Below are 288,358 nucleotides of genomic sequence, written 5' to 3'. Positions count from 1 at the left end.
TTGCACGCTGAGTACAAGAGGAGCTTTGCGTGGCAGCCAGGCCATACAGAACCAGCAGGAAATGTTGTCGTGAAGCCACCAGATGCAACTTGTGAGTCGTCTCGCATTTCTTCTCAGTTCACATTTAGGAAGTCTTCAGTGCGTAGAAAGAATGCCACTGTTTGCTTTGAAGAGTGCACCATCATTCCAGCTAGTGGCTAAGGTTTCGTGCTGCTAAGCACAACGGTGTGGGTTCTGTTGGTGTCCACGTTAGCCCTATTTCAGTGGTTGTGAAATGTGAAAACACCGATGTACTTAGATTTATGTGTGTGCTAAAGAACCCCAGGTGGTTGAAAGTAGTCTGGAGCCCCTACTACCATGTGCCTCATAATCGTTTCGTTTACGCGCATAAAACCTCAGGACGTAATACAGTGGAATCTTGTTGATACGTTTTTCACGGGAACCGGAAAATGAAATGTATTGTGCAAAAGTCGTATTAACCAAAGAGGTTGAAAAAAGGAGGAAAATATGGATAGTCCGTCAGCAGCTCGTTTTTATTGAGCAACATTGAAGTAGCTGGTCAGTTTGCGCAGCACTTTCTTCTTTGCATCACTGGACGCAGCGGTCGCGCTTGGCAGTGATCTTTTCGCCGCAAGACCATCACTGCTGCAACCTCAGCGGCTCTGCAACGTGCAGATCGTGGTTTGTTGGAACGCGGTTTGAGCTTGTATGCCGAATAATAAATGTAGTATTTCTAGATATATTGGTCAAAATCCACTTTCGCGGCCATATTATCTAATTTCAGGCAAAAACGTGATTGTGTTTCCAAGGGACGTTGTCTGGGATTAAAGAAGAACGTATTATGCAGAATCAGTGGTGGATCCAGAGGGGGGGCGGTAGGGGCGATCGCCCCCCCCAAAGCATGTGTCAGTCCTCCCCCCCGCCTGCCTGCAGTGCCTGTCTCTCTTCCTCCCTACCCTAACCCCCCCCCCCCCCCCGCTCAGATGAAGGAACCGCCCCCCCCCCCAAAGTTGGCACCTGGATCCGCCCCTGTGCAGAATCATATATCAACAAGATTCCATTGTACATTTTTTTTGGTGAATGTGCTAAGCTGTAGATGCTTTGATAGAATACAAAGTATGCTACTGCTAACAAGTGCTCTTACTATGTTTCAGCATTGTTTTAACTACAGCTTAATATATATTGTCTGCAACAAATATCACCTCGATTAGCACGTTGTTTGTACTTTGGAACTCTACATACGCTAACACATATTGACGCCACAGCACTAGATTGTACTTTTCGGTGTAAAGTGCTCTGTCAACTAAGCAAGCTAGCTGTAGTAACAACAGTTCGACGCACTAAATGTTGTATTGTGTACAAAATGCTGGCATTTGCCATCGCCTAACTGCAGAGTCCATTTTGCTGATATTTCCTCTAAATAAACTTTTCTTGTTAGAGTAAATTGTGGAGAACACAAAAGGAATATTTTGTTACAACATTTTATTTCCTTTATTATTTGTAGTAAACTGCAAGCTAAACAAAATTACTTTTTGCCTCCAATAATGTCAGCCTCAGGTTTGATTTATATGCTCTTGCTATCTTGTCATGATAGTTGAGGTTTCTACTGTGGCTTTAGCCTTTAAAAGCTTTTTCCCCCCCTTTTCTTTTTGTGAGGAGTGAGTTGCCTTGTCAAAGCATGATACTATTTTGTATAATTTAAAAGAGGGTGTAGCAAAAAAATCATTTGCTCGGGCCAATTATGGCATTGGACATATTATTGGAAAAGGCAACCAACCATTGCCAAAGAACATTTACAAATAGAATTGTGTATCCCAAGCTTAGCCCTGAAGTACTAGCCGTGCATTTCATAGCCTACAGAAGTGAGATAGAAAAAAAAAGGAAACAGACAAAAAGCGACAATTTTACACAAGCCAACTCCTTTGTATAACGTCACGTTTAAATGTCAACCACTGACCTTTGCGTACCTTCTCAAAACTCTTACTAGGAATACAGTTGCTGCTCCAGTCCATGCACACACGTCAGCTTGGTATTTGTTCTCGTGTTATTTTTCTTTCGATTGCTGTTTCTTTTCTTCGGTTTTCTTCTGTGTACGTGTGCTTCCTTTCCTTATGAAGGCTGTGCGACATGCACCACATTCCTTCGGCTGAGAAATTCTCTAGCGTCACGCCTCGGCAGTCGCAGACGAGTTTCACTTGTCATGGAAGGAAAGGCCATGCTGGAGCACAATAGGACTTTCGTAGGAGGAGCGAGTGCACTGTTCGAGTTATAGCAACAGACCGGAAGCATTTTTCTCTTGTGTGTGTTTGTGTGTGTGTTTGTGGAGTGGAAGGGGTAGGCCAACTATCACTGAGAAAAAAAAATTCAACCAGATTTATGGCCTGAAATCCGTCAGACAGCGAGTCTGTAAGCACACAAGTGCATGTGATTGGCTAGCGAGATCACGTGATGTCATATGCTAGATTTGAAGATTTGAATCCGCTGCAAGATTTGAAGTACGCGCACTTAAAAATTGTGAGCATCATCATCATCATAATTTCGTTTTATTTATTTTTCTATTCGCTCCCCCCTCTGAACATGTGGCATGTGAGATTACTACTACTACTACTACTACTACTACTACTACTACTACTACTACTACTACTACTACTACTACTTACTACTACTACTTACTACTACTACTACTACTACTACTACTACTACTACTACTACTACTACTACTACTACTACTACTACTACTACTACTACTACTACTACTACTACTACTACTACTACTACTACTACTACTACTACTACTACTACTACTACTACTACTACTACTACAACAACGACGATGACGATGACGGCACAGGGTAGATTCAAGAAAGCATACCTGTAAAAAAAAACTAACTTCTTTATTACCAGCGACACATCAAGAAAATGCGAGCATGGCTGTTGCTTCATTATGGTAGGCCAAAAATGTTAATTTCTACACTAATAATGAAATCTCAAACAGCTGTATGTAAGAATGAGGGTAAAAGCCGTAGTAGACATTGGCCGCATTACTACTGGCAATCTACACGTAACTTTTTATTTCTCTAAACACAGTTCATAAAAGCACAGCATATCTACAGAACTAACATCATGTGAGGCCTTGAAGTTAAACTGCTATGAATGTTACATACCTTGTGCTGCGGAAGAGAGGAATTAATTAATGTGACATATCTACCTTTCGTAACACAAGCTTTATTTTTTTATATATAATGTAACGTTCATTCCGTGATAGAAAGCAAGTGCACGTAATGCAAGTCATAATAGAGCAGCTGTCATTCGAGCCCTATCTCGTCTGTCACAAGATGTGGGGAGAGTGACTTTTGAAAGCTAGTTTCTGACCTACATTTTTTTTTATACCTGCTGTGCCCAGCTTTAAGCAATCCGGCGGGCTGTAGACCGAGCACTGGAAACCAAGCATGTGAGATTCCAGGCTGCAGTGCAGCATGAAAGTGACAGGACCTTCATGGCAGTGACGCACGTGTGCTCTTTGTTGCCGTTTTGTTTCCCGCTGCTCGATTGTTGCACGGCAGACGATGGGCTGCCATCAGTCACGCTTGGCTCGTTTGCTGGTGGCCCCTCTTTCCTACGCCCTGCGTTAGACTGCGCGAGGCATCGTTGGTGTGAGTGCCTCTCTCGTCTCATCTCCCGCTGTGTTGTCGCGTGCTCGGATGCTCGTCAAGTCTTGCCACCCCAAGTTTATATTCGAAGAAAATGATGAATTTCCTCAGACCAGGTGTGTGTGTTTGTTTGTATCGACATGTGCTTTAACCTGGATTGTCTCAGATTTTCTTTTGACGCTGGCTGTTGAATATTATGCTGAGCTTCAGTAATTGGATTTATGTAGTTGTAGATGGCGTTACGTTTATGAGTGAAACTTTTGCGTAAGCTAATAAATAGCGATGACTTAACCAGTGTTCATAAATGTGCAGATACCATGGATACCGACTAGAGTGCTCGTTACCGTAGATTAGTACTAGTGCTCGGACAGTTTGTATAATATAAGCAATATTAAACTAATATGGTGTATAATATACAGTAACTAAAGTTTACTGTGTCATGTGGAAAACGATGGTTGAAGTGAACTTCTGCATCGAAGTATGGGCTTCATATGCGAATGATGCATCTTACTGGGCATATAGTAACAATAGCTATTTACAGGTTTGAATTGTTGCTATAAGCTGTATATAATATTCTGCATGTTAAAAGAAGAAGCCTATTTACTTTAAAACTGTAGTCGAGTGTTTAAACGCTTTCTCTCTGCGTTACTTTTGCTCAGTCCATCTAAATTATATAAGGTAACTAAAAAAAAAAACATTTCAAGGGCATAGATTTTTTATTACTTTGCTCTCTGACATCCCTTTTTTATGCATATTTCTTGTATTTTTCATACATTTGACTTGCCATTGACTTACCAAATAGGCCATGTAGCGAGCAGTGTAACGAAGAATTTTTGAAGCACAGATTTGTGTTTTTCTTGGTTGTATTTGCTATTTCTGTTTTGCTGGCACAACAATTGCTCTGAGCTGCTGAGCTGAGGTTTTGACTACACTATTTATTTATAGCGCCCCAAGTCTGAAATAGTTGACAAGGCGGGTTTCAGCACCAAAATGGCGCGTGATATGATGTAGAGCAGCCGTAGAATAACTCGATTTCGTAGGTGTAATCAAGAAAGGCTTTTATTTACACAGAGGCCATGAACGCCTTGATAGCAGTTCTGCTTCCCCATTTTCTCTTCTCGTGCTTGCCGAGGTTTCCTCTTCTTCTGTGGGCACGTTGGCGCTTGCGATGGAAACGACATACTAGTAGCATAAATCTTCTGATCTTAAACAGCATTAAACAGCCTGCTGAGCTAATCCTGTGAAAATAATGTGACGCGTAGCTGCTGGTCTTTAGTTAAGAAATTGTGAAAATGCACGTTTTTTTTTTAGGTGCGCGTATTAACAAGAGTTATTCATACGCATGGCTGTGAAAATAACTTCCTTTGGATTTTTTATATTGCTTTACTGCTTCACTGTTCCCTTTCTGCTCCTCCATGCTTCAATACTTCTTGAGGAGTTAGCAACAAATTTTGAAAATGTGAAGTGAGTTTTACTGTGGACACAAATGCAGATTTCTTGTCCAGACATAGAGAAATGCTTTGGTTACAAAAACATATTCATCTGCTTTAGTCATAGTGTAATACTGGAGAACACCAGACCATTTGAGGAATATACATGATGTACACAATTTCCTTGAAATGTAATGAAACAAAACCTTCTGCACAATCATATTCTTGACACTTCTACAAATCTGCTCACATCTATCTTCCAGCTCTTCCACCTGATACAGTCGACGCTTTGCTCACAATAATAGACTTTTCAGTATACTGGTAGATCTGATCACACATGTCCTAAGATGTTGTATGCTAACTGTCTTGAATTTCATCATATCCTTTAGAGCTTGTGATTCTAAGGTCTTACCTTGACACGTCGTAGAATGGGGGATGTAGCTACTGAAGGTCAAAGTTTCTTTTAATGTTTACACCAACAGGACTCGAAAGACTTCCATTTTTGTTCTCTGGAACAGGCCACTAAATTCAGAGGGTTACGAAGAGAATACAAGTTACAGTAGGCTTGCAAATAGTTAAGACCCTTCCACTAGCACCTAGTTTGTTTAGCAATTCAAACATTGTTTTGTTAAACAGGTACTGACGAAAGAATTTTGCATAATCTTCTTTCTGTTGCAATAAGTAGCTAATGACCCTCTTGTTAAGGCTGGAAACCTGCTTTGCTGGAGCGCGCAACACTTAAATGTTTGGAGACGTTTCTGTAGAGCCCAGTCGCAGTTTCGGTTTCAGGGAGCACTGAGAGGGGTTGGACTAGGTTTATTTTTTTTTGTAAACATGACCACACGAAACGGTGACGTGCGCCATGCATGGCAACACATGCACGCGAGTGCCGCATGGACAACTGCTGCGGATAACACATACAAGGAGCTTAACAGTCAACACAAATTTGTGACGTAGGTAGTTGTTGGTTGTTTATATTATGACCAAATTGATGTCGACGTCGCAAGGTGCTCCGTTTCGCACTCAGTTGTGCAGTGTGCACTTCAAAATTTATTTTAAATGTGTTCTAGGTTATATTTGTCATTGATATTTCATAGGTGATGTGTGTGTATCCATGCAAATCTATCTCACAAGTTATCTTGCCCTAAAAATTTTGTGTTGCTACTCCTTTAATTTATTTTAATCTGAAATGCCACAGCAAATGCTTCTTACATGTGCTTCAATGGCGTAGCCCAGGCGTGGCACAACCGGCACGTTCCCCTCTCGAAATTTCTTTCTGCCATGGGATACAGCACAAAATTACAATCGACCACACTTGCCTGCTGGGCCCTTGCTTCAAAATTAAATTTCTGCCTACACCACTGATGTGCTTCATGCTTCTTAAATCATAATATGTCACGAATATGAACCAACAGTTGACTTTGGATGGAAGTATCGGGTTTTTCTTGCCGCACTTGAACACCAGGAATATGTGACCAGAAGCTTTCCAGAATTGTGAACACACTGCTGGAAGGGTCTGTAGTAGTTACGCCTGCCAACCCTCCCAAATTTTTTGTTGGTTTTATAAATTGTTTCCAAAATATGTTGTGTGTGAAAAAGTTCCACGTGTCTATCCTCAACTGCACACTAGTAATAGTAAGTCTGGTGATCGTGAAAGGACACCAGAGTGGTTGATACCTGCTTCGAGCAAGTTCATAAAAATAAGTTCATGAGACAGCCAAAGTAAGCAGCATTAAGGTCTTGAAAAAAAAATCAGTGGAAGAACAGTGGTTTCTTGTCATTGTACAAGGACGCACATTTGGGCGTGTTGGTGATCGTACATAGGTCAAGAAACGGCGCGGGTGGCATAGGACATAACTAAAAGCGCGTGTATCTGTTTCATCTTGTTCCGGGCACATGTCCATGTATGCGCTTGAGTAGCTCCAAAAAGTTCTTTGCGTGTATGTTGTTTTTCCTATAAAATTTCAGTTGATAGTCAGCTATCATCTTGTGTGTTTCCTCCAACTTTTGTTCTCATTATTCCATCCGCACTGTTTCTTGGCATGTACGTGCACACATGTTCTTTTCATTGGTTGCTTCTTGTGTGCTGTCTAAAGGCAAATCATTGTTTGCGAATTACACATGTGCCCTGCAGAAGGTGTATGATCGAGGCTAATTTTTTTTAGTGTGTGCCCCTCCCACCTCTTTCCTCGCATCATGTTTGTGGTGTTTTTCATTATTGAGAAGTTCACAGGTATGTAGAGCGAAGCATTCTGTGAGGAGTGTAGCAGTTTTTTGCAAGTACTAAGCTTAGCCTTGGGGCATTAACGCAGCACTGGAACCAGCACTCACAAGGAAGAAGAAGCACCCGGAGGTAGCATATCGGACGAGCGACATCTTGGGCGCTGACGGGAGTCATCACCAGGCGGCGGCTACCGGATTGGCAGACACACTTCCCCGTGACTTCATCGACCACTGCGACAGGGCAAGGGTCAGTTGCCACCGCCTCCTCCTTCTTCATTTTTGAGCAGTTCAGAAGCACCGCTCTGTGTTTCTGTGCACGTCCTGAAAAGTTTGTGGTGCACAGCTCTGAATGCCTGCGCCTGCGTGCCCGAAGGGTACACTGCGTGTGGACGCTATAAAAGCTCAACTGAAACAACATGTGTTGCCTTGGTTAAGTTTTCAATATATCTGTAGTGTATCCTATCGAAGCACCTTGGGCATTATGTCAAAATTGTGGAATTTTTAATAAATATTCTTTAAGTAGCATTTAAGCAGATAACTCGCACACTTGCAGTGTGGTTAGTAGATATGACACACATCACGGACTTCAGAGGTTCATATGTTCAGAGATTTTCACTGTGCTGAAGCTGTTGCATAACCCGGAAAGACAAACAGAGAACTCCTTGCTGGTTTAGAACATTTGCTACTCTGTGCCATCGCCAGCAAGTGGTAATGGTTTGTGTTTTCCAGTTTTGGCATTAAAATGCAAATTTTTGCAAGCTTTTTATGATGTGTCCACCTCTACTTTAAACAAAGTATTTCATAGAGGTTTCTCTTTTGACGATTTACACGGCAAGCAGGAACGCAGCCTCGACAAGCGCAGTTTTGCCACTTCATTGTTTCTTCTTCTTGCAATGGTGTGTGTAGCCTGCAGTTTCTCCCAGGTTTAGCTTAGATTTAGTTTCCTAGTACAACCCAAAATTCCATTGCAGTCAGTCCTTAGAGAGGAAGGATCAGCTCAAGGCAATATCAAATTTTTCTATTAAAATGCATATGAAATTCACAGATTCTCCCATCAGACAACTGGTTTTAATTCAAGTTTGTTGCACCATAATCAGGTCATGGTTCTGGCATAGAAAAACCCCAGATTTAAAATTTTTTTAAAGCATGACCTTGCAAGCTTCTTTTTTTTCTGAGGTAGGCTGAGATATGAGAAAAATGTGTATCCTGCGCTGACTTCTCTTTCCACTGGATGACATTTTTCAAACAACCATCGACGTAAATTGAAATGAAAACATGTCAAAATAATTCGGTTTAGGTGTGATGTGGTTTGTGCAAGTTGGTGTCTGCAAAGTTAAACAGCACTAAGGATGTGGATGCAAGTGGTTCTGTGTGTTCATGTTTCTTGTGTCCTCGTCCTTCGGGCTGTTTAACATTGCAGAAGTCAAAATAAACTGCTGCATGTATTCGTGTCAGTGTTTGCGACATTGGCTATACTATGTAGTATAGTATAGCGTATTTAGAAACTTGCCATGATGCAATGTAGAATGTGCTATTACGCACAGAAAAGAATAAGACAGTATGATTGCTTTTTTTTCTTTTTCACCCTGAACCCAATTCAGACAGTACACAGGTAGTGCAAAGCACCTTCATGGGTTAGGGCTTCGTCACGTAATGGTTCATTAGGCAGGGCAGGTGTGCGCGTCGTTGAGAGCGTAGTCGGTGCGGCATTCAACGAGAGTGCTCTCACCATCACCAAGCGCAAACAAGAGAGGCCATTTGCTCCCCTTCGTGGGAAGTGGTAAAGGGAGAGAATGCACATATAATCAGTGAGAGAAGGAGAGTGAACGACAGAGGGCGAGGGTGACCAGTGTGAGAAGGCCTGAGACAGGCTCTGAAGAAATAAGACGTTAAGAAAGAGGAGGACGGGGACGTAGGGCGTATTGGGTGCGTCTGCTTTATTCGGGCGTGTCTGCCTCTGAGGTCACGCGCATGCATCGGCAGTGGGGAATTGACCGGCGGGTGAGGGAAGGAAAGGTAGAGGCTCGCCGTCCGCCAGGTGTTTCACTCGGCAGCCGACCTTTGTGCAAAGGAACACACAAAAGTGAAAGACTGGGCTGGGCTTTCCTTCTCTGTGCTCCTTCGTTTTCCTGTATTGTAGGTTTTGGCTGCAAGGGTGTTTGTTTTTTGTGTACATGTAAAAGGAAAAAGAAGAGGTGGTTCCTTCTAAATTCTGCTAAGACGTGGATTTTTTTAGACATCTCTCTCATTGCCCATTGTTCAGTACTATTTATACATCCTTAAGTTCTTCAAAGAATGGCTACTCTCTTGAAAGAATATCAACTAGTGTAGCACCATCCTGTCGTGGGTAGGGCCTTTCTGTATTGCTACTCTTCAGTCTAACATGCCTGACTGTCCTTAGCACCACCTTGTTCCTTATTCCAGAAAAGGAAAAAAAGGGGGAGAAGGGAGGACGGGTGGGAAAGGAAATTGAGGTTCATGTTTTTTATCTCTGCTTTAGTACCCTTCGCAACTCTGCTTCCACCATAAAAAAAAAAGAAAGAAAAACGTTCACAGCTTTTTGTTTCTTTTTGTCCTTGAGGATAATGCTCTCCCCTCGTTCTCTACCAGGAACTAATGGAGATGCCAGGGCGGAGAGCAGCTGAAAAAGAAAAAAGATATCAAAAAGCAGGAATGGAGCACCTGTCTTAGTTTTTGTACTTATGTCGTAAAGGAAGTAACATGACATAATGTGTTGGCTGACTCCGTGGCATTTATCATTAGGGTGGGTACTTATTTGGCTTTGACATTACCTACCTTTGTTTTATTCTGTCAGTTGCGAGGTATTGAAGGGAAAGAAGGAAGAAGAGGGTATGAAATGAGAATAATAATAAAAAGAAAGACATTATAAGTGAGGTTCGCCAAGTGGTGGGGAGTCCCTTGCAAGACTGCTCAGTGTGATGGCGTGGCTCTCCTCGTGTAGTCCGACAGCATGTCGGTGCATAAAGCAGTTAGATTCTAGCGAAAGTGCACTGTCGTCTCTGCAAGACTAAGGGATGTTGATTGCACGTGTAGTGTTCTTCAGGTGTGGACAGGTAATCTGTATTGCTTTCCATTATCATTGTAGGTGCTTTGAACTGTGCAGATATGGTTTTATTATAGGTTGATGACCTTTTAGGGTCAATGTGAGCTTACTATTCCTTGAAAAGCAATGCAGTTCTTCTTTCAACTTAACTATTGTTATATATCTTTTATACATACATTGTTTGAAGTCAGAGTACTGATGTATTGTGTTAGAATGTTGCTTGCGGTGCAAAGAATATTGCTGGGTAAAGGTGTGTGTGCATTCATGTTGTGCCTCTACTGTGTTCACTCAGCTGAGCTATGCAGTTCAGGAAACATTTTTACTTATCCCTGCCTTCTGGTCCACAATTAATTTGTTAACTTTTGTTGAATTCGTTGGGTACACTTAAGTAGCTGCTAAGGCAAATATTGAAGTACCAGGGAGATGCCACTTAATGTGTAGGTATAAAGAAAAGCTCTCGTAATTTTTGGGGGTGTCGCACATTCCGATGTGTGAAATCAGCCTTGACTTTATTAGCTTTGTTGAATCATGTGGCTGCAGACACATCTAAACGCAAGCGTGCATGGTGTGATCTATCTCTTTATTTGTACTGTCTCTGCTGTGTAAGGTAGAGTTGTAGCTTTTTTTCTCGGTGCATTAAATGTAAAGGAATCTAGCCAGTGTGGAGGCAGAGTATGCCTCTAACAACCACTGATTCATCCCTGGCACCTTTTTATTATTGCGGTATCTTAGTATCTGCAAAAGTGACTGAAGGTAAATAACCTTTGAGTGGCCAAAGAGTTGCTTCGAAAACTTCTGTTCTGGTGGATACTTTTAAGAAAACTTTTAGTTAGTGTGAAGGTGGTATGGGATAGAAGTGACAAAGGTTCCTCCGCCATAAAATTATTTCCATATTTCATCGGGGATTCTCTCTGTATGTGTACAGCTGCACTTACATGGACTGCGACATGATGGCCATGTTCCAAATGGCCTCAACCATGCACGGCATCGCCAACATTGCAAAAATTGAGCACCACTCCGATTACTTGTATTTCGTTAACCAAAGTTTACGTTTGCTGGCACTGCCATGCAGGTGTTGGACCCCTTCGACCATGGGCACCGTGTTGCAGTTCGTATTAAGCGCAGCCGTACATCCATGCATATGTGCATGTCTTTTGTGTGCATAGTAAATATCAACGTGAATATCACTTCTGTGTACTGTGCTGTTCATGAGCACTGTGCAGATGCTGCTGGCTTTTATCAACAGTGCTGCATTGCCCAGTGACAAGTGGCCAAGTGTCCATGTGCAGTGTGTTTGACACTGTGTTTTTCATAGCCTTAGTTGGTTCAGTGTGTCACAAGCTCGAGCTGTAAGCTTAATTCTCTCGTTGTCACCTTGTGCAGCCCGGGGAGCGGTCGAACAAATCCAAGGTGGGTTCCCGAAGCAGATCTGCAGACCCCAGCCTTGGCCGTGGCAGGCCTGTCATGGTACGTACCTTGCTTGTGTTCTGAATGAGTACTGTAGGTTCAACGTGTGTTGCATATAATACAGTGGAACCTCTTTCATTCAAACTTCAAAGGAACCGGCAATACATTGGACTATGGCCTTTGATTTGGGTCTGTCTAGAACACGGACTTTGAGAAAAAAAAATTTTGTTAGAAATATGAAAAAGTTTTGTTAGAAATAAGCATTGTGTAGTTCTGGAAGGCCGAACTTAGTGGAGTTCCACATTTGAGTGCATGTGACCCTGCGAGAACCAACCAGTCAGTATGAATTATCTGTAGATTCGAATTAAGAGGTCTCCCTGTACCATGCCATTTCCCGGAAATTTTATTACATGCTTTCTAGGCGTTGTTCGTATTGTACTTTTAGTGGTTAATTCCATGAGCACAAACGGGACATTTTCTTTGTGTGTGTGCAAGTGTGTGTATGGGGAGGGGGGGGGCAGGGGCTTTCAGCAAGTTTTCCTCTCTCTTTTTTGTTTTTTACTTTTACGCGAACTTAGTACACTTACATTTCTCCCAAGCCTGTACCTTTTGTTCAGAATTATAATCAGAAACACAAAAGCAGTGACAGCATGGCCTCAAGAATACATGACAACCCAGTCATGATTTTTGCGCATGTTTGAAGCAGTGAAAACCCTTGCATCGTGACATTTATAGACAAAGTTCTGGAGCTTAGCTGTGCAGTAACGCCAAAAGAGAAACAACACGCAGCATGAATTCTTAGAGGCATCGTTTATCAGAGTACTGTGTCAAGATCGTTGTCCAAAGTGGCAGATCCTGAGAAAGTGAAGAATGGATTCATCTGCCTTTTCAGAGAGAGAGAAGTCTCTTTATTAAAAACAGAAAGTTCGGCTTGCGTATATTTGCCTACTTGCTATTCTGCAAGGAGATGGTAGGAGGGGAGAAAAAGGCCCTAGAAGGAAGTTTGTCTCTTAAGCTGCACTCCACACTGCACTGCTTCTCTTTTATAAACATGTGCAGCTTGTAAGCTGTGTTCAAATACTTCGTGCTGTTTCTGCTTTTTTCTTAACGCGTCTTCGAATTCACAGCTTAGCTGAGCACTCTTTGATAACTTCTCTAACATCTTTCAGAAAAAGAAATCGTTTCTATTTGGTCTGCCACTGCTGCTGTCACAGGCTTTTTCCAGCCTAGTAAATGCTTTGCGATAAGTATAGTGATAATTTTGTGGACATGCCAAGCATGAATTTTCTTCATTCACAATGGAAAGTGAAATGTAAATCCTATCTAATTTTTCTCTCATCTTTTGTTCATATTCATTGTAGCTCACAATAACTATTATGAGTACAGTGAAACCTCGTTAATACGTACCTGCCGGGAACGCGGCATAACTACGCACTAAACGGTAGTACGCATTAAACACCAAGTACAAATTTGCATCTCCTAGCGTACGCCATTGCCGCCAGCAAATAAATAGAGTGCCACAGCAAATATTGCCTAAAGTATCCACCACAAAGCCTTTTCTTTCTTTTTGCCAAAGTGGTGAAAAGATCCTGGCACACTCGCACGACCGCCCGATAGCGCGTAGTGGCGACGCCGAGGAGCATTTCGAAACTATTGCAGGGTCCGGGATACGCGGTCAACGCAGTGACCGACATAGCGACAGAACGGACAGTGTCTGCTTTCCGCGGTATATGTGCGTGCGTCTAACTGCGATCTGCTACTAAACGAAAACTGACGCAGTTCCAGTGAAACGCGGTACGGCCGCGTGGCGCCGATCGTCTCCCGGCTAGTTGCGTGCAGCGCGTCGCCTACTCGGCTCACGCCGTCACACCGGGCCGCTTGCTGTGCCGCACGCGCGCATTTATCGTGGGAATGTTGTTCGTAACCACTTCGCTCCAGATCGTGCACAGATGCGGCGAGTAGCTTGTTCGGTTAACGCAGCGATGACGAGCTTCATGCAAGCGATGCGCACTCCGCGATGCTCTAGCGGACGGAGGCGCTTTGGGTGGTCGCCTAATAAAAGCGTGCAGTATGGTTACAACTGCGCTACGCTTGCTGTATCGTACACGTGCGTTTAGTGTGATAGCGTCAATGCAGCGAGGTTTCTCGGCGCCCGCGACCCGCAACGCTAACTACGCAACAGCGATCTGCTTTCGCTTCTACAAAGCGGTGCGCGCCTGATGACGGCTTAGTGGCGTTTGCTGTCGGGCTAGTTGGTACGTGGCTGAAGTTCTTCGTCCCTGCCCGAGCATTTGTGCCATTAATTCAACTTCAGCCTTGAAGACGGCCGCGCACAACGAAGCGGCAGCGATCGGCGGCCCAGCGCGTTCAGGTTGTCGCCCAATAAAAGCGTGCAGTAGGCTTAAAAAGTAGCGCTGCGCCGCACGCGTGCCCGAGCAGATAGCTGAAGATACTTATTGTGATAAGGTTGTCGGCGATAAGTCATGTCGGCGCATTCGTCGGTGGCCGCCACCTCGCCTTCGTTCTTTCCCGATGCTTACCCGCAAAGGCGTCGCCGCAATCGCGCGGAAGTCGGAATCGGGGATCGACTGATCTGCGCACTTCTCAAAAAGGCAGAAGACCTTTGGCGGCACATTCTGGCATCGGGAAGTTGAGCGGCGCAGTAAAATATTATGGCACAAAAAGTTATCGCGGTACGCAGAGTACGCACTAACCGGTAGGCATAGGGCGAACCACTACGGCTTAAGCGGTCAGCGAATGCATTGGGCTCTATGGGACTCGGTCGGGGATTCGTCGCAACTACGTTTTAACCGTTAGTACGTTTAAAGCGGGTACGTATTAACGAGGTTTGACTGTAACTTGAGTGCTGTGTGCATGAAGCATAATACCAGTGAATTTTGTGCTCACATTCTGTTATCCTTTTTTATTCTACTTTAATGAGTTTGTGTTCTTGTAACATGGCATAATCAGTAGACTTCTCCTTGAGCATCAGGCTGCAGTACATGTTACTAATTGGTCTTACTTTTCCCATGCATCTTAGAAATGATTGTCTCATACATATGCATCGCATAGCTGAGGTACTAGACAGCATGTACAAATATGACAAAGGCTCATTCAAAAAGTTACTGGTTTCTGAACAAGCATTGGTTTGGAGCTTTGCCTTTTCTTCAAACAGTCAGCATGTTGCTGGTGCTGCAATGAGTGCCTGATTGATTGATTGATTGATTGATTGATTGATTGATTGATTGATTGATTGATTGATTGATTGATTGATTGATTGATTGATTGATTGATTTGAGGCGAAAATGTTTGAGGCCCTGTGTAGTAGATTTGGGTGCATGTTAAAGAACCCCAGGTGGTCGAAATTTCCAGGAGCTCTCCACTACGGCGTCCCTCGTAATCATATCGTGGTTTTGGAAAGTTAAACCCCTACAAGTATTGATTGATTGATTGATTGATTGATTGATTGATTGATTGATTGATTGATTGATTGATTGATTCCATGACTTAAGCGCTATGTACTTAGGAATAACGTTATTGCCAGTCATGTCACACAGCAAGTGCTGTCAAACACATAGTCTGTCAGAGCAAGGAAAAGTCTGCTGTCACGGGTGTGCTTTTGCTGCGAGGAGTACACAATTTTTTTCTTACTACAAAGAGGGACAGTGTTTGTACCTCGATTGTAAATAAGCAGGAGCTTTCGCTCCCTTGCGTCACATTTTCAGAGCAAAGAAGAGTGTTGTGCGGAGGGCCCCATGAATGGGGGTTGTGATGGCGCCAGCCCAGAGGTAGGGGTGCGTTGTCATCTGCAGAACAACACAGCATGTGCATCATCAGGGTCCATGGGGGGAGGCTGGCTTTCTAACCGCTACTACTTGCTGCCTGCTTCTGAGTTGCCCGTTAAAGGCCCAGCTGAGACCTGCCTACCGTAGATAGCATAGCCAACTTGCTGCAGTCCACAACCTCACTAAGAAAGCAGTATTGAAAGGACATTTATCTGAGTGCATTGTTTACATAAAAAAGGCAGTTGAAAGTGACTTGTTACGACTGCTGGGTCAGTTTGTTGTATCTGCAGCGTTAGGGGCCATGCTACTCGGTGGCAGCGTTTGTTTTTAAGCCTTCACTGTCACTGCCATCTCAGCAGCAAATGTGTTAAAGTGAACCCAAACCGCCGAAAATTCATTTTTAGTTGTGTAAACATACCTTCAGTTCATTGCAGGGTCTTTTTTCATACTTTAAGGTGTTCTCTTATGTGAATTGTATATTTTTGACCAGCCGATCATTACATTCAATTGGACTGAAGTGTGCTGTGCTGTTATTTTCACTTAGAACTCAAGCGTTTGTTACAGTAAAAATTTGCTGTGTTCATGGTAGTGGCTAAGGCTTTGTAAATATGTAGCAAAAATGGCAGAGTTGAAGAACTCTGGCAGTATGAAGCTTGCTGCGTTAACTCAAGGTCATGATCTTGCCCCTCACTAACATGGCAGTTTCACTAACTTACCGGTGAGTGTCATCACCAGCATCATTGGTGTCGAGTCTAACATCAGCCATTCAGTGGATTGTCTTCGGTCTTTTGTTGGCTTTGCTTTTGCCTGGCTTGTGATAGAGGTGCTTGCAGCGGTAGTGAACGTGTTAAATGAAGAGCTCTTTACAATGTACCTGGGAAGCATGCTCCAGGATGTCTGCAAGCTTTAAAAGCATTGCAGTAAAAAGATGCTGCCGTAAAGAATCGACGCAGGCATTGTACTGCCAGCATAAATTGAAGCACAAACAAGAAAAAAATTACCACAATGCAATTTATGCTTCATTACGCTGGAAGATGATGTGCAGTCATCCTGTAACTCATTTGTAGTAGCATAGCTTGGTCTGATCATTTCGGAGCCTAAATTAAGGAACAGCTGCAAACACAGGTAAACCTGAAGATGTAGCATTAGACCTTAGTCACTTTTTTACTTGTTTGTGTTTGACTTTATGTTGATAGTATATGCTTAAGAGACGTTCTTAAAAAGCTTATTGTCCATAAACATTCAGCTTTGTCAGGGTATAGACTCATGGTGTTTGCAAATGGTGTTTTTATTAAGTACAAAAATTCTTGGCTTTATAGTTGTACTTATTTCAGGTTAATTTGTACTGCCAAATAGATCTTATATTGAAAGGAAGGTGTGGAGAGTATAGCTACATTGTTGTGAAGTAGAAATTGAAAACAATGCAGTGAGCAATGTGGGTGAAGATTGTAGCTCATACATTATAAATGGAGCGGAAGAGACTAGAGAACGCATGTAAACGGATGATATTCTTAGCTGATATTAGGGGCTGATCCACACTGGCGATTGGCAGAGGTCACTCGGCCAATTGTGTTTGGTAACCAAACTGGCTCATAGCGACCGATGTTCACACTGGCTAACATTGCGTGCCCTTCGTCACAACGAAATGCATCACGATCGGTGCCGCCATTCACGTCCGCACCCAGCGCTGTCGTCTCATAAAACAAGCAGACACTGTTTTCTTGTGTGCATTTTATTATCTCACAAGCTTTGCGACAAGAGTCGCACAACTGAAAAATGGAGCAGCGAGTGATTGACCGAAAGCAATTGCTTTTTGATAAACGCCATCGTGCTACAAACTTGGACAACATTGGTTGCACGATCCCTGTGAATTGCTAGTGTGAGCCTGAAGATGAAGAAATGGATTAACTGAAAGTGTCCCTCATGCATACAGGAAATCTAATCACTGGTCTTGTGGAGTAATATTTATTACCAGTGGAACATGGATGTCAGGGATTTAAGAAAGGAAACGTATGTTTACAAAGTTAATAGATTTGGAAGTCTAGCGAACACACAGGTTCTGATTACATGACGAAGCATCATTACAGCTTGAGGCCGCAAACTTGGAACAAGCTACGCTGATTTTGTCTTCATCCCTCTGCAAGTCTGTGTCTTGTATTTATAATTATTTAAACCTGCAGATGTTACAGGGGGTGGGTAAAGTTGATTTACTAATGGGCAGAACTGGGAAGGGGCTACATTACTTAGTGGGTTTAATACACTGATGGCAGTGAAGATTAACGTTGGGAACTTTGAATAATTGGCCTCCTAGTATGCATCCCTAAACTTGTGAATTGGTATCAGTGTATAACTTTGCAAGCAGATATGCGACCCAGCCAGATTTTGTTTAATGCCCATGTGTTCTTGCCACTGGCAGAGCCACGGTGATGAGGCTCCTTGTAAGACAAGCGAGTACAGGGCTGCCTTTGCCTGGCCACCCAAGCCTTCTCTGCCTCCGGCCACCAGGGATGTCGTCGGTACGTACCACGCCCTTAATTTCAGTATAACGTTACTTTGGAAAATTAATTATGGGGGAACAACCATCAAAAGAAGCAACATGAGTCATATTGGCTGTCTCAACTCTTTATTTTCTGCATTCACTCTTGTTTGGATGTAAGTTTGGCTTAGAGTGACAGAAAATTGTGCTAGTTGGTTGAGATTCATCACTAAAGTAGGTAAGTTGTGCACGCGCACATACAAGTTGCCTTTTTCTCTTAATTTGTGTTTCCATGCCTTACCTTCTGTCATGATAAATGTGGATGTTTATGTCAGATTTTTGTCATGAAAATGCAATGTGGTCATTAGTGCAGCTGGAAATGTAGATATTCAGTAACACTCGTCGAGCAAGAGAATCATCAAGTGAGTCAGGAAAATGAGAGCACTGCATGCTGAAAAAGAAATGTAAATAATCTGTTGAGATACATGATGCGAAGGCTTAGTCATGAATGAACAAGCTGCGTAAAGGGGTACTGACATGAAAATTTTCAGTTGCCGTTTTTTTGCGCCAAATGAAAGGCCAAGCCCTCAAGAGCTTAGAAAAGGTATTGCTAAGCGCGAGTGCACCCTGAAAAACTAATTACCGCATGTTTTGAAAAGCTAGTTTCGGTTCCTACTGTACCCTGACGTCACAACACGGTATGAGCTTCTCGTCACGTGCTCGCACAATATATGGTGATGTTTTCACGGCCGCTCGGCACCGTGGCTCCGTTGGTGACGCACAAGCGGCCATTTTGAATGTTTTAGTGACGCACATGTGGCCATCTTGGAAGTTTTGTGCCTGACGTCATCATAACTAGCCAGACTGCTGCGTGATGGCACCAAAATTAGTACTGTAGCCTGACGTCAAGCTAGTGTCGATGTCAGTAGGTGCGCCATGGAAAAATTGACTTTAATATCAAAATAAAATATCTTATCAGCATTTCCTGAGCTTCACACTTGCTCAGAGCCGTCTCTGCATACAGGAGATTTGTATGGCAGAGTAAACTTGCCTTCGAAAAGAGGTGTCAGTACCCCTTTAAGCATACGGTAACATGTTTAAACTTATACTGTGTCGATGTATGCAAACTTCCTTTGGGGTAGGTACGCTTTCAAGCGTTGTCAGCTGCTCAAGCAAAATCTCTGGGCAGACTTCATCATAACGGAATTGCTCTTTTTCCATATCCTTATTTAGACATTGAACTTTGGTGTAATGTTATAACTCGTAGTTTTCGTAAATGCAGATGGCCCACACCGAGCTGAGCCCATGGAGAGGTTGTTGCCTCGAGAGGACACCTCCCATGAAGTCAAGTAAGGCCTTTTACATTCATTTGAAGGGGTGGCTGTTGTATGGCAGAAACTGTGTCCCTGTGTGTGCTAGCGCGAATTCTCGTTCGCAAAGTTCTGCCAAGTTGGTCAATTCTATTACAGTTTGTCCTTTATAGTTTGTCCCTGTCACTTTGCTGACCATGTGTGGTCATCTCCCTCGCAGAAAAACAACCAAGAGGACAGAGTACAAGGCAAAGTTCAAGCCTTTCTCATCCTACATGTACATCGATGGCAGCTGGAAAAAGCCAAAGGCAATTGTGAGTGTACCAAACTCTCTGTTGGCATTTTTCTTTTTATTCATTTCTCATTGACTTTGATAATTAGTATTCACTTTTTCAACAATAGCTTTTGAGCGTTGTCTGTGTGAACAGAGTTATCAGCAATCAGGTGCAGTTGTCGGTAGACTTTGGTCATTTCCGTTCTCTTTTCATCATTGAAAATATAATTGAAGGTGCGTCGTGCACAACTTTGTTTGCCTGTCATCAATTGTGCGCTCTAGATCCCTTTTACGAAAAATGCAATACCAACTAGTCCACTTCATTCTATTGGCTGGCAAACAAACTAAGGCTGTTTAGTCGCCACGTCCCATAAGAAATGTGGAGTGTATCTCAACTTGTACATCTTAACAAGTGCAAGGCAACAATCACAGAAGGAAGACACATGTAAACAGGACAGATGCTAGTCCTGTTGCTTTGCATTTGTTAATATGTACAAGTTCAGTTACCACCAACTAGCCCAATTTCTACGTTGCTTCTGAAGTGTGTCAGTCACACAAAAGCTTACATTTAGAGCAAGTTGTGTGCTGTTTCCTGCATTCCTATACACGGACACCTCCACGTTTTCCTGGTTACTTCTTTCAGATGTCAGATGCTCCGCCCGTGGTGGACCCGAACCAGTGGTACACGGAGGTGGTGGAGCGGCTGCACATGGCCGACGAATACCGCAGCCGGTCACGTGCCGGTGCGCTACAGACGGCGGGGCCAACCGCGTCGCACAGGACGACCACACTGTGGGCCAAACTGGACTCCAGCACAAGCCTCGCTGCCTTGGCTCTCGCACACACACCAAGGCACGTTTCCCTCATTTACGATCGTTGCCGTTGCGGTCACCAACCTAACCAACCTACATGGCAAGGGCTTCACTCAGAACTGTTAACACACCAACCCATCAGAACGACAAAGATGACCAAGCTGTTGAAGGCTCACTGTTTGAAGGGCATGGTTGCAGCAACAGAAAGGGCGAGACAAATCCATATTGGCATAAAGATTGCACAGATGTGCAAAGGTGGAAAAGAGGGAATGTATGAGCTACTCTCCAAGAAAGGTTGTGGTAGCCTATTGATCATATTGTCTGTTCTCCAACATGTGCATTTTTAAGCTATGAACAACATGTTTTCAACATGAATCAACACATCTGCAAATTTTAAGGTGGATTTCTTTGTATCCCTTGTATTAAAAATCGTCGCTTGCCGAACTCCAATTCACGTTCTTGAAATTTCTACTCGCATGTCTGCTTACATTTTATCTCTACCTCGCTATCTTTGTCTCCCAAAGGTTACATCTACGATAATTTAGCACATGGTGGAAGGCATTACATGGGATCTAAATTTTGCAATATTGTAGGCTAGCCTCTGCAAAGACACCTTCCCGGGAACGACCGGCTCCAGCTTCTATCCATCGATCTCAGTCTGCTAAGAGGAGAGAGAAGACAGATGCTGAGTAAGTGCCAATTATGCCATTTGTGTCAGTCCATTTACATCTTGGAAATATGCCATTCTGCAATGCACATTATTATTATTAAACTTGCTTGATCGTTCAGTAGACTATTGTGTCCCTTTCTTCAAAACTACCCAAGTGCTCTTTTCTATGTCCTTTCTGTAACTGTGTGCTTTGAGTATATATGCTAATAATGAATACGAACTATATAAACACACTAAATTCAATCCTATAATAATCAATATTGAGTGCTGTCTTCAACTTTCACCTAGTAAACACGGTGGTTTTGATCAGATGTGTGTCTTTCATAACACTGAATCGGCACATTTTATGTATCGTTTGTCTGCCTGTTTGAAGCTTCATGCCCTGTTTGGGCAGCAGCTGTTTTGTCCGATCAGAAAAAAAAAAAGTTGTTTAATCTATCGTCCTGTCTAAGTAAGTTTGTGCTTGACACATACGCTTTATTGCATGGTGTTTGGTAAAAGGCAGGGGCATCGCTTATAGGTTGATACCCCCTGTTGCCTAGAAAGTAAAAAAAAAAAAACAAGCACAGATATAGCCCCCTCAGGCACGAATTATGATGCACTATCTGCAAACCCTTCAAATTCGCATGGAATAATTCTAAGGTACTCAGTATTATATTCCAAGAAAGAAAATGAAGGAATGTATTGTTTTGTGTGAGTTTCAGTAATTAATGTTGATTAGCATGTGATTAAATATCTAATTATTCTGAATTCAGTCAGCTTTAATCATTGCATAAAAAGTAGGGGTGTGCGAATATTCGAAATTTCGAATATTTTTCGAATAGTGTTTGCTATTCGATTCGATTCGCACTGAAATTTTACTATTCGAACTATTCGAACTTCCCAAAGACAAATGCAGTACATGTCCGGTTGAAAGTGACCCCTTCAGATTTTCAATATGCTTCACCTCATTACACTCTCGTATTGCGGCAAAGCTGCCTTTCAAGCTCCGTTACGGTCGAACTTAGCCAAGAGAGAGTCAACGTCCGTTTGGAAGTGGTCCCTGGATTTTCAATATGCTTCACCTCATCACACTCCCGTATTGCGGTAAAGCTGCCTTTCAAGCTCCGCTACGGTCGCAAATGTATTAACTCAAGAAAACGCTGGTTCCAATATGAAGATGAAAGATGTGGCAGAGTTGGGGGCTCAATTAATGCTGTTTTGGACCTGAAATTTGGGCAGGAAGTCCGAAAAAAAGGACACAGAAGCTTTTTAGTATCCAAAATTTCAGATGTTCTTATATATCTACGTCTACGAGGCAGATTTGGAACTCCAGACTTGAAGGGAGCACACCCTTGTCTGCCACATCAGTTGGCCTTCCACAGAAGTTGAAAGAGGAGGAGAGGCCGAGGAAATGGCATCTGTGCCTATCAAGTGTAAAGTGTTGTCGGCAACACTTTGGTTGCACCAAATCATGTACATAAATACAATTCGGCCTCTACATTTCCTCATTCTTGATAAGAAAGACAACTATGAAATATGACCCCACCAGCGCTTCATCAACCTAGCGAAAAGAAACACTTTCATGTTGCTATCTCACAAGAACATACTTAGGGATTCTCTGCAACTTTTTCTGTAATTTCACTTCGAATTATTCGAAAAATGTTTGAGAAATATTCGAAAATTATTCGAAATTATTCGATTCGACTCGCACTCAATCTTTATTATTCGAATTCGCTTCGCACCCAAAATTTTGCTATTCGCACAGCTCTAATAAAAAGAATCAAATATTAGGCCCAAAATGCATTTTTTCTTTTTATCCATTTGTTTCGAGCAAAGCAAAAAAAAAACTCTTGACATTGGTCCTGGAACGCGGCACGTCGAACGATTGTTAAACATGGTAGTGTCTATATCAAAGAGATCCTCTGCAGTGATACGCAGCACAATGAAGTTAAATGACGGCTAGTTGTCCACTCAGGAAGCCTGCACGGATGTGCACACTGCGTTTCAAGCCATCTGAAGAAACACGCGGTGCGTGACGCACTTCCGAAGTTGATGCATACAGTTGTACACACCGCCGTTGAAGGGGATAGAACAGCGGGGAACAGAACCACTGCTCAGTTTGTAGCTAATGACCAATAACTTTTAAGCGAACAACCACACAAGGACAGAAAGGAACATATAAGACACATGAGCGCTATGTAGCGCCCATGTGTCTTTAGTGGTTATGTTTTATCAACACGCCCAAGCTGCCACAATTGTAGCTAATCTTCTTTATCGGTAAACACCACACCAACACCACATCACCTAGCTACCAAGATAATGCATTGAGTGCCCTGTGTATTGGAAGAAATAAAGAACTGTTGTTTCATATGTCTATGTGTGTTTGTGTATTGTGCGTCGTACCAAGTACAAATGGCTTTCCTGTTCAGGGCTGGCCGCACCACCGATACTACCGAGAAGAAAAGCCCCACGAAAGCAGTGTCTCCAGTCAAGGCCGAAGGTGTGTTTTAAGAACAGCAAGCTTGCCTGTTTTCGTTTCTGTGACCTTATTGGAAGCATTGCGATTACATTTTGTGAATATCACAGCCTGCCTGTTGTCTGTGTCATTCATCTTCATTTTACTTCACTTTAAATTGTGTGTCCTCTCGCTTGATAAGTTTGTTGAACCACGTTTTCCGATGACTTATTCGTTCCTTTTTTTAAAAATTACTTCAGGTTGTCATTTTCCTCAGTCATGCCATGCCACCTATCAGCCCGCCCGATTCATCTTGGATTACTACTGAAATCAGTTTTGCAGTCTTACTAGCGTAATATTTTTTTTTCACATAAACATTTACTTTTTTTACTTCTTGTGTCTTAGCTGCAATGTCCATAACTTCGTATTATAGCAGCAGCCAGATAAGTCTGTGCCTTACTTATTTCTTTTCTCACTGTTTTGCGCCGTTTTGCATTTGTTATCATCTTATGTGTCAGCAGGTAATCAACGCAAGGCTTCTCCGGCAGCCAAGACTGCAGCTCGGCAAAAACAGACATCACCAAAAACACCAGGTGCGAAGCGTTGAAATTATAAAGGGTTCCTACAGTGATGCTTACACTAATATCAACTTAGCAATAGTTGATGAGTGCTGCATTTTATTGGAATATGTGCCGTGTGCATTGGAATATCAGCCATTCAGCACACAGTCATAGTGTACAGGCTGTGCACTGCGGATCCCATTAATGCCTTTTATAAATTTGGGCGATAATATAAGAATGCTTGAGAAAAACAGGCCATGAAGGTGTAATAACAAGAAGCTAAGAAATGAACAGGGTGTTTTGAAACCAGATATTATGTTCTTTGTGATGTTGCATTGTCAAGAAATTTAATTTCAGTACATTTAGTGCACACATCATGCTCCTTTCTAGACAAATGTTATGGATGATTGCATCATAACAGTATGCTTAATCTGCAATTGATGAAACAAAAGTTTCTGAACTGCTCAGCTTACAATACTTTTCAGCTAAACGGAGTCGGTCATAACGGGAGTTCATTGTAGCACAGATTAAAATTCCATCTTCTGTGTGTTTTATGCTATGCTAAAAAGGCAAAAACAGGTGTGTTGCATTTTTTCTTGCACTCAGTAACTTTTTATCATTATGCACCAACTAAGCCCCCAGGAAGTCCTTTATCTTAAGGCTGTTTTTTTTTTCTCAAGGGTATTTTTAAGGGTGAAACTTGGTGTAAAAACATGTTGTCGAAGCTTTTATTTAATTGGGATTTGAAAGAACTGTAATATCACTTTTAGCAATAGTTACGTGTAGAGCTGTGGTTTGAAGTGCAATGCTTAAGGGGAAACACTGGTCCGAAAATTTTTTTTTTTTAATTTTCAGTATTTTCAGCTGAAATTTTAATACAATATGTATTTTTACAGCTGAAAACAAATATGCAATTAGTTTTTTGCTATCACTTTTAGATTTTTAAATATTCACTTTTACATAAACTTGCATTCTGCCCAGCCATTTAACATCTTCCTCATAAAATATTATTACAAATTTGACATGACAGCATTATCTGAAGGCCAGGGAGTGCAACAAAACCATAATTTTATTTTTAGCTTCATTGATACCAGAGTTATGGCCTTAACAAGTATACTCATCAGAAATCTGAAACTGTTGCCTAACTTTGTTGCTAATTAAATCCCTGTTCTAAATAAAAATATCACATTTTTTTGGTTTTGTTGCACTAATCAATGTATAAGCTTTCAAATGCTGCAAGAATTATCAAAATCCGACCGCTACATCAAAAGATACTGTGGGCAATGGCTTAGGGTGTGATGAAAAATGTTGTTTTGAGAAAACGACAAAAGAAGTTTAGGAACATGCTGAGCATTTATATTCAACAAGAAAAGGTGTGAATCTGTGTATTAACCATGTTAGAAGCCACCAGGAATGTAGTCATCATCATTCTCCTTGGTGCGCTTTCTTTTCATGGCATGCTTGAAGTTTTCAGCATGCTCATGCTTCCTCTCTGATGCCACTAGTCGGCGACTGTCCTTTTCTGAGCATCTTTCAGCGGCCACAACACTCTGCTGCAGGTGCAGCTCTTTCAATATGGCGGCATCTGCTCTCCCTTTGCCAGCGTTGAACCTTGCGACGGCTTAGGCCACAGCAGCTTCAACAGTGAAAAGGGACGCGTGTTTGTTCTTGGACACGAGCGACCAGATGACGGAGTGCAGGCTCTCGTTTGGGTTCTGCGTTTTGCCTCGCTGACAACGCTCCAGCAATTTCTTGTCAGAGAGGCGCGTGTAAACAGGCCGCAAGGCATCAACCACATACTCCGGCAGGTTGTAGCGATGCTTTGGAGAAGTCTCCTGCTTGGCAACAGCCCTGTTGTACTTGCACCATGACTCTTCACCAGTTGGGCAATGAGAGTGCTGAGGGCTTGCATCAGTAGATGCTACGTGATAAAAGGTTGCCCAGACAGCATTATGCGTGGCCTCTATGTTTCCTTGGTTACTTTGTAAAGCCCATCCATAATATGAAGTGAGCTTCGTGACCAGCTCGCCTGTCAATTTGCCCTTGCCGCCAAGGCTTGGCTTTCCTTCGGCTCTTTGTTTTTGCAGGAGGTTTCGAAGAGCTGTACCCACGCGCTTATGCACATGGTTGACACAGTCCTCTTTTTCTATTGGCACGAAGCCATATACCTGTGCCTCCTGCAGACTGTTGAAGGCCCGGCTGTCTCCATCACACAACATGGTTGTGTAGCGGAGCCCATGTCTCTCCAATGAGCGGCCAAATAAAATTTGTGCTGCTTCCACCTCCATTTGTCCTGGCTTACTGGAGGTATTCTTTTGGCAAGTGTGGCCAGCTAGCCACTCAGCATACCTTGGGTTGTCCTCCTTCGGCCCTAGCTGGCAGCCCAAACAGAAGTTTGACAGGACGACGAAGTCGAGCACATAACCCGTGAATAGTTCAATCACGGTCCCTACACAAATATGGGATGAGTGGCCCCTGGTCAGCCAAGTCCCATCAAAGGAAACGGCGATGTTACCAGGATTTCCAAAGTTAAGTTCGGAATACACCGTTTTCACGGTGCTCGCGCAGTTCCTTAATAACGTACGCGGCAGCCTTCCGCGCGGCAGGGTTCATTTTCAATTTCACATAATCCTGGTATGTCTTGGTGTGTAGGCCTCTCCGTGAAATATTTAGGGCGGAAAAAATATCATTGAGCGCGGTTTGTCCGTTTCCTGTGCTCATTGCCGCGCGAACCGCGAGCACGTTAATTTCAAAAGGGCCGTGCGCTGTGTCCCCCCCTGCTCTCGGCGAGCTCCATACGGTCTTCAGTTTGCCGCACTCGTCACATGTGAGAACAAGTTTCGCGGTGATGCCATATTCGCGGTCTTCCTTGGAGATTCTGCCAGGCCCGCCACACACACCGCACTTCATACACTGAAGAAGTTCGTTCACCAACTCTAAGCTAACGACGGTGAACGGCGTACCTGACGTTGCGGCTCCATCCAAGTCTCGGAAAAAAGACCGCTTGCGTTGTGTGGCAGACTTCGATGAAAGGTCTTGCAGAACATCACTCGCACGACACTCGAGGGCCACTTTTTGAGCGTCGGAAACCAGGGGAGTGTCGACGCGCACAGCTCTCGTGTGATCATGGGACGCGGCTATCGCGTCCGCGATCGCGGGTGCCACGGCGGTGGTAGCGCTGGCACAGCCTGCTTCTTCCGAGTTCTCGGTGGCAGAAGGTCTCACTGGTGATAAGGTGCGGGCTCTCGAACGCCGTTTCCGCCGTTTTCCGAACGCATGAGCACTCCGGAACTTCCGATGACCGCCTGCTATTGCACCGAAATCACAGCCGTTGTTAGGCCTCTACGCAAAATGGCGGCTTGCACGCCGCTGTCTAGCAGACGAATCCCTTCGCGTCCAATAGGAAACCAGGAACTGCCCCACGTGACAAAAACACACCAATGATGTGCGAGTATTTGGTTTTTCTTTATGCGTGATAGCTGCGTTGTTACTAGACGAAAAACGTTCTTCTGCTAGGAACAGATAATAGAAAAATGCGTCTTTAAAATGAGACCAAAATGGCCGCACTACTTGGCGCGGTTCTCGCGCGCTGCGGCGTTGAATACGACCGTTTTTGAGGTGGTTTCGGAAGCGAAAATGGTCATCAAACTGACTTTGCGGCCCAAAAACTCGACAAATACGCATTACAGGGCTATAGTATTTTAGGAGCAGCTTCCTTAGAACTTAATGATTATGAAAAAAAATACTTCAAAAAATCGGTTTTTCAGAAAATTTTCGGCCTCCCATACCCGTGTCTCCCCTTAAGAGAATTTGTATTCATTTTGACATGCAGCAAAGCATGATGAAGATGGAGCAAAGACAACTGTTTCGTCACGAGCCAGAGCTGCTTCATCACCACCGCAAAGGCGCACGCCATTGGCCGAGGCTGACAAGAAAGATGATAAGAAGACAGGCAAGTACTGCGGGCACAAAGAATGACAGCTTATCTCGCAGATAAAGGCAGCCAGAACCTTTAAGTCATTTGACAAAAACAGTTTGGTTTATACTTCAGCTGGCAATATGTGTTCTTTTAGCCACCTTCTCAAAATTGGTTTCGAGAAAGTCGCGTTCAAGGCAGGTCCAAATAAGTTGGTTACATAATAGAACTTTTTGTTGGGCTAGTTGGTACATGCTTACTGAAAAACCAAAAAGACGCGTACCATCAAGGAAAAAAGTAAGGACAGGACAGAAAGGACGCCCTTTCTGTCCTGTCCTTACTTTTTTCCTTGATGGTACGCGTCTTTTTGGTTTTTCAGTAAGTTGGTTACAAATTCTTTTTAAATAAAACTCATTTCATTTATTTTCAGATTAATGCAATCACCTTCTAATATGCTCCATATTAAATACAATGAACTGGTCCCACCTTTTCTTCCACTGCTGGAAACTCCCGTGGAAGTTCTCTTCTGCTAATCACTTCATTTTCAATTGGTCGTCACATCCTCAAAATGCCACACTCGGACCAATTTTCTCTTTGAAAACGAAGAAAAAATCTAAAAGTTCAAGGGATAGGCAAGGTCCTCTGGCAGTGATGGAATTGTGTGCTGAAAACTCACACACTTCAATGCGGAATGTGTAGGGGCATTATTGATGTGCAGAATCCAGCAACTCCTTTCAACAAATTCGGCAACAGATGGTGCATACGATCTCACATAAATTTCAGAACCTAGTAGTCAACAAGCCAACATAACAAGTCTTTTGTACATCTTTTGTTCAATTTTATGTGCATTTTTCATGGCCATGGCTCATTTTTATTACAATTCTTTGCCTCCTAATCTTTGCTCTCTGTCTTCAGCTTGAGGTTGTATCCGTGAACAAGCTTCGTCGACGACTCTTTGCTAGAAGTCATCGCTGTTTTCTGCAGGTTTCCCGTCAACATAGCATTCTTTTCGTTGCAACCTTTTCCCAGCAGTGGCACCATCTTAGTTCAAACCACGGTGGTAGAATAGGTTAGGTGTACCGACGCGCAGCCTCCCCGCTGAACACGGAGACGCGCTTCGCATTTTTTCCGACAGGCTGCGCTGGGTGTATCGAGGCTTCAGGTCAACCGCTTCAACATGGACCGCGTCGCTTACAAAGCTGCATTTGCGACAACTCTTCAGTTGCTGGCCGTTCGTTTTTTATCAGGGTAACCGCACGTATTACTCTGATTTGAAAGTAAATGAACAACATCAATAAAATTCAGTGGCGGCAACCAACACACAGAAACACATAGGAAATATAGCTTCTGCGAACAGCGATAATGAGTTTACAGGTGAACACAAATTTCAAAAATATTTTATCTGGTGCAAAAATAAGGCCACCGTGGCAAATTGGGTGAGGCCGCCGTGACGAACTGGGTTAATAATATCTGGTGTTTTACGTCCCAAAACCATGATATGATTATGAGAGACGCCGTAGTGGAGGGCTCCGGAAATTTCGACCATCTGGTATTCTTTAACGTGCACTGACATCGCACAGTACACAGGCCTCTACCATTTCGCCTCCACTGAAATGAGACCGCCACGGCCGGGATGGAACCAGCGACCTTCGGGTCATCAGCCGAACACCTTAGCCACTGATCTACCGTGGCGGACCCGGACTAGGTTAGTCAAAAAGAAAGAGGTATTCCCTGAAAAAGAAAGCGGCGGCGAGGGGGGGGGGGGGGTGACGTTTTAATGAATGATGGTTGTCGGAAGCAAGCAACACATCTGACAATGGCAGGTTAGAAATTCCTCTCAAGGGTTGTCGTTGTGCATGCACCATATCGGATGGATTCAAGCAGGCATCTTTGCAATGTTTACATGTGCTGGCTGGCGTGTGGTAATGAAGGTTAACGTCCGTTTAACGACCGATCCATCCTGACTCACCATGTGCCATTCTGATTGTGCCTCCCGTTATTCGTCACAGACATGCTGTTTGTTGCAGTAGCAGAAGTAGAACTTTGTGCCCTGCTCTGGGTGCACAAACGTGAAATGATCGTGCTCGTTCCCTTTCCACGTCCTAACCATTTGCTTTCCAGTTTCTTCTTTCGGGAATGACAGGAATTGAGAGTGATACCATATTCCATGACGTCACTGTCTGACCAGTTAAACTAACACGCCAAACCAGACGAGGCCCCATTCATGCACATACGTTTGCCACTCGAAACGCCTGCCACCCAAATGCTAGCCTATTTGAAATAGCTTATCCTTGTTCATCGTGTCCTTATTTACACAACTTATATTGTCCAGGTGGGCAAGAAGCACTTTGTGCCAACTCGGGCTACAAATCGTGCACGAGAAAGTTTCCCTTTTCGCTGCTCCGAAGGATAGTGTTTTCTCGTTTTACAACCACCAACTCTCTTGAGTACCATTCTACATTCTTTCGTATCATTTAGCCACACCATACAATACTCGAGCTAAAGCAGCTTTTTCATGCAAAAGTATGTAAAATTCGTAGATCGTGCCAATATTGTGATAAAATTCTTGGCGCACCATAATGTATATATCTTGCAGTCTATTTATTTTGAATATATCAAAGAGCGGCTTCGTAGCCATCGGCCACAAGCTGTCGCCCGCTTTATTGCATTCTCTTTCAATGCTGTATTTTCCGACGTGGAAGCGGCACATCACGTGCTAGTGTACGCCCCGAAGGACCTAAATAGAGTTATTCTATTCCATTATATTAAAGCATTCGTGTTCTCGCAAATGTTTACGGAATTTGCAAATAAGCAGTTCGTAGTAAAAGTACCTTTGCTGTCGTAGTAAAAGATTCTCTAGGGTCACTTGATCTCATATGCGAAATGCCCCTTACGCATGATACCTGCTCTTTATATGTTGCTGACCGCAAATACATCAATTAATCTTTCGAGGGCAAATGAAGAGTGATTTCAACACGCGTCACGCAACTGCAGATTTACTTTTGCAGACAAAATGCAGGCACGATCGCCAAGGCCACGGTGTTGCCGAGGCCAAAGGTGGTGTTTATGAGCTTCAAGCCGCATGCCGAACCGTCATGCATAAAACACTACTAAGTCTTTATATTTCACTTATGTGATGTTACAATACCACACAATCCTCACAGGGCCTTGCGATATCGCTAAACACGCTAAAACACCGAATGTTAGAAGCGCCAGGTTTGCACTGGGTATAGCCAGGCGGCCACCGTCCCGCGCGCGCCTCCTTTCGGCAAGAAAGGGAAAGAGGTTCCCGATTTCTCCTCATTCCAACGCGCCGTCGCTCCATCTAAACTATTCTAACACCGTGGTTCAAACCTTTCTCACCTCCAAATTTTAAGCCGAAATTCAGTGAACAGGTGACTTCCTTACAAACGGATTGCTTTTTCACTTGTATAAGTGTCATTCAATGGTCTGAGCACAGGAGAATGCACACAAGCAGTGTATTCATAATCGCATGAGGTGGAAGTTCATCTTAGTTTTGCATCGGGGTTTCTCCATTGAGTTTTCTACTACTACTACATCCAGTGGAAAGAGCAAGAAAAACACCACTGCATCCTCTGCAACTTTCATGCTGACCTACTGCACAAATTTTTGTGAGAAACCTCATACATAATGTGAGGAATGTTTTAGGTTTGCCTAATACAGACTAATGGTAATTGATTATCAGTGCATGAGAACTGTGACATCATCGAGTGATGAAGAATTTGCAGTTCATTCCATATTAGAAGAGGGTTTTACATCAGAAAAGCCATGGCAGTACCCTTGAAATACTAAATGTATGAATTGCTTCTTTAGGGACTTCAAGACCTCGGCGTCCACTGCAAGAGAGTGCAGCACCCCCTGCTGCGAAACCCCGGGCTGTGGTCCGGCCAGCGTCGGCCGCCGTCAATGAGCAAGACGGCAAGATATGGCTCAAGCCTCAGGGCAAGCCGGAGGACGAGGGAGCGGCTGGCAAGGAGCAGGACGGGATAGGTACAACCTCTAAAAACAAGATCTTATGGGGCAAGCAATTGTCATAAGTTCTCCTTTGCATTCTTTCTTAAAGACTGTTACCATTTAACTACCAGTTACCTGCTATCGATGGTGTCGTACGACTTGCTGAGGCAATGCATCTTGCCTCTTGATGACTGTGGTATTAATTTTTCATTGATCACTCGCTGATGTAGCTCCTCTTATATTTTAGGCCAGTGCTCTTCAATTTTTCTTTTTGAACTTCCGCTGCAGTATCCACAACCTTGACTTTTCCTTGGATGCCTTGAAGTTTTAGCTTGTTGGTATAGCATGTACAGGGCAATGTAATGTGAAGATGATATGGACACTTTGTTTCTTCTATTTATTATTATTATTTTATTTTATTTTATTTTTTGAGAGTCTCATGTGAGACATCTGCCACTAAAAATTTCAGAACTCAGTGGCAATGAGACGGCATGTCATCTTTGTAAATGTGTTTATATTCAGTCTTGATAAATGCATGCTACTAAGGGACCACCGGTACAAAAAGCGATGTTGCGGTTCTCATCACCAAAGATAAGATGCGGTGATGCCCATGTTTGGTGGTATTGCAGGCAAGGCAGAGGATGCTGGCGGTGGCGAGGAAGGTGTGCTGGTGCCCCCGGCAACGACACCGGCCGAGAGTGTGGAGGCAGCCACTCCCGGGTCTGGCTCGGAGCGCAAGTCGGATGCAGTGCGCCCCAGCAGCCTGCCGCCCATGAATGGCTCCAGTGCCAGCTCTTCGGCCCTGGCTTCAGCCGACATGGCCAGTATGTAGTATAGCATTAGCTTGCTCTATTGCAGTAAGAATGAACACAGTGGCATGCATGTGTGCGTGGTGTGTGCGTGGTGTATGCGCGCGCACATGCACTTTCCACCCTGGCCAGCTGCAGCCTGCTTCAGGTGGTAATAGAGAATGCACTAAAGGTGTCCTATGAACAGTCGGCATCAAAAGTTTAGAGACCACTAGTTTGGAGAAAGATTTTGAATTTCTCAGCAATTGTGAATGTATTCGGGCGAACTGCACATTACATGTTCGTGCGTTTTCAAACCGGCCGGAAATATAAGTTCTAGGCTGCCAGCAGAAACAGTAGAAATATTCAGCTTTTTCTTGTGTTTCGTGGTCTCTTAGACTTCGGACGCTGCGCTGGAGCTTTTGAGCAAGTTTCAAACAATGCTCATGGAGTCGCGACAGCAGCAACGCAAGCAAATGCAAATTACTGATTACTTTTAATTTTGATTGCGTTAACTCTGCCATGTAAATAAACGTGTTTTGGAGCCTAAATAGCATCACATATTTCGACATTAAGGCTGAATGCATGTTGGTGCTTGTTTCTCGCGTATCACTGAACAGTAAATTAATTCTGTTCGCTGTTACAGCTCCATGAACTTAATTTACAAAATCACCTTCCACAAACGTGTAGTAGCGCTTAATTCGCGATGACGAGTCCGGAGGCGGCTTCTTTGGTTCTGCCCACGCTATGTGGCGCAATGTCAGTTCATTCTAGCGCCCGCCCGCTAATTCAAACTCTGCTTAATTCGAACAATTTTATAGTTCCGTTCGAGTTTGAAATAATGAGCTTTTACTGTATTATGCTATGGGCATGGCGACACTGCCTGGAGAACATATAGAGTTTTAGTGTGTCCGGTATTCCAGTATGCGCAGTGGGTTTTGCTTAATGTTGGGTAGTCGGATGATAGTAGTGACATCGTGTGAAGCTTCATCTAACCGCAAAATATACAGTTTTTTTGTGTGTGTTTGAAAAGTGTTCTTGCTGTAAAAGCTTTTAGAAGAGCTATGCATTCACAATTGAGTCATTGCCAAAAATTGTGCCAGAAGTGGAGGATACACTCAGTTATTGAAGCAACAGTTATGTGTTGGCTTTGTTGATCTCTGCACTGCAGGCACTGCAGGATAGTGCCACCGATACGTCCGCTCACATTCACACTTCTGGTAGACCGGTAATGATGCAGACGCTAAAAAGTTTGCTGGCAAACTAACACTCGTCATCGTTTTCGCCTATGAAAGTGAGGCTAACACTGGTGACTTCTGAATGACTTTTTTTCAGGCCCATCGCCACTGCCAGAACCTCAATCTGGGCCTGTGCCGTTGACTACAGTCAAGTCACCAGAGGAGGTGACCGGGGTGAAGTCACCCGACCCAGAAACTTGGACGGTTCCTCTGGATACTGGCCGGGGCCTCGAGTGGACTGATGGCCAATCACCAGCTGGTAAGGATGACCGCAGTTGCTTGGGATCTTGTGGTTATCGTGGAGATTTTCATGCTGTCTTCAAGTTGTCATCTGTCATTACCGCAAGAAGTCAGCAAAAAAGTGTAGAGATTTACATTAGAGTCCACAAGCATATTTCGAAATTGTAGTCATTCATGTGTTCAATTACAGTAAGCTCATTGATGCATCTTTCGTGGGACCACAGTAAATTAATGCAGGAGCTGAAAAAATGCAAGTGCCAGGAATACAGTGCTCAAAAAGCCTATGGTGTAAGGCCTTGCAAGTGCAGTGTCCCAGCTAGGAAAGTTTAACTGGGAATTTAATGAGTTAATGAAATCTTCTTGTACTTTGAAATGCTTTTGTTCACTATATGTGCTCATGTATGACAAGATGTGCACACCTTAGTGTAAATTTTAGGGGTGTGCGAATATTCGAAATTTCGAATATTTTTCGAATAGTGTTTGCTATTTGATTCGATTCGCACTGAAATTTTACTATTCGAACTATTTGAACTATTCGAACTTCTCAAAGACAAATGCAATCAACGTCCGGTTGAAAGTGACCCCTTCAGATTTTTAATATGCTTCACCTCATTACACTCTCGTATTGCGGCAAAGCTGCCTTTCAAGCTTCGTTACGGTCGAACTTGGGCAAGATAAAGTCACTGTAACGGGAAAAGTACCGCGTTCCTTTTCTCTTCGCCGCCGCGCCCTTTCGGCGGCTTCGCCACATAAAATGGTCCAGCTCGCTCTCCTCGCTAGTGTCTCCCGGCCGCAGACGCACGGCGCTTTGGAGGGCGATTGTTTTTATAGGCTCAGGAAAGCGTGCAGCAACATTACAACATCCCGTAGCGTTTTGAGACTTCATTGAAAGCCTATCGAGGCATCGAAGAATGCCCGCGTAAGGCCCTCTTTGCCATTCCCGGCGGTAGAAATGATGCCTACCGACGGTCTGTGTGGCTGCACAGAATTAGGCGGAAAAAATTTGTTCCCACGACTGATACCCGCATTGTGAGGTAAGCGCTTCATTGAGAATTCGCGAATGTTTCGGGGAATGTTTGCGCCTACCGTGCACTAGTGCAGCTTGTTTCGCGTGGTTGTCGCAGGAGGTTCATGCACAATAACATTTTATTATGTTTGGCGTAAAATTGACGCCTTTGGGCTCACATATAATGATCAGCGCGCTATGAAAACTGACTGCTACACATTGGTACTGCCTGACGTGACTGTATGACGAACCCAAATAACAGGTGGTAGCATGAAAATAATGACTGATGCTCTCGCGGCCGGTTCGCTTGCTTGATATGCACCAAAATCGGTATTCCGTGACGTGACTGTATGGCGAACATAAATACCCTGCGGTAACATGAAAATAATGGTATGCATGTCATGTAAGGCATGATTTACATACCATGCTCATGATGCTCTCGCGGCCGGTTCGCTGGCTTGATATGCACCAAAATCGGTATTGCGTACTGACCGTAATGCGAACGCAAATAACAGGTTGTAACATGAAAATAATGGCACGCATGACATGTAAGGCATGATTTACATGCCATGCTCGTGATGTTGTCGCGGCCGGTTTGCTTGTTTGATATGCACCAAAATCGGTACTGCGTGACGTGACTGTATGACGAACATAAATACCCTGCGGTAACATGAAAATAATGGTACGCATGTCATGTAAGGCATGATTTACATGCCATGCTCATGATGCTCTCGCGGCCGGTTCGCTTGTTTGATATGCACCAAAATCGGTACTGCGTGACGTGACTGTATGACGAACATAAATACCGTGCGGTAACGTGAAAATAATAGTATGCATGTCATGTAAGGCATGATTTACATGCCATGCTCATGATGCTCTCGTGGCCGGTTCGCTTGTTTGATATGCACCAAAATCGGTATTGCGTGACGTGACTGTATGACCAACATAAATACCTTCATGATTTTCACGTTACCACTTGTCATTCGTGTTCGTCATACAGTCACCTCTCGCTATACCAATTTTGGTGCATTTCAATCTAGCGAACCACCCGCCATCGCAGCATGAGCGTGGCAAGTAAGTCATGCCGTACATGACACGGAAGTCATGATTTTCATGTTACCACCTATCACTAACGTTTGTCATACAGAAATAGCTCGTCATAAAAATTTTGGTATATATGCATTTCATTAAACGACCGCGAGCGCCCCGAAGCCATGTCATGTAAATCATGGTTTACATGGCATGTCTGTCATGATTGGCACGTTATAACCAGTCACTTATGCTCGTCATACACTCTTGTCACGCCATACCAATTTTGTTGTGTATCAAGCTATCGAAGTGGCCGCGAGCGCACCATAAGCGTGGCATGTAAATCATGCCGTACATGGCATGCATGTCATTATTTTCATGTTATCACCTTAATTTTTATTCGTCATACAGTCGTGTTATGCCATACCAAATTTGGCGTACTTCCCATTAACGAAACGGCCAGGACAGCACAAAGTCGGGGGCGGATAGATAGATAGATAGATAGATAGATAGATAGATAGATAGATAGATAGACAGACAGACAGACAGACAGACAGACAGACAGACAGACAGACAGACAGACAGACAGACAGACAGACACAGACAGACAGACAGACAGACAGACAGACAGACAGACACGTACAAAGTCACAGAAATTCGCTAAAAAATGCCTCGCATTTAATAAATGCAGACAGCCGAGCGCGTAAATGCCGCGCAGTTCGCATTTCTTTATCGCGTTAGTACGCGTGCGTGCGCGTGTAGGCAAGTGAAAATTGCCGCTATTTCTTTCCTAATCAGTGAGAGAACAACGGTATGCTTCATTCGGGGCTGCAAAAGCGCACGCAATGCGTAAAACATGCGTTACTCCACGTGAAATCAACACCGCACCGCCGCAGCTTCGGGCGCGCTGGACCAAATATGGCGGCGCGCACGACGGTCGCGGTACTTTTCCCGTTCCAGTGACTTTAGGGCAAGAGAGAGTCAACGTCCGATTGAAAGTGGTCCCTAGATTTTCAATGTGCTTCACCTCATCACACCCCCGTATTGCGGCAAAGCTGCCTTTCAAGCTCCGTTACGATCGAACTTGGGCAAGAGAGAGTCAACATCCGATTAGAAGTGGTCCCTAGATTTTCAATATGCTTCACCTCATCACACCCCCATATTGCGGCAAAGCTGCCTTTCAAGCTCCGCTATGGTCGCAAATGTATTAACTCAAGAAAACCCTGGTTCCAATATAAAGATGAAAGATGTGTCAGAGTTGGGGGCTCAGTTAATGCTGTTTTGGACCTGAAATTTGGGCAGGAAGTCCGAAAAATCGGACGCCGAAGCTTTTTAGCATCCAAAATTTCAGATGTTCTTATGTATCGACGTCTACGAGGCAGATTTGGAACTCTGGACTTGAAGGCAAACCCTTGTCTGCCACATCAGTTGGGCTTCCACAGAAGTTGAAAGAGGAGGAGAGTCTGAGGAAATGGCATCTCTGCCTATCACGTGTAAAGTGTTGTCGGCAACACTTTGGTTGCACCAAATCATGTACATAAATACCATTCGGCCTCTACATTGCCTCATTCTTGATAAGAAAGACAACTATGAAATATGACCCCACCAGCACTTCATCAACATAGTGAAAAGAAACACTTTCATGTTGCTATCTCACAAGAACATACTTAGGGATTCTCTGCAACTTTTTCTGTAATTTCACTTCGAATTATTCGAAAAATGTTTGAAAAATATTCGAAAATTATTCGAAAATTATTCGATTCGATTCGCACTCAACCTTCATTACAGTCGCCGACCGTTTATTCGGACTCGGCGGGAACCGCTGAAAAGTCCGAATAATCGGGAGTCCGAAAAAAAGGATTCACCAGAAAAAAGCACTTTTATTGGCCCAGCGGCTGGAAAAAACTTGTTAGTGCGCGTCTTTACACATGTACGCTTACGCGCGACCAAGTCGGCCTGTATTTCAGCCAATGTTTGGCCACCCCTGCGGGTCGTCAATAGCACTGCAACAGCCTACGCTAAATCCGCATTTGATGGCTGTGGTGTGGGAGGTGCATCATCACGGCAGTCACTGTCCACATGCGCTGGTTCGAGTAGCTGACGGATCTCATCGCCCAACTCGGCGAAAACTCCCAAGCAACTTCCACCTGGTGAATAATCGCCGCTTTTTTTCGCCATCGTCAGGGCCTTGTAGTTGCCGCGTTTCTTTAGTTCCGACGGCGCACATGGAACGGACAGCGTCGGAGCAATTTCAGCAGATCAGGCCTCGCATGAGCAGGACACAAAGCTCGGGATGCAGATCAGGCCTAGCCACAGAAACATGAGAACGCAAACCCTCACACGCCAAAAGGAAACGATGTTGGTCTAGTTGATGTTGCAGCGCTTCTGTAATCTGTTGTCGTACTGTCTTCGTCCGAATTAGGATCCGCGTCGTACTCGTACGCGCTGTCATTCGCCTCAAACGCCGCACAGAGCAGATTCCAAGCTTGGCTTGGCTTGGCCTGCTGTTTGGCCGTTTGTAGCCGTTCAATGGATACGTGACTGGCTAAAGCCAAAAGGCAACCGTTACGTGTAGCCAACAAACATAGCCTTCGAGATCGGTAACTTCTGCGTGGATTTTTGACACTGGCACGATCTCCAGTTATAGCCAGTGCAACATTTCAGTGCTGGCAACCCAGTAAAAATATTGTAAACATTGCTGACAGCTTGTTATGGCGTTCAACGTCGCACTCTATCAGCCAGTCGGAGTCCGAAAAATCGAACGGCGGGCTGTGGGGCGTCCGAATTTTCGGTCGTGAGTTTACATTACTTCAATGGGACGAGTGGCGGTGCCGCGAAGGTGTCCGAATAAACGAGCATGTCCGAATTTTCGGCGTCCGAATAAACGGTCGGCGACTGTATTCGAATTCGCTTCGCACCCAAAATTTTGCTATTCGCACAGCTCTAGTAAATTTCCAACTCCTAATTCTTGTGGTACTTGCACCTGTACCGTCAAAAGATTTCACATGCCTCTTAACTTCTGTAACGTCTTTGACTCACACTGTTTGTGTAAGCTAGAACACTACAAAATAATATGTTTCGCAGGCGTAATTGCTGCTTTAATGCACTTGTTTGACTGTGCTGCTGAAGCCTTCAGCCACATGTTTTCCTCACGCAGGGGACTGGCCAGGGAAGGCTAAGGGCACCACTGCACCCATTATAGACACTGCTCCAAAGCCGACATCTGCACCAAAAACAGAGTCTACCATACCTGGTGAGTGATCTATTCTCCTCTTTTTCACTTCTTTTTCTGCTTTAATACATTGTTGATATCTTGGTACAATTAAATGTATGCGGCATGCTGGGCATCCTTGATGTCGAGTTCTCCTATGGCATTGCATTTACAGTACTCTCATTAACTGAAACATGAAGGGATTGGGAAAATATGCTCTGTTTAACAGGAGTGCTATTTATTGAGAGATTAACGGAGGTGCAGGATTCAAGTACAAAGCCAATTATGTATCAATTCCATAATAATAATGATAGTAATAATAATAAAAATAATATCTGGGGTTTAACGTCCCAAAACCACGATATGATTATGAGAGACGCCGTAGTGGAGGGACCGGAAATTTCGACCACCTGGGCTTCGTTAACGTGCACCTAAATCTAAGATCACGGGCCTCAAACATTTTCGCCTCCATTGAAAATGCAGCTGCCGCAGCTGGGATTCGATCCCGCGACCTTTGGGTCAGCAGTCGAGCGCCATAACCACTAGACCACCGTGGCGGGGCGAAAAGATTTCCATTTACTGAGAGTCTACTGTATTTTGTGTGCTTTTACATGGCACTGGGCTGCACTGTTCGTAGTTAGAGGTGGTATTCGCATTCAATGGTGACCATCTCTGGTTACAGAGGGCAAGGTGGACCCAATACCTAAGGCGGCACCCGAGGAATCTTCTCACAAGGGAGCTCCAGAAGATCCGGTAAAGCCGCAGCCGGCCGGTCAGACGGGTGTGGACGTCCTCGACAAGGCCCGAAATCGCCTAGAAGAGTTCTGGGTCACGGGAAAGTGAGATGGCGTTGCGCTCCAGGAAGTCCACCTCTGGAGGCAGCATGGTTGCCTCCCCGTGGGGTGAGAACGCGAAGAGAAAAAATGCAGCGCGGCATAGCCGAGGTGCACGCAGGGAAGCCGGGTTTTGGTTTCCAAGACGGATGCTCTTGGGTAGCCTGCTTAGCCTAGCTTTGTCTTCCGTCAATTTCTCTCGAATCCTCCCTTTTCTTTGTGTGTGAATATTGGACTAGCTCCGCCTTACCACTAGGGCCATGCATTACTATATTGTTATGAAAATGGTAGGCACATCACACTGATGACACACACACGGTACACTTTGCGCCTTTTGGGGCGTATCTCGGCCTCTAAACAATAACCGTCGTCTGTCTCACATTTCTTTCCTTGACAACTGTATGCTTTTTGCTTTCCTGTTTACTATGTCACGCTGATAGCATGCATGCCAGTTAAGATAGCGGGCATATGGCGTTAAGGAAGGACACATAGTATAGATGACGGTATTGTTTAAAGGACAAAATACGTCACAAAGGGTGCATACTTTTCTTATAGCGTATTGAAGGATGATTAGGGACAGGAGTGAGTGAAGGTGCAGTCTTTGGATGTGAATGTTCTAAGTTGAGCAAACCCGGCAACCGCTGCCTATATGAGCTCGTTGTCAGGAGAAGCACCAGAAGTATTGGAACAGATGGTTTGGAGGCGCAAGCCACACCACACAATAAAGAAAGGAGAGGTCTAAGAGAGGAGGAAAGAGGCAGGTCAACAGTACTGAGGGAGGGCAGCAAGTTTGCGAGCTGACTCTGTTTCTGAGACGCGGTACGTTAAGGCTTTCGCGCTGCTGTTCACTGTTGCGTTTTCTTGTACAGCAGTAGCCTCGTCGCAGGCCGCTAATTTTCTCCTTCGTGGGTGAATGTGCTCGCTAGCCTATTCTGATCTCTCACAATGCTGCATTTTGTTCTCGAGTCTCTCTGCTCTCGTCAAAACGCACTTGTCGCCTTTCTGAGGCATGGCAGATCGTTTCCTTCAGCCCCGAATTCAGCAGAACTAAAGTGGTTACACCAGTCGTCGCTTTTGTGCACTCGGCGAGAAGTGTAGCTAGGCAGCCCCGTCACAAAATCTGTAGGCTTGGGGGTGTTTACACTGAGATGTTCTACCTGTTTTGCAAGAAAGCATAGAAGGCAGAAAAAAAGAGGAAAACCTCAAACATTCACCATTCGGATAATCATTTCAGGCGTTTTAACAGTTTGATCATTTGCCCTGCGTCACCTGTGTCTTCTTTTGTAAAAGGCAGCTGCGCACGAAATGCCCAATTTTTATTGACAAACACATCTAGTCTCTCATTGCTTTGTTGGTTGTGCTGTGCTTAGAAGCTTCTCTCTTCACTTTTTTCTGTGCAATGCACTTGTCTGTTCCTCACACACAGCAACATACGAAGGAGAGCACACAGTTCATGTCTGCAACATAGCCTATGGTTTATGTAGCCAATCAGAGTGCTCACAGAATTCTTTCTGGCTCTATTTATTGCAGTTTAGGTGTTACACGTGTTGTGTTAGTCATCTTGTCAACTACGGTTGGTCGAGGTGTTAGTGCGTTAATATGCAGCTGTTTTAATTCAGCCTGCGTTATTTACTAACACTAGTGCAAGTTATCACTCAAATTCTCTTTTTTCTTTATTTTATCATTGGACAAAAAATAGGTGGTTTCCAACCACTTTATTCGTTTAGTATAACTGACATTTTACTATCCAAGAGTGGAAAGAATGAAGTCGTATTACCATTTGCGCTATGTCTTATATTCGTGTTTGAAGTAACTATTACACTGAAAGAGGTTTTATACATTGTATCTATTTGTGAATTACTATTTTACATTGTTTGTAAGATTTCTTTTTTCTGTAATGTATTTAGAAGTCCATCTTACTTTTAAAAAGAATCTTGAAGAAATTAAGTTATGTTTGAATGACATTGTCATGATGGTATGTATAACACAGACATCGAGCTTAGCATTGGTGTTTTTATGTGCAGAAAAGTTGGTGGGTACATCTTATTCTTTCTTCTTTTCCTCTAAGAAAACATGTGAATTCTATCCTAATATAGTACCGGTGGCTGTCAGTAAGTCTGTATGTTCCATGCAGTATATAGAATTAAGTTTAAATTGGTACATCGTTGTGCATGAATTGATTTTATGCACCCTCATCATGCCACAAAGTACACAGATCCTATCGCTACAGCAAACCTTTGTAAGACTCATTGTAGATGAACGGCACTGTACAACAAATGTTTCAGAAATCAGCACCTTGTAATTCCTTCATAAATTTTTTTTCAGAAATTTGTGCAGGGGAAAAATATGAGCAAAATGACATTATTTCAATGCAAACATTGTTACTAACATGTGTCTAAAAATGTTTCTTTTTTTTTTACTCGTTCTCAGCTGAAAAATAGTTATTGTGTACAAAAACTATTGATGGGACACATTGTGCGAATTGAGATCTTAAGCTGACAGTGTGTGTTGTGCTGATAGGCAGTTGATAAAAAGACGAGCAAAAACTGGTTCTGTTCTTATGACACCTGTCATCCGTATTATTATTGTACACGCTTCATATTTGCACACACACAAACAAAAAGCACGAATGGGAGAGACAGTATTCTGCTGGTTTATTAATTATAAGCCTAGGGACAATATTATTAGGAGAGTGAGGGGTCACCAACACTCTGAGGTATGTTTAGAGTTTCTGCAGATGCGTGAAAGGAATGATTGCAGCAAGTGATCGGAGAGCGAATGTGGCCTGGAAGTGATGTTCCCCAGCTGTATCATTCACTTCTTCTCCCTCATATCAAATGTTGAAGGTTTCATGCCCCTGACCAACAGTTTCTTGAAACATCGTCCTGTGTTTCCCATTCGCTTTACTTCAAAACTGCCGATGTGCGATTGTAAATGTCATTCGTCTTGTGTAGGAAGTTCTTGCCCATGTAAAAGAATACTAATGAACTAACGAACTCTATGCGCAGCGCTCCTAGTGTAAACCATAAGATCAGCCCGAAAATAGAGTACAATCACAGCGCTGCCAAACATTTGCCGAGGAAGTTCTGCTTGGTCACACCGAGCCAAGACGCCAGTGCGTATGACAGCTTGTGATTTCAACTTGAACCACACCAATCTCATTTCGTTGGAGATCTAGCATTGCTGTTTATAAGTGCTGCTGATAGCCTGCAGTCTTGATTGGGTTTAAGTTCTTGACAGCTGTACAGTTGTGGTCTATACAAGTTGCAACGCGGTGCCCTTAGTCAAAGTGGCACCAACACTGCACGGAAGTGTAAACATAAGAAAGACTTGTGAGTAGAACACAAGTTTTAATTACTGGCATTTTGCAAAGAAATTTACCATTTTCCAGTGCCACTGTGCAGGTTTGGGGCCATGGGCACCATGTTGCAGTTGATATTGAGTGTTACTCTACGTAACTGACTGGACCTTTGATTGGCATGCAAGAGCCTTTGCATGCATAGAAATTGTAACGTGCATTCTTTCTCGGCCTCCTACTTACGATCGACGATGCACCAAAGTGTTTTCGATAGAATAATGCCAAAGAAAGAAAAAAAGAAAAAGAAATTCCCTATTTGTCTGTTTAATGTTACGTGCAACATATTTGTCTCTAAGGCACTGAGTCCATATGGACTTGGAACCATTGCTAATCCAGCCCAAAGTTGTCATTTGCTGCTCTGATGCTGTAAGAGCATGCTCTTCTCACCAGAGCCAAGATAATCGTACTTTGAGGATGCTTGTTTAATAGTAGTATTGTAAGTTAACTGTGTGTTAACTTTCTCTGATTACGGTTGGGTATACAAGGTCTTTTGTTATTTTGCTTATACGAGATCTGTTATTTGTTTTTTCAGAAACTAACCTTAGCATAGATCCCATTTCTAAGAAAATAATGTGTGTCTTGAATGCTTGTCCCCCATCCCCACCTGCCCAGCCCAAATGTCTGGGTTACTGAATCAATGCTGTAACAGAGTGCATTGATAATTGATAGATGTTCACATAGGGCAAACCAAGCATATTAAATCCGTGTGTCTTAAAAAGAGATATTCAAGTGGCGTTTGTGCGTACTGGTTAGCAATGCAGAGGTCTCTATTTTTCTTGCCGGAGAAATGCAAGCCGCGATAAGTTGCTCTATATGCGCACTTTATTTCGTTATCATTTTTGGCGTTTAGATTTTCGGTATTTATCGTTTACAGTTTACAAATGCACCAAAGAAGCAAGGTATTACAGGGCACTTTTATAAGCTATGGTTTTTATTTGTGATAGAATTATTTTTCATGCCTCTAGCGGTATTATTATTCGTGTGTGTGATCAGTCATTGTACCGCAGTGGCATCGCATTTTCCTTTCTAGCCTGTGTCGTTGCCTGTCAGAGTTGTGAGCTAATAGGGATACGAGATTATATTTAGTCTGTATTCTAGGAAACGTTGTTGAACCTAGATTTATATTCAAATGTTTAGGTCTTTGCGCTCGTGAGGCAGCGTAAAATGAAGAGAGCTGTGCGTATTTATTAGACGTTCTTCTCCGAGAAGCACTTGCTGTGACCAGCAATCTTGTTGCTAACAACTCTTCCAAAGTGTATAACATTAGTGTGCATTAGACCTTTCACGCAGCTGTTATCACATGGTACTGCTGGCTTAAAGGACTAGCCCTATTGTCGCGGTGATAAATGAGATATCTAGGTAGTAATGCAATTTGAGTTCTATTGTGAAGTACACTTTTGTGTGAAATTAAACAAAGCAGCAAATCCTGGTTTTTAAATTTCACATTTGGTTACGATAGTCCCTTAAATTTCGTGACGTGCATTGTTTTTCTGTATGTACATGTATTACCCTTCAGTTGCACTGTCCTCCTCAAGTAAGTGTCCCGCATGTATATATAGATATTTTATTCTCTTGAATGAACAAAGTTGATAGAATGTGCCAAGGTGAGAAATAAATAAAAAGAAAGAGGCACGTTGCTCACAGAGCATTCTGCCAATGAGTGCGAGAGTTGACAATGTCGAGGTGTGAGTGAGTTTTACGTCATTGTGCGCTGGTGTTAACGAAACGAGCAAGTGAGCTTGAAAAACTGTGTCGCATTGCTGTGTTACGTCGTTTTGAATAGCAGTTGTGAGACCTGTTGTCTGGCTCCAAACAGCTTTTTGTTTGCTGCTCGTTCAAGAATGGTGTCTGGTGGATGTGCAATATTGCCATAGACTCGCAGGAATTCAAACTCCAATTATTTTCGACTGGTTGAAACAAATATAAAAAGTTTGGCTGGCCCACATTGTTTTCAGTGCATTCCAAAGCCACCTTACCCAACCCACGTCAGTAATTTATTTCGGTTAATGCAAGGTTTCTGGCTTCCTAGTGCAGAGCAATGCAGCCACAAACAAACGATTAGAAAACACGTTTAGGAAATGAATAGCCAGAACATGTCGACATTCAGTATATAGGGTTCTGTGAATACAACTGTGAGTGGGATGTATATTTGTATAACAAGCTGTAATTGTGTTTTGGGCCATGCTTCGTTCAGTTTCGGAAAACTCGAGACTGATAATTCATATTAAGGTATGCTGTCTAGGAGTTTGAATTGATGTGGGTTTATCGTAGTATTAAGCTTGTGGCACTTGTTTTTGTTGGGAGTTTCGCAGAGGCGCAAGATTGCAAGTTTTTTTCCACACGAGTCAACATTTTGTCGAGATCTGTTTCTCTTGGGTGGAAAAAAGCGTAGAGAATCTCATTCTCTTTATCAGCTGTGCTGCAGCAGGCATACGCATATTATTCAGTCGGACTTGTTCCTTGTAATCTCTCTTGCTACCTTGGTTGTTGTTGTTTTATGTGAGTGAGAAATGTGTTTATGTGCCCAGTGTTGGAAGAGTGGATTGTAAACTCAGGCCTCCTATCAGCCAAAACAACTGAGCTCCAAGCCCCATACATTCGTAAGGATACGTATGACACAAGTTTCTCGCGTGCATTTTATTACCTTGCTCATGTGAGTTTGCTAGCTGGCAAAGGCGTTCCAATTTGTCCAGAAACTCGCTTGCTATTTAATTGTCATAGGTATGCTGCTTTGCAGCTTTAATGTGTAACAAACGTGCACAGCTCCTTGCAGCAATATGTGTTAATCCTTAAAATTAGTGTATAAATTGTGTGAAAAATGATTCACTTTCTTGCACAATGATGCATGCACACAGTTAACACGACAGCAGAGGAAGCAATCTTTTCGTGCAAGCCAAACACATTACGTTATTTTGTCTCAGTTGTGCTTACTGCTTGTTGGAAAAAAGCAGTAGGAGGGCTTAGCGTGTACAAACTGCTTTGACATAGTTCCTATCTTCATGCAAGGCGTTTTCACCAATGTGAGAGTCTTCATGTTGGTGTGAATTTCTTCTTCATTGAGCAGAACAGGTGGAGCTGTTTGTTGCCGTAACCTGGCACATTTGCCAGTGCACGTGCCGAATCAATTCCTCAAATACCTCGTTATCTTAGACGCATTTAAGACACTGCTTGCTTCTGAAGTGTAGCTCTTATCTTGCAGATATTTAAATTTTATTAATATTAGTGTATATTGAAATGAAAAAAAGAATGTTCCAATTAGCACACCATAAAAAAATTATCCCGCTTGTTCAACATGAAACAATCAGGCTGAATGACAAGCTGAGATTTTAATGTGTACTTGTGGGCATTGTTTTCCAAACATTGTACGTCATTTACACAAAGCTACATTCATGTACTTTGACATAGCTGCAAGATGGGCCGATATGCTTGGTGCTGTGGGCTTGCAGTCTATATGCAAGTGTTAACACAGCTGGTACCTTGCCACAAGCATGTAGGGGTTGGGTTTTGTCTATTCATCAGCTGCCATCAAGATGATATTATAAGTTTTCTATAAGAGTATGACCGAAAGCTTCTAGAGGCCCTTGTGGAAACTAGGTGGTTGCATACTGCAAGGCGTAGTCATCCTTCTTGTGGTCATGCGTCGAATCTAAGCTAAATTCTTCTAAGCTAGTGTCATCTTTGGAGGCTTTACACTAAACAGGCATTGTAGACTACACTGAAATTACAGCTTAAACATCTCTCACATAGAAATTTATCTTAGCAATGTAGTCATAAATCCAAATTGCGACTGTCATAACGTCATCTCTACATGATCATTTGGTGCACTCGAGGATTATCAATAATCCTGCAAAGCAGATTCATGCTGATCAGCCACATGTAGTTTCTTCAAACACTGCACGGGCTACTAGTTCATCACAAACCATTTTTGTCCATAGGGCATTTCATAAATAGTACTGAAACTTAAAAGAAACATTTTAGGGAATGATCATAATCCCAGCTTGCGTACACTAAAACAGGAATAAAAAAAGCTTGGAGCTACCTCTCTCAATATACATGCAGCTGGTGTAAATGCAATGAAAAAAATTGACGTTATTACATAAACAAAATTGGCCCTAAAATGCGCCCTTTGTTGCTTGTAATGTTGGAGCATAGCTTGGTTCTTGCCATCGTAAAATTGTTTTTAACTAGCAGCATGTCCTCAATGTGTATTTGTGAGTGCAATTTCCTGAAGTGCGAGTTGTGATATGTGGTGTAGTTGGGGGAAATACTATGGGAACGTTTGAAGCTTGAAGATGTGTTTAAGTGTCGCGTTTGGATATCTAGCGGGGTGTGGGTTTCTTTGTGGTTATATTGCGTTTCCTGGTACAAGTGTCATCCTTTTTGTATGTATACACGGCTGTTATTAGTATCAATAAAGAAAAACACTACTCAACATCTCTCGGGAGCAAATGCTTTTTGGAGTTAAGAACTCGATACAGTAACATAGCATTAGAATGAGTCATGTTTAATATCTGCTTTGATTAACTATTTCAGCCTTGTTGGTCTAGCTTTTTGTTTCTATTGCAGTGTTTAGTGCAGAATATGTAGACAAAACATAAAGAAATCAAGATGCACACAAACTGTTCATGTGTGCCTTGTCTTCAGATATTTATCTACACATTCTGCGCTCAATGCTGCAAGGAATACTGTTTACAGCTTTGGTGTACTTGACTGTCTTGGAACATCATTTGTGCAATTAATCTAATTGTATTCTCAGCATTTGTATTGAAGGAGAAAGCGTGAGTAGCCAGGTTTGTGGCACCACGTGCTGGAACAGAAGTCAACCAAACACAGAGCACAGTCTTCGTGATGTATGGTAAACAGAGCTTAACACCGACTGCTCGGCAAAGAAGTTTGAGAAGAAAAATCGCGGCTTTGGAGGAGGGTAACCTTTAATTGACCATAGTTCCCATGGTACGATGTACCTTGCTTAAATTACATTGAGAATGATTTACATTCTTTAGTTATGGCCTAATCGCCTACATAATTAAAAAGAAAGAAATGAGCAGATCAAAGCATCTTGCCAGTGGTCTAACGGAGCAAAGTGAGCCAGAAAAAAAAACGTAGACTTGATAAATGGGCAGAACACATCCTGGAAAAAGATCGTGGACAGCCTTTTTAGAAGTCTGAATCAGTTGTCCAACATTTTGCCTTTCATGTGAATTTCGTTTTCGTGCTGCTACAATGTTGTCTAGTTTTGTTTAATGAAAATTTTTCTTTGAAATTTTGCAGGTTGTTTTATTGGGTATCAAGGGCTGCAACAAGTGTTATCTCTTAATGTTTTTTTTTTTTTTATGGCCTATTGGAATGTAGACATAGGGAAGGCCGGTTTATCTATCTTTTCTTTCTGATGAGTAATTCTCCAAACACATATCACATATTTTTTCATTCCATTTTACTGCACTCCTTATATAGAGCTGCCTGCACAAACTCAAAGCATTATAAGATACAGTAAATTTGGCTGCTTTTTAAAGATATGCATCTAGTTTCAAAACGAGAAAATATTTTTTCAATGCTTTAAATGCATAAATAGCATAAAAACATATGGCTGATCCCTCCGTCATAGGAATCGCTGTAACATGAAAATGAAACGTGTCTTCACAGAAGTAGTGCTTATTGTGTAGGTATACATGAGAGCTTGTACAATGTCTGTTTGTGTTTGGCAGCTATAGCACCGTTTGGCGTGGATGCACCCATGTTCACTAAAGCCCCTATACCTTCGGAGTATAGGGGCTTTAATGTTCACACCTAATTCGTAGAGGTTCGTAGCTTGAGCTGCAAACGCGTGCGTCCCGCTGGCCTCTGTCTTGCTCCACCAAGGCACGACATTCGCCAGAAAGGACACGAAATCGTGTCCTTTCTGCAACGCGTATTGCAGCAGTTTTGTTAGTCGGTGCTCTCGCAATCAAAGTAGTCGGTGGCGGAGAAATCCCGTTCGTGTATGTGGAAACTGCACTACTCCAATGAGCTGACGCACGCTAACACGAAGTGAAAGGCAAAGAACGTAACTGCATCTAGGGTGCCTCGGCGACGCCAGCGCGGCCAGTGCCCCTCGCTGATATTGGGACGCTTTAACCATGACCTCCAATATCGCGTGCAATCTCGGATTAAGTGCTAGTATGTTTCAATCGTGACACATTACTTCTTTTCACCTCTCACATATGGTTGCACCGCCCCGCCAACAGAGAGCACCGTGCGAGAGAGAATGTGTGAAAGATATAAGGCGCGTTCGTGAAGTGCACACCTTCTGCCAAGGTAGCTTAGTTGGTTTAGCGTTGGGCGCTTACCGTCGCGGCCGCAACGTTGTGGGTTCGATTCCCAGCAGCGGATCTTTTTCTTCGCTTTTTCTTTCTCACCCGTTGGCGTCCATTTTATCAACGTTATATTTGTAACGGATGTACTTGGCGGACCCCGGCATAAAACACTTTCGCGTTAAACAGCGGTACCATAATTTTAACCCTACAACAATATTTTGTCTGCAGAGTGTCATCGTATCTTAAAGGCAGCATTATGATCATTATACATAAAAAACAAGTTTTTCTTGTAAAGGAACAGCTCAAGTTAATGCAACAATCCCATAATATTTCAGGCTCATTATTTGGTTCTGAAACTACAGTTGATGTGTTACCATGGCAGCTGTTTTGTCTTAGCTTCAGAGGAGTACCAGTGCACAATTTTGAAGTGGTACTATAAGCTCGAAAACATGCTCCTTGCATGCAAGAAGTGTGATGCTGTAAAAGCTGCTGATGACGTAAAAAGCAAGTGTGATGGTCAAGAAAAATAATCAGATTCATTTGACACTAAAGTTGACATGAAGTGCCAGACTTGGCACCATGTACATCATTGTGACATCATGACACAAGTATCTGCTGATGTCATGTAGCCATGGGGCCAAGTATGACAGGGTTTCTCATTAACAAAATGAGTGCTGCACAGACTTATTTTGGCTACACTCGTATGCGGCAGCCACAATAACTTAGGGTCCTCTGGTGCTTACGAATGTTTCGTCCAATGTTTAGAGCGCTTTGACTTCCATTTAATCTTTACCAAATAATGAAATGTTGAAAACATCTTTTCAGCACTTCTATACGCGGCGCTTCATGTTTTGCCACCTTGCGTACATCTGACCAGTTACACATACACATGTTGTAGCAGTTTTCATTATCACCAAAGCTAATATGCATATCTGGCGAGTCAAGTGACACAGCACACACAACAGCAATATTCCAACTTTTGAGAGTGTTATTTCCGTAATGTACACGTGTAACACAGTCATTTTTATGGAAACAGATTCATATCTTGCAGCATTAACATTGTGCCGGCGTGAACATATAAAAAGAAAATGTGCTGTAGCCTTTTTACGATTCTACAAGCTCATGTTCTGACACTCAGAATTAATTACAGCAATTATTCTTAAAATGCCGCATAGTAGGTGCTTCTCTCGGCAGGCACTTTTCGCTGACGAGTCCCAACTCAGTTCATGAATCTCTTGAACCAAAGGACAATATTGACAAACATGTCTGCTTCAACGTTGACTTTGGATAATGCATGGTTGTCATCATATGTGTACATCCTGAAATGAAGAAAAAAAAATATGATGCAGAGGTGGCGAGACTGCTAATAATATATGCTATGCCTCTATTTTTCTCAAAGCAGTAGAATGTACTGAAAAAATTGGGGGACCCTTAAGCTTCGCCTTTAAGAGTTGAACGCAATAGCGAAATCCGGCCCCTAGGCGCACTTCAACCACTAAGTGCATACATATTAATGTGTATTGTTACACACACACGCACACAGGCACACACACACGCGCGCGCGCGAATGGTACAGGTGTTTGATCTAAAGCAAGATTCGCATGGCCTCCGAGATACACGCAGCGCGCTCGCCATCTCGGAGGCCATGAAGAGTCTCACAATGCCTCACAGATGGCAGCACATTATCTAGCGTTTGCTGTTTGCTTGTTGATATGTTTTCCGCTAGATGGACATAGTTGTCCATTTTTAGAGCTGTTTGAAAGTTCGTGTGTGTTTTTAGCGGCGATGGCTGCACTATCCCGGCCTTTTTCGACATAGTTTGATGGCCTCCCAAATGCGCCTACAAATCGCCGAATGGGCTCGTTTTCGTCGTGACACCTGTCGAACAAAATGCGTTAAGGAGACTCCTTCCACTACATGGCATTTATGTAGTGTTTTTTTCCGAAGCACCTGCAAGTGACATCGTGGCTTTGTGGTAGGACACCTGCTTGCTACGCGAACGGCCCGGGTTCGATCCTCAATGGGACCGAAATTTTTATTCTTTATTTTATTTGCTTCTTTCTCGATTTTTCGCTCACGGTCGATTTTTCGCTCACAACCAACGGGGCCGACACCGACGACGGAATTTCTGCGACACGAGCTCTCTAACGCTATCGCGTTAACACAAGAACATGTGACCAGAATATGTGTAACATTTAAGCAGCACAGAAAATCATTCACAAGTCACACTAGGGGTAAGATTTAAAATGGTACGACATGTAGTATAATAATCTCACTCGTTTATGCAACACTTACCATGTTAAATGATTTAGTCAGAAGTGAATGTTGCCTAGAAATCTCGCAACGAAAAAATATGCTCCCTATCGACAGCTGTTTTGAGATGAACATTGCCCAGGTTATGTGAACAAAATCCTGCATTTTCTCAGCAGGGAAAGTAACGTTGCATACTATATCACATCGCTGCAAGCACTTTAAAAGATACGTAAATACAGAGTTATTCAGCTTTTTTTTTCTTTTCTTTTTTTGCAGTAGCACAATGCAAGTTATTCAGCATAGTTACCGTTTGCATTCTGTCTCTCATGATTGTTTTAATATAGCGAATTTTAAATGCCTCAATTTTTCCATGCCTTTGAAGTTTAGGAAATGAGTTTTCGAAAAGGCAACGCACAGAAGGGCCACAAATACGCACACATAAAAAGACGCAAACACAAGCGCTGTACTGCAACTGGTGATTTATTGGTGAAAGACCCGGCTTATGTATGTGAACACGCACATGCGCTCTGACAGCAGTGGATACGACGAAGACCAGAAAAACATGAGGGAACCGCACAAATAAAGGCACAACAAAAAAAACAACACAAAAAAAAACACGTGGTTCTTATAAAAATTTGCCACACAGTATGTGGTTATATACCAAGGTATCGGCGCGCTTTTTGTGGCCCTTTTGTGCGCTGCCTTTTCGAAAATCATGGCTCACCAACTAGCCCATCAGTACATACTATTAAGTAGGAAATGAGCCTCCATGAAAATAAACACTCTTTACAGATTACTGAATGTTTGCAATTCAAAAGCAGTGACTGAGTACCTACATGGCATCAAATAAAACAACAATCAGTTGCAATGCCTGTTATTATTCAAATGAACGTACATGAAGATTTCGTACCTCCAAGCTCCTGTGAGTGCACATCAATGAAGTGTCGTGAAGCATGTACTACGGGATACAGTGGTGTTTAGATTGTATGCTGGCACACAAAAGTGAACACTTACTGTGAACTGACTCCCTGGGCAAGAAGAGTTTTGTAGAACTTCATGCCTTGCGTCATCGGCACCCGTACGTCATTTTTGCCCAGCAAGAACAAGGTTGGCACACGCACCTGTTGACAGAAGGTATTTGCAATGTACGGGCAAACTTATTCCTGGCCACAAGGCGACAACAGAAATTGCGCATGTACAAGGTCGACAGCTACATAACTTTACTACGCAATGTGATGCAAAGACTGCTGCGATGTCACATTATGCATGTGACAACCTAGCGATCAGTGATGTCGAAGAATGCAAAAGCCTCCTTGACTTAATCTTTCCCTCAAGCACTTTTAATGCATTAGAATTAGGAGATATACTCTGGTAAAAATTGTATGGTTAGTGTGAGGTTGACTGAATTTACTTGCATACTACAAGTACTGGCCAGTCTTGGCTAACTGTTGAATAGTGTTAGCTGTCAGGGTAATTGGAAGTAATTAAAAATAATGGTAATGCATTTCTCTAGCATTTACCGCTAAATTGCCACTGAATTTTAATTTCTAAATAAGCTGAAATTATGTAAACACTAGGGGTGTTCAAATTGAACGCGAATGTTAGACAGAAAGAACCTTTGAAATCTTAATCAATACCTAATGCCAAATATTCTCACATTTTTTGTGAAAACGAAATATTACAAAGGCTCCACAGAGTTTGGTTGACAAAACGAAAGAGACGTATTTCTGCTACGCGTTCCATGTAGTGCTGTTCCACAGCGAACGTAGCTGGGCTGGTCATGATAATTATCAAAACGCAAATCCCTGTTGTAACACGTGTGAGAGCTCTCCAAAAAAAATTGCAACAACGTTGCATATGTTCAAATTAAATTCTGCAGCTTTACATGCCAAAACTACAATATGATTACAAGGCACATTGAAGTGGGGATTAATTTTGATCACATAGTGTTCATTAATGTGCACCTAAATCTAAGTAAACCATGCTTTTGCATTTCGCTTGCAACAAAATCCACCGGAGCCACCGAGGCCAAAAACCGAACTCGCGCCTTTGTGCTCAGAAGTGCAACAACATAGCTACTCATCCACCACGGTGAGCCACTCACGTTTTTGACAAACTTCATGGGTGACTTGTTCCACATCTGTTCTAGATCCTTGGGCTCTGGCACGCAGCTTGTCGAGTAGTCTTGAATCACGCCACTCTCCACGCAACGCCTACAATGTCGTCAAAATGTGAGGAGATTGTCAGTGGTTGTACAGGCGTATTACAGGGAAACCTTGTCATGACGAAGACTCATAGTATTATGTCTTACGAATCTCTGCCATTTAAAAGCCAAACATTTTCCTTAGGTAAAAATGTTGCACAGCTCCATAATTACTTTTTTTTCTTTCTTTCTACCTTTTTATCATTTATATTGTATTGAAAATACTTCTGGCATGAAATATGGTGCTCTTCCAAACCTGGAGCTTGTGTTGACCTCCAATCAAACATGGCCTTTAAAAAAAATGTTTGATGGTTTTCATAGAAATAAATCGCTAAATAAGACTGACAACATGCTATATATATATATGGACCAAGATGTATAGAAAGATAAAATTACAGTAGATAGAAGTCTTGGAAATCAATCAAGAGAGTGCACGAAAAATGTTCAGCATAGGGCAATTTGCCAAGCAAGCTATGCACCAATGTTGCAACAAGTTTACACTTGTAAAAAGCTATATATACTACAAACACTCGCAATGGACGATTAGAAAATCCACTCACCAGTCGGGAATGTCAGTTCCATCCATGGCTGCAGTAGTAAAGAAACATCAGGGATTCTATTAGACATACACACACACTATAAAAAGATGACTTCGATATCAAGATGATGTACTTTGGCTCTTTTGCAGTGTAAGATTGATCATGAACTTACATGAAAGGTCCACGACAGGGTTCCGAACTGCACATGCTCTATAAAAGCTCTGTAAAAAAGAAAAAAGAAAGTGTAGTATCAGACACTGGGACTTAAAGTTCAACATATGCGACAGCTTCTCAGTAACCAAAGAAGTAAATGTGGTAATCGATTAAGATAACGGTACTGCTACATGCCTGGCTTCTCTGACGGAGAGGAAAACTGCGACACCTTGTGAGCACAGTTCAAAACAGAACTCGTAGTAAGAGTCCTCGAATTGTGCAGGCATACCAGATGCAGGCACTGTCTCTACCAGTGACTGGCCAGTGATGTGCATTGTACATTCAGTTATGCTTCAACCGCGCGCTCACATGTTCCTGGTAACATAACTGAGTCCTGCACATATGTTTCTATAATCAAAGTCTGCTTGAACACATGCACGTGTATAATGGAATACACATAGCAGCTCATTATGTACTATGTTGATAACTGCATTTCAATCTAATTTGCATAATTTTAACAAAATATTAATGTATTTAGAAGTTTGAATTAATGCAGGTCAACTGTTCATGAAACGAAGAAAAAGTTAAAGCCAACTCTGATGCATACCGGGAACTGGCCAATAGCATGGCAAGCCAAAAATCCTCCATGAGAACCACCAAATATAATCATCTTGTCCGGGTTGATCTCGTCTCGCTGAGCTGCTACTTCGGCTGCACACTGTATGAAAGTAATGTGTGTGATGCAAAAAGAAGAAATGTTAGGTTTTATGACAAGAAAATTTATCATTCAATGATGTACACAAACAGTTTCTCAGCTTTTAAGAAATCACTTCTGCTGCATGCATTCGTGAAGACTTATTTCACATCACTAGTCGCATGATGAAAGGAACCGAATGCTAGGCTCTAAAGTTACCTGAACATCAAATACGTCTTGCTGACCAATCTTCCCCACCAGTGATTTGAGGTTGTCCTCTCCAAAACCCCTGGAACCTCTGTAATTCACTGCAAAGGTAAAGGAAATTTATTGATGCCATAACCATAATCTAATGTAGAGGGCCAGCCCTGCAAATGCAACCGGTCATCCACCATTTGCCGCTGTTTTCACTCTGGGCATGCAAACGCTGCTAAATAAAATTCATAAAATAGTCATGCTTGGAACTATGATATATATATTATATACATGTATATGAAATTTACAATAGTTGCGGGAATATTGCTATTTTCAAATCAACGCCAATTCACGAATGCAAGATCGCGAGGCAATATACGAGCCAAGAGGTATGTCGTACTTGGGGGCTTTAATTAATGTAATAGGGAATTTTAGAAATAGTGCGCCCAAGTACTTTTGCACATACGTCCTTTGCCCGCTGTATCTTGCATTTTGTGCTGTTTGAAGTTGCAACATGAGCAACCAAAAATCCCATGCTTTAACATTGTTAGGCAATTCAGCCCGTTCGAGTAATGCCTGTTCGAGACAGCAAAAGCTTCTTGAATGTAGCAATAGTACCATAATAATTACATGAAGTCATTTATACAAGTGCAAGCTGTGATACTTATAAATGCACATTTCACCACAAAATGCATTCCATTTATCACATTGGCTTTTGGTTTCTTACCAAGGAGCACAGCAAATCCACACTTGACAAAGAGGATGGGGTACAGCTGGAAGCCAGCATGGAATGAGCTGTGCGGTCCACCTGAAATACATAACAAAGGGTTGCAAGAAATGTGAGGATATGTGAGGGGTACAGAACAAAATTCAGGAGCCCTTGCCCTATTGGGAAAATAGGGGCAAACAAAGCTCGGTGTGTGCGTCTCACATACGTATTACTTTTCTTTCTTTCTTTCTTTCATTCTGTCACATTGTGCAATGCTTTCTCCCAACTGTTTCTCATCCACATGTTTAGCAGTCCAACACGTCAGTTACTACAGGCAACAACGACAGTCGTGCAGGAATGAAATGTGGCAATGTGAAATGACAAGTCGCTTTGATAACAGATCAGATTTCCGTATCAGAAGCAGCTGATCGCCGACAAGTCCATGATCGAGACAACATCAATTATTGGAAAGTGGCATATACAAACACGCATGTGACCAGCATACCTTTTAGGGCTTATTTGTATACATCCGCGAACTATGTGGTGGCGGCGGCATAATGCATGAATTATGCCACCGCCACCGAAACCTAACTCATAGAAGCTTTGCTTAAGGGGCCCTGCAACACTTTTTCAGCATGGTCAGAAAAACGCTGCCCATCGTTAGTCGAGGCTCCTGAGAACATGCGAGCCAGACATTATAGCACAGCACGCGGCCTGGAGTCTACAATGAATTCTCAAAGTCAGCTAGAAATCGTTCCCTCTCCTTTCTACAAACGATGCCATGTACCCAAATGACCGCTCATATATCCAAATTTCTCGGCCATTGGCTGATTGAGCATTGTGAGCTGCAGAGTTACTGCAGTGGCCACGGGAGGCTGCCACGTGCGCGTGCTCGCGATCACACTAAAAGTAAGCCATGCATTCGGAAAAAAAATAAAAAGAGAGAAAAAGTGCTCAATGCTCAAAACATACCGGTACATCAGTGGCAGCGAAAGGATTAAAATTAGAGCTGTGCGAATAGCAAAATTTTATGTGCGAAGCGAATTCGAATATTGAAGTGTAAGTGCGAATCGAATAGAATATTTTTCGAATATTTCTAGAATATTTTTTTAATACTTCGAAGCGAAATTGCAGAAAAAAAAGTTAAGAGGTTTCCTAAGCATATTCTTATGAGATAGCAACATGAAAGTGTTTCTTTTCGCTAGGTTGATGAAGGACTGGCGGGGTGGTGTTTCATAGTTGTCTTATCAAGAATGAGGCAATGTAGAGGCCGTATTCTATTTATGTACATGATTTGGTGCAACCAAAGTGTTGCCAACAACACTTTACACGTGATAGGCAAAGATGCCATTTCCTCAGCCTCTCCTCCTCTTTCAACTTCTGTGGAAGCCCAACTGATGTGACAGACAAGGGTGTGCTCCTTTCAAGTTCGGAGTTCCAAATCTGCCTCGTAGACATCGATATATAAGAACATCTGAAATTTTGGATGCTAAAAAACTACGGCGTCCGATTTTTCGGACTTCCTGCCCAAATTTCAGGCCTAAAACAGCATTAATTGAGCCCCCAACTCTACCACATCTTTCATCTCCATGTTGGAACCAGCGTTTTCTTGAGTTAATACATTTGCGACCGTAGCGGAGCTTGAGAGGCAGCTTTGCCGCAATACGGGGGTGTGATGAGGTGAAGCATATTGAAAAATCTAGGGACCACTTCCAATCGGACGTTGGCTGTCTCTTGGCAAAATTCGTCCGCAACGAAGCTTGAAAGGCAGCTTTGCCACAATACGAGAGTGTAATGAGGTGAAGCATATTGAAAATCTGAAGGGGTCACTTTCAATCGGACGTTGACTGTATTTGTGTTTGGGAAGTTCGAATAGTAAAATTCCAGTGCGAATCGAATCGAATAGCAAACACTATTCGAAAAATATTTGAAATTTCGAATATTCGCACACTCCTAGTTAAAATGTATCAGATGACGGGACTCAAGACCACAACTGCATTGTTGTATTCTAACGTGCTGTTTCTGCACTGTTTATTCAGTATGTCAAACTACAACCAACTAGCCCAAATGAGCACTCTTGGTCTGGTTCCCACTCTATAAACCCGTAAATTAAGCAATCCAACATCTTATAAAAAGAAAACATACCATGGGGCCACACTATGAGGGGAAGGTCGGTCTCATTCTTTGGCGTCACTAGGGTGGCTTCGAAGATCATATCTGCATTTGAAGCAAAAGACAACAACTGGTAGCGATCTGCCATCAACTTCTTGCAGCGATAACTTTGTTCTAGTTACAAAGCACGAAAGACAACACATGTTAACTTCAGAAAATATACGGTTCTACAGCTGGCTAATAAATCATAAATGAGTAAGCTACCATTATAGCTTAGAAAGATAAGCATGGAGTGCAGCTCACTTGACTCATCTGGCGGCGAGAACTGCAGGATGTACCAGCTAATGCCGGACACCTTGTTGTCGTCGGGCTCAATGGCTGTCCACGATCTCACGTCATTGGTTTCCGTGAACGTGCCTACAACCTGGGCAGATAAACAAAACAGAGGATAACACTAAGCCTAGAAACCAAATGATAAGAGAGTACCACTCACATCAAGGCATTTCACCAAGCTTTGAATGAAGTTGCTGTCATTTACAATCATTGCGTTTTGCAAGTGCTGTTTCGTTAGTCAGAGAAGTTACAAAACACCAGGCAGCATCACCGATTGCCGTTAATTCCAACCAAGATGCCTCGGAATGACTGAGCTATCTTCACAGTGCTGCTCGTTAACCAGTATTACAGCCTTTTGTTTTCATTCTCAGTGTTCCTCCATAGAACGAAAATGTCGCTACATTTTTACTGTTTAAAATTATGTCACGACATTCTGAACAGGCAAGCAATCATCATGAGCCAAAGCAAAACTGGTTTCTAGCGACAAATTTGAAGTGAATAGAAGGCAGAAGTCGAGGACTGGTGCTCACAATGTGATCAACCGAGGTTAAAAGGAATACCTGTTGTTTCTGGCACAACCACAGAATTATCTATAGCACCTCCTTCATTACCTCAGTTGCCTTGAGGTGAATGCGCCAAGTTTTGCTTGGTCGGTATTTGATCATTTTGTTACCACAGTCAAACACAAGTGTAACTAAACTGACAGTGGAAGAGAGTAGGGTTGCTACACATACCAGCAGGATACCCCTTAAAAAAATTTTTGGTTATGCTACTACTGTACAAAGCATGGCCAGATGGCACTGTGAAACAATACATTTTTTTTAATGTGTAAAATAAAGAGTTTCTGTACTAACTGGTGTGCTGGAGCGATACAACTCACCACATGAGGCGTTGAATTGAGAGCAGAGATGCAGGCGACAATGAAGTTCTCCTTGACGGTCAGAACTTGCCAGCAGCCTACGGTTTCGTCTGCACACAATAGAATGTAGCTTAAAAATAGTAGGCATAATAAAGATATATATTACGAGTTACAGAGAAGGGGATCCATGTTACCTACCTTTGCTGAGCTTCGTGATACTGCCAAAATTGAGGTTGACACCGATAACCTCCTGTATTGAAAATAAAGCAAAATGTCAAGAGAGACACGCAACTGCAAATGCAAGATCTCAACTGTACCTGTATCAACCTTCCAGTGCCATCAAAGCAACATCATTTCTAATGCCATAGATGCTATGGGCGCTTTCTTCCTCATTTCAAGCAGCACGTATGGCTGGGACCCACAAATCTCACAAAACGTATAATAGAAAAAAAATTTACAAGGTGGCTCCTTTAGAATGTGTCCAATATAGTCTAGAATATAAGCACTTTACGTTCAAAAACGTGACAGCTTCCCCAACATCTACATTTGCCTATTATGATGCTTACACACGGCATAAGCCCAAACTTGCGAAGCTCGCCAGTAGAAAGACAACTGAATCTGATTGCATGGTTCAACATGTGCTCACTATTTATACATGTTTCCTCATATACATTCTAGGGTAGTCGCTTGTGCTCATGTAGTGGTTTGAGAATACATGACACTGATCACAGTGCATGCATTATGATCACGCTTCCTTTAATATTGTATCGGTGAAAATGCTCAAAAATTTTTGAATACTGCAGACAGACACGTGTTGCGCTAAGCAATAACTTGATAACTGCAGCAATTAGATGAAAACGTACTCCAGTAAAAAAAGTGAAACAATGCATGGAACACACACACATTTGAGGCACTTACCCATTTGCTGTGCCAGCAAGTGGAAAGCACGACAGTATTTCCGTCGCCAGTGAAGCAATTCTGTGGGAGTGCATTTAGGTAGAGCCCAGGGAACTCATTGCCTGGAATGAAGTTTAGTCATCAAGAAAGAATTTTTAATCTTAAGTCCAATTCGTAACAATAAAAACTAGAATGAAGTAATTTTAGTTATTCAAACAAAAACACTGAAAACATATAGGCTCATGAACTAGGCTTTCCATGAACCTGGTTCGAGTGAGGCTCTTCAATCATTTCAAACCTCTCACTTTCTTGGTTAAAGCAAAAACAAAATGACTTCTGCAGTCAAATACAGTAGAAGAGGCAAAACACATTCATTGAGTGCTTCATAACTTAAGTATGTTTCACTCGGCATTTGTCCTGATGTCTTTTATGCTTAATCACAGGACGCGGAAAGCTGTGCAATCAAGGTTTTGAAAGAGGCTACACCATGCAAATTGCAAATTAAGCAAGCGTCACAAAAAGACTGAAATGAGATCTTTGTTACAGTGCTGATGGTCACTCACCTACTGGTGTATTGATCCTGTCAATTATAATTAAAGTCTGCTTGGTCTCCCAACAGCACTGTAAACAATCAGGCACGACATTAGCCACCATGCTGAATTCACTTCCCTAGTCTAGCCAGTCACACATTTCGCCCATAAGAATTTTCAAAAATGATCCACCACAGAATTTATCAAGCTTTTCCTTCTGGTTGGTTTAAGGGTTTCACGTCCCAAAGTGACTCGTACTATGAGAGACACCTTAGTGAAGGGCTCCAGATAATTTCGACCACCTCGAATTTTCGCATAGTGCTTGGGCCTCTAGCATTCTGCCTTCACAAAAGGCGACGGTTGCAGATGGAATCAAACCCCTGTCTTTTATCTATTTATATATTTGTTTATTTGAGCACCCTCAAGGCCCAAAGGGTGTTACAGAGGGGGCGAGTTACATTAAAGAAAAAAAGTGAACTAGTCGAACATACAAAACAGAGCAAAAAAAAAAAAAAAAACTAGACAGTGAAATACATTATAATTTGAGTCAACAGTCGAGTACCATAACCACTGCACTATTGCAGTGGCTAAGCTTTTCCTTCGAGTCTGAAATTGTGCTAATGGTATTTTTCACGCCTTTAGGGAAATCATACATCAACAATGCCTTGTACTTCACCCGGAAAGGGAGCTTCAGGAAAGCTGAATAAAATTTCCATGCCCTTTCCACAATACACCGTAATCATAATGCGGAAGTGGAACAGCAAAATACCTTGACCAGCTGGCAGGCTTGAAAGTGAGGACCTCCAAACTCCGACTGCAGGTACACAAGCGTGTTTCCATCCGGACTAAACCGTGGCGAGCAGATGCTCTTGTTTGTGTCACCAATGGTGGCTGAAGATTGACAGGAAACGAAAAAAAAAAAAGTCAGCCCCCACTGCCCATCACCGGGACAAATTTTCCATCAGAAAATGCAGTGCGAGAGAAAACCGCATGACCGATAACAATTTAAAAGCACTAAAGGTGTTCACTTACATCTGGTGACAACCATTTGGACAATGAACTTGAACTCCACATCTTTATGCCAGCTGGAGTAACCATTATAATGTAAAACTTCAATATATGATCTCAACGTACACAATCAATAAAGAGCCCACTGTATGGAAAAGGTCCTACCTACTCCATAGATTACGATGTACTCTCACACAAACTCTACACAATACAGAAGTTCAGGTGACAACAGGGGCTCCAAGTGATGAGAAACTGTTGAACAGAGAATGTTGCCAGAGCCAATGTTTCAATATGAGCATGCATCTTTGCCAGGGCAGCAACTGCCCTGATGAACACAAGTCCTTTCTGTTGAAACATCAGCTGCAGCAACATTCTCTGTTGAACGATTTCTGATCTCACATGAACTGTATTTTTTGTGCGTGCAACACTTGAACAAAAAGAAATCAAGGTAGCTTCGTACTAATGGTGCCTGAAGGAAGTGCTTAGCTGGGTGGCCTGCCTTGCTTCTCTTTATTTTTCTCTTTCTCTCTGTTTTTTTGTCTCTGTTTATTTCTACTTCTTTCTTTCTCAATCTATTTCTTTCTCTTTCTTCCCTTTCTTTATCTCTCTATTTCCTTCTCTCTCGTTCTTTGATTCTCTATCTTTCTGTCTTGCTCACTTTTTTTTGTATCTCTTTTTGTCTCTGTTTCTTTCCATCTCTATCTCTGTCTATATTTCTTCTCTTTCTTCCCCTTCTTTCCATTTCTCTCTATCTCTTACTTTCTCTCTCTCTCTGCACTCGCCTTCTTGCCCATCAGAATTATTGCATCCCACGCCGTATAAATCGGCGCACGTGTTCTGGGAGCGAACCAGAACATGAAGAGGAGGACGAAGAGGAAGAACAGGACGAAGCGAGCCCGTGCTGGTTCATTATTATGGTTTTCTGTCTGCTCTGCACGGCGTAACGAAAAGCTTAACAGCTTTGCTGTAAAAACAGAGAACTTGAAATTTTAGCTTTGAAAATAGCTTTTACTTTAATATGGCTTATGCATTCTAGCAAGACGGCAATTTGTATCATGTTCTACACCTTGAAACAGCAGGCAGATCAGCAATCGAAGATAATGTGTGGTGCTTACCATAACTGTTTGTCTCGAACTCGTAGTAATACAAGCGAGACCTGCATAAAAGAAAGACATAGAAATATACTTAACAGAATCAGACAGTCAAGAATCCTTGATTGTCCAATGAACACTTATCAGAAGCTTAATCTTTCCACAGAGCTTGCAAGCAGTGACTGAAACATTGAAGCATTTCACCAAAGAAGTTGAGAACACTGTTCTCAAAATTCATGCTAAGCAGAGGATTCCTGTTTAAATGATGCAATTTATGTCCTGCTTGGATTAAACTTTGCAAATGGGAGGCATGCCCTAAAAGCAATGATTACAAGTCAGTGTAGCATTGCTTAATAAACTAACATTACGCTGTGATTCGTTGCACAAGTAAGATCTGCCCCTTCATGTAGGTCACCTGACAGAGGAACCGTGCAATACACGTACCACGAGCACTATCTAACACTAGCTTCCACTGAAAAGTTATGCATATTCAATACACATATTGCAACTTATGAAGAAGTTAATTAAACATGATAAAGCTGAATACAACCCTTTCTCTACAAATGACTAGTAAAGTCATCATTTGGCACTTTGCAACAGTAATATTACACTCAAACCTCATTATAACAAAGTCACATCTGCCACGAAAATAACTTTGTTATATCCGAAAATTCGTTATAAACGTTTATTTGCAACCCTGTATCTATGACAACACTATTCCACACTTCGTTATAACCGATAATTCGTTATATTCGTGTTCGGTATATCGAGGTTTGAGTAGTACAGTTGTGGAGAAGCTTAAAGGACCCCTGACACCAAAATTAAAACCTCGAGATCTTTGTGTTGTTTGACTTTCCTGTATACGGGGGCACATCTGACCGATTATTAGTGACGAACGTTGCCTTTAAGATATCTTAATTTGGTTTTAAAGTAAGCGTGAGTGCTCGCTTGAGTTGGCTGCACCTTGCGACATCCTGGTATGACGTAGATAGAGGCCCCGTGTGACGTTCCACGAGTAAAGCAAGTATTGTGGACGTCACAGAAGGTTTGCGGGGCGCACATGCACAATACGACGACTGGCACGCGAGGCCTATTGTTCCTCACCCCTCTGGCTCTGTTGTCGAGGTAGTTTTCGTGAGGGGACACGCGCTTAACAGGTTTAACCCATACCGAGGCACCCACATACTTTCAATCTCTACCGCGCGCGGGGCCCCGATTTGAAAACCGCGCTGTCAACGTCACCACAGCTTGAGTGCACGTGGTCTTTGACGCTCCCCCGCATGGGGCGCCAGTTTCTTGTGGTTTTTAGGCGGGCGTTTTGAAGTGATGCTAAAATGGTCACAATTAACTACGCTAGAATTAGTTGTACGATACGTTAGAGCATTTACGATTTAATTTAGAGATTACCAGACACAAAGCTACAAATTACAGCAAAAAAGTCACCAACAAAAATTTGGCTGTCAGGGGTCCTTTAAGCTCTTCATTAGCTGGTTTAGCCCATGACTGTCACATTACACAACATTGGTTGGTTGGTTGGTTGGTTGGTTGGTTTACATGGTGTCACATCCCAAAGCAACTTATGTTATGAGAGACGCTGTAGTGAAGGGCTTTGGGTAATTTTGACTACCTGGAATTCTCTAACATGCACCAACACCAAACAGTCCACAAGCCTCAAGCATTTTGCTTCCATGGAAATGAAACTGCCGTGGCTGGGATCAAAGCCACATCTTTTGGGTCAGCAGCACTTTGAGTCACCGTGGCAACTGTGCAACATTTGCCATTACGCTTTCGAACCAGGGAAAGAGTCCGTAACAGCCGTAGCACTAAAAGTAAGAGAGGCCCCCATGCCTGCGGTTGTTTGTGTATACAAGTCCCAACTTCCATGGGTGGCCTTCCCAGCCGACAAAGAGGACACCCACGTCCTCGGGAGCCCACACAGCCTGTCCCGGCGAGATGTCCTCGGGCATGTTGTCAAGCACGTTGATGGCGCTGCTGTACACATTGATGGTGCACAGCACGGGCTGGTAGTGTTCCATGTGACACTCCCCCCAGCTGTCTCTGTGCAGGAACTCTGTACCCTGCATAGAACCGGCACCATCGTCACAATTAGCATCATAACTTAATTTTTTTGTTCTTGTCTACATGCATGAACGTTTCGTATGAGTTTTCAATTTTAAATGTGTAATCTAAATTATAGAAGTTTACAGGTGACGTGATGGTGACCAGCTGCACTGCTTCCAAACTGAACACAGCACGATATTGCTGACTCAGTGTGGAGGACCAAGCAAGGCATATCTCATGCCATCCAACTGTGCCACAGTCAGTTTTTCAATGGTGCCACTGTGCATCTGATTAAAATGCTATGCACAAAAATAAAAGAAAGTGCCACAGAGGTTCATTCTAGACAAGCATCAAGGAGGGAAGCTAACACGAAGTTCTAAAAACCTCCTCCATGTTTCTCAGTTAGGTTTGCAACACTAGGAAAAAAACACGACAAACCATGCACAGCAGAAGTTTGAGTGGACTTGCGAATATTGCTACGTGTTTTGTAAACTACAGGAAGAGTTGTGCAAAATACAGCACTGTTTCGGGAGACTAGTTTTAATGTGCTCCTGACAGCTGAACCCCCTGGCATGTTCACTAGAATTAAGCCCATAGTTCATGGCTTAGAAACCCATGCAGCCAATTTCAGATTAAAGTTGAAACCCGCGCACCTTTTCAACTTCTTCTTTTTCAGTGCGGCAGAAGTAGGATGCTCGCTTGGGCTGCTTTTTCTCAGCGACGTAGAGCAGCTGGTTCTCGCTGTTAGACCAGGAGAAGCTGCTGAATGTTCCTGCACATGGCAATTACCAAGAACAAAACATAATTTCTACGGGCAATCACTTTATGTCGTTGCTCCCACACCCTTAACCAGTAACAGTAGATGCGTTAAAGGTTCACAGAGAGAGGCACGCGGTGTTGCACCATCTCTCACAACACTGTGTGGAATGCGCAGAGTGCCACTGCTGACTAGGACAGCAGCTCTTCCATCAACAATCGACACTCTCATAATAACCGTGTGTGCCATTTTTTTTAAGCGTCAATTGTTGATAGAAGAGCCGCCCTTCCTATAAGCAAGGGCACGGCTGACAGCAAAAAGTGGCTTCGTAAGAGTTCAAACATAAAATTTCTTTAAAACAAGGGTGCGGAATAATTATATGCTACAAGTAGAGCCGGAAAGCAAACGTAATATTGTAACCATGCCACAGCATGGCTGATCTCTAGTTTGTCCCACCGTAACTAGCAGTACTAGTTTTGATTTCAACTGTAAGTCAGCCCCCCTAAATTCGGATTTCAAATTTAAATAAAATGGGTCAACCTACAATTGTGTAAATACGGTACTTGTGGCAAGATAAAAGAAAAAATAAATACAAACAGTAAGAACAGAAAGAGAGGCAAATTTACTGAGGAAGATTGAACTACATATGCAAAGCCCTACATTATGTACTGGTTCTGCATCGTACTACATGCATTCCAGGGAATGAATTCGACATAATGATCAGTAAAAAATGGACAATAAGACAAGTGGCTTACCACTTTCGTGGACCTTGCCGTGAGCATTCACAGCTTCCAAGTCGACCGAGTCCAACTTCATGTTCTGGTCCCAAAACTGAGCAAGAGTGTTTACACTTAAGTAAAAGAAAACATGCCAGAAGAATAGTATTTAAACGTTTCAAGCACATTTGGCTTCCATTCTGCAGAAAAAGACACATGCTGCTGTAGGCTGGAGCTTGTAAACCTCCAGTACGCATACAGTAAAACCTCGGTGATACGATCACGGCTCGTACGAATTTCGGGGTGATAGGAATTTTTCTGTGGTCCCGGCCAAGGCCCATTAGCCTGCAATGTATTGGAGTATGGTTGTTGCGAACCGATTTGCACCCCGCGACGTTTGATACGAACGTACTCTAGCGCACAGGTACGAACAGGTGCTGCCTGCGCTGTCGCGGAAGACCCGGCAGTCACGCGCGGGCACGGGCATGCGCGTTGCGCAACCATCCACAGTGCGTCGTTGCTTCAGAGATAGTGCGCGGGAATCTTGGAGGCCTTTAGGCGCCTTCGAGTTTAGATTACAGATGAAGTTGACTTCGCGTTTTTTTTCCCGACGCGTCGACGCGTGCTCCTGTGCTCGAGGCAGCAGCGTCTTTGTACTGTATTAACACGTGCCTGCCACGTAGATGCAAGCCATGTCATCACAATCAGATGTTCTATGAAACAAGACTGAAACTTGGGCTGCGGGTCGGTCATGAAGTCTTCTTAAAGGTGGACGAAGACCCCAGGAGACGAAGCGGACAGTCTTAGCGAAGAAGCTTGGGCTCTATCGTGTGCAAAGCGCTTCTTAAGTCACTTTCGCCGCAGTATTGTCGTGTCATGCAGAAAAGAGTAGTAAGATTAGGAAGGGACTACTAGCGGCCACGGGGCACAACACATCTGGTTCACTAATAACACACGCGCGCACGCACCATACATTTAGGATTACAAGTATGATCGTTGACGTCTAAAAACTTTACTGGCAATCATTCAGGGCTGTTCATGACGTCGCTGCAGCCCTGAGAAACACTGAATCAAAACGTATGCCAACTTTCTTTTGTCGCATACTAATTTTCCATGTTTTTCAGTGGTACGAATTTTGGATGATACGAATATTTTTGGTAACCCCGCGAGATTCGTATCACCGAGGTTTTACTGTATTTGGAGGTGATTTAGGAGTGACCATTTGATTAATAACAGACAGAAATAAGAAAACTGAATTAAATCACTGAGTGCAGGTGATATGTCTACATTATTCAACTTAAAATATCATAGGTGGCTAAGATGTTTAGTACACGTACGCTAATGCTGAAACCAGTAAATGGAGAGGAGAGAAAGGCAACCTCTCCCCTAGCCCTATTGGTAGAGCATTGCATGGCTTGAGTGGATGTTGTGGTTTTGTCTTCTACAGGTCTGAAATTATCCTTGCTTCCACTTTCACTTTTAAATGTGTGTCAGCTAATTTACTCTACACTTTCTTCGGCTTCATGAGGCACTTACTAAAAAAAAGAACACATCGAGCCATTCTGTAGCACTGATTCTTCGTGGTCTGAACAATTTTTGCTATACCATAAAAAATCGCACATTTACAAGACTTCCGTTACTTTAACATAGAGAACTGTAATGACGCTAAAGGAAATGCAGCAAGGCCACGCTTTAAGCAAGTATTAGTACATTCAATTCAGAGCTCCATTACAACATAAGCACGGCATGGCAAGCGTTTAAATCCATCGCATCAGTGTCATGTACAATCATTACTCTAACCTCAAAAACAAGAAAACACGAGACACAAACCTCCATCATCTGTTTGGTTTCTCCTTTCTTAGTGACTTTCCTCAGGACTGCCTTGTAGGATCCAGATTGAGAGAATGCTGTTAAGATTCTGCAGAGAAGCAAAACAGAGGAAACCGCATAAGTGCCCAGCCCGAATATATATAGCAGTAAATGCTCTTTATGCAGCAATAAGATATTTTACTCGGTGAATGAATGGATGCTCTCATGCATGCATAGTAGGCATGTGCAGGGTTTGCCATTGGGGGGGGGGGGGGGATGTTGTACAGCAGCCGCAGCCCCCCCCCCTCTCTTGAATTGGCCCAGTCAGAAAGAAAACAAGCTTCACAATGGATGGAAACATGAAAATGAAGCGGCGACATCCTTCTCACAATGGCCTGCCTTTGGTCCCCGTCTATCTAGCGGTAAAGGTGGCAAGTAAACAGTTCTTGGAAAGCAACATCAGAGGTCCTCGGCTGCTATTATTGTCAAAAACCTGCACGTCCATAACCCTGCATGTTAATCATTGACGGGACAAGTTCAACTGAGTAATGATATGGGACTGACTTGGCACCCCCCTTAGATAATTGGGGGGGGGGGGGGTCCTCCTGTGCACACGCGTATGCATACACGGCTTCCTCGGCATTGGCTCAGTGGGTCTAATCTCAAGTCATGATGTACCAACACATTCAGCGCGACAAGGCTCCTATGAAAGAGGTGAAAACTCACTCCGACGAACATTCCTGGGGATGACCGACGGCCTGGAAGCTGAGCTTGTTCTGCTCGTCGAACAGGCCCAGGTGGTGGCGGCAGAAGAGGGCCTGTTCCCCTTGTTCCACATCGCGCACTTCCCACAGGGTGTGCACAGTCAAAGACTGACCATCCTGTCCCAAATGCACGAATGCATCCCGTGCCTCTGGCACACGGGCTATCTCCCGATAAAGGCTGACTATGTTGCTCACCTGCACGGAGAAGCAAACGTTGCAGTCAATTTGTTAAACTTCATAGTGTTGAGTTAACTATGCAAAAAGCAGCTACAGTCAGTCACAATCTAAGAAAAAATGACAGCTCCGCCCACGGCTCTCCCACAGAGAATTTGCAGAAATGCTCCATTCAATAGCGCTTACTCATTTTTGTGATGCCAAGCACTTTTCGAGTGTTTCAGATAGCTGTCGTTCCCATACAGACACACGTTTGTGTCACTGGTTTTAGGTGGGAAACTTGGAACGTCCTGGTAAATTTCTTCGGAGATTCTCACATCGCTGCTCAGCCAAACGTATTGTTTTAAGTAGTAACGACAAAACTTTAACTGTTAATATGTGCAGTATTTACATTAGCCGAGAAAAAGTACTGACAGTTCGAGTGGAAACCAGCTAGCACTACTGTCTTTCGCAGCTGAAGGGCAGGTGCACTCTGATTCTGTGGACGAACCGAACCACACGGAGCTTTCATTTTTTCTTACGTTGGAACCGACTATATAGTAGGTGACAACATGAAATGGAAAAGCTACACTGAAACAATGTACTGTCATTACATGTGCCCTGGCATGTGTGTTAAAAGTAGGGCCAGAGATAGCACACTGATTTCAATTCCAATACCATTACTTTTTGTGCTTTGTCATTGTCACCAAAATCGGGCAGCCATGAACAGTGAACGATAAGAAATAGAATTGAATCAAATGAATCCCTTAATTAATGACCCAGCTTGAAGAAAACAGTTTCCAGTGCACATTTCGCTTTATAAGTTAGTGACAAGTATCTTTGAAAGCAAAATATCCAGGGTCTACTTCAATTTACAGTTGGTCGATGTAAATTTGAAAGTGCTAAGCTGTGTTTTGCCATATGTTAGTGTTCTTAGCACCGTCATTACGCTACTTTTGATATGGTTTGATGGCTTTTCAAGTCAATGTTAAATATGACATCACAAATACTATGCAATGAAACAGCCAAATGCAGGATTCAATTTAACATCACAGATTGACTGGTAAGAGCACCTACACACAACAATCTAAGATTGCCAGGTAGTATATGCACATTGCCCAAAAGTATAAAGGAAGCACTTGCTCTTCTGTGCAGTACAGGGGCGTAGCCAAGGGGGAGGTTGGGGGGGTTCAAACCCCCCCCCCAAAATTTTTCAGTTTTGCTTGAGTATATAGGCACCCACACATACAAACGCACGCACGAACATACCTAAAGTATGGTTGAACCCCCCCCCCAAAAAAAATTTCTGGCTACGCCCCTGGTGCAGTACACTACTTTGTTAGTCACTACATTATGTTGTTTTCAAATGATTGAGTCTATCTGCATTTTTCTAAACTGAGGCAGCTCTCATGATACTGCATTTGTGGCTAGGCAGATATCTGCAATCTATGTATATAATCTGTCCGTATCAATGCAGTGCATGTGTGATGGTGCCATATGTTGCTTGATGTTTTCATATATACCAGACCACAGTGTCTCTTCACACTTCAAATAGAAGCGGAGTGCGCACAGATGGCACTATTAAACACGCACTGCATTTATACACTTTAGGATGATCAAATTTACGTTTGCCATGCACATGCACACACACACGTGTGCATTGCATATGAATTCATGTATATACACCCAAACAATAGCTCATCCCAATGCACTGCAAGAATTTGGAACTTCAGATAAGCACAGCCAGTGGCGTAAATTCAGAAAAATCACGAGGGGGACACACACCTTGCCATGGTAGCCATTTTGTTTCGATAAGTATGGTTTGTATTTATATTCGTATAAGAATTAAAATCATGCTTCTAAATAAAATTTAAAAAACGAGCATGGTGTCCCAGGTCGCGTAATTGCATCGTTCTAATCAGCCTTCTTTGAACCGGTCGAGCGGCTGTTGCGATTTTAATAGTCTCACACAGCTGAGTGTATTGAACACAGCTACACAGTAAAAAATAAACAGCAATTAAAAACAAAGTTGAATGCGCTATGCTGAACTGTCAAGCAATTCAAATGTATGATGTTTGAATGATAAATCTTAAGGGGGGACACTTGCAAGGGGTGTCCCTCACAGCCAGAACACAAGGGGAGTCTGGACCCCCCTGACCCCGCCCCCCCCCCCCTGGGATTTAGGCCAATGAGCACAGCACAGCTGTTTAAAGACACGGGTCAGAATGAAATGTGCAAATACTTAAAAAAATTAGACATAACCTATCATGTGCGTGACAAACAATGAATTTCTCTGCAATCTACTTCTCTCCTTCTACATTTTCCTAGAGTAGATATATTAAAAGCAATGACGCAATTCTGAAAAAATATCTATAGTGGTGCGCTTTCGAGGTTGGCAGCGCCTTAGCGCTACAACATGAAGAAAGCACTGCGTAGGCAATACAAGCATGGACATGTATAAATTGCTTATCGCCGGAGAAATGAAAGTAAATCCAAGTTTCTTGGAGCCTGCAAGTTTATCTATCTAGCCTTATCTCTTTACGTCCATCAAAGTAACGAAATGTTTTCACCCACGTCCATACTGTAGTGCGTGTTGCAACTTCCTTGGGCACTGCAGCGGGCTCGTCTCGAAAGATGAAGCTTTTTTTATATACCCGGCCTGGCTATTCAGATCCCCGCGATAACAGGTCGACCGAAAACACGGTAGATAACGACGAACAGCTGACGGCGGCGACAAGAGCTACGCCGTTGTACTATCGGTCGCGCGCCTATGCTGCCGGTTAGTTTCACCAGACACGGCTGCGCGTAACAAGAGCCGCATCGCGTGGATTTGGGAAGGGGAAAATAAAAGAGATGGCGACGCGTAACAGACAAAGAGAGTGAGCTTAGTTCATCCACATTGGTTGCAGCAGCAGGACGCTGGACGAAACACAATGTCGACGCGCGCGCTGTATTTGAAACAGTATTCATTTCGTGTTCTTTTAATTGGAGTTTCATCGGGCCTACTTCTACAGCCGCTCTTGGAAAGCCATGACCCGGCGAATGGAATTCGTGCAGCTGCGCATGTCGATCCAAACATCCGGCCCAAGCACTTGTTATGCTGCGTACCGCGCCACCGCGCGCTGGACATGCCGCGCGAGGCAATCATTCCGGACAGCTTTCCGGATCCCTCGGGGTCAGCTTTAATTTAGTAGTCATTTTAAAGGCACGTTCCTTATTTAATGCGCCTCCATGTATTGCATTCGCCTCGTTCGCTTGGCGAAATAAAAAAGCAACCGCGAGTGATAGGCGGCAGGTAGTACGTGTATGCACGCGCTGTACACTGGCTCAGACCATGTGCAGCTGCATCGAGCCTCTCTCGAATTGCTGTACCACATGTACAACGAGGGCCCGTACACCGGAAATATTCCTTTCCTCTTTCTGTTCGCTTAACATTATTTTGACGCGCGAAAATGCTATGAGCATGCCGGAGGCACGTGCGCGATAGCCTTTTAGGCTTAGCGGCACTACGATCGAAAGATAAGAGATAACTGATCGACGAGGGTGCCGACGTCGATCAAGTCTGCGCTACAAGCCATTGAATGAAGTTATCGAAGCCATATAATTATCACACAAATGCAATAAAATTGTTACTGTATAATCATAGCTAGATGCCATCTTAAAGGACAAATCACTTTACTTTTGGCATCCGATAAAAATGTAAAGGGGCAACGGGTGTAAAATATCACAAGGGACCCTTTATCGAGGACGTCTGAATACGAATTAATGTCTCGATCTCGCGGGTGCATTCCAAAGAGGAGGGGGGGGGGGAGGAGTAGTGTCCGAATGTCTTGAACCCCCCACCCTTAATTTTTTAATGTACAAGGTGAGGTGTTCACGCCCCATACTCAAGCTTACCAACCCCGTTGAAAAAATCCTGTATCCATCCCTGACCTCGATTATCTTTACGCAAGCCGCACTTGAGACCTATTCGTGGTTGAAAAGTCCATCCGATAATGAATGATGGCTGTGCTAGATTGGCATGGCTGTAGTTAGAGAACACTATAGCACCACATATATGCTCCAGCCTTGCTAAAATCATCTTCCACAGTCAAAGTTTTGTATATAAGCAAATACACCTTGCTTGGCCTATTGCTAGCTGTATTCAAATGCAAGAAATAACTACAGTTGTTCTTGAGCTCTGCTGCAGAGTTCAACCTGCAACATCAATTTTCTTTTTTGTTCTAGGACAAAAAGAAAAGGAAAAAGTTATACTAACCCAACAGGCACACTTAGGCTGGCCATGCAGCACAATATCTGTTTAAGTGTTCAACTATTGTTCATATGTACGATTGTATGCAGTGGATGACAGCTGCTTACAAAGTAAAGAACTGTCTTTGTGCTGATCCTGTACAGTTTCTAAGTGCATTTATCAAAGGCTCTGTATCTTATTCTGCAAAACCCCCATCTCTATGGAGAAAAAGATATGCTGCAGCCAGGCAAATGAGAATCTCTCACTTTTATAAATCTTCCTCCACCTTGCCGGTTCCTATATAGATGATTTGTCTCATTTATTTCAGTAGGAAACAGGGGCGTAGGCAGAAATTTTTTTCGGGGGGGGCACCTCCTTGATCTGTAGTGGGGACGAGCAGGCAGATGTGGTCAAGTGTCATTTTCTGCTCTGTATGCTATGGCAAAAAAAAATTTCGGGGGGGGCACGGGCCCGGTGTGCCCTAACGTGGCTACGCCCCTGGTAGGAAATGCTACACAGTGCCATGGCACACAAGAAGACATCAATAGGCCTAATTGGCAGCAAAATGAAAAAAAAGTTAAGCAATACTGACAATTGCTCGATATGTCTATGATGTGTAACCGGTGAAATTCACACTTACGTCCTTGAATCGTTGGCTATGGCAATGCTTTGTAGAGCAGCTAGTGAACTTAACCTTAGAACACGTCGGTTGTCGCTTTAGCACAGAGGCAGCACCAGGGTTTCTTTTACTGGGGGGGTGCCCACGACAGGCAAGTTCCTTGGCGGATTTGGAAAGGGGTGAGTGGGGGGGTGGCAACGGGAGGGCATATGAAAACCTGGGGGGGGGGGGGGGTCGCTGCTCCTGCTCTAGCAGTAGAAAAATGAGGAGAATGTGAAGAAAGACAAAGTTGCCATTAAGTGACAACTACAAGCAAAGTAAAAAACAAACTTACGTCAAGTGACTCGATACCCTGGAGCCTGAGGACTGTTGACATGCGCTTGCGTGGCAGCTGCCCCTGCATGGCCTTCTGGTGCTTGCGTGAGGTCGAGTGAGACCGGATGTCGCTCAGCTTGGCCGTGAAGGTGATCTTGCAGTTCTTGCAGAACGCTATGCAGGCATTCTCCGCCACAGGTGCCAGCCAGCCTGTTTCATTCAGTGAGGAAGGCAAGACGAGCATTTCAAGTGTGCAGTTCTGCTGTGCCAACTTTTAACAACACCATCTTTTCCTTGAAGCTATAAGAGATAGCTTTATGTGAGGAGTGTAGCCAGGGTTTTGTTTCAAGGGGGGTAGAAAGGAGAGGGTATGGTTCTACACCTTCATCTGTGCTTGTATGAATGTGAATGTAGTATATACCTAGATTGAGGTGAGAAAACTTGAGGGGGGGTGGGGTGAACATCCAACTCCCCACAGCCTATAACGCTTCCTCTAATGCTGCATACCCTGTACATACCTACGCCCATCTCCTAGCCTTGTTGACCAGCTTTCTTCCCAGTTTCTTGTCACAACGAAAATCACAGACATGCCCGTAATAATGGCGTGCCTATCTCAATTGTTCCTTCTTACAGGGAACCTTGTAGTAGTATGTATAACCTAACATACTCCCCTAAACATCAGTGAATCACTAGGTCTCCTCTACTAAAAAGACATATTGGCATTTTAGGAAGACACTATATGCAGGAGAGGTAGTTGTGTAAAATGGATGAGACGCAGTGTCTCCAGGTGAGCTTCGTGCTTATACAACGAATGGACCTGTATAACAAAGGCAATTATAATTATCTCACTTCATATAGGACATAGGAACACAATGTCTGTATTAAAATGATGGCTGCAGGAAATTTTGCAATCCTTGTGAATACCATACTAAAAGTGTTTGACTGCATAATCTATTCCAAATGTACCAAACAGTGGCTAGGAAAATTATGACACTGCAGCTAGATGTTTTGACAGTTGTAACCAGTAAAAAAAAAAGCACTTTGTAACTTTATCGGGGCGGAATCCTGAAGTGACATTTGACGTACCTCTTTCACTTTATATTTTGACTTTTCTCGGCTGTGTAACTATTAACATACTTTCTTCTTGTGCTGTAAGCACAAGAGAAATACACAAACAAAAATTCCTGTAGAAAAGAAAACCGACTTTAAAGTAGGCGCCTTTTCACCAGCAGAATACCCCTAATGCTTTTATTTTAGCATCTCTTTAGAGACACTGATTTTTTTCTTGGCCTTTTGCTCACCTCTAGGGCTAATGCCAATCATTTTGTCTTTGCATGTCTTTTACATTTGTATGTTTTATGTGCAAGTGGCGTTAGACATTGCTCAGTAGACCTGCAATCTCAAGTTTGTTATTTTCGTTCCCTCTACTAAGCTAGATTGGCTTGAACGCTGCAATACCAATACAGCAATACCTGCATTGTGTGTAGTTTGCAGTTTCCCTTGCCTGGTTTTCTGTACAAGGACGGTGTGACACAATTATACTCCCCATCTCACAAACTCTGTGAAGTGATGGCTAGGGCTTGTGTTGGCCAATCAGTAAGAAAAGCCTGATGTGTATCATCAGCCTCCTTGCCGTTAGCCACATAACGCATCTACAATTTTGTTACCTGGAGTCCTGGACAGATGTTGACTGCTTGTAGCTTTACGTCCCAAAGCTACAAGTCCTGACGTGCGAATGAAGGTTTCACTGCACTTTCGGCAGGTATACCCTACCGTACTCTCCTGAACTCTTGCAAATTAGTTGGCCTGCTATACTAAAGAAACATTTTGACACCTTTGCTTCCAAATAGGCAGAAACCATAGGCAGGAGTGCAAACTAGGTGTAACAAAGAAAAGCACTTTTCCAGGATTAACTGGGGTATGAAGCAATATGTAACAAGACCTCTGTACAGTGTGCAAGATATGTTAACCACTTGTTTGAAGAGTACAGATTGTGCCGATGTACCAACAATGCTTCTCAGTCATTTCTCGTTTGCCTACCATTCACACGATAACACCAGCGTTGCTTTTAACACTGAGGAAACACGAGAAGACGGACTCTAATGCACTAGTTGCAATGTTTATTTCCATCATGTAACCATACCAACTCGCCCAAAATACACACCAGTGTTAATGTTTATTTCCATCATGTAACCATACCAACTCGCCCAAAATACACACCAGTGTTAGCCTTGTTTGCTAGTGTCTGCATTAAAAGTTACCTACGCCCTTTATTTCGATCATGTATCGGTGCCAACTCGTTTTGATTACATTAAGTAAACACATACGCAGTGCAAGTACTGCTGAGGTCACTAGCCCATCCAGTGACGATTTTTTTCTCAGTCACCGTTTTCTCAGTCTCAGCAACGCTACATCACGGCTCATTGAACTGTGAGCGAATAGCTGTTGTAACGACGCTAGCGGTGCGTTTACTCTGTCGTTGTGCTGCCACGGTTTCGATGGTGCATGCACCTGGGAACTGCAGTTCGGTTGCAAAAACGGCGATGCGCACACATGGAGCTGCCGGTGAACATGCATACCGTGCAATGGCGTGTACTTGGAACGGTAGACGGCAAGCTAAATAGAATTCTTTCATAGGGCGCCGACGAACGCCGACTTCGTTGTTATGCCGTACCGTGACATGCAACACAGCGGTCGCGCAAGTCGGTCAAGCACCACGAGCACACACCGTTACATGCCGTTCACGATCAAACTGTCCTTGTTGCCGTGGTTTATTCATTGCAGCGGCAGTCGGCGTCGTAGCAGGAAGGCTTAACCGCTTAACTACATCACCCAACTACTACGAGTACCCTGCAATGCCGTACGCATGTATTCCGCATATAAAATAGCCTTGGTCATTGATACATGCATGTCAAAGCTTCAGCTACAGTTTCAGCGAAATTCGGCGAACAGTGCAAGCCACTGGTGCCACGCGGGAAAGGGCACCACTGCGAATCCGCTATACATGACGGGGAAATGGACGGCGCCTGCAAACCGCATTTTTTCGATGTCGCACGTAGCTAAATGTAGCGGATTCCCGTGCAGAGGCACGGCGAGTGGAGGCTCCTTTGAAAGCGCACGTAAACCGATGGAAACACGCAAATAAGATGGACAGCTCACCCCGGAATGCCGGACATTCTTCCCACTCCTTGCGGTAGCGTTGCTTGTACTTTGGGCCTTGTTTCATTACCCATTTGTCGGCGTCGGCCTTGTCATTCATGCTTAACGCGCGGCCAGCGTAGATACCCAAGTGTCAGTCAAACGAGGTAAGGTCCAGCATGCACTGTTTCGCTGAACTTTCAGTATTTTTCAGCAGCGTTTTGGATTGTTTCACCCGTCGAAGCTGTCGTTCAAAGCTTGTGGCGTTTCTCTTTTTGTCCACACTAGTTTCGTACAACTTTACCGTACAGTATGTCTCGTTTAAACGCTTTATTTCTACCAGGAGAGCCGCTAGCCCAGCTTAGCTAACCAACGGGAACGTGCGTGGGTTGTTTGTGTTCGCAGCAATTGTAACAGTTACATTTTCAGCGCCTGTTTGCACAAATATTTTAATAAATTCTCTTCCGCGATAACACCGTGTTACGAACTGTTGACACCAGGTCGCGCATGGGACAGAGAAGCTGGTTTCAGTTTCGTTTCTTTGATCGCGCCCTTTACAAAGGTGCTGGGTAGGTATCGACGCACTCTAGGTGTGTGCTCTACCATGCGCTTTTTCCAAATGGAGAAAATTTGCAAACAGCTTCTGTTCGGTCCCTTGGGTACAAATTTGTTCACCTAAATTTCTGGATGCCGAATACTTACTTGCCATTCAACGTACCACCAGTGATAACACTGTCAAGTTGTCACTGTTCCCTGCATTAGCCAAGGAGGTATGTACATACAGAGCAACCCTAGTGATCACTTCAGCAACGTTGTACTTCAATTGGCCCCTGACTCATCTCTTTGCGCCAAGCTCAGCATCTTTGAACATTGTGATAAATTACTGAAAGTGATTGCTCGAGAATACCATCCAAAAACATTCGTTTGAATGTCTTATCTCTGCCCTCTTAAAATAGAACTGGTTTGTAAATCCGATATAGGCCTTATTTTGATGGGGGCGAAATACAAGGAACACCTGTTTGCTTAGATTTAGGTGCACATTAAAGAATCCCAGGTGGTCAAAATTAATCCAAAGCCCCCCACTATGGCAGCGTGCCTCGTAGTCATATTGTGGTTTTGGCATGTAAAGCCTGAGCAGTTATTATTATTATATTAGTCCTTTAAGAATTCATTGTATTTATCTTTTACCAACAAATGTACATGGAAAAGAACTCAATAAAATCATTCCTGCATATTCGAGTGTGATTTATTTGGCACGTTTGACTGGCATAGTGCGTGGACCCACTAAATGAAGACTTATAGGCACAAATACAAAGCTCCAAACATTGTGCCATAGCAAAATAAGATTACGCAGCAGTGCACTATGCCCTAAGCTCGTTTAAGTAAAAATAAGGGGCGAGGGGGGCCCTTGTAAGAAAGTAGCTGCGAAAATGCTTCCCTAGGGGTCTGGCGATGTCTGCATTTTGTAAACAACAGTGAGCACCGGTGCTCAGCTGCATGGGCAGAAAACAGTTGCTTGAGTTCTTCCTGCTTAACGATTTCAATTGCTGGATGCCAGCTATACATTTAACAGCGAAGCTGTGCTCGCCGTAGTTTGTGCGGTGTCACCAGAAAACTCCTCAAGTGGGTATGCGCCACAGGAGTTGGGCAAGCCCCACTGCTGTGAACCATAGAGTTTCCTAAAATTAACTCGAGGGGACTCTGGCTATGCGATCGTTCAGCCACCATGCGAATGATGGGTAGTACACGGATTTGCCTAGTCTTCGTACTTGCGGGCTTCGAACGCACATGTGGCTTTGTTCTTTGCTGTGTTTTGGCTTTCTTTTGCGTAAAAAAAAGGATCGTTGTGAACTTCGTGACCAGATTTGAATTGGTGAGCCTAAAAACGTTAATTAAAGTGGTGAAGTGGAACTGCAGACTTTTTGCTGAACTTTGTTTTACAACAAAGCGGATGCAGGCGACACGGAGACAAATGGAGCTGAAAGAACGAAGTTTAGACAAATCCGTGTACTACCCATCATTCCTATGCTGGCTGAAGTGCCATGCGTTGCAGCTCCCATAGACACTAGCGCCAGAGTTCCCTCTAGTAAGTATTGTAGGAAACTCTATGCTGTAAACAGCATGGTGCTATTGTCAAACGAACACATTAAAAAGAGAGAGATAGAAAGAAAGAGATAAAAAATAGAGAAAGAAAAAGAGGGAGAGAGGGAAAGTGATAGAAAGGAAGAGGAAGAGAAAAACAGAGAGAAATAAAGGGAATAGAAAGGGAAAGATATAAAAAGAAACAGACACGAAAAAAAAAGATAGAAAAAAGACAGAGAGCAAGACAACGAGAGAAAGAAGCAGATACAAAAAAGATATACAAGAAACAGAGAAGAAAGAAAAAAGATAAATAGAAACAAGGAAGGCCACCCAGCTGCGCTCTTCCTTCAGGCTTGGCACCACTACTAGTGCGAAGCATGGGTCGGTAAACTCACTCATGAGTCGACTCACTCAGACTCAGATCGAGCCGTGAGCCTGAGTTAGTCTGGCTGAGGAAAAATTTGGTGAGTCTGAGTTCGAGTGAGTCTGGTTGACAAAAACTTTGGCGAGTCTGAGTCCGAGTGAGCCCTAAGTGCAAAATATATTTGTCTGAGTGAGTTCCACCTTTTATTGCCGAGCTGTCATCCTATCTACTCATTTTCAGCATTACTATAAGCCTTATATATGCTTACGCTCATAGTCGAGTCTATTCAAACATCTCAACGCACTAGCATTCATGCGCCACCTCAATATTTATTGATCGGAAGAGTTAGTTAAGGTGGTGGAGGGCGGCAGGAGGTGCCACGATCTTTCATGGGAAGTTCTTGATAAAAATATTTCACTTGAGTCACGTATTTCGTAAAAATGTCCTTACTGGATTGAAACCACTGATAACTCGTATTTGAATGAACAAGATCAAAAGGCATATCGTAGAGCACCGATTATGTGAGAAATTGGTGTTAAAAAGCGTTGACACCATGATCGAAAGAGCTAATTTTACGCTAATGGACTCATGAGTCAACTCACTCAGACACAGATCGAGCCGTGAGTCTGAGTCTGAGTGAGTCCTGTTGAGGACAATTTTGGCGAGCCTGAGTTCGAGTGAGCCCTCAGCGGAAAATACATTATTTGAGTGAGTCTGAGAGAGCTCCACACTTTTTGCCGACCTATAGTGCGAAGCTGCCATAATCTTTTTTTTGTGTATACTGGTCACCGTTTGAAGGTATTTGTGCTGGAGACTTCAAAAATTCAGCAGGAAGCTTAAGAGCGTCATTTGTAATAATCGTGTATATTCACAGTAACTTGTGCCGTGTGGCAGTCGACAGTTGCACATCTCTCTTGTCTCCGAATTTACGCACGCCGTTGGTGGGACCAAGAAGAAAGTCCGCAAACAAGGTTCTTGCCAGATCACAAACACAATAGCTGTAGGTTTGCTTGATGTATTCATTTGAGCGTTCGTGAATAGAGCAGTGCCACAGCATGCCAACAATGTCGCAGGAGCAATGTCCCCATTTCGAAGAGCTTCCAGAGCACTGCCTGCCATGTCTTGCCAGCAATTGATGGCTTCACAGGACTTATTCTTGCGATTCAACAGCATCTGTACAGTAAGAAAAAAGAAAGATCTCTGTAAATTCATCCTACTGCAGCACCTGCTTTGTTATGTCACAGGTAGGACACAGACCACAAGAGTGAGTTTCTTCCTGCACAGCTGGGTGTACAGTACGGTCCACTGTTAAACGGAACACCTGAATGAGCACCATTCATGTTGCTGGCCCCTCAACGGCAAGTGAATGAGGAAACATTGTTCATGCATGGCACAAGTCTTTCAAAAGAAGTCAGACTTGTCAGCTATGTCAACTACCAGTAGTCTCATGCAAATCTAAGCGACTATGCTTTTGCAATACAGCAAAATCTGGACATGCCCTGCATGTGTTCCCTTTAACAGTGGACCAGTCTGTACATAATCGTCGGCCTATTTTATCTCCATTGCAGCACAAAAGCCTCTTGCAATGATCTTCAATTTACCCCATTATGTATGAGCTGACTGCATTTTATACCTGTAAACTTCTCAATTTCGTCACTCTTGCTTCTGTCCTTGGCTGTGTTCCCCATCCCTTGGTATTATTTCCGTTGCTCTGACAACCTGTTGCCTGTCTTACATATCATGTGGCCCACCCAGATTAATTGCTTTCATGTAAAGTCAACTATAATATCAGCCACAACTGTTCGCTGCCTGACCCATTTCGCTGTCTCCCGATCTCTTAATCCTATCATTTTCCATTGCATTGTGCGCAGCATGGTCCTTAACTTCTTGAGTTTCTTTGTTATCCTCCAGGTTTCGGCCCAATGTGTTAGAATTGGCAGTATGCAATGATTGTACACTTTTCGCATTTGGATAGCGGCAGATTGCCTGTCATGATTTGGGGATGCCTGCTGTATGCGCTCCAAACCATCTTTACACTTTGGCAAATTTCCTTTTCACGAGCAGGCTCCCCTGCTAGTAATTAACCTAAGCAAACATGCTCAAGTACAGACTCCAAAGGTGTTATACATAGGTTGTTGTGGAGATACAGAGGTAAAGAGTACTTTTGCTATTTCAGCTCTCTATGTTCTATGCAACATGAAATGAGGAAGTATATTAAGCTATCAATACTTGAAATATATATGCAAATGAAGTGTAGTCAAGGTAACAACTGCTGTGCAATGTTAATGTGATCTGTATACACTTCGTAGTGTCTAAGTATTAATGAAAAAGTCATTACAGCGCCTAAACGCCATACTGTGAAGACCTCCCAACAACCTAGAGGACACTTGCCTTCATGATGAAGCCGAGAGTAGCGGCTGTTCACACAGATGTGCTTGCGTGGCCTCCTTCGACACATCTGGCACGTGCCATTGCCATGGAATCTCTCCCACATTGCTGCACAAGTACGTCATGAAATTGTTCCTGGTCTCTGCACCAGCCACGTCCCCATCCTTAGCATGCTTTGCCTCGAGGGGAGAATAGTGCGGCTCCGTTTCGTTCGCCTCTTCGACACTCTGCAGCCAGCAACCTGGAGTCACATTACCGACACTGTCTTCGGTGTCTCTATAGCCTTCCAGCTGCGGGTTCAGGTCGGTGAGGAAGTTGTGCAATATGCAGGCTGCCCTGATGACATAGTCGGCATTGTTTGGCTGTAGGTTAATGGTTTGTAGCAGCACTCTCCAACAAGCTGCTGTGAGTCCAAAGGCATTGTCTGAGCATCTCCTGCATAAACGTAGAAAATGGGTGAAAAAAAAAATTACATTTAAATGTTGTGTTTATTGTCCTGAAGTGCGACTCATGGGGGATGCTGTAGTGGAAGTTTCCGTATTAGCATTGACACCATATTAGTGGAGTACCACAGTAGTGACACCGTATTAACATAGTAGTAGAGGAGCTAGGGTTCCGTATTGGGGTGGTAATTATCCTCAAGCTTGAATTATGAGGGATGGTGTAGTGGAGTGTTCTGCATTAACACTGACACCAGTATTAGTGCAGTACTGTATCAGTGACACCATATTAGCGCAGTAGCAGAGGAGGGTTCCGTATTATCACATGTGTTACTTCATCCCATTAATATGTGCCCAAGCGCTTATGTTCCTCTGACCCCCCAACAGTATGCAGCTGCTGTGGCCAGGAATTTTCACTATACAGTACTAAACAGCAGAACATTATTTGATTGGGGCAAATAAAAGATAGAAATTTTTACAAAGGAGCACAAGGAAATGGACTGCTGAGAAAACTTGTACCCAGAAAAACAAAAAAATTAAAGGCAGGGAGATTACCGAGGTTCTATCCTATTCAGCTATTCTATTCAACTATTTAGCAAATTAAGTACTGTACGCACGGATTGAAATGCAAGCTAGAGCTAAGTAATGCACATTTTGTTTCCAGTGTCTAAAATTTGTGACATATCGGTGTAATTTTGACACGAACACTTATATCCGAGATAACATTACCTTTAGAGGCTAGATTTGCAGTGACATGATGTGGTTATCATGAGTAATTGCTCACAGTAGTCGTTATACTAAAAAAATACCGTATTTCAATCCATGAGTACTATACAATACACTTTGGAAAAAGAGTGACTGTACCCAAATGCAAGCTTCAATGCATCTGACTAGGCTTGTGCGAATAGTAAATTTTAGGTCCGAAGCGAATAGCGATTTGGTCGAATAATTTCGAAGTGAATTCAAATAGTATATATTACGTATTATAAAAAAATGGGCATATTTGTCATGACCCAACTGACCTGCACAATATTTTTAAAGTTGAAACAAGGCGGTAAACAAATGTCATTCTTTTTGGTCCAAAGGGAAGTGGAAGCAACTTTGAGTAGTAGCAGGATTTAAGTTTCAGTAGAATGCAAGTGATAACCTGTAAAATACGTTACGTTTTAAAATTTACTATACTTAGAGCATATAGGCCGGTATAACAAGCTTTTAACATAAAAAATGACGAATCGATGTGAGGGTAAAACAGTAAAACCTCATTATTCTAACTCGGTTATTTCGAAATCCTGCATAATTCGATGGATTACTGCGGTCCCGTATTTTGCAATGTAAATTTGAGTGGATAATTTGAAGCGGCGTTCAGCACTAGACCGGTTAATTCGAAAACTTTAGGTGCCATGTGCCAATTCTTGATCCCGATTTAGCTGCAAATCCGCAGAAACGATGGCCCTTAGGAGCTACAAGGCAATGCAATGTAACGATACAAATGATCGGCAGATGAAGAACCCCAGCCTCGCTGCTGTGGCGCAAGAAAAAAAAAAAAAAAGCGGTCTTGTGGTCAGCTGAAATGTGCGCCTGCGGAAAAGAAGACGTGCTTCACTGCAGCACAGCGGTGACACGCGGGCAGCATGACGCATGCTTCTCGCAACGTCAGCGCTTCATGATTTACCCATTCTTTCTGGGAAAATAGAGAAATTAATAAAGGACGATCTGACGGAATTCGCGACGTATACGAAGCTCCGATTGGCGGTTGCTCCGGCAATTTGCGCACTTGCACCGCTGGCGGAGTACTTGCCTACAACGCCTACTTCGAAAACTCAGTTCGAAAACTTCAATGACCATCTTTTTCACCCAGAACACATCGCGAATTCTGTCACACAGGCCATTAATAAATTCTTCATTTTACCAGAAAGAATGGGCGAAGGTCGCATCATGACACGCTGACGCTAGGTGACATGCTGCCCGCGTGTCACCACTATGTTGCAGTGAAGCACGTCTTCTTTTCCGCATGCGCGCATTTCAGTTGACCACGAGACCGTTTTTGTTTTGTTTTTTCTTCTTTTTTTCTTGCGCTGGCAACAGCGAGGTGGCTAGAGGGGGAAGTGTGACGGGCGAGAGCGGAGGGCTGTACGAATTCCCAATGAAAGATGGCGGTCACACTAGGTGGCGCTACCTGCGCCGTAGGTGCGAGGCCTACCTGCGTCGTAGGAGCGAGGCCAAAGGGAGGTGGGCCGTTTGGCACTAGGCTGCCATGGAAGGGTCGCAGTGGAGGCCATTCAGGGGGACGTAGGCTGGTCAACGTTCGAGGCAAGGGAAGCCACAAGCAAGATCGCCTATGAAGGACGCCTACGCTTCATGAATGATCACCGGTGGGCCCGTCGCATGTTCCGCTACCTGCACTTCGTGGGGCTCAGAACGCAGTGGTTAAATAGAGTCTACTTTCTCCGACGCAAGTACGGAATGTTGGACTGCTCAACACTCGAGAACACGGAGCGCAAGTTTACCGCGGCAGTTCGGAAACGGATACGCGAAGAGGAGAGCGCACAATGGCAAATGTCGCTGCAGCAAAAGAGTACACTCCAGCTGTACCGAACATACAAAGAGGCCATTGCCCCGGAATCTTTGTACGATAACAGTGGTGGAAGTGGGCTACTGTTCGAGGCGCTCGCGGGAGCGCTTCGCACGCTGGCATATCGCAGCCGCTTTGACCCGAACATCGATTCAACTTTATGTAGAGCGTGTGGAGCAGAACAAGAGACAGTGGAGCACTTGGTACTGCAATGCCAAAAACTCTCACCCCGCCCGCCGGAGGCCACTACTCTCCCTCAGGCACTGGCCCTGGCGGACAGGAATGAAAAAGCCGTTGCCACCACAAAGACAAGGCTCCAACAGTGGTGGAAGTGGTGCCAGAAGTGAACTCTTTCGTGCCTTCGTTCTTTTTTTTCTTTCTTTTTGTCGTTCTTTTTCTTTCCTTTTTTTTTTCTTCATACCCAGGCTAGAACATACCATATGTGTCCACCCGCTACAAAGGGCAAAGCCACAAATCATCATCATCATCATGTTTGAACATTATGATCAAATTACTGAAAGTGATTGCTCGAGAATACCATCCAAAAACACTCGTTCGAATGTCTTATTTCTGCACTCTTAAAAGAGAACTGGTTTGTAAATGCAATATAGGCCTTATTTTGATTTCTTAGCGGTGTTAAGCAAGAAGAAAAAAAAAAGAAAACGAACATTTGCTTTTAAATCAGACGGAACTGGCGTGCCTCCAGGTTTTCATATATAAATGTTTCTTAATATCGGTTTGCTTTCACATGTTTAATCTGCAACAGTGCGCAAAAACTGGGCTAGTTGGTTGATTTTCATGGTAAAAGCAGCGCAAGAAAACGGCAACACGAGAAGAACGACACAGGACAGGCGCTGAACTGTTCAGCGTTGGTTCTGTGTCGTTCTTATTATCATGTTCCTTTTGCGCTGCCTTTACCATATTTATATATCTGCTACAGTTGAACTAAAGCACTTGCTCGGCTGCATAGCTGACTTTAAAGTGTTTTTTTCCTCGAAACTGTTTACAATCGTTCATAGCGAGTATATTGGCTGCAGTGCGTTTTTTTTTTTTTTCCTCTCTTGGTCCGCACCCACCTCCCCCCCCCCCCTCAATTTCCTCTGTATTGTACGAGGTTCTCTTGATCGCGAAATGTTCAAAGCATTTACATTTTCCGGCTCCTTTTCCTTGAGAAAATTGAAGTGGAGATCGGAATGCTGCAGCTGGAGGCTCTTTGATACTGAACATTTTATTTTATTATTTTAGCGATAGTTCTATCTATGCAAGGTCCAATGATTTCTGTTAACTTACGGCTTTAGATGCATACTAAATACACGCAAGGGAAATGGTAAAACATGTTTATTTATCACACATTTGTCATCCCATTTATGTCAGACATTTGTTATCACATACTTCCCTATCACGTTAAGAGGTCAAATTAGTTGACCCTCCTCAACTTCAAGTTTTTGGCGCTCCCTTTGGACACTCCTGTCTGCTTTTCTTGTTTTGGTAAAGTACTTCGGTGCGTCCGGAAACACCGTAGGCACAGCGTCTTCTGAGAAACGCGAGGTATCTCAACAACCTCACCGTTTATAATGTGTTGATATGTCCTTCCGATGAAACTCACGTCGAAGTTCCGCTCGCAAACAACGCTGTCTCTCGTCAGCTCTTTGTCAGTCCGCTGAATATTTCGAGCTCATTGATCTCGCCTCGAGAGATCCTTCGGGGCTTTAAAGCTTCTCCGAGCACGATCTATATCCGACTTTACAGCCAGGGACGAGGCATGTACTTGAGCGATTTGACGGCATGGTTCGCAGAACACGTGGGTACAGTGGCGGGTAAACAAACGACGACAGCGAAGGCGAGGCATCCGAACAAGGTGACGGCAGAGCACAGAGAGAACGAACGAGCCCAGACGAGCCAAAGCAAGCGCGGCGATCGCGAGCACCTACTACTACACCAGCGCCCCTTGCGGCGGCCAGAACTTTCATTGCGTTCCGCGCATCTCTGGCGGGGATACAGCGCCTGTCACCAGTCACACTTCCCCCTCTAGCCACCATACCCTCCGTTTCCCCGGCTTAGCGGCAAAATTGGGACTGGACATTGCTGGAAAACATAACCCTTGGAGCCGCAAACTAGCAGGCACAGCGAACAACCACCTCTGATTACTTTTAGTAATTCAAAGTTCCTTGCATCCCGGTTTTTGTTTGGCTAATTCAAAAACCCGCTTAATAAGAAGATTTTTCACAGTCCCAGTGGCTTTGAAATAACGAGGTTTTACTGTACTTGAAGTGTGGCTTCGCGGCAGTGCGGATTTCCTCTGGATAGGTGTATTCATGGTAGAGCATTCCTCCACTGCAGTAAAACCACCTTTACAGGGGGTTACACGCGGTCTATGTATGTCTATTCGTTCATTTCGAATACTTCGAAACTTCCTAGAATTTAAATTCGTGTCGAAGCGAATTCGAATACTGTAATATTCGTTCGAATATTCGAAGTGCTCGAATATTCGCACAAGCCTACATCCGACGTATTATCAGCGTCCTACCTCGCTCGGCTCAACCTGTAGTTGAAGACTACTTTCTCGTCTTTGGCCTCTCCCACGGGGAATGGTACCACGAGGTTCCTCTGTAGCGGACATGCCTCATCTCCGACGAAGATGTAGGGCGCCATGTTTCTGTCAGTGCGGGGTAACACAGCCTTCGAAGGATGGTCGAGAGAGCCACCAAGAAGTGCCTGGCCAAGGTCTGAACTTTCAAATACATCGCTCTGCTGATCACGGCTCTCGGCGTAGACGTCAACGAAAGTGTACTTGCACTTACTGTCGACGACAGCTACCAGCACCACAGAGGAAGAATCCTGAAATGTGGGGCCAAGTTGTGAAAGCGAAATTTGAATACAGTCAAACGCACTTATAACGATACCGGTTTTAAAGGAACACTATAAAGAGAAACAATAAATCGGTTTAGATCGATAAATTGTGCTCTGAGTACTCTAATGTTGTTAATTTCGCCATCATAGGTTTAGTGATAAAAGAGAAAATCAAGTTCAAAGTTTCATTTTTAAATTTCGTGCCGAAATCTCCCCGCGTGACGTCACGGATTTCAAAGCGTATTTATCGTATTCTTGAGCCATTGGCTTCACAAAATTACCCCAAACTTGGTGTTAAGTCTATGGCCCCCTCAGAGGACAATGTACTTCATTCTTACCGATTAGGAACTACGTAGTTCCTAGTAGGCGCCGTCAAAACATGTGACGTTACAGCGAATGGTGTGGAAACATCAAGGTGGCGTCGCCACACACATTTTGTTTTTGCGCGTTTTCTCGCGTGCTAAGCGTCTTCTAGCAGCAAGTGTGGCGTTTTTGGTATCGTGAAAGAGTACTTTACCAATATGAGAGAAATTGTTTTGCTCTTTAGTGTCTTAACAATAAATTGGTTATAAAAATGAGAAGCTGCTGCACCGTCAACTTTTGTATGTTTTCTACGGTGAAAGAACCCGCTTACAGCAATGTCAGCATGCTGCATTATCGGTTATAACAACGAATTCTGGGTGTTGGGTGTCCGTGCTGAAAGGTAATGGAACGCGAAATCCTTGAAAAGGAAGAAGAAAACGAGAAATTCAAGCAGCTGAACCCCCACCCAACGTTACTAGAACAAACTCAGTTTAAAAGCTCCGCCGGAGAGGCGGTCGTGAGAACTAGTGGCGCTGCAGTCACGTCTAGCTTAAAGGGGTACTGACACAAAATTTCGCGGCCGAGATACCTTGCTGGATCGATTCCCGTGTACGTGCGTGTACCATCTGCAAAATATCGACAGCGAATAAAGCTTGGAAGGTATTTTATATGAATTTTGAAGTTCGCGAGCGCGATCCAGCATTATAGGCCGCACCTAGTGCATTGACACCCTCGGAGGTGACCTGAGGTACCTGAGGTATACCCGAGGTGACGCCCCTACTTCCCCTATGTAACCGTTGCAGCCGGTACAAGTTACGATGACGTCGTAGCCGCCATTTCTGTTCTGACGCGCTTCCCGACGAATCGCTCCTCGCCAGCGGGTCAAACCTGAAGTGATTCGCCACGTCGAAAATTCCTTCGATCCCCGCCGCAAGAAAATTGTCGCCATCAGATGACGATGAGCCCGACGACGACAGACCGCGCGGAAATGCGTCACTGTTCTGTGTGCTCACGTGACCGAGCGTTTCACTCGCTAGGTGGTGATAGTTGCACCCGGCGGCTTGTCGTTTTTGGAGCTCTGTCAAATCGAAACTGAGGCTGTGTCGGTAATGAGGAGCTTGTAATTAATTATCTGTCGCGCGCTGCAGCAAACGATGTGCCGTGTTATGACTAACAGGCCCCCAGCAACACATTGCAGCAAAAAAACGCGGGGCGAAAATTTTTGTGTCAGGATTAAAGCCCCTAGATGTTGGAAAGTAGCGGCGCTGTTTTATCCACGCCGCCGCACCCTCGATACCCTCGTCGCGCCGTCAACCTCTTTTTTCACACTCTCTTTCACGGAGCCGGCGCATCCGCAACGCTGACTGGCTGCGACGCGCGATACCTCCCAGTCAGGTGACCCTGACGTCACGAAAAGCACGCGCAAGGAAACTTCGCGCGCTTTTAGTTGCTCGCGCACCGCATCAACCCTCCAGGCGAGTGTGTGCGGGTGCATGCGTGTTTGTATGTGTGCGATTGCGTGTGTAAGTGCGTGTGCGCACGTGTTTTTGCGGGTGTGCGAGTGCATGTGCGCGCCTGCGTGTGCGTAGGTTTGTGTATGTGTGCGCCGTGGTGTGCGTGCGCTTGCGTATGTGTGTGTGCATGTCTGTATTGGCGCGTGCGTATGTGCGTGTGCGCGCGTATGTGTGTGTACGCGCGTGTGTGTGTGTATGTGCGTTCGTTCGTGCCTGTATCGCGCGTGTATGCTCGAGTGTATGTGCGTGCGTGTCTGTATCGCGTGTGTACGTGCGTGGGTATGTATGTGCGTGCGTGTCTGCATCGCGTGTGTGCGCCTGTGTATATGTGCATGTGTGTGTGTGTGTGTATCGTGTGTGTATGCGCGTGCGTGCGTTCTGTATTGCGTGTGTACGCGCATGTGTATATATGTTCGTGCGTACGTGTTTGACAGCGGCATTGGCACTAAAAGGCTTCCGGCCCACTCATTTCGAGCAATTCAAGTAAACCACCACATTTCTTCTTGGCTACCTACCTTCTTTGAGCTCATCAAGACAACAATTAGGAACGAAATTCTCGACTGTACTTTATGCTGCATACATTACATGCGCTTAACACAACTCCGCGTTACGGACAGCCGAAGCGGCGACTCTGCCGCCAGTTGGTAAACTCTTTTTTTTTTTTTCGAAACGCATGCGCTTGTATTTATGGAAGCGTCTTAAAAGATATGTGTTTGTCATTATGTCCTATCAGAAGCCCACTTTCATCACGACGGTTTTTAAGCGACAGATTCTCATGTAATGCTTCAAAGGGCCGAATAAACAAGCGCGCGCAGTGATTCTAATGCGGCTGCGCCGAGCCAGTGGAGGGTTCAGCGTGCCGTGCGCACCGCGCCGGCTAAGGGAGGGGAGAAATCCGAGGAGAATTGAGGAGGAAAACGCGAGAGTGTCGCTACTTTCCAAATCAAGGGGCAAGGAGTCTGGCGAATGGGCGGGGCAGTGACGGCGCGGCGATGACGCTGTTCACGTCACCGCCACGCCTCCGCTCCAGCGGCGTCCGCCATATATAGTCAATCCGCGCGGCGGGCGCACGGCTGAGGCTATCTACGCGCTGTTTATTCGTGAAATCTAGCGCTCCGAAACAAATTGCGAAAGCGAAATTGTGCAAGAACATTGTTATACAAATTTAATGAAGAATAAGGAGTGAATTAGGCGTGTCCAAATCATCGTGAAACTGAGTTGTGCACGCCGATTCGAGTCCACGACGTTCTACGATACGCGCTGTGCTGAGCGCAGCTCTTAGGCGTCTGTTCCTGCGTTGCTCGGCATCGCCGTTGGCGTAGTGGGCGTAACCGATAGAGCGAACGAAGACGAAAGACAGCGAACATGGATTCTGTCGATATCACGACCCACTGGCCTCTAACATCGCTTTCTTCCTCCGTCATGCGTGCTCGCCCTTCGGTCGGAGCTCGTGCGCATGCAGGGCTGGTGGGTGCGCTGCTACTGTCTCGCTTGTCGTGACGGGGATGTCGATGACGCCTGCAATGCACAGAGTGGCGTGCGTAGCACTCGAGCACTGGCAGTTTCTGTGGGAATATGTAACGAATGTTCCAATGCGGATAGCCAAAAATTCACAGTTCGCGTTGCCTCAACACAAAGCTGCGCTCAGAATTCGCATGAGGGAGTATCGTGATCATCGGTGACTTTTCGAGCTATGAAGACCTGTGGGTTTGCGTCTATCTTGTTTTTTTTTTTTTTTTTTTTTTTAAATAGCGAACCTCTGCAACTTTGAGCGTATCTATCTGTCTATCTACCTATCTAGCCGCCTACGAATTTGTGCTCTCCTGGCCGTTTCGTTCATGGGGTGTATACCAAAATTGTAATGGCATAATGTGACTGTATGACAAATGTAGATGACTGGTCATAACATGAAAATCATGACATGCATGTCGTGTACAGCATTATTTACATGACACAGTATTGGTGCTCTTGCGGCCGTTTCGTTAATTTGATATATACCAAAATTGGTATGGCTCGACAAGAGTGTATAGCGAACATAAATAACAGGGGTTATTATGAAAATCATGACACGCATGTCATGTACAGCACGACTTACGTGCCACGCTCATGGTGCGCTGGCGGCCGTTGCGCTAGCTTGATATACACCAAAATTGGTAGTGCGCGACATCACTGTGTGACGAACATAAATAACAGGAGTTAATGGAAAATCTTGACACGCGTGTCATGTACAGCATGACTTACGTGCCACACTTATGGAGCGCTGGCGGCCGTTTCGCTTGCTTTATATACACCAAAATTGGTAGTGCGCGACATCATTGTGTGACGAACATAAATAACGGAAGTTAATGTGAAAATCATGACACGCGTGTCGTGTACAGCATGACTTACGTGCCACGCTCATGGAGCGCTGGCGGCCGTTTCGCTTACTTTATATACACCAAAATTGGTAGTGCGCGACATCATTGTGTGACGAACATAAATAACGGAAGTTAATGTGAAAATCATGACACGCGTGTCATGTACAGCATGACTTACGTGCCACGCTCATGGTGCGATGGCGGCCGTTCCGCCAGATTGATATACACCAAAATTGGTATTCCGTGATGTGACTCTGTGACGAGCATATATAGCGGGTGTGAGTTTTGGAACATGTCACGTGACAAGTGTTACGTGAGAATCATTGCATACCATGCCGGAAAAGTCTGTGCACGTGTTCTGGCAGCAAAGCAGATGATAAAGAAGAGGACGGATTGCGTGCCGGTTCATGATGATGACAATTTTTATTCGCCACTAACAGGGATTCTCCAAGCTTAAACAGCTCTGCTTTTAAAAGAAACAGAGATACCAGCGCACGTAATTGTATTAAGGCCACAAAAGCGCAAAAGCGGGCGTACACAAGCGGCTTGGAGATCTCGAGCTCTAATATTCCTCTTAGAGAATTTTAGTGCCGGGACCCCAATGTGCCTTGCGTACGTAAGCCCCTTACGTTCCTTTGTATAGTCCATGGGTGCGGCTGAGAGTACAAGGGAACGTAAAAGGGTGAATAAGGAAGCGGCTTGGAGTCCCCGGCACTAAAACTCTCTAATAAGAGAGAAAAAAACTCACAGGGTCCCTTATGCATTCGCCTAAGACCACTCGAAGGCGAAATCCGTCTTCCTTTTCTTCAGTTGATGTATTGTTCCTCACGCCCCCCCCCCCCTCGAAAGCTTTGTGACCTAACATCGTTTTGCACTGCCTCCAAGATCGGAGGCACTGCAATCTTTCTACACCACATCTGGTCATGTGCTGACGTTATTGCGTGAAGTCACGTTATTCGACGTCACGATGACGTCACAATCTTTGGTCGTATGGTCACGTCATTACGTGGTGATTTTTGACATCCCTCGTGTTGACGCCGCGGACGCCGGCGGTCAATTTTCGCGTTTGCTGAGGTATCTAGGGTTTTCGTCAGAGCAGGTGCGTTCGGCTAGTCTGATAGCGGACATCCAGTTGGTTTACTTTACAAAATCATTTTTCTGCTCAACTTCCTCGCCCTCTATACTTCCTAATGACGAAATTTCATCGAGCACATAAGGGCCCCTTGCTATAGTGGAAGAGCTGCGTGCACGAGCACAGACACCGTGCACTAAACGTGCATGACTAAAAAGCGCAAGGCACATTCGCTTAGCACAGAGGCGCAGATTAATTTGCATGCGCGAATTAAACGTGAAACTGGTAGCATGTACAGAAGCGGCAACAGAACGGTAAATGACACCATAGGCTGACAGCCGCAGAAACGCAGACCACATAACGTACAGCACTTGCCAGGTAACCGCCGAAGCTGACGCGCGGCGGCACTAATCTGCGATATCGAAATAAATCTTCCCCTCACAACATCACGGTAACATCCCAAGCTCGTGCTCAGAACCAAAGTCTAGGTGGCGTTGTCAGAACGCGCGATAAATTACGTAAACGCAAAACATCACGCTTGACACTAATAGCGTGATCGCTGCAAAATTTCAATCTGCCCAAGCGATCCAAACGCGAACCATAAGACTCCCTTTTTTCAGCGTGACAAAATTATTTTTAAAGTTTGTGCGCCTGAAAAGGCCCCATTGCACAACAAATAATAAGTTTGTGTTAATGGTACGCTGTTTATAATACCAGCAATATTCAAGCTAAATACTCAAGTACGTTTCTCGCATAGCACGGAGTAGTCGGTCGGGGTCAATTTGCTGCGTCTCATGTTTCTGATCCAAAGGCGTCATCGCTTCTTTGCCTTCGGATGCCTAAAAAGGCGGAAACCCTGCGCGCTGCTGTTTGAACAGCCAACCGCGCAACAGCAGCCCATCGCACGCAGCAAATTCACGCTTGAATGCGAGGAGCAGTCGCCATGAATACGCGCGGCTTCGCACAAGAGCTTCGTAACCTACGCGCGCTCCTCAGCGATCGTGTAAGTGCGGCGCGCCGGCGTCTCTCCGTCGCGGCAGCGCCGGACTCCGCGCCGCGCTGTCGGCTCTGCCGCCCGCCGCCGCCGGCGAGGAGAGAGGGTTTACGTCACGAGAAGAGGGCGGCGCTGGGGCGGAGCTCGGAGAGCGGTGAGATGAAACAATCGCCAAACTAGGAAAAGACGTCCCCGGAATGTACGTCCCCGGAAGATACGTCCCCGGAATAAACGTCCCCTCTGGCATTGCTCTCTAGGAAAAAAAGTCCCCCAAGTGAAAAATTAACCGAAAAACCAATCTTGTGCGAACTCTATTGACAAAACACTGCATTCTTTATTCGACACTTATCAAAATTTCGGCCACATTTTGCTCGAAAACAAGTGAAATTAAAACCGAATCGTACGTCCGATAGCCGTCAGGAAATCTTCAACTTTCGTCTTCCCAGCGGTATAGTCCTCACATAGGTTATGAACACGCTGCTGCATGGCCATGACCGCTGATTTGCTCCTCTTCTTTGGAGGTGCACCGACTCGAGACTGGGCCATGCTTCCCAGCCTTCTGTTCCTGGCCTCCGCATGATTGTTCCCCATGGCAACGCCACAGAGGTTCTTTTTTTCCATGAATCAAACGGAAACGAACAAACAGCATTTTATTACGTCTTTTGATGCACGGAAGGTTCCTTTTTTATTGCTGCCAGTTTGATTACTAGTGATTTATTGTAGGCAGACTCTCATACGTCATCGGGATCACTTCGAAAATGTCCCACTTGTGGCGCTCATCATGTGATACATGTAGCTTAATTTCTCGGTAAGTAGGGCACTGCTGTCGATAATATTGCCGTTTTAGAAGTTGTCATACATTGAGCTTTCACTCTGACATAAATTGTTATTTGCCTTTATTGTCTCTTTAATGACGGGTGGCTGAAGTTGATATGTTATTATGGCGTCTGTATTATGGCGTCTATATTATTTCGCGCATATCCTTTGTTTTTTGCTTTGAGAAATGAAGAATTGGCGACTGGAAGGCGCAACGTTCGATGGTCCCGTCTGGGGACATTTTTTCCGACAACGCAAATGAGAACATTTTTTCCAGGGACATTTTTTCCGGGGACGTTTATTCAGGGGACGTAACTTCCGGGGACATTTTTTCCGGGGACGTTTTTTCCGGAACCCATATGGCTCTGGTCTAGCTTAGAGTCACTGGAAAATCAGAGTACCGCAAAGGTAGGCTGCACGCGGGCAACATTGGGCGGCGGCGGCCATTTCCCTTCCAGACCGTCCGGCGCGTTGCTAGCGTGTGTTGAGAAGTGACCGATCTTTTCGCCTTGGTGCCGTGTTACGCTCGACAGAAGGGCATTATGTGTGTGTGTTTCTTCAAGAGGATATCAGAAGTTATTTCGAGTCATCGATAGTTATGGATCGACTGCGCGGTTAGCGGTGTAACTAATGAAACGTGCGGCGAATGTTGCCATGCGCTCGCGAAGCCATGAAGCGAACTCGCTTCATGGCTTCATCGGTCTCTTTTCGTGTCACGCCCGGGTGTGTTCGCTAGGTCCAGAGCTGTGACATCGTGCGAGACGCCATTTACTTCGACATTTGGTGAATCTTGACTGTTTGCGCTAGCTTTGCGGTCGGTGTTCTGGTTCACTGCACTCGAGAACGTTAGCGGACAACATCGAGAACATTCAACATTGCGTCCTTCGACTGATCGCTGACGCATACCTTGCTTGCGCACCATGCTTGTTGTTAAACTGATTGATATGTGTAATAGAAGTTGCGTGTGTACGGTAATTGGAAGTTGTGCGCGACGTATTTATGTCTTGATTCGGAACGCCAGCAGCCGAACGCACGGGCGAATCGGCGTGCGGTAGGTAAGGTGCATCTTATCTTGCGATACGTAGAAAATAGGCCATTGAAAATGATTGACGTCACTACTTAATTGTTTCATTCACTATTTCTTGTCTCCTTAATATTCCCAACGTTGCAGTGCATTTGCAAATATTTTGCTGGGTTCTGACAAACAGATTTTTTTTTTTTTGGCGTTGCCAGCGCGTAAACAGCTGGGGCTCGGTTTCTGCGCTGCTGCACTTCTTTTTTTCATAATGCACTCTTATTAAAACTTCCTCGGCACGGTGCTTTATGTTCTTTTGATCAGAAATAGCACATCCGGGAAATTTTTAAAGCGCATGTTACTGCAACACAGTATAAATATCGACATAGGGCTCGCACAAAATCGACTATCGCAATGCGTGGGATCTGCTTTTTTTTTTTTTTTTTTGCTGTGACCATTTCTCACCCATTAAACAGTATTTTAGGGTTACGCTCGGCGTAATGCAGCATTGGCAACATTTTTTGCAACTAATTTAAAAATACGCTTAATGACATTGCCTTATACCAAGTTTATCAACAGAGTTCCACGCTTCTGTTTTGCGCAATGGCAAATGGTCATGCCACAATTGCCTTCAAGGTATACCAGTAAACAGTTATTATTTTAATAAATCTTCAATTTCGCTCTCGTGCGTGACACGCTTATAACTCGAATAGCATGCGTAATCTCTTCAACAGATCGAGATATAAAGAGCCGAGCAAATAGAAAGGTATGTATAGTTTTCAATATCGCTGACCATAGCGAACCGAAAAGGTAAAGTATCCTCTCGCATGAGATCTTTTCCAGCAAAATTTGTGTAGGTCACTGCAGGAAGGTGTGTTCTTCGAGGGGGGGCGAATTCATTCCGGCCAACTATCCAGCCACGTAGAACGGCGCCGTTTGGCATTAATTTTTCCCACACGGCATGCAAAAATAAACGAGATTCTCAGAGTAGCTCATCAGTAACGTTCGAGTGCTGGTGAGCTACTCTATGGCATCTGCATGCAGTGGCGTAGCCAGGGGTTGGCACACCGGGGCCCTTGCCCCCCCCCCCCCCCCCCCCCGGCGCATTTTTTTTTCCCGTGGCATACATAGCACGAAATGCCACTCGACCACATCTGCCTGCCAGGCCCCCACTTCAGATCAAGGAGGTGCCCCCCACCCCCACCCACCCCCCTCCCGAAAAAAAATTTTTACGCCCCTGTGTCATCATGGTGTCATTTACCGTTCTGTTGCCGCTTCTGTACATGCTACCAGTTTCACGTTTAAATCGCGCATGCAAATTAATCTGCGCCTCTGTGCTAAGCGAATGTGCCTTGCGCTTTTTAGTCATGCACGTTTAGTGCACGGTGTCTGTGCTCGTGCAGGCAGCTCTTCCACTATAGCAAGGGGCCCTTATGTGCTCGATGAAATTTCGTCATTAGGAAGTATAGAGGGCGAGGAAGTTGAGCAGAAAAATGATTTTGTAAAGTAAACCAACTGGATGTCCGCTATCAGACTAGCCGAACGCACCTGCTCTGACGAAAACCCTAGATACCTCAGCAAACGCGAAAATTGACCGCCGGCGTCCGCGGCGTCAACACGAGGGATGTCAAAAATCACCACGTAATGACGTGACCATACGACCAAAGATTGTGACGTCATCGTGACGTCGAATAACGTGACTTCACGCAATGACGTCAGCACATGACCAGATGTGGTGTAGAAAGATTGCAGTGCCTCCGATCTTGGAGGCAGTGCAAAACGATGTTAGGTCACAAAGCTTTCGAGGGGGGGGGGGGGGGCGTGAGGAACAATACATCAACTGAAGAAAAGGAAGACGGATTTCGCCTTCGAGTGGTCTTAGGCGAATGCATAAGGGACCCTGTGAGTTTTTTTTCTCTCTTATTAGAGAGTTTTAGTGCCGGGGACTCCAAGCCGCTTCCTTATTCACCCTTTTACGTTTCCTTGTACTCTCAGCCGCACCCATGGACTATACAAAGGAACGTAAGGGGCTTACGTACGCAAGGCACATTGGGGTCCCGGCACTAAAATTCTCTAAGAGGAATATTAGAGCTCGAGATCTCCAAGCCGTTTGTGTACGCCCGCTTTTGCGCTTTTGTGGCCTTAATACAATTACGTGCGCTGGTATCTCTGTTTCTTTTAAAAGCAGAGCTGTTTAAGCTTGGAGAATCCCTGTTAGTGGCGAATAAAAATTGTCATCATCATGAACCGGCACGCAATCCGTCCTCTTCTTTATCATCTGCTTTGCTGCCAGAACACGTGCACAGACTTTTCCGGCATGGTATGCAATGATTCTCACGTAACACTTGTCACGTGACATGTTCCAAAACTCACACCCGCTATATATGCTCGTCACAGAGTCACATCACGGAATACCAATTTTGGTGTATATCAATCTGGCGGAACGGCCGCCATCGCACCATGAGCGTGGCACGTAAGTCATGCTGTACATGACACGCGTGTCATGATTTTCACATTAACTTCCGTTATTTATGTTCGTCACACAATGATGTCGCGCACTACCAATTTTGGTGTATATAAAGTAAGCGAAACGGCCGCCAGCGCTCCATGAGCGTGGCACGTAAGTCATGCTGTACACGACACGCGTGTCACGATTTTCACATTAACTTCCGTTATTTATGTTCGTCACACAATGATGTCGCGCACTACCAATTTTGGTGTATATAAAGCAAGCGAAACGGCCGCCAGCGCTCCATGAGCGTGGCACGTAAGTCATGCTGTACACGACACGCGTGTCACGATTTTCACATTAACTTCCGTTATTTATGTTCGTCACACAATGATGTCGCGCACTACCAATTTTGGTGTATATAAAGCAAGCGAAACGGCCGCCAGCGCTCCATGAGCGTGGCACGTAAGTCATGCTGTACACGACACGCGTGTCACGATTTTCACATTAACTTCCGTTATTTATGTTCGTCACACAATGATGTCGCGCACTACCAATTTTGGTGTATATAAAGTAAGCGAAACGGCCGCCAGCGCTCCATGAGCGTGGCACGTAAGTCATGCTGTACACGACACGCGTGTCACGATTTTCACATTAACTTCCGTTATTTATGTTCGTCACACAATGATGTCGCGCACTACCAATTTTGGTGTATATAAAGCAAGCGAAACGGCCGCCAGCGCTCCATAAGTGTGGCACGTAATTCATGCTGTACATGACACGCGTGTCAAGATTTTCCATTAACTCCTGTTATTTATGTTCGTCACACAGTGATGTCGCGCACTACCAATTTTGGTGTATATCAAGCTAGCGCAACGGCCGCCAGCGCACCATGAGCGTGGCACGTAAGTCGTGCTGTACATGACATGCGTGTCATGATTTTCATAATAACCCCTGTTATTTATGTTCGCTATACACTCTTGTCGAGCCATACCAATTTTGGTATATATCAAATTAACGAAACGGCCGCAAGAGCACCAATACTGTGTCATGTAAATAATGCTGTACACGACATGCATGTTATGATTTTCATGTTTTAAAATGCGACGAAGTACTTCTAGGAACCGTGGTACTGCTAAATGTTCGGCCACGCTCTGCATTGAACGCGCCTGCACCCAAAGCGCTTGGAAGGGATATGGCGGCGAGAGGTCACGTGATGCGAGTAAGCCAATCGCGTCGGTGGCGGCGCGCGGAAAACAGATGCGATACTCTGAAATTTTTCCAGTGACTCGAGCGCAGGCATTGACTCTCAGGTTACTGCAGACGGGTTCGCGTATCCCAGTCCGGCTTTATTACATAAAATTTATCCCGACATTTATCCCAATAGCTCCTGCAGGCACTGCAACGAATTCGCTAGCCTAGACCACATGCTCTGGCGTTGCCCGTCGTTACGGGGCACGGACCAATTCAATGAAGACAAGTGGCTATCCGCTCTCAAGAGCCCCGATGTCGGGGCTCAACTATGGGCTGTCCAGAGGGCCTACGATGCGGCGGTTGGGCTTGGCCTGACTGTCCCAACGTGGGAGCGGCCCGCTGCGCGTTGAGTCGTGCACCTCAGGACTTACAATAAAGTTTCGCATCCATCCATCCAACTCTAGTCTAGCTCCCGCGGCTGGCGCTTGTGATCGGCGCCGCCGATGTACGAGCGCACGTGGGTTACAGCGTCGTCTGCCCTTTGTTAGCTCGCGTCATTTTTGCGACTGTTCTTGACCAGGCTTAGCGTCTTGTACGAATACACGTGCATGATGTACGAAGCGTAACGAGGGCGAACAGATTCACAGTGCGGAATGCCGACTTGCTTTGCGCCGGCTGCAAGAGCGGCTACCGCAACGACGACTCCGCTTCAAGACACTTCTTCGGACCTGCAAAAGGCCCTACGCCATACAATCTTTGCAGCGCAAAGATAGAAAGCTTACTGCGAAATGCAAGGTCTGTGACGTTCATTTTGGGAGTGACGATATTGTAAAGCACTATCGTCGTGTCCTTGCGGCACAACAAGTTTTGATCCCACGTGGAAAGTGGGAACTCGCGCCAGGTGCCGTGCCGCGCTTGTTCCCAGCACTTCCACTCCACATTTCAAAGCCGAAATGTTCGGGGTTTAGGCGCAAATCCCCCCCCCCCCCTCCCCCCAAACGCACGGCGTCCCGCGAAAGCCCAGTGCCCAATTTGCAGGAGCCGCCAGAAAAGATTATTGTAATTGACGAGCAGTTTAACTGCGTATGTGAACGGCTACAGCACGAAACGCAAACGGCTGTCGTACAGTGTAAGAAGTGCTGCGGGCATGGAACATCTGCTCGGTGAAGTTGAAAAACTGAAGTTGAATACTGACGACTTTTCTAGCGACAGAGTACGCGCGAATAACTGCTCGGTGCGCAACATCACGGCCGATCTGTTCGAATTGTTTAATGCACCGTAAGGATGCGACGTGGAAAGATGAGACAACGAAAATACAACTATCCGCTGAAAAAATTGCTCATAGAAGACATCTATTTGATGTAATCGCACACTGAGATTTCATTTACCGAGTTTTCGTAAAATTTTCCGATTTTGGGTCAGTATCCCTTTAACCGTCGCGAAAACGTGTCTTGTAAACATTGCAATTCATTGGTGATGTTTCTCCAGCAAGTTTTTTTCAATGAATTGTAGAAACATGAGTACTGTTTTTCTAGAACGTTTTTGTATCTCGAGTAAGTACGCTTCTTTGTGCACTATAAAGGCTTTTACAAACGTGTTGGGTTGTTCGTCGTCTAGATAAGATGGCAGCGGCGCTAGTAGTTATAAAAATTACTCTAAAAAAACTCATTCGCTTAGAAACTCCTATGCTTGGAAGTTAAGCGCAATGTAGACAGCTCAAATATTGTCACAGGGTCGTGACGTCGACGAAGGCAGCAGTCAGCAGGTCCGAGATGAAACTCTTTTTGGCCGTACTTGTGGCTGGGAAACTGAAAGTCAAACCAGTCTTAAACTACAGAAATACACGGATAGCGGCGAACAGAGCGTCGACCGTCGATCAACTGACAAGCAGTCAAGCGCGTCGGCTTTTATAGAGGCGCTATCGAACTTTCCAGCGATATCGCTGGTGGCGGCGTTATCTCTCGACAAAGTTGGTACATTCGCGTGCAGCGCGCAATCTTACCAAAACGATCTATTACAATCGCGAAGCTTCTCGAACACTGCTTCGCGGACAGCGTCGAGCGTTGATAACCGTCCTTGCTGGTCAAACCCGAATGCATCAAAATAAAACAAGTGGGCGTGGCAATATAGACCGAACATAGATTCTTAGCCAATCAATGAACAACGCACGCGGATCAATGCATACAGACGACCTTATGCATATCCACCTAAGTATCCACCTAACTAGTACAATAAGAAAGTTGCCGCGCAGTTGCCGTGAGCAACTGCGCGGCGGACCGCAGCGTTATGCCGTGGCAGCCATAGAGTTTCCTACACTTACTTGTAAGAAACTCTATGGTGGCAGCAGACGACGCGCCGATAGTGGCGCAAGGCGGAACTGCAGCGCCGCTAGTTCTCGCGACCGCCGTTCGGACCGCCCTCCTCCTCTGGCGGAGATACGGAGCTTTGAAACTCGGTGTGTTCTAGCATATGGTTCTAGTAACGTTGGCTGGTATGGCATTCTCCACGTGGGATGTCGACAACGACCAGTGGAGCGATGGCAGCTGTGCCAGAGATCACCAGGGAGCATGATGGTACAACCAATGTGGCAACAGCAGCCTCAACGGGGACTACCTCCAGGTAACAATCCTAAGCTACTTTAATTTATGCTAAACCATATTTTATGTTCTGGCTCACAAAGCATGCAACTATATTCCCGTGACCCTGTGTATATGCTTAATATGTCAAAGTACTGGGGCAGCTGTTCATAGGAAGTAGCTCAGAATCGAGCAAAATTCATTTGCCATGGATTTTAACAAGTGTACAACCATCAAGGAGCAAGCACTGGTTAGAAGCATGTTGTACTTCAATTAGAAGGCAAATCATGCTCATCTGTACTCTAGTCTATGTAACTAAGTAAAACTATGTGACCACTTGCTATTGTCTTCAAGCAGTGAAATACTGGCATGAAATGCAGAGGTATAGCCGGGGATCAGAATATGCTTGTTATACACAAGCAGTGCTGGCCATGTATAGTGCAGTGTGGGACAATTTGTGAATGAAGCAGCGACTACGCACATTTTAGGGACAGCCACTGCACCAGTATGGTACAAAAAGCTGTTAAGACATGGAAGCACCCTTGCCTGAGCCAAATGGGGCAGATCTACATAAGCAATAGCTGCTTGGGAAGCTTCTATGGAAGGGGGAATCTTTTTCGAGTTTTCTTGCTATGAACCTTGATGTGAGGGTACAAGCACACAGCCAACAATCTTAAAACAGTGTTCCAAAGATGAACGAACCAACTTTTTGGTTGAAGCAAGTGCAGCACTTCCGATGCCGATTGCATGATGCAAGTTCAGATGCGCACTCGCAAACATGTTCATGCATGATTGAAGCATACAAATTAACAGTGCATCATCTTAATATTTTACAATTGAATAGGTAATTGCACGTTCTGTACACCATCGAATTTACAATGGTAAACCGTCAGAGTTCACGTGAATTCATCCTGCTTGTGGTCACACGATCACTTTGTAACTGGCCTTTCCTAAAACTAAGCCATTCATACAAAAACACTCACGCAATATAAGATTTGCCTATGTTGTGGTACTGAAAAGCATTTACAATTTCTTCCGTCAAATATTTCCCATATACAAAGTCTCAGACATCGCAATTGGTTTCTAAGCCACCAAGGCAGCTTTCATTCAACTGCTGTTCGCACTGAATATACCTGTGGAAGATTCATAATGAAAAACGTAGCACTCCAATCCTTTTCGTTCACAGCAAAGCTGTTATGCCCGCCGTTTGTCCATTTCGCGATGTAGACAAGAAACAATCACCATCATGCCGGCACACGCTCTCTTTGTCGTCTTTTGCTTTGCTCCCCAAATACGTGCACCCGGTGTGTGCTCTCCCGCTGTGCCGATTTGTCTGGCGTGGGATGCAAAACTCGGATGGTTGAGAGAACATGTACAGAGAGAGAGAGAGACAGAAAGAGAAAGAAATAGAGAAAGTGAGGGAAGAAAAAAGAGATAGAAAGACAAAAGAACCACACCCAAAAAGACAAAAAATAAAGATCAAGACAGAAAGAGAAAGAAACAAATAGATAGAAAGAGGAAGCGAGAAATAGAGAGAGAGAGATAGAAAGAGAAAAGGAATAAATAGAAAAAATAGAAACAGCGAGAAAGAGAGAATTAAATAGAGAAAGAAATTGAAACAGTGACAAAAAGGACATTTTAATTAATTATACTTGGTGCTGTGATTGCCAAGTGATAGCCAATCGAACCTGATCAGCACCTAGCCAATGCTCACGATTTACAATGTGACCACATGAACACTTTGTGCATCAGCGTGTGAATGCACGTGTGTCTAGTCGTGCCAGGACCAGCCGAGTGTCAACCAGCTCTGCTCTGCCCCAGCCTTGTGCAAAATTTTTTTCTTATGCGAAACATGGGATACCTAGCTTTCCCAAAAGGAGCAAGGTTTTTTTTTAATGTCAAATTGCAGGGTCCCGGCCAGCTGCAATTGCAAGCACCTTACTGGCTGCCTTGGCCTTCCGTACTGCGAAGCTCATCAATCATGTTGCGGCCTGTACACAGACAACTCAGAGGAATAAAGCAGGGTTGTCTGTTACAATGCAAGAAGATTGAACCACCTTCAATACAAGCCTTCAAAACGGCAATAAACATGTTGACGATATGAAATCTGGCTACTTTCAGAATAGTATCTCAAGGAAGTATTTGCAAGTCACTGAATTTTGAGCAAATGAAGGAAAATAATTTAAAAAAAGTATAAGCCTATCATGGAGTTAAGTTCCAAGTTGTACTCAACTGTGCTTCCCACATAAAATGCTTTAGCAAGTTGCAAAAGCACTCATTGAGCCAACCTTTGACAACACTCAACACCTTACTGGTATGTTAATTAAAAAACTAAGGAATAGTTTATCAATACAATATGATTTGCTACGTCTGGCAGTAGGCTCTCCCAGCAAACACTTGATTTACAAGAAAGAAGCACCCAGGTCTTCAGCAAAATACTATCAGGCTAAATTATAATGAACACTGAATAATAGAGATCAGTTGAGTGCAAAAAGCATCTCTACATAGTACCAGCCTAGTAGTGTGCTTTCCAATATAGTATTGTTAACGCTTTACACTCTCCAAAGCTACTCCAGCTCAACAGTATGTGTAATCTGTCGCATTAAACTGATAACACCCCAGTTAATGATGGACAACACAGACACATACACACAAAGTGGGTTGAGTAACAAAATGTTTTATCACACCTGATTATCTCAAAAAAGCAATGAAAAGCCAGGCTGCCTTCATCGAAATGGCATTTGGCCCCCTTTGCGTTTTCGTTTCAAAAACTGCTCTTTTTTCCTTTGGGGCGGGAGATAAGGCTGTACAAGGGGGGTGGGATTGTTGATGTGTAAAAAAGCAGCAGCAAGTCCACAAAGGCAGTCTTCGGCACACACACACACACACACACTTTCAGGCTGCCACCGCCATGGCTGGTTCAGGAGGAACCCCCTGGTATTTTAGACGCTCAACAGGTCCTCCGGCAGGTCATTTTTGGGATGCTTGTTTTTGAAGTGCTGCTTGTAGGTTTTCGGATCCGGCATCTGAGTCTAATGAGCAAGGCCAAAAGAATATGCATCATTAGGTACAGGCAACACTCTTGCTTTGCTTGATTCACAAATCAGACTCTAGAGTATAATGTAAAACAATTCACAGTTAGTATGACTCAAGTTAGACCGAATTACACACTTAATGGTTGTAACCGGCGACGTTTGGTACCGTTCAGTTGAATTGCAGTGGCGCAAGTACAGGTTCCAGTAAAATGCGGGCAATCTTACACACTACATGCCACAATGCGACAATTTTACAACCTTGATCGCTGCTTTGATCTGTCAGGCAGCGCACACCATGACTTTCTAACAGCAAAGACGCACTGCTGCGACTACTAAAGTGATTTCTCACCACATTCTAACCAGTCCGTAAATGGCACATCAGCGAATGGGTGCGCTACAAGGTCGAAGAAACACGTCGCGCGCATCCAAGAGGATCCTCACGGAAGCGGTCACTTAGTGCCGCGTAACCGGCCAACAGCGTCGCTCAGTGGCTCATCTAGTGGTGAACCGCTAACCCACATGACTCGAAGCGGAAGGCCAACAACTTTTTTTTTCTTTCTGTCACATACCTTGCACATAGTGCATGTGTGTGTTAGAGCCTTGACGCACACACTTCTATTAGTTTATATTTACAATCTATTAGTTTATATTTTACAACATCATATCCGTGACGGAAATACATCAGTGTAGCCATGGTGGACCCCAGCATAGAACGCTTTCATGTTAATATGCGACCGCTCTGTAAGGACCTCCCGTCCCGTCAGACGAAGGGTAGCCTATTTTTTCACCTGTTCCTTGGCCTTAACACCGAAGCTGTTTAAGCTAGCCATAATTCGTCTGCCGGAAACAAAAAAGCTATCATCATCATGAACCAGCACGTGCTCTCTGTCCTTGTCCTGGGTGATTCCACGTAAGATCGAACAAACGATGGCTGGTCGACCTCTCAAATTTATTTCAAAATTTTACATATTATTACCTGATGAGTGGAAAGAAGAGATCCGCAATTTGTTTTGCCGCCAAAAATTTTTTCGAACCACAGCAAATCAATAATGACGAAGAGGTGGAGTGGAGCGCTCATCCACTCTGCTGTTTTGGCCAACGTTCGTTATGAATTGCTGAAAATATATTAAAGTTAGGTAGCTGAAATTTATTTACCTAAATATATGCATGTTTTTGCTTCTGTTCAGGTATTTTTAGTTTTTGTGTGTAGTGTAGATATTTTTATAAAAAACCTCAAAGATGGCCGAATCGGCAAAATTTTCTTTACTTTGAAGGTCTTTATCTCAAAAACGCCTTGTAGCAGAGGTACAAAAATTCCGCATTACGTTCTTCACATGTTTATCTACCAAAGTGCCAAATCTTGAATATATATAGTTTTCCAGTAAGGAGATATGATCGGGCTAATTTCAAGAAAACACCGAACAATGAAAACTTCTGACGACAATTAAAAAAAAACCCCATTTTTTAAATTTCTTAAACTTTGTCCACTTATTCTCCTCCACATCAGCTTTCACAATCATTAAAAACATGTTGCATAATGTCGTTGCACTAATAGTTACGGCCCCTCCAATGAGACCCTTAGGCAAGGATGCGCAATTCCGACTTCTTGCCCAGCCAGTGTATAAAATGCAGGCAGGGTTGAATTTCTTTTTATTAAAAGGTCAGCAGGTACCTAAAAAGGTGTCGCCGGCACTGAAGACGTTAATTTTGAAACTATTTCGTCACTGCAGCGGCTACGAGCGCGGAGCTACCGAATAGGCGCGCGCGCACCCGAGATGCTCGTTGTAAAAGACGGCGCACTGAGAGCTCGTTCTCGCGTCCTCAGACCGATTGAGTTCGAAACAGCAACACCTTTCAGGTGACTTGAACGCACGTGCACTGGAGCTTCGCTATTCTATCCGCCCTCTGTTCGCATCTCAGCTAGGCGCTGATAACACGGCGGAGATGGAAGCAAGATGAAAACTCTATAAGGGAGCTATGAGCGCTCGCTTCAGGCACGCTGCTGCCACAGAAACTGCGCTGCGCCAATTGCGATCAGTGGAAAGCATGAACGTGGCGCTCCAGTGGCAAAGCAAAATATGGATTGTCAAAGGAAAGAAAGGCAAAACTATCGGTAACCGGATGCGCTTGCCTATATTAGATGTCGGCAGCAGATGGCGTGAACTGGCCGCGTGTTCGGTGCGCTGTTCACACTTCATTCGGCGCGGATTGTTCTTGTGCTTTGCTCTTACTCTACTCCTCCTGTGCGTCTCATGACGAGAAAGTATAGCTCTGAATGAGTCTATTGTGGAGACTACCTTTCGAAGCACAAGAAGCTTAAAGGAGTACTGACGCGAATTTTTAAAAATTTCGTATTGTTGCTCTAAATAAAAATACTGGTGTCGAGAAACCTAAAACGACTATTGTGGTGCCTGGGAATGCATCCTATATATTTTAAGTAGCACCACCTTAAAAAGACACTTTCGGTTTCGATATCGAGGGGGTGGCTTCTCAGTGTCGTTTCATAGCAGTGTGACGTCACGGAAATACAGAAATTTGTGACGTACTAGCGGGAAATCCGTCATCTGCTCGTGGTGCAATAGACAACGATGAGTAAATTGTCGTCCAGTGACCCTGACAGTGATTTCTACGACTTAGGCTGCATGCAGGACGCAGAAGTCGCGAACTCGGAGGAACTGTCTTGACTTGTCGGGATAATGTCCTTGCAGTGTGGCTGGCTTGCAAATGCTCAGCGACGAAAACTTCAAAGTCAAATTAAAATATTTTATACGTGTTCTCCGACTCCAGTGTGTGGACAGCGTGGACACTGTATACCAACGAAGCAAAAAATGTCCCTTTTGCGATGTCTCAAAATCGTGTCAGTACTCCTTTAATTATTGCAAAGAAGCCAAAATTTCGCAGAGTTACCAACCTAGACATAAATGCTTTGAAGGAACGTTTAACGCCCGAAAGATCAGTGAATGTCAGTGAGACGGACTACTTGTGCTACGCGTGCTTTTGCTACCACTGCAATGAAAGATCTTCACGGAACGCACAGTTTAACGATGACATTCTTATGCCCCCTGAAAAAGAAAGCGACGCAATTAACCGGATCGCTGCGACTACCGGTGCACGTGCGTTCAAATCACCCGACAGGTGTTGCTGTTTCGAACTCAATCGGTCTGAGAACGCGAAAACGAGCTCTCACTGCGCTGTCTCTTACAACGAGCATCTCGGGTGCGCGCGCGCCTGATCGGTAGCCCCGCGCTCGTGGCCGCTGCAGTGACCAAATATTTTCAAAATTAACGTCTTCAGGGCCGGCGACACCTTTTTAGGTACCTGCTGGCCTTTCAATAAAAAGAAATTCAATCCTGCCTGCATTTTATACACTTGCTGGGCAAGAAGTCGGAATTGCCCATCCTTGCCTAAGGGTCTCATTGGAGGGGCCGTTACTATTAGTGCAACGACATTATGCAACATGTTTTTAATGATTGTGAAAGCTGATGTGGAGGAGAATAAGTGGACAAAGTTTAAGAAATTTAAAAAATGGGTTTTTTTTTTAATTGTCGTCAGAAGTTTTCATTGTTCGGTGTTTTCTTGAACTTAGCCCGATCATATCTCTTTACTGGAAAACTATATAAATTCAAGATTTGGCACTTCGGTAGATAAACATGTGAAGAACGTAATGCGGAATTTTTGTACCTCTGCTACAAGGCGTTTTTGAGATAAAGACCTTCAAAGTAAAGAAAACTTTGCCGATTGGGCCATTTTTGAGGTTTTTTTATAAAAACACATAAAAACTAAAAATACCTGAGCAGAAGCAAAAACATGCATATATTTAGGTAAATAAATTTCAGCTACCTAACTTTAATATATTTTCAGCAATTCATAACGAAAGTTGGCCAAAACAGCAGAGTTCGTCATTATTGATTTCCTGTGGTTCGAAAAAATTTTTGGCGGCAAAACAAATTGCGGATCTCTTCTTTCCACTTATCAGGCAATAATATATAAAATTTTGAAATAAATTTGAGAGGTCGACCAGCCATCGTTTGTTCGATCTTACGTGGAATCACCCTCCTTTTCTGCTTCGCTCCCAGAACACACGTGCCAAAATTGTCCAGCGTATAAGGGGGTGAGAGAAAGACAGAGAGAAAGAAAGGAAGAAAAAAGTTCTTGGCGTGAAAAATTCCTCATGAGGCGGTGGGATTCAAACGCATGTACTCGCGATCCAAAGGGGAGAGTCCTAACCACTTGGCTATCCAGGCATAGTATAGTGTAGCCTTACTTCAGCATCAGCAACAGCGAACATGTCCTCTATAAAAAGTAGACTCTTCATAGAGGACATGAAGAGTCGGTAAAATATTTTCTTCCTTGAATTTGGTTAAGACGAATTTTCTCTAGAGAATGAACATAGGCTTTCCGCTAAGAATAAAGATTATGTAGGCAATTTAGTAGCGCGAAATAGTGCATACAGCTGCTGGCGAAATTGAAGACGAGTTTGTTTTGGCAGATGTTTAGTCGTGATAAATTAGGCATCGAGGTGGTCCTGGTAAACAAATGCCAAATAGCACAATTATCAGAAAAATCCATTGCCTACCAAATGAGAAAGTTTTATCAAAGTATGTGAACTTTTAAGCAAGAAATAAAAGCTTTGAGGTTGTGTAGTACTAGTTTAGATGGTGGCACGTGTTTTGTCTTTGTATGAAATCATCCTAGCGGCAAGTGCAAAATTTGCAGACGCAAGGCTAGCTGGATCAATGAAGAAACATCTGATTCTTACTTCTTTACTTCGATGCTACACCAGCTGGCATAAACCTCATTCAATAAGAAATGCAAACACTAGTATGGTGCTTTTAATAAGATGTCGCGGTCTGTTGGACCTGCATAGCATGCTCACACAAGAATGGATTCCAGAAGTACCATAAGGCATGGACAAAAGAAAAAAGAAAGACGAGGGCAAGCGCTTGTCGTGTCTTTTGTTGAATTCCAATAGCAGAGTCTGAGCAGCCGACGGACTCTGCGAGCGAGCACTCGACTCTGGTGTAGGGCAACGCCTCCAAATCCGCGATTGGAACACAATCTGCGTTGCCGGAGCAAGCATCGGAGCAAGGAGGAAACGGAAGTGCTTGAGTTGCCAAGAATACCTTGCGGGTAGTTATTCCATTCTGCTAATTTCGCTGTCGAATTCTCGCTCTTACGCGGCAGTTTCAGCGTCGCTGTCACTATCCAATGAATCGCTCGTACAGGAACTGGTCGCTCGTGCAGGAACTGGAGTTTTCCGACACGGAGCTGTCGCTATTGATCAGCGGAAGCAATGCCGCACAATTTGTCCAGACGCCCATGTTGACCGTCATTTATGTTGAAACACGCAACACCGGCAGCGCCCCTAAGCAGGCAAGCGGGTGAAAGGAAGTACGTCACGCCGAGTTCCGGTTAACTCCGCAGATTTTGGCGTAGCAGCTTTTCCTGCTCCACCGAGTGACTCCCGCTCTGAATCCGTTCCGATTCTCCCATTGGAACGCTTGACTCCCGCCCTCACTCTGCCATTGGAACACACTTGCTGAGACTCCGCCATTGGAATTCAACATTTATTTCTTCTTGTGCCGGTGTTTTGCTATGCTATCTAGATGCCATTCTAAAGGTGACTGAAGAACATGCCCATTTCGCCACCCTCGTCGATCACTCAGACAGCACCACGAAGTGACAACAATGTAGAAGTAACAAAAACTGGGCAAGTTGGTAGGAATTCATAATGGGGTAATTTCAGCACTTGTTCGTCTACTTCCTTTCGTCTTTGTCTGTTCTGTGCATGCTAAAATCATCTCATTATGACAACAATGTGTTGAAGGTGTTAGCTGCACTAAACTTTAGAAGTAGGGAAGAACACTACGATTAGGAAAGTATCTGTCATTTGAGGATGTCGGATATGTTGATATTGTCAACAAATGAAATGGTGAACCAAAAGAAATAATAAAAGGCTCACATGACGTGTGCGTGTATGAAAGGGTGTCAGTTATCTTGCCAGTCAAAAATGGTGCTTGTTTATCATGCAATGTGATGGAGGCCAGCTTCATTATTATTCACCTATGAACTATGGAGGTCCAGCTTGTGTATGCACTTTAGCTGACATGCATATGATAAGTTTCAACAATCTTGCGGTTGATTTACTTTACATTTTAACGGCGAAGCTGTTTAAGCTAGCCATAATTCGTCTGCCGGAAACAAAAAGCTATCAACATCACGAACCAGCACGTGCTCTCTTTGTCCTTTTCCTTTTCTGCTTTGCTCCCAGAACACATGTGCCAAAATTGTCCAGCGTATAAGGGGGCGAGAGAAAGAAAGGAGTTCTTGGCGTGAAATATTCCTCATGAGGCGGTGGAATTCGAACCCATGTACTCGTGATCCAAAGGGGAGTGTCCTAACCACTTTGCTATCCAGGCATAGTATAGTGTAGCAAGGGGGTGGGAAAGGGGAGTGAGGAGGAGGGGAGACTAAAGCATAACACAGAAAGAATGAGCAAGAGAGAAAGGCAGAAAGAGAAAAAGAGATACTCAAAGAAAGAGAGAAAAAGGTAAAAAAGAGGAAGCAAGCAAGAAATAGAGAGAGTGGGACAAAGAAAGGAAAAAAGAGAAAGATGGAAAGAGAAATAAATAAACAGACACAAAAGATGGAAAGAACAGAGGGAAGATAAAAAAGAAGGAGAGGAAAGAAATACTAAAGAGAAACTAAGAAGGCCACTCAGTTATGCTATTTAATTCAATTCAACTTTATTCAGCATTTTCCTTACAAAATTTGCGGGAAAAAAATGCAAGGACGAGAGCAAAAAGCTCTCATCCTTGCGTCTTATGTTAGCAGCTTCACAGGCTCCTACCCCTTTTTCCTTGGTGTCACAAACGTCTAGAATTCTCTCTCACGCGCCCCTTCGGGCATTGGGAAGGGCACCGTGGTGTCGGCCGCGGCCTCTCAGACGCTAACTCCCGCGGTTGAAGGTCGAACACAGCAACGCTCGGTTCGAAAGCAAGAGGCGCGATGACAGGCAAACAGCTCTCGCTTCCCTAACCATTCAAGGGAGAAGCCGCGGTCTGTTCACCATCAGTTTAACAACCGGCACGGGGGTCTCTGGCTCGCGGGGTGGGAGGAAACGGCGTGAAGGCATCCAAGGCTGCAACGCGGATATATCTCGAAGGTAGTCCGCGAGCCTGCTGTCACGCAACAACGCCAAGAAAGAAGTTGACTGCTTGGGGCAGTTGACGTTGAACCAGCGAAGAGCGCGGATGGGGAAGACTTTTACTACTCTTTCCCTTCCTTTTTAAGCTCAAAAAGGAAAGGCAGACGGGTAGCACAGATAAACTAGCCGATAAAAAGAGAGTGCATGTTATCCCCTGTTGGCATAGGGTTTCGCACAAACTGAAGAGAGTTGCGCAAAGGCATAATGTGAATCTTGTTTTCAGTGCCCCGTGTAAATTGTCCAAGATTTGTCCAATGATAAATAGAGACCCGATCCCTGCGCCAAGAGACATGCGATACAGTACACCCAATGAAAGAAAGATGTCGTCTACAAAGTGCCGCTAACATGCAACAAAGTTTATATAGGTCAAACGGGGCGCTGCTACAATGAGAGTGCCAGGGAGCACAACTGACTGTAAATAGCGCGGGTGGGCATATGGCAGAGCACTGTAAGCGCTGCAACTGCCGTCCAATTCTTAATCAGACAAAATTCTTGGCACGGTCCGGTGTTAGATTAGAGAGGGAGATCCTAGAAGCGTTTTACATTGCGCATGCCGGAGACACTTGCATCAGTTGCGCGTCAGTAGCACCTCAAGGAAGAGAGATTACCTTCACGTCGCGATAGAGCCTGAACATGTGATGAAGCGATGTTTGGTTTTTAAATGCGAAGCATTTCTTAGCGAACCTTTGGCACTTTGAGCATTTCAATCAATCAATCAATCAATCAATCAATCAATCAATCAATCAATCAATCTATCTATCTATCTATCTATCTATCTATCTATCTATCTATCTATCTATCTATCTATCTATCTATCTATCTATCTATCTATCTGCCTACGTCTGGGCCACCCCCTTGCACGTAGGCAAGGGGGGGCCCGGGGGGCCCGGGCCCCCCCCCCCGAAATTCGTCCAGCCTTTTATATTCCCGGGCAACTTTTTTTTCTTTTTACCATGAAAAGACTTTCTTTCGAATAATTAGGCCTTGGCCCCCCCCCCCCAAAAAAATTCTGGCTACGTGCATCTATCTATCTATCTATCTATCTATCTATCTATCTATCTATCTATCTATCTATCTATCTATCTATCTATCTATCTATCTATCTATCTATCTATCTATCTATCTATCTGCCTACGTCTAGGTGCTCTCATGATCACCTCCTTAAATTGGTGTAGACCATAATTGGCATGGGAGGGTAAGAAGATTTGACGAATATGACTGTCGGGTCATGACATGAATAACGTGAACATCCTGTCACGTATGTCGTCAAACCCTATCCTCGAGACACGTGTGGCACATACCCGCTTACAACGGGCCGCGGTGTACGGGAATGCGCCACAGGTGATTGACAGTTTATATCTACCCAGAAATGGCGAGAACAGACATTGGTAATTTAAATGCGAGAGTGTTAAGAAAAACCGACATCGTTGACCCGACAAATGGAAATAATACAAATTAAATTCCCAGCAGGAATCGAACCCAACCATTACGCATGGAAATCAAGTATTCTACCATAGAGCCACGGCAGGTCTATAAACCGGTTTTAAAAAACAGCCTATGCAGGCGTAATGGCGGTGCAACGTCGATCGCGGTTGTGGTGCTGGCTATCTTGTTTTACAAGAAAGAAATAAACGCTATATATGAACTCCTACGATACAGGAGTCATATCAGATTAAAGTCGGTGGTTCCAGTGTTGGGGGCAGCAGCAGCCCACCCTCGCACACGCTAGACAAATAAAATCTGAGAATACATTTTTCTTGACGACAAGCCACCAGAGCAAAGTTTTGCTGCAGCAAAATCATTAAGACTGTAGATTTGCGCACAATGCAAGCTGATAACCATCAATCACACTGAAGTGAGCATACACAGCGAGGGTCACTTTGGCCATTTTTATCTCTTGAACAAAGCAAATGAGGACTTATGATATTAACGTCCACCTAAATCTATGTACATGGGCCTCTAGCATTTTTGCCTCTGTCAAAAATGCGACTGTCACGGCTGGAACCCATGAATTTTGGTTCAGCAGCCGAGCACTGTCACCACTGCACCACCACGGCGGCTTAAAGAGGCACTAAAGAGCAAAACGATTTTTCTCGCATTAGTAAAGTAATCTTCCATGATACCAAAAACACGACGCTTGCTGCGAGAAGACGCTTAATAAGCGAGAAAACGCATAAAAAGAAAATACAGGTGGCGACGCCACCTTGGAATTCCCGCACCATTTGCCATGATGTCACATATTTTTGACGGCGCCTGCTTGGGCCTACGTAGTGCCTAATCGAGTTTGTGGAAATTTTGTCGAGCCAGTGGTGCCAAAATACGTTAAATGCTCTTTGAAATATTTTGCGTCATGAATTACAAAGCTCGGCGCGATATTTAAAAATGAAACTTTGAAGTTGGTTTTCTTAATAATAAACCTATTGTGCTGAAATAAACTACACAAGAGTTCTCCGAGCACACTTTATCAATCTAAGCCAATTCAGTGTTTCTCTTTAGTGTCCCTTTAACACACAGGCTTGCAGCATGTGAATATTTGTTTGAGTGGACAGCTAGAATTGTGAAATTGGCACCATTATTACACATCAAATTCGATTATATTGGCACTCGGCAAGGTTGACATCAACCCTTTACTGCACATTGTTGCAATTACGCAACATTCCAAGTAATGGCAATGAAAACGAAGAGAAAGCCTGTTTGAAGCCACCTTCAGTAACATTGACAGTTGGGCGAGTGGGTATGGGTTCATGATTAAACTCGGCGCAACGGACACTATATACAAACGAAGAATACACGAGTACCGGCGCCTGTCCTCGTGTCCGTCGCGCTGAGTTTAATCTTGAAGCCACCTGTTACATTTGGCCTTAGAATTCTTCGTGGCAGACGCCAGTTTGCGTGCATGATGACTATATACCGTATTTATTCGATTATAAGGTGGTCACGATTATAAGGCGAGGGTCAAGTTGGAGGACCACCGAAAAAGAAAAAAAAATGCACACTAATATAAGGCGAGGTAAGGGGAGCACCTAGATTTATTGCATTTCTCACCTTTCACACACACGCACACACACAAAGGAAAAATGCACACCCAAACTCCTGCAGCGTCGTGTTCACGGCGACATGCCCTCCTCAGACACATCTGTGTTTTCCGTGTCGGACTCGCACTCCCACAGTTCATCGTCCTCAGTGCTGTCCAGACGGCTGGAGATGCAGCATTTTTTAAATGATGCTGCCACCATTGCTTCCGGTATCGCGCTCCACGCGTCGGCCACCCACTGCGCCAGCATTAGACGACCCGACGGCGTCAAGGCAATGCTGTCGGAAGCCATCCATTCGCTATAGAGCCTTCGGACGTGATCCTTAACAGGCTTATTTAAGCAAACGTCCAAAGGTTGTAGTTGGCTCGTCATGCCTCCAGGGATCACAGCCAGCTCCGTTTTATCGTCCTGAAGCTTGTCCACGAAAAGTGTCCAAAACAAGGAGCGACCGCCTGCTCAGCAGTGCCCCAAGTCGCCGACACCACACAGTCTTCAGCCAATCCAAAAAAAGTTCTTCGGTCATCCAACCTTTTTCATTACACCGAATGTGAACATTTCTGGGAAAAACTTCTTTTGGCATTGTCTTTCTTTTGAATATTATGTACGGCGGCAACTTGCGCCCATCGGCTGTACAACCAAGCATGACTAATGCGAGATTTCTCATTACCAGTTGTTCGTACGCCAACTTGACGGTCACCTTTCATGTGAATTGTCTGGGCAGTTGGCATATCGAAAAATATAGGCGTCTCGTCTGCGTTGCCAATCTGCCCGGGCAGAAACTCTTACCGTCTCCGCAAGCTGATCACGTACCGCTGAAATGAAATGAGCTTTTCTTCGTAGTCCGCCGGCAGCTTCTGCATTACAGAAGTCCGTCTCCGAAGAGAAAACCCCGCTCACTTCATATATTTCTGAACCCAGCCTGGGCTGGCTTTGAATTTTGAATGGTCAATGCCATGAGCTCGTGCAATTTCGCGTGCCTTTGTTTGGACGATTTCTGTCGTAACAGCCAAACAGCGGCTGCTTCTTTCCTTGATGAATTCTGTCAAAGGGGCCTCAACTTCTGGAAAAGCACCTTTCCGCGGGCCACGAAAGGCTTTTCTGGTTGCCGCACACGCAAAAAGGGCCTCCTTGTCTTTCCTCCAACGGCGCACGTTGTTTTCAGGCACGCCGTATTCTCGGCCCGCCGCATAGTTCCCCACCACTTCAGCTTCCAGGATGACCTTCCTCTTAAAGGCCACATCATAGTGTGATCGACGATTCGCCATGGCACAAACTCGATGCACTAGTATTAAATCCGCACCAGAAACACCACTGGGAACAATACTGGTCGAGTGGGACTACCAGACTAAGAACAATACGCTCGTGCACTGGACGGCGGCGGCGGGAGCGACTAAAAAGCCACCAAAACATGCCCGCGTTGCCAGACCACTTTTTGGTGCTGTCCCTAGGAAATTCCAAGCGAGATGTACCTAGCCTAGTCCCGTGGCTCTACGTGCGTGTGAGACGTTGATCATGCGATTTAACCATGGAAATGCAGGTGGCTTGATTTAATGGACGCACGAATAAGGTGCATACTTGCTGCTTTCTTTGAGAAGGGCCACTTTTTGACTAAGGGGCACGCAGTTCGCAAGGCGGGGGAATCAGTTTTGTTTCAGCTCAATGAGATCACTCCGCAGGCATAGCCTACAGTGCATTAGGTTTCATTTTTGTGTTAACCTTGCTAGCGTATCAAGCGCATTAGTTTACGAAGCTGGTCCTTTTTGGACGACGAAGTTTGAGACATGATCGGAACTTGTCTCGTGGTTCCAGAAAAGCCAGCTTTTCCCAAAAGGTGCCTTAGAAAAACGTTTAGCTCCAATATTCCGCGATATAGTCACCGAATAATCATATTGCTTGTTTTAAACAAATGCTTGTGGCGATCGAGCCACCATGCGAACGAGCGTCATGCCGAAGCCGGCCTCCCTACTTAGGGCACAGCATGTGTGTACTAGGCGCAGCGATGCAGATTGCTTATTTTCTCGTCAGATCAGTCTGAAACAACCTGGCGATACTCTTTCCGGCAACTAATTGCAGCCACAGGTAGCAAGCTTCACAGCGTGGCATTTAGTTTTCGTCGCATTACACCCCTGTGTAGCGGTAAAACTTACAAAGCAATTCCTTCATTGTGGAGCGCAAAGAAATCTGTGCTGCGCACGCCGCCCATGTTTTGACTCGTACCCTGCTTGTTCACGCCATGCTTGCACTGCCCCTTGGATTCAATGCACTATATATTATAATTTACATTATATATATGTGCTACAAGATGACAGATTCACTATAGTCAGCTTTATGGCATTACAGCTGTGTTATGCCACAAAGCATGTACTGTGCATCGACGATGCGTTGTGCAGCGAAGCCCACCAGCAGGGAAATCTTAACTGCCACATACGTTACCTGATGCTTTGTCATCTTTAATTACAAAAAAAAAGGCGCCCACGCAGTCTCCAGTCACCGTACGAGCACCCAAACGTCTAATAAATGCGCCAGTTCATAGCAAAGGTTTCTTCAATTCTTCTACCCGCCAGGCAAACGAATTAGCAGCAACCCTCTACATTAGAGAACAGACCAAGCCACTTCTTGGAATAGTTTGGAATAGTGTCATGGAGAAACTTAATTATGCCAACAGAATTTATTACAAGATACCAATGAATCATGTGGCCTGAATTCAGCGTGATCGCATAGTGTCAACTTGCTGCAAAATTGCGACGAGGCGCCGCTACGGATGTCTACTTCAAACGCCAGCTGCTACATTTCAGGTCAAATAATAAATGCGCAGATGATGGATTTATTAGCGCTGCTGATAGTCTTAAATTCAAGCGAACACACGCGAGGTAACATAAAGCAGGGCATACACAGACATTTTTACGCAACGCACACTCTCGAGTGCCTGAAGTTTCACCTCACTTGACGACCGTCGGACCCATCGGATTCGAAGGGGATCGCGAAATAATTCGATATATCCATTATTACAAATGGAAAATACGCCTGTAAGCTTTCATATTAACACGTCTCGGACAGTCTCATGAGATGACTGATTCCTTTAAATTGCTTCGAAGCCGTAAATGTTTTATCAACCACTTTGCGGCAGCGAACCCTTCTCGGCCACGAAGGGCTAGAGCTTCACAGCGTGACGTTTAGTTTTCTTCGCATAACGCCACTGTGCAGCGGTGAAGCTTAACAAGGAAAATTCCTCATTCTGGAGCGCACTGAGTTATACCAGGCGCTTACAGCGGAACACCACTGATACCTTGAAGAGTGAACTTGTTGGCTAGTTGGTTCAACATAACTTAAGGGAACAGCGCGAAAGACAGGGACAGAAAAGGCACACACACACCCACACGTAGCGCAGTATGTGTGGTTGTATGTGTGCCTTTTCTGTCCCTGTCTTTCGCGCTTCATCCAAACTGACAGCAGAGTCGATGTCTTAGCAATCTCAGTCACTCCTAAGCGAACACCCGCGAGGTAACACAACAAAGCATGACACAGATACACAAAATCTTTAAAGAAGACACGCCATCAAGTGCCTCTAACTTCCAAGTTTCAACTCGGCCTCTCGTTGCTCTCGTCTGCTCTCGCCAACTTGACTAGGGAATTTCTGGGTACACCACGGCGCTAGTTTTGCTCGGTGGCACAAGGTAGCCAACATAAAACATGCTTACATCGCTAACATTGGGCGATGTTTAGGTGGCTTTTTAGTCTCGTGCGGCGGCGGCGGCATGGTCCGAGCGGATTGGATTGGCTTTTCGTGGCGGCCGAAACATATCCAACATGGCGGCCGTGACGTGTTTCGAAAGGCAGTGCACGCAGCACGAGACTAAAAAGCCACCTAAACAACGCCCAATGTTAGCGGCGTAAGCATGTTTCATGTTGGCTACCTTGTGCTGCCGAGCAAAACTAGCGCCGTGGTGTACCCATAAATTCCCTAGTCAAGTTGACGAGAGCAACGAGAGGCACGAGACTAAAAAGCCACCTAAACATCGCCCAATGTTAGCGGTGTAAGCATGTGTCATGATGGCTACCTTGTGCTGCCGAGCAAAACTAGCGCCACTAGCGCCTTGGTGTACCCAGAAATTCCCTAGTCAAGTTGATGAGAGCAACGAGGGCCAAGTTGAAACTTGAAGTTAGAGGCACTTGATGGCGTGTCTGCTTTAAATATTTTGTGTATCTGTGTCATGCTTTGTTGTGTTACCTCGCGAGTGTTCGCTTAGAAGTGACTACCAGCAGCCTCAATTACGACGTCATCTACTCTGCTGTCAACTCAGTGCGCTCCAGAATGAGGGATTTGCGTTGTTAAGCTTCACCGCTGCACAGTGGCGTTATGCGAAGAAAACTAAACGTCACGCTGTGAAGCTCTAGCCCTTCGTGGCCGAGAAGGGTTCGCTGCCGCAAAGTGGTTGATAAAACATTTACGCCTTCGAAGCAACTTAAAGGAATCAGTCATGAGACTGTCCGAGACGTGTGAATATTAAGGCTTACAGGCATATTTTCGGTTTGTAATAATGGATATATCGAATTATTTCGCGATCCCCTTCAAATCAGATGAGTCCGACGGTCGCCAAGTGAGGTGAAACTTGAGGCACTCGAGAGCGTACGTTGCGTTAAAATGTCTGTGTATGCCCTGCTTTATGTTACCTCGCGAGTGTTCGCTTGAATTTATACAGATTGACTATCAGCAGCGCTAAGAAATCCATCATCTGCGCATTTATTATATTTGACCTGAAATGTAGCAGCTGGCGTTTGAAATAGATATCCGCAGCGGCGCGCGCGCCTCGTCGCAATTGTGCAGCAAGTTCACTATGCGATGACGCTTCAGGCCACCTGATTCATTGGTATCTTGTAATAATCTCTGTTGGCATAATTAAGTTTCTCCATGACACTATTCCAAGCTATTCCAAGAAGTGGCTTGGTCTGTTCTCTTAATGTAGAGGTTTGTTGCTGCTAATTCGTTTGCGTGGCAGGTAGAAGAATTGAAGAAACTGTAATTTGCTATGCACTTGCGCATTTATTAGACGTTTGGGTGCTCGTACGGTGACTGGAGACTGCGTGGGCGCCTTTTCTGTAATTAAAGAAGACAAAGTATCAGGTAACGTATGTGGCAGTTACGATTTTCCTGCTAGTGGGCTTCGCTGCACAACGAATCGTCGATGCACAGTACATGCTTTGTGGCATAACACAGCTGCAATGCCATAAAGCTGACTATAGTGAATCTGTCATCTTGTAGCACGTATATATAATGTAAATATATAGTGCATTGAATCCAAGGGGCAGTGCAAGCGTGGCGTAAACAAGCAGGGTACGAGTCAAAATATGGGCGGCGTGAGCAGCACAGATTTCTTTGCGCTCCACAATGAAAGAATTGCTTTGTAAGTTTTACCGCTACACAGGGGTGTAATGCGGCGAAAACTAAATGCCACGCTGTGAAGCTTGCTACCTGTGGCTGCAATTACTTGCCGGAAAGATGCATCGCCAGGTTGCTTCAGTGGCGCTAAGTGTTGTCTGGTCCGATACGTACACGTTTCACACGAGCAGGTTGATGAAAAATAAGTAATGGGAAAACTTTTAACGGCTTCAAAGCAGCTTTAGAACGACCAATTGTCTCGAGGGACAGTCTGAGACGCATGAATATTTATTGATATATACTGAGTATATAATGAAACGAAGACAGGAGAAGAAACATAAACGGCATAGACTGGCTATGTCGTTTATGTGCCTCCTCTTGTCTTCGTTTCATTGAGCTGCACATACTCAGTGTATATCAAGACATGTACCAACTATATTTAAGCTTCAGACAGGCATTTTATGCATTTTTAATTACGGGTATATCGAACTATTTAGCGATGCCCTTTGATTCCGATGTATGCGAGTTTTACTGTATATACACTTAGCCGACAGTGTGCATTCGTAACACATTGGTCGGCTCCACTGATTTGATGAGAAAATAAGCAATCTGCATCGCTGCGCCTAGTACACACATACTGTGCTCCAAGTAGGGAGGCCAGCTTCGGCGTGACGCTCGTTCGCGTGGTGGCTCGATCGCCACAAACATTTGTTTAAAACAAGCAGTAATATGGATTATTCGGAGTCTATCACGGAATATTGGAGCTAAACGTTTTTCTAAGGCACCTTCTGGGAAAAGCTGGCTTTTCTGGAACCACAAAAAAAGGCCCAAACAGCAGCTCATATGAATATATAGCACGCTATAGCTGTTCCGATCATGTCTCAAACTTCGTCTTCCAAAAAGAACCAGCTTCGTAAACTAATGCGCTTGATACGCCAGCAAGGTTAACACAAAAATGAAACCTAATGTACTGTGCGGCTATGCCTGCGCAGTGATCTCATTGAGCTGAAACAAAACTGATTCCCCCTCCTTGCGAAATGCGTGCCCCTTAGTAAAAAAGTGGCCCTTCCCAAAGAAAGCAGCAAGTATGCACCTTAATTCGTGCGTCCATTAAATCAAGCCACCTGCATTTCTACGGTTAAATCGCACGATCAACGTCTCGCACGCACGTAGAGCCACGGGACTAGGCTAGGTACATCTCGCTTGGAATTTCCTAGGGACAGCACCCAAAAGTGGTCTGGCAACGCGGGCATGTTTTGGTGGCTTTTTAGTCGCTCCCCAACGAGAGGCCGAGTTGAAACTTGAAGTTAGAGGCACTTGATGGCGTGTCTTCTTTAAAGATGTTGTGTATCTGTGTCATGCTTTGTTTTGTTACCTCGCGAGTGTTCGCTTAGAAGTGACTGAGATTGCTAAGACTACCAGCAGCCTCAATTACGACGCAATCGACTCTGCTGTCAGTTTGGACGAAGCGCGAAAGACAGGGACAGAAAATGCACACATATAACCACACATACTGCGCTACGTGTGGGTGTATGTGTACATTTTCTGTTCCTGTCTTTCGCGCTGCTCCCTTAAGTTATGTTGAACCAACTAGCCAACAAGTTCACTCTTCAAGGTATCAGTGGTGTTCCGCTGTAAGTGCCTGGTATAACTCAGTGCGCTCCAGAATGAGGGATTCGCCTTGTTAAGCTTCACCGCTGCACAGTGGCGTTATGCGAAGAAAACTAAACGTCACGCTGTGAAGCTCTAGCCCTACGTGGCCGAGAAGGGTTTGCCGCCGCAAAGTGGTTGATAAAACATTTACGGCTCCGAAGCAACTTAAAGGAATCATGCAGTCATCCCATGAGACTGTCCGAGACGTGTGAATATGAAAGCTTACAGGCGTATTTTCTATTTGTAATAATGGATATATCGAATTATTTCGCGATCCCCTTCGAATCCGATGTGTCCGACGGTCGTCAAGTGAGGTGACACTTGATGCACTCGAGAGCGTGCGTTGCGTTAAAATGTCTGTGTATGCCCTGCTTTATGTTACTTAGCGAGTGTTCGCTTGAATTTATGCAGATTGTTAAGACTGTCAGCAGCACTAAGAAAGCCATCATCTGCGCATTTATTATTTGACCTGAAATGTAGCAGCTGGCGTTTGAAGTAGACATCCGTGGCGGCGCCTCGTCGTAATTGTGCAGCAAGTTCACTATGCGATTACGCTCCAGGCCACCTGATTCATTAATATCTTGTAATAATCTCTGTTGGCATAATTAAGTTTCTCCATGACACTATTCCAAGCTATTTCAAGAAGTGGCTTGGTCTGTTCTCTAATGTAGGGTTGCTGCTAATTCGCTCGCGTGGCAGATAGAAGAATTCAAGAAACCTTTGCTATGCACCAGCGCATTTATTAGACGTTTGGGTGCTCGTACGGTGACTGGAGACTGCGTGGGCGCCTTTTTTGTAATTAAAGAAGACAAAGCATCAGGTAACGTAGGTAGTTACGATTTCCCTGCTCTTCGCTGCACAACGAATCGACGATGCACTGTACATGCTTTCCAGATTGCATTTTGCGCGAAAAACACGAACACAATGGGAAGGACTACGAGACGAGACTGCGCTCGTCACGTAGTCCTTCCCTTCGTGTTCGTGTTTTTCGCGCAAAATGCAATCTGGAATGCAATACCAACTCGCCCAACGCTCACTTCTTCTAAGTACATGCTTTGTGGCATAACACAGCTGCAATGCCATAAAGCTGACTATAGTGAATCTGTCATCTTGTAGCACGTATATATAATGTAAATATATAGTGCATTGAATCCAAGGGGCAGTGCAACCATGGCGTAAACAAGCAGGGTACGAGTCAAAATATGGGCGGCGTGAGCAGCACAGATTTCGTTGCGCTCCACAATGAAGAAATTGCTTTGTAAGTTTTACCGCTACACAGGCGTGTAATGCGACGAAAACTAAATGCCACGCTGTGAAGCTTGCTACCTGTGGCTGCAATTTAGAAGAAAGATGTATCGCCAGGTTGCTTCAGTGGCGCGAAGTGTTGTCTGGTCCGATACGTACACTTTTCACACGAGCAGGTTGATGAAAAATAAGTAATGGGAAAACTTTAACGGCTTCACAGCAGCTTTAGAACGAACAATTGCCTCGAGGGAGAGTCCGAGACGCATGGATATTTATTGATATATACTGAGTATGTGCAGCACAACGAAACGAAGACAGGAGAAGACACATGAACGACATAGACTGGCTATGTCGTTTATGTGTCTCCTCTTGTCTTCGTTTCATTGAGCTGCACATACTCAGTTGGTACCAACTATACTTAAGCTTCAGACAGGCACTTTATGCATTTTTAATTACGGGTATATCGAACTATTTAGCGATGTCCTTTGATTCCGATGTATGCGAGTTTTACTGTATATACACTTAGCCGACAGTGTGCACTCGTAACATATTGGTCGGTTGAGCGAAGCATTATGTGGTGAGGAGCATTGATTTTCCTGGCGTAAAAAAATATTTTTTTTCATTATATATGATATTTAGATGTTAGTGCTTCTGTATAGCACCGGCTACTCCTTTTCGCTGATGATTGGATATGTGAAATGCACAGCAAGGAAAAAAAATATTTCATAAACAACAGCTAGGCAAAAAAAGTTATTCACAATGGTGTTTCATATATCGACTTGATACCGCACGCGTGCGATGGGAGCCATGCATGCATATGCGACATATATCAGTTGAGGATGGACTAGATCCATCACCACGATGTGTTCGGTAGGCACCGGGAACTCCACTAATCTGATGAGAAAATAAGCAATATGCATCGCTGCGCCTAGTACACACATACTGTGCTCCAAGTAGGGAGGCCGGCTTCGGCGTGACGCTCGTTCGCGTGGTGGCTCGATCGCCACAAGCATTCGTTTAAAACAAGCAAGAATATTGATTATTCGGTGACTATCACGGAATATTGGAGCTAAACGTTTTTCTGAGGAACCTTTTGGGAAAAGCTGGCTTCTGGAACCACAAAACAAGGCCCAAACAGCAGCTCATATGAATATATAGCACGCTAGCTGTTCCGATCATGTCTCAAACTTCGTCGTCCAAAAAGAACCAGCTTCGTAAACTAATGCGCTCGATACACCAGCAAGGTTAACACAAAAATGAAACCTAATGCACTGTGCGGCTATGCCTGCGCAGTGATCTCATTGAGCTGAAATAAAACTGATTCCCCCTCCTTGCGAACTGCGTGCCCCTTAGTCAAAAAGTGGCCTTTCCCAAAGAAAGCAGCAAGTATGCACCTTAATTCGTGTGCCCATTAAATCAAGCCACCTGCATTTCCATGGTTAAATCGCATGATCAACGTCTCGCAGGCACGTAGAGCCACGGGACTAGGCTAGGTACATCTCGCTTGGAATTTCCTAGGGACAGCACCAAAAAGTGGTCTGGCAACGCGGGCATGTTTTGGTGGCTTTTTAGTCGCTCCCATCTTGCACGTGCACGCATTTTCTGTTAACGGCATGGCCTTCCTCCAAGGTTTACACTGACACGTAGCTGCCGATGGTAACGGCTCATATTCTCCGGAAAAATATCGCCTCGCGCGTGAAATTATCCAAAAATTTAAAGTTTCTCGCTGCTGTATGAAACAACAAAAGTGGAGTGCTACTGTTGCCATGTTTGAACATTCCTCGCGTATAAGGCGAGGGGTGACTTCGAGGCTTTCGGTCAAGAAAAAAAATCTCTCCTCATATTCGAATAAATACGGTAATGGCGTTTCAGCTGCCACATGGAAGCTGAAACATTATTTTTAACACCTTTTTAGTTGAGGTTAAATGTTTATATGTCTGCCATACAGGAAATTTCACTTACTAGTTTCCAGGGTTGATTGCAGCGTTGTTCCCTTCGCCGAGGTCGTACTGTTGTTCTGGCGTCCCAGCCGGAGCGACCACACCCGGATCTGGCAGCTCCAAGATTATTGGATGCCACAGGCGAAGAAGTTTTTGCCCAAGCTCAATGTGCTTCAGTGCGAGCCGCAAACTGAGGCGATGGGGCCGTGCTGCCCCTTCAACAGTGACTTTCATCAGCCGCATAGAGTCTGAGAATAAGAAACATCATTCATTCTGACGAAACTGTGTCAAGAATAGTTACGACAACTTTGAGAAGCAAAACTAAGGAACAGCACAAGTATGGAGTTCTAGAACACTCAAATCATGTAAGGATTTTATTTGCTAATTTAACACTTCACAACGACACTCTTTGTTGGCTAAATCAACATCCGATTTTTCGGACTCCCTAGGGACCGCGAAATCGTCCGAAAAAACAAATTCATGCTTCTTTATTCCGCTCAAGCGGTCAAATCGCCAAAGCCACGTCCGAAATAGCTTTAATGCCTCCCAATACACTTATCAGGCATTTTGGTGCGCGCCCAGGCTCTTGCAAATAGATTCCGTACCTGCCGCGAACCCCTTAACTACGTGCCAATCGCCACTTGAAAATTTGCGTCTCGTGATGAGCACCGCTGATACCAGCAAAACGCAGAATAGATTACGGCTCTCTCGCATGGAGCGTTCGGAAACTATGATGCAGAACACGAAGATTTGACCGGCTCTTTCCAATGCGTGTACGCACGTAAACGCACGCACACACATCGCCGAATCTCCGCCGATGTGCAGCATTTGCTGCCGTGTGAAGCCGATCGTTTCTAGTTGTGTGCAGCACATTGCCACCTAAGCTGACGCCGTCACTCTACTGTTGCTGTACTGTACGCACGCATTAGTCATGAAAGGGTTTGTGATGCCCGCTCCGTTCCCGACCGCACACGGGCGCGGCAATGGCGAGCTGGTTTCGTTCGTGAAAGCAACGCGTCTCCGCGGCCCACTTAGTGGTCTCGCACAAAGAGGCAGCATGAATGGCGGCGCGGTGCGTTTGGGTTCTCACCAATTAAATATGTGCATTACGCATGCAACTGCGTTAGGCAACATGCACTACCGAGCAGTTAACTGAAGATGCTTATTGTAAGGGTTGTCAGCGAATAAGCCGTACTGGCGCATTTGCCACCTGCCACCATCACGCGAAAGCGCTGGTTTGACCCTACAAGTTGATAGATGCGGCAGAGGTGGTGTTTTCAATTAATGCCTTTCGGACCTGCAATATGTGCAGAAAGTCAGAAAAACCAGATGCCGAAGAGTTTCAGCGTCCGAAATTTTGGAAGTTCTTATACATTGAAGTCTATGGGGCTGGCGATGGTGCTGTGAAAGCGTCTGAATTTTGGAGTATGTCCGGAAGATCGGGAGTCTGAAAAATCGGCAGTTGACTATTTCATTTCGCTTTTTCATGAACACTGATTTTGTACGTCATGAGCAATTGGTGCAGAAAATTCGAAGAAAATTCAGAGGCGCAAGCCTCTTTGAATTTCCTTCAGTGTTTCCCCCATTCCCTAGCTCATTATAGCCCTGTTCACAGTAAGAAAGACACAAAAGCAAAACGACCTGGCCTTAAAGGGACACTAAAGAGAAACAATGAATCACTTTACATTGATAAATTGTACTCTGAGAACTCTAATGTTGTCATCTAGCCATCATAGGTTTATTAAAATAGGAGAAAATAAAGTTGATTAAATTTCGCGCCGAAATCTCCACACATGACGTCATGGATTTCGAGGTGTACTAATCGTATTTTGGTGCCATTGGCCCAGCGAAATTTCCTCAAACTTGGTATTTTAAGTCTATGGCCCCCTCAGAGGACAATGTACCTCATTTTTACCGATTAGGAACTACGTAGGCCCTAGTAGGCGCCGTCAAAATATGTGATGTCACTGCGATTGGTACAGAAACTTCAAGGTGGCGTCGCCACACACATTTTCTCTTTGAGAGTTTTCTCACTCACTAAGCGTCTTCTCGCAGCAAGTGAGGTGTTTTTTAGTATTGTGAAAAGGTAGTTTACTAATACGAGAAAAATCGTTTTGCTCTTTAGTGTCCCTTTAAAGGGAGGCACTGGTCTGGGAGGCGGAAAAATTTTGAAAAAAACAATTTCGTGAAATATTTTTTTTGATAATCTAGAAGGTCTAAAAAAGTCATTTCCAAAATATTACAGACATGTAATGCATACTTGTCGAGTTATTTGGTCTTGAAGCCAGTTTCATGACCATTTTTGCTCACCAAAGCACCTCAAAACGTCCCATTCAATAGCGCATCGTGCAGGAACCACATTAAGTAGCACAGGCATTTTGGTCTCATTTGAAACACACTTTTCTATTAGCTGTTCCCAGCACAAGAACGCTTTTCATCTAGCAGAGGCGAAGCCATTACGCTAAAAAAAAGAAAAGGTGCTCGCACAGCATTGCATTTCTATCACACGGGGTAAACTATTCCTTCCATCTTGGATGCTTGAGGATGCTTCTGCTAGACAGTGGTGCATCGTCGCACTGTCCGCCATTTTGTGGAGATGCCTAACTGATGACAGTGCAATGGCAGGCTGTCATTAGAAGTTCAGAATTGCTCATGCATTCGGGAGGAAGTGATATCGGCAGCTGCACGAATGCAGCATATCACCAGCGGAATCAGGGTAAAAAGAAACCATACTAAGAAGAATAATGATGACTATGTTCTTGGTGGCTTCTACTATCATAAGAACACCAATTCAGGCCTTTTCCAGTTCAAAATAAGTGCCCACCATGTTTCTAAACTTCTTTTCTCATTTTCTCAAAACGACATTTTTCATCACATTGTAGGCTGTTACCCACAATATCTTTTGATGTAGCGGTCAGATTTTGATCATTTTTGCGGTATTTGAAAGCTTATGCATTGGTTAGTGCAAGAAAACCAAGAAATTACAACATTTTTATTAATAACGGTGATTTAATTAGCAGTAAAATTAAGCAACAGTTTCTGATTTCTCATTAGTGTACTTGTTAAGGCCATAACTTTTGAATGGATACAGCTAAAAATTAAGTAATGGTTATGTTGCACTCTCTGGTCTTTATAGGATGCAGTGATATCAAATTCATAAAGGTATTTTGTGAGAAAGCCGTCAAAAGTCTGGGCAGAATGCAAGTGTATGGAACAGTCAATATCTTACAATCCGTGCAGGATAGACAAAAAGTAATTGCATATTTGTTTTCAGTAGTCAAAAATACATATTGTGTGTAAATTTCAGGCAGAAATACTAAAAATTGAGACAAGCAGTTTTCAGATCAGTGTCTCCCTTTAATCTACGACGTGCCAAATGCTTCTTAAAGTGACTTTCACCACAGTATACTGGCGTCATGCAGAAAAGTGTCCTAAAAATGGGAAGGGGCTACCAACTGTCACAAGGCGCTACAGATTTCGTCCCTCAATTACAAAATGTGTGCATGCGTTTTATAATAACGGGTACCATCATGATCTCCGACATGTAAATACTGCCAATCATGCAGAGCTGTCTATGATGTTGCTGCGGCACTGAGAAGAAATATACATCACAGCGCTAAGTTTGTATGTTGCCCTGAATTATATTTTATATGAGAACTTCTGATAATTCACACTTCAGGTATTTCGAACAAAATCCTGAGGTCCCCTCTAGATTGAGTAATTGAGAGTCTACTGCATCACACCTGAATTGCCAAGCGGCTCCTCGGCTCTGGCAACCAGAGTTCGCTTTGGCACCACCTGAATCGTCTGAGCTATGTTCTCCCAGGTTGCAGAAGTCACGGTTACCAGCTTTGCGTTCTCCAACGTTACATTAACCTGCAAAAAGCGGTTTCTTTAACCAGGGCATGACATTCCTGCAAGTGGCACAAGATAGCTCTATTTCATGAATTTATTGCTGTAGATAAGTTGAATTAAACTCTGCACATTGCCTTTAAATTAATTTGTGGTTTTCGCACTCACCATTCCACTTATGTGCTGAAGCTTATGCAGTTGAACAGAAATGCTGAAGTTCAAAAATGGTTCTTAAGCAGGCCATATAAATTTTTTACTTCTCTGCAGCAATAACTTCCTGGATTATGGGCATTTTGTCCCTTTAGCAAGTTTATAATTTACAGTTCTTTTGCACAAAAGTTCTCACTCATTTCAATTGTTTGATTGGAATAAATATTGCGACCAAGAAGTTCTTTTGCTAGATGTACTCACAGTTCAGAAATTGCCAAATCGGTGGAACAGTGTTTTTTGTGACCGAAATTTGTACACATTTTTTTGAGTTACATAGAACTGGTCTTCACAAAACTAACTTCGAAGTCATTGTTCTGGGTCTAAAACAAGCCCCTCTAGTAAATTTAATCAAAATCAGGAATGCTGACAGCGACCTTGTGTTTGTTCTCAGCCGGACACACTCACGTGCTTTGCACCAGTAAGGTTGCTTTAAGAAGTTAATGTTTCTCACCATGAGGTATTCGTTTTGTCTCACCCTTTTCCTCAGGGTGATGATGGCAGTAACTATTGTATTGGTGTGACCGCTGCACTGGAAGGAACTTTAATGGTGCAGTGCTGAATGTAACTCTACATCATTCTATGCCGCCCAAAAAAAGGGGGGGGGGGGCGAGGGGCATGGGAAGCGTTACAGGGTCCCTTTATCAAGGTCCTACTGTTTTATTGTGATAGCAGTTATATGGACACTATCGATGAGCTTTTGCTGTCGGCATCGCCACGCCGTCATGTCCCGTATAAAGTCCAAATTGACAACATCCCCCCGCGCATCTTATGTTCTAGCCGTGAGTGAAAGCGCACAACCGGGGCAACGAACGTGGCTGAAACAGATCAAAGGAGCCAGCCCATCTCCATTGCACAGAGAGTGCATGCAATAACATCGCCCTGCGTGCGACACCTGCCGTTGAATGATGCTCAAGCAGAGAGGAAACGCCCCGCGCACCTTGAAGGAGCAGGAAACGGCACCGGAGGGGGGGGGGGGGGAGGGGAACCGCCGTTAGAGCAACAATTGTGAACTGCGATTCCAAGGGCGCGGTCACGATCACTGGTGTGCGCGCTATCTCCAGCAGCCATCAGCACGCGGCTCGTACACCCTTCTTTGTAGAGCGCTCTCAACGCATAGAGACTGCGAAATCTGCATCTCTCCCTAATGTGGCCATAACCTCTTACACCAGCGTTTTGTAGTTACGAGAGACTGGATCCAAAAGAGCTGCCAGGCTTACTTTGTATAACATTACGATTTGTTGCTATCCCATTAACTGCTTCGCACTTGCAGAGAAACAGATCTTTTTAGAAAAGTGAAAAATTGTGCTTACCTGCCCAATGTTTTCAAGAACTAGCTGCATTTGGGCCCGGGACTCTTCTGAGAAGTCGATCTCGTGCTCGAGCAGCAAGGTCAACTCGTATGCCAACGTCGCCTGAATGTAATGAAACAACATCGAACAGGGGTGTACTGACAATCATTACCTTTTAAATATAAAGCCCATGCTTGCCACCATGTCTCCTCTGTCATTATTTGGTACTTTTGTGGTAAAGAGCCAAATATTGCAAAATACATTTACAACGAAGCCATCAATTTTCTGCATTTTATGTTTAAGCCTGATTAAACTAACCACACTTGTTAAGTTGCTCATGCCTATTTCAATTATGCAATTTCCGGTACGTCTACTACTTCAGCAGATACGCAAAACTGGCTCTATTGCTTCCCGATAATAGAAAAAGCGATGTGATGATTGTCAGATAGATCCCATAATATGCAATAAATGCAACGCTGCAAACAGTTTTCAGATCAAATCATAACAAAGCATTCCGCACATGATCAGAATTATATGTTTGTAGCATGACTACCTTAAAAAAAATCGAATATCGGGAATAAGTGCAGAAAATGAGAATTCCCACCGCTTCGCAATGTACTGTTTGGGCCTCATTTTTAAAAAATAACTCCAATGTGCTAAATCGTGAGATATCACAATACAAGCCAAGTATGTGAACCCAAGGCATTTCAGATTCAGCTCATACATGTTGCATAAATCTATGCTGCGACAAGATAGTCATCTCGTAGGAATTGAGTTACGCTTTACATGCGAGCTGCAGGCTTGTGACTGGTGTTGCGTAAATCTTGCCAGACTGCTGCCAAATCTGGTGGCCGAATTAGTCACTGCAGTTATAGCGTCCCCACAAGGTTGCTGTGCAATCCACGGGATTTTAGAAGTGCCTGTAAGGTCCACTGACAATAGCAGTTTTTGTTAAAGGGGAACTCCGGTGCATTTTCAAGCATATTGAGATAATGCCGTTTTGAAATAGTATTAACAGTCGTGTAAGAGCTAGGGCGGTTCATTTTGCCGAGAGACTCGTCAATAATTTTTAATAATCAATAAATGTATGCAAAACCGAAACCGAAATAGGGAGCTGCTTCATGCTGGGTAGACGACGTTACAAAACACACTACATGCTGCCATAGCACACGTGATTCCTTTGTCGCGCGAAAAGCGAGCTGGCGCAACTTTCCGACACGGAATCAAGCTGTGCCAGCCAAGGGCGTACATAGAACTTTTTCCAGGGGGGTGCATCCGCAAGGGGGGAGGGGGGGGGGCGGCTTCCCCCCCTTGCAACCAGATTAGTCAATAGTGTGTAATGTTGGCTGGCAATCCTGAAGGCCATTTCCCACAGATATGAGAGAGCTGAGTGTGACTGTGAAGCTGTGTAGCTTATTGCTACTGCATAGAAAAATATCCGAAATTCCTGAAGGGCGGGGGGCAGCCGCCTCACCTTGCACCCCCCTCCGAACGCACATGCCAGCTCGTCTGAACTGAACAGCGATGAGTTCAGCTTTCCGAGCACGGAAGCATCGCCTTTTGATTTCGCCCCGCCGGCGCCTGAAGCAGCTGACGTGCCCCGCACTGATGCCATTGAGCCGCGGCAAAAAGAAGAAAGCGTGCGCTGCGTCTGCTGTGCGAGGCTTCGTAGGAAAGGGGTAGAAACGATGTGTCTTGTACACAGGGTGGCCCGCATTGAAAGCAGTGATTCCGGAATTGGCTACCAATTTATACATTTGTTTTTCGTTTTCTAACAAACTAAATGACCTACGGTTGCATAATTCGGCACACATCAGGGTACCGAAGAGAACGTATGAGGAACCGCTTTATTTAAGTCTAGCTCGAGCTGTTCTACAATGATGATGATATGTACAGATGAGGACGTTGCACATTTGATGATACAGTGTAGCCCGGTTATAACGAAGTTGGCGGGAATCTGAACTTACTTCGCTATAACCGCTTTTTCGCTATATCTGGACTCTAAAAAAAATCAAACATTATGCAGACCAAGAAAAATAATTTATTTACACTTTCTGAAAAAAGCAATCAAGGGTCACTTGCATGCGTTTCGCGAGCGCGCGTTTCAGAACACGTTGCTCAACATTGTCCATCAGATCGCAACTGCCCGGTCGGTGCACAAGCACATACGCAGCGTGTCGACAGCGAGAGCTGCTCCAGCGGTCCCAGGCTGAGGCGCACCAACGTCGTCACCTTCGCCGTCTGAGGAACTGTTATCTGCGGCCATTCCCTTTCCGGAGACGCTACCGGCGAGTTCATCGGTGGTGAGCTCCTCCGTTGCGACGAGGTCTTGATCCGCCAGGGCAATGTCCAGATAATCCAACCCGCTTGGGACAAGGCTTGCATTGTCCGCGGCCTCCCACAGCTGCCCCAAGCTTGTCACTGCCGCGGCACCATCCGCTGCAACAGCATCTATGTCTGCTTCTGCTGTTATTTCTTCGGCAGCGCTGCTTCCCCGCGAAAAACATGCTTTCTCGAAGCAGTGACGAATGGTCTCAGACTTCACATCCCGCCAGGCTCCGCTTGCGAAAAATACCGCCTTTACTAGCGGCACCTTCAGATCAGCAGCGTTGTCGGCTGTACGGATGTTAATGAGCAGACACTCGATGACACGGCGGCGATAATGCACTTTGAAGTTTGCTATCACTCCCTGGTCCATCGGCTGCATCTTGGAGGTTGTGTTCGGAGGCAGAAAATACCTCGACAGCGCTCAGATGTGCGTTAACATGGTGTACGCTGCAATTGTCCAGCAAGAGCAGCACTTTGCTATACTTTGCGCTTCTTCGCGGACATTTCCTTATCAAAGTCTGTCAGCCACTTCCGGCATATCTCCCCCGTCATCCACGCCTTTGTGTTGTGTGTGTATGCGACAGGCATTGACAGCATCTTGGCGAAGCCTCGTGGAGCCGTCCATGTTTGCGCACACCAACACTGATGCGATTTTTGCTGTCCCCCCCCCCCCCCCCCCCCCACGCACTTATCAGTCTTCGCCGCGAGAGTTTTTGCAGGCAACAGCTGAAAGAACAGACCCGTTTTATCAGCGTTGTAAATATCTCTTTCTGTGTAAGTCTCAAGAATGCGGCTCCTGTGCTTCACCATCCAACGCTGGAGACAGTCCTCGTCAACGGATGCAGCTTCACCGACAATGCTCTTGCATGTGATCCCATGGCGGTCTTTAAATCTCTGCAAGCATCCGTTGCCTGGGTTGAAGTTCTCGTGGCCGAGAGCAAACCCCAGACGTTTGGCCTGCGCTAGCAGGATCGGCCCATTGAGCGGGACGTTCTTGGCACGAGCGTCTACAAACCATTTGTAGAGCGCCGCTTCGACATCTCCGTAAGTGGCAGCGCGGATCCACTTCCGTTCACCACTGCCAACGTCGTCGTCCAAGACGGCATCAATTTTGCTCGCATTTTTTATGATTGTCACCAAAGTCGACTGTGCTATACCGTACTTCTTAATTTTCAGCCGAACTTCGTCCAAAATGGCACGTTTCACTTTTAGAGAGAGCACTTTTCGTTCGGTCGTCGATGAGGCGGTCGTTCCGGGTATCGCTTGACTCGACATTGTCGTAAAGTTCACCGATTCACATGGGCAGGCCTAGCTGCAACCGCGGCAAGTCCAAGCACGCTACGATAATCCGCTTTTCACCAGTGAAACAGCACGAGCAAACGAATGCTTCTGCTGCTCAACCATGGTCAAGTGCAAGCGTGCTGCGATAATCCGCTTTTCACCTGTGAACAGAGACACGGCACAACATGTGAGAACGGAACGGCTGCTTCTGCTGACTGAACTGACTGAACACCATGAAAGAAAGAACGGCTTTGCGTGCGACAGGTTTGCGCAGAGCCGTTGGCGGAGCGCCGCAGCCAGGCTTAGGCAGGCCTAAAATCACAGGAACGGGAAAAGTACCGCGACCGTCCTGCCCGCCGCCATATTTGGTCCAGCGCGGCCGAAGCTGCGGCGGCGCGGTGTTGATTTCACGTGGAGTAACGCATGTTTTACGCATTGCGTGCGCTTTTGCAGCCCCGAATGAAGCATACCGTTGTTCTTTAACTGAGCAGGAAAGAAATGGCGGCAGTTTTTACTTGCCTACACGCGCACGCACGCGTATTAACGCGATAATGAAATGAGAATTGCGCCGTTTCGAAACGGCCTCTGCTGGCCGTTTCGTTAATGGGATGTATACAAAATTTGGTATGGCATAACATGACTGTATCGAGAATATAAACTACAGCTGGTAACATGAAAATAATGGCATGTACGGCATGATTTTCATTCCACGCTCATGGTGCGCTCGCGGCCGCTTCGCTAGCTTGATACACACGAAAACTGATATGGTGTGACAAGTGTGTATGACGATATAAGTTTACTGGTCATAACGTGCAAATCATGGCAGGCATAAAATGTGAAACATGATTTACATGACATGGTCTCGGGGCGCTCGCAGTCGTTTAATGAAATGTATATATACCATAATTGATATAACGAGATATTTCTGTATAACGAACGTTAGTGACAGGTGGTAACATGAAAATCATGACTTGCATGTCATGTACAGCATCACTTGCTTGCCACGCTCATGGTACGCTCGCAGCCGGTTCTGTAGCTTGATATACACCAAAATTGGTATAGCGCGAGGTGACTGTATGACGAACATGAATGACAGGTGGTAACGTGAAAATCATCATATGCATGACATGTACGGCATTGTTTACACTACACTGTCTTTGTGTGCTTCCGGCCGTTTTGTTAACTGGATGTATACCCAATTTGGTATGGCATGACATGGGTGCGTGACAAACATAAATCACAGGCCATGCATTGTACATACCAGGTTCTACATGCATGCATGCATGACAAACATGCGATATATAATGAACTAGGTGTCATGGCATTAGTTACTTTATCTTCCTCAAGGACTAACAAAGCGATATATGCAGCTATTTGCTGGCTGATTCGCATTAGATAGACTCCCACAATGCGTGGGATCTGCCGAATTGACACAAAAGGCAAAATTATACAGTCATGTCACGCGCTACCAGTCTTGGTGCATATCAAGCCAGCGAACCGGCCGCGGGTGCACCATGAGCATGGCATGTAAATCATGCCTTACATGACATGCGTGCCATTATTTTCATGGTAAACACTGTTATTTATGTTCGTCATACAGTCACGTCACGCAATACCAATCTGTAGCAGTCAGTTTTTATGGCGCACTGATCGTTATATGGGAGTCCAACGGCGTCAACTTTACGCCAAACATAGTTAAGACATAGAAAGACATTAAGACATAGAAACCCAGTTAAGAGCTGCCCGGCAATGTTAGTGTGCATGAATCTTCTGCGGCAACCACGCGAAAAAAGCTGCACTAGTGCAGAGGCGACGCAAACATTCCCCGAAACAACATTTGCAAATTCTCAATGAAACGCTTGCCTCACAAAGGCGGGTATCAGTCGTGGGAACAAATTTTTCGCGCTGTATTCTGCGCTGTCATACAGCCCGTCGCTTGGCATCGTTTTTCCCGCTGGGAATAGCAAAGAGAGCTTTGCCCGTTTCCCGCCGGTTGCTGCACCCAAAAGCGCAGCACCCAGGCCTTCTTCGTTGCCTCGACAGGCTTGCGATGAAGTGTCAAAACGATACGGAATGTCGTAATGTTCCTGCTCGCTTTTCTGAGGCTATAAAAGCAATTAAAAGCAATCACCCTTCAAAGCGCCGTGCGTCGGAGGCCGGGAGACGCTAGCGAGGCGAGCGAGCTGGCCCATTTATGTGGCGAAGCCGCCGAAAGGGCGTGGCGGCGAAGAGAAAACGAACGCGGTACTTTTCCCGTTCCAGTGACTTTAGGCAGGCCTAGCTGGTGGCGCCATGCCGTGGAAGAAAAGCAATTTAGGAGCACACCAACTTGCTTCGCTTTTTCACCAAAATGAGGCGCCACAAGCGGAACCGGTCTAAAGCGGTCAAAGTTTCTGAAGCTGCCCCCACGACCTCTCTGAAGAGAGGAGTACGCCGTGAAACGAGATAAGATCGCGGCGGTCGGCCCGCCTGGCACTGGAAAAAAGAATGGGAAGCGTTCACGAGACTGCTACCGGGCGACCGTGTGGTGCGGTGAGGCAAGCTTTCGAGCCGAGTGGGGCGACGTGGCTGCCGGGAGCTAAGAATTGGCGGTTTTTCGGCCTAGTTGATTCACGCGAAAACTCGAAAGGTGGTTTGATGATTTTTTTTTGTTGGTGTTCTCGACAAAAAATCTTGCTATATCCGCTGAGTCGCATTTTTTTACTTCGCTAAAAGTGGACTTAAAATGCATTGAAAATGCGGAAATTGGGACGGGAAATCAAGATCACTTCGTTATAACCGCTATTTTGTTGTAAGTGGGTTTGTTATAAATGGGCTACACTGTATGTCGAGGTGACAAAGTCAGATTTGCTGCGCTCACACTAATTCTCCCTCGCGATGGAAGCGGCTGCCTGGCCGCGTGAGCTGGTATGGTGGCGCTACTGCTCTCGCCCTCTATCGGGCTAGCGGCGCACTGTTAGGATTGTCGCCTACGGGCCCGTCGGCCGCTGTTTTCCAAGAACGGCCACCGTAGTTCTTTTTTTTTTCTGTCTGCGTGTGCAAATACGCTGTGCTAACTTATGTGTATTTATGCTTTTCTTTCTGTCTGAAAAACCTCTCAAACTACAGCCGTTTAAAGCTAGCCGAAAAACCAGCAGGCAGCGACTCTTGTTGAAAAAAGCATTCCACAAAACTTCGTCGCCTATTCGCCTCAAGCCATTCGAGAAAGAGAGACCCCTCTCAGTCATTCTTTTCACTGAAAACCGAACTGCGAGCCCTACCAACAAAAATGAAAAGGAAAAGCCGACAAACCCTGCTGCTTGCGCCCGAAACAAGTTCTTTTCCGTCTCTTGGGCACCACGCGGGGAACAGTAGACTACCCCCCCCCCCCCCACACACACCAACACGCTCACGAGTCACAACGCGCACACACACTTTACAGACAGTGAGACTGCAAGGCAGTGCAAGCGCCCATCAGCTCGTCACTGGTTGTCGTCTGCTAGGGAAGCGCATCGCCGCCAGCCCGCGCGTGAACGTGAGGACAAGGAGCGGCGATCGTGTGTTGTTCTGCGGTTTCCGTAGGATTGAAATTGCAATAACGTGCGTTTCTAGAGGAGTTCTTGGTCGCTTGGTACGAAGTTACACGCGAGTAGTCAGTGTGCGGTCTGAAAGAAGAATTGATGTGCGCGATGGAATCTTCCGACATTATTGGGAAATGCAGAGTGCAATCGAAAACCGTGGACTACGACGTACGAGTGGAGGTGAGCTTTTGATTTTTCAGTGCTCTACGTGTGCTGAGCCATACCGAACTGTTTTCGTTCCCAACGAAGAGGACGCGGCAAATTTGTGTCTGATTCTGCACTGGCTACCCCTGCTCGCCGCTCTGGCTGGCAAGAAATCACGCGTGAGAGCAGAAGACGCAGACAGGCACATTGCCCCTCTAGGTGGCCGTTGTTAGCCTGCTATCTTCCTATTTCTTTGTGACCTTGTAAGCTTGTGTATACATTTAAAATAAATAATAAAAGGCGAAAGAAAAAACGCACGAGAGTGGGGACCTATATGGACGGAATTCGAGGCGTTGCTTACGCAGCCCCGCACAGATGCGGTAGAGTTGTCTTTCATTTTTGTCCGACTTATGAGGTAACCCGCAGAATTTTAAAGCTAGTTGCTTCCGAACGGTGTTCCTACAGCTGTTGTGCCAGCCATGCACGCAGAAGTACGAAAAAGTACCGGACTACTGCGACGTTTTTACGTCCTTTCGGCGAGGAGCCATGCGTTTCTACCGTGACTGCGGGCACGGGAGCAACAAACGACAATCCCAAGTTTTCCGCCGCGGCCGTCCGGTGGCGCTGCCTGTTCGGTTCAAAGCTGCAGCGCACTAGGCCTATAAAGGAGTTGTACGAGGTGAGCCACGGTAATTAACCAGCGAAGAGCGCGGATGGAGAAGACCTTTACTACTCTTTCCCTTCCTTTTTAAGCTCAAAAAGGAAAGGCAGACGGGTAGCACAGATAAACTAGCCGATAAAAAGAGGGTGCATGTTATCCCCTGTTGGCATAGGGTTTCGCACAAACTGAAGAGAGTTGCGCAAAGGCATAATGTGAATCTTGTTTTCAGTGCCCCGTGTAAATTGTCCAAGATTTGTCCAATGATAAATAGAGACCCGATCCCTGCGCCACGAGACATGCGATACAGTACACCCAATGAAAGAAAGATGTCGTCTACAAAGTGCCGCTAACATGCAACAAAGATTATATAGGTCAAACGGGGCGCTGCTACAATGAGAGTGCCAGGGAGCACAAGTGGACTGTCAATAGCGTGGGTGGGCATATGGCAGAGCACTGTAAGCGCTGCAACTGCCGTCCAATTCTTAATCAGACAAAATTCTTGGCACGATCCGGTGTTAGATTAGAGAGGGAGATCCTAGAAGCGTTTTACATTGCGCATGCCGGAGACACTTGCATCAGTTGCGCGTCAGTAGCACTTCAAGAAAGAGAGATTACCTTCACGTCGCGATAGAGCCTGAACATGTGATGAAGCGATGTTTGGTTTTTAAATGCGAAGCATTTCTTAGAGAACCTTTGGCACTTTGAGCGTTTCTATCTCTATATCTCTATCTCTATACCTATCTCTATCTCTATCTATCTATATGTCTATCTATCTATCTATCTATCTATCTATCTATCTATCTATCTATCTATCTATCTATATGCCTACGTCTGGGTGCTCTCATGATCACCTCCTTAACTTGGTGTAGACCATAATTGGCATGGGAGGGTAAGAAGATTTGACGAATATGACTGTCGGGTCATGACATGAATAACGTGAAAATCCTGTCACGTATGTCGTCAAACCCTATCCTCGAGACACGTGTGGCACATACCCGCTTACAACGGGCCGCGGTGTACGGGAATGCGCCACAGGTGATTGACAGTTTATATCTACCCAGGAACGCCGAGAACAGACATTGGTAATTTAAATGCGAGAGTGTTAAGAAAAACCGACATCGTTGACCCGACAAATGGAAATAATACAAATTAAATTCCCAGCAGGAATCGAACCCAAGCATTACGCATGGAAAACAAGTATTCTACCACAGAGCCACGGCAGGTCTATAAACTGGTTTAAAAAAACAGCCTGTGCAGGCGTAATGTCGGTGCAACGTCAATCGCGGTTGTGGTGCTGGCTATCTTATTTTACAAGAAAGAAATAAACGCTATATATGAACTCCTACGATACAGGAGTCATATCAGATTAAAGTCGGTGGTTCCAGTGTTGGGGGCAGCAGCAGCCCACCCTCGCACACGCTAGACAAATAAAATATGAGAATACATTTTTCTTGACGACAACCCACCAGAGCAAAGTTTTGCTGCAGCAAAATCATTAAGACTGTAGATTTGTGCACAATGCAAGCTGATAACCATCAATCGCACTGAAGTGAGCATACACAGCGAGGGCCACTTTGGCCAGTTTTATCTCCTGAACAAAGCAAATGAGGACTTATGATATTAACGTCCACCTAAATCTATGTACATGGGCCTCTAGCATTTTTGCCTCGGTGAAAAATGCGACTGTCACGGCTGGAACCCATGACTTTTGGGTCAGCAGCCGAGCACTGTCACCAATGCACCACCACGGCGGCTTAAAGGGGCACTAAGAGCAAAACGATTTTTCTCGCCTTAGTAAAGTACTCTTCCACGATACCAAAAACACGACGCTTGCTGCGAGAAGACGCTTAATAAGCGAGAAAACGCACAGAAAGAAAATACAGGTGGCGACGCCACCTTGGAATTCCCGCACCATTTGCCATGATGTCACATATTTTCGACGGCGCCTGCTTGGGCCTACGTAGTGCCTAATCGAGTTTGTGGAAATTTTGTCGAGCCAGTGCTGCCAAAATACGTTAAATGCTCTTTGAAATATTTCGCGTCATGAATTACAAAGCTCGGCGCGATATTTAAAAATGAAACTTTGAACTTGGTTTTCTCCTCTAATAATAAACCTATGGTGGTGAAATAAACTACACAAGAGTTCTCCGAGCACACTTTATCATCATTGTTTCTCTTTAGTGTCACTTTAACACACAGGCTTGCAGCATGTGAATATTTGTTTGAGTGGACAGCTAGAATTGTGAAATTGGCGCCATTATTACACATCAAATTCGATTATATTGGCACTCGGCAAGGTTGACATCAACCCTTTACTGCACATTGTTGCAATTACGCAACATTCCAAGTAATGGCAATGAAAACGAAGAGAAAGCCTGTTTGAAGCCACCTTCAGTAACATTGACAGTTGGGCGAGTGGGTATGGGTTCATGATTAAACTCGGCGCAACGGACACTATATACAAACGAAGAATACACGAGTACCGGCGCCTGTCCTCGTGTCCGTCGCGCCGAGTTTAATCTTGAAGCCACCTGTTACATTTGGCCCTGGAATTCTTCGTGGCAGACGCCAGTTTGCGTGCACCTGTCTGCCAGAATGATGACTATATAATGGCGTTTCAGCTGCCACATGGAAGCTGAAACATTTTTAACACCTTTTTGGTTGGCGTTCAATGTTTATATGTCTGCCATACAGGAAATTTCACTTACTAGTTTCCAGCGTTTCCAGCATTGTTTCCTCCACCGAGGTCGTACTGCTGCTCAGGTGTTCCAGCTGGTGCCACAACACCCGGATCTGGGAGCCCCAGGATTATGGGATGCCAGAGGCGAAGGATTTTTTGCCCGAGCTCTAGGTGTTTCTGCGCGAGCCGCAAAACGAGGCGATGGGGCCGCACCGCGCCTTCCACCGTGCGTTTGATGAGCCTTATAGATTCTGAGAATAAGAAACATCATTCATTCTGACAAAACTGTGTCAAGAATAGTTACGACAACTTTGAGAAGCAAAACTAAGAAACAGCACAAGTATGGAGTTCTTGAATACTCGAATCATATCAGGATATTATTTGCTTATTTAACACTTCACAACGACGCTGTTTGTTGGCTAAATCAACGTCCGATTTTTCGGACTCCCTAGGGACCGCGAAATCGTCCGAAAAAAACAAATTCATGTTTTTTTATTCCGCTCAAGCGGTCAAATCGCCAAAGCCACGTCCGAAATAGCTTTAATGCCTCCCAATACACTGATCAGGCATTTTGGTGCTCTCCCAGGCTCTTGCAAATAGATTCCGTACCTGCCGCGAACCCCTTAACTACGTGCCAATCGGCACTTGAAAATTTGCGTCTCGTGATGAGCACCGCTGATACCAGCAAAGCGCAGAATAGATTACGGCTCTCTCGCATGGAGCGTTCGGAAACTATGCAGAACACAAAGACTTGAACGGTTCTTTCCAATGCGTGTACGCACGTAAACGCACGCACACACATCGCCGAATCTCCGCCGATGTGCAGCATTTGCTGCCGTGTGAAGCCGATCGTTTCTAGTTGTGTGCAGCACATCGCCACCTAAGCTGACGCCGTCACTGTACTGTTGCTGTCCTGTACGCACGCATTAGTCATGAAAGGGTTCGTGATGCCCGCTCCGTTCCCGACCGCACACGGGCGCGGCAATGGCGAGCTGGTTTCGTTCGTGAAAGCAACGCATCTCCGCGGCCCACTTAGTGGTCTTGCACAAAGACGCAGCATGAATGACGGCACGGTGCGTTTGGGTTCTCACCAATCAAATACGTGCATTACGCATGCAACTGCGTTAGGAAACATGCACTACCGAGCAGTTAACTGAAGATGCCTATTGTAAGCGTTGTCAGCGAATAAGCTGTACTGGTGCATTTGCCACCTGCCACCATCACGCGAAAGAGCAGGTTTGACCCTACAAATTAATAGATGCGGCAGAGGTGGGGTCTTCAATTAATGCCTTTCGGACCTGCAATATGTGCAGTAAGTCAGAAAAACCAGATGCCGAAGAGTTTCAGCGTCCGAAATTTTGGAAGTTCTTATACATTGAAGTCTATGGGGCTGGCGATGGTGCTGTGAAAGCATCTGAATTTTTGAGTATGTCCGGAAGATCGGGCGTCTGAAAAATCGGCAGTTGACTATTTCATTTCGCTTTTTCATGAACACTGATTTTGTACGTCATGAGCAATTGGTGCAGAAAATTCGAAGAAAAGTCAGAGGCGTAAGCCTCTTTGAATTTCCTTCAGTGTTTCCCCCCCATTCCCTAGCTCATTATAGCCCTGTTCACAGTAAGAAAGACACAAAAGCAAAACGACCTGGCCTTAAAGGGACACTAAAGAGAAACAATGAATCACTTTACATTGATAAATTGTACTCTGAGAACTCTAATGTTGTCATCTAGCCATCATAGGTTTATTAAAATAGGAGAAAATGAAGTTGATTAAATTTCGCGCCGAAATCTCCACACATGACGTCATGAATTTCTAGGTGTACTTATCGTATTTTAGTGCCATTGGCCCAGCGAAATTTCCTCAAACTTGGTATTTTAAGTCTATGGCCCCCTCAGAGGACAATGTACTTCATTTTTACCGATTAGGAACTACGTAGGCTCTAGTAGGCGCCGTCAAAATATGTCATGTCACGGCGATTGGTACAGAAACTTCAAGGTGGCGTCGCCACCCACATTTTCTCTTTGCGAGTTTTCTCACTCACTAAGCGTCTTCTCGCAGCAAGTGAGGTGTTTTTTAGTATTGTGAAAAGGTAGTTTACTAATACGAGAAAAATCGTTTTGCTCTTTAGTGTCCCTTTAAAGGGAGGCACTGGTCTGGGAGGCGGAAAAATTTTGAAAAAAAAAAAACAATTTCGTGAAATATTTTTTTTGATAATCTAGAAGGTCTAAAAAAGTCATTTCCAAAATATTACAGACATGTAATGCATACTTGTCGAGTTATTTGGTCTTGAAGTCAGTTTCATGACCATTTTTGCTCACCAAAGCACCTCAAAACGTCCCATTCAATAGCGCACCGTGCAGGAACCACATTAAGTAGCACAGCCATTTTGGTCTCATTTGAAACACACACTTTTCTATTAGCTGTTCCCAGCACAAGAACGCTTTTCATCTAGCAGAGGCGAAGCCATTACGCTTTAAAAAAAAAAAAAAAAGGTGCTCGCACAGCATTGGTGCATTTCTATCACACGGGGTAAACTATTCCTTCCATCTTGGATGCTTGAGGATGCTTCTGCTAGACAGTAGTGCATCGTCGCACTGTCCGCCATTTTGTGGAGATGCCTAACTGATGACAGTGCAATGGCAGGCTGTCATTAGAAGTTCAGAATTGCTCATGCATTCGGGAGGAAGTGATATCGGCAGCTGGAAGAATGCAGCATATCACCAGCGGAACCAGGGTGAAAAGAAACCATACTAAGAAGAATAATGATGACTATGTTCCTGGTGGCTTCTACTATCATAAGAACACCAATTCAGGCCTTTTCCAGTTCAAAATAAGTGCCCACCATGTTTCTAAACTTCTTTTCTCATTTTCTCAAAACGACATTTTTCATCACATTGTAGGCTGTTGCCCACAATATCTTTTGATATAGCGGTCACATTTTGATCATTTTTGCGGTATTTGAAAGCTTATGCATTGATTAGTGCAAGAAAACCAAGAAATTACAACATATTTATTAATAACTGTGATTTAATTAGCAGTAAAATTAAGCAACAGTTTCTGATTTCTCATTAGTGTACTTGTTAAGGCCATAACTTTTGAATGGATACAGCTAAAAATTAAGTAAAGGTTATGTTGCACTCTCTGGTCTTTATAGAATGCAGTGATATCAAATTCATAAAGGTATTTTGTGAGAAAGCCGTCAAAAGTCTGGACAGAATGCAAGTGTATGGAACAGTCAATATCTTACAATCCGTGCAGGATAGACAAAAAGTAATTGCATATTTGTTTTCAGCAGTCAAAAATATATATTGTGTGTAAATTTCAGGCAGAAATACTAAAAATTGAGACAAGCAGTTTTCAGACCAGTGTCTCCCTTGAATCTACGACGTGCCAAATACTTCTTAAAGTGACTTTCACCACAGTATACTGGCGTCATGCAGAAAAGTGTCCTAAAAATGGGAAGGGGCTACCAACTGTCACAAGGCGCTACAGATTTCGTCCCTCAATTACAAAATGTGTGCATGCGTTTTATAGTAACGGGTACCATCATGATCTCCGACATGTAAATACTGCCAATCATGCAGAGCTGTCTATGATGTTGCTGCGGCACTGAGAAGAAATAAACATCACAGCGCTAAGTTTGTATGTTGCCCTGAATTATATTTTATATGAGAACTTCTGATAATTCACACTTCAGGTATTTCGAACAAAATCCTGAGGTCCCCTCTAGATTGAGTAATTGAGAGTCTACTGCATCATACCTGAATTGCCAAGCGGCTCCTCGCCTTTGGAAACCAGAGTTCGCTTTGGGACCACCTGAATCGTCTCAGTGATGTTCTCCCAGGCTGCAGAAGTCACGGTTACCAGCTTCGCGTTCTCTAACGTTACATTGACCTGCAAAAAGCGGTTTCCTTAACCAGGGCATGACATACCTGCAAGTGGCACAAGATAGCTCTATTTCATGAATTTATTGCTGTAGATAAGTTGAATTGAGAATAAAACTCTGCACATTGCCTTTAAATTAATTTGTGGTTTTCGCACTCACCATTCCACTTATGTGCTGAAGCTTATGCAGTTGAACAGAAATGCTGAAGTTCAAAAATGGTTCTTAAGCAGGCCATCTAAATTTTTTACTTCTCTGCAGCAATAACTTCCTGGATTATGGGCATTTTGTCCCTTTAGCAAGTTTATAATTTACAGTTCTTTTGCACAAAGGTTCTCACTTACTCATTTCAATTGTTTGATTGGAATAAATACTGCGACCAAGAAGTTCTTTTGCTAGATGTACTCACAGTTCAGAAATTGCCAAATCGGTGGAACAATGTTTTTTGTGACCGAAATTTGTACACATTTTTTTGAGTTACACAGAACTGGTCTTCACAAAACTAACTTCGAAGTCATTGTTCTGGGTCTAAAACAAGCCCCTCTAGTAAATTTAATCAAAATCAGGAATGCTGACAGCGACCTTGTGTTTGTTCTCAGCCGGACACACTCACGTGCTTTGCACCAGTAAGGTTGCTTTAAGAAGTTAATGTTTCTCACCATGAGGTATTCGTTTTGTCTCACCCTTTTCCTCAGGGTGATGATGGCAGTAACTATTGTATTGGTGTGACCGCTGCACTGGAAGGAACTTTAATGGTGCAGTGCTGAATGTAACTCTACATCATTCTATGCCGCCCAAAAAAAAGGGGGGGGGGGGGGGGCGAGGGGCATGGGAAGCGTTACAGGGTCCCTTTATCAAGGTCCTACTGTTTTATTGTGATAGCAGTTATATGGACACTATCGATGAGCTTTTGCTGTCGGCATCGCCACGCCGTCATGTCCCGTATAAAGTCCAAATTGACAACATCCCCCCGCGCATCTTATGTTCTAGCCGTGAGTGAAAGCGCACAACCGGGGCAACGAACGTGGCTGAAACAGATCAAAGGAGCCAGCCCATCTCCATTGCACAGAGAGTGCATGCAATAACATCGCCCTGCGTGCGACACCTGCCGTTGAATGATGCTCAAGCAGAGAGGAAACGGCCCGCGCACCTTGAAGGAGCAGGAAACGGCACCGGAGGGGGGGGGGGGGGGGGGAGGGGAACCGCCGTTAGAGCAACAATTGTGAACTGCGATTCCAAGGGCGCGGTCACGATCACTGGTGTGCGCGCTATCTCCAGCAGCCATCAGCACGCGGCTCGTACACCCTTCTTTGTAGAGCGCTCTCAACGCATAGAGACTGCGAAATCTGCATCTCTCCCTAATGTGGCCATAACCTCTTACACCAGCGTTTTGTAGTTACGAGAGACTGGATCCAAAAGAGCTGCCAGGCTTACTTTGTATAACATTACGATTTGTTGCTATCCCATTAACTGCTTCGCACTTGCAGAGAAACAGATCTTTTTAGAAAAGTGAAAAATTGTGCTTACCTGGCCAATGTTTTCAAAAACTAGCTGCATTTGGGCCCGGGACTCTTCTGAGAAGTCGATCTCGTGCTCGAGCAGCAAGGTCAACTCGTATGCCAACGTCGCCTGAATGTAATGAAACAACATCGAACAGGGGTGTACTGACAATCATTACCTTTTAAATATAAAGCCCATGCTTGCCACCATGTCTCCTCTGTCATTATTTGGTATTTTTGTGGTAAAGAGCCAAATATTGCAAAATACATTTACAACGAAGCCATCAATTTTCTGCATTTTATGTTTAAACCTGATTAAACTAACCACACTTGTTAAGTTGCTCATGCCTATTTCAATTATGCAATTTCCGGTACGTCTACTACTTCAGCAGATACGCAAAACTGGCTCTATTGCTTCCCGATAATAGAAAAAGCGATGTGATTATTGTCAGATAGATCCCATAATATGCAATAAGTGCAACGCTGCAAACAGTTTTCAGATCAAATCATATCTAAGCATTCCGCACATGATCAGAATTCTATGTTTGTAGCGTGACTACCTTAAAAAAATCGAATATCGGGAATAAGTGCAGAAAATGAGAATTCTCACCACATCGGAATATACTGTTTGGGCCTTATTTTTAAAAAATAACTCCAATGTGCTAAATCGTGAGATATCATAATACAAGCCAAGTAAGTGAACCCAAGGCATTTCAGATTCAGCTCATACCTGTTGCATAAATCTATGCTGCGACAAGATAGTCATCTCGTAGGAATTGAGTTACGCTTTACATGCGAGCTGCAGGCTTGTGACTGGTGTTGCGTAAATCTTGCCAGACTGCTGCCAAATCTGGTGGCCGAATTAGTCACTGCAGTTATAGCGTCCCCACAAGGTTGCTGCGCAATCCACGGGATTTTAGAAGTGCCTGTAAGGTCCACTGACAATAGCAGTTTTTGTTAAAGGGGAACTCTGGTGCATTTTCAAGCATATTGAGATAATACCGTTTTCAAATAGTATTAACAGTCGTGTAAGAGCTAGGGCGGTTCATTTTGCCGAGAGACTCGTCAATAATTTTTAATAATCAATAAATGTATGCAAAACCGAAACCGAAATAGGGAGCTGCTTCATGCTGGGTAGACGACGTTACAAAACACACTACACGCTGCCATAGCACACGTGATTCCTCTGTCGCGCGAAAAGCGAGCTGGCGATACTTTCCGACATGGAATCAAGCTGCGCCAGCCAAGGGCGTACATAGAACTTTTTCCAGGGGGGTGCATCCGCAAGGGGGGAGGGGGGGCGGCTTCCCCCCCTTGCAACCAGATTAGTCAATAGTGTGTAATGTTGGCTGGCAATCCTGAAGGCCATTTCTCACAGATATGAGAGAGCTGAGTGTGCTTGTCAAGCTGTGTAGCTTATTGCTACTGCATAGAAAAATATCCGAAATTCCACAAGGGCGGGGGGCAGCCGCCTCCCCTTGCACCCCCCTCCGGACGCACATGCCAGCTCGTCTGAACTTAACAGCGATGAGTTCAGCTTTCCGAGCACGGAAGCATCGCCTTTTGATTTCGCCCCGCCGGCGCCTGAAGCAGCTGACGTGCCCCGCACTGATGCCATTGAACCGCGGCAAAAAGAAGAAAGCGTGCGCTGCGTCTGCTGTGCGAGGCTTGGTAGGAAAGGGGTAGAAACGATGTGCCTTGTACACAGGGTGGCACGCATTGAAAGCAGTGATTCCGGAATTGGCTACCAATTTATAAATTTGTGTTTCGTTTTCTAACACACTAAATGACCTACGGTTGCATAATTCGGCACATATCAGGGTACCGAAGAGAACGTATGAGGAACCGCTTTATTTAAGTCTAGCTCGAGCTGTTCTACAATGATGATGATATATACAGATGAGGACGTTGCACATATGATGATACAGTGTAGCCCGGTTATAACGAAGTTGGCGGGAATCTGAAATTACTTCGCTATAACCGCTTTTTCGCTATATCTGGACTCTAAAAAAAATCAAACATTATGCAGACCAAGAAAAATAATTTATTTACACTTTCTGAAAAAAGCAATCAAGGGTCCTTTGCATGCGTTTCGCGAGCGCGCGTTTCAGAACACGTTGCTCAACATTGTCCATCAGATCGCAACTGCCCGGTTCGGTGCACAAGCACCTACGCAGCGTGTCGACAGCGAGAGCTGCTCCAGCGGTCCCAGGCTGAGGCGCACCAACGTCGTCACCTTCGCCGTCTGAGGAACTGTTATCTGCGGCCGTTCCCTTTCCGGAGACGCTACCGGCGAGTTCATCGGTGGTGAGCTCCTCCGTTGCGACGAGGTCTTGATCCGCCAGGGCAATGTCCAGATAATCCAACCCGCTTGGGACAAGGCTTGCATTGTCCGCGGCCTCCCACAGCTGCCCCAAGCTTGTCACTGCCGCGGCACCATCCGCTGCAACAGCATCTATGTCTGCTTCTGCTGTTATTTCTTCGGCAGCGCTGCTTCCCCGCGAAAAACCTGCTTTCTCGAAGCAGTGAAGAATGGTCTCAGACTTCACATCCCGCCAGGCTCCGCTTGCGAAAAATACCGCCTTTACTAGCGGCACCTTCAGATCGGCAGCGTTGTCGGCTGTACGGGTGTTAATGAGCAGACACTCGATGACACGGCGGCGATAATGCACTTTGAAGTTTGCTATCACTCCCTGGTCCATCGGCTGCATCTTGGAGGTTGTGTTCGGAGGCAGAAAGTACCTCGACAGCGCTCAGATGTGCGTTAACATGGTGTGCGCTGCAATTGTCCAGCAAGAGCAGCACTTTGCTATGGTGTACTAGAATGGGGTAGTGTGCCGTCTGGCGCCGGAAACGTGGCTCTTTTTGCGATGACAGCCTGTGGTGCCAGAGCACACCGTACTACTGTATCGCCACCTGACGCCGCTCCCTGAAGTAATTTATGGTAAGCTGAGATACAAAGCCCCCGAGAACGGCAGTTGTAGTTGCCGCGCTGGTCGTGTGTGCACGTGGGAAACTTGCTGATTGTTCCCTTCTGTTTCTCATGACACGTTAGCGAATTTTGTCGTGTGCATGGCGGACAGTGTTTGAGGAAGCCTGATGCATTCAAATTTTTGCAGACCGATTGGAATTTCGGACTTATTCACATAGGATAAATCTAACCCCGAATACAACACGGTGCATCTATAGCTGCATGCATTCCTGCGTTTTGGCGCACCTTTGAGGAGTGAAATCTCTAAAACGAAGGAAGCAGCATTCGTCATTGAGCGTTGTATTTTTTCTGTCGAAAACTTTGCGACTGCCCTTCTGGCTGATGCAGGTGACGGGTGATCGTGCAACTCACCTGATACTGCTAATGTTAGCCTTCCGGACCTCCTCGTCTGTTTCGACGCATAACTTCAAATTAGTGTGATAGCTAGACAGGCGCATATATGCATGGAATGAACAGCGATGTGCTTTTTTATGCCGTTTGCAATCAAAACAGTAAGCATGCAGACGATCCGGGACGCTGCTAAGCGATAGGAATTGGGCAAGCTCAGACGACGCAGAAGCATCGTTATTTATCGTAATAATGCAACCAAATCTGTTGAAGTGCCTAAATCTTGCAAATATATTTAGTTTCAATCGTGTTACGTGACCATTTGACTCAAGAACGGCAGAAATTTTCGCAATTTCGATTTAAATTTCGCGCGCCGGGCACACCGTTCGATTGTGGCGCCCTGCTGGTGGCGTCATCGCAAAAGCGACCACCGTTCTCCCATTGGTTTGCTGCGAAGACGGCACACTACCCCATTCTAGTACACCATAACTACAGCTTTGCGCTTCTTCGCGGACATTTCCTTATCAAAGTCTGTCAGCCACTTCCGGTATATCTCCCCCGTCATCCACGCCTTTGTGTTGTGTGTGTACGCGACAGGCATCGACAGCATCTTGGCGAAGCCTCGCGGAGCCGTCCATGTTTGCGCACACCAACACTGATGCGATTTTTGCTGTCCCCCCCCCCCCCCCACGCACTTATCAGTCTTCGCCGCGAGAGTTTTTGCAGGCAACAGCTGAAAGAACAGACCCGTTTTATCAGCGTTGTAAATATCTCTTTCTGTGTAAGTCTCAAGAATGCGGCTCCTGTGCTTCACCATCCAACGCTGGAGACAGTCCTCGTCAACGGATGCAGCTTCACCGACAATGCTCTTGCATGTGATCCCATGGCGGTCTTTAAATCTCTGCAACCATCCGTTGCCTGGGTTGAAGTTCTCGTGGCCGAGAGCAAACCCCAGACGTTTGGCCTGTGCTAGCAGGATCGGCCCATTGAGCGGGACGTTCTTGGCCCGAGCATCTACAAACCATTTGTAGAGCGCCGCTTCGACATCTCCGTAAGTGGCAGCGCGGATCCACTTCCGTTCACCGCTGCCAACGTCGTCGTCCAAGTCGCATTTTTTATGATTGTCGCCAAATTCGACTGTGCTATCCGCCTCGTGCATCGATATGGTGGCGCCACCGCTCGGCTAAGGCGGTTGTACCCTCTCCCAACCCCCCATAGGATCCCATGCATTTTGAATGAAGTTTGCGATTTCGTTGCGCAAAAACAAACTAGCGCCATCTCTCGAGAATACGCCACACCGACGACGCAACACTTCCTCTTGCTTCCACCGATACGCGATGCTCCTAGGTGCCCCTCTCTCCACTTTCTTTTATTTCTTTCGGTGGCCGTGAGAGCGCGCGATGTGCACTGTGCTGTAGCGCACCCGACAAGACCGGCTGGGCTCGTCGCTTTCGTCGCGTCTTCCTTGAACGTTGCAACGTTAATATTGTGTTAAGGCGGTGGCCAGACGTCGGACGATGAGCCCTGATTTCGTTCAGCTGCCATCTCATCAACGGCAATGTTTCAGACGCCTCAGTTGTGTACTTTTGTCCGTTGGTTGCGGGACAAGATGGCCTCCTGCAAGACCGCGTTTTTCCAAGTCAGCTGTGTGCGTAGTTCTCGGCGTCGTAGCAGTTTGATGACGCGAGGACGTCAACTGGTGCTACATCGTGGGAACCGCTGAAGTGACTGCAAGCTTGAAGACATTGTGCCAGAATATTCTAGCGTACTGTACGCGCACGATTGTGCTACACTTAAAATACCGCGCTTGACCTCGAGCGTCAACCTGGTACGCCTGTGTGCAACAAGCGTCTTGTTATCGTTGTTGCGTCGGTTAATATTGAATTGCAATTGGAATACCGTTTTTGCAAAGGTAAGTGAAGCTGTAAGTAGTTGTCCTGCTATATGCTCGCTACTCCACGAACATTACTTCTAGAATCGCATTTTATTTTGAGCTGCACGTACCAAAGGAGAATCTAGCATACGAGATACATTGCACGCGTGCGCATTTCCTATATAAATCTGAGTAATGCCACGCGTGCGCATTTCCTATATAAGTCTGAGTAATGCCATGCTCAATTTAAAGCGCATGTGTTAGAGGATTGTGGCTTCAATGGTGAAAGTGATTAGATATTCCGAAATATGTGATTGCAATGCAGTTAGAACTTTCTCATATGTTAACACGGTCTGTGAACAACAAAAAAAAAACGCTGTGTGAATGTTTGTTGGTCATTTGCTACAGTACTTTCACGTATTATTATGCAGCTGTGTGACGGCTGTTAAAACGTTCAGCAAGTTAGATTTTGGTTTTCTTGGCCTAGTTGAGTGCTACGAGTGTTGGGCGAAGATAAAATCGCGTGTCTTTTGTGCGTTTCTTAAGCAGGCATACAGCCGTAATAGTCATTGTTGTTGTATTGTTTGGGGTGTTCAATAAAACAAGAATGCTGTTTTGTACTGCAACAATTTTTATTTCATCCGTGTTAACAGATCACGCAAACAACTTGGACACATACACGTAAGAAACGTACGCAGTGCATCGCGCGCACGCATAAAAAAAAACGGGCCTGTCATTTTAAAACAAATAATATAGAACAATCGACGTAACAGACGGCATGGTTGTCTAGTGGAGCAGCGTCGGCAGTACAAATATCAAACCAGAATGAAACATGAATAGAAAAACGGAGAGTAACAGGCGCTTTGCCCACGGCTTCTATGAGCCGCGCATATCCACCTATCGCCACCGTCCGCCGTTGGTGGCGCCACCAGTACCACTGAAACAGCAGCGCACGAGGCGGATAGGGTACCCAAGCTCAAGTTTGCGGCGCGACGACAGCGCCGCGCCAGCCGCGCTGCGGCTCTGTCGGAAAGCTCTGAACCTTCGGGCCTTCGGCGCGGCCGACTCAGCAGTCAGCCCCTTTCACGGTAGCGGTAGCGCACGTGCGCACGCGTTCTTCTCTCGGCGCGGATAGACTGTACTAGAAGTGATCATTCTAGTACACTCTAGCGCGGATAACTGGGGGGCCGTCAGCTGGGTACGTTGAACAGAGAGGCTTGCTGTGCGAAGCTGCGCATTTCAGCGATGGCAGATGCGACCCCGCGGAAGCGCAAGCGTGGTCCAAAGTATTGCGGTTTAGCAGACAACCACAACAGTGCAGACAACACCAAGGCACGCGATTCACGTGTTAAACTGCATCGTTTCCCGGGCGTGTCGTACGAGAAATAAAGGCGGCAAGCGTGGATAGCTGACAGCGCTATCTCGCCTTCTATTTTGGCTGTCTGAGTTCATCGCTTTCGTTCGTTCCGACTACCTGAATCGGTAAGTAACGCGGCGCATGCACGCAGCGACTACATTAATGATTACTCGCTGTCCTCTCGTATTGTTAAAGTCCAGTTACGGTTGTAGGTGAAGCAACCTTGTGTTTTGATTCCCCGTGTTCGTGAGACCTACCAGTCGTTGTTGAACGTTCACATTCGCGTTATACCGTTAGCATTGCGCGGTTGGTTGAATTCAACTGAACTCGGCACATCGTCAGAAGTTCGGCGCCTGCATTTCACGCGTCGGGAAGGCTGCTTTATCACGCCGGAACGGACGTCTGTGCATTTGCAGCAAGCTTTGACATCGTTCTGCAGGTTTGCTTTGTTTTTGTCACTTTATTAGGGTGATATATATTTAAGCCGCTAAATATAACTGGCACTTATTACATGAATTGCAACCTTGAAGTATGCGATTTTCTAGCCGCGTTCACGCAGCAGGTTTTATACGCCTGTCAAGTCGACATCATAAAAAGAGACTGCAAGCATGACGCGAGAGCCGAAAAAACGAGGCGAGCAGTTCATCTTGCTTCACAGTGGTTAAAGCTCAGCTAGCTGCCTCGCGTCTTAATCGGCGGGTGATCCTTCAGCGGCACGGAGGGCTTGACTCTAACCTTCTCAGGAAGCAGTGCCATGGCCGTATAATCTTTTTTTCGCACGCCGCAAACGTTTGTTCACGAAAGTACACGGCTGGTACTGTAAGCATGCCATATCAAAACAACAAACATATGATTCGTAGTCCACGCCGCAGAACATCGCTAGCGTGCACGGCTTCATTTCGGAGTGCATGTGGACCATTATTCATCTTTAACATGACAGAATGAGACTTATCTCGAGGTATACGTCCTACACGGTGTAATCGCGACTTGGGAAATGCATTTCGCTATGAGTTGGGCGTCGTTGTTATCGATCGTCTGCTCTTCACCGTTAACGTGATTGACGAGCCTTTCTCATTTTATCAAGTTCGCTTATCGGAAGTGCCAGTCAAGCTTGAAGATCCTTTTGAAGCCGCCCTGCAAGCGGTACATTGTGAGGCGGCGCAAGTGCACCGCGAGAGCTCTGCACGTGCAAAGCGAGCGGCAACGCGGTGGAGAGAAGGGAAAACGCGCGCTGCTAACACCCCAGTTTCTCTTTTTCTGCCAGAGATGGCGCTGCCCGTCAAGAGCAGCAGCGCCGCTAAGCGTTGCTTGGGAAGCCTATACCGTATACTTCTTAATTTTCAGCCGAACTTCGTCCAAAATGGCACGTTTCACTTTTACAGAGAGCACTTTTCGTTCGGTCGTCGATGAGGCGGTCGTTCCGGGTATCGCTTGACTCGACATTGTCGTAAAGTTCACCGATTCACATGGGCAGGCCTAGCTGCAACCGCGGCAAGTCCAAGCGCGCTGCGATAATCCGCTTTTCACCAGTGAAACAGCACGAGCAAACGAATGCTTCTGCTGCTCAACCATGGTCAAGTGCAAGCGTGCTCCGATAATCCGCTTTTCACCTGTGAACAGAGACACGGCACAACATGTGCGAACGGAACGGCTGCTTCTGCTGACTGAACTGACTGAACACCATGAAAGAAAGAACGGCTTTGCGTGCGACAGGTTTGCGCAGAGCCGTTGGCGGAGCGCCGCAGCCAGGCTTAGGCAGGCCTAGGCAGGCCTAGCTGGTGGCGCCATGCATTCCATGGAAGAAAAGCAATTTAGGAGCACAGCAACTTGCTTCGCTTTTTCACCAAAATGAGGCGCCACAAGCGGAACCGGTCTAAAGCGGTCAAAGTTTCTGAAGCTGCCCCCACGACCTCTCTGAAGAGAGGAGTACGCCGTGAAACGAGATAAGATCGCGGCGGTCGGCCCGCCTGGCACTGGAAAAAAGAATGGGAAGCGTCCACGAGACTGCTACCGGGCGACCGTGTGGTGCGGTGAGGCAAGCTTTCGAGCCGAGTGGGGCGATGTGGTTGCCGGGAGCTAAGAATTGGCGGTTTTTCGGCCTAGTTGATTCACGCGAAAACTCGAAAGGTGGTTTGATGACTTTTTTTGTTGTTGTTGTTCTCGACAAAAAAACCTTGCTATATCCGCTGAGTCGCATTTTTTTTACTTCGCTAAAAGTGGACTTAAAAAACATTGAGAATGCGGAAATTGGGACGGGAAATCAAGATCACTTCGTTATAACCGCTATTTTGCTGTAAGTGGGTTTGTTATAAATGGGCTACACTGTATGTCGAGATGACAAAGTCAGATTTGCTGCGCTCACACTAATTCTCCCTCGCGATGGAAGCGGCCGCCTGGCCGCGTGACAGTATTAAGTAAGACGTCTGGTATAAGGCTTTAAACGAGAAACGTGCACAATTTCTGTCCCCCGGCAACGGTGATCGGAAGGAGTTGTACGAGGTGAGCCACGGTAATTAACCAGCGAAGAGCGCGGATGGGGAAGACTTTTACTACTCTTTCCCTTCCTTTTTAAGCTCAAAAAGGAAAGGCAGACGGGTAGCACAGATAAACTAGCCGATAAAAAGAGGGCGCATGTTATCCCCTGTTGGCATAGGGTTTCGCACAAACTGAAGAGAGTTGCGCAAAGGCATAATGTGAATCTCGTTTTCAGTGCCCCGTGTAAATTGTCCAAGATTTGTCCAATGATAGAGACCCGATCCCTGCGCCAAGAGACATGCGATACAGTACACCCAATGAAAGAAAGATGTCGTCTACAAAGTGCCGCTAACATGCAACAAAGTTTATATAGGTCAAACGGGGCGCTGCTACAATGAGAGTGCCAGGGAGCACAACTGGACTGTAAATAGCGTGGGTGGGCATATGGCAGAGCACTGTAAGTGCTGCAACTGCCGTCCAATTCTTAATCAGACAAAATTCTTGGCACGATCCGGTGTTAGATTGAGAGGGAGATCCTAGAAGCGTTTTACATTGCGCATGCCGGAGACACTTGCATCAGTTGCGCGTCAGTAGCACTTCAAGAAAGAGAGATTACCTTCACGTCGCGATAGAGCCTGAGCATGTGATGAAGCGATGTTTGGTTTTTAAATGCAAAGGATTTCTTAGAGAACCTTTGGCACTTTGAGCGTTTCTATCTACATATCTATATCTATATATATATATATATATATATATATATATATATATATATATATATATATATATATATATGCCTACGTCTGGGTGCTCTCATGATCACCTCCTTAACTTGACTTGGTGTAGACCATAATTGGCAGGGGAGGGTAAGAAGATTTGACGAATATGACTGTCGGGTCATGACATGAATAACGTTAAAATCCTGTCACGTATGTCGTCAAACCCTATCCTCGAGACACGTGTGGCACATACCCGCTTACAACGGGCCGCGGTGTACGGGAATGCGCCACAGGTGATTGACAGTTTATATCTACCCAGGAACGGCGAGAACAGACATTGGTAATTTAAATGCGAGAGTGTTAAGAAAAACTGACATCGTTGACCCAACAAATGGAAATAATACAAATTAAATTCCCAGCAGGAATCGAACCCAAGCATTACGCAGGGAAATCAAGTATTCTACCACAGAGCCACGGCAGGTCTATAAACTGGTTTAAAAAAACAGCCTATGCAGGCGTAATGTCGGTGCAACGTCGATCGCGGTTGTGGTGCTGGCTATCTCATAGGCGGAGACTACGGGGGGGCTCAGGGGCTCGAGCCCCCCCCCCCCGAACTTTCCCAGGGGGGGCGTAGCCCCCACCGGAGCACAGAGAGGTGGATCCTGATATGTAGTTCAGAAGTATAATCGTGAGGCGTGAGGTGCAGAATCGTCTCAGCAAAGCTGACAAACGTCGGGCTCTCTATAAACTTGGCTGGAGCCGTTTGAACCTCCTAAAACTACTTTCCCATTCACCACTAACACATGTCCTTCTCTTTCCTTCCTTTCGTTTACCCCCCCCCCCCCTCTCTGTGCAAGAGGGAACTTACAATGAGGCCTGGCTTTCCTGCAGTATGGTTTAAAAGCCTTGAGGCTGATTTCCCTCCTTCGCATGGAATGTGGAGAGTGAACACGCTTAGAGCGAGAAAAAGTCTGGGAACAAGAGGTTTTGTGGGAAAATATTCCTGCTGGAAGGTCAACTTACAGGTGTTTGCAAATTGTGCGCCGGGGACGTGTGAGGCGATTTGCGAAGTAGTTGGAATTGTTCCGATTCTGTTAAGATTGTGGAAGTTGAAATGGCTCCAGCCACAGTTTGAAGAAAGCCCGACGTTTCGGGACCGATTCGGTCCCTTCCTCAAAGGGTGACTGCGTTGGTCATGGAAGCATCGTCACTTCTTGTTCTCTCACCACGGCTCCGGCTTTCCCTTTCTCTCACGTTTAAGCGAGCGGTTCACGTTTCCAGGTGTGTGCTGAATATGCCAAGATTCGAACACGAGCCTCCTTCCCGGATTCATTTCTGTTTCTAGAACAGAATCGCCGCCAAAGTCGATTTTATGGTCGTGCTTCTCACGGTGCTCTGCAAGAGCGCTGCGCTGCGCTTCCATCTTCCTGACGTCGTTCTTGCGTTGGCGTATTCTCTCCTGGAAACACTTGCACCGTAAATGTGATAATACACCTTGCTCCCTCGCACGCTTTATGCATTAATTGTGGCGCACAGCACCAGAGCAGCATGCCGCCAAAAACATTGGTCACGCTTTCCAAGCTCTTGTTGTTTCTAGATGCCAGTGCACATGAACTAGCTGTGAAATGAGCCTAATTAAAGCGGGAACCCTAAAGAAAAAAAAACGCATTTCGGCTGCCGGCTTCCCGTCGTCAGAGCAAGGTTCCGTGAAGCAAGGTGGCATCAAGTTTTCCTACTTAGCACTTCACAACGACTGCAGTGCCCGTGCCTCCAGTGATGGGCCTCGTGCACAATAACACTAAAGAGATACAGGAAGTATAACTGTAATGGCAAATTGTCGTATTACGATCACATTCATGTCATTCTTACTGTGAACTGAGCTTTAAACAAGCGAGAAAATAACGAAAAACTGAAGGATATTTGCTAACGTCCCTTCAAGCTTTTCGTAAGGATAACAGGCGCAGTCCGGTCGAGAGCTATTCATCGTGATGTCCCCCTCATTCGTTTTTATTTTGCTTCTGCCTGTGAGTGGGGTGGTAATAATTCAGGGACCAGGTGTAGTCTTGCCCCGGTGATGTTGACGTCGTTTATACGAGCGCGCTTCGCAGCGATTCTGCGTCGGATTTCACGCGTGTTCTGCCGCTGTGCCGCAGAGAACTATGGGGCTTCTATGGTTTTGATCACATGGCACATTTCTTCTCACTGGCGCCCTCCCACCTGCTCTTCAGATGCATGCCGCATTCCACGAGCGGATTGAGTGGCCCTGCTGGCCCTGCTCTCACTGGTCCGCCGCGACTCTCTTCACTTCGTGGCGCCTCTGCTCGAGTTCTCCAAAAGGAAATCGCCATTAATAAAAACGCACAATGAAATACGTGTGTACATAAGCACCGTTTGGCAACTGGACGCCTCGCATGCCGTCGATGAAAGCGAGGCTTCGCTTTCCGTCGTTTGGAGCCAGGCTTCGTACGCAGGAAGAGCTGCCACCGCCGCAAGAGCACGGGGGTCATTGCACACTCACTGAAATGCCATCCTGCTTTTACGGTGAGATATTCGCTGCGAGGTTCAAAGTCTACAAACACATCCATCGCGGCAATCGCGAAAGCCGCGGCCATTTGCACGCGTGGTGTGTGGTGGCGCTTTATAATTCGCTGAGAGCAATCAGATTCGTGACGACACCGCTTGAGGACCGAGTCTGGGGCCGGAGGCCTGCTTGTTTTTTTTAGGAATACCTGGGAGTTTGTGAGCGAGAGTGTGCATCAAGTAATTGTTTGTGTACGAACTTTTGGTTGTTGTTGACGTGGCCAATCAGGAGCCCTGTGTGTGTTAGTTATAGTATATAGACCCTCCTACTTCTATTGGCACATGCTCTTGGAGGCGTGGTCTTTGTGTACACAATCAAACGAAAGTGTTTGGTGTTCTTGCCAACTTGGGGGTCGATCTAGAGAAGCTAGAAACGAGGGTCAGTCGACCGAATGAGAGCGGTCGAGGAGACATTCGTATGTTAAATGTTTAGCTAAGTGCATTCAGGTATTTCTTAGCTCCACAGGTATTGAGTATTGCGTCTCCGGATTGAACATGATATCCTAGCGTCAGGCCAGAACCAATCGCTACACAAGACTCCATTCCTGCAAACCCCGAGTCCAAACCGCTGCTCACATCGTCCAGAGCTTGTCACCACGACGAGGGACGTCTTCGCAACAGAACTCCTGCCCAACTGTGAGTATTTTTACGTACGTTATTGTTTTCCGCACGGAGTATTGCCACTACGCTAGCACCAGCTGATGAGTGCATAGAGGCGCTTTATTCTCGGAAAAATTATAAAGGGTGTCCCAGCTATCACGCAGCACGACTTCCAAAAAGGAACGGCGTTACGTGAAGCAAACCTAGTACACATTGTTCCTAGTACACTGGAGCAGCCACTACTAATTTTTTCGTTAATGATAATTAATTAAGGAGTCATAATTATATTTGTAACTCCATAATTATAAAAATGTCAATGAGGCATATGTGGGTATGTTGAAATGACATCTAACTCTGCTACTTTGAACAACGTCGCATTATTTCCTGTTGATAAAGAAAGCCCGCGAAATCTGAAAAATGACACGTTCTGACGTTCCCGAAAACGCAGACTGGATCCCAGGCCTCTGAAGATGTTTACATCCATTTCCTCAACCCAAGCTTCGGCGAAATGAAGCCCCCCCGAGGCTTCTTTTCGGCGCATTTCGGAGCAGAGTTTGGGGAAGAATTCTGTTGACGGTCCTCGCGGGCCCACCGCGCAAACACCCAGATCGCGTGACGGCTTCTCTCGCGCGCGGCCACTACAGCGTCGAAGTGCCGGGCGCCCCCTCAGTTAACAGTTTTATGGCATGGGGGTGTCAGCGGAGCGCCTTTCGGCGGCCCCCTTCACGCGATTCCGTTAACCTCCGCGGCTCCCGGGCTCATTATCGCGTCCTCCGTGGATGACCGCCTGCGGAGTTCCAAGAAGAAGAAGCGGCGACTGCGGAGAATTGCGCGGAAGACACTGGGGTGGGGACGTTGAAACCCGACCTGGACATCGGGTCGTGGAACACCGGAAACTGGAGCGACGGGGGGCGGCCAGAGGCTTTTCAACGCGGCGCTCGAAAAACACTGCGCGTCGCGCTTGGTCCGAGCGTTGGAATTCCTGGTCGCCAATAATTCACGCATCAGCGGACAGCTCGCCCGTTCCACTCTCTCAATTTGGAGCTTCTGAACAAGAGGCTGGGTCCGAGCTAGTTGGTACACTGACATTATGAAACCGTTAAGCGCACAAAGACGGGAACAAGAAGACGACACGGAGCTTCTACGTCTTTGCTTGCTCTACGTTGCTGGAGAGGGTGTTTTCCACTGGTGTAGGCTGCGGGGGCAGTCGTCGAGATTGACACGCACTGACCGACAGGAAAATATGTCGCATCAACAGTGCACTGCATTGGTTAAATGCCAGGGAGGGGCGGTCGTCGGGCCGATACAAGCCGACTGACAATGAAGAATGTTGTGTAAATAGTGACAATTGGTTGAACGTCACGGAGAGGTGGAGTTGGGGCCTAAGAAAAGTGGCCGCGCGAACACGATCGAAAACGGAACGAGACGGAATACGAAAAAAGGAGATCGAGACAGGAGACGATGAGAAGAAAAGGGATTAGAAGAGCCCCGGACGAATTGGACAGCGACCTAAGCAACTAACACCGAGCCCCGACTCGCACAGCCAGCCGGCCCAGCCCCAAGGCCTCCATCAACGGACCTTTCGTAAGACGAGCTTCCTCTCCTTTATTTTAACGAACTTTGCGGGAAGGGAGGCGGCGGATTGAGACATTGCGCGGTTTTATTAATTAATAACTTCATTGTGTGTGTCCTTGTGTGTTACCTTTACCGAGTCCTGTTTCTGCGCTATGTTTTCTTTAACTCTATAACCTTGATTGTTCGCGCCATTGCATTGTAGCAGTTATTTTGAGTATGTATCCTGTGTCGCGTATCACAAGTGTTTTATTCATGTATTATGATTTTGTGTAGCGGGTGTCGTGTGTTGAGAGTATGTGCGTAGGCAAGTTATGAGTACTATTAAATAATTTGTTTGTAAATAAGGAAAACTCGTTGCCTCTTTACCTACCCGGCCCCAGCACGAATCAATCCGATTAAAAGTTGTTGAGATGCGTAGCCAAGAGGGAGTGAGCGAGAGTAGATAGCGCCGACATTAGCGTTGGTCGAGTATAGGGATTTAGTGGCCTCCCCTCTTTGGCGGACGTCTCACGTGACTAGACTGCTGCGGGCATCAGGAAACAGCACCCTCAAACAGATTCAGTGTGAGGTAGCCAATATCAAGGAATAAATGCAGAAATTAAAAAAAATTGGCCGCGTATCTGCGTGCTTTGCTGCGAATGTCGCCAACTCAGGAGAGGCCCTATCGTATCCCAATGCATTGCGAAAAGTGTGGCGGAAGTGACGTCAGATTTATGGGGCAAACAAACCGGTATGGGGCAAACAAAACAGCAGACGCCCCGCGGCGTGCTCTCCGCGGTGGTTCGCTTCTGCTCAGATTTGTAGTCCCGGCGTAAACTTAGCACGTATTGTGCGGTTTGCACGTAGTAAAACGTTGCAAGCAGACGTTTACCAGGCTGTTCGTGCGTGGCAGGCCCGAGCGAGCGTTTTTGTGCAACAGTACAGAAAGTACCGGTACGTGCCGTAATCAAAAACATTCAGCCCCTGCATCATTGTATTCGAACTCACCTAGCAGTGACTTACGCGTTCTACTGGGCGTTAGATCTCTCTTTTCCGTTCTCGTAGCCCGATTGCCCGATTAGCGGTTGCGGCGCAACGCCAACCTATAGTTGACGTAACTTCACGTCGAAAAGAGGACACCGCTGAATTGTATAGGCGATCGTGCACGTAAAGTTTGTAATTCCAGTGCGCACACAACACAAGCACGCAGCGAGCGCACACCGAACAATACATACATCACGTAGTCCGATAATAACAACAAAAGTTTATTGCCCTTTCGTTGAACGACACAGCCTCTAAAACGTACGATGCCTTCAGCGCATGTTATGTACGGCGCGTCAGACGCCAAAAACAAAAGTTCACATGAGTTCTGAGTTGACAGAATGAGTAACAAGCAACAGAGCGCACATCCGAGAGCTTCGCACGCAAATACCATGCCTTAGTGATCAGCAATGAAGCGAACGTATACGTACACATGAAAAGTGACACCCGGTACTGTCCGCGTGCACGCGATTTGCACCGGGTATACGCAACAGCTGGGCATTGCGTAGCTTTCCTAAAGAACACACACAAAGAGCAGCATGCGTGAATCGACTACACCGCTCGCACGGCAAAAAACAAACAAACAAAAAGGCTGCAAAGTTTCGCGATGCGCGCATGCGCTTGCAAACATCGAGACGGAAGTCGCGAAATGTTTCGCTGCGCCTTCGCTAGGAGGCAATGCGGGTGTTTGCGATGTGGAGGCTTCACGAATGTGACGTCAGGGCCTCTCCTTAGTTTTTCCTTCCTCCATGTCGCCGAAAGACGATAGATTAGCGCTGGATGGATGGATGGATGGATGGATGGATGGATGGATGGATGGATGGATAAGGCTGTTCCCTTTAGATCGGGCGGCGGCTCACGCCACCGAGCCGTAATACAGTTAAATACTAGCACTATGTAGGTGAAGGAATTTTCACTCGCTCCTTGTAACCTCCTCCTGGTTATTTCCACCCGCTTAAAGTCTATTTTACCTTCACTGTCCCTAAACCCCAATGCTTTGAACAATTCTTCGCCATCAAGTGTTCAGCCGTTTCCTCCTCCTCTCCACACGCACTACATAACGTGTCTATTCCTTCGTATTTGCGTCGGTACGTCTTGGTCCGCAATACTCTCCTGGCCCCAAACAGCAGAGAACTACCCCGAGAATTATCGTAGATCTTTTCCTTCGCTTGAAAGTTCGGTAGGTCTCCAGTGCTGATTTCATACTCATCATCATTTTCCACATGTCCCTCTCAGTTTCTTTCACCTTCTTAAAATCTTAACCGATAGTTCCCTTTGGTTCGGTCTCCTGCCGTTTTCTAAGTATTTACTTGTCAATTGTCTGGTCCGCTTCCTCCATTTTGTATCGACATTCCTCATGTACAAGTAGCTGAAAACTTTCCCAGCCCAACGCTCCTCCCCCATTTCTCTCAATCGCTCCACAAATTTTATCTTGCTGCTAGCCTCCCTGCCCTCAGATGATGTCCATCCCATATCACCTTGTACCCCCTGATTTGGTGTATTCCCGTGTGCTCCCAAAGCCAGCCTACCTATGCCACGTTGCATAACTTCTAATCTTGCTTGAACCTCTGATCTCATACACAAGACCGCATTGCCGAACGTCAGACCGGAAACCATGACCCCTTTCCAGATCCCTCTCACAACATCATACCTATTGTAATTACACAGTGCCCTATTTTTCATTACAGCTGCATTCCTGTTACCTTTATCGCCACGTATCTTTCGTGCTCCCTTAGATACTCAGCCCCGTTGCTTATCCATACACCAAGATATTTGTATTTATCCACTATTTCCAGCGTGACCTCCTGTATCCTATGCTCACTGCCTTGGTTATCATTAAAAATCATGACTGCCGATTTTTCCTTACTGAACTCATTACCGCAGATGGCTATCAATCCCTGCAAATCTTCCTTATTGTCGGCCATTAATACTATATCATCTGCATACACCAATACTGGTAATGACTGTTCAATGCGTTTTCCTTGCTTGACAAAAGAGAGGCTGAAGCCAAGTCCACTCCCTTCTAATTTGGCTTCTAATCCTCTTAGGTACAGCATAAATAACAAGGGTGACAGGGGACACCCCTGTCTAAGCCCTCGTTGTATCTCTATAGGCTTGGAAACCTGCTTTTCCCATTTTATAACTACCGTGTTACCATTATAAATATCCTTTAAGAGATTATAGTTATTCCATCTTCCACATCTATAGTGTGTCCAGTATTTCCCACAAGTCCTCTTGAATCACACTATCGTAGGCTCGCTTGATATCCAGAAATGCCAGCCACAGGGGTCTGTGTTCTTTTTCTGCAATTTCAATGCACTGCGTCAATGAAAACAGACTGTCCTCCAACCTCCTTTGTTTCCGGAACCCGTTTTGCAGTTCCCCCAGCACCCCCTCATGTGGCATATAATTAAAGCTTCCCGTGATAGTGTTAGCCTACTCTCTCCTGTGTGGCGCATGTTTTAACAAAGTAAAGCCTAACCCCACGCATTCCGTGAATCGATTTTACGCGACGCAGTCAACGAGTCAACGAAAGATACGCGACCTCCTTCGCTTCGAGCCAAGAGTTACGAGGTGGATCGATGTCTTTGTGTAAACTGAAAAATAAATCTAGGGTCTTCCACTTACATATCTTCATTATGATATCGCGGGCACCTAAGAGACTAAAGTTACATTAAATTATTTAATTTGGAAGTTGGATTCCTCTCTCCCCCTCTCTCTCTCTCTCTACACACACACACACACACACACACACACACACACACACACACACACACACACACACACACACACACACACATATATATATATATATATATATATATATATATATATATATATATATATATATATATATATATATATATATATATATATATATATATATATATATATATATATATAGGGAGAGTGAGAGAGAAATGTGGAAGAGCAAGTCGGCGGGCCCCCGCCCCCTCCGGTAAAATGAAAACTCTCCGCCTATGGGCTATCTTATTTTACAAGAAAGAAATAAACGCTATATATGAACTCCTACGATACAGGAGTCATATCAGATTAAAGTCGGTGGTTCCAGTGTTGGGGGCAGCAGCAGCCCACCCTCGCACAAGCTAGACAAATAAAATCTGAGAATACATTTTTCTTGACGACAAGCCACCAGAGCAAAGTTTTGCTGCAGCAAAATCATTAAGACTGTAGATTTGCGCACAATGCAAGCTGATAACCATCAATCGCACTGAAGTGAGCACACACAGCGAGGGTCACTTTGGCCAGTTTTATCTCTTGAACAAAGCAAATGAGGACTTATGATATTAACGTCCACCTAAATCTATGTACATGGGCCTCTAGCATTTTTGCCTCTGTCAAAAATGCGACTGTCACGGCTGGAACCCGTGACTTTTGGGTCAGCAGCCGAGCACTGTCACCACTGCACCACTACGGCGGCTTAAAGGGGCACTAGAAAGCAAAACGATTTTTCTCGCATTAGTAAAGTACTCTTCCACGATACCAAAAACACGACGCTTGCTGCGAGAAGACGCTTAATAACGCTTAATAAGCGAGAAAACGCACAGAAAGAAAATACAGGTGGCGACGCCACCTTGGAATACCCGCACCATTTGCCATGATGTCACATATTTTTGACGGCGCCTGCTTGGGCCTACGATGCCTAATCGAGTTTGTGGAAATTTTGTCGAGCCAGTGGTGCCAAAATACGTTAAATGCTCTGAAATATTTTGCGTCATGAATTACAAAGCTCGGCGCGATATTTAAAAATGAAACTTTGAACTTGGTTTTCTCCTCTAATAATAAACCTATGGTGGTGAAATAAACTACACAAGAGTTCTCCGAGCACACTTTATCAATCTAAACCAATTCATTGTTTCTCTTTAGTGTCCCTTTAACACACAGGCTTGCAGCATGTGAATATTTGTTTGAGTGGACAGCTAGAATTATGAAATTGGCACCATTATTACACATCAAATTCGATTATATTGGCACTCGGCAAGGTTGACATCCAGTGGCGTACCAACTTGTTCGCGAGTGGGGGGGGCTGGATATATATATATATATATATATATATATATATATATATATATATATATATATATATATATATATACATATATATATATATATAGAGAGAGAGAGAGAACTTCATTCGCACTCAATTTGATGCGATTCTTCATGTGCAGAGATAGAATTTGCTTAGTAGGGTTCAATAACATTACAGAAAAAGTAGTCAGTTCTACGTAGGATACACTGGGACAACCATACATATACGTTCTCTGCGTGTAATAGTATTGCAAGCAACACGTTTTATACATTACCTACACAATTTTATGCTTGATGAAAACTTCAGCGCGAACCAGGGCGGACCACAAAGAATAAACGAGACAAGCACAGCGCGAGTGCTTGTCTCATCGAGAACGTCTAGAAGCTACTCACTAATAATTGCGTTTTTTTAATGTAGGCAACAATGACTGCACATTTTCGTTTCCGTAATTAGTACTACACTGTTTTCGCAGATATTTAGGTTTGCGTATCTTATATTTTGCCTTGTTTGCTCCTAGTCGAAGTAGTGTTTCTCGCGCATTGGTATTATTACCTACGTGGGAGACCTAAAGCCCGGTCGGCGAAAGCTCTGCAGGACCATCAATAAAGTTGTTAGGAACAATCAAATTATATAACTATGATGTTTAACATGTCAAGCACAAGTTATTTTTAAGTAAGAATTTGTGGTATTAGGGGCGCAGTACATTCTTTATACTCATCGTATTTGTATTTGCAACTTTGCTTGGAGCGTGCGAACTTCAAGTAGAAAACAGCGCAACAATAGAAGACAAGGAAGACCAAACAGGACAAAACAAAAATCAAAAATTGGCCGCGTATCTGCGTGCTTCGCTGCAAATGTCGTCTAAAGACGATAGAAGAGGCGCTGCATGAGATATGGACGCCATCTGGCAATACGTCGGGAAACATGACTGCTTTGTTGCGGGCTGGTAGTCCCGGCGCAGCAGCAGGCGAAGACCGGCGGTGACTAACGCGACCGGCGGGGACGCCAGCCAGCCCGAACACGCGGTTTGGCGCCAAGCGCTGAAGCAGAAGAAACGTCCGCACTCAACGAGTACTCTCCACACACTCTTTTATTTACACGTCACCTGGGTAAAACAGGAATGCCAGAGCGGCGCCCCATGGCATTCGTACAGTGCAATACAGAACCGAAACCGAAACACAACAATGAGCTCGTGCAGAGGGCACGGAGGAAGGCAAGTTTCAGCGCAGTCGCATTTTCAGCGCAGCTTAAGAAACTAGGGTCTTTAGTGCTGCATACGTCTGTTACGTTCGTTTATTAGAAGCACACTGAGAATACATGGAAACAATGGGTCTGGCTTCGGGAGAGGGTAGCGTGCCCTCGGCGCATGCGCTTCTGCTTGGTCCTCTGGCGGTGGAATCTCTTGTGGCCTAAACCGAAACTCGCGCACAACACTGAACCCGATACTCACGAACACCACACATCCCTCCCCACTTTGTCTGAGTCACCACTGATCTTGGTAACGGTCGGGGGGACGGCGACGTCTCGGAGGCCGCTGTGGTGGTCCCTGCAAAGTGTCGTCGGATGGGAGTGGCGCTGGCGTGGCACAGCACTCTGGAGCGCCTGCAGTCGGCACCTCTTGCTGATTGTCAGCCTGGCCGTCTGGGAGGAAAAATGGAAGCAGCGAAGGCTGGCGGGTATTTCCCGATGATTCTGTGGTAGAAGCGTTGTCATGAGTTGCTTCTTGTCTCGTAGTCTGGATATGGTTTTTGTGTCGTCGCACGACACCTCTGTCTGTGCTGACCAACCAAGACCGACGACCCACTTGTTTGATGATTGTCCCTTTCATCCATGCCGGGTCGCCTGCGAAGTTCTTCACGTAGACGATTTGATTTTTGCGAATGCGTCGTCCTTCCTTTCCTTCCTCGTCAATGAGCTGAGAGTCTGAGGGCTTCAGATATGTCAATGCGGTCGGGAGTTCACGACCAAACATCATCATGGCGGGTGTTTTCTTCGTGCCGGCATGCGTTGTCGTGTGCTGCTTTAGAAGAAAACGCGCAAGTCGGTGTGCGATAGGGACGTCTTTCTCTTTTGCAAGCGCTTGCTTGAGTTCGAAGACCATGCGTTCCACTTGACCATTCGTGGCAGGATGGTACGGAGCGCTCGTGACATGTTTCACTCCATTTCGTTTGAAAAAATCTTCTGTTTCGAGAATTACGTATGTATGCATTTTCTATTAAAGGAACACACCGCCTAATACTTACCTAGTGATGTTGCTCCTCAGATATGCGTAATGTTTGCTTTTTGATCGACAATGTACACAAGTATGAACCTAGTCAGCCGTTCAAGATGGTTGGCCCTTGGGCAAGTGGTTCAACTTTGGCCGAGTGGCTGAATCGAGGGACGTGCCGACAAACAGAAAGGCAGACAGACCAAAATTTCTCTGTTTAAGTATCCCAAGAAAGACTATCGTCTTTAAAAACCAGCGCTGAACAGCTCCCGTACTGTTTGGTCTTTGTCTTCATTGTATTGCGCTGTTTTATACTTTGCTTGGAAGGCCCTCCGGCGTCTAAAAGTACGCCTATGCAAACCGTGTAAGCACAAGTTTTCTTTGGAAAAAATATGGGGGATTATAACGTAAAAATACCCGGCATTTTTTTCCTTTCCGCATTGATCGTTAGCTGTTTATGATTAGTCAAAATTTTCTAGGTCATACACACGGCAGCTGCTCGTAACGTGATGCAACAAATGACCCCAAAGTTTTCCATTGCGTAATGACCACTCATGCACGACTACATAAAAAGCAAGAAAGTAGGCTTTTTTCAATACGGCATATTTTTTGTCATTAGTTCCTCGCCGTTCATCAAAAATGTTCGCTGTGCCTTAAAATCGCGTGCTTGTTACGCGACGTCACGAATATGTGAAATCTCGAGGTGTTAAAATTACGTGCGCATACTAAACAGCGCATTACTATGCTGAACAATACCTAAACATTTTTTTGGAATAGCCGGACAGTGTCTCATTGTGAATGTAATTCAAGAAGGCTACCCGCCGATCACGTTGGCAGCGGCTACTTATAGCAGGTGGCGAGATGTATTCATATGAGTATAATAAACATTTTCAGTTGCATAACGATGTTGAGCTGTTTGTGCGCGTGTGCAACTCTGTGAAGGCATCCTTGCTGAGAGAGAGGGATAGAAACAAACAGCGCTGCGTGCGTGTGCTTCTTTGCTGTCCGAGTTGTATTTTGCCTTGTAGAAGTCCATTTGAGATGACTCAAGATCAACTAGCCCGGCCTGTCACTTCAGTCTCCTTAGTCCAGAACACCCAGATCGCGGGATCGAATCCCGGCTGCGGCGGCCGCACTTTCGATGGAGATGAAAATGTTTGAGGCACATGTAGAGAACCTACGGTGCGTAGGTTCTCTACCAGGCACCGTAGAGAACCTACAGTGCGTAGTCGTGATACACGGGAGGCATTCTCCACAGTAGAAGCGCAGGACAAATTTCGATATATAATTAAGTGATTGCTGTGTAGAAGTAAAAGTTCGCCTCAGTTCATGGTTTCGCAGAGCGCAGCCGACAGTGACCACTGTCAAAAGTGGGGGGGGGGGGGCAGCGCCCCCCTAACTTTTCTCAGTGGAGGTGCTGGCGCCCCCCTTGCCCCCCCCCCCCGGTAGATACGCCTATGTTGACATCAACCCTTTACTGCACATTGTTGCAATTACGCAACATTCCAAGTAATTGCAATGAAAACAAAGAGAAAGCCTGTTTGAAGCCACCTTCAGTAACATTGACAGTTGGGCGAGTGGGTATGGGTTCATGATTAAACTCGGAGCAACGGACACTATATACAAAAGAAGAATACACGAGTACCGGCGCCTGTCCTCGTGTTCGTTGCGCCGAGTTTAATCTTGAAGCCACCTGTTACATTTGGCCCTAGAATTCTTCGTGGCAGACGCCAGTTTGCGTGCACCTGTCACACGGAAGCTGAAACATTATTTTTAACACCTTTTTGGTTGGCGTTAAATGTTTATATGTCTGCCATACAGGAAATTTCACTTACTAGTTTCCAGCGTTGATTGCAGCGTTGTTCCCTCCACCGAGGTCGTACTGTTGTTCAGGCGTCCCAGCCGGAGCCACGACACCCGGATCTGGCAGCTCCAGGATTATCGGATGCCACAGGCGAAGGAGTTTCTGCCCGAGCTCAACGTGTTTCAATGCGAGCCGCAAAACGAGGCGATGGGGCCGCGCCGCCCCTTCGACAGTGAGTTTCATCAGCCGCATAGAGTCTGAGAATAAGGAACATCATTCATTCTGACGAAACTGTGACAAGAATAGTTACGACAACTTTGAGAAGCAAAACTAAGGAACAGCACAAGTATGGAGTTCTTGAATACTCAAATCATGTAAGGATTTTATTTGCTTATTTAACACTTCACAACGACACTGTTTGTTGGCTAAATCAACGTCCGATTTTTCGGACTCCCTAGGGACCGCGAAATCGTCCGAAAAAACAAATTCATGCTTTTTTATTCCGCTCAAGCGGTCAAATCGCCAAAGCCACGTCCGAAATAGCTTTAATGCCTCCCAATACACTTATCAGGCATTTTGGTGCGCGCCCAGGCTCTTGCAAATAGAGTCCGTACCTGCCGCGAACCCCTCAACTACGTGCCAATCGCCACTTGAAAATTTGCGTCTCGTGATGAGCACCGCTGATACCAGCAAAGCGCAGAATAGATTACGGCTCTCTCGCATGGAGCGTTCGGAAACTATGATGCAGAACACAAAGATATGACCGGCTCTTTCCAATGCGTGTACGCACGTAAACGCACGCACACACATCGCCGAATCTCCGCCGATGTGCAGCATTTGCTGCCGCGTGAAGCCGATCGTTTCTAGTTGTGTGCAGTACATCGCCACCTAAGCTGACGCCGTCACTGTACTGCTGCTGTACTGTACGCACGCATTAGTCATGAAAGGGTTCGTGATGCCCGCTCCGTTCCCGACCGCACACGGGCGCGGCAATGGCGAGCTGGTTTCGTTCTGAAAGCAACGCGTCTCCGCGGCCCACTTAGTGGTCTTGCACAAAGAGGCAGCATGAATGGCGGCGCGGTGCGTTTGGGTTCTCACCAATTAAATACGTGTATTACGCATGCAACTGCGTTAGAAAACATGCACTACCGAGCAGTTAACTGAAGATGCTTATTGTAAGGGTTGTCAGCGAATAAGCCGTACTGGCGCATTTGCCACCTGCCACCATCACGCGAAAGCGCTGGTTTGACCCTACAAGTTGATAGATGCGGCAGAGGTGGGGTCTTCAATTAAAATGAATTAATGCCTTTCGGACTCGCAATATGTGCAGAAAGTGAGAAAAATCAGATGCCGAAGAGTTTCAGCGTCCGAGATTTTGGACGTTCTTATACATTGAAGTCTATGGGGCTGGCGATGGTGCTGTGAAAGCGTCTGAATTTTGGAGTATGTCCGGAAGATCGGGCGTCTGAAAAATCGGCAGTTGACTATTTCATTTCGCTTTTTCATGAACACTGATTTTGTACGTCATGAGCAATTGGTGCAGAAAATTCAAAGAAAATTCAGAGGCGTAAGCCTCTTTGAATTTCCTTCAGTGTTTCCCCCATTCCCTAGCTCATTATAGCCCTGTTCACAGTAAGAAAGACACAAAAGCAAAACGACCTGGCCTTAAAGGGACACTAAAGAGAAACAATGAATCACTTTACATTGATAAATTGTACTCTGAGAACTCTAATGTTGTCATCTAGCCATCATAGGTTTATTAAAATAGGAGAAAATGAAGTTGATTAAATTTCGCGCCGAAATCTCCACACATGACATCATGGATTTCGAGGTGTACTTATCGTATTTTGGTGCCATTGGCCCAGCGAAATTTCCTCAAACTTGGTATTTTAAGTCTATGGCCCCCTCAGAGGACAATGTACTTCATTTTTACCTATTAGGAACTACGTAGGCCCTAGTAGGCGCCGTCAAAATATGTGATGTCACGGCGATTTGTACAGAAACTTCAAGGTGGCGTCGCCACCCACATTTTCTCTTTGAGAGTTTTCTCACTCACTAAGCGTCTTCTCGCAGCAAGCGAGGTGTTTCTTAGTATTGTGAAAAGGCAGTTTACTAATACGAGAAAAATCGTTTTGCTCTTTAGTGTCCCTTTAATCTACGACGTGCCAAATGCTTCTTAAAGTGACTTTCACCACAGTATACTGGCGTCATGCAGAAAAGTGTCCTAAAAATGGGAAGGGGCTACGAACTGTCACAAGGCCCTACAGATTTCATCCCTCAATTACAAAATGTGTGCATGCGTTTTATAATAACGGGTACCATCATGATCTCCGACATGTAAAAACTACTGCCAATCATGCAGAGCTGTCTATGATGTTGCTGCAGCACTGAGAAGAAATAAACATCACAGCGCTAAATTTGTATGTTGCCCTGAATTATATTTTATATGAGAACTTCTGATAATTCACACTTCCGGTATTTCGAACAAAATCCTGAGGTCCCCTCTAGATTGAGTAATTGAGAGTCTACTGCATCACACCTGAATTGCCAAGCGGCTCCTCGGCTCTGGCAACCAGAGTTCGCTTTGGCACCACCTGAATCGTCTGAGCTATGTTCTCCCAGGTTGCAGAAGTCACGGTTACCAGCTTTGCGTTCTCCAACGTTACATTAACCTGCAAAAAGCGGTTTCTTTAACCAGGGCATGACACACCTGCAAGTGGCACAAGATAGCTCTATTTCATGAATTTATTGCTGTAGATAAGTTGAAATGAGAATAAAACTCTGCACATTGCCTTTAAATTAATTTGTGGTTTTCGCACTCACCATTCCACTTATGTGCTGAAGCTTATGCAGTTGAACAGAAATGCTGAAATTCAAAATGGTTCTTAAGCAGGCCATCTAAATTTTTTACTTCTCTGCAGCAATAACTTCCTGGATTATGGGCATTTTGTCCCTTCGGCAAGTTTATAATTTACAGTTCTTTTGCACAAAAGTACTCACTTACTCATTTCAATTGTTGTTTGATTGGAATAAATATTGCGACCAAGAAGTTCTTTTGCTAGATGTACTCACAGTTCAGAAATTTCCAAATCGGCGGAACAGTGTTTTTTGTGACCGAAATTTGTACACATTTTTTTGAGTTACACAGAACTGGTCTTCACAAAACTAACTTCGAAGTCATTGTTCTGGGTCTAAAACAAGCGCCTCTAGTAAATTTAATCAAAATCAGGAATGCTGACAGCGACCTTGTGTTTGTTCTCAGCCGGACACACCCACGTGCTTTGCACTGAGGAAGGTTGTTTTAAGAAGTTAATGTTTCTCACCATGAGGTATTCCTTTTGTCTCACCCTTTTCCTCGGGGTGATGATGGCAGTAACTATTGTATTGGTGTGACCGCTGCACTGGAAGGAACTTTAATGGTGCAGTGCTGAATGTAACTCTACATCATTCTATGCCGCCCCCCCCCCAAAAAAAAGGGGGGGGGGGCGAGGGGCATGGGAAGCGTTACAGTGTCCCTTTATCAAGGTCCTACTGTTTTATTGTGATAGCAGTTATATGGACACTATCGATGGGCTTTTGCTGTCGGCATCGCCACGCCGTCATGTCCCGTATAAAGTCCAAATTGACAACATCTCCTCGCGCATCTTATGTTCTAGCCGTGAGTGTAAGCGCACAACCGGGGCAACGAACGTGGCTGAAACAGATCAAAGGAGCCAGCCCATCTCCATTGCACAGAGGGTGCATGCAATAACATCACCCTGCGTGCGACACCTGCCGTTGAATGATGCTCAAGCAGAGAGGAAACGCCCCGCCCACCTTGAAGGAGCAGGAAACGGCAACGGAGGAGGGGGGGGGGAGGGGAACCGCCGTTAGAGCAACAATTGTGAACTGCGATTCCAAGGGCGCGGTCACGATCACTGGTGTGCGCGCTATCTCCAGCAGCCATCAGCACGCGGCTCGTACACCCTTCTTTGTAGAGCGCTCTCAACGCATAGAGACTGCAAAATCTGCATCTCTCCCTAATGTGGCCATAATCTCTTACACCAGCGTTTTGTAGTTACGCAAGACTGGATCCAAAAGAGCTGCCAGCCTTACTTTGTATAACATTACGATTTGTTGCTTTCCCATTAACTGCTTCGCAATTGCAGAGAAACAGATCTTTTTACAAAAGTGAAAAATTGTGCTTACCTGGCCAATGTTTTCAAAAACTAGCTGCATTTGGGCCCGGGACTGTTCTGAGAAGTCGATCTCGTGCTCGAGCAGCAAGGTCAAGTCGTATGCCAAATTGGCCTGAATGTAATGAAACAACATCGAACAGGGGTGTACTGAAAATCATTACCTTTTAAATATAAAGCCCATGCTTGCCACCATGTCTCCTTTGTGATTATTTGGTATTTTTGTGGTAAAGAGCCAAATATTGCAAAATACATTTACAACGAAGCCATCAATTTTCTGCATTTTATGTTTAAACCTGATTAAACTAACCACACTTGTTAAGTTGCTCATGCCTATTTCAATTATGCAATTTCTGGTAGGTCTACTACTTCAGCAGATACGCAAAACTGGTTCTATTGCTTCCCGATAATAGAAAAAGCGATGTGATTATTGTCAGATAGATCCCATAATATGCAATAAGTGCAACGCTGCAAACAGTTTTCAGATCAAATCACAACTAAGCTTTCCGCACATGATCAGAATTCTATGTTTGTAGCATGACTACCTTAAAAAAAATCGAATATCGGGAATAAGTGCAGAAAATGAGAATTCCCACCACTTCGCAATATACTGTTTGGGCCTTATTTTTAAAAAATAACTCCAATGTGCTAAATCGTGAGATATCACAATACAAGCCAAGTAAGTGAACCCAAGGCATTTCAGATTCAGCTCATACATGTTGCATAAATCTATGCTGCGACAATTTAGTCATCTCGTAGGAATTGAGTTGCGCTTTACATGCGAGCTGCAGGCTTGTGACTGGTGTTGCGTAAATCTTGCCAGACTGCTGCCAAATCTGGTGGCCGAATTAGTCACTGCAGTTATAGCGTCCCCACAAGGTTGCTGTGCAATCCACGGGATTTTAGAAGTGCCTGTAAGGTCCACTGACAATAGCAGTTTTTGTTAAAGGGGAACACCGGTGCATTTTCAAGCATATTGAGATAATGCCGTTTTCGAATAGCATTAACAGTCGTGTAAGAGCTAGGGCGGTTCATTTTGCCGAGAGACTCGTCAATAATTTTTAATAATCAATAAATGTATGCAAAACCGAAACCGAAATAGGGAGCTGCTTCATGCTGGGTAGACGACGTTACAAAACACACTACACGCTGCCATAGCACACGTGATTCCTCTGTCGCGCGAAAAGCGAGCTGGCGATACTTTCCGACACGGAATCAAGCTGTGCCAGCCAAGGGCGTCCATAGAACTTTTTCCAGGGGGGTGCATCCGCAAGGGGGGAGGAGGGGGGCGGCTTCCCCCCCTTGCAACCAGATTATTCAGTAGTGTGTAATGTTGGCTGGCAATCCTGAAGGCCATTTCCCACAGATATGAGAGAGCTGAGTGTGCTTGTCAAGCTGTGCAGCTTATTGCTACTGCATAGAAAAATATCCGAAATTCCACAAGGGCGGGGGGCAGCCGCCTCCCCTTACACCCCCCTCCGGACGCACATGCCAGCTCGTCTGAACTTAACAGCGATGAGTGCAGCTTTCCGAGCACGGAAGCATCGCCTTTTGATTTCGCCCCGCCGGCGCCTGAAGCAGCTGACGTGCCCCGCACTGATGCCATTGAGCCGCGGCAAAAAGAAGAAAGCATGCGCTGCGTCTGCTGTGCAAGGCTTGGTAGGAAAGGGGTAGAAACTACGTGTCTTGTACACAGGGTGGCCCGCATTGAAAGCAGTGATTCCGGAATTGGCTACCAATTTATAAATTTGTTTTTCGTTTTCTAACAAACTAAATGACCTACGGTTGTATAATTCGGCACATATCAGGGTATCGAAGAGAACATATGAGGAACCGCTTTATTCAAGTCTAGCTCGAGCTGTTCTACAATGATGATGATATATACAGATGAGGACGTTGCACATATGATGATACAGTGTAGCCCGGTTATAACGAAGTTGGCGGGAATCTGAAATTACTTCGCTATAACCGCTTTTTCGCTATATCTGGACTCTAAAAAAAATTAAACATTATGCAGACCAAGAAAAATAATTTATTTACACTTTCTGAAAAAAGCAATCAAGGGTGCCTTGCATGCGTTTCGCGAGCGCGCGTTTCAGAACACGTTGCTCAATATTGTCCATCAGATCGCAACTGCCCGGTTCGGTGCACAAGCACATACGCAGCGTGTCGACAGCGAGAGCTGCTCCAGCGGTCCCAGGCTGAGGCCCACCAACGTCGTCACCTTCGCCGTCTGAGGAACTGTTATCTGCGGCCGTTCCCTTTTCGGAGACGCTACCGGCGAGTTCATCGGTGGTGAGCTCCTCCGTTGCGACGAGGTCTTGATCTGCCAGGGCAAAGTCCAGATAATCCAACCCACTTGAGACAAGGCTTGCATTGTCCGCGGCCTCCCACAGCTGCCCCAAGCTTGTCACTGCCGCGGCACCATCCGCTGCAACAGCATCTATGTCTGCTTCTGCTGTTATTTCTTCGGCAGCGCTGCTTCCCCGCGAAAAACCTGCTTTCTCGAAGCAGTGAAGAATGGTCTCAGACTTCACATCCCGCCAGGCTCCGCTTGCGAAAAATACCGCCGTTACTAGCGGCACCTTCAGATCAGCAGCGTTGTCGGCTGTACGGATGTTAATGAGCAGACACTCGATGACACGGCAGCGATAATGCACTTTGAAGTTTGCTATCACTCCCTGGTCCATCGGCTGCATCTTGGAGGTTGTGTTCGGAGGCAGAAAGTACCTTGACAGCGCTCAGATGTGCGTTAACATGGTGTGCGCTGCAATAGTCCAGCAAGAGCAGCACTTTGCGCTTCTTCGCGGACATTTCCTTATCAAAGTCTGTCAGCCACTTGCGGTATATCTCCCCCGTCATCCACGCCTTTGTGTTGTGTGTGTACGCGACAGGCATTGACAGCATCTTGGCGAAGCCTCGCGGAGCCGTCCATGGAGCCGTCCATGTTTGCGCACACCAACACTGATGCGATTTTTGCGTCCTCCCCCCCCCCCCCCCCCCACGCGCTTATCAGTCTTCGCCGCGAGAGTTGTTGCAGGCAACAGCTGAAAGAACGGACCCGTTTTATCAGCGTTGTAAATATCTCTTTCTGTGTAAGTCTCAAGAATGCGGCTCCTGTGATTCACCATCCAACGCTGGAGACAGTCCTCGTCAACGGATGCAGCTTGACCGACAATGCTCTTGTATGTGATCCCATGGCGGTCTTTAAATCTCTGCAAGCATCCGTTGCCTGGGTTGAAGTTCTCGTGGCCGAGAGCAAACCCCAGACGTTTGGCCTGCGCTAGCAGGATCGGCACATTGAGCGGGACGTTCTTGGCACGAGCGTCTACAAACCATTTGTAGAGCGCCGCTTGGATATGTTCGTAAGTGGCAGCGCGGATCCACTTCCGTTCACCGCTGCCAACGTCGTCGTCCAAGACGGCATCAATTTTGCTCGCATTTTTTATGATTGTCGCCAAAGTCTGGTCCAGCAGACGAAGCGTTAGTGAAAATACACAGTGCAAATCTATATCTATACTGGGGAAAAAATAGCACTTCAACTGTTTTTTTATTTTTATTGCTAAGCTTTACTAAGAGCCAGCTCTTTGCACATGTCATTTCAGCTTGGCACAGTATACCTTAGACCTTGCAATGCGTAACGTTCGCTTGTGCTCGAAGGCCCGACTTACCGAGTCCGGCCCGGCCCGCAGCCTCAAGCCCGGGCCCGGCTCAGGACCGCGTCTTCAAGCCCGGGCCCGGCCCGGGCCCGCACTTTCACGCCCGAGCCCAGCCCGGGCCCGCCGAAAAACGCTTCGGACGGCCCGGCCCGGCCCGCGGGCCGGCCCGGGCCCGTGCAGTGCTCTAATCGCCACATTCAATCAGAACATGCTCCGCCGTTTCCTAATCTTCCCCACAGCACGTGCATTCTTCTTTACTGAATCTCGCTTTATAACTACCCGTTCTAAGGCAACTCGATCTCACTTCAAACAGTAAAGCGCTTCCCCTTGAATTATCGTAAAATGCCTCCCTCATTTCATTTTTGCCCTTTGAGTAGTTACTCAAAGCCGGTTTTTTCTGCATAGCTGTCATCCAGTAAATCCTCTCCGCCTCTCTGACTTTTCGCTTAATGCTCGTTGACATATTGCTTACACTACCAGCCGTATATTAATTAGTGAGCCTCCTAGTTCTTTTTCTCCACTGTGTGTCCACGCACTTCCTATTACAAATAACGGAACACCTTCTCTGCCCACCTACTCTCCTTCATATTCCTGCCCCCGTATTCACAAACGCTCCTCGACTCGAATTTTGTCCTTCACTTGAACAAGTCGATCACAGCGCCGCTGTTCGACCGAAAATGACACCGCGCTTCTCAAGAATCGCTGCAGATAATCGCTGATATGCAGTGATTTGTTCCGCCTTGAAACAGCGCTCCCATCGACTTTGTCAAGTCAAGGTGGAGCGTTGAGTGAAGGGACGTTCTGGAATACGGGGGTCAGAGCCTTATTTTGCTCTGAGCTTCCCTCGCCTCAAAACCTGCCCATCCCATATCGCCCCTTGTATACCTTCATTTGTCGTCTTCCCGTGAGCGCCCAACGGGCGGCGTCCTACTGTCCTTTAATTTATATCCATTCCAGATTGCACCTCTGCCCTCATGCACACCACTGAGTTCCCAAAAGTAAGCCCTGGAACCATTACACCTTTCCACAGACCTCGAAGCACCTCGTGCCTATTGCATCCCCACAACGCTCTGTGCTTCATTATTGCAGCATTCCTCCTTCCTTTTGCTGCCGAGGCTTTTTCCTGTACCTCCATGTACCTGTCCACCCTCATTTATCCATACTCCTAGGTACTTGTATTCGCTCACCCTCGGTATTTCTTGGTCCTGTATTGACACCGCCTGATCACACGGATCATTGAATACCATCAATCCCCCCACATTTTGTTACACTAAATCCCAGTCCCTAGAGCTTCCCCTTCCATTCCGCATACATCCGCCAGCTGCTGTATATCATCTCGACTGTCAGCAAATAAGACAATATCGTCAGCATAAAATAATCCTGAAAGCTTCTGCTCAATCATCAAGCCGCCCTATTTGTGTGACAGGTTAAAACCAATGTTGCTACCTTCTAGTGCCTTTTCCATATTCACCATGTACAGCGTGAATAAAAGCGGGGACAAAGGACATCCCTGTCTCAGCCCATTGCTAATATCAACGTTCTCTTTGCTACTCATTCCTTCCCATTCTATGCAAACTCGTATTTTCTCTGTATATCTCCCTCAAAAGCTGCATATATACAGTCGTCGCCTATGCCAATTACATTCAATACATCCCACAAAATTTCCTGATTAACGTTGTCGTACGCTCCAGTGATGTCTAGAAAAGCCACGTACAAGGGCCTCTTTTCTATTTTAGATATTTCTATACACTGAGTGAGAACAAACAGGTTATCATCTAACCGCCCGACTCGAAATCCATTCAGGAGTTCTCCCAAAATATCGTTATGTTGCCCACGTTTCTATTTTCATTTTTACTGCTTGCATCGCCAACCTGTATAGTACCGATGTAATGGTTAGTGGTCTATACGAGCGAATGTTATCCTTTTCTCCCTTGCCTTTATAGATTAAGTTCATTCTACCTTTTCGCCAACTATCCGGTATTTGCCTGTCCTTTAAGCATTTTTCTACAGCTTTCAGCAGTGCTTCTTTAGTGCTATTTCCTAGTTCGTTAATGAGGCTAACGGGAATCCTATCTAAACCCGCGGCAGTGCGCTTTTGAATTTTTCCTTCGGCCTTTTTCGAGTTGAAATTCTCCAGTACTAGCTCTTCCTCGGATGCTCTCTCCGCCACTCTTTTACTCACCGGGGAATTCGCCTGGACGCTCTTTTTAAACGAATCGGCTGTTACCTTTCGGAAGTAATCTAGCGCTTCGTACCCTTCCAATTGATTTCCTCCTTCATATACAATATGTTGTTGCGCTGTGACAGACTTCCGACGTAGCGCCTTTAGGTGGCGCCAAAATATCGACAAGCTGCAGAATGGGCAAGTTGGTGCATTATGATATCGTATTGGTATAGCGCAGCTCAGTTTGAGCAAAAGAGGTTACAGCGAAGGAGGGAACACAGGCAACAGGATTAGCACTCATCCCGTTGCCTGTGTTTCCTTCTTCGCTGTAGCCTCTTTTCTTTACGCTCAAACTGAGCTGCGCTATACCAATACGATATCCAAAATATCCTAGGCGTGGCCTCCTTTTTTATTGCGATAGCAATTATATGGACAGTCTCGGCTGATTTTTGCCGTCGCCGTCGCCATGGTGCGTATATGTATAAGTATGTATATATACATCAATATCCCAGAGAAAAATAAATCAGAAAAATGCTTCCGAAGCGCGGAATCGAACCAGCGACCTCTCAATTCGCAACGCGGTGCGCTAAGCACTACTCCACAAAGCGTATACCTCTGGCAGCTAACGGCGAGCCTTATATACACACTAGGGGTGTGCGAATATCAAATTTTTCGAATACGAATCGAACACGAATATCCACCTTCGAATATCGAATCGAATATCGAATATCAAAGGAAAAATGCCTCCACAGCAACAATATTTTACTTAACATGTAGCTATTTGACTGGCAACAAAACATACACTGCTATCTCCAGAACACAATGTCCAGGCTAGCACAATGCACATCACAACGCAAGCATCAGGGCACAATGAAAGTAATGACTAGATGTTATCATGAAGAAATATGAGTTGCTCAGCATGATCAGGCAGCAGGCTCTCCCTTTTAACAGAGACACCCCCTTCCCCCCCCCCCGCCACTGAAAAGGCACGCTCGCATGGAACAGAAGTGGCTGGTATAGGGAGGTACATGGCGCAAAGCTTTGCCAGACTGGGGTATCTGAAGGTGCCTACAGTCCGCCACCAGTCACATAGGTCACTGTCTTTCTTCAGATGTGGTACCGCATAGTGAACGAGTGGTAGTGCGGCACGTTACGGCCGCATAATATTGAAAATGTACGGTTACATGATCGCCAACAGCGCTGCACGTCGGAGATGCACCAGCAATAAATCATACGTATTGGAGCGCTCGTCGCAGACAGAGATCGTGCCTCCGTGTACTTACGATGTTTATCGCTCCTCTCGGCAACGTTTTTAGCTATACGAAACTCAGCAGAAATGTGGAAGACGAGTTATTTTATGCGTGATAATCGAATTGCATATTCGAATTTTTCGAATAATCGAAGTTATCGAATATTCGAAACTTTTCGAACACACGATTTTCGAATCGAATACGAATATTTCGAATGTAATATTCGACGAATATTCGAAACTTTCGAATATTCGCACACCCCTAATACACACCCTTCACCGTTTGCAGTCCTCCGACACGGAGGCGCTTATAAGCGTTTCTTCATTACCAGCGAGATGGCGCTAGGAGCGCGCGGGCGTACTTAAAGGCGTCGGCGAGCTCTCTCGCTTCTTATATTTGCGCAGCGAGTATCTTGCCCTTCTGCTGTCTGCTCGCGCGGGCGCTCGAACAAACTGCCGCAGTGTTTATGATTCTCAGCAGATCGAGTTACGTGGTAGCTCTCACCGCGCGTCGCGTGCGTGTAGCTGAAAGCGTTTCAGATGTCGTGCACGTAACGTACGTGTACTTTTCACGTTTGCGTATGAGAAGTCCCTACGTACGTGAAATTAAAACTGTCTAGTAGCTGCCGGGTAGTGATGGACGCACGGTAGTCGCAGCGGGTCCATCACGGGCCGCTTTTCTTGCTATCGCATTCATTGCTTCGCCCTTGCGGCGAAACTGTGACTTTTTTTTCGTGAATCTATGTCACCCGGCGTTCACTTTCACCTTTAATTTTTGCCTCGACCAATTTCTGTACAATGGATTTTTTCTCTACGTATATTTGCCACATTTTGTTGACTTCGTCCTGCGGTCGTTTCTCCCTTTTTTGCCCTTCTATGCTCCCGTGATGCTTCACGCCGCTTCTCGATCGCTTCCCGGATTTCCTTGTTCCACCAACTTTTTGGCTTCCTTTTTCCTTTCCAGCAAATAGTTTTCTTCTCTCTCCCTATCTCTTTCGTCATTAGATCTAACAGCTCATTGTACTCCCATCCTTGCCTGGTATTTTGCCTACTTCTTCCTCGACTCTTGAGGCTATATTTGTTATTTGTTTGTCATTTAAATACGAGGTGCTGCAGACTGATTCTATGCTCTCATTTTCAGTTTTATATCCCATTTGTAATGTTATTCGTTTATGATCACTACCCAAGCCTTTAGTCCCTTCCTCGTCTATTCTCATTTCTCTCAGCTTGTGGTAAATTCCTTCAGTCATGAGACAATAATCAATACTTGATTGCTTGTTTCCGACTTCCCACGTGATCTGGCCGTCACATTTAGGCCCCGTGTTAACTATCTCCAGACTATGTTGCTCGCAGAGTTCTAGTAATAACTTCCCATTGGTGTCTGAATAACCATCAAGGTCATGTATGTGGGCATTCATGTCCCCTAGAAGGATGATTTCGGCCCCATTACCAAATTCCTTAATATCCGCACTCATGCAATTCATTATCTCCTGATTCTTTTCTCTGCAGTTATTCCCCGTCCACAAGTAGGCTACCCCTAGCCACGTTTCCTTTCCACCTACTGTGCCCAGAACCCTGAGGTGCTCTGAGCACGTCTGTTTCACTCTAACCCATTTGGCGCCGCAGTGAATTATAGCATTCCTACTCCCCCCCCCCCCTTTCCTTCCTGATATGATCCTGTTACACCCTTCCAAAACATATTTTCAATATGTGGTGGCTCTTCCAAGTCTCTAAGGTGTGTTTCTGTAACAGCATAAACGCCTATCTGTTCTATGTTTAACTGCTCCTCAATCTCTAACCATTTTGCCTTTCTTCTGCCACCCTGCATGTTTATGTAACTAATTGCAACACGCGCCTTCTCCCTTTTTCTTTTACCTTTTTTATGGTTTTTCGCAATACTACCTGATCAAAGCGTCCTCCTGGTTGTTTTCCCTGTTACTAGCTACCCCGGACTCCGAAGGGCCCGTGTGCGCCCAAAAAGGCTACTGCGTGTCCTGCCAGTCGCCAGCCCACCTCATGAGCAAGCCTCTTATCGAAGTGAATTCAGTCTCTTTGAAAACCACCCCACCTGTGCACCTCCCTGTTTATATCCACAACCTCGAAACCCTTCTCTCGACTAATTCGCCATATCTCTTTGGTTGCGTCGACAACCGCTCTTTGCAAGTTGCCGTTGCGCACTGGCACTTCCAGTACTGTGCATACTACAATTTGCACCTGGGGGGACACGGCGCACATGTCCTCGACCCCTTTCACCAAGGTCGTCGCTAGTCCTGACGATTTTTTTTTCAAGACGTCATTTAGCCCTCCCGCAATTACCACGAGGTTACGTCTGTTAGCTTTAGCTGCGAGTTCTTCACTCGCTTGCCTCATGACTGACCCCAGCGTATGTCCTGGGAACCTCCCAATCGCAACTCTCTTATCGCCTTTCACCCTCTCCTTGATTGTCTCTGCGCATCGCACTGAATTTGAGTCACCAGCGATAATGACCTGTTCAGACATTCCTTTTGAAACCTGCACCTGGCTGCTGACTAAGTGACTAGCGTGAGTCACGGCTGCTGCTTTGTCCCCTCCCTCCCTCAAAACTACTTCCCGGTGGCTGGGCCCTGTGACCGGGAAGTAGTTTCTGCCTTTGTCATGCCTGACGTTCCCTTCGCTTCTCCCCCACAGGGGGTCGTCGCCATGATGATGATGATGATGTCTGTGGTCTTCCCCTTTATACTGGGGGGGCACCTTTTAGTGTCCTGACCAGAACGAGAAACAAATAAATTTAAGAAAAAAGAGAAAGAAAAATCACACCAGGTCCATGAACATCACAATATTGCGTGCTACTAGGGGCCTCTGGCGGCATTGAAAGAAGCCAAACACGCGTATGCACCTTTCCTCCATGGTCACCCTAAACTCTGCTGGTCAGACTAAACTGTCACCGGGCGGACACGCGCCGTTGTTACTTTTTTTTTTTTATTGGCGCCAGTATGCCCTACGGAATAAATAAGAAGAAAGAGTTCAGTTTCGCTGATAAAGGCCAGGAGCGGTCGACGCAAAGGCCCGTGCGTCCAGCGCGTTAAGTCGGGTGGTCGACCGGGGCGGTAGTCAAGGCCTCGTAGGTGGCGGGTGCGAGCCTTGTGAAGGCCCGGACAGGTCCCAAGTAGGTGATCGATCGTTGCCTCTGTGGCTGGAGCAACGCAGAAGGGGCATCTCGTTGGGGGAGGCTGTGCACCGGATGTCCATGCAGCCCGGATGGCAGGAGTCAACGCGGCGCCCACACGAATCCTCCTGAGCGCAACCTCCTCTCGGCGAGTTAAACCGCCGGGAAGGTCCGATCCACGCGGAGGAATGAGTGCACGCGTGGAGCGCCGGAGGGTTTCTTTGTGCAGGAGCAAGCTGTCCTTTGGGGACAAACGAAGTAGAGGCAGCCAAGGGCGTCCGCAGAAATTTTTCCAGGGGGGTGCATCCATGGGGGAGGGGGGGGGGAATTCACTACCGTGACTTGACCGGCAAGGTTAGTCAATGTAATAACGTGCAAAGTTGGCTGGCAATCCTGAAGGTTGTTTCACACGGATTTGCGCCCCTTTTGTGTGCTAACGAACGTGTGCAGCTTATTGCTACTGCACAGAAAGATATTATCCGAAATTCCAGGGGGGGGGGGGCAGCCGCCCCCCCCTTGCACCGCCCTCCGGACGCCCATGGAGGCAGCGGGTGTTGAACTTCCGCTGGATGGCAAGCGGCATCTGCGGCCATTTGAGCCAGTGTAGACCGACGGGTCCACAATACGCGGACAGGGCAGGCGCACGAGTAAATTAGTCGGTGCACATCGGAAGCTATATCGAGGGAGCTGATCACTTTTCGTAACTCTCGAACTGCCTGCGTGGAGTCCGTATAGACAAGCAGCCTATTGAGTGACAAGCAATCCACCTTGGGCATCATGAATGTTAAGCCGTCCCGTATAGCTGCGAGCTCCGCCAACACTGATGGGAATGGTGCCTCTGTAACATAGGAGCATGTATGTTGCGTTTCAGGTAGCGTGGGGCATGCGAGGCTGGTGTGCAAAACGCAGCTATCGATAGCTGCATCTACGTATACCGCTAGTGAGTCGTCGATGGTAGTGACGACGGCTTCCTGTTCCACTTGTCGGTTGGATTGTCGCAGGCGAGTCAGTGGTCGGTTGTCGCTGGCCTGTGCCTTGAGCTATGGTGGAATTTCTGGCAAGGGTGCAGCAGGCTGTGGCAGCGTTGAATTATAGTAGTGAGCTAGAGCCGCCGCCGCAGGAACAGCTTGACTTTTTAGGTGGCGAGCCATTCGACGCTGGTGTACGATTTCGTCGATGGTATTGAGCTGCGCTTCCGCCTGGAGGGTCGCGATAGGTGTTATCCGAGGAAGGCATGTGATCGCCCTCATGGCATCTCGGTTGGCGGTTTCGAGCAAGTCCCAATCTCTCAATGTGAGGCATTGAAACTGAGCTTGATAAACAAGCCGAGGTTGCAGGATCGACCGCACTAAAACACGGGTCATTCAAGAGCAAGCACCTCCGTTTTTTTTTTTTTTTTGAGAAATACGTCGAATGAGATGGAGGGTATTAGCACTCTTTCGACGAGCAGAGCGAACCCATGCACTCACGGAGCCAGATGCGTCCAGTTCGACTCCGAGCACACGGATAGTGGATACAGTGCTGAGGGCTTGGCCATTTAGGCTCAAAAAAATCGGCGTCTGCAGAAGGCGACGGCGACCTCGTATGTTGGTGATAGACATGAATGCCATCTTCGTGGCCGATAGTGTGAGTCCTATGCGCGCACACCAGTCCGAGGCCTTGTCCAGAGCACTCTGGAGTGCATGCTGCTGGCGTTGCAGGTCTGGATGTAGTGTCCACACAGTCAAATCGTCCGCATACAGGAGGAAGAAGGCATCTGGAATGCTTGCTAGTTGCCACGCGAGGGGCAATAGGGCAATATTAAAGAGTATCGGAGCCAGCACCGAGCCCTGCGGCACACCCCTTTTCGTGACCAAGTGGCCGGTTCTTTCCTTGCCGACTCGAATGCAGAAGGTACGGTGTGCCAGAAAAGACACCACGAAGTCGCACACACGAGGCGGAAGTTGAAGCCATTGCATTACGCGAATGATAGCAGAGTGGCTGACGTTGTCGTAGGCCTTATGAACGTCCATTGCGAGAAGGGTTCGAATGCTGCTTGTTCTCCCTCCCACGAGCACCTTGACGTCATATGATCCAGGCCATCTTCCGTGCCCAAATGCGGTCGAAAACCAATCTGGGCCGGATGGTACCAGGCGTGCTTTTCCAGCCACCAGGAGATAGGCGACGCCAACATGCGTTCAAGAAGCTTGCACAACGTACACGTAAGAGCGATCGGCCGAAGATTAGAGAGGTTGCCCGGGTGCTTTTCTGGCTTTGGTATCGGCACCACTTCGGCATGCTTCCATGATTCAGGCAGCTCTCCACTTGTCCAAATTACGTTAAGCGTGTCCAGCAGCCACAGTAGGGCAGCGCCATCGGTGTTTTTGAACACTTCATAGGAGATCCCATCTGGTCCTGGCGCCTTGCGTACTTTTGCTTGGTCAATTGCTGCCTGCAGCTCCGCCATCGTGTATGGCGCTTGCATGCCTTCGATGTCTGACTGGCTTGGAGTCACACCAACCTCCGGAGGCAGGTTATACGGACAGTCGAATTGTGGTGGGGCCTGGTCGTACGCGGGGAAGAAAGCCTTAGCTACTTCTGGAGCGAACTGTCTTGGCGTGCAGCTAGAAGATAGACACGCACTGACCGCTGGGTCCGGCATGCGAGCGCCTAATTCCATGCTCCGGAACGTTCGCCGGATCGATGCGGATGAAGACGATGGGCCGAGGGACGCACACCAGTCCATCCACCGTTCCCGGGAGAGTCGCATTTCGCAGCGACGCGCTGCTGCGGTGAGTCTGTTGAGGTTATCACGAAGCTCAGCGGCGGCCGGATCTTGGTTTAAGACTAGTTCTGCCCGACGGCGTGCTGCCCACAGACGCAACAGATGTAAATTCGGAGGTGTTCTGTTCTCCTCCACCCAGCTGGACTGCGTGGCGGCTTGTACAGCTGTGCTTAACACCTGCAACGGGTCAGACGATGGAGCTGCAATCAAGGCATCGAGTTCCTTGCGGAATAAGTCCCAGTCGGTTATGTAGCATCGGCGGCGGAGGCGGCGCTGGCTATTCGCTGCCAAACCAATTATCAGCGGGTGGTGATCACGCCCCCAACAGTCTGGTTCTCGGTCGCAGGAAACGGCACAAATGCCCAACCACCACGAGAGATCGGGCGCATACGGTGGAGCACTGGAATGATCCCGCCGACGTGTAGAAGTGGCCGGGGCATTCAAATGGACAAAGTGCGCGTCTGTAAATGTGTCTAGCACGATGCTGCCTCTCGCACTGTAAGTAGGGTAGCCCCATGACTGATGAGGGGCATTGAAGTCTCCCCCGGCTAGCACTGGGCACCCAGGATGAGTTCGACGCAGATGAGCAAGCCACCCGATACACAACCGAGGAGCGCTGCCACTATACGGACGCACGTAAACTGAAACCACAATCACGTCAGTGCGCGGGAGTCTAACGAGCACTGCCACCACTTCTTGCCACTCGTTACACCACGACAGCAGGGGAACTTGCGTCTGAGGATATGAAGTCGCGACATACACTGCAGCCTTGCCTGGAGGTCCCAACGCATTGGTGCAACGTCGATCAGGGATGGTTGGAGAAGCATACCCAGTGAATCCGGGAACGCGCGGAAGCGAGTTCGTTTCCTGTAGGAGCAGACACCAAGCGGGGAGCTTCCCCAGTGCAAGGCGATGGCGAATCTCTCCCACTTTATTGGCAAGTCCTCGGCAGTTCCACTGCAGAACACAGTGGTGTCGCTTTCCTTTCGAAGGAGCAGTCATTGTAGCGGTGGGAGGTTGGCCAGCAACACATTTGACAGCTCTTGTAGTTGCCGGGCCACAAAGTGGAGGAGCTCCGCCGGGGTCAGCTTAGCTTTGTGGTGACGCGCTTGTGCAGGGTGATTCAGGTACAGACGCAGCACACGGCGCGTCTTTTTCACGTGTCGTAGTTGGGCCAGCGGGTCGAGCGAGAATGACGCGGCGTTGGGTGAGGCGCTTGACTTCCATTTGGAGCTGCGCTATCTGCTGGTCAAGCTTCACCAGATCGTCCGCCGTCGTATCAGTCAATTCCGGCGTGCTCGTAGCCTGCTGAGCACGTTTTTTGCCTCGCTTGAGGACAGTGCTATACGCGGGGCCACCGAAGTAAGTATTGTCAGGTTGTTCCAATGCTAGTGTGTCCTCTTCGGAAGGGGACAACAGTTCAAACCGATTGCTCGTCGGAATGTCAGCATCTCTTTCTTCTTGTGTCGCTGAACGCTCGCGGCGCCTGCGTTGGCGGCGAGCTTTGATAGCCTTCTGTTTAACTGGACAGTCTTTGGACGTTATATCATGATCGTCCGTTTGACAGAACCCGCATTTGTACGTGGGCGTCTCGGCTGACTCCATGGAGGCGTCTGTGGATTGTGGACAAGAAGCTAGCTCGCATGTGACCGGTACGAAAACACCGGTAGCAGTGTACCACACCGGGCTTGTACACATGAAACTGCAGGATGCATCCATAGTACGTAATGCGGCTCGGCGGCATCCGAGGACCTTGGAGAGTGACCAGGCACGTGCGTCCGCGGCCCATATAACGAGCTGTGACAACCTTGTGTGTGGAGCAGGTCAAAGCATCGACAAGGCTCTCCCGTGACTCTCCTGGGTCAACACCATGCAGAGACCACATACCGACGCAAGTCCGAACCGGAACTCAAGTACGCTTGCACTTGCAAGGTAGAATCAGCTGTGGCTGGCATAGTTCGCAGTTCTGTGAGGCGGTCGACATCCGCTAGCGAACGCACCCATACAGATATGCTGTTGGTTGGATGGTGAATGGAGAAACCTTGAAACGCAGTGGTTTTTAGGCAGGCGTCGAAAGCTGACTGAAGGAGGCGATTTGATAATTTTGATACGTCGAAGCACTCACATGGTCTTACCACGACCTTGTACTTGGACTCGGAGCCGGGCGATGCAGAAGCTGCCGGAGAGGGGCATTCCCGCTTTCTGGCCGGCGTTTCCGAAGCAGACAAACCATCTGCATCCATTTGTGAGTCAGCCATGCGTTTCGCACTGCGTTTCGGAGCGGAGGCTGGTTGTGATGGCTGCATCATAGGCTCCCCTGCAGGCGTTGATACTGATTCACATGAAGAACGCGGGCGCGTTGCTGCCGCCCGATGCAACCGGCGAGACGCCGGGGCGTCTTGGCGAGCGTCCCGCGCACAACGTTGAAGCGAACGGCGCCAAGGGTGGTTAGTCCAGGTCGTCGATGGTGTCCGGCCGGGAGAAGAGAGCCAGGGGGCGACCCCACGGCCTCGTCCAGGGCGTCCGGCAGGTCTGTCCTTAACCGGTGGGGCCAGACAGCTAGTCGCTGCAACGTTGAGCCAGGGCGCAGATAATGCGGGAACGCCGGTGTGGCGGTGGTCGCGCGAGCCGGTGCGATTAGCCGATATTCACGGAGCTGTCGAAACGCGTCCGTTCTCGTCGGCAGCGCAGCTCCGTCTCCCGTTGTTACTTCATTTGGTCAAACGCGCCTTGTATGCAATCCGAGAAGTGTCCCCACCTCAATAGTATATATCTTACACCGGTGCTTACACCGGTGGCCAAAGGCTTTCAACATACTGGAAACGCCAAAAAATATATAAGTTGCTAGTATTAAGTTAACACATACAGCCGATAAGACACTATCCCCCGTATTCAGAAACGCTCCTTTACTTGAACTTGACTTGCCACCGCCTAAAGGCAGCGCGTTCGAAACGCGTTGAAGGCGGTGGCACGTCAAGTTCAAGTCAAGGAGCGTTTCTGAATACGGGGGTATATAATGGTAAACTAAGAGTTCTCCTGCAGAAGGAAAGTCCCGCCTGGACGGGTACCATTCATCTGACAAAAAAGAATGCAAGCCTAGAACGTGCCGAAGAAGCATGACGTGGCACCGTGCAGCGGAGGGCTGAAGGTTTTCAACAAACTGCAAACGCCGAAAAAAAATGTTAAGTGGCCAGTATTAAACTAACACGTACATTCGGTCTCGTACTTAGCTAAGAGTTATCCTGCAGGAGAGTCCTGCCTAGGCGGGTACCATTCATCTGACAAGAAAGAATGCAAGGCTTAGAATGTGCCGAAGAAGCAGGCAGGGTTCAGCGGAGGCTGAAGGCTTTCAACAAACTGGAAACGCCGAAAAAAGTATACGTGACCAGTATTACGTACCGTAGGTGGCTACAACTGAACCGTGGCACAAGCGGGGTTCACCGGTCCACTAAACGACGCGGGGCGAGTAAACCTGACTACACTCGCCGACAACTTTTCTTGGCATTGAAGCGAAGGCTACAGAGGCCACACACTGACCTCCATCAGTGGAGCCACAATGCACGTATCCTACCGCTAATGAATGTAGTCCCACAATTGCGTCCGTATTTTCTGCGTGAGATATATAAAATGCTCCTTCATTTTCTACATGCAGCTTTTTGTGACGGAACGCAGCGCACACAAGCGAGATATCTGCATTTCTTTTACTTTACACGTTGTCACTTCGCGTTTTTGCGTGCGTGAAAAAGTCGCGCCTTTTACCCGTACCTTAGACGCTAAGCAGCGTTTGCGTCGAAGTGCAACGCTAGCCATCACATTCCACTGCGTTACGAGACGCGCGCCAAACCGGACTACTTCGCGTAGCAGTACATGTGCAGACGCTCCGCCCCCGTAGCTTTCTCTTCAGTGCCAAGAAAAGTTGTCGCCGAGCTGACATGCACTGACTAGGCTGACATACCTAGAGTGACCTAGGTCACTCTACCAACTCTACTATGGGTATGTCACTCCACTGCCTCGGGCTTCCAGCGAGCTGTCGGCAGCGAGGAATTCATCGGCCTGTCGCAGTCGTCCGTCAGGAACACGCGTTCGCGGGCAAAAACGGTGGGTGGCCTTTTCCAGAGACCACAGACTCGAAGAGCGAACAAAGGCGGCGTTTGCGCGGCTCGGGCGGATTCCCGTTGTGGTCGGGTGCGTGGATGGTACGCTCATCGCCATCCAGAAGTCCCATGGCCTGAGCTCCGCGGACACGACGCATTACATGTCGCGGAAGGGAGTCTACGCATTCAACACCATGATCGTGAGTATTATTCATGCATTATATGCGTAGCCGGCCTGCACAGTGCATAATATTACCGTTGCTCGTTCGCCATGTGTACCCGAAGCTTGATTCTCGATTTGTATTTATTGAGATTAACGCTGCCAGAATGTGCCGTAGTATGTCCTTATTGTTCATTGTCGTGATGGGCGTTACATGGATCAATACATGGATGGATGAATAAACTTTATTTCGGTCCCTCGGAACGCGCCCTAGCATGTACAGGCTGTTTCATACTTAGGGGAAATCTCGGAGCGCCTGGCATCGCGATGCGACTAGCGCTGCAATGGCGTGCCGGCAGCAGCTCGCGCGTGCGCAGACGCTTCAAGGGTGTAGAGTTGTACAGCGGTGAGCACTGTTAAGGCCCGAACACACGTACGCGTTGCCGCGCATCAACGCGTGACTTTTTCTCGCGGCGTCGCGCCCTCTCGCTATCGAGAGGAAGGGCGCGTAGCCGCGCGTCAAAATGTCACGCGTTGACGCGCTGCAACGCGTACGTGTGTTCGGGCCTACACATGTACGCGTTGCAGCGCGTCAACGCGTGACCGTTTGACGCGGCGCCGCGTGAAAAAGTCACGCGTTGACGCGCTGCAACGCGTACGTGTGTTCGGGCCTTTTGGAAACATTGCACATGCGCAGCATGTGCTTTGCGATGCACTCTTTCCACCACGCGCACGGCGTCATAGATATGCTTGTTGGGGATACGCTTGTGTGCGCGCGGTGGAAAGAGTATTTCGTAGAACGCATGATGCGCATGTGCAATGTTTCCACCGATGACCGTTACGCGGCGCCGACAGTGCCGTCGGCCACGCGCTCGCGTGTTCACCCTAAGAGTGCTCACCGCTGTACATCTGCGCACGCGCGAGCTGCTGACGGCGCGTGGTTGCAGCGCTGGCCGCATCACGATGCCACGCGCTCCGAGATTTCCCCTAAGTGTGAAACAGCCTGTACATACATTAAATACGCATCGTTTCATAACCCTTTTTTCAGTCGCAAGTTTTTCGTGTTGTAGATATTTTGTGATACATTGCCTTAAACATACAGCAGTAATTTGGTTAAAAGGCTTTGGTGGCTGGAAGATGGGTTGTTCCAAGCAGTAAACATGCAGACTACCCTTTGACACTGCATTGTCCGCGTGTTAGAACTTATGGTACAAGTCCTACCTTGTCGATGATTTGTTCATAGCTATGTTTCAACAGACAGTAACAGTGCAGACCCCCCCCCCCCCAGATGTAGTTACATTAACATAATACCCAACATTGTAACCAAGGTCTTTTATGGGTACAATTTTGACTGAATTGGATTCTGCAGACATGTGATGCCGACCTCTGAATGTCAGTCCATGTTTCCTGGGGTCATGTCATGACTCGTGGGTATGGTGGGGGAGCCCTCTCCGTCAGCACCTGAAAGCAAAACTTTGGCTTGCTTGGTAAGTGCTGTCAATGCTTGCCACATTCAAGACGTTATCACTACAGCTGTCATGCCGCCCTCGTGCAGGAGACTCCAGCTATCCATTAGAACCGTGGCTCCTGACACCAGTGCCCGGACGACCAGCTCGTGGCACCCTTGATAACCACTACAACAAGGCCCACACCGCCATGCGCAATGTTGTGGAGTGGTGCATCGCTGTAAGCTTGTGCAGAGCTGCACAAGCATCATTGCTGCTTGTGCAGCTCTGCACGACATTGCGTTGGTGGCACATGAGCCTGTTCTCGAAGGGGACGATGACGACACCGACGATGCTGAGCTGCTGCCAGCAGCAGCTGAGCTACCACCACCACAACGGGAGCCAGCAGCAGCGCAACCGTGTAGTGAACCTGTTTCGAGAACCACAGGGCCTGCATGCTTGAGCACCTGCGCAGAGTACGCCGCCGCCTGCAACGACCTCGGCAGCATTGTGTGGTGCGTGTTTGTCTTTGTTCATTGTGTTTGCCACAGGCATGAACAAAAGGCTGTTTTTTTTTACTACACTTCAAATGTTTGCTGCACATATCAAAGAAACAGCGTTCTCCTATCAATGAATAACCCCCTTGAATAGGTTGGCAAAATATGTGAAGCTCACCCTGACTCACTCATGAAATATATTTTGCTCTTGGGGCTCACTCGAACTAAGACTCACCAAAATTTTCCTCAAGCAGATTCACTCGGACTCAGGCTCACTAAAATGTTTTCACCCGGACTCAAACTCACCAAAGTATTACTCACCTGGACTCACAGCTCGATCTGAATCTGAGTGAGTCGACTCATGAGTGAGTTTGCCGACCTATGCCCCTTGTCACACAATGTCATGCTGATGAAATACTTCGACCAGGTTGTAAAATATGGTGCTTCACACTAAGCACAAGTGAGAGCTCACCTGTGAATGGCACATGGTGCCATTCGGAGCCAAAGTGGTAACCTGAAAAGGCTTTTGAATCAGCACAGCAACATGCGCTAGCTTTAGTGCAACAAGGATCGTGCTTTTAAATGAGGTGAACAACAAGGGTGGTGTCAGAAGTGAAATTTTATTACAAGTATCGCGAGCAATGCACATAAAAAGCAAAGTAAATAAATATCCCTTAAATTTAATGCCAAGGAAAAGAACATAGTAGCGTCCTTTTATAATATACAAATGGAGTTGTTACAAAGTGCCTGCTGCTCCTCTGCATCATCAATACGCGTCTCGCATTGTACATGAAAACAAGGCACAGTCGAACCGGTACTAATCGAACTCGCTAAAAAAAATGCAAGTTGTTGGTTGCTGATATTTCTTCTTCTATTATTAATTTCTGTTTGTACCCAATCCTGTTGTCTAAACACTTCTAAGCAACAGAACACGTGTTCGTCAACTATATTTTGGTCTTGCAATATTTCCAAATTGTTGTGCAACCTAGACCATTCACAAACGCTCTTCTTTTTTTCTAGGATATGTAAAAATCGAGTATTCTACACGTATACACTATAGACATAAAGATACACTACAGTGCACTATGTGCATATACTACAAAATTGCTGAATGCATTACTTTGTATAATGAGATTTTAAAAAATGACATGGCAAAACATGATTTATAAATGAAACCACACTGTGCTATGCACATGTACTACAAAACTGCTGAATGCATCACCTTGCACGATGAGATTAAAAAGAAATGACATCGCAGGACACGATTTACCATTGAGCTACACTTTACTATGTACAATGAAACAGCACATCAGTGCTTCTGATATGCAGAAAAAGAAAATTAACTGAAAAAAAATTGCAGGGCACCATTGAAGCAAACCAGCGTATCATAGCTCGTGATGTGAACAAAAATAAATCTACATATATGTACAACTAGTCTTTACAAATCACTGTGCAGGTGGCTTCCGCTGCAATGAGGGCCCGGGCGAGGGTACCAACGCCTTGCAGTTCGTGGACCACGTCACCGAGAAGTTGAACCTGGCGCAGCTTTCCAATGATGCCTGGCCCTGCCGCCTGGTGTTTGCGGATAGTAACTCCAGCGCCTCGGCCTGCCGGTTGCCCACATCTCGCAGCTGCGGCATGAGCTGGAAACCAAGAAATGTGTTGCCATTATCATCTATAAATTTCCTGCTACCGACTCTTCGCTGGAAGCTTCTGTTCGTGAAGAGTTTCAGTGTGTGCAACAATTTCTCTCTGTTGAAAATCCACTGACCCAACGGCATCCATGAATGGTGTTTGGTTCACCGCACAACCAACGCACTTCGTTTGGACAGACCAAAGCGGTGCCGGAATTCATTTTCGCTCATTTCATCAAACGCATCTCACACCTCTAACCACCTCTGCATGAGAAGCAACCAAACAGCCCTTTTCAGGGCTACACAATCGTTTGCCCGGCTTTACGCAATGACTGACACAATCTCCTTCCGAAACCCTAGCTGCTGCAGTATGCAAAACATACAGCAAGCAGTGGTGCGATCTTGTACGCGTTTCAAAATAACCACGGAGGCGTGGCATTACATCCAGCCGCACGTGACCGCACATGCCGCACGCGAATGGCCCATTTGAACCGTGACAGACGTCACGGCTCTGCATTGACCAATCGCGTGCGGTCACGTGCGGCTGGTTGTCATGCCACGCCTCCGTGTTTATTTTGTAACGTGTACAAGATCGCACCACAGGTGTAACACAGGTGCAAACATGTGCATTTGTGTATGATGGCTATGTGAAGAAGTTATATAACGAGCTTGCTTTTTGAACAGTATATTTAGCAATAGCACATTTTCAGTTTCACTATTGAAGCAATTGACAAAATAGGGAAACATGTCAGATGTTGAACATTTTTGCAATGCAACTTTCTTGCTACATTTCACCATAACTGCAAGGCAGGACACCTGTTTATTCCATCTGACAGTTATGCATACAACTAGCTCCTGCAACCGTTTGTCAAATTTTTTTTTGTGCAGCTTTTTGTCTTTATGCCCACAGATGTCATCTCTTCACAAACATATGCCTGCACGCATGAGCATCACCTGTGAGCATGTAACACTATCTACAGTTAATAAAAAACATCAGCGAAACTTACGAGTTGGGGCATGGGGAAGATCCTGGGCCACATCCTCTTCAGCCACACCAGCAGCAGCTGGAGCAGGGCTCACCTGTAATAGTAAGAAGTTTCTTGATTGACACACTGAGTGCAATAAGAAGTATGGAGTGCAAAATGTTAAAGTTCACCTGCAAGCAGCGGAAGTTGTTCCCGACCAAGAACTTTGGCAGTGCAGGCGACGGAAGTCCCCTGATAGTGCACATGATTGCAGGCTCTGGGGGAACCATCTGTAAGCATACGTTAAAAAAAGACTATATCCCAGTCTGGTCCCTACTAATGATAACAGTGCAGCTACTCAGAGCTACAAACAATAATTCGTAGGGATTATTGTGGCGAATGTGCACTAATGCTGGAAGTGGAATAGCAATGTTTTTTTAGAATGTTTCAACAGCGGCATTATGACACACAGACTTCGGAGAGAGGGGTGGAGGTAGGCAAACCTACTGGCTACGCACCTCACTCAACTCGAGGGTCTGAGAAATGGCTTGGAACGCGTAGGGTGCTCTAATGAGCTTCGAAATATAGTTCGCGGCTGTTCTTTCGTCATCACCGCAAATGTGGCTGTTTCGCATTCTGTTCTGGGTGGCGCAAAGTGTTAGCACCTGAGCCAACGTGGCAGCCGGGTGATCTATTCGATATTGTTTGAAAAAGTAAAACCAACAGCGCGTAATGGCTAGAAGCAAATGAGCACACTAGTTCGCAGCATACAAGTAACAATGATATTCTAAGCCAGTGCTTACCAATTCAGATCACCCGAACTCTGGGCCTCGCGTACTGTCGACCCGCGCGGTCCCTGTCAAGCACGACGCGGCCGCGGTAACCCGTAATCTGGCCGCCTCCGGTGCTGCTGTAAAGCACAAGCGGGACGTGTAAGATGATCGACCATAATACAATTGTGCTCGCACTCACCTCTGCTGCTCTTGGAGTTTGGCAAGGCTGTGGTGTTACCCGCAGGGACTTCGTTCAAAAGCGCTACCAGCTCCTGCCACATGTCATCCCGGTCCTCCCTCGTGAACGACGGCTCCAGCGGGCACGACAGCGTCGCGATCTGTGGGTGCTCTTTCACAAAAGCCAGCAGAAGCTCCTTTTAACGATCCGACACCCGAGAACCAACGCAGACGTTGCGATGGTTGGTTGGTTGGTTGGTTCCTCGGTACTTTGGCTCAACCCACTGCGGGGGATAGGCCATGAAGCGGACGGTGCTTTGCTTAGGAAACTAATTCACTTAGTGAAGGAAAACGCTGAAATGTGAATTCATTGTATTTATCTTTTACCAACAAATGTACATGGGACGACATTTTGAAACTGCGCCAGCCGCTACTTTTCTCTTTTTTTTCTTTCGCGTGCGCGATACCAACTAGCGACGACGTCAAAAAATACTAACATTATTAAATATCATTACTCAAAGCTGTTGCTGTTTGAAAGAGTGTTTGAGCTTGAGAATCAGAAACAACAATTTTCTGTAAACGCTTCACGGCATGCTTCACGGTCCCTGTGCCGACGACACAGGATGCGCGTCTACTTCCGGAAAGCTCTCCGCTCCACGATTGGCTGTCCTCTTCCTCTCGGCGGTTCTCGGCGGGAAAGCTGCGACCTCCTCTCTCTTTTGTGACGTAGGCGCCGCAGAACGAACGCGAACGAACAGAGATCTCCGATCGCCCCCCATTTTTGAACATTATGATCAAATTACTGAAAGTGATTGCTCGAGAATACCATCCAAAAACACTCGTTTGAATGTCTTATCTCTGCACTCTTAAAAGAGAACTGGTTTGTAAATGCGATATAGGCCTTATTTTGATGGGGGCGAAATACAAAAAAAAACACCTGTTTGCTTAGATTTAGGTGCACATTAAAGAATCCCAGGTGGTCAAAATTAATCCAAAGCCCCCCACTGGGGCAGTGTGCCTCGTAGTCATATCGTGGTTTTGGCATGTAAAGCCTGAGCAGTTATTATTATTATATTAGTCCTTTAAGAGAAGCAGTAACAGTGTTTACTTAGATTAAATTCATTGTATTTATCTTTTACCAACAAATGTACATGGAAAAGAACTCAATAAAATCGTTCCACATATTCGAGTATGTTTTATTTGGCACGTCTGACTGGCATAGTGCGTGGACCCACTAGATGAAGACTTATAGGCACAAATACAAAGCTCCAAACATTGTGCCATAGCAAAATAAGATTACGCAGCAGTGCACTATGCCCTAAGCTCGTTTAAGTAAAAATAAGGGGCGAGGGGGGCCCTTGTAAGAAAGTAGCTGCGAAAATGCTTCCCTAGGGGTCTGGCGATGTCTGCGTTTTGTAAACAAGACAACAGTGAGCACCGGTGCTCAGCTGCGTGGGCCGAAAACAGTTGCTTGAGTTCTTCCTGCTTAAGCGATTTCAGTTGCTGGATGCCAGCTATACATTTAACAGCGAAGCTGTGCTCGCCGTAGTTTGTGCGGTGTCACCAGAAAACTCCTCAAGTGGGTATGCGCACACGAGTTGGGCAAGCCCCACTGCTGTGAACCATAGAGTTTCCTAAAATTAACTCGAGGGGACTGTGGCGCTGCGATCGTTCAGCCACCATGCGAATGATGAGTAGTACACGGATTTGCCTAGTCTTCGTACTTGCGGGCTTCGAACGCACATGTGGCTTTGTTTTTTGCTGTGTTTTGGTTTTCTTTCAGATAAAAGAATGGATTGTTGTGAACTTCGTGGCCAGATTTGAATTGGTGAGCCTAAAAAGGTGAAGGCGAAAAAGTGGTGAAGTGGAACTGCAGACTTTTTGCTGAACTTTGTTTCGCGACAAAGCGGATGCAGGCGACACGCAGCCGAACGGAGCTGAAAGAACGAAGTTTAGACAAATCCGTGTACTACCCATCATTCCTATGCTGGCTGAAGCGCCATGCGTTGCAGCTCCCATAGACTCTAGCACCATAGTTCCCTCTAGTAAGTATTGTAGGAAACTCTATGCTGTGAACAGCAAGGTGCGATTGTCAAACGAACACATTAAAAAGAGAGAGATAGAAAGAAAGAGATAAAAAATAGAGAAAGAAAAGGAGGGAGAGAGGAAGCGATAGAAAGGAAGAGAAAAACAGAGAAATAAAGGGAATAGAAGGAGAGATATGGAAAGAAACAGACACGAAAAAAAATGATAGAAAAAAACAGAGAGCAAGACAAAGAGAGAAAGAAGCAGAGAGAGAAAGAAACAGAAACAGATACAAAAAAAGATAAAGAAGAAGCAGAGAAGAAAGAAAAAAATAAAGAGAAACAAGGAAGGCCACCCAGATGTGCTCTTCCTTCAGGCTTGGCACCACTGGTGCGAAGCATAGGTCGGTAAACTCACTCATGAGTCGACTCACTCAGACTCAGATTGAGCCGTGAGCCTGAGTGAGTCTGGCTGAGAAAAAATTTGGTGAGTCTGAGTGAGTCTGGTTGAGGAAAACTTTGGTGAGTCTGAGTAGGAGTGAGCCCTAAGCGCAAAATATATTTGTTGAGTGAGTCTGAGTGAGCTCCACCTTTTATTGCCGACCTATCATCCTATCTACTCATTTTCAGCATTACTATCAGCCTTATATATAGGCTTACGCTTATAGTCGAGTCTATTCAAACATCTCAAAGCACTGGCGTTCATGTGCCACCTCAATATTTATTGATCGGAGGTGTTTGTTAAGGTGGGGGATGGCGGGAGGAGGTGCCATGATCTCCTGCCACAAGCTCTTTCACTGGAAGTTCTTGATAAAAATATCTCATTTGAGTCGCGTATTTCATAAAAATGTCCTTACTGATTGAAACCAGTGATAACTCGTATTTGAATGAACAAGATCAAAAGGCATATCGTAGAGCACCGATTATGTGAGAAATTGGTGTTAAAAAGTGTTGACACCATGATCGAAAGAACTAATTTTACACTAACGGACTCGTGAGTCGACTCACTCAGACTCAGATCGGGCTGTGAGTCTGAGTGAGTCCGGTTGAGGAAAATTTGGGTGAGTCTGAGTCTGAGTGAGCCCTAAGCGGAAAATACATTATTTGAGTGAGCCTGAGTGAGCTCCACCTTTTTTGCTGACCTATGGTGCGAAGCTGCCAGAATTTTTTTTTGTGTGTGTACTGGTCACCGTTTGAAGATATTTGTGCTGGAGACATTTTCAATAATTGTGTATATTCACAGTAACTTGCGCCGTGTGGCAGTCGACAGTTGCACATCTCTCTTGTCTCCGAATTTACGCACGCCGTTGGTGGGACCAAGAAGAAAGTCCGCAAACAAGGTTCTTGCCAGATCACAAACACAATAGCTGTAGGGTTGCTTGGTGTATTCCTTCGAGCGTTCATGAATAGAGCAGTGCCACAGCCTGCCAACAATGTCGCAGGAGAAATGTCCCTGTTTCGAAGAGCTTCCGGAGCACTGCCTCCCACGTCTCGCCAGCAATTGATGGCTTCACAGGACTTATTCTTGCGATTCAACAGCAACTGTACAGTAAGAAAAAAAAAAACATCTGTAAATTCATCATACTGCGGCACCTGCTTTGTTATGTCACAGGTAGGACACAGACCACAAGAGTGAGTTTCTTCCTGCACAGCTGGGTGTACAGTACGGTCCACTGTTAAACGGAACACCTGAATGAGCACCATTCATGTTGCTGGCCCCTCAACGGCAAGTGAATGAGGAAACATTGTTCATGCATGGCACAAGTCTTTCAAAAGAAGTCAGACTTGTCAGCTATGTCAACTACCAGTAGTCTCATGCAAATCTAAGCGACTATGCTTTTGCAATACAGCAAAATCTGGACATGCCCTGCATGTGTTCCCTTTAACAGTGGACCAGTCTGTACATAATCGTCAGCCTATTTTATCTCCACTGTAGCAGGAAGGCCTCTCGCAATCATCTTCAATTTACCCCATCATGTGCGAGCTGACTGCATTTTATCCCTGCAAACTTCTTAATTTCGTCACTCCCTTTAACTCGCTGCTGTTTTGGCTGCGTTTCCCATCCCTTGGTATCCATTCCGTTGCTCTCACAACCTGTTGCCTGTCCTACGTATCACGTGGCCCACCCTGATTAATTGCTTTCATGTAAAGTCGACTAGAATATCAGCCACAACTGTTCGCTGCCTGACCCATTCCACTGTATTCCGATCTCTTAATCCTATCATTTTCCATTCCACTGCACGCAGCGTGGTCCTTAACTTCTTGAGTTTCTTTGTTATCCTCCAGGTTTCGGCCCCACGTGTTAGAATTGGCAGTATGCAATGATTGCACACTTTTTGCATTGGGACAGCGGCAGATTGCCTGTCATGATTTGGGGATGCCTGCTGTATGCGCACCAAACCATCTTTACACTTTGGCGCATTTCCTTTTCACAAGCATGCTCCCCTGCTAGTAATTAATGTAAGCAAACATGCTCACGTACAGACTCCAAAGGTGTTATACGTAGGTTGTTGTGGAGATATAGAGATAAAGAGTACGTTGGCTACTTGAGCTCTCTATGTTCTATACAACATGAAATGAGGAAGTATATTAAGCTATCAATACTTGAAATATATGTAAATGAAGCGTAGTCAAAGTAACAACTGCTGTGCCAATGTTGAAGTGATCTATATACACTTCATAGTGTCTAAGTATTAATGAAAAAGTCCTTACAGCGCCTAAACGCTAAACTTTGAAGACCTCCCAACCATCTAGCCTTCATGAAGCCTCCCAACCACTTGCCTTCATGATGAAGCCGAGAGTAGCGGCTGTTCACACAGATGTGCTTGCGTGGCCTCCTTTGACACACCTGGCACGTGCCATTGCCACGGAATCTCTCCCACATTGCTGCACAAGTACGCCATGAGGTTGTTCCTGGTCTCTGCACCAGCCACGTCCCCATCTTTAGCATGCTTTGCCTCGAGGGGAAAATAGTGCGGCTCCGTTTCGTTCGCCTCTTCGACACTCTGCCGCCAGCAACCTGGAGTCACGTTACCGACACTGTCTTCGGTGTCTCTATAGCCTTCCAGCTGCGGGTTTAAGTCGGTGAGGAAGTTGTGCAATATGCAGGCTGCCCTGATGACGTAGTCGGCATTGCTTGGCTGTAGGTTAATGGTTTGTAGCAGCACTCTCCAACAAGCTGCTGTGAGTCCAAAGGCATTGTCTGAGCATCTCCTGCGTAAAGAAAAGAAAGATTGCATTTAAATGTTGTGTTTATTGTCCCGAAGTGTGACTTATGGGGGATGCTGTAGTGGAAGGTTCCGTATTAACATTGACACCATATTAGTGGAGTACCGTAGTAGTGACACCGTATTAACATAGTAGTAGAGGAGGGATCCGTATTGGGGTGGTAATTATCCTCAAGCTTGAATTATGAGGGATGGTGTAGTGGAGTGTTCTGCATTAACAGTGACACCAATATTAGTGCAGTACTGTATCAGCGAGACCATGTTAGCGCAGTAGTAGAGGGGGGTTCCGTATTATCACATATTTTACTTCAACACTTTAATGTGTGCCCAAGCGCTTATGTATTCTGACCCCCCAACAATATGCAGCTGCTGTGGCACGAAATTTTCGCTATACAGTACTAAACAACAGAACCTTATTTGATGGGGGCAAATAAAAGATAGAAATTTTTACAAAGGAGCACAAGGAAATGGAATGCTGAGAAAACTTTTTTTTTTTTTTAATATGTTGCTTTGCCGAGCACTGATTGTACAGGGGTCAGGGCCTCAGTCAGGCGCATACTCGCGCCTTTAGCCCTCACCCCTTTGGTTTTCTGTAAGAAAACTATGAAACGTGTGAATAAAAAAAAAAAAACTTGCACCCAGAAAAAGAAAAAATTAAAGGCAAGGAGATTAACTAGGTCAGCCCAGCATTACAACCCCGCATACTGAGGTAATTTTGCATATCTGCATAACTGCATCATAGGTTATCGCTCAGTACCTCGGTTAGACGACATTTAATATAAATGAAATGCATGAAGAAGCACATAGATTGTGACGAGTGCTTATTCTGCGAAATTATTGATTGTCCCCGTTTATGCATGCTTTTGCATATTACTTCAGTGGTAGCTGCAATCGTCTGTAAAAAAAAAGAAAGAAAAAAAACACAGCAACGTAACAGGAGCTTGTGACGATTACAATGATTGGTTGATGAAGTTTAACATACTAGCGCAACAGTGGGGCATCAAAAAACGCCCCAGTGGGAGGTTTCACGTCAAGCTTGAATTGTAAGAAGCAAAATGCTATAGCCACAGGGTCATCATGGTGGTCTCATGACCAGATTTATTATCTAAGTTTCGTGATTCTGTTCAATTTCGTGCAGTTGCAGAAACCTGAATTTAACACAGTGACATATGCCAGAATTTCTCGCGTGTGTGCAGAGAAAACTAAATACAGTCGTTGTAATGGCAGAATGGTGCCACCACGACAAAGGCAACCATACCAAAATGCTTTGTGCTTGCAGACAAAAAAATGCTGGGAAAGAAGCCACACTCTGTAAGTACTAATAAGCTGTCTCTTATTCTTTAGTTTAATCTCACCATGTGCACCGATTACTATTAAACGAAAGTTAAATATTTGCCAATGTGAAATATGCTAATGAGGGTAACTATACAGCAAATGAAGTACAGTACTCACGAATTGAAATGCAAATTAGAGCTAAGTAATGCACATTTTGTTTCCAGTGTCTACAGTTTGTGACATATCGGTGTAATTTTGACACGAACACTCATATCCGAGCTAACGCTACCTTTAGAGGCTAGATTTGCAGTGACATGATGCGCTTATCACGAGCAATCGCTCATAGTAGTCGTTCTACTAAAAAATATTGCATTTCAATCCATGAGTACTGTACAATACACTTCGGAAAAAGAGTGACTGTACCCGAATGCAAGCCTCAATGCATCCGCCTAGGCTTGTGCGAATAGTAAATTTTAGGTCCGAAGCAAATTCGAAGCGAATAGTGATTTGGTCGAATAATTTCGAAGCGAATTCGAATAGTATATATTACATATTATAAACAAAAATGGGCATATCTGTCATGACCCAACTAACCTGCACAATACTTTTAAAGTTGAAACAAGGCAATACGCAAATGTCATTTTTTTTTGTTCAAAGGGAAGTGGAAGCAACTTTGAGTAGTAGCAGGATTTGACTTTCGGTAGAATTCAAGTGATAACCTGTAAAATTGTTACGTTTTAAAATTTACTATACTTGGAGCATATAAGTCGGTATAACAAGCTCTTAAACATAACGTAGCAAATTAACTGCATGCAAAACACTATTAAAATACTTGAATCTAAAATAGACGACATGGAAAACTATAGCAGACGCTCTAACTTGATCGTTTATGGACTTCCAGAAAAAGAAGATGAAACTAACACCGCACTTGAAACTGCGGTAAATAAAGGCATTTTTCAGGATATCCTCGAAATTGAGAGCGTACAAATCGAGCGTATACACAGACTAGGCAAGGAACGACATAACTCGACGAGACCTGTCATTCTTAAGCTGTTAGATTCAAGAAGTAAATATACAATACTAAAAAGAGGCTTTAAACTCAAGGGCACGGACTATTCTATTGGTGAAGATTTTTCCCAAAGAATTCGCGACATCCGAAGGAAATTGTGGGCTAGTGCGAAGCCGAACCGTGACAAAAGAGAAAAGGTTTCACTTGCGTTCGATAAGCTGTACATAAACAGCGTGCCTTACGTCTGGGATCATGATTTGAATGATAAAGTTCCGTTACGAAAAAACGGCAATACGGCAATGAACCGCCCGACTACCAGAGGCTACACGCAGAAGCAAAGCAAGAATTGAGATTGAGGGGTGATAACGAGGGCCCTTCCACTTCCGTTAAACGCGTTCATTTATCTCGTCAAGTAGCCCAGAATACCCGCAATCCTACGAAACCGAAGGATAAGAAGTTGCGAATCCTAAATATAAACGCACGCAGCATTGTAAACAAAAAAGATTCTATTGAGGCCACACTACTCGAATACGACCCGCACATTACTGTAATCACTGAAACATGGTTACGAAATGAAATAAGTGATGATTTAGTTTTTCCCCCGAGTTACAGTGTATTTCGTAAGGACCGGACAGCAAATAAGGGCGGAGGTGTTGCTATCCTTGTGAAGCCTTCAATACAAGCAATTGTTTTAGCGGATGTCGCTGACCTCGAGTGTTTGCGTATCAAAATAACTTGTTGGGGTCAATGCTTTGTGCTATACGCGTGTTATAGACCACCAGACGCTGCTCCTGAATATTTGCTGAAATTGCAAGAACATATGACACAATTCCAGAGTAAAAAAATTTTTGTTATCGGGGATTTCAACTTACCAAATGTTGATTGGGAACTCCTTCGGGCAAGCCGCAAATCGAACAAGAATGCTAACATAGTCTTTGATATCATGCTTACTCACGACCTAGTTCAAGTGGTCAGGCAGCCTACTCGAGAAGAACGTTCGTCTAGTGCAATATTGGACTTAGCGTTCCTAAACCGCGATTTTTGTGAGTATACAGTTTTAATTGAAAGTGGCCTGTCTGACCATCATCTCGTAAGTGTTACCATTCCTTTATTCAACTCAGTCGGTCACAAACGCACAACCACTCGAAGCTTCAAGGATTATGCAAGATCTGATGATGCGTCTATTGTGCAGTACATGAGAAGTTGTTATGATGACTTTATTGAAAATGAGGATGATGTTGACGCGCTGTGGAACAAATTTACTGAAATGTGCCATCACTGCATAAGGTCATTCGTACCAACCAAATCTAAAAAGATTGCTAAAAACACCCCATGGATTACGCGTAAAATCATCCATCTAAAGCGCAAATTAAAACGGCTGAAAAAGAGTAATCCCCAATCAGCTATTATTCATGAACTTAAAATAAATTTGGCACGTGCTTTGCGAGAATCAAAGGATTTTTACTTTAAAACAACACTGCCAAACTTTTTAAAAAACGATCCTACGAAGTTTTGGAACTTCCTGAGCGATAGTAAGAAGCAGGTTTCACATATATTAGTCGATGGAAATACAGTTACAGATCTGACGCTCATTGCGGAACATTTTAACAAATTTTTCCATAGCGTGTTTGCTAAGGCGAGTCTTAATACGCCTCAGCAAAAAATGTTTCAGCCTAATGAGATGGACTTTATCTCATACTCTGGTGTTCTTGCAATGATCTTGAAGTTGAAAACTAAATCATCTTGTGGTCCAGATAATATCCCTAATGTTTTTCTTCGCCGTTATGCAGAAAGTATTGCCCACTTTGTGATTGTGCTCTTTCGATGTTCGCTGTTGAGTGCTAAACTACCCAGAGATTGGAAGAGGGCTCGTGTTGTTCCCGTGTTTAAGAAAGGCAACCATTTACTCGTAGAAAACTACCATCCCATCTCATTAACGTCACCAATATGTAAAATGCTTGAACATGTAATATCTAAGCGCGTAGTGGAATTCCTCGAACAAAACTCCATACTAACTAATTTTCAGCATGGCTTTAGAAAAGGATATTCAACTGTAACTCAGTTAGTCTCAGTGGTTCATTCATTTGCAGAAACTCTGGATAAAAATGGTCAAATGGACGTCATATTCCTTGATTTCAGTAAGGCATTTGATAAAGTTATTCATCACAAACTAATTACAAAACTTAGGGACATCAATCTACCCGACATATTCATCGCCTGGATTCAACACTATTTGACAGAACGTTCACAGTTTGTTTCAGTAGATGGGAACAATTCGAGCTCTCTTCCTGTAACATCAGGCGTGCCACAGGGTAGTGTTCTGGGGCCGCTATTATTTTTAATTTATGTAAACGACATTGTTAACACAGTACTACCAGGAACTCAAATAAGACTGTTCGCGGATGACTGCGTGCTCTTTCGTCAAATTACCTGTTCTAATGATCAACAGAACCTGAACTTAAGTCTTAATAACATACTAAACTGGTGTAATGACAATGGTATGGCACTTAACGCACAAAAAACTGTTTATCTTTGTGTAACACGTTCAAAAACACCTCTTCATTTTACTTATAACCTCGGCTCATCATCACTACAACAGGTTAATAACTACAAATATCTAGGCGTAACAATAACTAACGACCTATCTTGGAACTTACACATAGACAACGTATGTTCTGCTGCCTTCCGTAAACTGTGTTTCCTGAAACATAAACTTAAAAATTCTCCTTCTAACATAAAACTACTTAGTTACTTTACATACATAAGACCAAAACTAGAATACTCTTGTGTTGTATGGGACCCCTTTACTAAATGTAACATTAGAAAACTGGAAGCAGTACAAAAAAAAGCTGTTAGGTTTGCTTATTCTAAGTTTAAAATTACGGACTCACCGACTGAACTCATGACTGCTAACAACATCGAAACACTTGAATTACGGCGAAAAAGAAACCGGCTTAACTTTCTTTATCTTCTTGTTAATCATAAGTTAGCCCTTGACCCGCATGCATATGTATCTCCTCTGTCCACTAGGCATACACGCCATCATCACGCCCATTCTTTAACCCCGTATTTTGCTAAAACTAACGCGTTTCAGTTTTCCTTTTTTCCGCGTACTGTATCAGAGTGGAACTGCCTAACTGATCTTAGCCAATTTTCTGTTACTTAGAGCTAAAACATGCACTGTTAATTTGTGTTATGTATCCATTTAATGTAATACTTTTGCCATGTTATCTTTTATGCGTTCTGTTAGTAGGTGTTTCGATTCCATTTCTCGTGATATATTCATATGTTATCACATGTGTTTTTGATTATATCCTGCCTCTTGTACCTGTCCTGCTTGGACCAGTTCTTGGTCTGCAGTATTCAATAAATAAAATAAATAAAAATAAAAAAATGATGAATCGATTTGAGGGTAACACAGTAAAACCTCATTAATTCTAACTCGGTTATTTCGAAATCCTGCATAATTCGATGGATTTCCGCGGTCCCGTGTTTTGCAATGTAAATATGAGTGGATAACTTGAAGCGGCGTGCAGTACTAGCCCGGTTAATTCGAAAACTTTAGGTGCCATGTGCCAATTCTTGATCCCGATTTAGCTGCAAATCCGCAGAAACGATGGCCCTTAGGAGCTACAAGGAAATGCACTGTAGAGATACAAATGATTGGCAAATGAAGAACCCCAGCCTCGCTGCTGTGGCGCAAGAAAAAAAAAATAAAAGCGGCCTCGTGGTCAGCAGAAATGTGCGCCTGCGGAAGAGAAGACGTGCTTCACTGCAGCACAGCGGTGACACGTGGGCAGCATGACGCATGCTTCTCGCAACGTCAGCGCGTCATCGTTTACCCATTCTTTCTGGGAAAATAGAGAAATTAATAAAGGACGATGTGACGGAATTCGCAACATATACGAACCTCCAATTGGCGGTTGCTCCGGCAATTTGCGCACTTGCACTGCTGGCGGAGTACTTTCCTGCAACGCCTACTTCGAAAACTCAGTTCGAAAACTTCAATGACCATTTTTTTCCACCCAGAACACATCGCGAATTCCGTCACACTGGTCATTAATGAATTCTTTATTTCACCAGAAAGAATGGGCGAATGGTCGCATCATGACGCGCTGACGTTGCGAGGAGCAGGTGACTGTGTTGCAGCGAAGCACGTCTTCTTTTCCGCAGGCGCGCATTTCAGTTGACCACGAGACCGTTTTTGTTTTGTTTTTTCCTTCGTTTTTTCTTGCGCTGGCAACAGCGAGGCCCTCCGTTTCCCCGGCTTGGCGGCAAAATTGGGACGGGGCATTTCTGGAAGACATGACCCTTGGAGCCGCAAACTAGCAGGCACAGCAAACGACCACCTGTGATTACTTTCAGTAATTCAAAGTTCCTTGCATCCCGGTTTTTTGTTTGGTTAATTAAAAAACCCGCTTAATAAGAAGATTTTTCACAGTACCAGTGGCTTTGAAATAACTAGGTTTTGCTGTACTGTATTAACCTTGAAGTGTGGCTTCGCGGCAGTGCGGATTTCCCCTGGATAGGTGTATTCATGGTAGATCACCCCTCCACTGCAGTGAAACCACCTTTACAGGGGGTTACAGGCGGTCTATGTATGTCTATTTGTTCATTTCGAATACTTCGAAACTTCCTAGAATTTAAATTCGTGTCGAAGCGAATTCGAATACTGTAATATTCGTTCGAATATTCGAAGTGCTCGAATATTCGCACAAGCCTACATCCGACGTTTTATCGGCGTCCTACCTCACTCGGTTCAACCTGTAGTTGAAGACTGCTCTCTCGTCTTTGGCCTCTCCCACGGGGAATGGTACCATGAGGTTCCTCTGTAGCGGACATGCCTCATCTCCGACGAAGACGTAGGGGGCCATGTTTCCGTCAGATCGGGGTAACACAGCCGTCGAAGGATGGTCGAGAGAGCCACCAAGAAGTGCCTGGCCAAGGTCTGAGCTTTCAAATACATCGCTCTGCTGATCACGGCTCTCGGCGTAGACGTCAACGAAAGTGTACTTGCACTTACTGTCGACGACAGCTACCAGCACCACAGAGGAAGAACCCTGAAACGTGGAGCCAAGTTGTGAAAGCCAAATTTGAATACAGTCAAACGCACTTATAATGATACCGGTTTTAAAGGGACACTAAAGAGGAACAATGAATCAGTTTAAATCGATAAATTGTGCTCTGAGAACTCTAATGTCGGTAATTTCGCCATCATAGGTTTATTAATAGAGGAGAAAATCAAGTTCAAAGTTTCATTTTTAAATTTCGTGCTGAAATCTTCCCGCGTGATGTCACAGATTTCAAAGTGTATTTATCATATTTTGGCGCCATTGGCTCAACAAAATTACCCCAAACTTGGTATGTTAAGTCTATGACCCCCTAAAAAAACAATGCACTCCCTTTTTACCTATTAGGAACTACGTAGTCCCTAGTAGGCGCCGTTATAACGTGACGTCACGGCAAATGGTGTGGAAACTTCAAGGTGGCGTCGCCACCCACATTTGTTTTTGTACATTTTCTCGCTTACTAAGCATCGTCTCGCAGCAAGCGTGGTGTTTTTGGTATTGCGAAAGAGTACTTTACTAATATGAGAGAAATCGTTTTGCTCTTTAGTGTCCCTTTTACAATAAATCAGTTATAACAATGAGAAGCTGCTGCACCGTCAACTTTTGTATGTTTTCTATGGTGAAAGAACCCACTTACAGCAATGCCCGCATGACGCATTATCGGTTATAACAATGAATTCTGGCTGTTGGGTGTCCGTGCTGAAAGGTAATGGAACGCGAGATCCTTGAAAAGGAAGAAGAAAACAAGAAATTCAAGCAGCTGAACCGCCAGCTTCACCACACAGCGTTACGGCATTGCGGCAAAGCTGACTTTTGACATCCACTACAGCACGGAGGTGGCGGTGGTTTCTGTTGATGCACTTACGGACATGCAGTTCGAGTATAAAGCTGAGGCTTTGAAGAGGTTCAGCGTCCGAAACTTCCGACGTTGTCATACATTGGCTCTATGGGGCTTGTGGCGGTCCCGTGAAAGCGTCCGAATTTTCAAGCATGTCCGAAAAATCAGCAGCTTTGTCATCCTTATCAGTGATGTCTGTTAGCACATCCCATCCGATATTGTAGTTTTCTCACTACAGCCTGATGTCCCCCTATTTTGATTTTTTTCATGCAACCCATTCGCAGCAATTATCGGTGATAACAATGAAATTTTTGTGGCACTTGAGTATCGTTATAAGTGGGTTCGACTACACACAATCCAGATTGTGTCATTTTGCTAACTTCTCGCTTCTTCTCAAGCGTAATAATAACCTCTTATTCTGCCTCTGAAATTACACACTTCAAAGTTTCACGTGCATATACCTTGCCTTTGGGAGGGTACAGAGTGTATATGAGGGCAAGGCACATTTCTATAGGTATGCACATGTGGGGCTTACACCAGATTACACAACCGTGTAGCATTTCATTTCTACTTAGGTTCACATTAAAAAAAACCCCAGATGGCCAAAATTTCCGGAGCGTTCCCCACACCCTACAGAATCCCTCATAATAGTATCGTGCCTTTAGGATCTAAAACCCCAAGAATTAATTAACATTTCATTTCTACATAAATCAGTGTTAAGAATGTATAGCGTGCCTGTGCGTACTGCATCCTAGAATTTGTCTATCAGTCACTGCTCCACAAACCGATGTTGTCCCATTAAAAGTGTTTCGCAAGCGCTATGTGTATTTACCTTCAGGCACTACACAAGAAAATGGTAAGTGCATGATGCTATTGTGGAGAGGAGTGACGAGGCAAACCACAAGCAAGTCATTGCCAGTGCTGAAAAAAGAGATCACAGTCACTCTGGCCTCCCTTAATTAATGAAGCAACTATTAAGATTTTTGTAAAATATCCAGTGTTTTGTGTTGGCAAGTGGCACCCCGCATGTGCAATACTCACTTGGGCAAATCGTCATCACACAAACACTGCCCAGCGTATGTGCTTACCTTGTGGTTCATGTATCCACTAGCTGAATGGCGAGGGGTGGCGATCTTCACATGCCTGCCGCCAACAGCACCCAGGCAGTTAGGAAACTGACAACGCTTCTCGAAGTTGTCAGCTATTTGAAACCAGTCTTCTGCAGCTGGCACCTGCAATTGTTTATGGCAATTTACACAAAGCACAATCTTTAATCTTTTGCAAAAAGTATTTCTGCCAGGAACACCCGAAATTATGAATATTGCCCCTCTCTTATTGAAGAGCCCCTCATCAGGCCCTAGTGCGAATTTTGGTTCATCGCTGGAACTTGTTAGGTGCCGTCCACTGATGGCACCTAACAAGTACCTGCTTGAAGTAGCAAACGCGTACAATCACTCGTAATAAGGAAGACTTCGTTGCATACCGTTGTTACTTCAATCGCAAGCCTGCATAATGGTACCAAAACAGAAACACGGGGCATTAGTGTCTGATTCAGTCTTTAAAGGGTCCCTAAACAACCTCTGAAAATACAAAGAACGGGTGCGTTATTCTGTCCTGGTGTTCCCCATCTTTCTGGCACAATTTGTGATGCCAGCAGTCAGTTCACGTGACGTCGTTAGGAAACAAGCTCTTGACTGGTCCATATACGAGGGATGACAGTCGTGAATTGTCTCCTACCCTGATTTATCATGCAGTCACATGCCCGGTGTGCCTTGTCTCACATGACTATTGTGCCCAATCAACTGATTTTGCTTTGTTTTGTGCGTTTTAAACTGCACAAGTGGAGATAACAGGTTTAGCCAAGAAGTGCAAAATCCTGATAGGCTCAACGCAGAGTTCTGACATTGTTCATGTGCTTTATGAATAAATAAGAGATTCGCTCAGAAGATTTCATGACCAACGGTTGCGTCGATCACGATGCCGAGCACCGCTCGCCGATCAAGGTTCGCCTCTCCGTGATGTTCTCCGCCTCTCGCGCCGTGATGGTTGCGTCGTCCGCCATGCCGAGCACCGCTCGCCGATTGGGGCTTCGCCCCGTCCGTGATGTCCTCGTGCCTGTAACCAATCGTGGCCCCGTCCCTGAACTTCTCTGACCGGATCCCCCCATTCTTTCCTATTATTCTTTTAATCCCTCCTCCTCCTCCTCCTCCTCCTCCTCCTCCTCCCCCCCCCCCCCCCCCCCCCCCGAGAGCTATTGCTGAGGTGTCCTCCACTGAGAGAGACAGTTGCGGGGCTCTCTTTTTTCTTCCCTTCCTGTTTTTTTATTATTAAGAATCACTTCCCCCATGAATGAATAAGTAGCACCTGTAAGAAGGGTAGTGAAGAAGAAAAAGAAACCACTCTTTCGTCTTTGAACTCTGAGTGGTTTAGCGGTCCTTTAAAACACCTTGGCAATTCAGCCATCACGGGTCTGTTAAGGACGAGGTAAAATGAAACTGAATTTACATGGTCGCATCGCATGCACCTTTCTAGCTCAGGAGCTCAGTACATTCAAACCATTGCAAGTTAGCTTTAAAATGAGTCTGTGTGTGGCACTCAAGACATTCATAGATAAAGCATGCAGCCTTACATATATATGTCCTGCCTGAGCTAAACTATATATCTGCTATAAGAAGATTAATGCTTTCTGTGTAGTGCATGCAAGTTGCCAAACTTTTAGCAACTTTGTACCGCAAACTGGATGTTCGTGAGAAATGTGCATTTTGTAATGGCGATAAGTTTGAGTTACTTACCTTCATGAAACGGTGCTTCAGACGAGTCCAGATCGCCCGGCAGGTGTCATGAATGGTCTTCCGTGCAGTTTCAGTTCCCACCAGATAAGCATTGGCGACTTCCTTGATGTCCTTGCCTGAGGCTAAGTAACTGCGAAAACAAGGCATGGTATCATCGTAAATTAAATTAAAGCTTGTTTTTTAATGCGAATAGCATTTTTGTGGTCAACACGCCAGTGTGTATGTACTCCAGATAAACCTAAATGAAAACGTTCTGACACCCGGTTTTAAACTCTTCTAGGCTTCTAGTGCGAAGACTCGAAGGTCTAGCCACCATGCCACAGGCGCATGCCTGAATAAAAATGTCCTGCATGCACCATGCACACGCGTTGAGACGCTTGGTGCGTTTTCCAGACAACAATGGTAACCTCATGAATTTCCTTCATGCATGCCACCGTGTCGGGACACTTGGTGCATTTCACAATGCTGAGGAACTTAGCGTCTTCGAGTTCTTGATATGCTATTCGCATGGACAACGACAACTGACACCAGTCAATTTCTGCTGCTTTAGCTCTCTCTGACTGAAGCTAGTACACAATGTCACTGTTATCAAACTTGCACTTTGCGCATGTGCCTTGTATTAAACATAGTGTCAACATGGGCGTCCGGAGGGGGGTGCAAGGGGGGGCAGCTGCCCCCCCTTGGAATTTAGAATAATAATTTTCTATGCAGTAGCAGTAAGCTACACCGCTTGATTAGCACACTCCAGTCCCGCATATCCGCGTGAAACATTATTCAGGATTACCAGCCAACTTTGCACGTTACATACTGCTATGGACTAATCTTGCCGGTCATGTCACGACAATGAAACAAAAGCTACCTATGCTGTATGCCCCCTCCCCCTCCCCCACCCTCTGCTGATGCACCCCCCTGGAAAAAGTTCTGCGGATGCCCTTGAGTGTCAATCTGAAGCATTTTGTGCTTGCGATGACATAAGCACGTCACATCGGTGTTGACACTTGGTCATCATCATCGTCATCATTTTTAGCTTGTTTATGTCCACTGCAGGACGAAGGCCTCTCCCAATGGTCTCCAGTTTACCCCATCCTGTGCGAGCTGATTCCATTTTATCCCTGCGAGCTTCTTTATTTCGTCACTCCATCTAACTTCCTGCCTTCCTCGACTGCGTTTCCCATCCCTTGGTAACCATTCTATTCCTCTTACTGTTCACCGGTTGTCGGTCCTACGCATTACGTGGCCAGCGCAGGTCCATTTCTGTCGCTTGATGTCAGCTAGAATTTTGTTTCAGCCCCAATGTTATAACTGGCAACATGCAGTGATGCACTTGCTATTAGGCCTCTTTCATTTTCTTGTGCTGCCCTCTGCCGTTTCGGTAGGGCCTTGGTCGGGGTTGGGACAACCGGTATCCCCAAAACGAAATCCCCCGAGATTAACAGGCGTTTCACGACATTTCCGCTAGGGGAAGGGCGCATGCGCCGTGGCATCGTGAAAAAAATAATAAGGCGGATTGTACTTGAATACAACCAACCTCAACGTTATCGCGAGTCGCTCTGCTGGTTCCAGGGGCTCCCTGACAAAATGTTGCCGCGTTAGGTCGTCCTCCACAAAGGACAGCAGAATGTCAAATAGCCGCGGTGTCATGCGATACAACTTGGGGAAAGCATCGTGATCTCCCTCACGAAGCCGACGCATCTGAAATGGTAAAAGAACAGGAATGCCAACAGTCAGAACGGCGAAATTATAACATCTACCTCTGCTCTACGTTCAGTGATCCACAGCGTAGCGACGATACAAGAGAATAGATATGCACCGCGGTGTAGTAGAGACTCCTCTCTTTGCGCTCAAGGATCGCAGGCCGGACCCACACACGCCGCCTCTGCTGTTGCTGTTGTTGCTGTTCTTTCAGCTTTAGAAGAAGGAGCTTCTTCTTCAAAAGCAACAGCTTCGTCCTGCTGCTGAGCATCGTGAAATCGTGTTGACTGAGGGACAACAAAAATAGTTCAACGTGTGCACAATAACGAAGAGAGTCGATCGATAATGCAGCAGACGAATGGCAGACGAGAAGGTGAACTGATGATGCCGCTGCCAATATTAAACTGAGTACTGCTAAGAGACTCGTAACAATGAGATATAAGCGACCACGGCTAATGTGACATCCTTTGGCTCTTAAAATTAAAAAAAGAAGGAATTGTCGCTTGTAAAGTTTGCTGCGTTCAGTGTAGGGAGGTTATGCTTGTAGCACACAAAAGTACAGCCCTTGAGACTTGTGACTGAGACTCGGGGACAGCCGTCGCTTAAAGTATCTGACCACCATAATTTAAGATATTAATTTTCATAAAATAATTACATAAAAATTTTGTTTGTACTGCTTCAACGTGTCGGAAAGATGTCGGTAGTCACCGACTGCCATAAGCGGGCTTTGGCTGAGGTTGCGCTAGATGGCAGCACGGGTAACGCAAGCACTAGCGCGGCAAATTTTAATAATACATTTATGGGTTTTTACTGAGGCATTACGTGCGAAAACCACGGTATGATTAGGGTCCCTAGAATATTGGCTAGTCTGCCGTCCGCGGAGGAGAGCGAGCACGCTTACCGAATGATGCGAGTGGTGGCGCTTCGAGCAGTCCTGAATCGACAGGCGGTTAGACGATAATCTGTTTGTACTTACCCAGTGTATAGAAATATCTAAAATAGAAAACAGGCCCTTATACGTAGCTTATCTAGATATCACCGGGGCGTATGACAACGTTAATCAGGAAATTTTGTGGGATATATTGAAGGAAGTGGGCATAGGTGACGACTGTGTACAGCTTTTGAGAGAAATATACCGAGAAAATACAGTTTGTATAGAATGGGAAGGAATAAGTAGCAAGGACAGCGTTGAAATTAGCAAGGGGCTGAGACAGGGATGCCCTTTGTCCCCGCTGTTATTCATGCTGTACATGGCGAGGATGGAAAAAGCGCTAGAAGGTAGCAACATTGGATTTAATTTGTCACACAAACAGGTCGGAGCGATGGTTGAGCAGAAGCTTCCAGGTCTATTTTATGCTGATGATATTGTCTTATTTGCGGACAGTCAAGATGATATACAGCGACTGGCAGATATATGCGGAAGGGAGTGTGAGGCTCTAGGACTAGGATTTAGTGCAACAAAATGTGGATTGATGATATTCAATGATCACGGAGACCATACGGTCTTAATACAGGGCCAAAAAATACCGAGGGTAAGCGAGTACAAGTACCTCGGAGTATGGGTAAATGAGGGGGATAGATATATGGAGGTACAAGAGAAAGCATCGGTAGCAAAGGGAAAGAGGAATGCTGCAATTATGAAGCACAGAGCTTTATGGGGATACAATAGGTACGAGGTGCTTCGAGGGCTGTGGAAGGGTGTGATGGTTCCGGGGCTTACATTTGGGAACTCAGTGGTGTGCATGAAGTCAGAGGTGCAATCAGGAATGGATGTAAATCAAAGGACGGTGGGCCGCCTCGCCTTGGGCGCTCACGGGAAGACGACAAATGAGGCGGTAAAGGGTGATATGGGATGGACAGGCTTTGAAGTGAGGGAAGCGCAGAGCAAAATGAGATTCGAAGAGAGGCTGAGGAAAATGAAGAAGAGTAGATGGGCAGAGAAGGTTTTCAGGTATTTGTATAGAAAAAGCGTTGACACGCAGTGGAGAAAAAGAACTAGGAGGCTCACCAGTAAATATACGGCTGGCAGTGCGGGCGATATGGCAACAAGGAGCATTAAGCGGAAGGTCAGAGAGGCGGAGAAGACTTATTGGATGACAGCGATGGAAAAGAAGCCGGCTCTGAGTAACTACCGAAAAGGAAAAAACGAAATAAGGAGGGAAAGGTTTTATGATAATTCAAGGGGAAGCGCTTTACTGTTTGAAGCAAGGTCGGGCTGCCTGAGAACGCGTAGTTATAAAGCGAGATTCAGTAACGAAGAAGAACTATGTACATGCTGCGGGGGAACTAAGGAAACGATGGAACATGTACTGATTGAATGTGGCGATATTCACCCAGGTATACGTGTGGGCACGAGTCTACATGAAGCCTTGGGTTTTAGGGACAACAATGGAAAGCTGAACACGCCCGCGATAGAAATAAGTAAGAGACGGTTAGAGTATTGGTGGCAGAAAAGTAGAGATAAAGTACAAAAATAAATAATTGGGGGAAAAAAGGTTATTCTGCCTTAAGAGGCAGAGAGATGGACTGTGAATTTATATTTTTTGTTATAATAACATAGATTTAATCAATGTAGATAAGGCATTAGGAGAACATGAAACAAGGAAGTTTTTTTCTTTTTTTTTCTTTTTTTATCCTTCGAGCCTGGTGGCAGACATGTCACCGCCCCGTTATAAAGGGGACGCTCATAGCATCCATCCATGCTGGGGAGCGGCGCTCCGCCGACCAGCTGCGTGTCGCCGAAGCGCGGGCGCGCGTTTAGCATAGTTCAGCTAGACCATTTCTTGCAATATTTTTTTTTGCTGCAGCGTAATTGTGCCCATGGCAAATACTAACCGGTTCGATTAACAAGTTCTCACGTGCTTTCGTGCGCAAAGGCTTGCTTTGCCGAGGCACATATATCAATGGAATGCATGGTAGTACGTGTGTGGGTTGTTTCTCAGGTGGAACGGCACCAACTGACATTGAAAGAACCAGTTTACTTTTTTTTTCAAATATTTTATTGGCATAAGCATAAAAAAAAATACTAAAACAGGGAAACGAAAGTGGTTATGAAAGCAAATAAATATGAAGAGTTGCACAGGTAGGGAAATTATTTACATCTTCTCATTTTCAAATGCTTCAGCTGCTCTTTTTTTGTTGTTCTCTCATTGTTAGTGGGCCCTCACAAAAAAGCGCAGCCGTAGAAGAATGCAAAACTTCACTATTTGGCAAGTAATTTGCTGTGCATGCTCTGTGCATGTTAGTGCAGGCAGCTGTACCCACGTAATGAAATCGGCAAAGTCGAGAATGCTTTGCTCGTGTAGCACACTATTTAATGAGAACTAACAGACAATAATGCCGGGGAAACTATACGGGATGTTATTTGTAGTAATTAGGATATAAATGTGAAGAAAAGTCCCTGCCGGCGGCACGTTATCTTTTCGTCCACTTTACTTTCTTCACATTTATATCCTAATTACTACAAATAACATCCCGTACACTTTCCATGGCATTATTGTCTGTTAGAATTCCCATTAAATACTGTGTTTCATACACACACAAAAAAACGAGCCCTTAAGATCGAGTCATCTTCTTTGCTCGTGTAGCTTATTTACGCTGAAAAATGTCGTGAAGCTGTTCTCAAGGACGGTTATAATATCCTTAAGGGAGCCCGAAGGGTACATCAAACCTCAGTTGTGGAAATTTGGTGTGGATTCAGAAGAATGATCCACAGCACCGCGCTTTTCCACAGAGAGCAGCAATGTACACTCATTACAGGAAGTCTTTCTCAGGATCTTTCTTACTGTGTACCCTGCCACACCATAAATAAGCATTTCATGACCTTTTGCCGTCACAGAAGACGCGTGGTTCGACGAACTGATATTGCGCAAAGTGCTTGCAGTGCATGTTGAGCATCACCAAACATTCCTCCATCAATCAAATTATCCAGTACAGCAATCTTGCTTTCCGTTTGTACCTCAGGAAGAGAAGCCGGAGCAGTATTAACTTCTGGGGCACAATTTCCTGATTTACGTGGTTTTGCAATGTTATAAAATGCTAGCGAACTATCACTAAAAATTCTGCTGCAGTTGGATTGTCATTCGTTCCCGGCCCCAGATTGATCAGGTGAGGTCCACGTTGTCCAGCAAACACGCCGTTGCAGTTGTGGTCGTAGTGACACAACGGACACAACTTCACATTAACGTTGACCACCTGGAGTTCACCTCAATCGAAGTACACTGGTGGGGTGTGGTGGCATTTCGCTCGCATCGAGATGCGGCCGGCCGCCGTGTATTTGCGCGCCTTTTTGCGTGGTTTCCGAAGGTCCAAGTGTTCAGACCATTCATGGGCCATTCAAACATAACATACTCGTGTAGTCATATCAATATCCAATCACGTACTGCACGGTATGTTAAACTGAAAGCTGCGGGGCGGGGCGGAAGTTCAACCCCCCCCCCCCCCACCCCGAATATTTAATTTTGATTGCGTATATATACACGCAGACATACAAACGCAGACACGAACATACATAAAGTATGATTGAACCCCCCCCCCCCCGAAAAAAATTTCTCGCTACGCCCCTGCTTTCATTGCCCTTTATCTCATTATTGTCATTCATTAACGCGTGAGGCTGAAAGCATATGACGATATCGTAAGATATAACCATGCAGTGGCGTAGCCGGTAGGTCTTGGGGGGGTTCAACATCACCCCCCCCCCTCCCCCGCGTAATTATTTCGCTTTGTATGTGTATACGTCAGGGGCGGCGCCCTGTTTTGACTACGCTTGCGCTTTTAAGGGGCTGGGGGAGGGGGAAACAGGAGGAAATTGGGGCGCTCGCGCCCCCACGAAAAAAAAAAAACATTTCTGACTGCACCCCTGCACATAACTAATGCTGGATGGATAAGGCCATTAGATAGATAGGCGTAGCCAGAAATTTTTTTCGTGTGTGTGTGTGTGTGGGAGGGGGGGGGGGTTCAACCATACTTTACGTATGTCCGTGTGTGCGTTTATATGTGTTTGTGTATGTATGCACATGCAAAATTGAAACATTTGGGGGGGGGGGGATTTGAATCCCCTCCTCCCCTGACTACGCCCTGATCAGATATAAGTGTACCGCGATGCGCCTGCCAAAGACGCTCCATCAGCGGGACCACCCATGTAAACCGGTTTTTTTCATGACTGTAATTTAGGCGTTCTGCTGTAATATGGCAAGGGAGAATCGTCGCCTGCCAATCAGTGAAGTCTGATCGGTCCGCGAAGTACCTTGGATGGACGGCAAAAGGCGCTGGTGCAGCATGTCTTTTTATTCTATTTATTTGCTCCTCCTCTTCGAAATACGTGACCAACAATTGACTGAAGTATTATAGGTGATAGCTGCGAGTCGAGACCATTGATGTATACATCAATCAGCCAACATATGTGGCTCGAGCACAGTGCATAAGAATTACATCTTTTGAAACACGCAAGGTACTCTGCGCGCGGCTGAACGACTTACTTTCTGGATCTTTTTACTGTATATGGTAGTCAACGTCCTTGACGTTCGTATTTCCCAGTTTGCTGTATTGTTTTTTGTTTTTCTTTTTAATCTGCACGTCATCATGATGGCCTTCTGCGGCCAATAACAAATACCTCTAAAACTATACGCGAACGAAGTCGCAGCACTTGAGGCCAAACCCCATATGCGCTAAAATGCACGCGACAGCGACGAGCGACGCGACGTAGATCGCCTTCGCGCAATGTAGCCAGATTTTTTTTTTTTTGGGGGGGGGGGGGGTGTTCAACCATACTTTATGCATGTTCGTGCGTGCGTTTGTATGTGTGCGTGTATATATGAGCAAGCATAATTGAAAAATTTCGGGGGGGGATTGAACCCCCCCCTTGGCTACGCCCCTGGTCGCTTGCATGGGTAAACCCCATTCATGCGACGGCTTCGGCGAGCGATCACCACTGTTGCTGGCATGAGGGCGTTTACTCGTACCAAAAGTGGCGCGTTGTCAGCGGTATGCACTGTAAACCACTTAAATTTGCACCCTCAAGGTGGTTTCAAGTAAGCAAAACACCCTTTTGCCTAACCAAAATTTGCAAAAATTAGGGTTAAGGGTGTTTTCCTTCCCCAAATAACCTTTAAGGGGTGATGTTCTAACTAAAACACCCTTTAGGAGTTAAGGGTGTTATGGGTTATCGAAACACCCATGGCCCATAACACAGCGTGCCAGACGATAACTGGAACTCACTGATTAAAAAGTCGTTGGACCTTAAGCGAGTTTATAATAGATTAAAAGATATGTCTGTTAGGGCTATCTACAAGCATACCATAAATATACGCCTATTCTCTTAATGTTAAATGTTCATTTATACGGAACAGGAATATCCCCACCGGCACTGAACAGCGGCTTAAGATACTATGGCGATATATGGTCAGTGTAAGGCCACAGAGCAATTATACATGGTAAGGCTGTGTAGCGCGTGCGCTCTGTTCATGGGGTATTTTACAATGCGCTCCGTTGTGTGCACGGTTTGGCGCGTGTGTGCACCTTCTATGCTGATGTTATCCGTAATTACATGTCCCCTGACTGCTAGATTTTAATTTTTACGTTTTTTTTTTCACTGATAAGGGTGTTTAGGCCATTGGAAACACCCCATGATAAGGGTGTTAGGCCAGTGACAACACCCTACGGTATACGGGTGTTTTGATACGTGAAAACACCCTTTTCCTAGGGTGTAAGTTATAGACACGGCAAAAACCCCTTAAGGGTGTAAACTGGTTTATTGTGTGCAATGTAAAATACGATGTTTTGTTCCATAACGGTACATAAAATGTTTATCATTGTCTTGCAGTATTTTTTTCGGTCCCATCACTGCTGCTACGTGTCGCCAAGCCGTTTCACAGACGGCGCGGGACTTGTAGTTCCTGTCCCTGAGGTCCCATAACGCACATTCGCGTTTGACAACGTCAGCGTTGTGCTCGTCGCCGTTGGCCATGTGTTGCTGGTGCGCGTCGATAAGCAAGTGGAGACAACGAGCAGTACGTCACTGATGTACATCCTGTTCCGGTTTTTTGCAATTGGCTGCTTGAGCACAGCACTTCCGGGCGACAGATTCCAAATCGGAAAGACCGAGCGATGTCGCGATATCGACCACGCGACACGTCGCGCGAACGGCCCGTCGCGCGAACGACACGTCGCGCGAACGACACGTCGCGCGAACCCCCTATGCGCGTTTTCGCGCATAGGGGGTTTGGCCTTTATTCCTGCCAATAAGTGCAGCGGGTCGCCTCCTTTTGGTGGAATATAATAGAGAGACCAACGTTTTCTTCACATGGATTTATACACACGCAACACCCCACTGCCCCGCCCCCCTTCCCCAAATCGAAGTTATGGATAAACACCTATTTCTTCGGATAAACCCCTACTTCCTCAAATCTAGACACGCACAGTAAAGTTGAAAATTGGGCGAGTTGGTGATAGTTCATGTTTACGTGGGAAGCAGCGCAAATTAGACAAGGCACGAAAAGGAACGTAGAAAGACAGGACGACCGCTGCCTGTCGTCCTGTCTTTCTACGTTCCTTTTCGTGCCTTGTCTAGTTTGCGCTGCTTCCCACGTAAACATGATCTAGACACGCAAGTGGTGATGTCTTGCCTCCCAGCCGTGATTTCTAGAGTCACGGAAAAAGCAGGATTTTAAGTTTATTACTAGCCCCCCCCCCCTTTTTTTTTTTCTATCTCGGCGCATCGTGGAAAGCGCGGGAGAAGTCCCACACAGACAGGAGCCTCCAAGGTCATGACCTCTCCTCCGCTTTTGCTGCACGGCAACCGCCTCGCAGCAGTGGAGACAGAAGTCCCCGAATCTTTGCGTAAAGTCACACGAGAAAGGGTCGAAAACACTGCGAAAATCGGCATATTGGAACACCTCGGGCATCGGAGCGGGGGCATCGCCAGTAACCGTGCAGCGTGCGCGGACTCTACCAGCTGAGGCTTGTTGTGGGAAGCCCATAGGCGTAGCCAAATGGGGAGGGTCTGGGGGTTTCAACTTCAAGCGCCCCGAAATTTTTGCACTTTGTATGTAAATATGTACACGCACACGCACAAACATCCATAAAGGGGGATCACATAAATGCTTGTCCCGGCTAAATAATATCCCGGCTACGCCATTGCCAGGGAAACCCACCTTGAATTTTTATAGCCCAGACAAGAAAACTAATATGCACAAGAATATTACAGTGTACTTACGGCTGACTTGTCGTCGAATGATCGGTGCCAGTGAATGCATGCCGGAAACACACACACAGACACACACACACACACACACACACACACACACACACACACACACACACACACACACACACACACACACACACACGCACACACACACACACACACACACACACACACACACACGCACACAAATCTACACGTAAATAGTACTAACTTTTAAATAACCGACATGTAATGTTCTTTCCGATACTTGCATGCTAACTTATTAATTGTCCTGTTATGTAGTTGTTAACTAGCTCTCTTATTAACCTGTATGACTCGCCACGGTGGTGTAGTGGTTATGGTGCTCGACTGCTGACCCGAAGGTCGCATTTTCGATGGAGGCGAAAATGCTTGAGGCCCGTGTACTTAGATTTAGGTGCACGATAAAGAATCCCAGGTGGTCGAAATTTCCGAAGCCCTCCACTACGGCGTCCCTCATGATCATATCGTGGTTTTGAGATGTTAAACCCCAACAATTATTATTATTAACACGCACGTTTAATATTTGTATACACGTGATTCAATTGTTGCGTCAAAGTTGGGTAAAAAGTGGCCTTCTCATGTTGATGTTCCGATTCCAACCTGTTTACTTCGCACTCTATTGTACTGTATGTTGTCGCGGCCTCTGAAGCTGCTGCTTTTTTTATTGTATCACTGTTTTGTCCATTTCGCAGGACATATATAAGTACCTGCGCAAGCCGTGTACTATCCGCTATCTGGCAGCGCTGCACGTAACTAGCGAAACGGGGTGTAATCTTCGGTTTCCCCCGCTCCCTTCTCGCTCATTGAAAAAACACCTTTTCTTCCCGGCCCTCTACTTCCTTTTATCTCGCTTTCTCTTCACGGCAGCTCGATCTTTTCACCCAAGCTCACGACCGCTCTCTGTGTATTGGCCATTTGTTTCCTTTTGCCTCGGCTAGCCGCAGCTGCGGACCGTGAGGGAAGATCATGTGCGGGTTACCCAGGCGTGAAAGGCGCGGCCTCGGGTTGCACGGGGGAAGCGACGGGGACTCCGGGGGGGGGGGGGGGGGTGGCAGGGGGGGGGAGAGAGAGAGAGAGAAACTTGAGGGGCTCGAACGAGAAAGAAGACGAAAGTAAAAGGAAGCGTCTGCCACCTCTTGTGTACTTCCCCCTCCCTTTGACCTCCATAGCCTTCCCCACCACGGGCTTCAGACAGAATTTGGTCTTGGAGGGGGGGGGGGGGGCAAGTGCCCCTTTTGCGCCCCCCTGCCGACGCAAATTTTCAGCCACCAGCGATGGTGGGGAGCTTCTAACTGTGCCCGTGGCTGCATGCATACTGCTTCGGCTCCTCATTTTTGTCTTTGCTTTTGTGTTGGTTTCTCCTGCTTCGTAGTGCTGTAGCCCTGCTGTGAGTCATTGCTTCACGTCGAGCCGAGAGAAGACGCGTGAGAGAGCAAAGTATGTGCACAAGGCAGAGTGCATTTCTTCGGACGAGAAAGGGGATCAGTTGTGTGCCTCCTTTCTTCTTCTTTTGAACTAGCCCTGCGGGAATCCCGTGTCTGTAAATACAAACAACCGTGGCGCCGTTATCGCCGCACCTGGTTTCCTTTGGCACGATGAGTCAGCTGTCGTGGCAGAGAGTGAACGTGTTGTGACGTGTTCGTGGCGCGAACAGACCTGACCTGAACTGTCTGCTGCTGCCCGCCGAATCCACGTTGGTCGTAGCGGCTGTTGTGGCAGTTTGTTACTGTCACGACGTGCATAGGCGTGCGCACAGGGGGGGGGGGGGGGGGGGGGTAGGCGACTGCCCCCCCTAATCACCTAAGAGGGGGGGGAGGGCAAAATCTGCCCCGTATATTGACCCTTCTAGTCACCTAAGAAGGGGGGTGGCGCAAAATCTGCCCCATACATTGACTGCGTATTTGCATCTTGCAAGCGGAGGGGATGAACGTAGTATACTTTGCATTTCTAATGTTTCGAACCTCATTCCAAGCCATTCCGATTCCCTTTCCATTATCGGGATGCATCTTTCCTTATAAAAAGAAAGTTAAATATTTCACTACACCGACAAGCACGATAAATAAATTTGGACTCCGCTTATTCCCTATCATGGAAGCCACCAACCTGATGTTGTCTCTGTTGACCACATGTAGTCATGTTCTGTGACAGTGTGTGCTAAGAGACAATAAGAGACACTATTCGCAGTTAGAGGAGGAGGCTTGATACAAAATAAGTGAAGTAATTATATTTCCGAAACTAATGACCATACAGGAAATTGTTTACAGCCTCGACAGAGAGCAGAGACGTTTACATTACTCTTAAAAGCAATTAGATTACATTACGGTTAATTATCTCGATATGAGGCGCACTACGTACGCCCTCCTTTTTACCATCAAGACGAACACATACCAACTAACCCAAATGTCCGTTTTGCTGCATTAATAATAATTGCGGCTTTTCCAGAATTAAAAAAAAAAGTAGTTAGGTTAGAGTACAGGTTGCAGCTGGCCGAAAGTATAACAACACACTACTATTACTTTTGAAAAGTAATGAAATTACTTTAACAAAAGCTGACCACTCATTGACTAACAGATGTAGTACACTTTACTTAGAACACATATGCATTGAAATCTCAGATATCTTTGTTGCATCACAGGAGCAGCTGTCTCGTTCTCACGCTACGTTGGCAAGATTAACTTGTCGTTGTTATTTTTATTTCTTTATTGAGTGAATTTTTTTTGTGCCATAAAGCCCATAAGCGAGGCTGACATGCTATATTTTAGTCCAAAGTAATTTGAAAAGTAACGAGCAATTTTCTTGAAATTTTTCGCTCGAAGAATTTGTTACATTACAATTACGAGCCCACAAATTACTCATTGCAGCAAAAAGTAATTTAATTACCGTAATTTCATTCCTGCCATGTCTGACAGAGGGTGAGAGGGAGATAACGTACAGTCTACGGAGGACTATGTCATGGCTATATATTGAGGGTCTTGGTACATCGGAATGGAGAGTGGACACGCGAACACGCTACCTGTTACGACCTAGCGACGTCTCATAAGGGGGATCGGTTTCACCTCAAATGTTGCTACTTAATCGTTTGGTTGAGTCATTCCGTTACAGGAATATGTGCATCATTACTTTGGAGGCCGTGTCATTTTAGACGAACGCAATGTGTACAATAGCACGCCCACGGCATTGATGAAACGGGATGCTAATCACGGTGATTGCGGTTGTTGCCCGCCTGTAGCAACGTCCACCACCACCACCGTCTAGGGAACGAATACACACTGTAATGGTGTAAAACAGAAAGTGGTGTAAAGTAGAAATCGGACTCCACGCCGATCTTCCATCTCTCATTAACTGTACGTTGGCGTGCCCTACTTCGCATGCGGGTGCCATCGAAGCCCGACTGAAGGAACACGGCGCGTCACATGACGTAATGGCCGGCGTGCTCTCCCCTCTCCCTCTTTCGCAATGCTTTCCTGTGCACAGAAACACAGAATGACCTCGGGGTCTCTTCCGAGCCATTCGAACAAATGACCCGTCCCTCTCTCGCTCCTAACTCCGGCTCTGCCCTTTCCCCTATATCGAGTGGAAAACCGAATGCAACGTGCGTTACCGCGTTCGCTGCCTATCTACCTGTCTACCGGAGAGAGGTGCGCGGAGGTGGGGAGGGGAGCGCAATATTATGCGATCGAGACATCGCCATCAGGGCCGGGTCCCTCGACTGTGCCACCACGGCAGCTGATGGCGTCTAAATTGAAACAAGCGCGCAATGATCTCACTGGAGGGGTGAAGGATGATGGGGACGTAAAGGACCAAAGGCTGGGGGAGGGGGGAAGCTATAGGTCTTTGCGCCACCACCGGAAACAGCCTTTGTCCACAGAAATCATGCGCAGAAAGGAGACGCGGAGGGAAAGAGAGATTGTGTAGCGGGCCGTTGAGGCGTGGGGCATGGGTATAGGAAAGGAAGCGCAAGGGGGGTCATCTAATAGGGCAGAGAGATGAGAGCGGGGCGCCTGGCGCTTCGGTCGAAGTGTAGCAGCGTGTTGTCCCCGTCGTTCGACGTCCATAAACAGGTTTCCACTGCAGCCAAGATGCGGCGACCCTCCCCCCCCCCCCCTCTTCCCTCATCTCTTCTGTTTTTATTTCATTTCTTATGGCCTCGCTCTCCAGGCTGCTTTTTGCTTTATAGTACATATTTTTTTCATTCTGATTCCCGCCAGTTCGGCCATTCGCTGCCCCCGCCTGCATCGCTGCCGGGCCGGTAGTTGTTATTACGTGCTGGCTTTGGTCGGTTCATCGGCGTGGAGCGTGTATACGATCGAGTTCGCATCGAGCAAGGGGGATTATAAATGATGGGACCTCAGATCGCACTCTCTCTCTCTCTTTTTCTTTTTTGTTTTTTCTCTCGACCTCTGGCTGGACACTTACGCTATGTGTGTGTGTGTTGTGTGTGTGTGTGTGTTGTGTGTGTGTGTGTGCGGCGCGTGTGTGTGTGTGTCGGCGTCGTCTGATACGAAGACAAAAGAGGCAATAAATGTAATAAAGGGCAAATAATCAAGAAAGATAGAGCAAAAAAAAAAGCTGCAGGAGGAAATAGACATACGCGAAGAACGAGAGCAATTTAAAGAAATAAAATGAAATAGGGTCGCGCTTAGGCTCGGCTCGAAGTTAGTATCAGGGAACTCTGTGGCGAAATACTTGAAAAATGAGAATGAAGCGAGGAATACGCGTAGTAATGGATCTAGTGTTCTAGCGATAGCGGTGTATAACGCTGAGAGGAATATTTTCTGTGTGCGTCGTCGCGGGCGCTGTCCGCTGAAGATAGAAGGTGTAGCCCTGATTCACCTGCGGCGCACTGTAAGGAGTTTGAGTATGCAGAGGCCGCCGTGTCGAATCTGAGGAACGTTTACGTGCACATACTATGAGCCGACAGGGAGCTTAGACTTATTAAAATACATGCTCTTGAATGGATGCGTGCAGGCCATGCCAGCCTCGTCCGCGTATATTATGTCTCGTATGCTATAGTCTTCCACTTTACATTCAACACGAGCACATATACAGTATATTTTTTATGTTTTATGTGTTTCGTAACAGAAATTTATTTGAAGTTCTTTCTGCGTGTTTACTTCTCACGCTGTTCGTTTTTTTTTTTCTTTAGTAGGCGCATTACTGAATCTGCATAACGTGAATAGCCCTGTGCGTTATTATAAAGTATACAATATTTAATAGGATGCTTTGATAATTTCCAAGGAACTGAGGAGGTTGGGTAGCTTTTCGTCGGTTATACTTTACTAAGTGAACCCAACGACCAGTGGCGTACCACTTACTTGTTCACGGGTGCGGGGGCCCTCGAAGCACACACACACACACACACACACACACACACACACAAACACAGTATATATATATATATATATATATATATATATATATATATATATATATATATATATATATATATATATATATATATATATATATATATATATATATATATACGGCAACAAGTACACTTGACCGTGTTGCGTCCTCTCTCCTCTTTGTCTTTTGATGCGCCGCTTTCCTAGAATTTATCCATGCACTAACTAGCCCAGCAACGCATTTTAAAGACGCGACTGTATGATTATTTATGAGCATATGTTACTTGTGTCGCTCCCAGTCAGGGGCGTAGCCAAGGGGGGGGGGGGGGGGGTTCAACCCCCCCCCCGAAATTTTTCAATTTTGCTTGCGTATATATATACACACATACAAACGCACGCACGAACGTACATAAAGCCCCCGAAAAAAATTTCTGGCTACGCCCCTGTTGTGGCGGAATAGCAGGGAGGCAAAACTTTCTTTAGTGCGTTGGACGACGACGGAGGATCAAGACGTCCGCTCGGTTCGAACGCATCAAGAAGACTCGTTTATTCTTCCACTATTTACAGGATTCTCGTAGAGAGGGGAAAAAAAAGGAAAATAGAACACAAAAACACAGGCACAGTCAAAAGAGTTTCCTCTGCACCCCGCACGTGCAACTGATTTGAAGAGCAGACGGTCCATGTGCTTCAGTGTTCTTTCACGGGCTGGGCGCGTATGTCGTAAAACGACGATGTCACCTGTAGACGTTTTCCGCTTTTCCGGTACCCATTGTCGCCTCCAGATAGCGGGCCGCCGCTGCCGCAACGCCGAAACGCGTCCCCCCCGAGCTGCCGTCCTCCTCCCTTTCGCCGCGGGGCCTTCCAAGCTGCTCCGAAGTGGGTGGCCGCTTCACAATCTTCGACAAATACAACAACCTCCCCCGGATGAGCGAACTCTTTAGCTCATTGTTCGTCGACTTCTAGAGGATAAAGCAGCTGTATTGGTCGTTTCAGCTCCGTTCCCCCGCTTAGTGCCAGCCGGCAGGCCCGCACCCTGCCATCTCTGCCCTTGAACGTTTCTTTGATTCTGGCGATCTTCCACATGTGGCGTTTCAAATGGTCTTCTTTTAAAAGCACCAAATCGCCTATCTTTAGGTCACTCGATGGCGTTGGGTGAGACAAATGGGCTGATCTAAGCTCCAATAAATACTCTTTCCGCCATCGTCTCCAAAATCCTTCAGCCATGGCTGACCGGTACTTCCAGCGCCGTGAGAGATGCGCGTCACCGCCCGGAATTTCGGCTGGCAGGTGGTGTGGAGGAAGGGTTGTCAGCTTTCTTCCGACGAGGAAGTGCGCCGGCGACAGTGGTTCTGGCTCTCGGGCATCTTCGTAGGTGAAAGTCAATGGGCGTGAGTTTATCACGGCCTCCACTTCGTACAAGACCGTTGTGAGTTCTTCAAAGTTTAAACTGCTCCGACCTAACACCTTGCGCAACGCTACCTTCACCGATCGCACCAACCGCTCCCAGAATCCGCCCCACCAAGCTGCCCTTTCAACAATAAACTTCCACCTGATTTGGTTTCCGGCGAAGTAAGACTGCATTTCCTGTGATTTTAGTAGCGCGAACATCGCTTTCAGGTCTTTTGCTGCTCTCTTGAAAGTTAGCGCGTTGTCCGAATAAATAGTCGAGCAGATTCCCCTGCGAGCCACGAAGCGCTTGAATGCCAGGAGAAAGGCTGTAGTCGACATGTCGCTGACGAGCTCAAGATGCACGGCACGTGTCACAGCGCAGGTGAAAATTGCGATGTAACATTTCCGGACGTCGCGCGACTGTTGACAAATCAAAGGTCCTGCGAAATCGATGCCAACGGTGTCGAACGGATTTCCTTTTGTCACTCTGTCAGCTGGAAGTGGTGCTACTGGTTCCGTGGCGGGAGGGCAACTTTGTTTGCGACAAATGAGGCACCGCTTGATAACCTTTTTTACGGCCTGGCGCCCTCGGATGATCCAATACGACTCTCGCAACTGCGCCAGGGTGTCGCGTACCCCTGAGTGCAGCATTCTCACGTGCTCTTTCCTTATGAGCAGCAACGTGAAGGGGTGAGTGCCAGGGAGAACGATAGGATGTTTGGTCTCTTCGTGGTTGTCAGTGAATTGCAGGCGTCCACCAACTCGCATGAGACCTTCCCTGTCAAGGTACGGGTTGAATGGCAAAACAGGAGAGCCTTTGCGCAGCGGTCTTTGGGCTTTCAGGTTGGAAATGTCGTCGCTGAATGCTTCTCCTTGAGTTGCAGCCAACCAGTACCTCTCAGCATCGATCACTTCTTCAGCTCGTAGTGGGCCACTTTTTCTTTCCTTCCCGTTGCGGCAATTGTTGACAAAGCGGTGGATCCACGCAGTTACGCGAACGACTCTGCTGAATGAGCTGAACTCTTCCACTTTCAGCACTGCCTCGGATGATGATGAGACAATGGGCATCACCGTCACTTTTCTCTCTTCTACGTGACATTCTGCAACCCCTGGGCTCGGCTCGCCTGTCGTTGGCCAATGCGTCTCATCGCCGTGAAGCCAATGGGGTCCTTTCCACCACAATTCGCTCTCCAACAAGGCCGACGGGAGGATACCGCGAGTGATTAGATCAGCGGGGTTGTCTGGTCCTGGGCAATGTCTCCAATCTTTAGGATCAGTCAGCGCCTGTAGCTCTGACACCCGGTTTGCCACGAAGGGCTTCCATCTGGCAGCGTTTCCTTTAATCCAGTGCATAGCCACTGTGGAATCAGTCCAAAGAATGGTAGCAGCATTCTGGAGGTCCAAGGCCTTGACAACGTAGCGGCACAGTCGAGCGCCAATGAGAGCCCCCATCAGCTCCAGTCGGGGTAACGAGAGGCGCTTCAAAGGAGCTACTCTTGATTTGGCCATAATTAGGCTTATAGTGATTATTCCCAGAGGAGACTTGCATGCAATGTATGCGACAGCACCGTAGGCCTTCGGGCTGGCATCGCAGAAAATGTGCAACACTTTCTCTGTCTCTTCCTGTCGGAAATCCCTTGATATGACTCTCGGAATGGACACTCCCTTGATGCATTGAAGCTCTTCACACCAGCAGTCCCACTCCGCCCGCATTTCTTCTGGCAAGGGATCGTCCCAACCAGCACCCAACTCCCACAATCTTTGGAACAATATCTTTACGTACAGTGTTGTGGGAGCAATAAACCCAAAGGGGTCGAAAATTCTGGCTGAGACTTGCAGTACGAATCTCTTGCTGTCAGCTCTTGTGTTGAGGAAATCAAGCAGTGAGGTCATATTGTACTCAAAATTATCCGTCTGAGCATTCCAGGCCACTCCCAATACCTTGGTGGCTGCAGGAGGTTCAGCATTCGCATTACTTCTTGTCACATTCCCATCCTCTATGAAGTTGACTAAATCGTGGTCGTTAGACATCCACTTGTGGAGTCGCATTCCTGCTTGTGATAATATATCGCTTGATTCCTGGCATAACACTTTACCCTGTTCAAGGCTGTCGACCCCAGTCACTAGGTCGTCAACATAGAGATGGTTGCGTAGGATGCTCGCCGTCTCAGCATACTGCTCCGGGAGTCCTTCAAGATGGTGTTGTAATGTTGCGGCCAATAGGAAAGGGCTGGATGTGACACCGAACGGCACGCGTGTCATTCGATAGGCCGCCACCGCTGGTAGTTCTTCACCTTTCTTCGGCGTAGTAGCATACCAGAGAAAACGCACAGCGTTCCGGTCGTCGTCTGACAAGGATATTTGAAGAAATGCCTTTTCAATATCCGCAATGAGGCCGATGTTGTAAGTGCGGAAGTTGATCAGCAAATCGATCAGCTCTGGATTAAGCTTCGGACCACTTTCCAAAACATCATTCAGTGAGAGGCGACTTTTGGCACTGGATGATGCATCGAATACTACCCTCATTTTTGTTGTCTGGCTTTCTTGACGAACAACTGCTTGATGTGGCATATAATATACTGGACCTTCCGAAGTGCTGCAACGCTCGTTGGCTGGCTCTGCGTAGCCCTTTTCGATGTATTCTCGGATGCAGGCGTCATATTCCCTGATCAAGGAATCTTCTTTCAAAAGACGTGTTGTTTGGGCTCTAAGACGCTTCGCGGCGCACTCGTAGTTGTCGTCGAGCTCATTGACCAATGGCCTCCAGGGAAATGACACTTTGTACCGACCATGCTCAAACTTGACGGTTTCTTTGTAGTGCTGTAGGACTGCGTCTTGGTGACGAGCTGGTTCATTTTCTTTGATACCAATGTGCTCGAGCTCCCAGAAGGACCTCAACTGTGCGGATATTTCCTTGTCTGTTTTTTCGCTCACTCCCACTCGCATTACGCCAGCAGCAGAGGAAACTCCTGTTGACCTTCCTGTGCCGACCTGACCCTGGACTGTCCACCCGAATACTGTCTCCACTGCCATCAGTTTGGAGGTTAGGCGCTTCGTGGATCCCGTGACTATTTCCCAATAGTGATCAGCTCCGATTAGAAGGTCAATGTTTTCACATCCGTCACCCTGCGCGACGTCTGCAACGGGTAAGTCAAATTTCGAAAGTTCAAGCAGAACTGACTTTGATGGTGTAGACATGATATCCGCGCAGATGCAGGGAACTTCCAGCGCTTCGACTCGTATCCTTTTCCCGTCGTACTGGCTTCGGAGCCACAGCTCGACCCGACGCGCTTTAGTGCGGTTTACTGCCGACTTGTCGCCGAAGGCATATATTCTAAGCTCCTCTTCCCCAAGCACCTTTAACTGCAGTCTTTCAGATAAGTTGCGATGGATGAATGTCCTTTGACTGCCGCCATCTAGGAGAAGCCTGACAAGTGTACTTTTGTGCGGTCCCTCTGTCCAAGCTCGCGCTGTTTGGAGAAGCAACTGATTCTCCTCCGTGCACATAAATTTCTCTTCTGAGCCTAGAGAAGACTTTAGCACTGCGGCTTCTTCAGTCACTGGTCGAGAGGATGGATTCTGTTCAGCAGTGCCGCGGTATCCTCTGAAATCAGGATCACACATAGCCGTGGCGTGTTTACCGCTACAGTTGGCACACTTGAGCCATTTGGCCTTACGGCACTCTCTTGACGTGTGCCCCTTTACTGTGCAACGGAAACATCTGTTCGCACGCTTCAGCATTTCCCTTTTATCAGCTGCCGACATCTCTGCGTCGCAGCTACCGGTTTCGTGACACTCTGACGAACAAAACAGACACCCTGTTCTTTCCTTGGTCACTGTATGTAATGCTGCAGCCGAAGACATTCTCGCCGCATTAAAGGTGCTCTTGCGGTTTTCTATCGACGATTCTACACTCATGCCTCTGGGTGCTTCGGCCCGCTGTATGATCTCCCGTGCTTCAACCTCTTTTCTCAAAAAATGCACAAATGCCTCCAATTCACTGTCTCCTGTCGTAGCGTCTTTTCTTCGGCAGTATTCGAGATGAAGGTCCGCAGGCACCGCTTTCTTTACAACTGTCAGTAGCAAAGCTCCGTACGTGCTGACACCTACGCCCAGAGAAGTGAGGCTTCGTACACCCCTTTCTACTTCGTCAACAAGGCCTCGAAGTTGGCTGAGGTTCCGTGAGTCACGCACTGACCTGATATTGAGCAATCTGGACATGTGGTCCTCGATAATGACTTCTTTTCGGCCGAACCTTTCCTTTAACAGCGAGAGAGCAACTTCGTAGTTTCCTTCAGACAAATCAAGCCCTGCAACAGCAGCCGCTGCTTTTCCTGTGAGGTAACTGTTCAGGTACTTGAATTTGTCCACGTTTGACAGGTGGTGGTTCGCGTTTATTGTTGAGTCGAATTGGCTCCAAAAGCCTTGCCACTGTCGAAGCTCACCGTTGAACTTTGCTATTTCTAGCTTTGGCAGCTTTACTGTGGGGGTTACCTGCGGTATGTTATTGTTAGATTCTCTTTGATCTGAGGAGCTTGAGGTGCGATCTAGCGAAGCGGTCACTGATGAGGTGTTAGTGCAGTTAAGCTCACGTAGCATGCGCTGTACTTTGGTTTTTGCTACGCTGATTCTTTCTTTGTAGGTCTCGGAGCATGCAACTTCCTCTTCTAATGCATCATCTTCTACGCCACTCTCAATTTCCCGATCTAGCTCTTTGAGTGAATCTTCCTTAAGTGAGAGAAGGTTGATCTTTTCTTCGAGCTCACCGAGTGATGCGTCGTCCTCCATGGTGGCTATGTCGTTGAGAAGCTTTGTCGTTGACGTCCGCACCACGGCCCTTTTGCGCTTGATCCTGTCGATGTCCATCTTTGGGTCCCTATATTCCCGGGTTTCGGCACCAGATAATGTTGTGGCGGAATAGCAGGGAGGCAAAACTTTCTTTAGTGCGTTGGACGACGACGGAGGATCAAGACGTCCGCTCGGTTCGAACGCATCAAGAAGACTCGTTTATTCTTCCACTATTTACAGGATTCTCGTAGAGAGGGAAAAAAAAGGAAAATAGAACACAAAAACACAGGCACAGTCAAAAGAGTTTCCTCTGCACCCCGCACGTGCAACTGATTTGAAGAGCAGACGGTCCATGTGCTTCAGTGTTCTTTCACGGGCTGGGCGCGTATGTCGTAAAACGACGATGTCACCTGTAGACGTTTTCCGCTTTTCCGGTACCCATTGTCGCCTCCAGATAGCGGGCCGCCGCTGCCGCAACGCCGAAACGCGTCCCCCCCGAGCTGCCGTCCTCCTCCCTTTCGCCGCGGGGCCTTCCAAGCTGCTCCGAAGTGGGTGGCCGCTTCACAATCTTCGACAAATACAACAGCCCCTGCTCCCAGTAGTACATTTCGTAGATCAATTGGTGACATTTATCAATAAGTTGTTACCGTTATTTGTGTTTAGTAACAGAGGTAGTAAAAACTGCAGCATAGGTCTTCCCCAATTAGTACTGACATATAATTTGCATCCACCGCCGTTCCGCGTCAGCTCTGCCCAAGTAACACTCAGCGCATCTGCGCGCTCATCGACTCATTTCAGCCAAGGGGATATATAGGGCAAGCAATGCTGTACGTTTTCGGAGAAAAAAGCAGATGCATTTCCTGTGGACTGCAGTAACATTAATTGACTGAAATCTTCATAAATACTGCTGGTTCCCGCCCTATCTTGCGTCGGCGGTGATGCAAATTTGATTTCAGGTAGAACGGAATAAACACAGGACGGAAGACTCTGACGCCTGAGAGCCCTTGCTCAGCTGTAGCTTCCTCCACAATGCAAGAGCGCAAGGTATCAAATCGTTGCATAGGCGACTCGCACCGCAGAGAACCTACGGTGCCTTTGTCGTGAGGCACGGAAGACGATCTTCACATGCAGAAGCTGGGGGTACATCTAAATTTCATAATCTAATTTTGTGACAGTTGTGTCGAATGAAAACTTCGCCGTAGTTGTTGGTCTGCCACTGCACTGCGGGCAGTGAACGCTCGCAAAAGTGGGGAGGCTCAGCCCCCCCCCCCCCCCCCGACTCTTGGAAATGGGGGGCGTGCCTATGTTGGCAACAACTAATTATTTGCAATGCTTAGTACTCTACTATACAGCTACTCGTAGTACACACCGCGCGCATCTTTCGCATAGTTTCGTATCTACCGACGATATACGACAGCAACGTTGGCGTGCGCCCGTTGGAGGCCACGCGGCGCGTCCTGTGCGCCAGTCCATCTCCCGGAGGCGTATAGGCCCCGAAAGGAGGTTTCGCTTCAACGTCACCTTTGTTCGGTTCGCCGGCGTGGACCGCTGGCTCATCTCTCTCGTCTTTCTTCGTTACTTTTCCGCGCCACTTAAGGCTGCGCGTGCTTTCGACACGCTTTTGCATACGCGTCCGCGCGCCCGTCTATGTGCTCCAGAGTGCACGCCGGTTCAGAATTTGGAGCAGACGAGCCGGATCAGATAAAAGGGGCGGGAAAAAGGTCAACGCTGCGCAGTCGTGGTTTATATAGGGTGCATGCATGGAGGAAAAGAACTTGCTGGACCGGCAAGAATTGGTCGAGATCCTCAGTGTCGCCTGCAGGGGGCTCGCTCGCACACGTGCGCGCAGATATATATATATATATATATATATATATATATATATATATAATATATATATATATATATATATATATATATTATATATATATATATATATGTATATATGTATATATATATATATATATACACACACACACACACACACACACACACGTACGTGCGTGTAGAGGTGAGCAAGGTTGTGTATGTTTATCGGTAGTTTGATGCCTTGGAATTAGTGCAAAAAAAGGACACACGCACAAACAGAACAGAAAACGGAAGAGAGTGTATTCGTCATCTCCTGTGTGTGCGCGTGTGTTTCGTTGTTGTGTTGTTTTATAGTTGTTGCTTTAGTTCCCTATATGCATCAACTTTAGCCCACAGGATTGCCCTTTTTTAAGGTACACTCTTTGCTCGACTCAGTAAAAAAACACACGAAAAAAATTCTCGTCGTCCGCACTTAGACTTAAAGGCAACCGGTCTGCTAAATCAGTACGTGGCCTCTTTGAGGGCAGCAGGAGCAGAAGCAGATATTTCTTGTCAATCATTTTATATGCTATACAATATACCCGAGTATATTATAACGTAGCGAATGCCGGCCTACACGGTACGACGCACAGCATCAACGCACGAAATGCGACTACGAAGAAAAGGGGCAAATTTGAGCACGCAGTACGTTGAAAGCACAATAGACCTCCTGATGTGACCTTTTCTTCAGGCGACGCGAATCTATCATAGAAGTATAAACACCACTGAATGTACAGCGCATATATGCATTCACGTTTGCTACGTGATGTTGACACACCTGTCAGAAAACTGGAGCGTTTGAATAGGGCTTTATATATGGCTTTACATATGGGGTTGTCACTCGCGTCTGTGTAAACGCCCGTATATTGCCGTCTGAACCTGTATTATAGCATATCCCCAAGACGGGCGAGCCAATTCGAGATGCATGCGTTTTCGTGATGCGCGCGTGTACAGACGGGCACTCGATCGCACAGCAAGATTGTATCACTCCAAGGCTGCGTGCCCCTGTAAGACCGGCCGTTGGCCCTTCCTTTCCATATATATCTATACTCGGAGTGATTTAATTTGAAACAACCTGGCCGGACGCAACAGCGGTCAGATGGAATCCGCAGACTCCCTGCATGCCATCTGCGCTGCTGGCGGCGGTAGTTTTGCAATAAATGTGCAGGCGCTTGTGGTGGTGATTTAAGTTCCTTCTCCCTACTGGGTCGCAGGCGACACTGAAAGAAACGTTTTCAGCCGTGTCGTTCTACATTTACTGAGTCGAAAGCCTCGAAATGTGACCGTCGATGTCGGCGTCAACATGAGTGACGCAAAAAATTATCATCATGTGATGACGTCCCCTATAACGTCATTATAACGTCACAGGTCACCAGAATTTTGAAGTTATCATGACATGGTGACGTCACTACATGACATCGTTGCTTGGTGAAATGTGGGCCGATCACGGAGGTACTGCAAAATCACGTGAGCTGCAGAAAGCTTCCATTGCCTCCGATCCCGGAGGCAGTGCAAATCCGCGTTGGGTGCAGAATGCTTTCGGGTGGGAGATCAATTCAATCGACTCAGAAGAAAATTAAGAAGGCTGGCTTTAACCTTCGAGTCGTCTTAGGCAAACAAATAAGGGACGTACCGTGTGACTTTCAGTGGAATAGCCGAGGGAGAAAAAATTGAGCTCGAGTTTTCAAAGGGGAGCTTTAAAAGCGTATGAAATTGAGCTTGTTGGTACGCGATCATAGTAAAAAACAGCTCAATAAAATGACGCCAAGAAAGACCAAACAGGACCAGCGCTGTTTGCGCTGTTTTTTACTATGATCAAAGGGGAAGTGTTGTGTACGTCAATCATGGGACTCGCATGCCACACACCCGTCAGGTGACAGTTCAACATTGTCCAACAAGCACCCAGGGGCACCTCGCTTCTCACTTAAATGTCCTTAACGGCTTCATAATGGGGTTTTCTTTCAAGACTGTGAATCAATGTTCCAGTTTATATTTTGTCTTAAATATAGTTTTATATGATAGCTTTTATGCCATACTTTAATTCACCAGTACCTTAAAATTCCCCTCAACAACCTTCGACAATTTTATTGAACATTAAGTAAACGTGCGCATCGAGTTCAGAATGCTGTCACGATCAACAATGCCAAACGCGGCAGCGCTACGAGCAGTGGGCCCCAAAAGAAACAAGAACTTCTCATCTCCGTGCATTTCGGCACTCCTCATCCCCTCAACGTTCGCCGTGACGTCAACAAATCGGCTGCTCGTCATCACCAATACCTGTTTGTCTGCTAGCACGTACGGGCACTCGCAACACCCTCTAGAGGGTGTTGGCACTCGCCGCTCTTCCTCCTCGCACGGCGAGGAGGAACACTCGACCAGGAGGAGAGACGAGCCGACGAACAGGGCATAGCGAAGGAAAGAGCGAAACGAGCGAGCTGGGGCCCTCTTTTGTATCATCAAACGCGCGTAACTCCGTTATTACGGCACCGTTTCGAAGAATTCGCATGGCTACGTGTTCGTTGTAGACTCGTGCACAACTGCAACAACACAACTAAATTTCGACCTCTGGGTGGTTTTAATCATAGAGTTTCCTACAATACTTACTAGAGGGAACTCTGGCGCTAGTGTCTATGGGAGCTGCAACGCATGACGCTTCAGCCAGCATGGGAATGATGGGTAGTGCACAAATTTGTCTAAACTTCGCTCTTTCGGCTCCGTTTGGCTCCGCGTCGGCTGCATCCGCTTTGTCGCAAAACTAAATTCAGCAAAAGTCAGCAGTTCCACTTCACCACTTTACTTTTTTAGGCTAACCAAATCAAACCTGGTCACTAAGATCACAACGGTCTATTCTTTTATCCGAAACGAACGCCAAAACACGGCAATAAACAAAGCCACAAGTACGTTTGAAGCCGCAAGCACGAAGACTAGGCAAATTTGTGTACTACCCATCATTCCCATGGTAGCTGAACGATCGCAGCGCCAGAGTCCCCTCTAGTTAATTTTAGGAAACTCTATGGTTTTAATGACCAATTCTAGCCTTAAAAATTGTTAACTTAAATTGCTTCGAAAACCCCAGTTCCCATATCGATTGCTTCGCACGAAAAAAAAAAAAAGTACTTTCCAAGCCTCACTTTCGGAACGAGTGCGCTCGTCCTTTCATCTTCGCTTGCAGGTTTCTGTTTTTTTCCCCAACAAGGTGCAGAAGTTGATATTCTGCGGTTGACATTGTGGCCATGGCCCATCGTTCACGCAGGAGTCACGCAGAGATAAAGGGCTGCACGGGGTTAAAGGGCGCTCGCACTGTATACCACATAAATAAACGCCAGTTTTGCTTCCGCCTTGAATGGAATTCCGCTGCATAGCCGCGAAGGCGTCTTGCATTCTCTCACGCTTCCATACACACACGTACATAAACTGCCCACCTACGCAGTAGTAGGCCGCCGCGTGGCCCCATGCAAGCTCGGATAGAAAAACCAAGACCAGTTTGTAGGTTCCTCCCCCCTTCTTACTCCATTGCTGGCTCGTTTCTTCTCGCAAGACACCCCCCTCTCGGAGCTCTCTCACGGGCGTGCCTGTGTTTGCCCAGATTGTCGCCGGTCTGTTTTGCCGACGAGCGCTGCACTCTCTCTTCCCTGGCGATGTACATATACATGGTACGAGAATCGTAACACCCCCCCCCCCTCACCCGGAAATGCGCACGCCGAGAATCCGTACACTCCGTATGCCACCGCTCACTCATCCCAACAACCGCTATCTGGCTCCCTTTATAGTACATGTATACATACGACATATGTCGTGCGTTCGTTACACGCTGAGCGCGGCTTGTTTGCTGCGGCACGCACTCTAGACGGGCGGGGTTCGCGCAGTCAATCAGAGGGACAAACTCCTTCTCACGAACGTATGGCGAGAGGGAAGAAGTATATAGACAGATAACGGGAGGTCCAGTCACGTGCGAATCTGATAACATCCATTCATTGGCTGCGGCGGAGTCGTTTGAGGGACGCAGCGTACGCGCTCCCATTGACTCTTGAAGCGGTTGTGTTGACGTACATCGATACATAGGCGTGCGCAGGGTTCCCCATCAGGGGGGGGGGGGCGAAGGTGCATCGCAGCGCCCCCCCCCTACTAAGTCAATGTATGGGGCAGATTTTGCGCCCCCCCCCCCTGCCCCCCCCCCCTGTGCGCACGCCTATGCATTGATGTACCTATATAGGGAAGCTTGGTATAATAGCGTGTACCACCGTGTTTTAAACTGCACTTATACGCTGAGACTTGCCGAAGTCTCAGTGGGCGGTGCTGTCACGCGTTCGATAGCAGCGCTACGCTCGCGTGAGCGGAATGTGCTTCCTCATTTGTGCTGCGAAGGCTATAATTTCAGTTAGAAAGAACAGCCCAGCTCGCTTCTTTCAGAATGTTTTAGCAGTGCCAGGGTGGCTAGTGTCGGTTCACCGTACGTACGGAAATACCGTACCGTCGTGGTCGGCACGCATCTTCATAAGTGCGTAGCACTTCAGGGGCACGGCTTGTCGTCCATCCATTGTCTCATGTCGCATGGTCGCGCTCAAAATTAGGTGGTCAATGCAGGCCTAATACAGGCCTAAAACAAGGCTAGTAATGCTCAAAACCTGGTTGAAATAAACTAACAAGGTCTAAAGTAATATAATTAACAGAAATGACGTAGATGTAATCGCAATAATTAACTTAAAATGGCTAAAAACACTTTGGAAACCTGCGGCTGGCACCCGCGCAGCGCAAGAGAGGGCGTCACCGCCACTCCACGCACAATTGCTCCTCCCACCGGCGCTTCTACGGCGCCTTCGTCGCTGCATCTGAAGGGGGAAACAACCTGACGGAGCTCGCTGCAGGCGACACATATCTCAACTGCCGTAACAAGCATGAAGTCGATAGAGCGCAGCAAAAAGTAGCGCGCATGTCGCACACCGAGTTTGCGAATCTTCCTAACAAGATTCTACTCGTGCCGGGGAAACCCCACATGCTTACCTCAAACGTTGACGTCATCGACGCTTTGGTAAACGGAGCAGTGGGAACTCAACGAACGGGAATCGCTGGGTGCCCGTGCTACGCACTTCCTCAGGTTTCACAGTAGTGGAGCAGCCTTTAGCGCAGGATTTAGAACTACACCAATCGGTACACAATAACGACATTTTAAACAAACCTTTTAGCTGCGCGAGTTGGTCACTGCATGCGCTAACGTGACGAGATTATCAATAGTGGCTAATATAGGTCTTGTAGACTAAAGAAGCTATGTAATACGTGCCGAACACGACGGTACGGTATTTCCGTACTTACTGTATACAGTATTATGTCATCTCTTCTAAAACACCGTATACTGTTGTCTGCGGATGTAGATTGTACGTATAAACGCAACGCTTGCTCCGTTGAGGCCTCGGGGAGCCGATCGATCGCTTATTAGGAGGCCGAATTAGAAATAGCTTACCCAAAGTTAGCGCGTTCGCCGTGGTTTCTGCGCATGTGCAGTATCGCGAGTGGGGTTTAGGAAGTCTTTCTATTGCTTTCCTTTCACACTCCTTATACAGGGCTTTAGAAATAAATGGCGCAAGCACGCGTCTTACGCACGCAAAGCGGACTTCAACGCTAAGAGCATACGCTAAACCACGGTGTGAGATGCCATGTATCTCACACCGCGCTAAACTCCGCTACCTGCTCTTTTTTTTAATTTGTTCTTTTATATAGTTATTTTTTTTTGAGTGCGCAGTGTGCCTCAAACTCTTGATCCCTTTATTTCTCAATATGTCTGCAATTATCTAGGAAGTTTTCTATCTTTGATCTACAATCGACTGGAATAATCTACTATTGCACGTAGCAGCTGCACTAAATCTGAAGAACTGTTGCGCAGTCATTCGTGTCATATATATATTCATGATATGTATGCATATTTTGGTAATACTTGCTTGGACTGTGTTTATGCTGTTAAGTTTCTGTCGCGTGTGCATGCCTGACGTAAACGTTTTCTTTCTTTCTTTCTTTCTTTCTTTCTTTCTTTCTTTCTTTCTTTCTTTCTTTCTTTCTTTCTTTCTTTCTTTCTTTCTTTCTTTCTTTCTTTCTTTCTTTCTTTCTTTCTTTCTTTCTTTCTTTCACATTGCAAAATGCTCCCTCCTAATTTCTTCCTTCCTCCACGCCGGGAATAGGACCGTCATCCGCTTGCTATAGCGGGGCTACACTTTAAATTGCTACAGGCAACAACGAAGGTCATGCGTTCATACCCGGGCAACAATGAAATGTGGCAGCGTGAAATTACTATGGTCATCTCAATAAAAGATCGTATTGCCGTATCAGAAACGGCTGACCGCCGACAAGACCACGGTCGGGGGGGCACATCAGTTATTGGAAAACGGCGCATATACATATATATGTATATATACGCATGTGACCGAAGCAACTTCGAGTGCCGTAATTCTTTGCGCTCGCGGGCGCCGGGTTGTTTGCGTACGACGACGCCGAGTTATTAGCTTCGCATGAAAGAAATAAAAATAAAAAATAGAGTGCTGTTTTGGCTTGTTTGTATACGTACGTTATCGTATATGTACGCTGACGTACGCAAAAGAAACAGCGTATACACACTTTCATGCATCACTTTCTCACAAAATCTTTCCCAAGTAAATTGCCCGCTTTTTTTGCGGTGTTGAATTCCTTGTGATAGTAGAATCAAAGCTAATCAAATGCAACATTTGTTTTTGTTTTTGTTTTCTTTCTCTCCCATTGACCTTTCACTGACCCAGACGCACTTCAGCTCCTCTCGTTGATGAGGCGCCTCTCCATGGCAGTCGCGTGCGGCCAGTCCAAGGCCGTCACGCGCATGAGATAGAACGCGTCGTTCAGTCACCTCTGCAGCGAGCGTGATTTCGGTTCGGGATATTGCGAAACGCTCGCTATATCGCGTACACGCGGGTCTGCCTGCAGGGAGCCAAAACGGCAGCCTCTTCGCTTTAATCGACCGTGCCATCCTGCCCTCGTGTATTTCTCCGTGCTCCAATTCGCATCCCGCAAAGGTCAACTTTTCCTCGCTTTCCAGTTATCCAAGTTTTGCGTGCTCGGTGTCCCGGACGGGTGAACGATAGAAAGAACACGTCTGTGCAGTTTTTCAGCGCTAAAACATTGAAAGGGCATGCGGCTGTGGCGCAAAGTTCGCGTGCGGGGGCGAGCTCTTTTATTATTATTTTGTTTTCTTTGCCTTTTTTTCTGCGCGCAGGCTGCGTTGTGGACGACTCGGGACTTTCATTTGCGAAACCTCGATGTCTTATAGCTGACCGCGGTCGACCTCTGGGCATGACCCGGCGATTAGCAACAAGATGCACTGCAGCACTGACATACATAATGGAAGTCGCCCGTTGCGCAATTTGTCGTGGGCGAGCATGTATTCCCCGCCGGTGTGTGTGGAGTCTGTATGGCACCCGCGCGAGAGTTCGGTGCAGTGCTGCGAAAGGTATAGGAGCGTGGATCGAAAGAGGTTGGCGCGCAGTTCCATCTCTCTCGACTGCTTTGGTTTGTGCGGCACACTGCAAATTACAAGTTCGACGTTGCCTTAATACAGCGATATAATCATTAAAAAAAAAACATTTCTTAAAGAATTATTCTTCAGGAGGTGCAGATCTTGTGTTTTTTGTCTGTGCTTCTGAATACTGTATCTTTATGTACTGTTGTCAAAAAAAATTATTAGACATAAAGGGTGGGAATGCACACGCCGGCTGCATTCTTTCCTCTCCAAACTCTCTGGCTATTCCACTGATGTCATTTAAATATTCTAACGCCTACACTGTACGGTACTGCATAATTAAATAAATTTCGGTGCATCGTCCACATACATTGCGCATAGTTCAAGTGCATGCTCAGAGAGAGCACTATTACAACTTTACATGCATAAACATTGCTGATATAGTTCTGTAATGAACGTTTCCTATGCTTGGATACACAGCAGATTAGCTTGTGAAACAACGTTTCCTTATTTTTTTTTTTCACTTGCCTAAAATGAACTCAAAGAGCGTTCGATAATGAAGTATCTGTATGACACTACATAGCCTAATCTATAGCGCCTGTACACAAGGAGAGAAATAGGATGCGTTTTACGTCACCCCCCCCCCCCCCTCCAGCACAATGCAGCGTAACCAACCGGTACTTACACTGGCTAACCTCTCCTGCCTCTAAACTGTCAATAATGTGCACTCATGCTCTCACTCTCTCCCTTACTCCATCGTTCCCCTCCCACCGTGTACGGTAGCAAGCTGGCAAAGCCTAGCTAAGTTATTAACCTTCCTGCCTTGCCTTCATTACCCCCCCCCCTCTCTCTCTACGGTTTATCCTCCTCGTTCTATTGCACGTAGCTTTAATGCCCCTTTCATGTAATTAAATGGGAACAAAGAACACATACAGGATGTAACACCGACTCTAGTGTACATTATATTCAAACTATAGGACGAAAGAACACACATGACAAAACTGACCACTGTGTCCCCGCGCCAAAGCGTCTTTCAATTTTCATGTGAAAACCACTGCGTAGCTATACGCAACTTTAACGTCACAAGTTGAAAATAAAGAAAAGCAAAGTAAATGAATGAATGAATGAATGAATGAATGAATGAATGAATGAATGAATGAATGAATGAATGAATGAATGAATGAATGAATGAATAATGGCATAAGCTTGGATTTAGGTACGCGTTAAAGAACACCATGCATGATTAAGATGAATAGTTCTCGTAGTTCGAGTGTTGCTTATGGACGTCAGGCTCCACAAACCAATCAATCAGTCAATCAATTAAGCGCTTTTTCTTTGCGTTAACATACGCGCACCCTGAAAGACCCCGATGGTTACACTTACTGAACGGAACTATAACGAGTGGATGGGTGTTGTGCGCCGGGCCGTTTCGCCGGCTTGTTGGGCAAGTTGTTGCGCGCCTGCATGTATATAATGTAACTGGGCTGTCAGAAGGCCAGACGTGCGCGTAAAGACTGAAAAGGAATATTCGGGCCTTGATGGGAAGTGCGTGCGCGCGCATGTATTCACGTACACGAGGCGAACGCTACAGCTGTATATACTAGTACACAACGCCGAGGGATTTGCAAATGCTCACGGAGGGACCGTTAACAGCGCCCCTCGACGCCCGAATGCCGCGCAGAGTGATGACAGATGAGCGCGGCCATGCAGTGTGCAAGCAGAAGATGACCGCTGGCCGGAATGCGCGCTTTCAGTCGGTGTTGCGGCATGCTGTGAATGAACCCACTTAGCAGAGCGCTTGGGTTATCACTATTAAAGTCTAGGAAATACGATTAAAGGGTGCACAGAAAAAGAAAGAAACGATGCAAATTGTGTAAGAAACTATAATGAATATTCAACAGTACCGCGCACTTTTTACAGGGATGAGCAGTAGGAAACAGGGCACGTACTGTTCGACTCAACGGGTATGAACATATCGAATATTTGATTGTTTCTAACGCGCTATAAGGGTCGTTTATTATTGAACGGGTAGGCTGTACAGCCAAATGAGACCGCGCAGGCATGTATACGTATATCGTTACATGGCAAACGGAGGTGTATTTTGTTCCGGGGTGGGGGAGGGGGGTGCCAACAACTCTTTTGTATGTTCGTGCGTGCGTTTGTATGAGTGCGTGTATATATACATACGCAAAATTGAAAATTTGGGTGGTTCAACCCTTGGGGGGTGCACCCCCACCCCCTGGCTATACGCCAGTGATGCCAACCGCATAGTTTCGATCACCAACAGATAGACACATATGAGTCATCAGCCTGTATTTAAACGTCTGTATAGAAACGAAAGGACCAACTAACCCAGATGCTGAGCCCTTACTCATATTATAATCGTCGTCGTAGACAAATGGACCCACAGAGAGAGAGAGAGAGAGAGAGTGAGAGAGAGAGAGAGAGAGAGACGCAAGCACGTTGACTTCATGTGCACTTCGCCACGAACGCACCTTCGTTAATGTTTGGTATGTGAAAGTTGCAGACGTGCGGATGCCGTTGTTTCAACTCACTTAACGCTTTCCTCTTTACCTCTTTTATTACTCCCTCCCCAGTGGCGCTAAGCCGTGCTTCCTTAAAGATGGCGCCACCTATCTCTTCCTAACTATATACTCCCCCCCCCCCCCCCCCCCCCCCCCATATTCCCACTCACACAAACGCATGCGTTAAAGGGGTGTTGTAAGGTAAGATGGCAGGAACGCGCTGGGTTGGCACAGAGAACGAATACCGCGCCCGTCAAGCCTATGCACGTGCTGCGACGGACCAATTTTCTCTTGCGGTCGGAATACATAAAAGGGCCACTTTCAGTGCTCTAACTGCTTATGGCCGGCCAGATGCATAGCAACGGCACGGCGGCTGCATGCTATGTATAGCGTCGCGCATACACATACACCGATTCCCGCTGCTCTTGGGGCCAGTCCAGCACGGCGGTGTCCTCTTGCGACTAGCTCCTGCCATTATTATTATTCCGAGCACTGCTGCCGGAACGCCGTACTCCTTGCCGGGCTCATAGACACTCAGCGCAGCGGCAAGGCGAAATATACGCTCCGCAGCGTGAAACATATACGCACGTGAGCTGTGCGTCGCGCACGTAGTACATTTACATGCATGCGAGGGCCGTTTGTCTGCTCTTTGACGGCCGCATAGAAAGCGAAGTGTGGGAGAGCACGAAACGACGCTTTCTTTTCTGTTCTTTGCCTTTCAGTTTTCCTTCTTTTAAACGTTGCTTACGTTCTCAACCGCGAAACTTATACGGCGAACTGAGCAAATCTTGTTTGCGAAGTCGAGTGTTTTTATCAGCGCCGATCGGAGAGTTTTCTTTTCTTCGTGGTTGGGACTTTCACTAGTTGGTATCGGCGGGGGAAAAACGCCCCGTTCGTGGCCTCGCTGCCACGCGCCGAAGGGCAGGCAACGAAAGAACCAATATTGAAAGATGCACCGAGAGATGAGCGGAGAATGAATCTGCATATTTCCCCGCACAGCGGGGCTTGGGCAAAAAGGCCCGCGCGCATACTGATGCGCATCTGACCATGCGTGACATATATATACTTTCTCGCGCTTACATAATAAGTGAGCTGTGCACGATTTCTAGTTGTCCAGTTGGCTCCTTAACGTGTATTTGCGTAATGCGTCCTTAGTGTCGAGCGACATTGTCTAACACTCTCAGAAAAAAAATCTATAGCATTTGGGGAGTATTTCAGCCACGCAACGTATACTGTAATCGTCGTCTACCTTGCGTGCTTTCCTTGCGTACCATCACTTCCAGGTCACAAGCGGCGTGCGCGATATCAGCGTGACATAGCATTCTTGATAGGTAAGTGGCGAGAGCCGGGTTTTAAAGTGACACTAAAGAGCAAAACGATTTTTCTCCTATTAGTAAAGTACTCTTTCACGATACCAAAAACACCACGCTTGCTGCGAGAAGACGCGTAGTAAGCGAGAAAACGCGCAAAAAAAAAAAAAAAATGTAAGTGGCGACTCCACCTTGAAGTTTCCGCACCATTCGCCATGACGTCACATTTTTTCACGGCGCCTGCTAGGGACCACGTAGTTCCTAATCGGTAAAAATGAAGTGCATTGTCCTCTGAGGGGGTCATAGACTTAACATACCAAGTTAGGGGTAATTTTGTTGTGCCAATGGCGCCAAAATACAATAACTACACTTTGAAATCCGTGACGTTACGCGGGGAGATTTCGGCGCCAAATTTAAAAAGGAAACTTTGAGCTTCATTTTCTCCTCTATTAGTAAACCTATGATGGCGAAATTACCGGCATTAAAGTTCTCAGAGCACACATTATCAAGCTAAACCGATTCATTGTTTCTCTTTAGTGTCCCTTAAAGAAAGGAAACGCGAGCAAGCCAGATGACGATTATTGTCCTGCGGCAGAAATACTCCCTAAGTGCTCGATTTGTTATTAGAGTGAACGCTCAAAGAAGTCTCGTATTGCTATGGCTGTGCTATGGCATTGTGCAGTGCGTATACGCCTCGTGAATATAATCGATCGTGTGCATAGGCGTGCGCACAGGGGGGGAGGGGGGGGGGGCAGGAGGGGCGGCCGCCCCCCCTGATCACCTAAGAGGGGGGGGGGGGCGCAAAATCTGCCCCGTACATTGACCCTTCTAGTCACCTGAAAGGTGGGGGGCGCAAAATCTGCCCCATACATTGACTTAGTAGGGTGGGGGGCGCTGCGATGAGCCTTCGCCCCCCCCCACCCCCCTGATGGGGAACCCTGCGCACGGCTATGATCGTGCGTGAAGGCACTTATAATAACACTGCACTTTACTACCACATCATGGCCTTCCCGCACATACAGTTAGTGGCATGCATATGTGCACCGTCCCGTCAGTATACACCCTTTTTCGGGCATGAACTTTTGCACCTCTGTAGAACGGTGATACAACCGCGCTTATAATAACACTATTAATAATATAATAATTGTTGGTGTTTTACGTCCCAAAACACGATATCATTATGAGAGATATCGTATAGTGGAGGGCTCCGGAAATTTCGACCACCTGGGGTTCTTTAACGTTCACCTAAATCGAAGAACACGGGCGACAATCATTTTCGCCTCCATCGAAAATGCGGCCGCCGCGGCCGGGATTCGAACCCGCGACCCCCGTGTCAGCAGTCCAGCATCATAACCACCGCTGTGGCGGGTTGTAATAACATTATTAACAACTGTGATTGTAAACTGTGCATAAAGCGTAGCTTCCTTTTTTTTTTTTTCATTTAAAGAGAGCGCCGCTCATGATGGTGTCAGAAACATCGGAGTACTAATACTCCTTCACGGGGTGCAACTGTCTGTTCATTTTACATTCGTCTTTGGGAGTCTTTGAGCTCGCCAGGGGAATACGTTTACTCTGCCGCAGTAATGGAGTTAAAAAGCAGCTAACTCTTTTTTTTTTCTGTTGTCGGTGCGTAAAACACGATTTCTCAGTACAGCTTTACGAGGGTAAATAGTCGGACGCATTCATTTTCTATCAGACATTGTCAGAACAATTTCTGCCTGCTCAGTAATTATCTAGCCTGAGATGTTCGACAGAAATAGAAAGACACATAAGCGTAATATATAAAAACAACATTGTCAAGCTTAGTGCCAGTTTAACGAACAAATTTAGAAAAAAAGTGCCGCTAGTAGTGCGAGCGTGGCTTTACTAGTCCGCTGTGGTATCGTGCATTACCCGAAATATTCCTGGCATTTCTAATGGTTTACGTTCTCGAAGGCGTTAAGGGACACTTTGTAGAGGTTTGCGACAATTCACCTTTCTTCACTTAAACATATTGCACCAGTCTTCGGCTACAACGCGGGGGGTTTCCATGTAGGTGTTCTGGTACGTGTGGACTATAGTCATGCACGGAGCGTCTCGTTTTCTTCGTTTCTTTTGACAGATGCTGTGTTGGAGCTTGCAATAAATAGGTCGACATGAAGTTGTGTGTTTTCAACGTTTACGTCGATCAGTACGTCTTCGATTAGCAAATTTATTGACAAGAAAGGTAGCGTTCTTTGACTGCCTTAATACAAATACGAAGCGAAGAGAAGCAAAGACGAGGCGAGCGCTGAGTATGCGCCGATCCTTATTACCGCGAAAACGTGACGCGTGCGCGGTGCATGACGTGTGTGCGAGCATCCAGCGCAGCGGCACGCGATATGCGTGCACAACACGTGCACCGCAGCGCACGTCCGGACCAAGGCGGGCGACGAGTGGTGACGCGTTTCCCATTTTCCCACGCTACAGTTCCGCCTTCTCCAGACGCGTTTTGGGCGACAAAACGACTCGGAGAGCAGAAGTGCGCGCCCCAGCTCAAGCTGCTCTCCCTGCACACACACACAGACGATAAAGACTCTCGAGACGGGGGAGAAGAAGAGACAACGGCACGGCGGCTGGAGCAGGGGGCACGGAGGCCCCCGCGCAGGGTGACATCGGTGTAACGATCCTTTCTGGAGGCAGTCAGGGAGCAGCACTAGTGGCGGCCAGAAACAGAATACCCCCCACCAAAAGGGCGAGCGGTGGGCTCTCTCTCGAAACGTTAAAGACAAAAAGGAAGCCTGGGCCGAGAACATCGCTACTGCGCCACCAAAAAAGAAGCCGCGCACGGCGGAAACGGCTCGTTTCTCCTCCACCACTGACTGCATGCTGCCGCTTCCCAACTGTAGTCTCCAGCAAGCTCAAATGTTGAGGAGTTGAGCGCCCCCATAGCTGCTGCCGCACACACAACTCGCGCACAAGCGACCATCGTCACCGTCGAATCGCTGCGTGCTCACGCAACTTCGGACGTGATGGTGTTTCATTCCCGTTTCTTTTTGTTTCCTCTCAGCGGCTTATAGCCGCTGCTTTTCCGTACTACTCTCCGCTGCTCCGGTGTTCGTCTCGCGTCGACGAGCGATCATTATAATGCGCGAAAAAAAGCGGATCAAGCCCCCCCTCGGAGGAGGCGCAACACAATGCCAGCACGAGCGCAAACACAAACGAAAACGCAAAAGAACGAGGAGGTGTGCCTCGTTCCCGCTTTTCTCTGCTGCCCTCTGTTACTCCTCCTCCTCCTCTCCATCATCTCCCGCCGAATAAAATGAAGCGAAAAACGAAAGCTTTTTCCGGTCGCGGAGGAGAAAATCGTGACGGGCTGCTGCTGCAGCGGTGGCAGGGAGGGGAGGATACTACTGAGCAGGTTGTCCGTGCAACTCCGCCGCCGTGCCGGCAACCCTGCCTGGGCACGCACTCGCAAGGGCCGAACCGTCGCTGAGGGGCGAAGAACTCGACGGAGCGGCCGTACAACTCTGTGGCAGCACAAGCACTTCTTGTGGGGGACATATCCACCGAATCGTACAGACGAGGAAAAACCCTTATATAAGAGCGCTATCTCTTCGTTGTCCTTGACCGCTGAGCGTTTTCACTGGTTTCAATTGATATGTCACTTTCCCAACTATCTCGGACCCAGACTCTAGTCTAGGCCATCACATAAGTTCCAAGAGCTTTGCGATGCGTTGCAGTATACACGCCACTCATACGTTAGTAGTCTCTGCTAAGTAGTAAAACTCAACAACTATTAAGTATTTTTATAACTCACAGCTAATGTGATTTTATTGGCTTGATATATTGAAGCGCATTTGACGCGTAGGTGGATGTAACCATTCAACTGTAAGCAAAATAAGAACACTAATGGCACAATTTGGCAACTTCGTATATGAGCGAAATTCGACCAGTGAAACATACAATTCAGAAGCATATCTAGATTCACCTGGTGCACTTTAGTAATCTAATAGCCGTATATCCGAGCTTGATGTGCCTGAGAAATACGTTATTCCGATACTTCGTTGTAAGGGCACATGATCAGTATATAATGAAACAGCGGCTTTGGGAGTATGCTCCCCGAGTTGGCGTTGAGAGTAAGGTAGTAAAAATAACGAAATAATTGCTGCGACCGAACTTTATTATTTGGTTTATTGTTGTCCAAACCCATAATGCCAACGAAGGCTTTCACAAAGAAACGCGCCAAGCATTTCCGGAATTGCGACGCTTCGCACGATCATCCGTTTCAGCGGAAAGCGTTATCTCATGTGTGACCGCTATAGAAGGATCGCTGGCCTGGGCTAATCTAAATGCATGGTTGCGTAAATAACAAGTTCGACACCGGAAGACGCACCTGCGCCGCGCGCACAGTCGCTCCGAAACTGAAAGCGGACCTCCAGCGATTGCACATGAGTCAGTGGGCGCCACCTTACGGCGAGCGACGGTAGTAGGGAGAAGATGGCGTATATCAACATTGCAGAATGGACACCGGAGCACGTCGCGGACTGGTTAAGAGGTAATTACTGGTTAATTCTTTCCCAAACCAGCCACGTAACGTACCTTAAAGCATGCCGGATCGTTCTAGATGCGTAAACTTACAGTCGCACGCGCCTGGCAGCGAGGTTTTGCTTCTTTCTCGCTGCCGTCGAAGGGAGTTGACCAACGCAGGCTAGGTGATGCGATGTTCCCCTGCGGAGGAATTCTTGCCCGCCGATTTTCTGTGTCCTATCGCTGCCTTAGGTCACTGCGTCCTAAAATGTTCTTATTGTACGAATGCTTTTTGCTGGAGTCACCGTGTGGGTCTGAATTGCGACTGCGCATAGTCACGCGCGCTTTTAAGCTGATCGAGTTGAGCGTGAAATCGACCGTTTAAAGGGACGGCGGTTCGCTGCGGCGACGTTCTCGGGATAAACGCACTTTGTCAGTTGCATCGCCGCGTGAAAGGTTATGGAAAGATTGCGTAATTGCCTTCGAACACTTCGCCGTTATCGGATTCTCTGTATCGACAGCTGACTGGAAGAGTTCTGTTCGTTCTCCCGGCCGTGATGAAGCCGCTTCGCTTTGGTCGTTCCGGAACCGGCGCATTTAAAGCGTAGAATGAATAGTGCGCGCGGACCGGAGAAAAATCGATATTTTTTCGCACGTGGTGGTAGGGATCGTCGCAGTGCTCTCCTTTGATTCTGTTTTTTGATCCGTCGGAGCGAAACCAACGAAGCTGCAATTCATCACCGGATAAAGGATGTTGATTGCGCGCGTTCGATTTCTTTGAGTGAATTCGTTATGTATACTTCAATCTCTCGGTTTCTGTTTTGCATCTCGCGTCAGTTCTATACTGTCACCGGGAAAAAAAGTGACTATTCGATCGTCGCGCGAAGTTTAGAGCGCGGCTTCGGATTCCCGCGCGTGGTATTGTGCCGTGTGGTGTTTCTCATCTTGACTTTCGTATGCGGGTCGTCTGCGCCGGGCTTCTCTCTTTTTTGTCTGACTCAGATGATTACGCGGTGGCGCTTGTTTCACGCCGCGATGACTCAAGGTCTACCGCCCGAGTCATACTGCGCGCTCATTAAGAGCGCGAGCCGCTTCCGTGGCTGAGTGCGCGCTGTGTTTTTTTCCTTTGAAGCATAGTGTGTTCCAGACACCGGCGGCGAAATGCGGCTTCTTTGTAGCTTTTTCTTTTCTTTCTTTTGCGGTTGTGTTTCTGGTTCGCGTTGCTTGCTACTTGCCAAGAGCATTTCCTGCGACGTTCGGATGAAAGTAAAGAGACTGTGTGACCAGTGAAACTTGCGGGCGCCCTTCATTGTCGCCCTTGTTTCGCTCAGACGCAGGCTAAGTGGTCTTGAAAAGGTGTCATTAAAGGATTTGAGACAATACCCGCCCCGACTGGATCAAGCCGTGACCTAATTTGTACTCTGCAATTACTTGTATGATTGTTCACCGTTTTCATGGACGCGAGCGCAATCAGCTGCCCCGGCTTGTAAAAGCTTGTACTGTTAGTCAGGCGATGGATCTCTGCCAATTTATGCCAGTGCTGACGCATGTGAACGGTTTATGACTGTTTGGTACAGGCCGACATTGAGTGAAAATTGCATGTGGCACTTGCAGACAGCTGTTTTTATGTGCTTTAATTAGGTGCATCCTAATCTGTTTATGCCATGTACCTAAGAGAACCACAGTCATGTACCTGATGCAAAACTAATCTACGTTCTTTTATACTCATGTCACTTGGCTGATGAGAATGTCCCATATTCATGCCATTATACTGAGACGGCTTTCTCACAGCTGAGACAGATTTTCTCAGGAGCTCTAGTCTTTGTGTAATAGAATTACATAAGGGCCCCCTTCACAACTCCTATGCGAGTTATGGGGCCCTGCCTTTATAACATAATTCATGTACCTATCTTCATGTGAATAATAAGAGAATTGATTGATAAATGTGATAGCTAGCAAAGATTTGCAAAGGCATCGTGCCAGGAAAGGTAAAGAAGCTGTCTTTCTGACAAAATAGTTATATGTGGCAATATTCATAACAGATTGTGGAGTTTTGACTGATAACTCATGGTTTGCTTGACAGTCATTAACAATGTTGTATTGTAGTGGAAGTGAATGGAATAACTGATAGTGTTATACTTTTTTTCTGGTGTCCCTTTTTACTTGATTATACCTATGATCAAGCTGTTGCTCTTTACAAGTTATGACCACAGTACTTGAAATATGTTGAACACTGTTGCCTGTGCAGAAGGGGGTGTGTCTGGTAAGATAGCATACGCACTGCTAAGTACATTGCACATTCTTGAATGTACGCAGGCATGAGAAATAATAAGTACAAATAACCATGTACGAATAACAGATGAATTCTAGAAAAGATAACATTTGATGAAAAATGACTGGGCATAGTTGTCACGAGAGTGTTGCTCGTTCTTGGTGCGAATTTGCCAAATAACAAGACGAATCATCCTCCTAGACCTTTATAAACGTTAGGTATTTATCTCTGCTATGACTCAATTATGACTACTGCGCTTGTTTGTCCTTTTCTTGCCCTTCGTGTTTCCGTCCGTTTTTTGCGCAGTTACAATAAGTATGGATCATTACCAACTAGCCCAACTTACCACTCTTCTGAACTTCAATTATGACAATGTGTCTTTAGGTAAACGATAATTTTGTGACATCCAGAATGAAATATATGGCAAATTGAATGAGTGTTCCTTTCAATATTGCTATAGACTACATGAGGAAGGCTAATGAGGAAAAAAATTATGGCAACTTTGCCCTAATGGTACCAAGCCTGAAGGAACAGCACAACTGGGTGGGCTTCCTTTATTCTATTTATTTTTTTCTTTCTCTTTCTGTTTCTTGTATCTGTTTTTCGTACCTGTTGCCTTCTATTTCTTTCTATTTCTTTATCTCTCTATTTCTTTCTCTTTCTCACTCTTTCTATCTTTATTTCACATTCTTCTTTTTCTTTCTATCTCCCTCTCTGCTTCTTTCTCTCTCTCTATTTCTCTTTCCTTCTTTCTTTCTATCTCTTTCATGTGTTTCGTGTGCTCCACTTCGCCAAGCAGAGTTTTCGTACGCTTACATCTGCTGTAATCAGTAGTGGGGCGTGCCCACTTCTTTTAGTGCATACCCACCTTTGGTTTTCTGTGGACACCAAAGTTGTTACGTCCGGCCCGGCTTAAACAACTCCACTGTTAAAAAGTTAAAATCTGGACGTTATAGGTGCCTTCTTCTTTTGTCCCCACAGGGCAGTTGAACTTTTTGTTGTTTGTAGCTCTTTCATGCTATTCGATAATAAGGTATTTGACACTGCAATAGCTGTTCCACAGTGAAGAAGGAGAGATAAAACGAAAGGTCTAGAACTTGGCACTGGTGTCTTCTAAACACGCTCAACTTCTATGGTTTGGGCACGTGTTTGAAGTGCTCAAGTGGGTCTGAAGTCTATGACAGTTATCTCTTCGACCAGACAACCTGATTTTCTAGATAAGGTCTTGTTTACACAAACTCTGTTCTTGTCTTACACGTGCAGGCCTGGACGACATCATTATACCATACGTGCACTTCTTCCTCAACAACAACATCGATGGCCACCACCTGCTCACCCTCGGTCCAGATGATCTCACTAGCCTCAACATTTCAAAGGTCGGCCACCAGGAACTCATCCTCGAGGCAGTTGACCAGTTGCGTCAGCTGGTGAGTCTGCTTTGGTTGCTAAAGGAAAGAGGGCAGCCATCTCTTTCCAGATATGCTACCTATTTTCAACTATGGTCGGTTACAGTGTAAGAAAAAATGTCAGCTCTGCCCACAGCCACCACTGTCCGTCCCACAGAGAATTTGCATAATGCCCCATCCAATAGCACTTACTCATTTTTATGACATTTATGACATCAAGCACTCCTGGGGTGTTTCACATAGTTGGCTTTCCCGTACAGACACACGCTTGTGTCGCTGGTTTCAGGTCAGAAAATCGAATGTCCTAATAAATTTCGTCAGGAATTCTGACATCGGTGCTCAGCCAATTTTAATGTTTTAGGCAGTACCGATGAACCTTTAACTCTTAATATGCGTAGTACTTACATTAGCTGAGAAAATGTACTCACAGTTTAAGTGGAAACCAGCCAACACAACTGTCTTTCACAGGTGGAGCGCAGGTGCACTGTGGTTCGGTGGGTGGAGCCAACATATTTTCTTACGTTGTAACCGAATGTAATGTTTACAGATGGAGAGTTCTGGTTTGATTATTGGTTCAAAACAACAAGCTGGGCAAGTTAGGTTAACACTTGTAACTACAATGGAGTGCTCGTGTTGTCTGAGTCCCTGACCATTATTTGCCTCATGGTGTTATCTCAAACATTATTGTTTTTTAGTACCACAGGAACTGATAACATAGCTGCATGATGCAAAGCAGAGAGATGAAACATTGTTTCTAACACTGGTGCAGTAGTCCAGCTACTAGACTTACATGTAGAATTCTCCGTAATGTGATGTTATTTGCTGCAGAAGCGAAGAGACTTGCGTGTAGACCTTCTTATTGATTCAGTGTTTGTAAGGTATTGTAGGACGATGTGTTGCATACAGAAAGAGAGAATGGCATTTAAGATGGTTAACTGTCTGTGAGTCTGCTGACCAATCAACATTCCACCACCCGAACTCAGAAACAGCACTCTTTTTGCATGTAAAGCTTGAGAAGTTCTTATTTTTTCAGTTGTGTACGAAATACACTGCAGTTTTTATTTCTGCTAATTTGCACGTTGATTTTGTTGCCCGAAGTACTTACTTGCACATTTTTCTGCTGAAATGCACAGCACTACAAGCTGATCACAGAGAACCTGCAGTCACTGGCACTGAAGCTTGGCTGCAGAGCACGCAGTGTTTACAATGAAATCAAGCGTATGACAACAACAGACCAGGATAATGTCGTGAATATTGCCACCAGCATCCTGGCTGATGTCTCGGAGGTCCTGCTTGCTGTCAAGTCTTTCGTCTCATGGCTGGACAGGTGATGACAGTGCTCATCTTTTCTCTGTTCTGGTTGTTGTAGGTGCATCCTGTTTTTGACTATAGCAAAAGCCTTTGTTTGCAAAAACTTGCACATTTCAGATAATTAAGGAACTCAGATAGTAAATATAAGTCTCTGAAAGCTCTTTGTAAAAGTGGAGCACCATTCTGTCACTGCATTAAATGCGAAACACATATAATTTCATATATATTAAGCATGAAAATAAGCTGTTGTATACATTCACTCAGAATATTCATTGCACTGGGGTGGTAGTAATCACTACTGGTGTGCAGAAGCTCATTCGGTAAAGTTGTTGCTATTAAGCTGTTTTTTAAATCAATGACTTACAATTTCTGATCATAAATTGCTTTGAGCTATACGCATAACATTAAATAACTTTGAGCACAATACATGCTATGTACATCTTGAAACAAGTTTAGTCATATTTGTGAGGTTTAACAGCAACTCTTGTGCACTTTCGACTATATTTCTGACTTTGTAAGTGTGTGTGCTACGACGTATGTGCCGCGTTGAATGTTCAGTGCTTAAGACTTGTCTGATGCATTTTAATACTGTCTGGGTAAAGTATCATGACCGCTAATGGAAGGTTATCTTAACCGAGACCTGGAGGATGATTAGATGTTGCGTGTAACATTGTATGGTTACTTCATCAAAATGTAAATATGCCCTTTAATCATTTCTTACATCTCAGGTGTTAATTTCCTCCGTAAGTGTCCATACTGATAGGCTTGCAAAGCTCTGTAGAGCACAGTCCAGTGTTCAAAGGAAACCTGAGCATGCAATGAACATGCATGGCACGCTCTGGGCTGTGAGTAAAAGCAGTGTCACTGCATCGCTGTGTAGGGAGAAACCAGCGCCATATGCCACAGGTCTTGCGCTATCAACCCAGAAGCTTGCAGTCATGCTTCACCAAGGTGTTTGCTGAATCCGCATGCTCTCGTGTTCCCTTTAGCATGAAACCAAAGTGGTGTACGTTCATCACGGCGTTGTTCTGTGATGCATGTGCTAGTGCTTGAGCTTTCATCAAGAGGGCTAGTCTGCACAGGCTCTGGCTTCTGGCTGCTTGCAGGGCACCCTTTGAAGGCCAGGAGCGTTACACCAACATACGGCAGACGGTGCTCAAGCTGGGCATCGAGCTGGCATCCACGGCTCAGCGAGACCACTTCGCAGCCAAGCCCTATGCTGTCATACAGAGCAGTGTGAGTGCTGTCATTAATACGATGTCCAGCCTGTGCAAGGCTTTTATCTTTTGTGCATGTTCGCTGTGTTGAGTAGCCCTGTTGCTTGACGGTGATTTCATTTTCCTTCTTTTGATTGCACACAAGTAGATCAGATGTTTTCCTGACCGTAAGGGTATGCAAAAGTGAACTTGTTGTAACAGACACCATGTGAAATGAGTCTCATGTAAAGTCAGTGGCGAATTCTGTGAACTTTTGATTGTTCTTTTATCATGCTGAGCATATGCACTGAAAAAAAAAAAAAAATCGCTTCGAAACGATGCTGTTGAGGTCTTTGATGCCAGTTCCTTTCCTTCAATGTCTTAGTTCACTGGCATTCCGTGCATTACCATGCATTCCATGCATTACATCGCTAAGAGATTTATATTTTTTCTGATGCAAAGTGCACTTGATAATATAATAATTTATATGTGTTTTATTTCTTTTGCTTGTTAACAGTTTGTGAAAACTTGCATGGGCATTTTTACGTGCTGTGCATAGACCTTGGCCATGCCATATTGGGATTATGTATTATGTATGGTTATGCAATACCATAGCCACATTGTCTTATTATTATGCGCACATATTCTGTAGCTGTTACCGTTACCTAGTGCTTAAAACAACACCTATAAACCATGTTATGAAGCTTGATCTCAACTAATACCCTGCTGTGACGAGAGCAATTAAGATACGCAGTGGAATTGCGAGATGGTTATCTGCTTCTCACAAGTTATATCTAAACCATGCTTGTTGCCATCACATCTTGACCTTGCCTGACATTGGGAGGGGTTCATGTTGCTCGTGCTCACCAGTAAACTGCCCTATTTTTTTGTTGCAGTGCTACAACCTGGCCGACATTTGTGATATCATCATTCAAGAGTGCCATGATTCCCTCATCATCCAGCCTGCTTCTCTTGATGTAGCCACTGTCAAGAAGAAGACAGATGAAGAATGGGTACGTTTCCCATTTCTGGACTTATTAAGCTATGCATCATGGAACCTTACAAACTCACCCAAGTATCTGTTCCTCTAAATGTTAATCTAACCTGAAGAATTTTGTTCCTTCCTGCAATGACATTTTAAGCTTGTGCGTATTTCTTTCATGGCGTTTGCCCACTGTACGCAGAAGGTTGGTGCAGGCATTTGTTGCAACTTCTCTATGTGCAATGAGAATATGCTTATAATAAATAATGAATATAACAAAGGTAAGGTAGCTTCAAATGCAACTTAGTTATGATAATGTTTCGCTGCTTACTGTTCCCAAAAAACTTAACCAAAATGATTAAGTTTGATGTTTTATGTTCCAAAGCCACACTCTGATCGCGAGGCATGTGGTAGTATGAAACTTTGAGTCAGTTTTGATTACCTGAGCGTCTGAGCACCAACATGAGCACTTTTGAATTTCACCCTCACTGAAGATTTCGCTGGGACCCGGTGGGTACCCGACTGACATGTTTATCCTACTTTATGGCCGTACTGTAGTGCCTAAGATTTGTTTACAAGACTGTACCCAATGCTTTTGCACAAGAGTATTTGAGACGTATGAACCTATGCCTTCAAATCATTGTATTGCTGATTGGCTGCCAGCAGCTATAGCTTTTATTCTGGTTCCACAGTACTATTGAGAAACAAGACAGGGCTCTCACTCGCTTTAGGGTCGCCACAGACAACTGGTGTACCCGTTAAAATATTTGACAGGCACCTAACGTCTGTACTTAGTTTGCTGCAGGCTGTTGCCCAATCGTTTCTGTAACACCCATCCAGGTTTGTTTAGAGCACTTATAGTGTGCTTATGACTTCAGAGTTTGCCTGTGTGTAAGTTCAGTACTACGCTGAGGTCAGCGTGTCTACCTGTGTGAGCTGGTGCACTTTGTCGCGTAAAACATTGAGAAAGCAGCGTGGACCACATTAATTTTCTCTCTCGCATTCACAGGGCATGCAGATCAATTCATCTTACTCGGGCATCCACGTTGTCGGCGGAGTGAAGTTTCAGAGCCCGAGCCATCGATGTGGCAAAGTGGACGTTGGCGACGAGATTGTCCAGATCAATTACCAGACGGTGGTAAGTGCCTTCTTCGGTTATGCTTGTCACTCAACTTAACAGAGCACTTCTGGAGAAAGCATGTTTATGCAACTTGCTCATATCAAAGTTGTGTCAAGGTTAACACCGTGTACCGTTTCCTTTTGTTTTGGTGACTGTGTGCTGTGCCTGCATTAGTTTTTATGTCCTGCATTCCAGGTGGGATGGCAGCTGAAGCACCTCGTCTACATGCTTCAGGAGCACCCCACGGAAGTTTTGCTTACCCTGAAAAAGAGGCCGCGACACACAAATATCTTGGGGCAGGTCAGCAATGCAAAGCATCACTTACCTTCTTTATGTAGTCCTGTTATAGTCTTCTTTAGTGTTTCTGATCTAGATTTCAGAGAATAAAGGAGTTACGAGTTGCATATTTTCGTCCTGCAAGCACCAAATTACCATAAAATGCTTTGCAATACATGTTTGCATGAGAACCTTTTACAGTTTTGTATGCCAGCCATTGTCAGATGTCAGCTTCCATCTTGGGGGTCTAACGGCCTAGCTACTTTTCTGTACGTGTTTCTCAGTGCCTCTAAAAAGTATTTTTCATGTGTTTCATGTCTTCTCGTGTGCAGGTAATAGTGCTGAGGCCATACAGGATACCACTAAAGAAGGTTACCTATGGAAAAGTGATGTGGCCGGAGAACGGTGTCCAGCCAGTAAGCATCGAAGAAGTCTTTCCTGTCAAGACACAGCAAGAGCCGTCAAGCCCTAGGTGAGCAATGTGTGCTTTTTCCAGTGAGACCGGTGTGAAATCCTGTACACCTTTCGGGACTAACTTTGTAATAACATCCTCTCTTAAGCTAACAGCTGAGACATCTCTCCTTAGTGCACATATCTCAAGTTGGGCTTTAGTGAGTGAGATGAACAGACCTACAAGGTCTGTTTGTATTTTCGACAGTGAGCTTGTAGTGATCGTAATATTTGCCTTAAAATATGACTTGACGATTTAATTGTATGCCTGAACTGCGTTTCCCTTTAGACGGTTTGTATATTACCGAAGTTCACATGTTGGCTTAGTTTGGTTACTGTGCTTGTATGTTACCTTTCTCCAGCCACTTCTGCACTGAGGAATCGGATGTGATTGTACTAAGCTGAAAAGCGCCTGTGCTCCTTCACACACAGGGCCGTGCTTCGGGAGGTGGAAGACGACGACTCGGCGTTTTTGCCAGACGCAGCCGTGCAGAGTGCCACGTCGACGACAACTGCTTCGGTCGCGGCACCGTCGTCTATCCGAGCCCAAGTGTTCCCTCCGCGGTCTCGAGCTGCCATTCATCGGCGAGCCACGGTCAGCGGTGCGTCCCCTACGGTCACGAAAGCACCCGTCAGTCTGCAGGATTTGGTTGCCGGTGGAATCCCTGGTCTCTTCGGTGGTAACTCGAAGAAGAAAGACACAGTGTTTCGTTCGGTTTCTCATGATCCTGGCTGTCACGGTGCCGGTGGGAAGCTGGCCGTGGCAGATGGCTCTGGCATAGAAGATGGGAAGGAGCCCGAAACAAAGGGGGCTGAACAGCATCCGGAGAAAAAGCAGGAGCCGGCGATGAACGCGGCCAGGGAGGCACCCATGATGTCCAAAGGCAGGACGGCGTCCGACTCGGCAGTTGTCCCGCTGGTAGGGAGGTCCTTTGGGATGGCGAGCACACTTTCGTCGCGTCTCAGGGAAGCGAGAGGCTTGACAACAGGGGGTGAGTCGCCTGCTGTGTGGCCTTTGTGGCCGAAGTACAGTTGACTGTGTTAGGTGCAAAGCTTTTTTGTGTGTTCTCACTGATTGTTGAAGCCTCTAATATAGTAAGTGCAGAAGTTCAGATGCTTTTTGAAGCTTTAGGTCTGTGATCAGCCGACAAAAACGGTCAACAAGCTAAATTAAAAGGGTCTTTGAACACGAATATCTTAAGCACACATGAGTGTGGAAGTTAGAGAGCTGATTTGGCGGATACGCTGGTTAAATTTGCACACTCATGCAAATAAGGTTGTTGCATTTTGTCTGCAGTGCCAGTCAATCTCTAAGACCACTGTGTAAACTGACTTCGCCATGAGTTTTATATGTTAATCTAACGCTGCACTGGCTATTAGCAGATAAGACAAATGAATAGCAACAATTGTTCGAGATAGCTCTTTCTATGTGTATCCCATTTTCTCACGTTTCCTCACCTCTCTTCTTCTACACTGACATTTTTGAGCAAACAACAGGAAGAAATCAACACCTCATTGTGTTTTCTTATGCATGTTTGATGAAATCAAGTGGAAAGATATGGTAAGCTTCAAACTGTGCTTCCAACCTGGGCGTTATGTTAAGGGGGGGCCCTGCAACACTTTTCCAAGTAAACATCGAATCGCCTCACTATCGGAGCGACTGTCGCAAAAAGATGTTTAAAATCCGTCAAGTATGAGTGGAGATTTGTCGCATGCTCCAAGCGCTTTTCTCTCTCCTTTCATCCCAGTGAGCATGCTGATAGCCACTCAGGGGTAGGGATGAAAATGGGGCAAGGATTTACGGCCGTGCATGAACGTGCATCATGATCTTGAGCACTTTCTTTTCTTGTTTTCTTTGAACGTGCGGGTCACTTTCAGTGCTCTCGAATCTGCTGGTGTAGAGCGCGGCGCGAACATGGCGCGACACACTACGGCAGCCACGGTAACTATGCATCTCACGGTGCTCAAATCAGCCAGTGGTTGTGTTCATGTGCTTCTGGGTATATGGCTCGGTTGATTTTGGTTGTATGTCATCATTTCTCGAGAGAAGGGCGAGCAATTTCTAGCTGATTTTCAACTTTGATTGTAAATTCCATGCACCATGCTGCGCTATAACATTTGGCTTACATGTTCACAGGAGCCAGATAGTACCAAGTGGCAGCATTTCCTCTGACCATGTTAAAAAAGTGTTGCAGGGCCCCTTTAAGGTTTTCTGGTATCTAGGCATAACAGTAACAAGGTGGATGAGTCTATAGGCATCTGGTTAATGATAGCTATCATGGACAAGATGAAATTGGTCTACAGTTAACTGGCTGCCCCTTTCTGTGTACCAGACTTGCCTCGCAAGTAATATGGACCTCTGATCATCGCATAATTTTTGTCCAGCAGAGTCGACAAAGCAGTCCTGTGGTCCCGCTGCACCAGCCAGTGGAAGTCGGCCTGTGGTTGACATGAGGTCAGAAATTGGAAGCCAGTCGCCACGGGAGAGGAGGCTGTTTGGACCGGGCACGGGCAAGCGGTCACCCATGGTCACACTCAAGGTTCCCAAGATAGAGGTCGGTGTAGTCTTGACTCCCAAGGTTAAGCATGAAAAGAACCAGTGGTTGGTGATACAAAATAGGATCTCATGTAAGGCAAACCAGCCCTCCAGCTACGTAATTTAAAGCTATGTAGTTTGCAGAGGGATGCATCTTGCACAGCATGTTCCGGACCTAGGCTGGGCAGATTTTTTATTTCGCATTGTGCTGTAACAAGTGTACAAAAATAAAGAAGATTGTAATTAATTAACTGTAAGTCCTACTGGGGTCATGTCAAAAAGGGAATTTCTTTAAGGAGGGCTGTGGGTATCAGGTTATAAAGGTTATACAATAAGTGTGAGAATATAGTAAATGCTCACAAAAGATTAATACCAAGCCATATAAGCATGCAGTAAAAACCATTTGGCATTATCGAAGGGCAAGAACAGTCAGAAAGCTAAAGCATAGCACTAGTAATTTGAGGAAAAAATTAATATGGTTTGATGATGATTATCTAGAGTCTAGTCCATTCTCATGGCAAACATGTGGACAAGTTGTGCAGATGTCTCTGAGCTGTTCTTTGAGTGGTCTTTACATGTTTGTGAGTTGTTTGAAGCATATTTTTAAATGTAAGCAAGAGACATGTGGCAGCTTACTTGCGTGCAATATTTGTAACTATGTCATATTAGTTAAAGCAGTGGGAGTTGTGATGTTGGGAAAGCTCAATTCAGCCGGGATGCTCACTTTGTTGTGCCTTGCAGGTGTCACTATTTGTGCCTGCATTGTGATGGTGCCTGACTTGTCATCTATGTTATACTTGCAGGACCTGAAGCACAATCATCTGCACAGTAGGTCCAGCAAGGCCAAGGCTCAGGAGCCGCTTTCAAGTGCCCAGGCTAACCCTAGGTAGGCCTTTTAATGCAATTAGCAACTTTGTGAATATTTGCTTTGAGTCTTCTGTGACGTCTGTTTCGGTTATCGAGTCTACTCATGCTGAGTTATTGAGCTCGTTTTGCACCGTTTCCGACTGGATGCACTCTGCTGTACATGGTCGCACGTGATGAGCCGCTTGTTCATTTCAACGTCACTGGATGGCACTGTCCTCCGCACACCGCCTCAGGGGTAACGGAGGAAACACAGGCGGAGATGAGGGTATTTGGAAAACAGTTTAGACGAGTACTGTTGCTCGCTATGGGCATGTGCACTTTGTGACAGCATTTCCTTGGCTTCTGTCACCTTTTGGTGCGCCCTTCTGACAGCTGTCCTCGTGAGAACTGTCTAGGTGTTCGTGCCTGATTTCATGCTGCTATTTGTTGCACATGCAGTTGCTCCAGCTTTCTGCGGTATCACAGACAATGTTCTGAGCATTGTCTGCAGTATCACAGACAATGCTCTGAGCATTGTCTGCTCGCCTTGCTGCTTGGATTCAGCTTAGCCTTTGGCAACTGGTACACTTAGCGCGCACTCTGCTAGCAGCTTGTCTATATAACGTTTGTACCTATACCTTGCCTGCTTGCTAATCGCGTTGACTCATTTTGTTGCTAATGCTCAAAGCCTGTCGTTAGTGTGCATTTACTAGCCAAGCTGTGGATTCCATCTACAACTCTGGCTAATGTGATGTGGGTGTGACTCGTGAAACTTCATCAGTTATGTGAAGGCTGTATTGACTTGAGGGCTGCTTTTGAAGTTATGTTATTAAAGTAGTGGAACTATGAAATTAAGTCATTCTATGGGGATAATACCACAGTACATTTGTTTGATTGATACACTACCCTTGAATTGCACTCCCCGTTGCAGTAGCAGTGATGCGCCTGGTGCAAAGGTTGGTTTTGGTGCCAAAGAATCTCCCAAGAAGCCTCTTGCCCAAGTGAGTGCTATCCCACGCTTTATTTTGTCCTTTCATCTTTTCTCTTTTCCGGACTGTCGAGGTGTTGCCGTACTTTTTCCAGGCAAGATTAACTGCATGAATTCAGTGAGACAATATGGGCAGCATTTAAAACAAACTCTCTTCACTCTTTCTCATGCACAGAAACTTTCCTGTTTGAGAACTGCGTGATGTAAAGGAGAAAATGACCGAATGAAACAAATGAATGCTAATAGATTACACCATGGAATAAACAGTGTATGACAGTAAAAAATTATATTAGATGTGTTCCGGCAATTGTGGTAGAATGGCTCTCCGAGCTATTCTGGAACTTTGAAAGACAAGTTAGTTATTATCTCATCAAGTAAGCACTAACATTGTGACTTCTAAGCAGCCATGCTGTGCGATGATGGTTCTTTCTTTTTTCTTTTATTAAATCTCTTTTACATCACTTAAACATTCAGGAGCACGGGAATTTATGTAGTCTTTTGTTGAGCGAGCAAAAGTATTTTATCCCGTACACATTGGATCCTAGTAGAGCAGCAACTGCGGTCAGAATTTAAGTGCAATTATGCTGAAGTGTAGTACGAATAGATTACTAGGAAAGAAAGCTTGTATGAGGAAAAAAAAGGAAGTTATAAACTACCTAAGGGTTGTTTGTGCTGCCCACCATACTTCACATAGTTAAGGCAAATCATCCCACAGGCCGAGAAGCTCAGAATTAGGTTTCCCCATGTATGCGTATACATATATAAGCTAGGCCTTTTATAAGCTGAACAGATCTGAGATCCTTTTTTTACAACTTATTAATAAAGAAACAGAAGGGCCTTTCATACTTTGGTAGGAGTTGTGAGCATTGGTATAGATAATCACTTGTCACTCCATTGTTACTTTGCTCACAAGGGCTTGTTATGACTTTTGGATGCATGGGACTGACTGTGATGAGTCAGTGAAGAATGTCGGTTCATAATGGTTATCAAGACTACTGTACTGTAGATGAGTCAGTGAAGAATGTCAGTACATAATGGCTATCGAGACTACTGTACTGTGGAAAGAGATAGTGTTGAACTTTATTCTTATGAAGTGTAAGAAGAAGTATATAGAGAGATCATTTTTATAGAAATATCACTCTTGCCTTGACATTGCTTGGAACAAGCTTGAAATGTAAATAATGTAAAATAAATCTTGTGTGTGCTTATGGCAGGAAACGTTTGCCATCCTATGCATAAACTGATTAATCCAAGTTGTGGATTTCTAGCACTTTGTTTCAGTCGCGCCTTGATTGTTTTGTAAAATTTGCACTGTGAGGGAATCGAACATGCAGTTGCTGTCTATCAGCAGCAAGTTAAAGGAAACGCGAATCGTTGTTCCTACCTGCCTTTCATCCGTTAGCTGCATTTCCCAGCACATATTGTCGAGATAGGTCGGTTGAGGTTCTGAATTGAGAACCATGGCACCAGAATGGCATTTTTATTCGATCGCTTGTTGTGAGAATGCATGTTTCACGAAAATTTCAGAGTATTTCGCGAAGCATATTTTTTTCTGACATCACTAACAAACGTCCCGCTGTATTTATGGACCACTTTGGGTTACAACATAATTTTAAACTTGAGGCCCTTTTGTTGGAGCATCTCTTGCGTTATATTTGCCATTCTGATGACTAGCTTCACTGTGACTCATTTGGTGTCCTTTTGTGCCAATAAATGAGATTCCTTGCCTTCATGAAAATTCATCATCGACAACACTAACACGAGACAAGAGTTCAGCTGAGTGATTTGTTTGGCGCAATATTCCTTGCTTCGACGCAGTGCCGGTGGCCTGTGGCTAGCATGCGTAAGTGGCTGTAGCATGCCTCTCTTTGAGTGGCCTTTGTAGGCGACACTTACATACTTCTTGATTGCGTATTGGATGATAATTACTCTTAATTGCCCTGGTGCGGGCACTCTGCAATGCTTTGAATTTGTTCGCTTTTTTGGTTTTGCTTGGCTTAGTTTGATTATAGGTTACATGCATGTATAGAGACTGGATTTTCTTTAGGCGAAAAGTGTAGAATTGTACAGCAGATGCTTGTTTTTGCTGTATTCATTGCAAATCCTATCAACCTTCTGCCTGTGTCTCAGGACCCCGTCATTCATGCCAGTTGTGCCTTTGCATGAGGCACGTTAGGTAAAGATGTTAAATATGTTAAGATTTGCAAAGATACTAAAGATGTGTAGATCTCCATGGCCTCTCCATTCCTGTTTATGCAGCTTTTGAATGATGAATGAAGGATCTGTATCTGAGTTTAAAGAAAACAGCACCTTACACTACATCTGGGCTGAGACAAGAATGTGATGTGGGACGAATCACTGTTGAATTTTTACTTAAAGTAACTTTCTATTTTCATCATCGAGCTGCTCTTCATAACTACGGTAGAAATTTATCTGTTATGTTTTGTTTCTGCTCTCCCACTGCTGGCTGAGCATTCCGGAATCATCAAACTCCAGTAATGTAGTTGTTTTGTTCACACCAGCAAAATCATGCTTGAGAAAGGTTTGTCATATCTAGTAGTAGCGTATGTCTGAACCATGTCTAACATTCTATTTGCATAGAAACAAAGTGGCCGCATGGCTTTATACATTATTTGAGCAGGAGATACTTGAAAAGTTCAGCTGAAGGTTGTGCTCCGTGGCACTGCGTTTTGTAGTTGTGTAGGACGAATTGTTGGCACTTTCAGAATCCTGTCTCTATCCATGCTTTTTTTATTTGTTGGCTCAGCAGTGAGCTGTTTGGTACTGTGTGCCTTGCAAGCATGGTTTCGTTTCTGCATATTGCTTGCTACCATTTCTTCAGCTTTTTACGCACAACTGCCTCTGCTGCTGAGCGTTTTCTTGTGCTATGTAAGTCACTCATGTTTTCTAAGTCTACAGGTTAAGGTAATGTGATATATGGGAAAATAAGGGGAAGAAAGAAGTTGGGATGAATAAGCATGCACAGGATATCCTCCTTATCCTTATCTTTAAACTTCCCCTTAGATTATATGAGACGTAGTAGCACAGCAGATAGCCTTGCAAGGCTTCAAAAATCCTTTAGCTCTGTCAACAATTCATGGATCTTTTGATAACTGTAGTTTATAACAGTAATAATTGTAAGGTTTTTGTTTTTTGTGAACAAATTCATAAAGCTTCTGGTGGGGTTACATGAATGTGAAAGAAAGTCTAAATGAACTAACAGTATATAAACAGCTTTTAGTGTTTAAACACAAGGATTAAAAAATGATGCCGGAATTTGTTGATAGAGTTTCTTGTTTGTCCTGCATCCTTTCTTGTAACTTTGTGTTTAAGTTATAGCTACTCAATATGATTAGAGTCCATGCAAATTTTCATCTTGATAAAAACTCAGTGTTGCAGTATTTAGCAGAAGTTGATTTGGCAGTTATCTGAAAACCTCGGCTCAGATAAGCTGCATTGTCTTATCTGTCATAGCGTGCACAGAAACGAATGCAGAAAAATGTTTCTTTTTCAGTCTGTGCATACATTTGCGCACATTTTAGATGGGGCCGTGTGTGCACAGATTCAAAACAATCTAACTGCAAGCAACATTGTGTTTGTGGCGTGCGGGCCAAGTGCTCTTGCGTCTGTGAACTTTATTAGTTCCGTAGATTCAGTCTTCGCTGACTACAGTCAATACAGTTTGCACTCGTGGAGAATGTTATGTAGGAAGCACATGCAGACATGAGGATGCACATGTATCTGTGTGCACATGTACAACTATTGCCAAAAGAAATGGAGTCATGGTTGCACCGTTTGCAGCCTGGACGTTTAGTGAATCTACTGTTGCATCACTGCTACTCAGAGAACTTCAGAGTTAGGAGGTGAATTTTAAGTACACACTCAAGACCTTCTAAGTGCCAGGAGTTCTCTTACGATGCCAGTGCTCCCAAGATTCAGTAACATTCATGCTCCAAATGACCTTGTTTTGACGTAGGCCTCACACGCAGAATTACGTATTTGTAGGAGTGTGAACAGAGTACGTCGTGAATGTGTGTGGTAGTTTTTGTGTTTGAGCTCTATATAGTTCTTGCAGTGGAAGGAAACGTAGCACGGTATGTTTGCGTGACTTTCATAAAGCCTTTGTCACCCAATATTCGGAAAGGGGAGGATGATCTGTAACAATAATGTCCATGGTTTATACCAAATCAAATCAGTTTATTTGGCATTTGTTACAGTTTTGGCATCATAACGAACGTGAGGACAAGAACAAGAAGCAGTTATGTTAGACAGCTCACGGTTATCCTTCTAGCGGCTCACATCACTGTTGTGTTTGTTCACACATATTCGTTTCGTCCAGCTTACTTGTGGTAAAGTTGCGAGTCCCTTGATGTGTGTGTGTATGTGTGTGTGTCAGGAAAGCTATTGGAACACTGTGGCTGGGTACATGCCATCTTCAACAGCAAAACCTAAGACAGGGACTTGCAAAAGTGCACAGGCGTATGGGATTACGTTGTTGATAGTAATTGCAGGGTTCTGCTCTTAGACAAAGGAATGTCTAGTGGTATATGTCCTGTGCTGTTTTGCTCGTCTCTTTCAAGGGGTACCGTTAAAGATGGATTGTTACCATCTGTACCGGTAATCAGTCCTAAACAATGCATGAAGCAGCTGGCTTTGTGTGACGGCTTTTGCCTTTGTTCTTTTGCCGTGCGTGTCTTCGAGTGTGCAAGCGTTTTTCGCACGTCTCGTCTCACTTGCCGTGTGTAGTGTTCTCTTGTGTTTGTTTTGTTTTGCATGCTGTTCTCTTCGAATGCTTCTTTGCTCTCCTTCCTTGGCTGTTTGGGTCACCATGTTTGTGTTTTGTTTTACATAGATTTTTTTCTTTCCTTTTGCTATTTTTTTTACACTTGCCATTACAGCCTCCAGCCATGAACACAAAGACACAATGTTCAGAGAGCACACTAGGTGAGTGTGTTGATGGTTGGTACGCGCTGACTTTTTCAACCTTTTTTCTTCTCGTTTTTTAATACTTTTGGCCGCCACTGTGGCGGGGCCCCAATTTTTGCAAGTCAAGAGTGTTTTTGGATAACAAGTCATTTTACGAAGCACTTTTGCGTAAAGACATGATTTCAGAGCCATGATAGGAATAGCGGTATGCTTACATCAGTCAAGTGTAGTGTCATCTTTCCTCTTCAGTCTAGGACTACCTTTTCGTTTAGTGTTATGTATTTGTTTCTCTGTGTGCGTTTATGTGATGGCAGTGTGTATGTTTGTACGTTGTGTTTGTTTTAAGTTTATTCTGTGGTGTCGTGCAGGCTGTCGTTCAGTGGCACAGTACAAAAGAGTATACGTCTTATAAACACTGTTAATGTGCAATGTTACAACACGTGAATGTGGTGGTGTGTGTATGTGTGTGAACATTCACGTGCACATGTAGGAGGGAGTCAGGGCATGTCAGTCGAAGTTGTCTTTTGAACTGCGGTAAGGATGAGTAACTAGAGCATTGGACCTTCTTCACATTCCTAGCAAACACTCCGAGACCATTTTGCTTATTTGGAAAAGCTAAGCGCTGAAGTTTGGCCACGAGAAGAATAATGCATACAATAGTTTAGAAGATAATTAAATTGGCTGAGATCTTCTTGCATTTGTTTGTAGATTGTGATAAGATTGTGTATTAATATGGCAAGATAAATCTGGTTAATTATCTCATTGGAAATTAATGAAAATACTGAGTGATAGAAAACATGCACGCACTGTCTTCATTCACCAGCTGTGCGCACTTCACAGACACGAATGTATCTCTCAGTGCCACTCTTCTGGTCTCCACAATGATTAGGCCTGGCCGCATTGCCTGAGTTCTTGTACATGTACTTGTGTCACTTCTGGACAGTTGCTTCGTAAGAAATGATTCTGATTTTAACGTTAACATAAAACCTACAAGTAGAGCAGACACTGTCACCATTGAAATCATCACATTGCGTGTGTCATCATGACAGGCTGACACGTTTTTTTTAACAAATAGCTAATCTCACAGCTAGGATGTTAATCAGCCCATTGTCTGTTGGGATCTCACAGTCCCATCTTAAGCATTGCTTGTTTCTGTCCTAGCAACATACCAAGCAGCCCTGTTTTTTAGCACACTCCTGTGTTAGCTGGGAAATCAGAGCAATGGATGTCTGCTGAAATGTTTATAGTTCTGTGTTTTTTAAAGTTAAAACGCCACATTTAATAAGTTTAACTTCTAAAGAGTCATGAAGTCACTGCCATATGTAGTGATTTCAGCTAATCTCACACATAGCGTTGAGTGATACAAGAGGCTTGCAAAATTGAGTAACCGTGTCTTGGTCTTATTTTTTTTTTTGTTCTCATCATTTGTACCTAGTTTAAGTGAACTTCGTTAGCCATGAAAGTTTGGGTCCGTTCTTCATTCAGCGATCAAAAATCAAACGCTTTACACTGAACGCATGCTAAATTTGGTGCTTCTCCATCTAGTATGACTATAAAATTGATATTCAGCTGTGGAATTGGAACATGAAAAGTGGCATAGTGTTTCTTATTCTTATGTGTTCCTGTGCTTCATTTTTTTTTCTTTTTGTTAAATGACATTAAATCTGAGGAGGCATATTTTTATCCTACGCACATCTGGCATTAGGGTGGGGAAGCTGGCTAAGTCCTAGTGCTGATAATTTTTTTTAAGTCAGCAGCTTGTCATATCTATTGTTTACACTAGTGCTTGCCTTATGTGATATGTTGCCTCGTGGTCTTAACTTTGTTTTGGGGCTAGGAGATTAGGAAGCATTGTGCAAGGATATATAAAACCACATCTGTTAATTTCTGAAACAAAAAAATACACCTTTAGTTCAGGGAAGTCTCTGCATGCTGCTGTGGCATATGCAGAGTAAAAGCTTTAATTCTTTATTGTCCATGTTTCTTTTCGTCATTTCTGTCTGTGTTTGCTCACTGTAATTTAAGTTAAAGGGACACTAAAGGCAAATAACAATGTATGTCAGAGTGAAAGCTCAATGTATGAGAACGTCTAAAATGGCAATATTATCAACAACAGTGCCCTACTTACCGAGAAATTAAGCTAAATGTATCACACGATGAGCGCCACGAGCGGGACATTTTGGAAGTGATCCCGATGATGTGAGAGAGTCCGACTGCAGTTAAGCACTCGTAATCAAACTAGCTGCAGTAAAAAAAGAACCTTCCGTGCATCAAGAGACATAATAAAATGCTGCTTGTTCGTTTCTGTTTGATTCATGGAAAAAAGAACCTCTTTGACGTTGCCATGGGGAATGGCGCGTGTGGTTCAAAGGTTCCGTTTTCGCCGAACTGCGCTTCGCCCGGCGCCCTGCTTCGCTCACACGGTCGAGTCTCAGTGGTAGTTTCGGTATCGCATACTGCCGAGTGTGTTTTGTGCGCTCGTGGAAGTCGCTCTGACAGAAAGTTTGACAAAATGCTGCATGCATGTGATGTTGTCGGATGCCCAAATGGTACACGCCGCCAGTGCACACCGCCACGCAGTAAAGGCGGGCAACGTTGGGCACGGCAACAGTGACATGTGAAACATAGCTTTTAGGCGGGTGGTTTGAAGTGCGCTAACGCGATGCGGACCACTAAAACGTGATTTTATTTCAATATAAGCACTTCCTTGGCACAAAAGTAGCGCTACGACGTTTCTGGACCGCTATTTCAGCAATCAACGTCGACTTAATATTTGCCTTTAGTGTCCCTTTAACGAACCTGTCATGATCAGCAGAGCATACCTGGGGGTCGGCAGGTCGTCTTGTGTTCTCTCTTGATGTAGTTGGTGCTTGCACGACAGCGCCGGCACACAAACACAAAGGAACACAAAAAAAGACAAGAATGACATTTTGCCATTGTCCTATGCTTCATTGCTTGTTTTTGTTATATAACGTCAAATTCGTTCGGGCTTCAATTGAGTGAAGCGTAATCTTCTTATTTGCCCGTTCCTTGTGTTTGTGTGGGTTCCGTTGTACAATAATACCAAGTTGCCTTGCATAACCCCTTCCGTGCCATAGACAAGCTAGGCTGTGCCACGTGTTTCTAGTAAGGATGGCCAAGGAATTAACTCAGCTCATTAACGGTTCCACTGCTATGGATGAGCCTTTGCCTCGGTATTTGGCCGTGCTCTGGTAGGTGGCAGCACGCATCCCGTTGGCCAGCAATAGCACGAAATAGTTCTTTTGCGTGGAGGAATTAAACAATGTTGGCAAGAGGGGCTCCACAGCGAAAAAGATTTTGCCATTTTCGGTCAGAATTGGAGTAACAGCGTGGCAGAGAAGGGGTTAATGTGCTACTAGGATTGTTTGTGCTGTGCTGCCACTACCAAAAACGAGTCGTTATTGTCTCTTCACTTTAAGCGTGCTTTAAGCGAACCCATTGTCCTGAGACGTGCGTTTAGAAAGAGGTGCTGCGTCCTTCATCGAGGCCTAGCATCTAACTGCGGCCACTGCTGCTGCGGCTGCTGCCGTCGTCTGCCTACAGGGAATCGTGGGGTGCCGTGCCCGGAGCTGGGGGTGGCCGAGTGCGAAGGGTGGCTCCTCCGGCGCCGGTGGAGGGGGCAGCAGCAAGCAGCGCCCCTCCTAGCAGGGGGGAGGACGGCAGCGCCAGCGATGGCAGCCCTTCCTCCCTGGCGCCGCCGCTGGGTCCTCCTCCGGGGTCCCCAGCTCTTCCTCTACGCCACTCCCCAGGTGCGCATCTCATCTCTCTACGTCATTGCGGTTACTACTCCGGACTGATGATATCTCATTAAATTTCAGAGGTTTGGGGATGTGTGTGTCCTGTGTGTTGTCTTCTTGGTTAAATCTGAATTACGGTGTCAGTGTATCATACTTTGAAAAGGAAGGGATTTTCCTTATTGGTTTTATTCTTTCATTGCTGGATTGCCACGCTTTCCCTTTTTTCACAGCTTGTATTGTTTGTCACTTAATAGCCTACTATACATTGTCCCTGCATTACACCATTCACAATGCATTGGCGATCCACTGCAAGTGCTGCAACCGCACTCACACACACGCATACATTTTCAGCTGTACTTGCTGTTGGGCTAGTTGCTGCGTCTTCAATACGATTAGTAGACTTAGCTCCAAAAAACGGTCACAAAAGAGCACATACGCAGGAAACATCGTCTTTGTTCCCAGCCACTGTGATTGCATTCCATTGGGGACGAAACTGCGAGGATCTCCGTTCACTGAGCTTTGAGAGCTTGTTAACTGAAGTCGTACATTGTTCTGCATAGCGTAGCCGTTACTTGCAAATGATAATGCCATTAAGAAACAAGCAAGGCTATAAAACTTGGCAGAATGTTTTGTTGAAGTAGTAACCTTTATAATCTCCTCCTGCTTTCTGGACAGTTTGCCGATCGTTTTACCGTTGCCACTTTGTTTTCAGGACCAGAAAGCAGAATGCCTGCTGTATGTGCCTGGTTTTGTGGTGTCCCTTGCGCCCGACTGTAAATCTAAAAACTGGTAAGCACCCCAACTGAACAGCCATGATAACAGGTGCCATGGTTGTCCGCTGTTTTCTTGTCTATCACCGGAGTTAGAAAGGGCTAACCTAGGGTCTTGTAATTAACCTTTTTGGGGCACGTATGGGCTCAAATACGCGTTGAATGGCATCTCTTGCACAAACATTTTTGAAAACTCCTGTTGTTGCTGTGTAAAGTCCGACTGATGCAGCCAGCAGATGTGGTCTACATTGTGATCACGGCATCAGCGTTCGTCGTGAGACAGCACCTTCTGACCTATTCTCAAAAACAATGCGCTGGTTATATCAGCCTGTGCTGCTAACATTGCCGGCGCCCCTTTTTGAAGAGAAAAACGACTAGAAAACGCTACGTCATGACGAACGCCAATGCTGCATGAAGCAGGCGTAATAGAGCTTTTAGAGGGCTTGTAGTGCACTGCATTTCACCATTTTATTTAAGTTATGGCAAGGTACTAAGGGGAAATGTTGATTAGATTAGTTATATCAGGATACCTTAGCGTGCGAAGCTTGACCAGCTAAAACTATATTGAAGCACTTGATCAGGGGCTTATAACATGCCGATTAAATTTGTTTTGCACGTTCTTGATATTCTTGAAAAACGCCATCTTTTTCCCGTTTTCCTGTAGTGCCTTCAAGCTCTCCAACTCCGAAAACACTTTTTATTTCGCAACAGAGTCCCAAGCAGATACGTCAAGGTAAGTTGGGGATTATTACAGCTACACTTTAGCTGCTTAATAAACTTTCCTGTGTTCACCAGTTCTAGATGTTTCCGCCTGTTTTAAGATTTTTCAAAGCAGCTCTAAACAATTTTTTAGGGACTTGTTCGTTGAACAGGCAGTTTTAATCCATGGTGCTTGGTAGGTTCTCCTGTTTGAATCTTTTTTGAAGATTGGCAGCTACGGTTTAACTGGAACCGTTGCTGCTGTTATGGCTTTCAGCCCTAAGCCACATCCAACTAGGGAAAGATTCTTCATAGACTGGCACTTTTAATTCATTGGGCAATGCAAGTTCTCCTAAAAAGATTATTTTGGAATTGTGCTGGTGAAATTGAGCTGCATTTGTTCAAAACATAAAAAAAAGAAAAATCAATTTAAATTCTGCCTTGAGCTGCTAGTCATGCTGGCACCAAGGGTCTTACCCACATTTTAGTCTGTATGCGTAACTCAGTAACAGAGAACGTTCATTAGCTGCTCAGTAATTTTCACTTTGAGAAGCTTGAGATTTCATTAACGCTGCTTCAGTGGTGCAACTTTGATTTCATTCTTTTGAAAACTGCTAGCACAACTCAGTTTTTTCAGCTTACGTGCATTGGACACAACTTAAATGCATGCTCGGTTCAGGTTACCTGGAAAGGGTATGTATAAGGTTAAAAAAAACAAACTTGCAAGATTACGCTATTGAGCACTTCTGGTTGCCCACTCTTCTTTTTCAGATGGTTAACCAAGCTTCAACAGGCGGCCAAACTTTGCCCGAATTACTCAGGTAAATAGACAATACTTCTTTGCTACTGCTTGCTTTTTAAAAGGTGCAACTAAGGCCTACTGCAATAAATAGTATTGTCTTGACTTAAAATTGATTACCTGGTATGTACCACTTTCAAAGCAATCTTAGCAAAGCTGTGGGGAGGATACTTACTTCATTATTTTTGCTAGACGGACATTAGAGAGGGAAATGCAATAAAAAGCGGTTCAGCAACTTACTTGGAACGTAAGGCATGTTATAATGAGAATTTTCAGCATGACGGGTACCGAGCAAATCGCTACACAGTCACGCTTGACACAGTATTGTTAGTCTGAGTGATGAGGTTTGGTGATAGTATTACAATATCCAGTGAGGTAGCTTAACAGTGTAGGTGTCGCGCTTCTAAGCTTGAGGAAATGGGTTTGATTCCTGGCCATGGTGGTCGCATTTCTTGGGAGGTGGAATGCGAAAACAGCCACGGGCTTTGATTCAAGTGCATGTCAAAGGATCCCAATTTGTCATTATTAATTCTGAGTTGCACACAAGAGCATGCCTCATAATCGTATCGTGGTGTCGGAAAGTAAGGTCTCAGAATTAGTTAATTATTTGCAGATTTGCTTTGGCAACAGGATATGGGCAATTAATGAGAACTGTTGTCTATTATTTTACCTATGCTGTGATATACGACAGCCTGATTATTTGCTTTCTCTTTTCCATTTGCAATAATAGGTCCATGCATCTGGGCAAGTGATAGTGATGAAGACGCAGTGCTGGACAGCGCAGTGTTCAAGCCAGCATTGTCATCCTCATCATTTGCCAGCCACAAGATCAGCCTAGCGCCGTCACCTTTGGACAGGCCAAGACAGCCGTCTCCAAAGCCAATGCCCAGAACTATATTTCTGCGCTCAACTGTGTCTCCTGCACAGTTGACAGACAGATCAGCCACTCTTTCCCCGCGACGAACCACTGGCGAGCCGCCAACGACGAGCGCTTCAATCTCCTCACTGCCCAGAAATCGTGAGACGTCCAAATCCCCGCCAGCGGCGCCGTGCCCTTCATCATTGGAGTTGTCCTCAGAGTGCAGTGATGGCTCTACGTGCAGCGTTACTGCAAAGCAGAGGTTATCGGGTGCCTGGGATAGGTATAGTGATGCATTGGGTGTTGTTGTGCAGCCAGCAAAGCGAGATTTCAGTACTGCTAAGTCAAAGCCTCCATCAGGCCTTTATATGAACGTTTCCTTCAAGCACAACAGTAGTGCCAAGGAGCCGTCCACACCAGCCGGCACGAGCTTGCCCCCACCGAGCGAATCGACTCTCGGAGCCAACAATGGCAATTCAGCCAGATTACCGAACCTGGCGCCTCCGTCTCCGGTGCTGTCTCGCGCCGTGCAGCGCCGCCCGTCGGACTCCGCCAAGTTGTCGCGAAGCAAGACCGCGGACAACTTTCCGCAGATGCAAACGCCGAAGGGCGAAACGCTGCTCGACCGAGAATACAACAGGGTGTTTAAGAAATCGCCATCGGCGTCGTCCTCTCCAGATCCTGCTGCTCTCTCGGATAGCCCAGCCACGTCCCCGGTGCCACTGCCAGTGCTGACTAATTCTCTGATGCCGCGCTGTGCCACAAGCCAGGAGATCAAAGACCTCTACACGAATCGCCGAAACTCGTGGAGAGGCTCCCAGCAGGAGTTGATGATTCCGCTTTCGTCGGTGGGCAGCAGTGACCTCGGCTCTCCTCTCGAAGGGTGTGTGCAGTCACCAGACTACAGCTATCGGGACTACTCGTCACCCGATTACCCGTCGCAGAGGCCGGACGTCATTCCATCCCAGTACCACCAGAATCGGTCCAGACCACCCCATCCGAGGAGGCGGGCACCGACCCGTGGCTTCCTCGCAGCGTCCCGAGTCCTTCGCAAGGTGTTGAACGAACACCGCGAGGCGAGAAGCTGTCGTCGTCGTCTTTCCTAAAGGCAGGCTCTGCGCCTGTGTCAGCTTGTTGTCAGGCGGCGCCATCTCCCACACCAGCGAAGACATCGAGCCGTTTCTTTCACTCACCGAAGTTCCTCAAGAAGTTTGCATCCTCGACACGCGAGGGCCTGTCCAACATCTTGCGTTCACCGCGGCTTGAGAGAAAGAAGCTGAGTGCCGAAAGGGATATGTACGGGTCTCCCAAGCTTAGTCGTTCTGCTGGCGTCAGATTACTGAAGTCGTCAGCGTCTGCATCTGCAGTGTCATCATCACCTGCAGAGGTGAGTGCTGTTAATCGCTGTCAATCCTTCAGTGTGCATACAAAAGGGAAATTGATCGAGGTGCCTGTTTTTTTTTGTTTTTTGTTAGACACAATCCCCCCGAAGCCATCAGCAAATCAAGCCAAGGATAGCATATTGCGATGTAAAGGGAACTGAATGTTGATGAAAAGGCAACTGAAAAGGCGCTGTAATCGAGTGAAAAAATTAAGCCCACAGCCTTTGCATAATGTGGTCGATGCTTACGGTAGGGATGTGGCAGCAGTCGTGCCCCATCCACGTTATTGGTATGTGTGTAGTGTGTGTAATAATGAAAGCACGTGTGTGGCCTGAATGAAAGGCCTGTCTAGTAGCTCTCTATAAGACATGCTGACGCGATAATTACCCTCTTTGAACATAGCTCTTCTTAAGATTATGTTTGACTACTTTTTTTTACAGTAAAGCTGTCTTAGGCTTCCCTGTGCTGTCGTCGTTGTCGTCGTCGTAGTAGTAGTAGTAGTAGTAGTAGTAGTAGTAGTAGTAGTAGTAGTAGTAGTAGTAGTAGTAGTAGTAGTAGTACTAGTAGTGAGTCATAGTAGTAGGAATAGTTAGTAGGAGTAGGCGTCAAGAAGGTCATGTTACCATAGGGGGGGAGTGAATAAATAAAATGAGATGATCATGACGACGATGATAAATGATGATGATGCTGATACTTGAAATGATACTAAGCTGTCATGGTCTATCCTTACATAAACTCGCTTGCTTACTACAGCTTGGCTGCTTGATGGTTTTCATGTTGTGGAACTGGCTGAAATTTTCGTTGTTCATTTTCATAACCTTCTTTTTTCTGGTGTTGTGCATGCTGACTTTCACAGGTCCCTGAGGAGTCATCGCCATCGCCGTTGACACACAAAAGCGGTAGCAGCAGCAGCCTCAACAGCAGCACTTCGGCAGGCAGCTTCGTCACGTCGTCGTCTTCGTCGCACTGCTACGCCGAAGTGTTTGCGCCACCAGGATCGGCACCCCTGGCACGGCCCGAGACACCGGAGACGCCGCGCGCAAGGCCAACGATGGGAGTGTCCATGCTTCGGGGCAAGCGGCGCACTTCGTCGAGTGCCGCGGGATCCGAGGAACGTTCCTTTTCGCCCTGCTCGTTTGCGTCGTCTGCCGGAGGGAGTGGCAGCGGTGCGCCATGGGCTCGGGATGATGGCAGTGTTTTCGGCGAGGAGACATCACCTGGAGGTGGCGATGCTTTCCAGTTTGGACATGGCACAGATGGGAGCCCCGAAAGCGGTGAGGAACATTGATGAAGTGTAAGGGTCTAACGAAACCAACAGATAATGAAGCTAAGTGAGATATAGAGGACATTACTTTTATGTCTTATCTGTAGTATAGTAATTATGACATAAATGGAAAGGGATTAAAGTGGATGAAAAATCAACCTACCGCAAGTAGGGATCGAACCTACTACCTTCGGATAACGATCTGGATGCTCTGCCAATCAAGCTACAGCAGCAGTCGGTTTCCCATCTACATTATTAGGTATTTATGTTTTGTGTAATCCTCGGAATGTTAGCCAGCGCCACCAGTGGTGTCTGTTGGTTTCATTAGGCTGTGTCTAACAAAAGAAACGAATCCTCGATCAATACCCCCCTCTTTCGTGCATAGGGGTCTTGCTATTCGATAATACAACTTGTCCGCTGCTTTGTATTTTTGCTGGTGTCCATCCTCACTGGATACCCACTGTTGTCGGCCATCTTCGAGCTCTCCTACATGACATGCTTGTTGGACCCAAAACTTCGCAAACATAGCTGCGAAATTGACATACAGATTAGGTCAATAATGTGTTCGGTTCACTATTCGCTTTTTACTCTTGTCTGCTTCACTGTACTATGATGATTACTCAGTGCTCATGACAGGCTTCTCGAATGAGCTGGACGTGCATTAGCTTGCACAACCAGCTTCTGCTGCTTTTGATGTGGTCATCTGAAAATGACTTTTCAACACAGCCCTTTTCTGTTTCCTCTCTGTTTCAGCTTTAGGAAGTGGATCTGAAAGGGAGTGACGACACTGTGAGATCATAGTGGCAATTAAGGACGGAAGGTGGCATGCACCGAACCAAAACAGTGACTAGTATTCAGTGTGGTTAGGCGTTGTCACACTTCAGATGCACTACACATATATGGGAATATTGAAAGACAGAACCTTCTTGTTACGTTTCGTTGTTTCTCACCTGTTGAAATTCTCTGCTCTGCTACGAGTAACATGCTGCTGCAAAGGTCTTCTGCTTACCTGTTAGCGTTACTACCACCAGTAACAGCTCTAGCATTGTCTTTCAGTGATAAAGTTGGTCATTCTTGCATGGCCAAGGGACCGTTGCCATTTAGTGAGGTACTGCGCGTTACAGTTATAAGAGTGCCTCATACACGTAACAATCACCAGTTTCGGTGATGAGTGCATGAAATCGCTTTTGGCGCCATTTTAGCGCCATCGAAGTGATCAAATTTGCTTAGTCAACAGTTGGAAGATGCTGATAAATCAACACTGGTACTAGTAACAATAACTTACTTACTGGTTGCAGCCTTTGTATGAAACTAAAAATACTGACCGACAAGGAAAGCTGATGATCCGCCATAGTTATTTTTGAAGTTTGTAGGCATTATCTCGTAGAAAGGAACTGCTGACTGAAGTCACCTGTGCCTGTTCGTTCCTACCAGGCACTAAGGCGACTGGTAGTCTCTAGTGACCCATAATCATTCAGGGGAATGAATGTTGAGCGTTGTGCTGTTGTCTATTAAAAGTGGCGGCTGTTCAGAAAGTTGGTTACACTATTACATCGCAACCTCTCATACGGTGTTCTGAGATCACGCAGATTCCACACATTCCCATCAAATTTTGTTACCATCAGTTTTTTTTTTTTGCATTGGTTAGACTGCGTACTCTTGTAGCAGCTGCCGACAGACCTTGATGAGAGCTTTCCGTTTCTCGTAGCAAACTGGGTATCACAAGGTACACACACAATGCTCATTCAAAGGTGCTGATTAATGCAAGGTTGTGGTGTTTTGGCACGAAGATTGTCGTGTGTACCATGCAATATTTAGGCCTAGTGTGACGGGAAAGCGTCACACTTGTAAAACAGTGCCATCTTTTTCTTGGTTCCTCACTGTCCTCGAGGCATTTCAGATGAGGCTGGCGGTGCTTTTGTGATTGTTTCAAATGTTTTTTGACGCGCCTTGTCGCTGAAAGAGTGAGGAATGTTTTGCGTTCCAGCATTCTATGGAGCCTAGGGATGTTGAACATGTGTGCAGTGCGCACTGTTTTTAGCTGCTCTTAAGCGAGCTGCCATGTATTGTGAGCTATAATGTGTTTTCTGTCTTGTATGTATTTGTGGTGACAGAGCTGCAACGGGACTTTGTATTTAGATTAGTGCAACCTGTCTCTCATGAGCCACCTCCGTAGCGAATAGTAGTATAAAAACTGTATTATTCACTAACTCTTCCTCGGCTCTAGCCGCTAGTTTTTTTTTAAATCTGCTGTTGTAATTGCGTGCGAGTGTGCGACTATGTGTTTTGCTGTCTTGCAGTGGTTTATTATGTAACTTGAAGCTCTTCTGAGAGGGCAGTGTGTTTGAGCCAAACTATCCTTAAAGCTGTCTGAACTTTCTGCGCTCTTTTATAGCTCCATTCTGAGCTGTATTCTCGTGCTTCGTCACAATGTGCAGTGTAACGGAGAGCCAGCCGCCGTATCTTTGGCGAGACTGGACCCTTCGAAGTGTTCATGAACAAACTTTTTCACTCTTGCTGTTCTTTGTAGAAAGTTCCTGTTTTTTGACACACAGCTTGCCATCTGATGGTGTTCCTTACTGCAAATCATCTATGCGAGAAAAAAAAAAAAAATACCAGGGTTGTGCTCTTGCTGCACCGGCTATGTCATTTGCCAGTTGTGTGTTAGTAAAGGCATCTTAGATGAGCTTTGCGATTGCAGCCGGGCCATTGTGATGGAAGCTCATCGTGAAGCCTAGAGACGGGCAATGGGCTGCCGAATGTTGTGTGTGTTGGCGCGTGCGATAAATATGTGGGATGGAGTGAGAGAGGCCTGCGCTGCATATGGTGACTCCTGTTCAACCTTGTTGATGCATTCAAACTGAGAAGGATGACGAAAATGAGATGTCAAGGAGAGCTGAGGATTAAGTTTGTATGATATGAAATGGAGTTCAGAGTTTCCTGCTGAGAATGTACAAACCGTGAAGCCATATTGAGTGGGAGTGCATTAACAAGGTTTCGCGGTGTAAGCATTAATGTCTGCTGGTCTCTCTCTCTCGCTGTCCACTTTGTGTATTGAGTTGCTCTACTATTGTAGAGAAGGTGGTTCACTGTCAGGCTAAGCATCTGCAGTAGTTAGCCCAGTACAGGTGGAAATTTTGCAAGGTGATTGAATGATTCACACCATTTTAGTCTACTGCTTTTTTTAAGATGTATAGGAGAGTGTTGTTCTTTGGGGTAGAGCTGGGAGAGGGTTTTGTCATCATTTTTTACTCAGGGGCCAACTTGAAACATCTAATCAAGCTTGACAATGTTTTGCTTTGACTTGTATTGAACTTGCCCCCACTCATTGAGGCGGGCAGCCTTTTTCAGTGCCAGCTAGGATTGCGTGCTTCGTGGGTGATGCACGGAAGTTGTCGCGAACAGCTGTTTGTTATGGGCATTGCTCGCAAGAGAATCTTGTCGACGAAGGGGTGTGCCTTGATATCATGGGCATCACTTAAATCTTGATGCACATTTTCGGATGTCTGCACGTTACCTGCTGCTATAGTATGTAGCTGTATTGTGGAGCGAAATATTGAAAAGGCCTTCTGAAAAAAAAAAAAATCACATATAGCACTGCTCAGTCAGGCTCGAGTCTATATCTTGAGGGTCCCGCTGTTCTAGCACATCCTTGAGCAAATTGAATCTGTGCTTTTCCAGTTTCTGCCTTATATTGCCTGCATTAAGAATGTTTTTTTGACAGCCTTGCTTGTAGATGGTCAAGGTTAATCTATTACTGAGAAAGGCAATAATGTATTAAGAAGACTTTCTGTTGGGCAAGTTGGTGTACATTCATAATTGCTTTTAAGGTGTGAAAGAACACAATCACAAGAAGGGACACTGGACAGAGCGCCTCTCCAACACAAGCAATGTATGCAGTTGCTCACAGCGTCAGTGATCTGTTTTGGTTAACTTTCTGTCATCCTGTGGTTCCTGTACGTTCCTCTGATGCATAATTCAAGTCACATGCGAAGCACATGTCAGTGGCACATTTGATTGGTCCAAGGTATGCTTCAAGTTGGTTTACAGCAATGTGAAGACTTTTTGAGATGGCAGCCAGAGAAATCATGCCCGAGCTGAGCATTCAGCAGCTCCTATAGCCATTGGATTGCTTGTATTATTGAGAAAGGCAGCAATGTATTAAGAGAACGCTTGACTTGAATTTTGTTACACCTTGATTTCTCTCATAAATCGGAAGTGAAAGCACACCTGAATGTTCTGATTTGGGAGTGTGATACTGTGAATGAACCATGCGAATTTGTTCCATGTGCTTTGTTTTGTGTCCACCCAAATGTGAATTCCACCATGAGAGCGCTCATGGTGGAGCCAATTGAATGTACCATTAGTGACAGTGCCAAAAGTCATTTTCGGGGATATGTGGAGAGGTTAACCCAATATTCAGAAATGTGTCTCGACTTGAAGCCACAACATGGCTTGGCCGAGTCCAAATAAAGTAATGCCTGACATTAACATGCCGCATATGTTGATTGCATTTTCTTCAGCGCAATCTTGAGAGGTGCTACGATGATTTCAAGTTTTCAAGCCAAGTCATGGCGTTAAGTCACATTTCTGAATACTGGGATAAGGAGGTAATTTCTTGACGAGGAGTTAAGGGAATCGAAGAAATGTTCAACGTACGATTGACAGTATTCTTTCGCAGGAAATTAGCATGTGGGCTAAAAAAAAAAAACTTGCACATAAAACTCTCACACCCCCTGCTTTCTTAGTAGTCACTTCTGGTTGAGTAATTAAAATGTTTGATTTTTTTTCTTTTCTTTCATAGTAGTCTCCTGTGAGTTGAGATGCAGATATGTTCAGATGCAGAGGCATTATGTACTGTGACAATTCCGGTGAATAATATCCTACCGGTGTTTTCTATTATAATATTGCTAATAGCATAAAACATTTCTTTGGGACGTGAGAGACTGTAAATTTTTAACTCGCAATTAACAGTATCAGCCCACATATAGTACATTATAACATGTATAGGAGGTACAGAACACGTAATGCACTGGTGTATTATTTTTCTGAGGTAATTATACAGCTCATTCGCCTTTGTATAAGATTCTGACGTAGAGCCAAACTACACATAGGCATTTGTGGTAGCTTATTTGACATTACAATATTTCACATACACTTTTTGTATGTTGTGGGTAGATATATATCTTATATCTTTACATGTAAAGTTGCTGTGAAGTCAACACTCTATGCTCCTTTGTTTATGCTATGTTCACTTTTAACAGGGGTTATATTTAACTTAAACGATCATGATAATACTGCTACATAATACGGTAGAAGCCAGGCCCATCTTGTTTTGAAAACTGTGGGTTTTCAGTTTTCAAAAATGAGCTTTCAGAAAAAAAAGTTATGCGTTTCATAAAAAGAATGCTATCAGTGATGCTCTGAATAACATCAGGACCATAGCCCGCTGTTGTATCTTAGCAGGTGACATGTCGTGTTGCGAGGCTCAAGGACATGGATTCAATTCTCGGCCACAGTGGCTGCATTTTGATGTGTGCGAAACACAAGGACAACCTTGTCCTTCGATTTAATTGCATGTCAAAGAGCTCTGGGAGGTCAAAATTAAACCACGATCCCGTGCCGTAGTGTGCCTCAATCGTACCATGATTTTGGCATGTAAAACCCAATAATTACATTGCATAGTCACGTAATAAATTTCATTAACTACCCCAAGACCCATCATTACATCTATTCTGCAGGCTTACGATGAAGAATGGTGGCATTAAGCATTTCGTAAAATGCTGCCAGTTCAGGCCTGAGTAACACATACTAGTTAAGAGAGAGAATCGGTATTCGCCTCGATGTCTTGGCATTCGCTGGTCTTTGTGAAAAATGTGGCCAAAGCTTTCATCTTTCACATGAACTGTCTTGACATCAATTTCTCTTTATACTTTGCTCAAGGATGTTCTAAACGGTTGGACCTTCGCAGCATTTTTTTTTGTCCACATTGTCTGAGCTGTATACGCCTTTCTGTACAGTAGTGTTAGTGCACACAACTAACTTTGTTTGGTGTGCCATTGTTGGTGAGCTCTGTAACCTGTTCATAAGAGCAGGCAATTTTGGGGTAGCATGAACCGGGGACAGTCATTACGTTTAGAAAAAAAAATGAAGTTTTTTAGGGAAGTGAGAGTAGTATAGGTTTGGAAAGAATTGCTTCTTTTAAAAAAGAAGTTGTGCGTGTTTTCTTTTTCGACGCAACAGTCTTGTACAAATGTATATTTTTTGTCCCCATATTGTACATATAATTGTATACACAAGGTGCATATATTAAAATATTTTATTCAGTGTTACGCTTCATAACAAGCAATGTGTTTGGTGTCATTATTGTCGCAATCTGGCTTGGTGGCTTCATTGTATGTGGAAATTGCGTAATTCGTGACCAGACCTTTATGGTTGGTCTTTAGACTACATTAGGGCGACTATAAAGAAAAATGTTTTGAGTGTAAGTAAACCATTCACATGCACGGGAATGCAGTGGGGGGACATTACGCAAGTTCCTTGTCCTCCATTGTACGCATCGGTGGTACAGTACAGGGGCGGCGCCAGCGGGGGCACGGGGTTACAGGAGACCTCCCCCCCCTTTTCCCCAGTAAAAAAATCCTGGCGCCGCCCCTGGTACAGTAGTTACAGTGCTCGGCTACTGGCCCGAAAGTTGCGGATTCGATCCCGGCCGCAGCGGTCGCATTT

At 45.6% G+C, this 288,358-nt stretch overlaps 5 protein-coding genes and 1 long non-coding RNA gene across 8 annotated transcripts in view; 2 read left to right on the top strand and 4 right to left on the bottom strand.

Moving 5' to 3' along the window:
- Nucleotides 1-48,126, top strand: part of LOC119396510 (neurofilament heavy polypeptide) — an 84,638-nt gene extending 36,512 nt beyond the window's left edge. Inside the window, exons 2-18 of the mRNA XM_049416604.1 lie at nt 1-91; nt 7,393-7,550; nt 11,751-11,834; nt 15,500-15,562; nt 17,976-18,075; nt 19,318-19,384; nt 19,566-19,659; nt 20,263-20,471; nt 21,025-21,120; nt 23,513-23,583; nt 24,057-24,131; nt 27,931-28,050; nt 31,834-32,025; nt 32,619-32,813; nt 34,113-34,274; nt 39,448-39,543; nt 40,184-48,126. Coding sequence (XP_049272561.1) covers nt 1-91; nt 7,393-7,550; nt 11,751-11,834; nt 15,500-15,562; nt 17,976-18,075; nt 19,318-19,384; nt 19,566-19,659; nt 20,263-20,471; nt 21,025-21,120; nt 23,513-23,583; nt 24,057-24,131; nt 27,931-28,050; nt 31,834-32,025; nt 32,619-32,813; nt 34,113-34,274; nt 39,448-39,543; nt 40,184-40,344 — 2,034 coding nt within the window. The 3' untranslated portion in view covers nt 40,345-48,126. The remainder of the gene's footprint in view (nt 92-7,392; nt 7,551-11,750; nt 11,835-15,499; nt 15,563-17,975; nt 18,076-19,317; nt 19,385-19,565; nt 19,660-20,262; nt 20,472-21,024; nt 21,121-23,512; nt 23,584-24,056; nt 24,132-27,930; nt 28,051-31,833; nt 32,026-32,618; nt 32,814-34,112; nt 34,275-39,447; nt 39,544-40,183) is intronic.
- A 2,708-nt stretch (nt 48,127-50,834) lies between these two features.
- On the bottom strand, nt 50,835-78,399 carry LOC119396508 (acylamino-acid-releasing enzyme). 3 transcript variants are annotated; one of them, XM_037663758.2, is made up of 23 exons: nt 78,146-78,399; nt 75,006-75,196; nt 69,631-69,863; nt 68,926-69,013; nt 67,135-67,210; nt 66,276-66,394; nt 65,410-65,639; nt 63,586-63,626; nt 62,232-62,353; nt 61,496-61,553; nt 60,954-61,054; nt 60,234-60,285; nt 60,057-60,145; nt 59,147-59,267; nt 58,877-58,948; nt 56,750-56,830; nt 56,047-56,135; nt 55,741-55,851; nt 55,153-55,201; nt 55,002-55,029; nt 54,343-54,451; nt 53,253-53,359; nt 50,835-51,304 (listed from the first exon to the last, which is right to left on the bottom strand). In XM_037663758.2, the coding sequence occupies exons 1-23, from the start codon at nt 78,243-78,245 to the stop codon at nt 51,205-51,207; spliced, it is 2,367 nt and encodes a 788-aa protein (XP_037519686.1). In that variant the 5' UTR covers nt 78,246-78,399; the 3' UTR covers nt 50,835-51,204. The 3 variants fall into 3 exon arrangements, with proteins under 3 accessions (XP_037519686.1, XP_037519687.1, XP_037519688.1); XM_037663759.2 differs by lacking the exon at nt 78,146-78,399 and adding an exon at nt 77,566-77,862; XM_037663760.2 differs by lacking the exons at nt 75,006-75,196; nt 78,146-78,399 and adding an exon at nt 72,396-72,466.
- A 4,564-nt stretch (nt 78,400-82,963) lies between these two features.
- On the bottom strand, nt 82,964-216,696 carry LOC119396511 (uncharacterized). The gene is made up of 7 exons (XM_049416603.1): nt 216,514-216,696; nt 216,232-216,395; nt 214,704-214,833; nt 213,000-213,143; nt 210,754-211,064; nt 203,342-203,706; nt 82,964-83,028 (listed from the first exon to the last, which is right to left on the bottom strand). The coding sequence occupies exons 1-7, from the start codon at nt 216,664-216,666 to the stop codon at nt 82,964-82,966; spliced, it is 1,332 nt and encodes a 443-aa protein (XP_049272560.1). The 5' UTR covers nt 216,667-216,696.
- LOC119396512 (uncharacterized) lies at nt 105,923-106,751 on the bottom strand. Its single transcript, XR_005184457.2, has 2 exons — nt 106,715-106,751; nt 105,923-106,142 (listed from the first exon to the last, which is right to left on the bottom strand). It is a non-coding gene; the product is annotated as an uncharacterized LOC119396512 (long non-coding RNA).
- A 14,213-nt stretch (nt 216,697-230,909) lies between the features above and the next one.
- On the bottom strand, nt 230,910-236,222 carry LOC119397584 (uncharacterized). Its single transcript, XM_037665009.1, has 2 exons — nt 235,555-236,222; nt 230,910-233,115 (listed from the first exon to the last, which is right to left on the bottom strand). Exons 1-2 carry the CDS (start codon nt 236,220-236,222, stop codon nt 230,910-230,912), a joined length of 2,874 nt encoding a protein of 957 aa, XP_037520937.1.
- Nucleotides 236,223-253,673: 17,451 nt separating this feature from the next.
- LOC119396507 (serine/arginine repetitive matrix protein 2-like) lies at nt 253,674-287,974 on the top strand. Its single transcript, XM_037663757.2, is given in 21 exon segments — nt 253,674-253,817; nt 257,325-257,488; nt 258,601-258,794; nt 259,885-260,014; nt 260,871-260,987; nt 261,966-262,094; nt 262,272-262,376; nt 262,685-262,824; nt 263,235-263,794; nt 265,191-265,357; nt 266,142-266,224; nt 267,116-267,185; nt 272,071-272,116; nt 275,663-275,868; nt 276,569-276,645; nt 277,291-277,359; nt 278,097-278,146; nt 278,855-279,969; nt 279,972-280,370; nt 281,222-281,639; nt 282,383-287,974. Coding segments are annotated over 21 exon segments (4,326 nt in total). The 5' UTR covers nt 253,674-253,759; the 3' UTR covers nt 282,412-287,974.
- Nucleotides 287,975-288,358: the final 384 nt, after the last annotated feature.

The sequence above is a fragment of the Rhipicephalus sanguineus genome, chromosome 6 (assembly GCF_013339695.2).
Source record: "Rhipicephalus sanguineus isolate Rsan-2018 chromosome 6, BIME_Rsan_1.4, whole genome shotgun sequence".
NCBI lineage: Eukaryota > Metazoa > Arthropoda > Arachnida > Ixodida > Ixodidae > Rhipicephalus > Rhipicephalus sanguineus.
The sequence above is the reverse complement of the archived record's forward strand: the minus strand, read 5'-3'. Positions and strand labels throughout refer to the sequence as shown.

Excerpts from the sequence above, each read along its gene's own strand:
- LOC119396508 (XM_037663758.2), bottom strand. The coding sequence starts at position 78,245 with ATGAATGACAAGGCCGACGCCGACAAATGGGTAATGAAACAAGGCCCA. Across the intron at positions 67,211-68,925 it reads AAACCAAACAGATGATGGAG|TTTTGGGACCAGAACATGAA; the intron begins GTTTGTGTCTCG and ends ACTCTTGCTCAG. Across the intron at positions 60,286-60,953 it reads CTTGCTGGCACAGCAAATGG|GAGGTTATCGGTGTCAACCT; the intron begins GTAAGTGCCTCA and ends TTTTCAATACAG.
- LOC119396511 (XM_049416603.1), bottom strand. The coding sequence starts at position 216,666 with ATGCTCAGCAGCAGGACGAAGCTGTTGCTTTTGAAGAAGAAGCTCCTT. Across the intron at positions 216,396-216,513 it reads GGAGTCTCTACTACACCGCG|ATGCGTCGGCTTCGTGAGGG; the intron begins GTGCATATCTAT and ends TTACCATTTCAG. Across the intron at positions 214,834-216,231 it reads CGACTCGCGATAACGTTGAG|TTACTTAGCCTCAGGCAAGG; the intron begins GTTGGTTGTATT and ends TTGTTTTCGCAG.
- LOC119397584 (XM_037665009.1), bottom strand. The coding sequence starts at position 236,222 with ATGGACATCGACAGGATCAAGCGCAAAAGGGCCGTGGTGCGGACGTCA. Across the intron at positions 233,116-235,554 it reads TCCAGATTGCTCAATATCAG|ATTGTGGGAGTTGGGTGCTG; the intron begins GTCAGTGCGTGA and ends ATTGTTCCAAAG.